Source organism: Canis lupus, chromosome 10 (assembly GCF_048164855.1).
Source record: "Canis lupus baileyi chromosome 10, mCanLup2.hap1, whole genome shotgun sequence".
In the NCBI taxonomy this organism is placed as follows: Eukaryota; Metazoa; Chordata; class Mammalia; order Carnivora; family Canidae; genus Canis; species Canis lupus.
The window spans coordinates 65,636,415-65,885,376 of NC_132847.1; the positions used below are offsets into that span (position 1 = coordinate 65,636,415).

The 248,962-nt window shown below is 43.5% G+C and overlaps 2 protein-coding genes, 2 long non-coding RNA genes and 1 pseudogene across 7 annotated transcripts; 3 read left to right on the forward strand and 2 right to left on the reverse strand.

Moving 5' to 3' along the window:
• Positions 1 to 44,126: 44,126 nt before the first annotated feature.
• On the reverse strand, positions 44,127 to 210,822 carry LOC140641059 (uncharacterized). Its single transcript, XM_072840346.1, has 2 exons — positions 210,068 to 210,822; positions 44,127 to 44,509 (listed from the first exon to the last, which is right to left on the reverse strand). The coding sequence occupies exons 1-2, from the start codon at positions 210,820 to 210,822 to the stop codon at positions 44,500 to 44,502; spliced, it is 765 nt and encodes a 254-aa protein (XP_072696447.1). The 3' UTR covers positions 44,127 to 44,499.
• Positions 92,818 to 96,025, forward strand: LOC140640996 (uncharacterized). Its single transcript, XR_012037568.1, has 2 exons — positions 92,818 to 92,991; positions 95,654 to 96,025. It is a non-coding gene; the product is annotated as an uncharacterized lncRNA (long non-coding RNA).
• On the forward strand, positions 190,221 to 193,061 carry LOC140642002 (ubiquitin-conjugating enzyme E2 N-like; annotated as a pseudogene).
• Positions 210,823 to 212,886: 2,064 nt separating the features above from the next.
• On the forward strand, positions 212,887 to 240,339 carry LOC140641836 (uncharacterized). Of its 4 annotated transcripts, none has more exons than XR_012038452.1 (4): positions 212,887 to 213,902; positions 214,366 to 214,490; positions 220,201 to 222,764; positions 238,379 to 240,339. It is a non-coding gene; the product is annotated as an uncharacterized lncRNA (long non-coding RNA). The 4 variants fall into 4 exon arrangements; XR_012038451.1 differs by lacking the exon at positions 238,379 to 240,339 and adding an exon at positions 225,019 to 234,062; XR_012038450.1 differs by lacking the exon at positions 238,379 to 240,339 and adding an exon at positions 223,702 to 224,661.
• Positions 240,340 to 246,029: 5,690 nt separating this feature from the next.
• On the reverse strand, positions 246,030 to 248,084 carry ACTL7B (actin like 7B). The gene has a single exon (XM_072842309.1). The coding sequence runs from the start codon at positions 247,430 to 247,432 to the stop codon at positions 246,068 to 246,070; it is 1,365 nt and encodes a 454-aa protein (XP_072698410.1). The 5' UTR covers positions 247,433 to 248,084; the 3' UTR covers positions 246,030 to 246,067.
• Between the last annotated feature and the right edge of the window lie 878 nt (positions 248,085 to 248,962).

The window sequence follows — 248,962 nt, forward strand, 5'->3', positions numbered from 1 at the left end:
TTATATCTAGGTACAGTTATTTTTAAAGTGGTAGCAGTCCCATCTGTACTAATATAGAATAATTTCTATGATACATTTTCAGGTAAAAAAAAAAGCAAAGTATCCAAAATATAGATAAAAATAAGAAAACATATGCATAAATACACATGCACACAAAAACAGGTAGTAGTCTGTGGAAAGGATCAGGGTGGCTAGGGAACATGGGTGGGAGGAAAATTTATTTTTCACTGAGCACCCTCATGTACCTTTTAAATTCTGTAGCATAAGTACCACCTATCAAAAATTAAAAAGTACCAACATAATTTTTAGAATACATACTGCCCACACCCCAGCTTCGCCCCCACCCCCCCCCACCTCCTTGGTACTCTTCCAAATTTGTGGAATTGTGAATGGTCTGTCCAGACACAGATTCAAAAGACCTGGAGACTGGTTAGAGGGTGGGAGGAGCCAACTCTGGAGACGGAAGGGGTCTTACATCATCTAGCCCAGCATCCACTATAACTCTTACATCTTCCCTACAGTCATATAAGTAAAAGTGTGGTCCACAGCTTAGCGGCAGCAGCAGCATCACCTGGAAGCTTGTTAGAAATGCGGAACCTCAGGCCTCACCCCAGACCTACTGAATCAAAAACTCCTTTAACAAGAACCCCAGGTGATTTTTGTGCACCTTCAAGTCTGGGAAAAACTCCCCTACGATGCTCCCCTCACATCACCAGGGAGGAAGAAGAAGGAAAGATCCCTTCCTTCTGAATTTACCTATTTGTTTTTAATAATTACCATATAGTGAGCACCAGTAATAGGCCAGAAGGTTACATGGGTAATAAGTCATCATTACTCTTTACAATTACTCTCCGACGCACACAGTCTCCCAGGGTGAGGTGCAGTACCACCAGCAGGGCGAGACACTTCTAGGTAGAACAAATTGCATACTATTTTCTTATAGAGTGAGAATATGACTCCTTTTCAAATCCTTTCAATGCTTTTAATTATTAGAGAAGTCACAGGGTGGTGCTAGGGTGTCTTTCAAGGCTCTTGGAATCTTTTACAATCCCCCCGCTCCAAACTAGTTTTCCCCTTAGAACTAGGACCCTCTCTTTCAATAACTCAGTTATTGTCATAATGAGCCTAAGCTATCTTCCTGCAGCTCCCATTCATGGATTATAAATTCACCCCTTGGGTCCACATGCAGAAAAAAACTGAGGAGAGAATTTGCCAAATGAGACATTAAAATGTTCTCCACAGAGAAAATAACTGGGTTGGTGTTGACATAGAAAAAAGAAGGCAGATTAACAGAAAGAGAAACATAGTTCAAAAACAAATTCAAGCTTACATTAGATCATGACTATCAAGTAGCCTTTTTTTTTTTTAATTTTTATTTATTTATGATAGTCACGGAGAGAGAGAGAGAGGCAGAGACACAGGCAGAGGGAGAAGCAGGCTCCATGCACCGGGAGCCCGATGTGGGATTCGATCCCGGGTCTCCAGGATCGCGCCCTGGGCCAAAGACAGGCGCTAAACCGCTGCGCCACCCAGGGATCCCTCAAGTAGCCTTTAAAATCAAAAGTGGAAACAATTTAATAAAGGGCATTAACTGGACAATAAATTGGGAAAATGTACACAATTATTGGATACATTAAAGATTTAAATGTGAATGAAACATGAATTAACATGTGTATTGTCTTAGAGAGGGGAGCATATCTTCAGACACTCAAAGCATAAACTGAAGGATAAAATTGATTTAAAATTTTTAAATTTCTCGGGCAGCCCGGTGACTCAGTGGATTAGCCCCTGCCTTCGGCCCAGGGCCTGATCCTGGAGACCTGGGATCGAGTCCCACGTCAGGCTCCCTGCATGGATCCTGTTTCTCCCTCTGCCTGGTTCTCTGCCTCTCTCTCTCTCTCTCTCTCTCTCTCTCTCTCTGTCTCTCATGAATAAATAAATAAAACCTTTAAATTTTTTTTTTAATTTTTGCACCTCCCAACCACCACAAACTTAAATGGTAATTAATGTCTAGAACAAAATTCCTGCAATATGCATAACATCATAACTATTCATACAATATAAATCTTACAAGTCATTAGGAAAATAAACCCTCTAAGTTTTAAAATGAACAGAGAAGAAGAGCAAACAAGACCAAAATATGAGATACACAAAAACGTTTATCACTATTAAATAAATACAATGCAAACACTTTGATTATCAACTATAAAATTAGAAAATATTAAAGAGGGGCGCCTGGATGGCTCAGTCAGGTCAGTGTCTGACTCTTCATTTTGGCTCAGGTCATAAGCTCAGGGTCCTGAGATCAAGCCTCAAGTTGGACTCTTCGCTGGCATGGAATCTGCTTGGGATTCCCTCTCCCTCTCCCTCCGCTCTTCCCTGCCATTCATGCATGCACTCTCTCTCTCAAATTAAAAAAAAAAAAAAAAAAATATATATATATATATATATATATATACACACACACACACACACATATATACACACATATATGTATTAAAGAGCATTAAACCTGGACATATGAGATATAGAGAAATGGGTATAATTACATACTGATGGCAGAAGGTTAAACTGGTATGATTTCTCTTAAATACAATTTGGCTATTTGTATTTTTTTTAATTGAAAATATTGTTTGACCTAGAAAATCTACTTCCAGAAATTCAACTTTTGGAAATGAAGGGAGGAAGAAAGGCAGGAAAGGGAAGGAAGAAAAAGAGGGAAAAAGAAAGGGAAGGAGGGAGGAAGAGGTCTGAGAACCAATTCTAAATGTTCACCAATAGGGAATTGGTTGAATAAATTATGGTATATCTGTGTAATGAGATAAAGTATAATCATTTAAAAGACTTTATAGAAGTATATTTATTAACAGAAAAGATGGTCATGTATTACTAAGTGGGATAAAGATTTGAAAACATTTTCAAAGCAATCTCTAAATGTGTATGTGTGTGTGCAAGATGTATGCAAATATGTGTACAGGATTTTTATTATTGAATTGTGATGATAGCAAAAACCAAAAATCCTGAAGCAACCTATATTTCAAACAAAGCAAACTGACTGAGTGACCTAATTATGATATAGCTATACTATACAAGCATTAAAAACAATGGAGTAGGGGTGCCTGGGTGGCTCAGCTGGTTAAGCATCTGCCTTCAGCTCAGGTCACGATCCTGGGGTCCTGGGATGGAGCCCCACAATCGGGGGGGGGGGGGGTCCTTGCTCAGCAGGGAGCCTGCCTCTCCCTCTGCCCTCTCCCCTGCTCATGCTCGCTCTCTTTCTCTCTCTCTCTCTCCCACACTCTCTCTCAAATAAATAAGTAAATTTTTAAAAATAGGGTATATCTATATGTGCTAAGGAAAGATTTCTGAGATATATAGCCAAAAAAACAAAGCAAAATACAGCAAGAAGAATATGATCTCATTTATGAAAATGAAAAAGACCTAGTTAACAGATGTAATATGATTCTGTATGTATATATGCATATATATATATTCCACATATATATATTCAAAGGATATCAAAAAAACTATAAATAAGGGTTAGAGAGGTGGAAGCCTAGCTCAAGGGAATGGAAAGGAAGACTCATCGTTTTATAACTTTCTATAGTGCTTGAATTTCCTCTATGTGTATTTATTACTATGTTTATATACAGGCTCAATTATTAATGGAAAATATATATATATACCTACACATGTGTGTATATGCATATATATAGGTATAAATAAGGACAGACCCAAAAAGCAAATAGTGATTATTGCTGGCTATTGAAACATTCTTTTATCTTTTTATCTTTATTTCCCTATTTTTTATGGTTAGCATGCCTTAATTTTTGAGTTAATATACTTTAATCATTTCAAAAATAACATGGTGACAAATATGGTATATATGTACATTATAGTACATTTAAATTTTATATGAATTTTTATTTGATTTTAGTATTTAAATATGCATAGAAAAATGTATCCAAGGAAATGTAAATAATGGAATAATCTGTTGATGGGTTTAATGGGTGATGTTTATTTTTTTCTTCATACTCTCCTTGTTAACTACCATTTTCCATATTCAGTATTCACTTTTATAATCATAAAAATACATGTTTTGAAATAAAATGAAAAAAAAAAAGGAACTAACCCATCCCCATGTGGGAAGAAGTAGATTTAACAGGGTAGAGGAAGCACACAAGGAGAAGACTCTTAGCATTAATAGACAAGAGAACATGTCAGCCTCCTTGGGCACAGCTGACCTTAGGTAAACGTGGGAGGGGAGGTACAGAAGCTAAAGGAATTCCCGTGATGCATACTCAGCTCTAGAATCTTGAAACAGGAAGAGATTTTCTGGGTTACTTAGTTAAATCCTTTAGTTGAACTCTGATCTTGCAGAGGCCTCTGTTGTTCCACCTACATGGGAAATGCTGACCCTATCCCTCAGTGGTTAACATCCTTAAGGACAGGAAATGAAAGGAGATAGTGTGGTGCACTAATGGGACCAGATGGCTCCTCTGAGGTGCTCCAGTTCCCTGGATATGTCTTCCAATCATTCACTTTTCTAGTAATACATGGGAAGTATTAGATATGATGAACTTAGCCACTACCTTCACCTTCTCCAAACTCTGGCTCCTCTGCTTCCCCTCCACAGTGCTTGTCTCTTTCTCAGGTGTGGGAACACAGTAGGAAATTTTTCTGAAAGCGGCTTCTCCCACAACCCAGGACCCAAGTGCAATTACAATTCAAGCGTATTCTACAGAAGACCATAATGCCCATGGGAGCATCTGATGCAGCGATCATGCCCATGACGCCCTGGCTATACGGGAAACCACTCAACTTCCTTTGAGTTCCAGCTCAGTTCAGATGGGATTGGGACACTCCCCTGTGACCAACCTCACACATTACTCACTCCTGCACAGGTAGGTGGAAAGGAGTTTGCCACCACCGTGTTTCCATGGGCTTTGGCACGCAAGGACATTCCATTAAGCCCAAAGGGCAAACCAGTGCCTTGAGAAATGAGGCAACCCAATTTTGAAGGGAACCTATCTGTGTGGACATGAAACAGTTAAATTGCAAAATCCCAAGAGGATACCAAGTAGATAATTTTCACTTCCAGCTTCTATCCACCCAGGGAGACATTTGCAAGTGGGAGAGAAGCAGCAACCATTAAAAAGAGAGAGAGAGAGAGAGAGAGAGAGAGAGAGTGCTTCTGGGTTGTGATGAGAAGATATCCCATGTCCTCCTCAAACAGAAGTTGGCTTCCCTCCAATAAAGTCGGGGATATTTATAATAGCCCTCCAAATACCAAAGTGCAAGAAATAAGGAACCAAGAATTTGCATCCTAGGAGAATGACAGGGTCAGTGCTCATCTCCTAAATATAATAAGTTCACACCAAACTGTGTGGTGGCACACACAAATAGTTCACAGTGGTTACCAGTCCTCAGTACCATCAGAATCACCTGGAATGCATCTCAAAATTATAGATAACCAAACCCCAAATATTTTAATATAACTGGCTTGAGATCAGGGCTGGGAATTGGTGTTTTTTAAATTATCCCCCCTAGTGATTCTAATGAATAGCTGGGATACAGACCGTGGTGCTAGTGTAACAGAAGCCTGATGGGTGAAATCCGTGCAATAAAAGAACAGACTGAGCAACTTTGCACAAAGAGACTAACATCCAAGTTTGGACCCTCTAATCTGCTTCTACTTAGTTGCTGGAGGGGTCTTTCAAAATAGAAAATCTCATCATCCACTTGCCAGTGTAGAACCCTCAAGAGGTCCCCATGCCCTACAGGACAAGAGCCACCTCAGCCTAACTTATAAGACCTTTCATGATCAGCCCCTTCCTTCCTCTTCCTGCTCATACTCTATGCTCACACTGGGCTGGACTATATATCTTCCCTAAAGTGTCATGATATCCTAAGTCTCTGCTTCTTCTGTCTGAAATTTCTTCTCTCTCACTGTCACACCAGACTCATATACTTATCTTTTAAGGCTCAGATTAAAATGCTCCTACTTCCCGTCCCTCCAGTAGAACAGATCTCTCTCTTCTCTAGCATCCTGTATGAAACTCTCTTTCAGCATTGATATTATAATTTTCAGTATATATTGAACATTTACTTGTAGCCCCGACAAATAAAGCCCTTTGAGGCTTAGGGTCTCATTCATCCCTAAGAACCTAAATCAATGTGCAGCCTGGAGATACCTCACTTGGTCATAAGATCAGGCCAGGCCCTAACATTTGCAGGACACAGGTCAAGAATCCAAATGGAGGCCCAAATAGCAGGTATCTCAACTGCTGAAAAGTTGTAAATCAAGCCACCTCCCTGTTAAATATGCTCTTCCTCCTACCTTGAAAAATGTACCCTCAACAATCTGAAAGGCCAGGTTCAAATTGTAGACCTCTAGGACTTCTCAGGGATTGCCACTAGAACTGGGAGACCCAGGGAAAATAGACGCTTGCCCCACCCCCCAGCCCACCTCCTTCCCTGCATTAGTTCCCACTTGCAGTGTGAGAGCCCTCTCATGAGCACAAGCGGTTGCCCATACACCATCCACACCCTCCATAAACATCCACTCTTTGACTACCTTTCAACCCTAGGAGTTCACCTCTTGATGCAGTGAGCCCAAGGGAGAAGAGACCTGAGAAAGAGGCCCATGCAGAATCTGGAAGGGGGCTCTGAATTATTTGGGCAGAAAATTCAGGGTTCAGAATATACATGGGGAGCTGGAAGAGGGCCAGAGTGAAGCCCTCCAAAGCTTGGAACCAGGGTAAGGGCTCTCCTTGTGCAATCCAAGGGAAGTTCTACTTAAGACTCATTTCAAATATCATCACCTCCTCTGGGAAGCTGACCCAGATTCTCCAAGCCAGGAGCTATCCATCTCTCTTCTCAAAGAACCTTATAGGTCTATCAAACTCTGCATTTAGCCCAATGTATTAAAATAATCCATTTCTACATCTCAATAAGGGAACATGGACTATACCTTACTCATCACAGTGGAGCCCAGGCATCCACTTCAGGGTATGGCATAGGGCAAGACCTTAGCCAATGGCCAAGGAGTTGTGAATTCATGAAACAGATGATGATGGAAGGAGAGGATACTCACTCAGCAGGCCCAGACACTAACTCCCTTTAGCTTTCCAGCCTAAGAGTTTTACAGGAGACCTTCTGAAAGCAAAGTAGCAATTAACATTCTCAGTTGAAGTCAACTCTAGTCCTACCTACACACAATTTGTGATTTATCACAAACACACTTTCCATGGGGAAGTTGAACTGCTTCATTTCATACTGGGATTTTATTTTATTTTATTTTATTTTATTTTATTTTATTTTATTTTATTTTATTTTATTTTTCATACTGGAATTTTAGTTCACAAATGATTCTTTTGCTCTCTGAATAAAGTGACCCTCCAAAAAATAAAATGACACTCCAAGGTCCTGTTGAGAAGAAGAACGTGAAGCATGAGTGCATGGAGTCATCTCTGAGCAAGCCGTATAAACACCACCTCTCATCAACAGGATTTGAACTGAGCTACTTCTGAATAAGTGAAAAGGGCTCTTTCTCCTACTTACATTCCTTATTCCAAAGGACATTCCAAGACTTTGTTGATAAAACCACCTAGGAGAAAGCTTTTCCCTCCAGTAGCGAATGCCTCTACTAAATCTCTGGTTGATGACAGAAGCAATTTGCAGATGAGATTAGAGTAACTCTCCTACAGTAGTATGTCTTTTGATTCATGTAGCAGTGGCTGAATCCTTGGTCTGCTGGATTTTTTTTTCATCCTCTGACGATTCACCCAGGGATGTTCTAAAGTTGTGCAACAGGCAGATTGTAATCGCCTGCACCCAGGGAGCGGCAGAGGAGTGAGCACAGTGAGTCACAGACCACAACAAAGCCCTTCCTGGCATGTCAGGCTCACTTGGCAACCCCAGAGGATGTAAAATTGACAGCAAGACAAGGAGCATCTTTGTTATTTGTCAACAAATTGCGGCGGCCATTGCAGAGTCTTGGCAACCTGACATGGAGAAGCCTTGAGGGAAGAAATGGGGGAGCAAGTAAATAAGATGATGGAAAACCCCATTCTCCAGATGACTGACTCTGAGACAAGTGCGTCAACAAGGATTTTTTTTTTACCCCAATGACCTACTTATTATGTTCAAGGAAATAGAAGAGTAGTCTTTAGTGGTAGCAGGACCCTCAAATAGATACAAATATCCAAATGACCTTGAAATAAAAAGACATTTAACATCTGGCTCTATTAACTACCAGCTGTGTGACTTTGAGCGAGTCATGTGACATCTGAGCACCTGGTTCCATTTGTCTATAAAATGGGAGTAATATCTATCCAGCCCAACTCATGGGTTGTTATAAATATCAAATAAGATATGGAAGTAAAACAATTTGTAGCTACAAAGTTTAGTACAAATAATATTTTTATCACCATTATGTTTGGCACTAAAGGATATTACCCAAAAATCAAATCCAAAGAGACTGGACAGAAGCTGACTTGATTATATTAGGTTCATATAAATAAATGCACTTATATACCAACGTGGAGCTATCAGAATATTCACTGGTTGCTATACTTTCTATTTCCAACATGAAAAAAATCATGGAAAAATGTCATTGATGGCCTCCCACAAAGAGCTCAGCACTAGCCCATCTGCAGAGCTTCACTCCTATGATGTAACTAAGCCTTAGGTTCAAATTTTCTTTCAATATTTACTGAGCACTGACTGCAAGCCAAGCCCTTTGCTGGTCACTGGGCATACAAATACAACCAAGACGGACATATTTCCTGCTCATTATGGAACAGAGGAGAGATACAAATAAAGTATCCAGAGTACTCCATGTTATGGGAACTTGTATGCCAAGGTATGGAGAATGGGAACAAAAGACAGGGGTAGCTAGTTCTGCTTATGCAACCAGGAAAGCTTCAGAGAAGAGCAGATTCTTGAACTGGCTGAGTGAAATAAGTCAGTCAGAGAAAAGACAAAAACCATATGATTTCATTCATATGTGGAATTTAAGAAACAAAACAAACAAGAAAAGGGAAAGAAAGAGATAGAGACAAATCAAGAAACAGACTCTTAACTCTAGAGAACAAACTGATGGTTACCAGAGGGGAGGTGGGTGGGAGGGATGGGATTAGAGAGGGCACTTGTTATGATGAGCACTGGGTGATTAACATAAAATTTTGAAAAAAATAAAAAAATAAATTAAATCAGAGAGAGAGGAAGGAGCTGGCATTTACCAGACAGCTGGCAATTGGGAGGAATACCTAGGAAAGGAAGCAGTGAGATCAAATGCCTGCATGTTCTTGGGGCCTAGGAAAATCCTGACTATGGGATGTAAGGGGGCAGTAGTAAAGAAAGGTAAAGGGACAGGCAGGAATCATATCGTGAAAACCCTCGTCTGGAAGCTGACATTTACCCTGTAGGCAGTGGGAATCCAAGAAACATTTTGAACTTGGAGATGACATGATTAGATTTTCACTTTAAAGAAATCACTGTTGTATGTTTGTAATGTGGCCTGGAAGGAGAAAAGCCTAGAAGTTGGAAACCTTTTGCTGGATTTCCAGTTTCTTGACTTTTCTCCTTCCATGCCATAAGACAATCCATTCCATTTTCAAAACATCTCTGTTAAAAAGTCGTTTCTTGCTGAGCTCAAATATTCCTTCCTGGAGTTTCCATATTAACTCTTCCTCTTAGGGCCACACAAAGCTGATTTAAAGATAAAAATGGTGTTCTCCCTCAGGCTCTTATTCATGCTCACGCTCACACACTCACTCTCCCTCTCAAATGGAAACATATCAATCACCTTCTTCAATCATTCCTTCTAGGACATGATTTTGAGTCATTCTCTCATCTCTGATAATTCTCCTTTGAACAGAATTACATGGCTTATTCTAGACCAGAGTAGAGAAGACAGGCACTTCAGCTTTCAGAGTAGGTATGTAATAACCATGTAGCACTAATCTGAAAATGCCTGTCCAGTCTCCATCTCTTCACCCAGTCCAGCCCCTCCCCCCAACCTCTAACCTCTCAGTCTGTGTGTCCATGCTTAGCTTTTCCAGAAGTGAAAAGATTCACTCAGGTTTCCTGCTGCTAATGCCTCTGCCTTTCTCTCACTCCATCCTCCACCTCCATATTGAAAAAGTAGGAAAAGAATGAACATATATGGACCACCGACTATGGGCCAGATGCTAGAAGAGGTGTATATTCATATGACTCATCTCATAAGCCTTGTGACCCCTCTGCAAGATAGTCACTTGCTCAAAGGAAATAAATGATGGAATAGATGTTCATACCCAGGTCTTTCTGAATCTAAAAATCTAGAGCTGGGATCCCTGGGTGGCATAGCAGTTTAGCGCCTGCCTTTGGCCCAGGGCGCAATCTTGGAGACCCGGGATCGAATCCCACATTGGGCTCCCGGTGCATGGAGCCTGCTTCTCCCTCTGCCTGTCTCTGCCTCTCTCTCTCTCTCTCTGTGTGACTATCATAAATAAATAAAAATTAAAAAAAAAATAAAAAGTAAAAATCTAGAGCTGTACTGTTGGATACAAGAGCCATTTGCTACATCTGGCTATTGTATATGTGAAATGAGGTTGTTTGAATTGATATGTGACATGAGGATAAAAGTATACGCCAGATTTTGAAGGCCTCATTCAAAGAAAGAATGCAAAGTATTTCATTAAAAGTTTTATGTTGATTACATGCTAAAATAACATTCTTACTATATTCAGGTAAATAAAATATATTATTAGAAATAGTTTCACCTGTTTTTTTTTAATGTGGTTACTGGAAAATTTAAAGTTACATTTGTGAATTAAATTGTATTTCTTTTGCATTTCACCAATCTAGAACACTAGAATGAAAAATCCCAACTCTTTGGAAATTACTATCCTAGAATAAGAACACATAATTCAAGGAGTAGTCAATCATTTAGGGTGGTATCAGATAGGATCAGAAGTTCTTGATCAATGATGAAATCTGAGCTTTGCCTTTCTGTATTCTACTATTTTCTATTTTTCTTTTATTTTTCAAACTTCCCAGAGGTTTTATAAATAAATAAAATAAACTCATATCTCTTGCATCCATAAGTACTTGTATCTTTTCATCTAATGTGTGCTATGTCAGAATATTCCAGTTAGCTTATTACATCTGAATAACACCATGTATGGTCACATTGGGAATCAGCCTTAGCAGGGATGACTGAAACATTTGAGGAAATAATCCTATACGTGATATTTTTTGTGTTTTGCTAAGTTATTTGGATACTTCGTAACTTCATCATTGTGCTCATTACATTGCTTTAATCCTCTGGTAAAGAGAACTTTGACTTTAAAAAACTCAAAATCCTGGTGAAGGAAAATTAAAGGATAGGAAACCACATGCTTGATGATTATCATATTTATTATTTTCAAGAGTAAACCTATTCATGGTGACTTGACAAACCATCAGGTCCTCTGTGAAATCCACATCACCATCCAAAACCTGCAAGGATGAAATGCGACAAATGCCAGTCATGCAGACCTGACTACAGCTTGGGGATCAATTCAAGCTGCCAATGCAAGCCTTTGAAATAAAAGAAACACAGAATCATCCATTATGATGTCAACCTATGATACTAATTATCATAAAAATGCCTTACATTTATAATTACTTTAGAGAGTAAAAAAAAAAAAAATGTGTTCACTTCCATAATCTCATTTAACTTCCAATTTAAGATTTAGAAGTTCCGGCAAAACCAGCCCAACAACACAGGCTGCCTGCCTCCAATTATGTCAGCTGAGACTTTTTCAATTGCAAAGCTTTAACATTAAAAATAAGTTTTTGAGGGATGCCTGAGTGGCTCAGTTGGTTAAGCATCCAATTCTTGATTTCAGCCCAGGTCATGAGCTCAGGGTTGTGAGATCAAGCACTGTGCTGGGCTCCTCTCTAGGCACGGAGCCTGCTAATGACTCTCTCTCTCTCCCTCTTCCTCTGCCCCTTTCCCCCACTCTCTCCCTCTCTCAAAAAATAAAAAAGTATTTTTTTTTTTTACTTCTCTAACAGAAAAGTGCTAGATTCAAGAAATGGTGCTAGATTCAAAGAAGCTTAAATAAGGCCGATGATATGACCAAGAACCATACTTTCGCCATCTTTCCCTTCTGCTGAGCAAAGTTAATTTTGCCCTAAGACCAACCTCCATCATGACTGCCTTGCATTTCTTCATACACATCTAGCAAGAAAGTTTTTGCCTCAACACACCTGGAAAAATGCCTAGATTCCCTCTGACTGGAACGATATCAGTTACATGCCTCCCCAAACCAATCATAGAGGCCAAGGGAAGAGATGCAGGGAGCTTCTGTGAAACTCTATGAAACCCCAGAAGAGATCAGGAGTCCTTGAGAGGGAAGGAGGGGACAAAGATGCTGGAGAGGTAAATCAACAAATGTCCACTACACCAGCCTAAGGCTTTTCCTATTCATGTGCAGTGGTAAGGAAGATAAAAAGGAGATTAAGTGGATGGTAAACGCAGATGTCCTGAAATATTTTGTAGCATTGGAGATGAATTGGAGAGTCTGTGTATATATGGGGATTTTCCTCCTATTAGGTGTGCTAAGCTGAGTAGGCTAAAAGTTACTTAAAAGATTTGCTTCCTAAAGCACTTACTTGTCCTGCATTCCTGAAGCAAAAGGAAACCAAAAGACATGTGTCAACATTAAAACTTGTCCAACAGTTGTGCAAGAGACAATGCTCTTCACCTGCTCCCTATGCATAATCAGACCTAGGTGATGGTGGTATCTTGACTATAGACCACACTAATAACCACAGACTCACTACTGCCTGGTACCAGACTCAAACGACTTACACCTTCAGTTAATGCTCACAACAAACTCTATGAAGTAGGTGCTAATAATTACCATTCCTAATTTCACAGATGAGGAAACTGAAAATCAGAGAAGTTAGGTGACTTATCCAGGCTGACCCTGGAGAGAAATTCAGTTCCATGTCAAAATCTTTTTTTTTTTTTTTTTTATTTATTTATGATAGTCACACAGAGAGAGAGAGAGGCAGAGACACAGGCAGAGGGAGAAGCAGGCTCCATGCACCGGGAGCCCGACGTGGGATTCGATTCCGGGTCTCCAGGATCATGCCCTAGGCCAAAGGCAGGCGCCAAACCGCTGCGCCACCCAGGAATCCCATGTCAAAATCTTAACATTGTGCCATTCTGTCCCAGGTAAACAATGACAAATTTTGCTTCTCTCTGGCTTTCTTGGAGACTTGTGTCATTTGTAGGCAAGTTCTTACAAATCAAAACCCTCCTTTCATCACAATGTACCCTTGTTTTCAAAAGGAGGGGCATCCAAAGAGCCTCTAGCATCCTTCTTCAGACTCTTTCACTGTTTTGATACTCTCAAGAAAGTAGTAGGGTTCTGGGATCCCACAGATCTGTGTTTGAATCCTGACTTTGCTACTTACCAGTTGTTTGACTTAACAAGTCAATTAATTCTTGTGAGCCTCGACCTCCTTTAAGATGTAGATATTACCTGCCCTCTGGATTGTGTGAGACATAAACAGGGTCATATGCTGGCAGACAGAAATTAGCTGCTTTTCTCTACTCTCCCATTAAGGGTAGGAAGCTCAGAACACATTGGCAGGGTCTTCTTTTTCAATATGTATTCCTTCCCAGAACTCTGAGGAACCATATACACCAAATAGGACAATTTTATTTAAAAGTCTTCACTTTTTCTTGAAGTCTTAAAAAATCTTTTTCCTATTGCTAGAATGGTGAAGAAAAAAATAAGAACACTTGTTTTTTCATTGAACCCCTGGGGCTTGTTTTTAAAATAGATTCACATGTTGTTTTGTGGAAATGGGAGTATAGCCCATTTAAAGGGGGTCTTTCAGAGTGAGAGGGAAGGCCAGTGGCCAATTCAGGTTTTAATGAGTTCACTTAAGTATGTAAGCTAATTAATAAATTCAAGTTTCCAGGGCAAGAACTAAGCTAAAGAGAGGTAGCCAGGTGGTTTAAAAATGCCTCTGGAAAAAGCACATCATTTGGAAATCATGCTGTTGATAGACCTTAATCACTTTCTCTTCTAGTTTCTGCCAAATTTTGGAGAATAGAAGATAATTTCATTTTGTTATATTTTGTTTGGCTATGTTTCCCCTGAGCTAATAAGATGTGAGAAGAAGTCGGGCAGCTAGTTAATCAGATCCGTGAGCATTAGTAACTAGGGAAGCCCATGGATGTCAAGGGAGAAAACGTTTCCAATAAAAGTGTGGATGCATGTGGTCACCTCTGAGCTGACACCATAGTCCACTTGGTGGCAGCTTCCCCAAATTGCAGGCAAGAGTGTCTGATAGGAAACGACCAGACCTTTCCAGAAAGTATGAACATCACAGCAAGCCCTCAGGAAGTGGATGAGAAGGGCTGAGCTCATACACCTGTGTTCTAAACTCCAAGTGGTACACATAGATGAATTTGGGTCCATATGATGGGCCTTGATGGGGTACCAATGTGAAAATACATACACAGCAAGACCAGAACTGAAGAACAGTTTAGAAACTAATGTTCTTCCAGATAATTTATTAAGTGGGAAATGTGCAATTAAGAAATCTTAATACAAGAGAATAGGCTAGTAAAAGCATGCCTGTTTTGGAATTCAGTTACTAGACTGAACCATATGAAATTGCCATTTCATACATTAAAAATGGTTCAAAATTGGCAATTTCCTGTCGCTTGATCAAGCATCACTTAAGCATTTTACAAAAAAGAAGATGATAGCACTGGTTGACACATTTGGACTACTATTGTGTGTCAGGAGTGATACTAAGTGAAAAAATACACATAAACATCTAACACATATACATATTATCTTATTAATGGTTATCACAACTCCATAAGATCAGTATTATTATATTCATTTTCAGAAGAGGAAGCTAAGGAGCAGTGGAGGAGAAATAATGTGCTTAAAGTCATACAGAGTTGGGATGCGGACAATCTCCGGGACCATGTTGCCAAAACCCAATGGCCAATTCTCCATGGTGGTGGACACAACAGATCATTGACTCCTCCTTGAAATGGTTTCTTCCTTTGGTCTGTCTTTGCTACCTCCCATCTCACTAGCCATGTACTAGCTAAAATCTCCTCATCTTCCCAACCTGGAATCATGCAGTGCGTCCAGTGCTTCAGCTTCAGACCTACTCTCATCTTAATTTATACACTCACTTCCTAGATCATTGTATTCTGTCCTTGATTTTTTTTAAATACCAGCTATTTACTAATGATTCTCAAATTTAAATCTCCAGGCCCAATCTCTCCTCTGAACTCCAGACTAGCACATCTAACCAAATACTTGCCTTCTTTGCTTAGAAATTCGATAAATGACTTGAACCTAATATGTCAAGGATTGAACCCTGATCTCCACACCCATCCCCCAAAACATCAATCCTTCATCTGTCTTCATAATCTTAAAAAGAACAGTTCTGTGCCTCCTTCCCCAAAGGCCAAAACAACCAGAGAGGAGATATTTTTTTACTCCTCTACTTCTCTCATAGCTCACATCTAATCAATCTATCAGCAGATCCTGAAGTTCCTCCCTTCTGATTATATGCTGAATTGGAACACATCTCATATTCCACTCTACTATCATCCAAGTCACCATCATCTCTCACTGAACTTTTAAAAAAGCCTCCTAACTGGTCTGTTTCCACCTTCATCACTCTAGTCTGATCTCTGATTGTAGTCAAAGCAATCTTTGTAAAACATAAATTAGGTCATGACATTCTTCATTCAAAACCCTTCAGGGGCTTCTTATTGCACTCAGAAAAACATACTCCAAAGTTTTCCCCATGGCTTGCAAGGGTCTGACCCCTCACTACTTTTCTAATCTCCTCTGTGATGGATAAAAACTGGCCCCCTCTCATTGAAAGGTGGAATATATTGTCCCTTCCCTTGAATCAGAGTCCAGTATGACCAGACATATGATGGAAGGGTCCTTAGGCCAGTCCCAGGGCCAGTCTTTAAGAGGACTAGTAGCTTTGACAGGCATGCAAGGCATCTGGGAGTCCTGAGCCATCATTTCAGATGTTCAATGCCTTTAGGCCACCGTGTTGTTAGAAACCCAGACAACATGATAGCAATAAGACCCTGGGCAGGCACTCTAGTCAACAACTACATCTGAGATCCTGCGTAACACCACCAACTGCAGCCATCTTGTTCTCGCAGCCCAGTCAAGCCTTCAGATGTCCATCCCCAAACGCTATTTGAGTATAACCACATGGGCGACTTTAAGGAAAAAGACCCAGACAAGCCCAATCAACCTACAGAATGATCACTGATACTAATGATTGTTTTAATCCACCATGTTATAGTTTGCTACACAGCCATGACTATCTGGAACATCATTCCCTACCATTTTCTTCCTTATTCTCTCCACCCCAGCCACACAGACCTACATACTCTGACATGCCAGACACATTACTACCTCTAGGTCTTCATATATGCTTTCCCTTTATGTGGCATCCACTTCCTTTGGATAACCACATGGATTTATTCAAGGCTCTGCTCAAACATCAGAGTTTCTCTGGTGAATTTTATGTAAAACAGCACCCTATCACTCTGTCTTTTATCAAGCTTTATTTTTATTCTAAGCATTTATCACCACGTAATATATTTTAGACTCACTTATTACTTGCCTCCTACTAGCAAAATGAGAAATTTGCAAGAGCAGTGATATTGCCCGGTTTCATTTCCAGCTCTTTCTCTACTACCTAGACCAGTGCCTGGTATATCCTATTCAATTAATATACATTAGTCTATATGAATAAGTGAGATTCCACAGCCCAAGTACTTCCTCTGCATTACACTAGTATATGCAGAGGAAAGAATAGGCGGAAGGAAGAAAATGTAGAGTCAGGGGAAGAGACAAAGAAGTAATTACACAAAGAAAGTCTATTTCTTCTTTGCAAATCCTGACCTAAATTTCCTTCTTTTTCTTGGGCCTTTGCTACTGGGGCAGTTATACATTTCTGTCCTTTGCCTCAGTTAATCTCAGGTGAAAATGTCACTATGTATAAATATGAGTTGCTATGTACATGTTATACATAGTCCAAATTCAAGTGCATGTTTGCTATGTATTATTCATAGAGACAAATATAGATTCTTGGCAGGTATAGGAGAGTCAGTTTATGGGAAAGGAAGAGACAGAAAGTTCAGCTTCACCGTCTGTCACCAGTGAGACCTCCACAAAGGATGATGTTTAAATACTTTCGAAGAGAGTAGCATGGTTCTAGGGTCTCCTGTGTTCAAATCCTGATTTTGCTCTTTACTAGCCATTTGCCTTTTAACCCTTGTGAGTCTCACCTTTTTTTTCAATCTGGAAAATACATCCAACATGGCCTAAAAAATAAAAGCACAGGTTTTATAATTACACTGACCAGAGTTCCAGTCCCTGCCCAAACTCTTCCTTAACCACTCAATTTCTTAGTTTTCTCTTTGGTGAATGGGAATAATGCAATTTCAGAAGGCTGATGTGAGGATTATATGAAATCACACATGTAACATAATGGCAGCTAGCATTTATAGAACATCTAGTTACCATTATGCTACATTCCTGATCTCATAAAAATCCTCTGTTCTAAGCAACACCAATCGTATTAGGTAGGAACTAATACTATCCCTTGCCCAAAAATCACAGCGCTAATAAGCACTAATGGAATGGGATTTAAACACAGGCCGTCTTAACTCCAGACCCAAACCCTCAAGCATCCTATTCTGTTGCTCTTGGGGATGCTTAGAGCTATATCTAGCACAAATTACATTCTTTAAAAAAAAAAAATAGTTACCATTTTAACTACTGCTAAGGCTATGTGTCATCATTATGACCACCATTACCATTTTCATTATCATGTTAATGTCTACTTACTATTTTCTTGTCCATAGGAGAAAGTTCCAGACTCCTGCATCTGAAAAGCCTGAAACTGACAGTATGTCCCTACCTGTTTATTTATAAACCCAGAAACTGAGCACAACACCTCAGTGACCCAGAATATGAGCAAATGGGTCAGGCACAGGGGTAAAAGCATAGTTGTTGCAGTGATATGTTGGCATCGGGTCCTATTAGCTCCATGGAGCCAATCGTACACATCTCTTCCCAACTCTGTAATTAGCTTGGTAGCTGGAAACTATCATGATGGTAGCTGGAAACTGGCATGTTGGGGATGTTCACACCACAAAAGTCAGCGAACACAAGAAATCAAGGCTTTGTGTTTCCCCCACAGAGCAATGGTTGTTAAACATCTGCCTGCACATCACCACCTGAAGTCAGGCAGGCATGAGTTTGAATCCTCATGCAATCAAGTGGAGTCCCAAGAAAGTTATTTTCCTCACTTCTGTAACAGATAGCTCTCTACTGGATTGTTGTAAAGAGTAAATAAAGTACTACTTGTAACGTTCTTAGGAGAACATATGGTACTTAGTAGGCATTCCCTAAGTAATAGTGGTTGTATTAGTTTTATTATTTGCATTGCATTAAATAAAAGTAGATGGCAAACATTATGGTATGAATAAGAATGTACAAGTATCAGCTTAGCAGACCTGTACTTCACCAAAGTTGGTTTCAGCCTTCCAGAAACTATCCTACTCAAATCCTAATTCAAAAAGATCTGAACTTAAATGCTTCCTATTCTCTACTCAAGTAATGCATTCTCGTTTGGATCCTTTTCTCACATTACAAGCCCCTGCCCGCACCATTCAGCCAGGGTCAGGGTGAACCTTACCTAATTAGTAGTGGTATAATCAAAACAAATATTGTTTCATTTCCCAATGGTATGATTGATTGCCATATGTATTCAAGGTTGGGCCTGCTCTTGATGAGTAACCAGAGAGAAAAATCACAAAATCACCAACCACTTGTGCTGGAAAATAATTGTGGGCTCCTCTTCTCTACTTTGCAGATGGAGAGATTGAGTAGGTCAGTGACTTGCCCTCTAGAAATATGTGGCTTTACATCATAATTTTTTTGTGATTTGTAAGAGGCAAATGACGCAAAGGAGACTGTCAAAGACTTAGTGATCCTTTCTACCCCATCACCAAGGCCTACCCAACCACCACTCCATTGCCACTGCTGGATTTCAATGTATCAAATTATATACCATAGACATTTAAAAATTTAATGACATCATTTATTTTCTAGTGGAACTACCGCATTATATTGAATTCAACAGTTTCAGATCTGGAAGGACCAAGTCTACTGCCAAGCTCATACTTTTAAAACTTTAAGTACTGTACACATTGAAGGACACCCAATTGCTCTGGATGCTCATAAACTCTCAAAATGTCCAAGCCGTTTCAGGCCACCACTCCCTCTTAGAGAGAATCATATGTATTAGCATATTAGAGGCTCTGAAAAGCTCTATGGTTCAGACATCTTTTAAAATTCTTTACTAGGGGGTGCCTGGGGGGATCAATTAAACATCTGCCTTCAGCTCGGGTCATGATCCCAGGGTCCTGGGATAGAGCAGACATTCCAATAGGGGAGTCCACTTCTCCCTCTGCCCCTTTCCCCACTCGTGTGCATGGGCTCTCTTTCTCAAATATATAAATAAAAATCTTTTTAAAATAAAATAAAACTCTTTATTAATCAAATGTTTATTTTCAATTAGCCCCATGTTTCCCAAATTTTTGTTTTGCTTTTACTACAGAACTCCTTTTGTGCTAGATATCTTAAATCTTAGAGAATATCCAGCATAAGGTCAATTTGATCAAAGCTAATCTAGTCTATCCTTTCAAATTTAGAGAAGAAACTGAGTTAACAGGTGAAGATCCAGCTCTTCCATCTCCCACTTCTTGCCACTGCCGCTACTTACTGACACCTGCCCCTCCCCCCTCAGTATGTAAATAGGATAGACCTGGGCTGGGTGAGTTCCCTGGGAACCTTCACTAGCCAACAAGAATGAACAAGTGTGGTGACTGGGTGATGGGCACAGAGGGGGGCACTTGACGGGATGAGCACTGGGTGTTATGCTATATGTTGGCAAATTGAACTGCAATAAAAAATATACAAAAAAAGAGGAATGAACAAGTGAGTGAATGAACGGGTAGATGATATAAAGGGATAGAGTGGATAAAAAAGTGAAAGAGTAAAAGAACAGATAAAGAATAAGGAAAATTAGTAAGTACATAAGTAAATGAGAAGGTTGGCCCTCAGTTGTGCCACAGTTCAACTAGCAATGGCTTCCCCTAGCAAATGGTACCATATCTTGTTATCACTCACAGGCAATGCATAAGAACATGGTATACCTTCCTGGTTTTCTTTCTGTAGATGAAGTATGAAGAAGTTTGAATTTTACCCTGACAAGGGAGAGACAAAGAAGATTATAAACAGGAGAGGAACATGGTCATACTTATTTTTTGAAATAGCACTCAAGGAGAAAGAGTTTGATGGAAGCTTCTTGTGTGACCTTCCCCAGGGGAATTTAGAATAAGCCATTTATTGGTCTTTGTCTCTCATTCTTCTTACCAAAAAAAGCCATTAGAAAATCTTGAAAAGTATCCAAAACTACCTCACACCCATCAGAAGGGCTAAAATTAACAACAGATGTTGGCGAGGATGCAGAGAAAGAGGAACCCTCGTGCACTGTTGGTGGAAATGCAAGCTGGTGCAGCCACTCTGGAAAACAGTATGGAGTTTCCTCAAAAAGTTGACAATAGAGCTATCCTATGATCCAGCAATTGCATTTTAAGTATTGGCCGCAAAGATACAACTGTAATGATCTGAAAGGGTACCTGCACCCCAATGTTTATAGCAGCAATGTCCACAATAGTCAAACTATAGAAAGAGCCTAGATATCCAATGACAAAGGAATGGATAAAGAAGACGTGGTGTGTGTGTGTCTGTGTGTGAGTGTGTGTGTGTAATGGAATACTACTCAGCCATCAAAAAAATGAAATCTTGCCATTTGCACTGACATGGTTGAACTAGAGGGTATTATGCTAAGTGAAATAAGTCAGTCAAAGAAAGATAATTATCATATTATTTCACTTATATGTGGAATTTAAGAAACAAAACAGGATCATAGGGGAAGGGAGGAAAAAATAAAACAAGACAAAACCAGAGAGAGGGACAAACCATAAGAGACTCTTAATCATAGGAAACAAACTGAGGGTCACTGGAGGGGAGGTGGATAGGGGTTGGGGTAACTGGGTAATGAACATTAAGGAGATCACATATGATATAATGAGCACTGTGTGGTATATAAGACTGATGAATCACTGAACTCTACCTCTGAAACTAATAATATACTATACTTCAGTTGAATTTAAATTTTTTTAAAAACTTAAATACAAAAAAAGAAAAAGAAAATCCTGAAAAGCAGTGACAGAATTAGAATTATCTTAGCAGTATGGAGTTTACTTCTGCTACCCCTTTAACTAATCCTAACCTCTTCCTGGCTTTGAAACCTAACAGAGGTGTTAATATTGGAGACATCCACATTTGACTTACTTTTATAGGACTTTCAAATGGAGATGAGGACAGTATTGGAGAACTCTTGGGAAATAAACCCTAGGAGCATGATTTACTAAAATTGACTAACTAGATCCCTGACTCATCCTTAGTGGATGCTCAATACCGAATCTGAATATTGACAAGTTTAAAAGACCATTTTATGATCTAAAAAAATCGACAGAAAATTTTTTTAAAAAGTTATGCTTACTAGTATGTGATGTGGGCCATGTTACCAACAGATTCAAGGTTGTCTGGTACCCCGGACTGTGCCTGGCACATAAGAGGTACTCAACAGTGCACCAGGGTGGTTCAATTGGTTCAGTATCCAACTCTTGATTTTGACGCAGGTCACGATCTCAGGGTCCTTAGACTGAGTTCTGTTATGGGCTCCATGCTCAGCGTGGAGTCTGCTTGTCTCTTTTCCTCCCCCTCTGCCCCTCCACTCACTATCTAAAATAAATAAAATATTTTTTAAAAAAGATATACTCAACAAATAATAATCCATGCTGAGTTTATAAAGGAAGCAGATTCGTTCATGTACTTGGTAAGTGTATACCAAATGCCAACTATGTGCTAGCACATGTTCTGAGTCCCGGGAATATAGCAGTGAACAAAGTCCCTACCTTCATGAAACTTCCATTTAAGTCAGGTGTGACAAAATCCTGGAATTTTAGAGTCAGAAATTATCCTAGAATTTTAGAGTCAGAAGTTGATTTTATAGTTCAACTTTCTCATTATTTAGATACAAAAATTCAGATCCATAGAGAAGAAATTCCCTCTAAGGTCACCAAAAAAGTTAGTAGCAAAGCTAGAATTTAAACTCCAATTTCCTGACCATAAATTTAGCAATTACCCCTCACAATAACCTGTCTAGGTTAAGGTGGTTCCAGAATGTCTGGCATCATGATCTTAAAGAGAAGTCATTGTGCTATAAATCATTGTTAATTCTGAAAGACATAAATTCTATAGTCTTGACCCCAGTTTAGCATCTAAATATACTTAAGAATCTCAGGTCTTGGGGTACCTGGGTGACTCAGTTGGTTAAGTGTCTATCTTCAGCTCAGGTCATGATCCCAGGGACCTGGGATCGAGGCCCATGTTTAGCTCCCTACTCAATGGGGAGACTGCATTTCTCTCTCTCCCTCTGCCTCTCCCCCTACTCATGCTCTCTCAAATAAATAAAATCTTAAAAAAAAAAAAATCTCAGGTCTTGGCCAAGGTTTCTGACTTACTAGGATAAATTAATTACTAGTACTTTAAGAAACCAAACTCAATTAACCAGAGCTCAGGGATTACCAAAATTAGCACAAACAAATAATTGCCATTTTGTGTTCTTTTCAAAATGTGACCAGGTGGGGCACCTGGGTGGCTCTGTTGTTGAGTGTCTGCCTTTGGCTCGGGTCATGATCCCAGGGTCCTGAGATTGAGTCCTGTATCAGGCTCCCTGCTCAGCAAAGACCTGCTTCTCCCTCTGCCTATGTCTCTGCCTCTCTCTGTGTCTCTCATGAATAAATAAATAAAATACTTTTTAAAAACTGTGACCAGGAAATAGGGAGTGGATAAGGGCATGGGTTTTGGAATCAAATTGTTCTGAATCCCAATTCTGCCTCCTATTATATAACCATAGGAAACTGACATCCAACAAGTAAACTTACACTCAATTTCCCCACTTGTAAAATGAACCCTCATATAACTTTTATAGGAGTTCTATGAAATAATATATGTAGAATATAATAAGGGCTTAAGAAGTGGTCATTCCTTTCACCTCCCCACACCTCTTCTTTTGATTGCCAATGTCCCTATTTTAAGGCCTTTCAATGAACCAGAAAATGTTCCAACACTTAATTGTGTAAAACATAAAAACAGAATAACCTTAAAAAGTCTGAATAAAATGCCCCTAAACCCATGGTGTGCACAACAGGCCTGGAATTTGGATTCTTTCATTTGGTGGAGTTTTCATATTTTCAGCCTTTGGTAAGACTTAAATTCCGGGGGGACTACCTCGTCTGATTCTTTGGCACTTTCCCTAGTCACGGTGGGAAGCCAGAAGTATAGAAATGAGTAAAATGGAAAAATAATGAAAAACAAAAGTCAATCAAATCTATTCTTTTCACTTTTTCCTTTAGTAGGATTTTTTTTTAAATTTAAAAAGCAAATCTGTTTGACTCTCAGTCAAAACTTGGGATCAAGTTTTAGTTCTGCAAACCTTTTCCCCATGTTTTCATTTAGTAGGGATTCCTTCTACCCCATGCTGGCCACATTTTTGAAACCCAAGAGAGTTCCTTTCGCAGGTAATGCCTTATCAAGACCAATGACTCATGACTAATTCTCCAGTTACATGCTCTAGAAAGATATATGCATACAGGTCTTGCTGGAGCTAAGAGAAAACAAAGCTCTTTGTTTGTCATCAGTGTCACGTGCTTCAATGTTGAGCCCAACACAATCACGTGAAAGAGCAACCATCTGAATCTACACAGCAATTAGCATCACGATTTTTTTTAACATTCCTCAAACAAACCGTGTATCTACAGTTTAATCGCCTCCCCATTTAGCAGAAGAGGCCAGCCTCTCCCACCAACCCAATATCCCTCCCCCTCCGCCATGCCTGAAGGAAATCACATTTTCTTTCTGGCAGAATCAAAGACACGGAAGAGATGTTAATGAGGGAGCTGGACACGCACAAGAATTCCACCACTTGTGTGCTCCAGCGAACGAGCTGATAAAACCTTGATAGGGATGTGTGCTTACTGTGGAAGTCATCAGGGCTTGACATTAACAAGGGAATAGTAATAAGCTTAAATCTAGGCAAGTAAAAATATACTAACAGCATCAGTTGAGGGTTGGGGAAAGAGGGGTATCCACTCTTGGCTGTGCTCTACCTCCTGTCTCCTCCCCATCTAGACCTCACTTAGTTGTCTCTGGGAAATGAAGGAGACTTGGACCAGATAGGCTCTAAGGGCCCCCCTGAGATCTGACACTCTGGGAATGGATGAAACAACACGATGTCTACTGCAGGACTCTGGGAGTTGGGCAGTGCTGACAAGTCAGATGGTGCCAAAAGACCATCCATGTGGAGATCATCAGTGATAGTGGATGGGCCAAGAAGTAACAGTATACCTCCTCAATTTGCATAATAGCAAGAAAGGAGAGCAGAAGGCATTGGAACCCCTCAGAGCACGTTGCCACTTTGGAATGCTTCATTCATTATGGAACACTTTCTCCTCCTTGTTAGGAAGAGTCGTCAGGATGTCTAATTGGAAGATTTTTCTAAGCCCCGGTCATGAATATACTTAAAATCCCAGAAGCTAAATTTTAAGGGGAAAAAAAAAACAAACAACAACAACAACAACAACAACAAAAAAAAAAAAAAAACACCTTTTTTTTAAAGTAAGCTCTATGCCTAACATGGGGCTTGAACTCACCACCCTGAGATCAAGAGTTGTGTGCTCTATTCACTGAACTGGCTACGCTCCCCCCATCCTCCAAATTTGTTTTAATTAGAAATCAACAAAGAGAGCAGGTAAAGCAGCTCTGGAAGAAAGAGACACAGCATTGAGCACCTAGTATGTGCCAAATACTAACTTATACATGTAAACCAAGAGGACTCAACACAACCCCCAGCCCCCACAGATAGGTGCGCAATCCCTAAAGTAAAGGTCAGAGACCATAAAGAATGAGGAGGAGGCCATCTATCTTTCGTGAGGGTATTAGAAGTGACAGTAGTTAGAGTGGTATCTAATGAACCTAAAAATGATCATTTTCTGGACCTCTAGTCATGATAAAAGTCAGTGTAACAAGTAGAAACAAGCAGAAAAATGAATGATTTATAAAGGATAAAATCTTTGAAATTTGAATTGAACCTTAGTTCCTTCATCTGTGTAAATTGCTCCATAGTTATAGACCTTTTCAATTTAATGAAGGTTTAGGAAGCACCTACCTGAAATACAGAGTAAGCTATCTGATGTGATACATGTGCAACACCATGATAAGATTCAAGAGGGAAGGGAGACATGATACTGGGGCCCTACTTCCATGAGCACAATGATCAACTCTAATATTAGAGAATTAATTAAAGTCATATAATTAAGTACCTGTAGTCTTTCTTCAGGTGCTCCCTGTATAAAACTTTCTCAACATAGTACCTAAGGCATCTTTGGAGTTAGAAGAGAAATAGAAAAGGTAGTATAGTTCCTCATGAATAGGTTAAATCTAGTCTAACTTAAAGGTTAGAGAGTACTCCTTCTCCATGCCAGTCGTCTCCCTCTACTTTCAGTTTTAAACATCATAATGAAGATGGAACCCCCCCCCCCGCCAGATCATCAAACTCAATGCCAAGTGCAAATACATGAATCCCAATGGAATACCTTTATTGAGTTCCAAGCTGCATGTCAGGCCCAAAGCTGACCTCAAGCAGAGCAGTGATACAGACCTCTTGCTCACCAACTTTAGAGAAGTCAGACATGTAATTAAGGAAAATTCACAATGGAATATTCTAGAACAAGTCTATCCGGGGCAGTCAGAGACAGTGTCACAGAAGAGGTGCCATTTGGGGGAGCCTGGGTGGCTCAGTTGGTTAAGCATCTGCCTTCAGCTCACGTCACGATCCCAGGGTCTGACTCCCTGCTCAGCAGGGAATCTGCTTCTCCCTCTGCCTCTGCCCCCACCGCAGGTTGTGCATGCTCTCTCACATTCGCTCTATCTCAGATAAATAAATAAAATCTTAAAAAAAAAAGAAAGACTTGAGATTTGGGGTACCAAGCAGAGAAGAGAGTAACAACATGTCAAGCAAAAGGAATATCTTGAGCAAAGGCTCAGAGAGGTAAAGGGGCACGGGAACCTGTTCAGCCTCTTGCTTGAAAAAACAGTGAGTCGTCTGGAGACAAAGACTGTGGAGGATACAACCAGAGATGTGGGCAAGAGCCAAGTCATAAAGGGCCGCCCTGTGGGCCAAGGCAAGGAGGTTGGCCTTTGTCCAACAGCCGTGGGGAGCCCTTGAGAGCTTTCAGACATTGGAGTGACATGGACTTTAACAGAGCTCTTTCTGGGGCACTGTGAAGGCAGATTGTTGGAGGCAAGGAGGCAAGTTGGGAGGAGTTTTACTGCTATTTTTGTGTGGAACTTCTATCTATTCTGAAAACAACAATAGAGGAGTAAGTCATGTGGCCTAATAACTTTCCACGTGGGCTACTGTGGGGACGGTTTAGCACCAGGTAGGTGGACACCCACTGAAGAATCAGGACACAGTACCAAGAGGGAGTGCAATAGCACAGAATGGCGAGCTCAGAGGGAGAAAGAACAACAAGAACCCCAGTTCTACAACTTATCAGTTGGGAAACACCAGCAAACTCCATGAACTTCATGGAGTCCAACTCTCCTCATGTGTAAGATAGCAATCCCAACACCACCCTGGTTGGTGGGCCATGAGCTAGATGAACACAAGGTCCCTGGCAGAGCAACGGGCACAGAGCGGCTCTTCTTTAAGTAGTAGCCACCATTATTACAGTGGAAAAGCCCTTTGCCAAGAATATCCTCAGAAAAGATCCATTCACTGAAACAGAGGCCACTGCTGCTGAGCGCCAGTAACCAAAGCAAACAGAGCAGTGGGGACGAACCCAGAGTTGTTACCTACACGAGAGGCTCAGGTGTCCCTTTGAAGGAAAGCAAAAACCAGCCTAAGTCTAACAAGCCCATACACACTGATCAGAGCTGCGGATTCTCAGCAGCCCTGGGCACATTCCCATGTAACCTGGTTTGACAAGCTGCACTGGCCCGGTGCCCAGCTTCCAGGCAGAATCTACCAGGCCCAGAATCTACCAGACCCAGAGACGTTTTGACAATCTCTGTCTCCCTAGGAGGGTAGTTATGATGCAGAGTGGAGGCCTCAGTATTTGTTTTAAGCACCTGCGCATCACTCTTCTACTTCCTATCTCACCTAAAGGCTAAACTACTTCTTCTAGATAGCAGAAGCACCAGCCTCATGGCCCAAAGCTCTGAACACAGCTTCCACAATTAACGCAGCTAATTTACCATCCAGGAACAGTTTAGGTTCTAGAATCATGGCTCATGATCACAGATATTCGGATATTCCCAGCAGGACTGAGATTCCTGCTCCAAACCTCTTGCTTGGAAAGTAAGGGCATTCATGGATGAAGATACAGCTCATTGCCAACTATTATGTCTCCTCCTATCTTCTGACTCTCATTCTCTCATTTGCAAACACTGTGGAAACTTCTCATGTCCCCGGTTCAGACATCAACTCTCTCCTTCCACCTACCACTGCATGTTGCTCAAAGTAGCCCACACCCACTGCTGCATCTCACCTGGTAGTCACCCTTCCGCCTCTGGAAATCCCTTTCTTCATTCCCCGTAAGACTGAAATGTTCTGGCCAAGTCACTAGTGACCTTTCCAAATCCAACAGGGTCTCACCCTACTTGGCCCTCCTGGAAAGCTGTCCTTCTCTTGACCTCCTGCCATTCCTCCCACTCTCCTGCCCACCTTCTCCCCACCACCCCAGTTCACAATAACTGACTTCTCTTCCTCTGCCCATCTTTGGCTGTACGCTTTCTGAGTTTTTCCCCAGGGCCTCTTCTTTTTCCATAACTCTCTTAACTAGAAGATATGGACTTTTTCCAGAACTCTCTTCCTAGAAGATTACACAGCAGCCCACCATGGTTCCAGATGCTTCCTACTTCCATAAGAATATAGAATTTGCCTTAACTCTAGCTCATCTCTATCTCTCTCTCTTTCTCATCTAAAACAGCAAAGCCAGCCCCCTCATGGAATCCCTGTAGGACCTGCTTGTCCTATGCTGGCCTCAAACACAGCTGTTCAAATCCAAACTTCCGACTTCCCCATCAAAACCTGCTCATCTTCCAATATTTGCTGCCTTGTTGGTGGCATCATCATCCCCTCCACCCAAGGTAAAAGGCTCAGACACTCTTGACTCCTTCTATTTTACCCCACTGTACTGAGCTGTATCAGTTCTTTCCTTCCTTCCTAAATGTCCCAGCTCCTGGCCAAAAACTCTTGCCTGGGCTTTTGCCTTCACTTCATAACCAGTCTTCCTGCTTGCTCCTTTTGTCTTTGCAGAATTTCCTCCTCATTGCCATCTTTATAAAGCACAAAGACTTACTTCAGAGCAAAAACCCTCACTGCACCCCCTGCCACACCGTCTCCTTAGCACGGCATCTAATACTACAATATAGTGAGAACATACATTTGGGGTCTGTCTCTCCTACTAGATCATAAACTCCTCAGTGGCTACAACTGTTCCTTAGTGGCTAGATGCCCAACAGCCTGAGCTGTACTGGGTGCTCAACAAGCACATGGAGAAATGAGGGAATCTTCAGGCTGTCAGCACTCCCAGCTATCCAGCCCTGTTTTCCAAAATCAAAATGGCCTTCTCGGATTATTTGAGGATCAAGAGCTGTTGATCAACTTCAGAGCAATTATGGAAAATCCACCAAAGTATCCCAAAATTTTTAGGAGAGATGAATGCCCCCACCTTAACTTTCTATAGCATTGAGCTGCTCCTAACTGGTTTTTTATCCTCATCAAGAAAAAAAAAAAAAAGGTCTCATTATATATGATAGCAAAAATAATTTCACCAAAGTTATTTTTTTTTTACTTTAACTTGTTTTATCATTCAAAATCCAACCAGAAGAAACAAGAAATCACTCTACTTAATACAGACATAATTCAATTAAAATAATTGATTGCTTAATGATCCGAATGGTGGAGAAATTGAGACATTTAAGCAGATGATGGTGAGGAAAGCAGGATGATGGTACCATTTCCAGGCTAGAATAACAATGGCAGACCAGGGGCCAGTCACCTAGGAGAAGTTCGAGCCTTGGCAGGGGCAGATTTATCATAAAGCTAATGAGCCTCATGCTTTGGGGCTCCTTACCCTCCTCAAAGTTCTGGATCTAACTTTTTTTTTCCTTAAAAGGATCCCCCAAAATCATATAAGCTATCATCTTCACAAAACCTGGATCCTCCAAAAACCATGGAGGGAATATTACCACTGTTAGAGATGTTGCACAATGCTTAGATGGGGAGAAATCCCCTAGATTTTCCCTTCTGTCCACTTTCCAATTTCCTACTAGTACTTTCCAGTGGTCAAACCCAGCCACAAACCAACTTGCATGCAAGCCTGGGAAACACAGACTTCAGGGGCAGCCTCTCTATAACATGGGGCAGAGCAGAGGAGGAGCCAGGAGCAGATCTGAGAGTAAACAATCTGAGAATTAGCATATCAGCCTCATTGAGTCTCCCTTTGGTATCCAGTATTAAGGCTGAATAAAGGCATATAGAGTTTAAGGGTGTTACCAGGAAAATGCTAACTGACTCTCCCTCTCCCAAGATGTCCTACATGACTATGTATACACAACATACCTGTCTCCTCCCAGGCCTACAGACTCTGAAACTCTATCTTGCATTGTCCTAAAGGCAGTCAGATTTGGGAAGGACAAATCACACTAGCTGAGCTTATAGAAGCTTAAAGCCTAAGCCTAAAAACCAATATGTCAGGATGCCGGGGTGGCTCAGTGGTTTAGTGCCTGCCTTCAGTCCAAGGCCTAATCCTGGAGACCCGGGATCGAGTCCCACATTGGGCTCCCTGCATGGAGCCTGCTTCTCCCTCTGCCTGTGTCTCTGCCTCTCTCTCTCTCTCTCATGAATAAATAAATAAAATCTTAAAAAAAAAAAAACTGTAAGTCCATTTATAAGAAGAAACATCCCTGTAATGTGGAGTAGCATGCTTGTGTTGACAAAATTAGTTCAATTCTTTTGCTCACTATAGCACACAATTATGGACTATAAACACCACGGCAGGTAAGCAATGTGGATACAAATTAATAATACCCACCCCCCTCCCCCTAGGGGCCTGGTAATGAATTTATAGTAACAACGTCAACAAATCTAGATTGAAGAGAAATTAAAATCCCTATTGAGCACAGAGCCACAGCCAGACTAGTTAACATGATTTGAACATTTAATAACATGAGGCTCTGACAGGTACAGATGTTGGTGTCTACCGTAGATACCGATCTGGCAGGAAGATTGTCAACAGTTGTTTGCTTGTCAGAGCACAGATTCCTGACTCCTCTGATGAGAGCCCAAGTTTGCCTCCCTGACTCAGTTTTCCTATGTCCCATGCTGACCACCACCTCTTGAGGTGCACACGAATGTGACACCATCCATTTGGTTACAATCAAGTTCAGCCGACCTCGGAGCCATTCGCTCGCATTAGGGCGGGCTTCTGAACCATTCTCACTCTTTGAGAATCTCATCAAAGCTTCAGACTCCCTGAAATCTATATACATGCAAATTTTGTGTGTATTTTCAGGGGTTTCTTTGACAGTGTTACCTCCAGTTCCTTTTCTCTAGAGCAGGGTTTCTCAACCTCAGCAATACTAGCACTTTGGGTTGAGTAATGCTCTGCTGGGGGTGTCCATCCTTTCTATTCTAGGATGTTTAGCAGTGTCCCTGGCCTCTATACACTATGTGCATGGACCCCACCCTCTACCAGTTATGACAACCCAAAATGTCTCCAGACCATGTTAAGTGTTCCCTGGGGGCAGGGAGGTGGGGTGGTGGGCAATACTGCCCCAGTTGAGAACCACCGACCCTAGAGAGACACCAGCTGCCTCAGCTCTGACTCAATGAGCAATGCTCAAAGGGTCCAGCCCTGAGAGTAAACAGGTCCCCTGTGCCTGCCCTGTCTAGACCTGAGGCTATCAGTCAGTTCAACAGACAAGTTAGCTTTAGAAAGAAGGTGGCCTAAAAGTTTCTGCTCTCTGGTCCTACCAATGAATAAAATAAGTGTGTGTGGATCAGGGTTGGGAGGGAACTCAAAAACACTTGGTTGGGTTACTTATCAGGTTGGAGATATTTCGAGCTTATTTTTTGTTTGTTTGTTTCCATTTGGGGGGAAAAGAGAAACCATCATGATTGGTGTGCATGTGTTTACAAAACATTATAGGATTATATCCGTTAGCCAACAAATCTACAGTCCATTTGAAGCTGCTGGGATTGTGAGCCATTTGGAGAAGCTCCACACGTTTCTGGCATAGCTGGCATTATTGTCTACCTCTCCCCAAGGATTAGAAACTCGCAGCCCACGCCAATTCTCTAGGCCACCTGTAGCCTTCATTTTTTTAAATAGTTTTTTAAAAAAAGACTTTATTTACTTATTTGAGAGAGAGAGAGAGATAAAGGAAGGGAGAGAGAGAAGGCACACAAGCAGGGGGCAGGGGCAGAGGGAGATGGAGACAGAGAAGCAGACTCCCTGCCAACCAAGAGAGCCCAATGTGGGGCTTGATCCCAGGACCCCAGGACCATAACCTGAATCGATGGCAGATGCTTAACCGGCTGAGCCACCCAGGCATTCCCATCTGTAGCCTTTAAAAGATAGCAAAGAAATCATCATTATCCTCAGCCCCTCCAAACACATGTTGAGGATTTATTGTGGGCCAGACACTATGCGTTATGGACAGCAAACGATTTAAACCTCACAACAAGCTAGAAAAGTAGGTATTATCACCCCTACCTTGAAGAGAAAAGAACTAAGCCTCAGAGTAGTTTAGTAGGTTGTTTAGAGTCACACAGCCAGTAAGTGGCAGAGCTGGAGTTAAAATCTAGTTCCTCTGACACCAAAACCTGTGCTCTTTTGCTGTCACCATCTTGTGTCTGGGCCAGCTGCAAATTTTAGCAAAGATTATTTAATGAGGCAGGAAGAAATGGCCTCTGTGGGATGTACAAAAATCAAGACAAACGACTCAACTCTTTTTTTCCGTGGGGAAATGCATCAAAAACAGATATTTGACGTCAAATTTGAACAGAATTCCTGATTGATGTAATAATATATATATTTTTGGATATTTGAACCCATTTAGAGCATTGTTTGGCTGCCACCTTCCAATTCCCAGAGTCTTCCCAAGATACAGGCAGCTACATGCGGTGCTGAGAGTAAGCCAAAAGCCCAAGAATCCTGACTTGGAGGGCTCGCCAGCCCCATCTCCTCCGCAGCAGCTCCAAGTCGCTGGCTCTGAGCAGGAAAACATTCATGAGCTTTCAGTTACCAATTCAAACCAGGGACCTCCTCGTTCTGCCCACACAACTCCAGGGGACATCTGGGACAGGAACGGAGAGACCAGATTGATGGTGCTAATCCAGAACACAAATAATGTATTTCCTCCCCAGATATGAAAACAACGCTTGGAGCCAGGTTGTAATAATAGGTTTTCCCAGTATGACTGCTTCCATAGAGAGTTACAAGTGTCCCTTGATTATACTTCTAAGAATATCGAGTCTGGGTTTCTTCCTTCCTTTCCTTTTTCTCTTGCTTTTTCTTCCTTCCTTCTTCCCTCCTCCAACGTCACACCCGGACCTCCTCCTGTGCACTAGCCTCTGCACTGGGACCTGGGGGTACTGCAACGAATGAAGGCCAGACCCCGTCTTATCTTAAAGGCTAATGGGAAAGACTGGCAAATAATCCCAAAGGAGTATGACGGGCACGGGCATGAACAGACTGATGCTACTGCCCCCTCAGGAAGATAAGAAACATTCAAAATAGCGTGGGGAAATCACCTGTTTGTTTGAAATACTGGAGGTCAGGGTCAAAAGAAGCATCTCAGTAGGTATGATATTTTTGTATAGCCCTGCAAATCTGGGCCTTAAAACTTGTTAGGAAAACATGCCTTTGATGGGATCCTTGAATTCTATGGTACGAAATCTTAATAAAAAGAGATGTCAACAAAGCTATTTTCTTTTTCCCTTAGAGAGCAGAGTGGGCAAGGATAAAGACTATGGTCAATGATTGCTGCTTCTCTTATTCATTAAATTTGTTAATATTTTGATTGTTTTAATGTTCAAATTACTTTTGAATGCATGATCTTAATTTTGCCTCTATGAGGTAGATAGTATTATTTCCATTGCACTGGTAAGAATATGTAGGCTCAGAGAGGTAAATGGTTGTCTTAAGGGATCATAGTTAGTTGAGAGAAGAATGGGCCTCTCAAATCCACCTCTGCCTACCTGCGAAGCCCGTGTCCTTTCCTCTAGACGGCAACGCCTCCATACATGCCATGAGTCCTGGGAAAGGAGTAATGTTATTCAACTGCAGTCTCCCAGGCATCACACGTGGAGTGGAAGGTGTGTTCAAGAGGCTCTGGGGTGTTGAGAAGACAGTAAAGTGAGTTTTAATGGAAAAGATTGTTCTACTTATAGCGGCTCCAAAAAAAAAAAAAAAAAGTGAATCACTCTTCAGGCCTGACATGTTTTGAGAGACAGACATGCCTGTAAATTTGGCCAGACTCGTGGGTGCCAGATGATAATTGACAAAGACCCTAGGGCTTGGCGATCAAGCCAGGACTTCCTCGTGTTCTTCGCTGGGCTCTCCAGGGGCCAAGCGCAGTGCATAATTAAGTCAGATGGTTGCAGAGGGGAAGAGATGGGTCATTTTCTCTATGGAGAGGTTTTCTTCTTGGCAAGATGCAGAGTGACACACTTCAGGCAGCAGGAAGATCATTTCCATAAAAGTCGGCAAGGAGGGAGGGAAATCGCACAGTTACTGAAAGACAAACAAAGCCCAAATACCATAAACAGAGTATGGAGTTCCCAACCAGAGGCACAATTATCTCTTACCTCAAACTTGGACAGGACTCAAGCGAGCATTATAAGAGATTTTCTCATGCACATGAGTAATTGCCCCACTCATTAAAATGTTATAGATGAGCCTCACTTGGAAAGCAACAAAGTGTGAATTCCAATGCAGGACCTGGAGGAGGCTTAAAGGGGCCCAAGGAAGTCCTAGCAGAGAGTTTCAAGGCAGCACAACGATCTTCTAGGAGGCAAAACAGTGGCCACGGTGAGAAGAAAGATGCGAAGAAGAAAAGGCATCACCCATATGAACACTAATAGATGCCTGACATTCATTAATGAAAACACAAAACCATAAAGTAACAGGAGATTATTTATGTCCATTTCAATGAAGGAAAACACATGTTTCAGTCTCACTCGGGGTTCACTTAACTCCTTGGGAATCTTTCTTCTTGGACCAAAGACAATATCAGTTTAAAACAAAGAACCGATGGGATCAATAATAATGTAATTTAAGAAAAATGTGATCCTTCTTTTTTTTTAATGTGATTCCCATGGGGTTTCATAGCACGACAGAAGCCCACACTGATATCCTTAGCCCACAAGTTTCGGGATGCCATCTTCTCATCATAGATATTTTCATGATATTTTGAGGCTGCTGAGCCACCTAAGAAGGGGACAAGCTGAATTCCAAGTCTTCAAAGGTCTTTTCCGATAGCTTGATAGATCATATTGTGAGCTGATCTTGGAATTTAAGTAATCAGATTTGAATTTTTAACTTTACGCATCATCCTGAATGCACTGTGACTTGGTTGGTAATAGTAACATTCACCATGACAGGGGAAGAGCAGCATGGACAGAAGGAAACAAAAATTAATGAGTTTAATATAAGACCTGCTGAACTTGAGACACCTACTGGCCATTTCCGGGGGGGGGGGGGGCATCCCAGTCCCACAGACAACTGATTAGTAACAGCAGCAACAGAAAGATTACAGCCAAAAATTAGAGACGATAATTACTCTTCTCTGCTTTCATATGTGAATGTGTTGCTTGATTCCTGCTTCTTTGTTGTTATATATGCATTTGTCATCAGACGTAGTAAGTCTATGCCTTTGTACCACAGCACAAAGGCTTCTGAGTTGGAGCAAGCGTCCTCCCTGGAAAATTTCAGACACGTGACACAGACTAACCTGATCTTTAAAGGGCTAAACAAAGTCAACATTATAAAAAACGTAACACAACTCCATGAGATTTGGTAGGATAAGGGACATCCATTCAGACACTTTGTATAAAAGACTGATGACCTTTATCAACAGTAACAGGTCACCTGGCCATATACCAGATATGCCTATGGCAACCCTCAAAATATGAGAGAATGTCCACAAGTGATGAACATCCTTCCAGATCACAGGTTGCTGTATTTTGTTTTTTAGAATGTTTCTTCTGATTATACAGTAATATATGTCCATTGTGTCATGTTTGGCAAATGCAAAAGGAGCAACAAGAAAACAAAAATCACCTTCAATCATACCAGAGATAACCACTTCTAATAATTGGCTGTATTTTCTGTTAATTTCTACTCATTACAAACATATGTATTGGGGGGTGTATGACACCATTCTGTACATACCATTTTTATATCTATTTTTCTCTTTAGCACAATGTATTGAGTATTGTCCCATGATATTAAATATTTTAATAACATATTTTTATTGGCTAAATAATGCCTTGTATCATAAATAATTGAGCCAATTTTTCAGCAATGGAAATTTGGTTTGTTTCCAGTTTTTTGTCAGTACAAATAACAAAACAACAAAAAAAAAATCCCACTACGTAAATCTGGCTATGCTCCTGTATTAGTTGGAGCCAGACAGGATGGCAGATGCAAAAGGAGTTTTATGAAAAGAATATTTATGAAAGCATTGGTGGGTTTCCTTTAAACCCACTCAACAAAGATGATGAGGCAAAAAGGAGTGGAGCCAAGAAGCAGTAGGGAAGCCACTACTAGTCAGGCTTAAATAAGCAAAGGGTGGGGTTCTGGAGCTACCAGAACCCAGTTAGATCTGCAGAGAAGGAAGAGCCACCTGACAGGGGATGTGGCCTTGGGTGAGGAAGGCAGCCACTCCCAAACCACGTCCCAGTTGGGAGGGAGCCAGCCTACCCTCTCTTTCCACCTGCTCTCTGACTGCCCTGGCTTGCCAACAGCAGAAGCCAGCGAGCACACAGAGGGCAAAGGAGCTAGGTTGGTGTCCATTGCATTCAACCTCCCTAGATAGAGAGCAGGGTGGAGAAGAGACAAACCGACATAATCCAAGAGACAAATAGAGAATATCCTGCTCAACAACTTGCTTATGTCTTTCTTAGTTTGAGCCACGAGTGCTATGAAGGTTTAAAAAGCAGAGTATGTGGTCAGTACCTCTGAATTCTGTTTGAGGTCCAGATGGCTGCAGAGCAGCCCAGCTCGTCTAAGTTTCTTTGTTCCAAATCTAGGACTGGGTCAGCCCCTCCTCTGAGCCTCATTCTGCTACAGCCTCCAAGGAGACTTCTACCACTTGGTCCCTGAGCCAGGGCTTAATGGGGCAGCCAGTATATTAGCACATTCAGGAAGTTCAGAAATTAAGTTGCTGCCTAGGCCAATACTATAATGCACCTACAGGATGATCTCTATCACATTTATTACACAGTTATTAAGCTTAAATGACCAAGCTTCTTGCCTGGGTCCCAATCTTTAGTGCATATTGACTGTTATAGAGCAGAGCCCTCTTAACACTATAGGTAGTAGTCAGTGGCCTTGATGCCCTGTCTAATTTTGGTGGGCACGATATCCCTGGAGACTGGTCCCTGCTTCCTTGCTAAGCAGTTAGTTGGCTGATGTCCTATCCCCAAATCAACAGAGCACCCATAGCCATGGCTGTGCCCATGAACTAGTAAAATCACTATTTGCTGTTACGCCCTGCTACCAGATTGAATACCTTTGGCTGTTAAGTCTAGCCCAGAGGGAAGCAAGCATAAATTATTTTTAGGTAATACATTTGGGGTCACTCCTATGGTCCGGTTATGATTCCAACAATAGGTCAACAACAGCCTGAATTTTTCTACCCACTGAGGTTCCATTACGTCTGGTAGTCAGTCAACTGTGCAATAACTGGTTAAACCCTAAAGTTTGCTAACAGTGAGAAAAGAGTAAAAATCCAGGTAGTTTGGCTGCTGACATTTGGCAATGACATCATCTTCTTTCTATGGCCTCTAACCCTCAGGTTCAGCAAATGGGGTTTGAAAGAGCTGCTTTAGGATCTGGCAAGTCATTTGGAAAACTGTCTTTCCCCAATGCAGAAAAATACTTCATTTTTCTTGTCTGATCTATAGCAATGAACTCTTTTCCTGGTTCCTTGGCCATGAAATATGCCTCCTGTATTATTATAGGAAGATTTGCCTCGTTGGGGTCTATATCCTTGATTGCCTTTGAAGTCAGCAACATCAGAAGTTAATTCCAAGCAGGTCTTCTGGGTCCTGTGCATGCTTTGGTGCTTTATAAATTGCATTAGAGGTTAGTTTAAGCTCTTGCAGCCCAATAGACATTGTATTGTGTGCCTCTATTTCTTTGTCTCTTTATTTCCAACAGTACACATTCAAGTCCTGTCTTTGTTTTGTCAGGTGGGTCCTATTAAAATCTTGTATTAAACTTTGCCTCTTTTGAAGTCCCAGACCTCATCCATCTGTTTTGTTTTTTTAATGATTTTGTTTAGAATTTTTTCAAAGTTAATGGAAATGTTTGAGGGACGGAAAGTCTGGTTAATTGATCTTTCAGTTAACTGAAGGTTATTGTCAACCAATATTTTTAGATTTTTGCGTTTTATTTCATCTCAATTCAAATATTCCCCCCATTTGTTTCAAATACCCATTCTTCACTGACCAAATTTCCAAATTTCTTTTTCTTAAATCCTATGTTAGTTAATCCCTTCTACTCCCAAAATTGGGATTAGATGCCCAGAAACTAGATTCTAGAGGGACTGGCTGAGGACTATAAACTATAGAAGAGATGGAAATAAGGAAGAACCCCAGAAAGAACATATGCCCAAATTTGTGAATCACACCTGATAATCATAGACCATATATAAGCATCAAATCTAAAAGTGTATGAGTAAAAAAAAAATTAAAATAAAATAAAAATAAAAAAATAAAAGTGTATGTGTGAGATAATGAACAGCAAGAGTTAAAGGCTAAAGACAATGGATCATAGAGAAAGCAAATGGAAATGAGGAAAAAATTCCAAAATATTGCTGCCAACACTCATAGGGTATTTGGCCACCCTTACCAGGATGCTTCTCAAAGGTTAATTTCTACAAACAACAAAATTCAAGCTTGCTGAATGTCCCAAAAAATATCCTTTGCTCACAAATTTTAAGCAATGCCCTTTACCACCAAATATAATTTATCTAGAAAATGCCAAATCCAGCATTGCTACTTAAAAAGAAATGTTAAACTATGCATAAAAGAAACTTTGGGTAAGTTCCTAAACAAATAAGGCAGTGAACTAGTTCCAGAACTTCAAGATCGGAGACATGGGTGGTTATACCCAATTCATGAAAATAATTTACTGAGTTCAGTGGGACCCCTGAATCAATACTAAACATGAACAAAAGTATATCCTACCCTAAATTTGTAATGAAGTAATTTGAAAAGAGTGTTCGTAAGTTCACATTGTCTAGGGGATGCTTAAAGTATTATGGAGAAACTGTCAAGGTGTCGTACAAATGGGAGAATATATATATTCAGTTCCAGCTCCACAGAGAGAGAGAGAGAGAATAGTTTAACCAAAGGAATTTTAAAACCTCAATGTGATTGAAACAGAGAGAATCCAGCCACCAAACGAAAAAAAAATTGAGGGTAGAAAGACAAAAGCATGAAGACATTCAAGGTTAACAAGATAAAAGGGAGGGGAGGATGGGTTAAATAGGTGATGGGGATTAAGGAGTGCTCTTGTTGTGATGAACACCGGGTGTTGTATGGAATTGTGGAATCACTATGTTATACACCTGAAACTAATATTACACTGTATGTTAACTAACTGGAATTTAAATAAAAACTTTTTTAAAAAAGATAAAATAACTGCAAATCCAAATGGTACAGATCAGAAAGGGTGAAACTAACCAGTCTGGGGCATGTTGGAGGGAAATGCAGATGAAACCAGAATGATCTCCTAAGCAACTTCAGGGCAAAAGAATCAAATGCATATTGAACCTCTGGGTTCTTTGAAGTATATTGATCGTACTGTGTATTTATGAACTGTCCTTATTTCAGAATGAAGGTTAAGTCACTGTCAACAAATCTTTTTGTCTTCTTCATAAAGCACCCCTCTGAATATCATTTATATACAGATACTTGAACAGAACACACCTGGCTATGATCATCAAGATTCTGGTGCTCAGGAAAGAACAAAACCAGATAAAGAACGCTCATTATATAAACACAAACACACACACACACACACATCACCAAAAAAAAAAAATACCCACTTTCTTAAGACTCTTATTTTTAAGTTAGTTAAATAAATTCCGTTTCAAGAGAGGAAATCAAGTGGGATAAACATGCCTTCTTTCAGATACTATGAGCAGTTAGAAGATCACATTCTGTTCTTTCTAGATGGTTGGGAAATATAATCTGACGATCCTGGTCTTGGCAGATACATGTATCCTGTGTGTGCTTTTCCACAAAGTGGGCACAAGTGTGGTCACATGTTTATGTCCGCAGTTCATTGTCTGAGCTCTGTCTGCACTGGTTAGTACTAGCTCCTGCATCTATCACCATAGGGACCCATATCCATCATTCCCTTTCTTTCCCAGAGATCAACCAAGGGACTAGGCAGTCTTTCCTAGGAAATACTCAAAAACACTCAGAATCATATTCTATTCCTTATTCCTAGACAGCCTTGTGAGGGAGGCTACCTCCTTCTAAATAATATTTCCCTAGTAATTCTAATACCAATCCTTCTAGAGGAACTACTCACAATGACTCACTAGAGAAAAAAAATACAAACTTAATCTCTTGAAAAACCTCCTTTAAATACAACTCTGATTATGTCACTCGACTTTAAAGGTTTCAGTGTCTCCCAACTGTCTACAGAATACAGTTCAAGATATTAGCTTGACAAACACACTCTTCTATAGTCCAGTCCCTGTCTATCTTTTCAGGGACACATTGTGCCGTTGAGACATTAAGAAATCTTCAGTTCAAACATGCTAAACTTCCTGCAGGGCCTCAAGAAAGGAGAGGCTTTCTCGTGCCTCTGTGTTTTACTACTTGGTATTCCTCCTTAATAAAAATGCCTCACCACCATCTTGGCGGTCATTACCACCATCTATCTTCTGCTTCTTCTCCAACTGGAAACTATTCACCCTTCAAGGCTGAGCTAGACAGCAGCTTAGGAAGTGTTTTCTGGTCATTGGAGGCAGAGTCTACATGATATGCAACTACTACACAATTCAGTATCATATTTAATCTACTTATTGCAAGCATCACAAGGTTTTAATATTGTATAACTGAATCCCAGTGGAATGTGTATGATCCAAAGACTATGTTCTATTAGTATTTGGGGGAAGTGAAAGGTTTCCAGAAATCATGACATATGAAAAAGAAGTGAAGAAAATAGGCCTGAAGAAAACTCAAAGAAGACCTAAAAGCTGTTAACAATACAAACAATAACCACGGGTAGGTTACTATTTGGGTGTCTGGTATGTATAAGGCACCCTACTAGCTACTTCAGAAACATCCATTTAATTCCCTACAAGTCCCCACCCCCAGATGTTTATCATCCTCATCTCCATCTCAAAGAGATGAGGAAACTACTGGAAATCACAGAGCTTCTCAGTTGCATGGCTAGTGTTCAAAGCTGGGTGCCTACTGTCACAGTCCTTTCACACTGTGGCATCCTGACCCACGTCCTGACTTTAGGATCATTGGTCTTGGCGTCTCTATTCTGCTTTGCAATTAGCTAGCTATGTGGTCAATGACAAGTCATTTCCCCCCCTATCTGGATCTCTTGACCACTCCTTTCTTAAAACCCTCTCTTACCCCAGAGAGCCGATCTATAAGTTTTACTTCTTTGTTTTATTTATTTATTCATGAAAAACAGAGAGAGAGGTAGAGACATAGGCAGGCTCCCTGTAGGCAGCCTGATGAGGGACTGGATCTCAGGATCCTAGCATCATGACCTGAGCCAAAGGCAGACACACTCAACCACTCAGCCACCCCCTAGTGTCCCCAAATTTTACTTCTTTCACCCCTGACTATATTGCAAATCTGACCATCTTCATTATCAAAACTCTAGTCCTCTCTCCCAAACTTGTGCAGTAAGTTCTTAATTCATCACTGGTGTCGATACCCATTCAGACTGGCCTCCGATCCAAGAATGGACCAGACTGAGCCTTAAAAACACAAGCTTATCACGGTGCCCCATCTGTCCTTCCAAAGAAGACCAAATCCTTCCCATGGCACACAAGACCCCTGGCCCCCACTCTAGTTTCATCCCACCTTCACCCCCACCCCCACTGTTCCCTGAGCTCCAGCCTTTCGTTTTTTCAGCCTGAATGGCTCCTCCCTTCCCTCACCAGCTCTCTACTCTTGTGACCTTCCCAGGGACTGCTTCACTGGGATGCTTTCCCTGACCCCCCAGATCAGATAGGCCCCTGTTAGACATCTCCACTGTCCACTCTTTTTCCCTCCATAGCATGTACCAATGTGTTGATAAATGACATGCTGCTGTGACAGTGTGACCAGTGTGTGTCTGTCTTCCTCACAGGCTGTAACCTCTAGGACAGCAATGTCCATCCAGGTCCACGTTTCTTCCTTTGTCCCTAGTACATGGTATGGGGCTTGCCAAAGATTAAGTGCACAATAAAAATTTGTTAAATGAATGTGGAAAAGTGTATGTCTATTTCCTTACCTGAACAATAGGAAAATTCAACCATGAGATGTCTAAGGTCCCTCCAGCCAGGACATCCAACTCCTTAGGACACTGAATCACATTCCTTGTTGCCTTGGAAGTCCTAACCAGACCAAGATGGAGGTAGAGTTTAGTTGAGGAGGAAAAAAAAGTGCTTTCTGATAAGAGGAACAGAAGAATTCCCCCAGAGAGTAATGGAGCTAATCAATTAATAGTTACTTGACCCTCTGCCAAGGATGCTATAGTAAGAATTCCTGTATGCAGTGAGAATAAGAATAAATGACCTCAATATCCCTTTTAAAAAAGTCTGCGACTTTGAACCTGGGTGAAATAACCAGACCCAACTCTAAATCCCAGATGATTAAATAGTAAGATCTTTTGCAGAAGATCCTCATATGTTAAAATGGCATTTTAACCTCATAGGGAATTGACACATTCTATTTTAACGTATAGTAAACCACCTTGGGCACTTGGTAAAAATACAAATTCTCAGACTCCCAATCTATAGATTTTGATTCAGTAAGTCTGGCTATTTTTAACGAGAGTCCAGGTGAACCAGGTGAGTTAGAAAATTCTTGCATAATGAAAATAGCTCTGAGATTGAAGCTAGAAGACTGGGGTTCCAGCCAGAATCGATGGCTAATTAGCTCTAGGACCCTAGAAAGCTATGTGATCTTTCTAAGTCCCATGACTTTAGCGTCATCTTGGAAAGAGAAGCAATATTTTTAAATGTCTTAACATGAGTTGGCATGGAAACTGATTCTTAATGATAGCATATGCTACACATTGATCCTAATCTCACTACCTCTGCAAAGGATTCTAAAGCCCTTGTCTCAAAAGCTTAGGATGAATTCATTTAATGTTTGGCTTCCTTTAGAGAATGGAGGCATATTTTACTTCCCTCAAAAATTAAGAGAATTTTGGCAAAGATAAACTCAGCCACCTCAGTGACCAACTGTCAAAACAAGGTTTCGGGATTTCAAAAGCTTTTCCCCACAAACGAGCCTCTCAGAACAGATGTGGGATTATAAATGACATCCATCTAAGGTAAAAACCTGCCTTTATTTTCCCTTCCAGTCACTATTTTGTTCAAGATTCTATCACCTTTGGGAAATGCACTTACGAAGTATTCTTAAAGTAGGAATGCAAAAGCCAATCAAAACTATCTTTTCCTGCTTCTATCCTGGAAATTTGTACATTTGATACATTTTTAGACACTGGAAAAGAATAAAAGTTGGCTTTTTTTTTTTTTTGAAAAGCCTAGGCACTGGGAGGAGCGGCTGGGTGGCTCAGTCAGTTAAGCATCCAACTCTTGGCTTTGGCTCAGGTCATGATCGCAGGGTCCTGAGATGGAGCCCTACATCAAGCTCCATGCTCAGTGTGGAGTCTGCTTGTCCCTTTCCCTCTGCCATTCCCCCTGCTCGGACATGCTCTCTTTCTCTTTCAAATAAATAAAACCTTTAAAATAAAATTTAAAAAGCCTGAGAATTCAAACCTATTTATCAGAGTCCACAATCTTAACTAAGTTTCATTCATTCTCTCAAGCCTTCATTAACCTCCAGACAAGTGGCTAGTTTCTGCAGATAGAGGAGTAATTTTGACATAGTCCCAGCCTTCAAGGAGCTTATACTCCAGCACAGCTTCAATCAATGGAACTTTGTGCAATAATGGAAATATTCAATATCTTCACTATCCAACACCGTAGCTACTAGCCAAATGTCACTACTGAACATTTGAAATGTGACTGGGGAATGGAAATTTTATTTCATTTTAATTAATTTAGATTTAAACCTAAAGAGCCACACAGTGGTCGCTACCACACAGCACAGTTAGAACAAAAAGAGATATTAGAAGAAGAAAAAGGAGAGGAGAAAGAAAGAAGAGGAGAAGGAGGAGGAAGATGACAAATAATAGAGTATGCTGAGTATGATTATGAGTATATATATAATAAGCTATTGATAACCATGTGATGACTAACTTTTCATTGAAATATTTGAGGGTCAAGGCGATGGTGTTTATGAAAAGATGCAGGGTGAAGATGTCATTTGAAGAGTGAGAGGTGTTCACCAGATAGAAATAGGGAGAAGGAGCCTTTGGAAGAGAAGTCACAACTTCATGGAAGCTTGAAAGCACACATCGGGTTTTTAGGATAATGGTTTGGTTTGGTTGTTGCACCAGATACTTGGGAAGGAAGGAGTGAGGAGGGAGGGCTTAATCATGAGAAATGAGCAGGTGGGGCCAAATCACAAAGGGCCTGATGTATGGTTCTGATGAGTCTGGGCTTTGCCCATAAGCAAACATTTCTCTTGGGTATACTCTAAAGCTTTTCAGTGGTGGTTGATATGCTTGTTGCTTGTTTGTTTTCCCAGGGATGGGGCTAGAGCTGGTGTTTTCATTGTCTTTAACTTCCTGCTTCAGCTTCATGCTTGTATTTTCTCATTGCACAATATTTTGGGTTTCTATTTTCACAATGCCCTAGAAAAACATAAATAGCAAAGTTAAGTTTAATTGAGCTGCAGTCTCTACTCATCACAACTACTTCAACCTAAACCTTTCCAGGCTACAGATGAACCTCATTTTTCCAGTAGGCATTATCATGCTCGCAGACCTGCCAGGAGCCACCGAGAAGGCTCCAGCAGCTAAAAAATAAAGAAATGTTCCAGCTCTTTGCAATGTACAGAAATGAAGGAAATTTATGCCCAGTTCAGTCAACAACAGCACAACTCCAGAATGACCTGAGAAAGTAAAGGAACAGGACAACAGTCCACTGAAGCACAGAAGTCAGAGAAGCTTGATAGTCACTGTTAGTATAAAGTCCTTTCCTTTTAGATCAGCACTGAAATACTATTATTTATTAATTACAAAAAAAAAAACACTACCCTTTATTAAGCATCAACTCTGTGTGGAAGCAGTATGCTGAGCGCTTTGCCTACAGTCTGCCACGTAGTCCTCGTAACACTCCGTTAGGTGAGTCTTATTCCTAGCTCCCACATAGATATGGTGAAGCTCAGAAACACTGTCTAGCATGTGGTTTGCCCATAGTCACACAGTTAGTGAGTGACAGTGTCAGGCTCAAAGCTGGGGTAGGCCACGTGAGACTTCTGCTACTGACAGGCACTGCTGTAGCATAACTGGTGTGGCAAGGAAAACTGAACGCATTCCCACATTCTCCACTTATCCTGCCCGGTGATCACAGCTAAATCCCTCAACACTTCAGCCTGTTTTTCACCTCTAACATGGGGATAATTTGGTCATTGCTCCAATTTTTAAAGGGATTAAAAAAAAGTTGAAAATTTACTTTTAAATGGGAGGTGTTTGGAAGTCACTCAATCATCAAACCAACACAGGCCAAACACCTACAATTTAAAAAGCCTGCAGCCAAGACCTACAGGTATTAAAAGAATATGAAGACCTCAAGAAACTTTCCATTTAGCAGTTAAAAAAATCACAATGTTTATAACATGCCACTCACCGAGACAGGAATACTACTCATTCCCAGATTTCAGTAAAATAGGAAAGGGTATTTGTCTGGGTTGTCCACTCCAGGCACTAGGATCTTTAAGGTTTTAGGAAGAGGAAGGTAACAAGTACAGGAACCTGTGTACCCATGCCCTCCATTGAACCTTCTTGCTAAGTTAATCACACTCTCTAGTCTTTCTGCAAAGCATATGGACAGACACCCAAAGCACACAGAACAGATAGCAGGTTACACCCCCCCCCAAAAAAACACTCTGTCAAGTCTGTTGCTGGCTTACCAAGAGTCATTTGGGTTTGCATCCAAGTGTGTTTATGCCAATTGTACTTACCAGTAAAATGACATAATTTAATAATTTGAGGAATTTAATAAAATATGAATGCATAAAGAGTTGCTTTTATGAGAAATAATTTGAATACTTTGAAAAGATTCAATAAGGATGAGTCACTAAGTAAATGGCTTTGGAAATAGGTGTTGGTGAGATGACAATAATTGGGGTAAAAATCATAAAAGTAAAGAAGGATTTTATGCCTATGTTGCTTCACGAATGTTCTTAAGTTCTGACTCCACGTTAAAAAAAAAAAAAAACAGAAGTGCAATTGTAGATTGTGCATCATGGCTGTGGTTTATGAAAGACAATTGACTACAGTCGGTGAACCGTCCCTGCCCCCATCCAAAAGCTTTGGCCTGACATCAAAAGACTGGCAAAGGCATGTACATGTATGTTGTCTACATTAAAATAAAATGTGTATGGTATATGTGTATCATCTTATCCCCGCTTTAACCAACTTTTCAAAAACACCAACCAACTGTTGGTCCCAATCATAGCTGATAAGAGGACTTCTACTGTATTACAAGAGCAGAATTGTTTTGTTTTGTTTCAATTATAGTTTTACGAAGATGGCAAGATATTTGTTGAGTATGGCCAAGCCTATGCTCTGAAATGAGCTACATTTGGTTGCTGTCTCATGGGACATATAGTAGGTCCTGATTTCAGTACCCAAGGCCTTTGCATAGGGCATGAGGGACCCTCACCCAGACTGGTTACAGGGGAACCAACAGTTTCTAGATTACCGTGCCCTGCAGGTCTAGATGCTCTCCCTGTCAACTGTTTGGCTGACACTGACTGTGTTCACTCACATGATTTGACTTGGGTTGGAGGAGTGTTTTTTAATCTCTAGGACTCTCATTTCCAAGTCTTATTGCTAATACTCTTGATCAAATTATTGAGTCTTTACAATTGATTTCTATGACGACCACAGTTCCCCCTAAATTGCTTTAAAAAAAAAATGCTGGAAGCATGTTTCACTCCAAAGTGGCCCCTAATGAGCAATGAATGAACTGTTTCTACTTGGCAAATATTAAACTATTCCACAGATTTTCATATCCACGTATAACTAAGGACTACTTATCAGTTACTGAGCTATGGAAGATTACTAAAATTGAATTTAAAAATGAATACATTGCTAAAATGTACTCAACTCTTCAATTCAATGCTCACCAAAGAAGTCTCGCTATTTCTACAAAACACAAAGCTCTTACTGTATGTGTACAATCTCCAATGGCTGGAATTCTAGCAATTTTCAGAAAGAATGCATTGTTCCCAGAGCTTTATCACTGGGGTCTTAGGTTAAATATGGTCTTCAGTTGCCTCTCCTCTTGTTTTAACAGATGTATAGAAATGCTATTGGGTTTTATCCTTGCTGTTTGGTTCTTGAGAAACCAACTACACTGTTGCCATTTTGACTATTTTTATGTTTTTACTGTTGATGGCAAGCAAAGTTTTTGAGAACCACTGCTCAGCTTGTTAATCAGAATGGCTGGGTGAAGCACTAGCCAGCTCTGAGTCTCTCTGACCTGAGAATTCTATATTCTTGTTCCTTATAGCAGCTGCCATATCTGCCCTCAATAGTGCTCTCCACACTATGGATGATGTGTGGGAGCTTAATCCCCTTTTTTCTCCTACTCAGAGTCTAAACTGAAAAAGATCCCCATTTACAGCTCCATAATATTTCCTGGGTCACGTCATTATACTCAACAATGCCATGCCCCATATTCCATGGTCCTTGTGTATATAAACAAAAATTGTAATACCTTGTGAAATAGTAAATTGGGATTAATTTTACTATTATCTTTTTATAGATAGATTTTTCTTATTGAGACAAAATACTCAACAATACTCTCCATGCCTTTGGTCTCCGCTGAGGGGGACCTCCACTCAACTACCAGATTTGATCATTTCACCCTCCTGCTACAAAAAAAAAGATAAATTAATTAATTTATCTTATATGTATAACTTCTATAAACAGATTAAAATGTAAGGTTTTCTTAGTTCAGTATGCATGCAACCATGATGTAAAACCAACCAAATATTCTCACCTTACTTTCCACTCACTTCCTCTTATATACTCTTTAATAAAATTGAACTGCTCCTAGCACCTAATTTTAAGATATCCTCCTTGCTTTCAGTGATCCATCTGACAGCCTTTTCCCTGTTGTGTGTGGGCTCCTATCCTACCAAAGTTAGTCCTAAGGCTGCCTCCTATAAGAAATTTATCCAAATTATTATAAGCAGGAAGCAGTCTTTCTCGCCAAATCCCAGTAATGCATCCCCTGACAAGTCCCTTAAACTCTGCACTTTCAGCCTGGCATCTCAATGCATTACATCTGCCCTTTGGAACTCGAGCTGCTGCTTCCCCTCCTCCCAAGTTTTCATTTAAATTTCAGTTAGTTAACGTACCAATATCTCTTTTCCTTTTAATTTTTTTAATTTAATTTAATTCTTAAGTAAGCTCTATACCTAATGTGGGGCTTGAACTCTCAACTCTGAGATTAAGAGTTGCATCCTCTATCGATTGAGCGAGCCATGCATGCCCTACCTCCTAACACCCCACCCCACACCCCTACCCCAACAAGCTTCTTGATGACAGGATTTGTGTGGTGTTCAGCTTCTTATCCTCCCACTCTCGTATCTGCCACTGAACCTTGCCAATAGTAAGCAGTCAAAAATAAGATGAATATGTGGATGAATGGATGGATGGATGGATGGATGGATGGATTGATGACTGAATGAATGAATCCAGCAAATGTCTAACCAGTGGTTCTCTCCTACAATAGTTTAATTTCTTGATCCTTATTCTTAGATGAACTGGCCTTGCTAAGGGTATCCCAAGCTGGGCTCAGCAGATTAGCAGGGAATCTCTCTCTCGTGCTTTTGAGGCAGAAGAGTATAATCTGGTTGCAGGGCAGAGCTAGAACATGAAAAACTGTGCCAAGGAAATCCTTCCCACCTACACCTGCAAAGGATGAAAGGCAGAATATTACCTGACCAAGGCTCTTACCCTCCTACAGGGTGACCACAGAATCTCATATTCCAAATTTCTGAGTGAAGAAAAGGTTTATTAATGATTATTCTGAAACAATAGCTATGACCCAGGACTGTCCCAAGTAAAAATGACAAAAGATTACCCTACCCTTGGATACATTTCATCATCTATCAGTTGGGTTAATAAAGCTAACCCAGTAAGAGTTCCAATAAGAGTTTTCCACAAGATGAAACATGACCATAAAAGTGAAGTGCCCAGTGTGACATCTGGCACACCAATAGTGGTCAATAAAGAACTGCTCCTTCCCCCACTGCTTAAGAAAAGCACTTTATTTTTACATTTACTGATCTATGTAATCCACTCAATGAACCTTTGTGGTAACCAAGGTAGATACCATCATCTCCTTTTACTGACAAGCATGCAAGTCAAATGAGTCTCCACTAGAAGCTCAGGTCATTCATGATGGAGCCAGGACTTAAACACAGGCACATCTGTCTCCAAACTAAAACTCTTTCTACTGCAACATCCAGATTTTATGAGCTCCACAGATAAGACAGACACCTTGTAACATGAGGCTGCAGTTGTGAGACAGTGGGCAGAGGGCTCATAAAAGGACAACTGGAAGTCCATCCTCTTCTCAGTCCTAAGGGAGACAGAGATTCCAGCCTAGAAACACTAGTTTCATCAGCCTCATCCTTTCCAGAAGGAGACAATTTCCTGGCTCTGTCATAAGCAGTTTCACGCTACATCTCAGAGGTGGCTGCATTTCAGTAGAGGGTGGGAAGAGAGTTGGAATACACCACAGTGGTCTACCCAGATTAGGAACTCAGGATTGATCAGGGAATGGTAACGATCTGGAAGGAGGCAGTTTTCTGGTAGGTTTAGCAAGCATGCAAAAACATCAGTTATGTGTACACATCCACAAGCCTCCTGGCTAAAGACCAACTACCCACTACTGTTCCCAAATGAGACCAAACTATTAGAAAAGCCAGGCATTATCCCTTCTGTTCACGCTTCACTTCCAAAAGACAAATGGTGATTGGTCTAACTCATATATAATTCCTTATCTTTATGTTCTTATGTGAATGTGTTGTCTGATCTTGATTCATCTATGAGTGATGCAAAACTTACTAAAGTCCAACCCAATTTATCAATGAATAGTTCCTACTTCATAGAGAATATGAAAGGTTTTCAACACTGGTACCATATGCCCCTCCTCCTCTAAATTTAAATATAAGAGCATTCATGCTTTCTCATTTCCCTTGCTCACATATCCTTCTCCTTACCTCCAAAACTAGTCCATTCCCCTGTGGACCAGATTTCTTCACCCTCAACTTCCAAGACTGTGCTCCATCAGCCATCCATCCCCTCTAATACTCGTTCTCAATTTCCTCCACTCTGGCTTCTTCCCCTCAGCCTACAAATATGCGTAAGTCTTAGAGATCCTTAAAAACCAACCAACAAACAAACTTTTCATTTCCCCTTCCAGTTCCCACTTTACTTCTTGGTTTTTCCCTTCATCAACTATATTGACAGTGTAACAAACACTAATTGTCTCTACTGGCTCAATTCCCATTCGTCTTCAAAGCATTACAATATGGCTATCCTAAAGACTCCACTGAAACATCACCATTGAAACATAGCTTGACAATAAAAACTAATACCTCAGTAGCTGCATGAGTTAACCTGTCAAATACAATAGTCTCACTTACTTCTTTTTCTTCTTCCTTGATCATTACAGCCAGAAGCATGGGGGCTATCTCCAGGGTGTTCTCATCACCCCCCACAGCCAATCAATCACAAATCTTACATGAAAAGAAGCCTACAAGGAGATGAAAGAGTCTGAGTCCCAGCCTAGAACTTGCTACCAATTTGTTTTGTGATTTTATATTAGCCACTACCATATCCAAGCCTCAGCATCCTCAGCTGTACAATTGAGGATTAAGAGTGAACGAGCTCAACCCTTCCTTTGGGTATAATCCACCTAAGCCATTGCTTTCTAGGCCTGTTTGCCTATTGAGTGCCTAAGGATTGGTTATTTTAGAGTCTCATTCCCTTTCAAACATCATCCATCTCACCTCTCTCTACAGTTCTTTCAATTACTGATAGCACAGCTGAATCTATCCATTGTGCTCCCCACAGCCCTGGTTCTGAATGTTCCCAATTGGCAAAGAACTGGGATTTCCATTTCATCAAAGCCTGTTTTCTTTAACAATTCAATTATCATTGCATTACTGGGTCCTTGTTCTGCTATGGACGAGTGAAATCATAACATTAAGCAGTTTCCCCGATGAAGAGCCAAAAAAAATGCAAAGGAAGTAACATCTGATGACATCCAGTGATTGAGAAGAAACTAAATAACTTTAGAAACTACATTCAGTCGAGACCTGGCATCAACGGCAGCTAAACCATAGTCCAGGTTTCTAGCCACTCATCCTCTTACCTAGCTAGAAGGGGAGGGGATGGCCAACACGGGACCAGCTCCATTTAGATCAGCTTGCATTCATCACAGCACACATTGGGCTTGGAGTCAGGCACTGTTCTTGGGGAATATAAAATGGAAAAACATAATCCTGCTTACCAGAGCCCTTATTGCCAAAGAATGAACAATCCATCTTTTCTTCTGGAAGATGGTAACAAGAATTAGTGTGTTGGAACAACAAGGATTTTGGTCTCAAGCAGACTTGTTTCTAAATTCTGATAACTGCATTACTTAGTCATGGGTGTTGAGGCAAGTTAATTAATCCCTCTAAGCCTCATTTTTTCCATCTGTAAAATGGGTTTTGTACTTTACAGGCTTGCTAAGAGGGTTAGAGTTAACATTAAAAAAAAATGCTGCTTGGCACATGGCAAGTGCTATGAAAATGATCATAATCAATAGTCCTAGTAGGAAAATAGTCATTTGCTAGACATGTGAGATTAAACAAATTACTTTGCTTTTTGACCCTCAACATGTTTACCTCCTTTAAAAAGGAGCTAATAGAACCCATCTCACAGAATTCTGTGCAGGCCAAATTTCATAATGCACATAAAATTATTTGATAAGCCATAAAATACCCAGGTGCTATAAAATGCTGTTACTGATGACAAATAGGGTAAGGAATAAGGACATCCCAATCTCATAGACCCATGGGTCACTTTCTCTTCTAGCAAAAGTTTACTTTCATTTTTAAAAAGATTTTATTTATTTATGAGAGACAAGAAAGAGAGAGGCAGAGACATAGGCAGAGGGAGAGGCAGGCTCCTTGAGAGCAGCCCGATGTGTGGGACTCACTCCCAGGATCACAACCTAAGCAGAAGCCAGATGCTCAATCACTGAGTCACCCAGGTGTCCCAGTTTTCATTTTTAAACAATCATATGCCACTTAACATGTGCCAGTTACTGGCCTAGTGGTTCATAATAGTAATCTCTGGTCTTCATAACCAAGCTTTGAGGGTAGGTACTTTTACCATACCCATTTTAAGATGGGAAACAGGCTCAAAAAAGCTAAATAATTCACCCAAGTTTTTATGGATGGTGGGCACTCTTATATACTATGCCCTATTAACCACTGAATTATCTCTAAAACTTACATTGTACCTGCAGTACCATGTTCAAATTTGGGGCTTCAAGCAAATTTCCCCCCAAATAATCCAAAAACTAGCTACATGGTCCTGTTTTATGCCACCAATCTCCTTCTCTATAAAATCACAGAGAAATGCTAGATGGTTCTGCCCACAGTACACTGGTTTTTGAAGATTAAATTACATAAACCAACATTTCCATCTAGCTTCACTATTATTTTTTATTTTTTGTTATTTATTTATTCCTAAGAGACACAGAGAGAAGCAGAGACATAGAGGGAGAAGCAGAATCTTCACAGGGAAGCCCAATATGGGACTTGATCCCTGGACTGGGATCATGCCCTGAGTCAAAGGCAGATACCCAACCGCTAAGCCACCCAGGTGTCCCTAGCTACATTATTTTAATGAAGAAGTTTCCTACACATTTCCCTGTTACTTGTTATTAATTCTTATAAACCACTTGGTCAGAATAGAGAGCATTTTTAACAAGTGCAATGATAATCAACAACAAAAAGCACAGACACGGGCAAAGGGCATACGTTCCATGAGTGTCAATAAAGAACACAATAAAAATAGGGAGATGAAGGCAGCTGTGTGATGCAGGAGGCTCCACTTCATCATCCCCACTGGAAAGAAGAGTTTCCCCAGCTTTCAAGTCTCCATAAAGCTGTTGGTAATAGTACCTGGCTGAGATGCCCTTCAAGAAATTCCCACTGGCATTCCTATATGTGGCTTGAGATCACTATGGCCTCATCTACCATTCTGGGGACTCTGGCTCTTTGTCTGCCTCTCACCTGTGCAGGGGATTGACAAAAGCAACCCACCTTCTCTGTACCTACCCCAAGTCTGGGGGAGAGGAAGGTCAATTTCCAGGTGCATCAATCTTCCCTGAAGTCTCTTCCCGAGGTAGGTAAGGAGTGAGTCCTATTTTGTAGCTGAGGAAACCAAACATCCTCAGAATGGAGTGACTGAGAAAGATGGACCAGCAAGGTATGGTGGAAAAATATAGTCTGGTCTCCCAACAGATTGGGACCAAATTCTCCCTATACTTTGGCTGAGCGTAGAAACTTGGAAAGGTGACTTGTGAAGGTCACCTCCATGAACCTGGGTCCTTACTTGCAACATGTAAAGAATATCCGTCTCCTCCCAGGGTTGCTGTGAAAGCTGAAATAAGATAACGTATATGAAAGCCCTAGCCTTGTATCCAGCACATACATAATCAGCCCCCACAAAAAATGTCACTCTCCTCCTTACTCCCTTTCCCCAATCATGTCATCTGGGGAACAACTGAAGAAGCATAAGGGCTTTTCAGTGTTGAAAAATGAAGCCTCAGAAAGATAGTGAGCAGAAGAGAGGAGAGAAGAATAACTTTAAGTAGTCCTCAAAAAACAACTCAAATTGGCTGGATAAAAGTTCCGGGTTGGGGAATGAGGGTAAGGATGGGGGTGGTACAAGTTGACGCCATCATAGCAGTGAACTTCCTGGCATTCAGCTGCTCTGAACGTTTTCAGAGAAAAATCATTCTTCATCTACAAGTTATGACCTTATGAATAATTTTTTGTTCATTAGCATGAACAGAAAAATCTGATCGTTTCAAAAGGACCACTTGAAACTCTTCTGCACGCATAACGGGCACTAAGAATCAACGCAGAGGCACAGTATAGGCCTGCAGATAGTCTCTTTCCCAAATGCTTCACAAAGCCTTGTTCTAATTAAAGGGTATGCTTTTGCCTTTCAAGAGAGACCAGGACCTCCAGCAATCTTAGTGTAGAGTCTAGAGTCTTCCCTTTATCCCCAGGACTGGCATACACAGGGGCCAATTAAATGATGAGTGAACGAAGGACGTGGATAACTAAGTGAATGGTCACTCGTTTCTGCCGCTGGTAGCATGTTCTGTGCATGCTGCTTCTGTCCATTTTCAAAATCAGTTTCAAGCTTCCTTGGCAAAGATGCCAGTCACTTCCCAAAAATCTCTTCTCCCCCCATCTCCCTGGTAACAAAAAGCTGAATTCCTGAACTTATTCAGAGAGACCACATACCCAGTTAAAGGCATCTATTTTCCAGGCCTCCCTTAAAGGTAGGTATGGCCTTGTGACCAAGACTGACCAATAGTGGTCCTTCCAGCAAGTTTCCTTAAAAGGAAGAGGAAAGGCCCTTCTTCTTTCCTCCCTCCTTCCCACTTTTGGATTGTCAAGTTGGAGCCCCAGCCACCATCTTGGACTGCCAATACAAGACTTGGGATGCAAATGCTATAAGCCGGAAGAGTATAAGCAGGCTCCTGATGACTTTTCGGGGCTGTCATAGCAGCTCTGGGCAACCTACTCCCAGATTTAATTTATACAAGAAAATAAACCCTTGGATGTTTGAGATATTTTATAGGGTCTCTGCTAAGCCTAAGGGATCCTGCTCCCAAAGCCCAATCTGGTTTTTCTGGTTGTAACAACCAAATATCCCCAGTGACTCACAGCACTGCCTCTAACTCGTAAGTCTGGACAAACAGACAACCTTCCCATGAATAATTAGTAGCTTGATACCTTAATCACAAAGCTGATGCTTTCTGTGAGGCCATCTTTTGACTTTTATGGCTTTTTAAATATTTTTCTCTAACAAAACCTATACATTAACCCTCTTCTGATCCCTATTCAAGGACTGCTTTTCACTTCCAGAACACAGCTCAGCAAGATGTCTGCCATCCCACTCGAGCCATCTCTGATTCAAATCCCGTCCTCTATCTACCCACTTCAGCCACTGTTTCTATTTGGGAAAATTCACAAATAACCAGTTCACACTTGTTTCTGATTCTGGGGCCCCTCAAAAAAAATGCCACAGTACTTGGATGGAGAGTCATCATGATGGTGACTCAGTCCAAACTCAAAAGCAAACCTCTACCACCACAGGACCAAACTTGATGGGAATTTGGGGTGTTGGCCTGACATACCAACCCCAGGAACGTGACTTTTTACTCAGGCCTAATCACTACCATCACACACAGGACACCAAAATAATTTTATGATGTTCCCAGCTATTTATGGTGAGGTGTAACCAGTGACATTTCAGAAAATGTCTGTCCCACATCTTGGTGCTTGATTTTGTTTTTAAATTGAAGCTGCAGAAGACATTTCACGTGCCGGGCAGCTCACATGCCTGCAGATCCACATGTGATTTGTGGGTATGACTTTTCCCTTGCGTATAGTTCCATATAAGGTCCCCTTTGCCTTCTAAATGTCAGAAAACTGTCTCATTCATGGAATCTTGAAGGACTAATTCTGGCTCTAGTTACCACACGCCGTCTGGTATGTGTGTACCTGTCTGTTGGCTTCCCTCAACTCTGTCCCCACCCACGACTCTGCCACCGCAACCCTAACCCCACGCTCCCAGACCATAAGAGCCCTCAGGGGACGAACTCACCTTTTTCCATCTCTATGATGTGTGCATAGTAGGAATTCAACTCACATTATTTATTTATTTAAATGATTCAAGTTCTTTACTTTGGAAAGAATATAAAGATTAAAAGGTTAATCTAATTATAGGATTATAGACACCATAGTATTATTACAAATATAAATATAAAATTAATCTAAGGTGCTAAGAAACCTCTGATGTAAAATCTTCCAGAAAATCCCGCCTCATTTTAGGAAAGAATACACACACACACACACGCACACTCATCCATAAATTTCATTTTATCTTTTTTTAAAAAAACATTTTCCCTTTCATAAACTCACTGTTGCTTCTTTAATTCTTACCACTAGAAATGTGAAGGTCAAGCTACAGTCAGCTTAAACAAGAATGAGTCCTCCTTAGGCCCCCTTCCTGGAAAGGGCAGGAGGGCACCAGGGATACAGGACAACAAGTGATTTTGCATCGTGCTCAGTTCAGGTCCTGTCCTTAGAAGTTGATGAAGGAGGCTTTTATTCAGGACTTTTGAAAACAAGTGGGAACTCAAGAGAAAGGAACTTCATCCTCATCCTATAAAATAAATTGTGTACAGTTCATTGGGTCCTTAAGCATAAATACCAGAAAACATGCTGCAAATAATTTTCCAGTGAAGCCATACCGTGGTTCTAGCATTAGCTATCAATCCTTCCTTATTAGAAAATATATGAAGCCCTGAGCTAGCCCTGGCTTTGCTCCTCTACTTCTGTTGAGTCCTGTGTCTTTTCATCTGCTGCCCCCCTCCTTTGCTCCATGCTGGGATACCTCCAGAGAGTCTGCCCCCTGACAGTACAGCTGATGGACGTCTTGTAGAGAAATCTGTCTCCTGTCTGCAATTGTATGCAGCTTAGTCTCTCTCTCTTTCCTTTTCTCTCTCCTTCTCCCCCCCCCCTAATAACTAAATAATTCTTCCATAGCATTTCCTGGGCCCTTCCATATCAACTGTTCCCTGAACCATGGCCTGGAAATGTCTCCAAGCAGTAATCTGGGGGGTTTCACCTCACTTCATTTGTTTCTCATCTCTTAGGGATCAAAGGTACTTCATTGTCTAATGTTGGGGGGTCTTGACACTGTTGCTTCATATATTTTGTATGGTTTGGGAGGGTTACTTTAGGGAGGATGTATCTGGTCTTTTGACTCCACTGTGGCAAGAAGCAGAAGTCCTATGTTCACTTTTAAAATGAAATCCCAAACATTATATGGTCTCATTCATTTGGGGAATATAAATAATAGTGAAAGGGAATAAAGGGGAAAGGAGGAAAAATAAGTGGGAAATATCAGAAAGGGAGACAGAACATGGAAGACTCCTAACTCTGGGAAACGAACTAGGGGTGGTGGAAGGGGAGGAGGGCGGGGGGTGGGGGTGACTGGGTGGGGGGCACTGAGGTGGGCACTTGACGGGATGAGCACTGGGTGTTATTCTGTATGTTGGCAAATTGAACACCAATAAAAAATAAATTTATTATTAAAAAATAATAAAATAAAATAAAATGAAATGAAAATCCCAAACAAGATAAAACTAAACAAATAAACTACACGTTTGTTTGACTGACTGACAGACAAGCAGACTGATGGAACTGAGACCAGATAAACTTGCCAAGATATCTTTAAAACAGATTTTGATGTTAATTTGGACAAATAGTTACTAGGTCACTTTTTGCTTGAAACCAACTTGCTCCTTGAATACAACAAAGCATCAATTGTTTAACGAAGTAAATCATCCTTAAGTCTGTTGTCTTCCAGTTGCCCGCAAACACTCAACTATCTTTTCCAACCTAAGAAAGTCACGAACGTCTTCACCAAGTCCAAAATGTAATAGCTTCCATTCTGTGTGGTTGTCTCAGCAAATCCTCTTCCTCCTCTCCCTCCTCCTCCTCATTCAGGTGCTTTTTGTCCTCCTGGGTGTTCCCTTTCCTTGGCAGAGAATAACCACTTCTAAGGCTAATTGTAAGGGTGAGTTTGGTTTTGGTTTTCCTTTCAGGTTTTTACTTGAAAATATTTTTTATTCTCCTACCTTTCCTTGTGTTCTGGCTCTGTTTGGACAATAATGATGTGTTCTTAATTGTAATCATATAAAGACTCTCTTATGTGGAGGAGTGGAAGTAGCACCCATTCTATTGATCCTATCATCTCGGCTCTCCTCTCCCATGTCCCACTCCCCACTCCTTAGGAGGTTTTATACTACTTCCTTCTCCAGCAAATTGTCCTCATCCACCTCTGGTGGATTTCTGAATTCCTTGGCTCTAGGATGACTCAGGAAATCCCTAAATCCCCAAGTAGGTAAATAGGCTCAAAAGGAGTCAAGAAGGGGGAACAGGGAAGTAGAGCTGTACCAGAAGGCTGGGCCCTTGCTGCTCTACTCTGAGTCACCCCAAGTACACCATTTAAAGTAGGCTGTAGTCCTAATTACTTCTTTTTCCTGTCCACTGCTGCACTGACCCTGGCAAATACTAAAGGCACAGCAAATATGTTTTACCTTCTAGACCACAGACAGCTCTTCAAAAAGCCTTCAAGGTAAGAGGGTTATATTACTCCCCAGCTTTTGAAGGAAAAAAAAAAGGTTTTTTTCCTTCAAAAATGGAGAGATGGCCAAAAATAAAGAATGGCCACTTGTCTTGGTTTACTTGGGACTGAAGGAGGTTGCCCAGGATGGAAAAGGTATCTGCTTTGCTGTGGGACTTTTAGTTTTAAAACTAGACAGGCCCATGTCTACGAGGATGTTTATCTGGCACTTCCTGGTTGCATGCCATGCCACTTCTGGTTCACCCTAACAACTATCCCCAGTGATGAGATGATTTAAAAAGATGATCAAGGCAAAAGTCAATCACGATTATGTTCAAAAGTAAATATCCCCAATCACTTATTCTCCAAGTATTGTCAATTCAATGTACAATATGACAGTTTGGCAAACATTTTTGGTGTCTTTAAACATATTTATCTGTTTTTTTAAATGTTCCACAGTTTCAAAAATAGTTCCCTGCTCTATTTATTTCTATTTCATTTTTTAAAGATTTTTATTTATTTACTTTAGAGAAACAGAACATGAGTGGGAGGAGTGGGGGGAGAGAGAGTCCTAAGCAGACTACTCACTGAGCTCGGACACTGATGTGAGGCTCAATCTCACGACCCTGAGATCATGACCTGAGCTGAAATCAAGAGTCTGACACTGACCCAACACAGCCACCAGGTTCCCCTATTTCTTTTTCATTTTTTAGTATTATATCTTTCCTTCCATGATTTTAAGAGAGAAATTCTGGAGTCACTTTAATGGCCATTGATGGGGAAACAGAGGACTAGCTGAGGACAAAGCACATTGACAAGCCCTTGAAATAGGGAGAGTGACATTCCTCTACAGAGTCAACTGCCTCGATGTTCATACTTTGCTAAGGGCAGAAGGCAATCTTAGCTCCACCCCCAGGATCCTATGAGTCTAACATATAAAAATTCCTTTAGAAATTTCCCTTTATCTCTAAACCCCCAAGACACGTTTTGGCAATCATCCCCCAAGCACGTGGCCCACTGATATACATCTGAAGAGTCTCATGACTCAGGTTTCATTAGATGGTAGTAAGTGCCCTTTTCTAAACAATAGCCAGCCCCCTCAAGGTCCTGGAAACCTTGCTTCCAAAATCCCTTAGAGAGCAGCTATCCCCAAACCCTTCCCAACTCCCAGGTATATAATCAGCCTCCCCTCACAGGCCTGGGGCAGCAGCTCTCCCTGCCCAGGGGTCCTGTCCCCAGGCTTTTAATAAAACCACCATTTTGCACCAAAGATGTCTCAGGAATTCTTTCTCTGTTGTCAACACCGGACCTCACCTATATTCCAAAACTTCATCAGCCAGTATAATGGAACACTTTAAAAAAAAAAAAAAAAAAAAAAACATGGTCTGAATTACAAACATTTTTTGCTTTATACCAAAAATAGCATAAATCCCTGTGAAGAAAAATACCAACATGTATATGTTACTTGGAAAAATGTTTATATGCTTCTATGTACATATGTGTAGGTATTAGCAGTTTTCTAAATAATACACATGTGCTTGTTGGCCCTCTTCTCCAGAAAAGATTTACGTTTGGCTATGACTTTATTTTTGTGCACAGTGTAAAGGACATTTAACTTATTTCAGCTAATCTATTTTTGCCACTTAGGTTCTTTCAACCAATCCTCTATTACTGGTTACTTAATTTTTCCACTGAATCCCCTATTACCAGACATACAAGTTTTTTCAGTTCTTCTTTGTCACAAAAAGGAAGCACGGGAAGTACAAAATCATCCTCATTATGTACCAACGTTAGACGTATTTGGAAAAAAAGTAGTGATTGTACAATTTTTATTTCTTATTAAATCATCATTTCAGCCACCTCACTGTAGTGGCCAAACCTTCTTCACCAAACTGCTTTGGCCAAAATGTTTTCAGCCATCTCACCTAGAATCCTGAAGTATGAGTTACATGCTTATTTTGAGGAGAAAACCAGAGACCAGGGTGAAAGGCTTGGAGAGGGAAAGAATAGAGAGGTGTTGACATGATTGTTACTTTAAAGCCATCGGAACTTACTGTAGGCGTTCTTAAGGGTGTGAGGAACCACGGCCATTACAGAGAAGACCCTACAATCCTGTTCCCTCCATCTATGCCTCCCCCTTTCCAGACAGCATCCCAGATAAAACAGATACCATTACGTCCCCCAACATCCTACAGACTTAGAACACTTACTTCTCATTTTTATTTTAAAAGTTTATACATCTCAAACATTCTCCTTTATACTGTAAGAGCCCATTTGACCAGTTATGAAGCTCTTAGCTGCCTGTTACCCTGACTCAAACTGGCACAAGCAATATGGAAATTGGCTACTTCACATAACAAAGTCCAGAAGTCATGCAGACCTTCCTTCCATCTCTTCACTCTGCAGCCTCAGCATGGCAGCTTTGTGCAGTGATTGCCTGTTTGTGTGTCGACAAATGGCCGTCATGACAATCACACACATTAACATGTTCGCGCCCCCAAGGAAAGAGAAAAAGAGGCTTGCCCTCCCAGCCATGAAATATAAGACTTCCATTTAGTCTGATGTGGCCAATTTAGGACATACATCAGTAGGACATACACAATAACAGTTGCCAGGCAAATGCTGTGTGCTGACAGACCTAGATGTGGAGTAATTAAGTTTTACCCCCTGAGCTGGGAAAGTGGTAGCTGAATAAAATCAGGGTTCTCTCAGAAAAAAGCAAGAGGAGGGAACCAATTGGATTCAATATGCCCATGCTTCACTTTCCTTATATGATCCCTTCATTCCTCGTTGATTAAATTACCCAGTCAGCTGCTGCCTCTCCACCTCTCTGGGTTTTGTAGTTGAAGTGTGGTGGTGAAGGACTCTAGAATCCCAAGGTCATGGCTCACTCTCTGGTTCTGCCACTTGCTTCCTTTGTGAAGAAGCTTTACAAACTTTTAGAACATCATTTGAGCTCTCTGCGCTTACTCCCACTACTGTAAAATGGGATAGTCACGATTGCTATTTCGTGGACCCGTTATACAGATTCCATAAGAAAGCCCATGCAGTGCCTTACGTAAAGTGATGGCATAGCAAATGTTAGCTTTTCTTATTAATGTTAGTGAGCTAATTAGGTGTAAACTGTTAATCCTTCAAGTGGTTCCCAAAGCATAGTCCAAACCAGCGGCACTGGTATCACTTGGGAACTTACTAGAAATACAAATGTTCAGGAGTCAACAGCAGACCAACTGAATCAGAAACTCTGGGTGTGGGGTCCAGCAGCTGGGTTTTAATAAGCTCTCCTGGCGATTCTGAAGCACACTCAAGCTTGAAAATCATGGCTCTACATCATCGCTCTCTCCGGCCAAACTAGACCAGTCGCAGAAAGCACTTCCCAACCATTAGTCAATAAATCTTCCCTCTTGATTTTCCCTCTCTCTCTCCTATGCTCCCTCTACTATATCTTCAAGGCCCAGCCCAAATAGTACCTTACTCTGGTGTTACCTCTGCCTGAAACACTCTTCCTTTAAACCTTGCAGGGCTGAGTCCTTCCCATTTCTGAGGCCTCGGATCAAATGGCACCTCTTTAGAAGAGACTTTCCCAGACCACTGAGTCTAAAGTAGCCTGAGCTTCTCTCCACCACATCCCACTCTTCTATTGTTTCCATAGCACTTGCAGCAATCTGAATTTGTTATTTATTTGTTTATTTGTTAATTAAGTTGTCTCCACTCACAGACATAAGAGCAGTAAAGGCAGGGGCCTTGTCTACTCACCTCATAGATCCTCATAGATCCTCAGCACCTAACACAGTGCCTGGGAAGTAGTAGGCACTCAGGAAATATCTGTTGCATGAACGAATAAATGAAATGACAGTGAGCTTTTTGTAACACCAACACAAGGGCTGGGCTATGTCAGGCTTTTCACATGATTTGAGCCACCATATTACAGTGCTAACCAGTGGATGCAGAAGTCTCCGTTCTAAGGTCAGAGAATTACAGCTCCCACGTGGTTCAAAGAGCAGGAGGTCCTCCGTTCCCTCTCTTCTCCACGTAAGCAGAAAACTGACCAGACAGTTGTATTCACTCCTATCTGTAAAGCCATTCAAGCCTTTCCTCATGGTCTTGGGGGTTTATTTAACTACCCTGACAACTCAGAAAGTTCTTTCCGCCTCCCCATTAAGCCCTATTTCCTGACATCCTGATGTTTCTGGAGATGGAGAACAATTTGTCCATCTCTACTTCATAATAACCCCATGTGGCAGTAAAGCAAGTAATGAAATCAATCCTCGGTTTTCTCTTTTCCAAAATGAGTGACTCCAACTCCCTTCAGTGCTCCTCCAAGGGCCCATTTAAAAATGTCTGATGCTTGTCTGTGGAGCCTCTCCAGATTTTTCCCATTATTTATAAAATGAGGACATTCAAACTGAGAGCAATGATGAGAAAGATTCTGAACATTTCTTTTTCATCAAGTTAGAGGTACGTGTGAACTCTGTCCTACAGTGACAAAAGCTGGAAATTCGACAGTATGGGTTCAAGTCCCCACTTAGCCACTTGTATGCCTTGCACTTTGGACTCATTATTTAACCTTTTCGATCTGTACTTTGACCCCCCTAAAATGAGAGTTCCTGTTCCTCAAGACTTTTGTGACACTCACATGAGAAAACATATATATGAAGTATGTAAAATGTGAAGTGCTTTATAAGCATAAATAATTGTTCAAGGAGAGAGTGCTTTACATTTCTCTCTTTAAAAAATCAATGCATACAGAGGTCACTACCCATAAATTCAGTTTTGTATCAAGAAAGAAAAAGTAGGGCAGCCTTGGTGGCACAGTGGTTTAGCACCACCTGCAGCCCAGGGCGTGATCCTGGAGACCCTGGATCAGTCCCACGTCAGGCTCTCTGTATGGTACCTGCTTCTCCCTCTGCCTGTGTCTCTGCCTCTCTCTCTCTCTCTCTCTCTCTCTCTCTCTGTCTCTATGAATAAATCAATAAAATCTTAAAAATAAAAATAAATATTAAAAAAAGAAAGAAAAGGTACCAGATCTAAAAAAGAACACTAGCCCCACCCCCATTAGTTCTTCTGAGGATCCACAGGATAAAATCAGTACCCAAGCTCACAAGTTCCTCTAGCTCATGATCAGAGCACCACATGCTATTTTTGACCTTCACTGGAAAAACTGGCTTCATCAGACTTCCTAGAAAGAGTTTAAGCACATTAAGAGGAATCAGAATAAAGTTTTAGTTGTAAGCAGTTTATTCTCCTGTGTAGAAAATAGAGTCTCCATCGTGGTAAATGTAAAATGTACCAGCTACAAGGAGCAGAACTGACTGATGGCCTCAGGTGCCACAGTGAAACCCATCACTTCTTTGAGGCCACACCTCCCAAAAGCTCTTCCCAGCTAATTGCTGGACTCTGCAAGGATAGCTTGGCTATCCCATTGCTGAAAGATGCAACATGCAGGATTCCTCCGTTGACTGACTTTGGTTCAAGGTTGTCTCCCTTTGCCAAACCTTCCTTGACTGGCACAGCTTCCACCCAATGACTCAGCCTCCTTCCTTTCTTCAGGTCAGACAACCATTGGGGTCTGACAGCTGTCAAGCTTCTCTAGCTCCCACCTCATTTTCGCTCACAAGTACTTCCCCTAATAAAATCCTTGGCATCTCTCTCTTAGAGGATCCAGACTAACATTGTAAACAAAAGAAAAAAAAGTTTTCAAAGAAACTTTTGTATCTATAATCATATCTATTCGTTATAAATATCCAATAAATTGCACAAAAGGGAAATTGCAGTCCCCACTGTTTGGATGAGGAAATGGGTTAAGTGACTTGGTTGGGATCAGTTACCTCATTTTTTTCACAGATTCCCTGTATCCCAGTCTTCCATGCTCCGTGTTCAGAAAAGGACTTTGAATTTGCTTTCCCTTTTGATTATTTTCCTACTATGACCTATAGCACTTACAATTTATTAAACAGACACTGTGTAAGCACACATATTACATTTTTCATTTAATCCTCACAACAACTCAGGAAGGCAGGTACTTTCTCCTTTACACATGTGAGGAAACAGCTCCAAGAACTAATTATCCAAGCTCATTCCCCTACTAAGTAGAGGACCCAGGACCAGCCCGTGAATCTAAATCTAGTGCTATTAGGAGTACTGGTGGCTCAGTCAGTTAAGCATCTACCTTTTGCTCAGGTCATGATCCTGGAGTCCCCAAATCAAGCCCTACATGGAGCCCCACATCGGGCTCCCTGCTCAGCAAGGAGTCAGCTTCTCCCTCTCCCTCTGCCCCTCTCCCTGCTCATGCTCTCTCTCCCTCTCTCATTCTCTTGCTCACCCTCTCAAATAAATAAATAAAATCTTTTAAAAAATAAATCTAGTGCTATTAGCACTAATAATAATAATGGCTCTATCTGTAGACCATTTTACTAAGCATGCCTCCGTGCATTAGGAAGTGGGATGAGTACCCAGTGGTAACTCTCCCTGCAGAGATCTAAAGAAGATAAGAGATAGCAAAAGGAGCAGTGGGCAGATGGGAGCTAACAAGGTACAAGCAAGTGTGAGGATGATTATCCTTCTCTCAACTGCTTTATCTCAGATTTCAAGAGTCATTCGTGGCCATCTCTACTCTCAGGGCCCTATTTCAAAGAAAGTATGGAGCAGGGAGTAAGTTTTTATTTAAGAGCTTGCCAGCAAATATTGTCCCAAATAATTGTCCTAAAATCATTAGGAGTTGAAACCCAGCTCCCTCCTACCCACCAGGCATGTAATGGGGAAGAAAGCATTAGGCATTCAAGGTTCTCCATGATCCAATTCTTAGCCTTTGCTCCAGCTTCACTTCCCCTCATCTCTCTTTCACTTAATGCTTCAATACAACAGCATCCATACAGTGCAATTCCACATTCTGTACATCCGTCTATGCAGTTTGCTGTCTAGTTCACCCTTCCTTCCCTTTCACTAACTAACTCTTATTCATTCTTCAACAACTCCGCTCAGCCATCATATAGGATGGGCACCTTCCACTCCACCTCTAGAATTATCATCATTCTCTCCCACTGTTCCCTACTCCTTTTCTTCATTGCAATCTCAGAATTTCATAAGTAAGGGGATTTCTTTATCCATCTATTTGTTTGTTTCTTATTTAAATCTTGAATTTGGTGAATTCACATCCTCAACTTCTCATGCTACTTGAGAGCAAGGATCCACGCTTATTAAATTGTATCCTTTTAGGGTGTTTGGTGCACTAGTATGTCCTCAAATTTGTTGAATACAGGAACAAGCAAAGTTCAGAAAGCACATAGAAGGACAGAGAATTACAAAATAGCAGAGTTTTGGGGCATTTGTCTGGTTCAGTCAGTGGAACATGTGACTCCTGATCTCAGGATTGTGGGTTTGAGCCTCACACTGGGTATAGATATTACTTAAAAAAATAAAACCTTTAAAAAAAGTAGCAGAGATTTATAAAACAATTAAATATTACTGTTAGTTTCCATAATTACTTATGTTGAGGGAACTCTAAGTGCTTTTTTTTTTAATTTATTTTTTATTGGTGTTCAATTTTACTAACATACAGAATAACCCCCAGTGCCCGTCACCCATTCACTCCCACCCCCCGCCCTTCTAAGTGTTTTATAAACATTAGTTTATACTTTATGCACAAGAAGAACCCATTATCTCTACCTTACAAGCAAAGAAAGTAAAGCCAAATAAAGTGACTTTACCAAAAGCAATATAATGAGTTAAATAGGGAGGCTGGTCTTGACTCTGACTAGCTTTATTTTATACCCTGTCTTATTCCCAAAGGATTTGAGGTGGCTTTGAAAGACACAGACAGTTACACAATTTAGAGCGTCCACAAAAACAAAACAAGCCAGTTGCTCAGGAGAAGCACAACTATTTCTGGTACAAGGACTGAAAGAAACTTCTCCCTTGAGTCCTCACAAAGGGTAGCAAACCACATCCTCAAACACATCCTCCTGGACATACAGCAGTGGGGCTCACAGGGTTGTTTGCTAGCATTCCTCAGTGTGGGCTGATGGCACAAGGCCAAGGCTCTGATCCATGGAACAATTCTCCAAGAAACCAAATCAAGACAGGCCAGGTGTGCAATTCTCCGATGGTCTGTCTTAATCCAAAAAGGACATCTGGAGATTCTGGAGGAATCATTTAACTGCACACCCTTCATACGCTGGGCTCTGTGAATTTTACTTCCCATGGGAAAACTTCTAATAAACATTAAGTAATAGGGAATTGAAAGTGGCAAGCATCCGGAACATGGTCAACACTGTGGAACTATGAAGAGTTCCATATGATTTATCAGTCAGGTGACCTGTGGGAGTATATATAAGTTACAGTGTAGGTTCAGAAGCTGTAACAAAGAGGCCCCAGTATATAGTGACTTAGATAAAAGTAAAGTTTATTTCTTTGTGAGTAACAGTCTAGGTATAGGAGGATCATTCAGGGTGGGTGGGCAGCTCCACTCCACAGGGTCATGTAGGGACCCCGTCTGGGAGCCTGCCCCTACCATCTTCAACATGCAGCTCCCTCTGAGCCCAAGGCAGTTGCTCTGGCTGTCACCATTTTAAAGCCCAAGGAAAGAAGAGAGCAAAAGGCAAACAACTTCCTTATAAAAATGTGATCTGAAAGCTACACATATCAATTCTGTTTGCATCTCACTGCCCAAAATTTAGTGACGTGGAAAAACATAGGCGCAAGGAAGACTGGGAATGGAATTTTCTTGGGCAGCCACACATCTACCTAAAACTCAAGGAGAATAATATTACCTCCAGGAAGAACGGAAGAGTGGATGAGGGAAACCATGTAAATCTGCAAAAGGGAATTCACATCTGCTTAATCCGTGGATTAAAGGCCAATGCACTATTTGCCAAAGGAAAATACAGGTGGACACATATTACAGGTTCAAGTTTTTTGCATTCACGTGTTCTTTCCAGTGCACGGACAATAAAGGATCATAACCCCAACGTTCTACAACATATACATGATTATGCTCATTTTATCCAGAAGAAATTTTTAAGTTGTTGTTTCTAAATGCCAGCTGTGACCATAAAAGAATCAGTTGGGCTTCTGTATAATATCAGGTACTAAGAAAGGTCATTTCCTTGTTCATCACTCCCCAAGATAAACTAGTTGCAAACTGTAAGTAGGTAAACAATACAATAACAATTGTCTAGAATTCTTAACTCTAAGCCGGTTAAGTGTCAGAGGTTTTGGGACTAGTTGATATTCAGTGATCTTCTCCTAGCAGGCCATTAGATGACAGCATCAATTTATCCTGTTGAAGCATCCTCACTTTGAAACAATAAAAACCCTGATGAAATCAGGATATTGTTATTCTGTCAAGGGAGGTAGAAAGCATATGTCCTGTCACCCAGGTACGATGTCACATTATCGCCATACAAGTTTATAAAAATGGAGCAGCAGGATATATCACTTCCCCCATAAGAGAGCATCTGCTCCTTCAGGAGCCTCCTATCCCTACTGACTTCTATGATAGTATTAAAGTTTAGATTCTATATGAGCATTGGTCTACTGGGGACATAGATCTTCTCTTATAAGCAATTCTTTCTCCATGGAGTGAAAGCTTAAGAAACATTCCATGAAAGTTAAAGTTTTGTTCTAGTTTTTTTGTTCTAGTTTTCTCCACAAGGTGGTAAAGAATATAATGTTGCCAACAGTGTTTAAAGCTGACTGACTCCTCATGTGACGGATTTAGTCCAAGATATGACATGTGTGTTTTGTCAGAAGCAAACAGGTACCTAGTGTAGACATCAGGTTGGTAAACATACACGTCTATAGCTTGGAAGGAGTAGTGGTTGGTCTATTAAATAGAAGGGGACTACATGCTATCCGTAGGCATGCCTCCAAGTATACCCTCATTGCTAGAACAAACAGCCAATGTCAACCTTGAGTAATATGCCATCAATCAATGAATGTCCTTCCAGCTCTAGTTTTCCCAAATGTGCTATGTCCATATGTACATACATATATGTACGTCTGTGTAAAGAACCATAAACCCAACAGTGCTAGGTTCTATTCAGACACCATTTGCTAAGAGGACAAGGAAAAAGGTTAACATCTGTTGAGTACCTCTTTTTGCCAAGGATACTACTATATCCTTTTCTTTGTTTTTATATTTATTTCTCACAAAACTGCTGTGAGGAGGGATTGTTACCACCATTCTAGAGATGGAGAATCTGAATCACAGACATGTGAAATGATCTGCTCGTAGTCACACAACTCATGTGGAGAAGCTGAAATTCAACCCAGTCTGACTGTACAGTGCATGTTCTTCCAAATAAACCACACTGCTGATCTGAGATTGAGATCCCATGTACTCCCCACTTACTCTGGGCACCACAATATTTAAACAGAAATGGGGCTTGGGTCTACCCAGTTCATGTAGTAGTACCTATAAGGGGCTTTTAATTCCACCAGATCTTTGCTAATAGGCTCCATGAGAACAAAGACCTTGTCTCTATTCTTTACTGCTAAATACATCACCTAAAATGAGGCCTGTAACCTCCCCTTAAAAGAGATTCTTTGGGGTAAATTTTAGTTTATCTGATATAAGGATGGCTACCCTTGCTTTCTTTTGAGGACCATTTGAATGGTAAATGGTTCTCCAACCTTTTATTTTCAGGCTGTAGGTGTCCTTCTGTCTAAAATGAGTCTCTTGTAGACAGCAAATAGATGGGTCCTGCTTTTTTATCCAGCCTGACACCCTGCGCCTTTTGATGGGGTCATTAAGCCCATTCACGTTCAGAGTTACTACTGAAAGATATGAGTTTAGTGTCATCATGATATCTGTTCATAGAGAATCCAGAAGTGGACCCTCAACTTTATGGTCAACTAATATTTGATAAAGGAGGAAAGACTATCTACTGGAAGAAAAACAGTTTCTTCAATAAATGGTGCTGGGAAAATTAGACATCCACATGCAGAAGAATGAAACTAGACCACTCTCTTGCACCAGACACAAAGATAACTCAAAATGGATGAAAGATCTAAATGTGAGACAAGATTCCATCAAAATCCTAGAGGAGAACACAGGCAACACCCTTTTTGAACTTGGCCACAGTAACTTCTTGCAAGATACATCCACGAAGGCAAAAGAAACAAAAGCAAAAATGAACTATTGGGACTTCATCAAGATAAGAAGCTTTTGCACAGCAAAGGATACAGTCAACAAAACTAAAAGACAACCTACAAAATGGGAGAAGATATTTGCAAATGACGTATCAGATAAAGGGCTAGTTTCCAAGATCTATAAAGAACTTATTAAACTCAACAGCAAAGAAACAAACAATCCAATCATGAAATGGGCAAAAGACATGAACAGAAATCTCACAGAGGAAGACATAGACATGGCCAACACGCACATGAGAAAATGCTCTGCCTCACTTGCCATCAGGGAAATACAAATCAAAACCACAATGAGATGCCACCTCACACCAGTGAGAATGGGGAAACTTAACAAGGCAGGAAACCACAAATGTTGGAGAGGATGTGGAGAAAGGGGAACCCTCTTACACTGTTGGTGGGAATGTGAACTGGTGCAGCCACTCTGGAAAACTGTGTGGAGGTTCCTCAAAGAGTTAAAAATAGATCTGCCCTATGACCCAGCAATTGCACTGCTGGGGATTTACCCCAAAGATGCAGATGCAGTGAAATGCCGGGACACCTGCATGTTTCTAGCAGCAATGTTTCTAGCAGCAATGTCCACAATAGCCAAACTGTGGAAGGAGCCTCGATGTCCATCGAAAGATGCATGGATAAAGAATATGTGGTTTATGTATACAATAGAATATTACTCAGCCATTAGAAACAACAAATACCTACCATTTGCTTCGACTTGGATGGAACTGGAGGGTATTATGCTGAGTGAAGTAAGTCAATCGGAGGACAAACATTATATGGTCTCATTCATTTGGGGAATATAAATAGTGAAAGGGAATAGAAGGGAAGGGAGAAGAAATGGGTAGGAAATATCAGAAAGGGAGACAAAACATGAAGACTCCTAACTCTGGGAAACAAACTAGGGGTGGTGGAAGGGGAGGAGGGTGGGGGGTGGGGGTGATTGGGTGACGGGCACTGAGGGGGGCACTTGACCACTTGACGGGATGAGCACTGGGTGTTATTCTGTATGTTGGCAAATTGAACACCAATATAAAATAAATTTATTATTAAAAAATTTAAATTAAATTAAATTAAAAAGAGATTCTTTATTTTATTATTTTTAAAGATTTTATTTATTTATTTAGAGAGGCAGCGAGAAATAACATCAGCAGGAGGGACAGAAAGAAAGAGAGATTCTCAAGCACACTCCATGCTGAGTGTGGAACCTGATGCAGGGCTCAATCTCACAAGGCTGAGAGCATAACCTAAGTCAAAATCAAGAGTTGGACACTTAACCAACTCAGCCACCCAGGTGCCCCAAGACATTTTTTAAATGAATGAACGTGACTACTCACTTCCCTGTAACAAGAACAGCAAACTATATCCAGAAAAGTCTCAGTGTCTCTACCTATAATTGTTTCTCAGTTTGGATCTCTTTGATATGCGAAGCCTATCTGCAAATGAATTTCATAAAATGCAATAACTCTTTCTATCATCATCATCATCATCATCATCAAACTCATTTATTGAGCATTTGCTATGCTCCTGTTATTGTCCTAGGTGGTTACATGCATTATATCATTTAATCTCATGATAACTCTACAAAGGATATGCCTTTTTCATTCATGAGAAACTTTAGGTCTAAAATGATTCAGCAACTCAACAGAACTTGACCCCAAACTGCCCAGTTCCAAAGACTATTGGGGGACCTAGAAATTATAACACCTAAAACAGATAGTGTTTTAAAATTTCTAGACAACAAAATCATTTTCAGTAATTATCATAAAAGAATCACGATTTTGTTCTTTAGTTTTAAAGCAATTCATTCAAAAGAAGAATACATTTTTACTTTAAACATTATTATTCAAGATCTACATAGTATTTCACATGTGATTAGAACTTGCTTTTTATTTTTATTTTATTTTTTGTGATTAGAACTTGTACCTAGCAAACAAAATATTGTACCTTGCAGTTCATACATGGTCTCACTGTTTTTGGAAAACCTCTAAGTGGTCACATAGACTAACAGAATAATGAAACATTCTAGCTCTTCATCTTCATAATTAGTGTGCTATCGCTGTTCATTTCGAATCTTCAGTTTAAATACAGGAATAGGCGTGCCACGTGTATTGGGGATGCAAAGCACATATGAAAGGAGCAGCACAAATTCCAAACCATTATGAACTGATCCTCGAGACCAACACATGTAGCTGAGTCCACGTGCACTGTACACCAGCTCTACGACATAGAGCTTCCTGAAATAACTTCCATGTACAAGACAATGTTCATTAAAGGATACGATATACAAAATGGACTACTGCGAAGGTTCCATGTGTATTATTAACAGTTACCCTAGTAACTGCTCTACAACTTAAAAGATTTTTCTCAAGGTGTATCTTATCACTGGCAACATTTGGGAATCATGACAACATGTAATAATTAAAAGGAAACCCATTTGTAGTTCTTTGTATCATTTTTTTTTTAATTCTCTATAGGTAATACACCTTAAGTCACCTGCATCTGAAGCTGACTCCTCCCCCAGCGCCACCCACCCTGGTGAGCCACTCCCGAAGGTGGCTCTCAATCTCCCAGTCACCTCTGTACTCACTGTGTATTCCTCGAGCTCAATGATGCTCTTTCCTAGTCATCCTTTAAGTCCATGCAAATCTCTGCAGGGTAGGAAGACCAGTTCTCCTTCAGCACAGAGCCCCATGAAGACCTCCCTGCTTTTAGAAGAAAATAAGAGGTCCTAGTCCCAGTTGTCTTCAAGATGCACCTGTTATTCAGTAAAGCTCCCTGTTGCATTGCTTCTTGTGCACATAGAAAAAACTGCCCCCTTGGGGCACCTGGATGGCACAGTTGGTTGAACATCCAATTCTAGGTTTTGGCTCAGGTCATGACCTCCGGATCATGAGATCGAACCCCACGGTGATTTCTATGCTCAGCATGGGGTCTGCTTGAGATTTTCTCTCTCCCTCTTCCTTTGCCCCTCCCACTCGTGTTCTCTCTAAAATAAATAAATAAATCTTAAAGGAAAAAATAAAAGGAAACCTGCCTCCTTGCAGCCACTAGTCAATCTACCTTCCTTTTGTCTTTGTAAGTATTTTGCTGTTTCATGCCCTCTTTCTTATAAGTTATGTGCATAAACTAGCACAATCTGGAAAAGTGGTAAAATTCATTAGTCACTGTTTATTTAGTAAAACAAGATCATCATCCTTAGTGTTTCTTTCCAATTGCTGAACATATCAAAGAATCCCTCTGCAAACAGAACCTAAAATAAAACACTAAATGGACTGTAAGTTGGAGATAAGGGCCAGAGGATAAAAATAAGAGATTTAGAATAATTCTGATTAAGGCAGAAAGATTTGGGGTGAAAAAAACAATTTTCCGTAATTACTTTTTGTGCATTGTACACTGTTATATACATATGCCACATCTGTGAGAGAAAATTCCTTGTGTTTAGATCATCTAAATAGATATTTCATGAATGAATGAGTTTGTAAAAATAATTATTTATACTGAGTCAGAATATTTTGTCATCTGCAGCTATTCCTCCTAAAATGATTCACCTAAATTGCAGCCAAATTATTTGTCCTTAGGGAAATTTAATCTCTTGACAATTCTTCTTTACTAATCTTCATTAATCCCTACAGTAAACTGAGATAGTTAATAATAGGTCATTAACTTCCCTATTTTGGTCATGGCAATATTGAGACGTGGTGACAGGGAATAACTCCCTTGAGTGCCCCAGGGTGGGTGACAAGAAAGGAGGTGAGGGTGGGTCCCTGAGACTTGCTGTCACCAACTAGGAATAACGCTCCAGGAAGAGTCACAGTGGAGGAAACTCAGGGGTGGCAGTCACCTCAAAAACCATCTTCGACCTTATTTACTTCAGCCTTAGCCAATGCCATGTCCCTACTAGAGCCTCTAGCCTCTCCAAGGTGGGAATACCTCCCAGAACGGTGAGCTCACCACCTCCCCCAGTTGAACCCTCCTGCTTTGGGACATCTGTGACTGTCAAAAAAAAAATTTCTTCCTCATATTGGGTTGAACTCTGTCACTTGATATCTTCTACTCATTGTTCTGGAGCCGAACAGAACAAGTCTACTCTCTCTTGCACTTGACCTATCTTCAAAAATATGAGGGCAGAAAGCCTTTCACAGTCGACTGACCCAGTTCTTTCAATCAGTTCTGGTGGGACACAGTCTCCAGCCTTGTCACAACCCTAGTCACTGGCCTTGTGCTAACCTGCCCAGGCAGGAGGAAGCCTTTGTGGCCACTGGCATAACTTCTGCAAAACTGGACTTTGCTAACTCCCCTTGATCTTCTTTGTTTATTTCCTTAGTCAGAAGCGAAGAAAACACATAACATCAGAGAGTTTCTGCTCTCCATCTTTCCCACTCTGCCAACTTTCAAATCATTTTCTACGCAAGTGATCTTATGGCCAAGGTTCCACCAATTTAGACAATGTCCTGCAGAGCATTAAACATAATGCGGCTCTTCAGGTATTGAAGGGTGAAACTTCAGTCAGAGGTCACTGCCTTACTGAAAAGAAGAGAAGAATTTTCTTTCTTTTTTTTAAATAAAAACATTTTATGTGACTACTTATTTTATAAATAATCCAGGAGTGATGGTAAGAGAAATGAAAATGAAAAAAAATACACCCAAAATTTCACCAGTCACCAAAATCTCCTCTTCTTTTTTCTATTTTGCCCACCAATTCCTGCCCAGATGCATAAACATATTTACAGTTTTATAATCCTAATGTAAATTCAAATTGGGATTCAGCATGTTAAATCCAACATTGTCTTCATTGCTATTGCAATGGTACATCTTGTATCCCTCAGAATAGACAGACAGTAATTTACTCACTCTCTGTTGTAAGGCATTCTAAATGATTTTCAAAATATTCTTATTACCAAAAAAAAAATTCTTATTACAAATAATAGTACCACAAATTTCTTAGCGCTTATAGCTTTTTCATTCTTCAGACAAAGCATCATTGTCCCTGTTTTACATGTTACTAGATCAAAGGACATAAGCATTTTATGGCTCAAAAAAAAAAAAATTAGCCTGACACTAAAATTATTTTTTAGTGGGCTGGTTAGCCCTATGAGGTAAGAGTATCTAACCTTTACTGGGGGTCTGGTGTGCACAGATCCCTCTGAAGGATTTAAGAAGAGACTTCAACTTAACTCTCAGCAAAACTAAAGGCAAAGGCTTTGCTTTATGCTGGTGGTAGAAATGAGGAAACTGGGGTTTCTAGAAATTACGCAGTTTGTCTGACATCCTTTAGCTAGAAACAGTGAGAGAGAGAATCATCAACTTAGAGATTGAGGGTTTGAACTCAAATCTTTCTGGCTTTAAAACCCACGCTCTTTGCACCTCAGTTTATTTATCTGTAGAACAGGGGATTGAATTAAATATTCTCTCAAAGCTGCCCCAGTTGAAGTAGGTTTCTGACAGCTTCAGATCACCATGACCCTCGCTGAGCGCTAACACTCTGTGAACAGAAATTTCCCTCGTGGATTATGTGGGAGCTGTCTTAGCACTTCTTTGTAGAAGGTGCCGATCGCAGGTATTTTCAACTCATTAGCAGTGGCAGCTCCAGGTGTTACATTCATATCAAGAACTTTTTATAATTATTGCTTATATTATGTGAATTCCTTCCTTCCTTTGATTATTGCACGGTAATTTTACAATTTTGCTCAGTCACCATTAAGTCTCTTGACAAAGTACTTCACATTTTGAAACATACCTACATCATCTTCCTACTTCTTCCAGTAACCTATTTTTGACTCGGTTTTGTTTCTAAATGCTCTCTTGTCATCAAATGAATTTAGCTCAAGCATATGTGTATACTACATAGCATTTACTTTTTAATCATTTGGGGCAATAATCTATAAGATATGAGATTTTTTCTTCTTTCTTTTTTCTTCCTTTTTTTTTTTTTTTTCTCAGTGCGATCTATAATCTCAGATTATATGGTTTGGAGAAACAGATTTCCTATCTTTGTAACTTCTGCTGTAGTTGACCTTTCATCTGATGTCACACAGCCCAGGTATTTAAAACCTGCTCTTAACCACCATCCCAAACTCTCTTCCTGGGTGAACTGTCACTCAGCAGAAGTATCCAGAAATGATAAGAATGACTGTCAGTCCAGTGAACTAGAGAGAGAATAGCAGGACAAGTATTTCATAGATCACGGGGTTCACTAAACACTGGTTAAACTGAAAAAAAGTGTGAGTTCCAACTCTTTGGATCCTTTGGTCCTTTTCAACCTGGAGTTTCTCTAGGCCCTACTATATGCATTTTCAATCTGTAATTGATAGTATTGGGTTGGTTTGGGGTTTTTTTGTTTTGTTTTGTTTTCTGTTTTTTGGTTTTGGAGTGCGGTTTTTTGTTTGATTGGTTGGTTTTGGTTTTTTGTTTTGTTTTGTTTTGTTTTGTTTTTTATGATTCTACATGTCACAAGCAAAGTGTTAAATCTGGTGTTTTGTAACAGATGCAGAGAGGATATGCAAAAGCCAGGGGAGAGGCAAGAGATGGGAGACGTAGCACATTCTCATCCTACCTTTAAGCTCACTTCTACCTGTTTCCTTTTCCCACAGAAACCACTGGCTGACACAGAGGATGTTCAGATTGTGAGGGAAAGAGGCCAGGGAATGGAGTGGGGGGAGGAGGAAATGCCTGTGTATTTGCTTAAACTGAACATAAACCAGCTGTGCAATATCTTTGCATAATCCTGTTGCTAGTAATCACATAAGCAATCGGATTGCATCTGGGATGCTGCAAGACGGCACAACAGAAACAGTTCCTGCCTTCAAGGGGCTCCTGGTCTGAATTCTACAGAAGCAATGCAAACTTGGACTAGAGAGCATAGCTTACAATAGCCAAGATATGGAAACAACCTGTCCTTCAATAGACGAATGAAGAAGAGATGGTAAATGTCTATGTATGTGTACACACACACACACACACACACACACACACACACACAGAGGAATATTATGCAGTCACAAAAAAGGATGAGATCTTGCCATTTGTGACAGCATGGATGGATCTAGAAGAAATTATGCTAAGTGAAGTAAGTTAGACTGAAAAAGACAAATACCATGATTTCATTCATATGAGGACTCTTGAAAACAAAACAAATAAATAAAAAGCAGAAGCGGACCTATAAATAATAGAGGAAAAACTGATGGTTGCCAGAGGGAAGTGGGTGGTGGGGAATGGGAAAAATGGGTGAAGGGGAGTGAGAGATACAGGCTTCCAGTTATGGGCTAAAGAAGTCAGGAACAAAAGGTAAATCATAAAGTACACAGTCAAGGGTATCGTAATAGCATTGCAGGTGACATATGGTAGTTATACTTGTGGTGAGCAGAGCATAATGTATAGAGATGTTGAATCACTATGTTGCAACACCCCACACTGATGTAACACTATGTGTCAACTATAATGAAATTTAAAAATTTAAAATTAATTAATTAAAAGCAGGCTGGAGAGGCAAGTCTGGCCAGGTAGGCGAAAGGAGGTGCCCATGACCAGAGGAGAGGTCACTCAGGAAGCTCAGGTCTGCTCTTGAAAGGAAAGTTTGGGGTTTTTTTGTTTGTTTGCTTTTTAATTATTTTTTTACTGGAGTTCAATTTGCCAACATATAGCATATCACCCAGTGCTCATCCCATTAAGTGCCCCCCTCAGTGCCCATCACCCAGTCACCCCACCTCCCACCCACCTCCCTTTCCACCACCCCTTGTTTGTCTCCCAGGGTTAGGAGTCTCTCATGTTCTGTCTCCCTCTCTGATTTTTCCCACTCATTTTCTCTCCTTTCCCCTATAATCCCTTTCACTATTTTTTATATTCCCCAAATGAATGAGAACATATAATGTTTGTCCTTCTCTGATTAACTTACTTCACTCAGCATAATACCCTCCAGTTCCATCCAAGTCGAAGCAAATGGTAGGTATTTGTCATTTCTAATGGCTGAGGAATATTCCATTGTATACATAGACCACAGCTCCTTTTTTTAATAATAAATTTATTTTTTATTGGTGTTCAATTTGCCAACATACAGAATAACACCCAATGCTCATCCCGTCAAGTGCCCCCCTAAGTGCCCGCCACCCAGTCACCCCCACCCCCCCACCCTCCTCCCCTTCCACCACCCCTAGTTCGTTTCCCAGAGTTAGGAGTCGTCATATTCTGTCTCCCTTTCTGATATTTCCTACCCATTTCTTCTCCCTTCCCCTCTATTCCCTTTCACTATTATTTATATTCCCCAAATGAATGAGACCATATAATGTTTGTCCTTCTCCAATAGACCACAGCTTCTTGATCCATTCATCTTTCGATGGACACCGAGCTCCTCAAGCTTAAATCTGTCCCTCTACCTGACTCTCATGTATAAAACAGAACTAACTTCAGCCACTAGGCAAGATGGTGGTGACCGAGAAATAGGTGAAATCAATATGCAGAAGGAGCCTTTTAAATTATGAAGAAGCCTTCAAATATAAACTAGACTACAACCTGAAGCTTGAAAACAGAATCCTCATGAAAATGTCATGTTTGGTCTATGGATTGATAATCCTCACATTTTCCTTTGCCTCTCCTGTTAACTGTATTTTAATATTCATCACACATCTACTTACATGCCACCCACATGTACATGAATTAACTTTGATCCTCCCCAAAACCTGCCAGGTAACTACCATTGTTCTCAACTTACAGAGAACGAAACATGATTTGATGAAGATGATAATAGACCTCGAATTTGTTCTGCTACCTAATCATGTTTCCACAATTTTCTTATTCTGTTTTTAGCATTTCTTTCGATATGTTTCTACCAGAAAATTCAGTTTGGGTATCAAGATCCTAGTCCTATCCAATAATTTGCTTTATTTCGTTGGCTCATTCATGTAGATAACATTTATGGAGTCCCTACCAGATACCCGGGATTGCCCCCAGATATTGTGGTTACTGTGTTAAACAGAAAAGAGAAGGGCTCTGCTTTTTTCAAAGATCGTATTCTAGACGGAGGAGACAGATTATAAATCGGCGAACAAATACATCAACACAATATTCTCACATTCTGACAGGTGCTATGAAAAACATTTCAGCAGACATTTGAACAATGACTAAAGTGAACAAACAAAACTGTCCCTTACCATATTTAAAAATTTATATTATCCTCAACAAAACATCAAATGGAGTCTGTACAATGCCATCCATCTTGTTCTTCCGCCAAAGACAAATGATCCAAGGCCCAAGATAAAAGCTTCCTGTTATCAATATACAGGTATCGACACAGAGGGGCTAGGTACTCTGGAAGACTGCAATTTCACCCAACAATCCTCTTTAAAATATCCTGAGCTATTTACACCTCCTTTCAGGTTGTCCACCAGCCTAAGGCTGTGGAACAAAATGGGAATGGCCCTGAAGACACTCCTGTCTGCAAATTCCATAGCTCCACTGCGGTAATAGTCCATTCTTGTCAGGCCTCCTGGAATCCAGAATCTGCATGTTTCCTGCAAGGAACACAGAGGAGGCAGGTACTGCTAACGTCAGAAATAAAACTAGAGGCTCTTTAAACCAATATGAGAGGGAGAGAAAGACCATTTAAGAACACCTTGAGGAGGTATCCTGTAAAACCCATATGAATTCTTGGTCAAGGCTCCTTAGTTTATTACCACCAAAATTTAGTCCTGGATTGGTTAATTTCATTGTAAATTAAAATATGTGCTACAATCCTGTGGTTTTCTAATAATCAGAATAAATTCCAAACATCAAGCGTAGCTCCTGGGCTATGACATATGCAAATCTCGTTGCTATATTGCCAGTGGAGCGCCTAAGATAACGTGATTAGTGCCTTCAACAAGAATAATTCAACTTCCTCATTTTAAAAAGCACTCTCAATAAGTAACCCTCACTGACAGTTAACTACTCCCTGGGTGGAGAAGTAAAACAGCAAGAGCATAATATTTGGAATTAGTACAGTTTGAGACATATGTCTGCTATTTCCTGGGTGAGTCATCCTCTATAAGCTACTTATCCTTTCTGAGATTCTGTTTCCTCATCTGTAAAATGAGAATAGTAATACCTATCAATCAACATTTTTGTGAGGATTAAAAGAATGTGCAACCACACACATCCTAAAGGGCAAAACATCATATACCTGGTTATGGGTATTCCTACGGAGCCCTGCTACAACCTGGATGAGATAAGACACATGTCAATCTGGGGGCCTCAGCAACTGTTTGTCAATTTTTTTCATCATGAAAAAGCAGGTTATTTAGGCTTTCTAATATTAAAATGTATAGCAGAAATGACAGTGCCTTATCTGAGCTCTGCTATGTCACTATTACTCAGGGCACCTCAACTCTAAGTTCGGTGCTATAAGAATCATCATAAGCACTGAGCAAATATTTATCTCCTCATTCATTCATTTCCCATCCATCGTTAAACATCAGACATTCATTTGACAAGTCTATTGTGAGCTCAGTGCTGTGCAGGGGGCTGTTCAGTGGCTGGGTTCCCAGGCAGGAGGCAGGTAAGTCCCTCAGTGATCCCACAGTACTATGAGAGGGCAGTAACCACTATGACAACAATTAACAGTTAATTCTGATCAAGCTTCTGATTGTAAGCACTAAACACCAACTCTGGCTTATTTAAGCAAAAAGAGGGTTTATTGGGGTGGAGGGAGTGGGGAATTGCTCATAGAATTTCTGGGAAGCTTGGAGAACCAGATGTTGGAAATGAGCAGGAACTAAGAGAGGCCACACAACGGGACCACAGCCAAAATCCCACCATAGGGAAGATCCAGTGAGGACACAGTGGCTGGTCCTGTTTCCACAGGTATTCTGGAAAACAGGCTATGCTTGCTGCTGCCAAGTACAACACTAACTCTGAAGCTGGGGTGGCCGATGAACCCAGCCCAGGCCCTGTGTCTCAATGGAGAGAGGAAGCAGCAGCTGGTCTTTTGCCTTTAAAGGTAGATGCAGATGGATACGGTCTTCCCAGGACTTGCTCTAAGAGAATCCTGGTGATGTAAGGATGGGTTTCAGGTGCCAGGCAGCCGAATGTTCACAGAGAACTTCCAACATGCGAGACACTACGCTGAGCAACTTATACACAATCATGCAGTATCTCATTTAATCCTCACAGCGGTCCTATAAGACAGGTACTTTACTAACAAAATTACTGATAACCCACAACGTAACAAAAGGAAGAAAACCGCCAAGGTTGGATTGGTTTTTGACAACCACATTATATGACAAAGAGAGAAAGAAGTACAAAGGTTCTCAGAATCCTAGGCAAGCAGCCCCTGAACTGGACTGGGAACTGAGGGAAGGCACCCCAGAGGAAGAGAGGCTGCAATGAGATTTTACAAAGAAGTTGATTAAATATCGCAGGGAGGTATATCAGAACCTAGGGAAGGGGCAGCGTGAATTAAGAGACCACAGTGACAGGGAACTGCATATGAAAGGAAAAAATGGCATGAAAGAAATTCAGATTTCTTGGAACTAAAGGTCTTTTTTTTATGCAGTATAGTTAAAGAAAAAAGTACAAAGGGTGGGGAGGTGGAAATGGGAAATGTGGTGCCCCAACCTCAGGCATGTTTGTCCCTAGAATAGAATGCCAGAAGAGATTCCGGGTCATTCCATTATTAAAGAGTGGCCATATCTAAATTCAGGCATTAGAGAATGACACTGGAATTGTTGTATTTTTCTGAAGATTTTATTTATTGATTCATGAGAGACACACAGGCAGAGGGAGAAGCAGGCTGCCTCTGGGGAGCCCAATTCAGAACTCGATCCTAAGACCCCGGTATCATGCCCTAAGCCGAAGGCAGATGTTCAACCACTGTGCCACCCACGTGCCCCAACATCTGAATTGTTTAATTCCTTTGTCTTCACTGAAGTAGAGGGAAGGAAGCGAGCAGCACATCCTGACAACTCTCAGCACCATTTTCCTAAAGTGATCCCACCATCCCAGCTCTCCTATCCACAGACCAAGGAATTTTACAGGAATTCCAAAGAGAGTGCTTAAGTTGGAGTGATCCTGAGTACTGGATCGTGATCCAAGTTTTTGCTGAATGATGAGTGACCAACTCCTGGCAAGTGTGGCCAAGGTCAGGATTTCCCGAGACCTTCCCACAGGTAAGGTCAGCAAGGTGCAATGCTTAATGCCTTACTCATTCAGCCCAGGCCATTGCCCCAGAGACTCCTCTCACAATTGGCATTAGTGCCAACTCAGTGGGTAGGCGTGACTGGCTCAAGGGTGCTTTGTCAGATTAAATTTTCAAGCGCTTCACTTTTTCTAAACAGAGAAAGTTATGCTTTTAATTTTATATAGAAGTATATATCAGCAATTGTTAAATGTCCCTGAATGACCCCATGATGCTGCCCAGCCATCCTGGGCCATCCATCTACAATAGAGCTGTGACATGAAGGAGAAATAAGCTTCTATTTTATTTAATAGGATATTAATAATATATATGTTATATAAAATGTTAACATACATAATAAAGTATATTCATACACAGTATACTAATAGTATAATACATTAATTTTTATGGAATTAATATAGTATAGTAACAGTATAAATAAATAATACATTTTTATTTAATCCACTGTGTATTCAGGTTACTGTGTTACAGCTTAGTCTTTCCTTAACTATTTAGGTTTCATCTGAAAGTAAAAACAGGAAACATGGGGTTTCTTAAAGGCCTACAAGATCTAGGTTCTAATTCTAGTTTTACCAACAATTAATCTCTATAGTCAGTTCATTATCCTTGGTCCCATTTGTCTCACATGGAAAAAAGGCAAATAATATCAAATGCTCAGACTGTAAAAGGATTAGAAATAAAGGACCTTGTATGATTCCGGTACACAAGGAGTGCTAAAATTGCTGTTATTTTTATCATCTTACTTCAAGACACTGACTAGGCTTGTTGCAAATCCCACAAGTGCCCTGAGGCATCCAACTCGGAACCTCCTAAATATGTTAGAATTCTCAGGCTCCAATATCCTATGAACAGTCAGGTTCATCTGATGGAACGTGATATGAATTCTATTACCTGGCCCGTGGCTTCATCCCACTTCTGAACATCTACAGCCTTTCAACTTGGTGCTTTGCCTGTCAGCCCAACAACTAGAACGTGAGGGGCAGCCTCCACAACTAAGCAGTAGAGAGTGGGTAGGTCTACATCTACTGAAGCCCTGCAGGTGGCCAGGTACTCTCTGCCTGAAGTTGGTGTTTTAGTTAGAAGCTGTTCCTTTCATTTCTATGGTATGACTGATTCCATCTCACCAGATATGGCTTTCTGAGACCAGCTGAACTGATCAACTTGAGTCATAAAAGGAGACCTATGGAAGAACTTTATCACTGGCTCTACTGCCCTCTTGCATTTTCTCAAAGGAGCTTCCAGATGTACAGCATGGAAGCAACAATTATACCTTGCAGTACTAGCAGCAGCAGCACGCCCTGGCCAAGCCGTTAATTCCATTTATGAAATTAAAGCTCTGAACCATGTCAGTGCTGAGGAGAAGTGATAATTGCCAATTCCTCAGAGTTCTCCAAGTATCCTCATATGGTGTGAAGCACAAGCAGTGAAAAGTCCTCTTATGGACTCCCTCACACATCCACTCCCAGAAAAACAACAGACTCTTCCATCTGGAGCTCTATGTCTGCCAGGTTGTTGTTATTTTTTTTTTGAACCACTCTGCTGAGGTATGATTGACATACAAAAAGTCGTACATATTTAATATATACAACCTGATGAGTTTAGAGATAAGCATAAATGCATGATGTCAGCCTTAAGAAGGAACAAATTCTCCTCAGCTCATAAATCCCAGGTAACATCCAAACTGAAATTATTTTTTTCTTTAGACTTCAGAGAAGCCAGTTGTGTCTGCTCTGATGCCAGGACAGACATAATAGCTCATTGTTTGCCATTGGTTCTCCAGAGTCGATTTATGCTGTCTAGTGTTGGCCAACATTTTAAGTAAAACTTCCTTGAACTCATGGCTAGAAAATAATGCACGGGGTATCGAGACCCAGGCAAGGTTGTGGGCAGGCTTTCAACAAAAGTTCAACAGCCCTTAGTGCTGAAAACACTATTCTGGTGAAACTCCACTCAATATTGCTGAAGCCTGAAAGAATGTGAGTTTACAGAGAAACGAAACCTCAAATGCTAAACCCCTGCAGCCTCTGGCACGCAGAGCAGCCCCTTTCTGCTGTGCCACTACCTTCCTGTTTCTATTTCTCTTTTATACACAAAAAGATCCCTGGGTGCCATTTGACCCTGGGGTTATTCCCTGGAGCTTCCCTAAAGCGGGAATGAGGTCATCACCTTGACAGTGAAAGAAGTCAGGTCCAGAACTTGCCCAAGGCCACCTTGCAGGTCAGTGGTAAAGCCATGATCTTAAAAAAAAAAAAAAAAAAAAAAAAAGCCACGATCTCATTGCCTACCAACAAAAGTGGCCAGTGCACCGGGTGTTTTCACTGCTCCAGCTGACAAGTCATTTGTCACCTTCATCCCTGGCTCATTCCCTTTCAAGGGCCAGAACGATACAGTGTGTTCCCATCAAGACCTCATTGATGGTGGCAAGCACCCCCAAGGCCTTCTGTGCAACGGGCGAGAAATGTGGGCTCCCACAGAAAGAGGAAACACCGCACAAGACCCAGCTCCCTCCAGAGCTGTGTGTGCCATGGGGTCAGAGGCCAGGAGTCTTCTCGGGAAGGCGCGCTCTCTGCGTGGAATGTCTGAACTTGCCAGCTCTCAGGGAAGTTGGACTTCTACCAAGGAAAGTTCTGCCCTGACTCTTGGTAACTGTCAGCACGTCTCACAAAGACAGGAACTCCTGAGACCAAGATGCCAAGCAGCCGGGAACCATTAGGAAGAAAACTCAAGCTGCTGAAGGAAACTGGAAACCGCTTGATCCCTCTTCCCAGGGCTGCAACCTGCAAACTTTAAGAACGAAGTGTCATTTGTCATGGGCCTGCTCTGGGCCTGGCTCTTAGCCCACCTGACTTCACTAAGGCAGGATGGTATAGTGCATGGTTTCTCCATCAAGACACTATGAACAGATAATCCTGTGTGCTGGGAGGCCGTCTCATGCATCGTGGGATGCTTACCAACATCCCTGCCCTCTATGTGCCAGGTACCAGCAGCATTTCCTCTCACCCCTTGTGACAATCCAGATCATCTCCAGACATTGCCAAATGTCCCTAGAGGAAGGATCAACCCAAGTTAAGAACCACTACTACAGTATGTAATTCTGGAGGCTGTGGCATCAGGCAGCCAGAATCCAAATCCTGATTCTTGCCCCACTTCTTGCCCTACTTATCAGGTAACCTGAGAAAACTCCATAGCTTCTCTGTTCTTCAGTGTTTTGTTTTGTTTTGTTTTTAAGATTTTATATTTATTCATGAGACACACATAGTGAGGCAGAGACACAGGCAGAGGGAGAAGCAGGCTCCATGTGAGAAGCCCAATGCAGGACTCAATCCTAGGACCCCAGGATCATGCCCTGAGCTGAAGGCAGATGCACAACTATTGCACCACCCAGGCATCCCATGTTCCTCAGTGTTCTTTTTTTTTAATTTTTATTTATTTATGATAGGCACACACAGAGAGAGAGAGAGAGGCAGAGACACAGGCAGAGGGAGAAGCAGGGCTCCACGCACCGGAAGCCCGACGTGGGATTCGATCCCGGGTCTCCAGGATCACGCCCTGGGCCAAAGGCAGGCGCTAAACCACTGCGCCACCCAGGGATCCCCATTCCTCAGTGTTCTTAACCAAGAATAGAGTTAATGTTAATACCCACACATAGCAGTTATGAAGACTCAATGAGACATCATGCATGAAGCATGTACAATCAGGCCTGGTACAGGAAAGCCAACACTCAGACAACACATTATCATCCTCATTTTTCAGAAAAGGAGAGTGAGGCTCAGGGAAATGATTGAGAGATCACATAGCCAGCAAGCAGCCCCACTAGGATGCCAACATAGGACTATGTGACTCCCCACCAGTTCAATGGCAACCAAGGGGCTGTTATCACACTGTAGGTCCTGTTCTGGACTCTACAGCTGAAGTAGAAACAAGAGATGATCCCCATGTTCAAGAAACTCCAAATGTAGCAAAGGAGGCAGATGTGTGGCCTGCAGTTTCCATAATGCCTCTTGTAGGCCATGAAGAGAAGGCCAGGGGTTGTTCAAGTGCAGAGAGGTGAGGAACCTGACTCCGTCCAGGTCATAGGGGAAGCAACACCCAAAGGGATCCTGAAAGCCTCTAAAACTCTTCCCACATCACCACACTGCTTATTTCATCAGATGACAGACAGCTTTCCAGAGGGACTACAAATGTACTCCTGACAGGTGAAGTCTGCAGTACGTCTAGGCAGGCATGCCAGCCAGCCCCCAAAGATGTGCGGAGAGGGAAAAGAGCACAGAGTCTCACGGAGACCGAGTTGGGCCTCTTCACTCAGAACTGTCGCATGAGGCAGTCAAAAGCCACCCCTTGCCTGGAGTCAGTGCCTGCTTGAGCAGTTCAGCGAGAGACACTAGCACACCCCAGTCACCTGCACTGGGCTCTTTGCTCAATTTCGAAGACAATTAAAACTTAGTCAGCATGAATAGGCAGTGATGATGAATAAGTAAAAACCCAAATTGCACGAGAGCAGGTCCTTTTCCTTGAAGAAGCTGATTGCATAAGAAGGGACTATGATCCGTGTGATAGACAAAAGGGTTTCACAAGCAGAGATATTTTAATAGCCCTATATTTCACTTAATGAGGTGACTGCTCAAGGCACACATTCATATTCCCACTCGTTGGCTTAAACACCTGCATCACGGCTGTTATTGTACACCTGTACAGAACCCTATTCACTTGGACCTGTCCCATGTGACAGTACTGAGGTGAGGAGGTGGGGAGGGCCAAACCCCATGGTGGTCCTATGAGACTAGGATCCAACACCATTTCTTATCATCAATCTCCAACAGGGAGGAAGACCCCCTTCCCCCACCAGGCCAGTGCTCCCCAAAGTATGGCCCTGACAGCAGCAGCAGCAGCAACAGCAGACACCCCTGGGAGCCCATGAGAGATGCCCATTCCCAGCTCCGCCCTAGACCTACTGAACAGTCTTTGGGGATGGGAATCTGTATCTCAACAGGCTCTTCTTGTTAAAGCTTGCGTGCCCATTCCATAGACCATCTTCTCTTCATCTGCCTTTTTATTATTCATTCAACAAATATTTATTGAGTATCTATTCTTTAATAACCTTGCAACTAGATGCTGTGTGTATAGTACTGAATAAGATCGACGTGGTTTTTAGATTTGCAGAATTTAAGTTCTCCCCTGGGGAACAATTGGGAGTTGGTGGCCTACTTTTGTTGAGAATCCCATGAGGAAGTTAAAAACACTTATTCCTGACAGATACGCAAGTCATAAACCTGAGCAGGCTAACCCAGAATGCAAATTCAGTAGGCATCAGAGTTGGGTGGAAAAAATGACCAAAAATGCTGGATGAAAAAAAATGACAAAAACAATAAATGAGACTAGGTGATCCCTACCCTGCCTTTTTATAGTCCCCTTGCCTACACTGCCCTAAGACTCTGCACTCAGCTGCTTATTTACATTTCTATTTCTCCTGAGTCTGAGCCCCCTTGAGAATGGGCCAATGTGCCCTTCACTCTGGTTTCCTCTGGGCTCAGCATGGTACCTGGAACTCACTCACTACTTGCTGAGTGAAGGAGGAAAGAAATAAACGCCTATTAGCCTGGGAGGTTGTTCAGTGCCCTCTGTGTTCTAGAAACCTGCAAGATAGCCTGCAGCCTGCCCTGCAAACTAGGAAAGGGCCCCCCTGCTCACCAATACCTTGCATGTCTACCAAAATTCTGCAAGCAGGACCCTAACTCTATTTACCAGCCAGGTCCCCACCTGGGAAGAGTGGGGGTTGTGAAGCAGAGCTTCCTTCAAGGAAGTCAAATCTCTCTCTGGAAGCACCTCCCTCTGTGCTGGAAGACTGCAAGACAGGGTTGCAGGGATGCCCAGCATCCCTGGGAGCTGCCCCGAGGGCAAAATTAGAAATCAGCCGGGGTGGGGGGAAAGGACACAGGGAATCTCTGTCCCCCATCCAGCCTTCCTGGAAAACAGGAACATCAACCAGTTAACACCAACAATAAGCAGCTCAGATCTCAGAGATTTCACTCAACTGGAAATCCTTAGGCAAGCTCATTGTGGCAGATTTTTGCCTCATTTGGATACTTGATGGACTGAAGCCAGACTGTGTATTTACTTAGGAAAGAGAAGAATAAAACATTTAAACAGACTCTTCACGCTAAAGTTGCATTATCCAAAAGCAAGGTTAAAAAAAAATAGAGATTTCGTATCAGTTTTCAGCTCTCAAGGAATAAAATCCCCTCTGAATATGTAGATATATGTTTAGGTTTGGCTCATGCATTTTCTTAGAAGAATAACATAATAAATGAAAGTGGGAGCTTTCATACCTAATGGAAGTAGACACGCAGCAGCTAACAGGAGGGCCCCGACGGGAGAGTAAGAGGTGGGAAGAGAGGAGAGCCTCTGGGGCTGAGGCCACCAGTGAGCAGCAGTTAAAGGAAGGGGGCTTTCTGCTTTCATAGGCCAGAAGTTGATATAAGCCTTGCTCACGGCTCAGGTGTGATGAGAGAGGGCCCAAGCAAGGCTTACTCTTCCCCTTGCTATACAGAACCTTCTAAGGCAAAGAATGAGTGAAAGGTTTCCGGTCTTCCTCACCATATGCGGAAGGAAAAGAATGGCCAATGAGGAAGGGAAGAGGAGGAAGGGTCTCCAGCCAACTCCCCACTACTGCCTGCTGCAGGAGTCCTGTGTCTGAGTTCACAACAGGGATGCCCAGGAGGGCTCTGAGGAAAAGAATCACAGGGCCAGGCTGGTGATGACAACCAAGACCCAGGCAGCTCCTGCAGGCCTGGAGGATGTGGGTCTCCTGGGGCAGCCTAGAGGCCTCATGGGCCCAGAGCAGGTGCTTGAGACCCTTCTGCCCTCCTGGCACCATCCTCCCATACAGTGGCTCAGGAAAGGAGAGGCAGAGGTCTATGAGCTCCTAGAACCAGGACTCGGAGGGAGAGGAGAAGACAAAAAGGCTGAGATTGAGAAAAGGAGAGTAAATGAGACCCAAAGAGGGAGAGAGGAGACAGGCCACAAAAGAAAAGTAAAAACAAGAATCACTGAGGTTGACCGAACACTGTCTTAAGAGTTTCATGTGTATTAACTCATTTAATTAACTCCTTACAACATCCTCTAGTGCACAGTTATGCCCTATTTTATCTATGAAGAAATCGAGGCTTAGAGCTAGCAAATGAAATGAAGATTCAAACCTAAATAGTCTGGTTCCAGAATATGAAAAGGAAAGAGAAGGGATGAGAATGGAAGGGAGAAAAGGGAAAGAAAATCTTACTAGGGAAGATGTTTCATGCAGTGGTTGGATGGATGGATGGATGGATGGTTGGACAGACAGATGGTAGGAGACAGAGAGATAAGTGGAGCAAGTCCAATATCTCACTATCACATCTGACCAGTGTGTCTCCAGCAGTCACTGCACAGAGGCTGATCCCAGGCTGGTCTAGCTTTCTTTCTGTTCTGTCCAGGGTCTACTGTTGCACAAATTTCATTCCCCAAATCACATATTTCCAGAAAGGAAGAACTAGAAGAGCACATGTAGCCTACAAAGGAGTACTTCATACTGTCTTCCAAGGCTAGAGTCTGAAAACGTGTTCCCTATATTATTGCGCTCAGAGAAAGCTAAATGACTCAGTGTTTTTAAAATTCTGCTCAAGAAGACATAGACATGGCCAACAAGCACATGGGAAAATGCTCTGCATCACTTGCCATCAGGGAAATACAAATCAAAACCACAATGAGATGCCACCTCACACCAGTGAGAATGGGGAAACTTAACAAGGCAGGAAACAACACATATTGGAGAGGATGTGGAGAAAGGGGAACCCTCCTGCAATGTTGGTGGGAATGTGAACTGGTGCAGCCACTCTGGAAAACTGTGTGGAGGTTCCTCAAAGTTAAAAATAGATCTGCCCAACAACCCAGCAATTGCACTGCTGGGGATTTACCCCAAAGACACAGATGCAGTGAAACGCCGGGACACCTGCACCCTGATGTTTCTGGCAGCAATGGCCACAATAGCCAAACTGTGAGAGGAGCCTCGGTGTCCATCGAAAGATGAATGGATCAAGAAGATGTGGTTTATGTATACGATGGAATATTTCTCAGCCATTAGAGACGACAATTACCCACTATTTGCTTCAACGTGGATGGAACTGGAGGGTATTATGCTGAGTGAAATAAGTCAATCGGAGAAGGACAAACATTATATGGTCTCATTCATTTGGGGAATATAAAAAATAGTGAAAGAGAATAAAGGGAAAGGAGTGAAAATATCAGTGAGGGTGACAAAACATGAGAGACTCCTAACTCTGGGAAACGAACAAAGGGTAATGGAAGGGGAGGTGGGCGGGGGGTTGGGGTGACTGGGTGATGGGCACTGAGGGGGGCACTTGGCGGGATGAGCCCTGGGTGTTATGCTATATGTTGGCAAATTGAACTCCATTAAAAAATTTTTTTAATAAAATAAAATAAAATTCTGCTCAATAGATGGTTGTTGCATGTTCATCCTAGGTCAGCCCCTCTATCAGGCAAGAGAGAAGAATGAAGAAGACTCTGGACTCTTCAGGGGTCAACAACTGCTCTGCAGCTCCCAGGGGATGCCATGAGTCCTACATGCATCGTGGGAGTAAAGCCCACACCAGCAAAGAGCAGGAGGAGCAAACGACGTTGCCTGAGAGGGATGAGGACAGCTTGGCATAAGTGGCATCTGAGCGAGACCTTCAAAGATGAGCTGGAGTTCCCCCGGTGAGGAAGAAGACAGCAGGCAGCACCAGCAGAGGAAACCACATAAGTGCCGGCCAGGTGTGAGAGTGCGGGGAACCTTCCAGGAAATTGTCAAAAGTTCACAACGACAGAACTGCACAGGGAGGAAGTGGTGGGGAATAACCCCAGTGACAAACGTGGAGGTCTGACAACGATGAGTCTTAACCGCCTCTCGAAGGCATGTGTATGTTAGACTTTGAAGTCCGGGACCCTTTGAGCATCTGGCCGAGCTCTGAATCCTCTCCCCAAAAAATACACTCACACCCAAATACAAAATGTTACGCTCAGCGTCGCAGTGTTCTCATATCTCTGCTTAGATAGCCCTCGCTGTACACAATACGGAGCCACGGATTGTTTTTAGCAAGAGAGGATATGATCAATCCCTGTACTAGGAAACGGCGGGAGAACAGAAAATAAAAGTCCCCATTTTAAGGTCAAACACACCTGGACGTGAGACCCTGCTCTGCCCCTGCCCAATTGCACAACCTCAAGAGTTGATTTAATACGTAGCAACTCAGTTTCTCATTATAAAATGGTCATAGTTATAGTTCCCACTTCATGAGGCTGAGGGAAAGATCGAGAAAAAGCACTTCAGTGCTTACCACAGGTCCCAGAGTGCAAGACTAGCACTGGCCCCACAGGAGCTTTTTAAACAATAAACATGGTTCTGGTGAGGGAAGTGGGAGGCCCCAGGGAATGATCCAGGGCAATGGGCTCACCTACCACCCCCTGGATGTGCCCAGTCCCAGCTCCCTGCTGGGTGGATACCTGGCTACGTTACGCACATTTAGAATCAGTTCTGGACAAGGTAGGCCCACAGGTGGATGCTACTGCTTTCTGGATGAATACAGGGTGCCCGAGCATCCTGAAGCCAGAAACATGGGATCGGAGAATGACTGAGCAAAGGAACTCACTCCTCGTGTTTCCAAACAGATTTCATAACCAGATGATGCCTAAGATTTAAACTTGGCAGCCACAAGTCTATTCTTCAGATTGTGAAACCAATATTCACAAAGCTGATGGTGCAGATTCCCAATCGAATGACACAGGTTCCACTGAAGATGCCGACCACAGATATATCAGAGGCGCTTTGCTCTGTCTCATCTGGCAGGAAGGGCACAAACCATTGGAAAGAACTCTGCTTATGGAGCACAACTTGTGCCCGGCACATAGTAGGCACTCAATAAATATACGTTAAATGAATGAATGAAAACAAAGTTACCACTGGACTTTCCAAAGTGAAAGAGAACATATTAGAAATGGGGCCTCGGAGTTTATGGAGTCAGTCTGGTCTCCCATTCTGCAGGCATGGAAAGGGACGCTCAGAGAGGCGAAGTCATGTTCCCAGTGACATGGTACTTGCTATGAGCCGAATTGTGTCCCCCCAAAACATCACATACTGAAGCTCTACCCCCTGGTTCCTCGGTATGACCCCATTTGGGTCTTTATGGAGGTAATCAAGTTAAAATGAAGTCATTAGAGTGGGCCCTAATCCAATATGACTAGCGCCCTACTAAAAAAAGAAAATTTGGACACAAATGCGAGAAGAACATAATGTTAAAATAAAGTCAGAGATTGGCTCCTGTGGGCCAAAGAACTCCAAAGGTTGCCAGCGAACCACCAGAAGCTGGGAGAAGAGCATGGAACAGATTCTCTCTCATAGTCCTTGGAGAAAAATCAACCTCGCCGACACCTTGATCTCAGACTCCTGGTCTCCAGAACTGTGAGACAATACGTTTCTGTTGCTTAAGCCACTCAGTTTGTGATACTGTTACAATAGCCCTTTGCAAAGTAATACAGTACTCTCTCTGCTGCAGATCAATAGTTCTGGAGAAAATGGGAGGCCGTTTCTGCTGACTTCTAACGGGCAAGCCTAATATCATGCCTCTTTATAAGACAGTCAGAAAGTCAATGAATTATAGGCTAGGGATGTGATTATTCACTCCTGTGACTAGTACTTCCTGAGCACAAAGTGCCACCATAAGCACAGCTCCGTCCCTGCAGTTGGTGAGCACACACGCATGAGCCACAGAACTGGGCTTACCACCAGGCAGGTGAAACACAGCAGAGGCTGGCTAGGAGGACTCAAAGCAGCCAACTAAAACTCCCCTCTCACTCTGTCTGGGAGGGTCAAGGAAGACTTCAATGAAAATGTGACATTTGAAAAGGTCTTAAGTGAGGATCAGGAGTTTCCCAAGCAGAAGAGGTGGACGGGGTATTCTGAAAAACCAAAACCACATAAGCAAAGATCTGGAGTCCCCATAGCAGGGGGTATAGAGAAGGTGTGGCAAGAAGGGGCTCCTGCATGAAGAGGAAGCAGGGGAGGTTGCACATCACATCACAAAGGGCTGGGTGTGGGTGGTTATCTTGTGTATAGAGAACAGGATGTAATCACATTATTTTTCAGGATGTTCACTCTACGGAGAGAGTCTGGGGGCCAGAAGAGCAAATAGCAAGATGCTCTTGTGACTGTCCTGGACACAGAAAAAACGCAGAGGGGACCAATGGATCCCCAGGCCATTCCTGAGGCCAGATTAGCAGACTGTGTTGACCCAGACTCCAAAGGATCCAAGGCTGCCAATAGGAGGTGAGACTGGCCTAAGAGGGATGATGCTCAATGTCTTCTTCTTATCTTCAGGAAAGAGAAAGTCGCCCAGAGGTTCTCAGATCTCTTACCTTTCTTAATGACTCAAGGAAGAAACTCATAAGGAAACATCCAGAATAGAGGTGCCCGCTGAGGGCAAAAGTAATGTGGGTGCTGTGTCCCTTGAAAGCTCGTGCACACCCAGCTAACTCTGCCTCAGCTATGGCAGGTGGTCATCTACCAGGGCTCCGTGCCATACCAAAGGTGCTCCAGATCAACCTACCCTGTTAGTCCCTGGCCTCACAAAAGGGGGCAACCTCGTGCCTGCAGAAAGGAGTGGAGATGTCAGAACTCCAAGCAGGGGAGCCAGGCCCCTCAGGGAATCACGGGGGTATCAGGTGAAACTGGAGTCCCTCTGGTCAATATCCCACTCTGTCCTGTAGCTCAGAATACTAGGATTCAAGGGGACTTGTCAGCCTTCTAGCCTCCCATCAGCTGCTTGCCTAACTCACACTTAAAATCCTCCAGCAAAGCAAAAGCCTGGCTCTCACAGTCCAGCCAGTCTTTAGAGAGCTGTGACTATTTTCCTTATATTGAACCCAAGAGACCCCTCTGATATACCCAAGGGCCCCATCTGCTTAACTCTCTTTGAGCATCTGAAGATACCCCTGATGCCCCCACCCCCTCTTCTCCTGGTTAAAGCCAGACAGTGGTTCCAGCCTCTCCCCACAGAGTGACTTTACATCTACCCTCCTTCTGTTCACGCTCCTCTGAACTCATGCCAAGGCCAGATCACTTCCAGTTTGTTCCTTGGGGTTTTGACGTCGGAAGGAATCTTATTTCAAAGATTCCTCCTTACTTCTCTGGCACCCAAAATCACAATTACCTCTTCAGCATGTCATCACACTTCTGTGCATTCCAAAGACATCTCTGGTCCTTTGAGATAAAATGCACAAAGGATGCAGAGTAGAAGACAGATGAAGCCATGGGGAAAGGGAAAGTTGGGATATTTGTGTGGAGAAAGCAAAATAAGGGCGGTGAATGGGAATGGGACTGGTGGGTAGAGATGACCCCCCCCCCCTTCTCTGCTTTAATTCTTCTGAGTACATACCTAAGCATGTCGCTGTCACTCTCTGGGAAGTCTGAAAAACAGTTAATTTAAGCATGGTGCTAGAGTGATCATAACTGGGAGTTTAGTTCTTTCATACAGAGATTGGCTTTGTTTAGCAGAAGGCCACTGGGTAGTCTGAATTCTGGGAGTAAACATCCCCAGGTAGTCTGCAAGACAATCCAGTAAGGTGAGGGTGGATATATTAAAATTTTCATATCTGATTATCTCATACTTTAAAATTTCTGATTTTTACACGTGCTAAATTGTATGTTATATAATTTATAAGTAAAGAAATGTACACATTTAGAGATGCTTGCTCAATATATTTTTACTGAGACACTTGCATAAGCATTTAGAGAATGCTGCTCAGGATGGCAGTCAATTAGCCCACAAATGCCTTCTTCTATTGGCTTCAGGGTGGGCACATGAGAGAGATGAGAGAGTATGTCTACTTATAGCAAGGCATCTGCGCTGTTGTAAAAGCAAATTATTTTGCACAGGACCTACTGACTCTTGATAGATATATTAGTAAGAGGGCATTTTTTAAAGCAGCATTAATAGTGGCAGCATATCTAGAATGAGGTAGGGGATACTCACATTCAACCTTACTTGTCCAGACTACACCTGGGGGATTGTGTTCCATGCTTGAAGTTTTATTTTATTTTTATTATTTGGGAGCAAGGAGGAGAAGGAGGAAAAGAATCTTAAGCAGGCTCCATGTCAAGTGTGGAGCCCAACTTGGGGCTCAATCTCCCCACCCTCAGATCATGACCTGAGCTGATCAAGAGTTGGACACTCAACCCACTGAGCCAGGTGACCCTGGAAGTGATATTTTAAAAAATAACTCCAAAATTAGAGTCTTGTCAGAGAAGAGTGACAAAATATGTCAAGAGCACTTGAAACCGGGGCATCTGGGTGGCTCAGTGGTTAAGTGTCTGCCTTTGACTCAGGTCATGATCCTGGGGTCCTGGGATGGAGTCCCACATCAGCTCCCTGCAGGGAGCCTGCTTCTCCCTCTGCCTATGTCTCTGCCTCTCTCGCTCTCTGTGTCTCTCATGAATGAATAAATCTTTAAAAAAAAAAAAAAGAATACTTAAAACCATGTCATCTGGATGGGAATCATGTCATTGAACAGAACTATGGATGTCCAGCCTGGCTGAAGTGTGGGGTAACTGAAAGTTGGCTTCATATTTCTAAAGAGCTATGCAGGGAAGTGAAAATAGATATAGTCTACATGACACAAGAGTTAAAGCCAGTGGGTGGAATCACAGGTAAGAAATTTTGGGTACAATCCACAGAAGAACTGTCATTGCTGCCCTAAGACAGTGAGCTCCATGTTACTAGAGATATGCAAACAGATGCAAGGTAACTACCTGTTGAAGATGTTGCAGAACAGACTCTGTCTTCAGATGGGCTGTGGAGTTGGGGTGGGGGGAGCATCATCTGAAACACAAGTTTCTAACAAAGTCAGAAACTGGTGGTCTGTAGGGTCATTTCAGGTGGTACGTGAACAGGTATTTTTCTTATTTTAATAGTTAGAATTTGATCTCACAGATATCTTTGGTTCGGATGAGGCTGGATTTACTCAAGTCAGCCAATCAATACAAAGAAATCCATCAAATGAAATATAGTAGAGGGGTCACGAAGACATGGCAACATTCTTGAACGACTGAAGACAAGAAAGCAATGTGGATGACGAGAAGACCAACAAAGCTCATCCCTGCCTCAAGACTCTCTGATGGCCCACATTCATCTTCCAACCAGGGGTCACTTTTGATTTCTGCCCTTCTCCTTCTAGCAAAGTGCAGGCCCCAAGGCTGGAGTCTTCAGAGCCCTTGTGTTCACCTGGCCTCCCAGAACATCCAGGCTTGGCACCCATCCCTTCCTCTTCTCCAGCCAAATAAACCTGTCCTGGATCCTGAACAACTTGCTTTCCTTTATAAGACTAGATGAAACCGACAAATGGGCCCCCCATTTGTACCTGGGTTACCCCTCCCCACCCCCAACACAGGGAATACAGGCTTATTTGAGCAATGGGTTCCTATAGGGTGTATGTGAATCCTGAGAAGAAACTCCAGAGTCAAGGAGGATGATCCTTAAGGGAGTTTCGAGAGCAATAATTTTTTGGTCAGAAAGGGCCTTGGACCCCACACCCTCTCCCAATTATGTACTTACAATCACATTAGAATCATGCATTCAGCTCTTCACAGTTTACAAAGCATTTCCCAGATCCATTTTTCATTTGAACCTTACAACAGCCTGGTGAGGTATGGATTACGGTGATCATCCCCATTTTGGGACAAGGAAATTAACACTCAGAGAGGTTGCTTAATTTGCTCAAGGCCACACAGCTTTCAAACTCACACCCAAATGCTCCTACTCTAAATCCCAAGCTCAAACCACTATACCACACTGCCCTCCAGTGTCTCAGAAGAGGGATTCTAGGCCATCTATGAAGGCAACAAGAGCTGCCACTAACCTTAGATTCTCAACAAACAAAGGCTCTTTTTAGTTTTTATGGACTGTCTGGATTGTGATGTGGGTGATTAGCGCCGGAATGATTCTGGCATAGCTCGAAGAGCCAGAATGTGACTGATACCTACCTGTCTCCTAGGATGGTTCTAAATGGAATAATGTAAGTGAAAGGGTCTGGTATACAGTAGGGGCTCAATAATTGCACACTGGGTCTGTTGGCACTCCTTTTCTGCCTGATATCCTGGTTAGAAAAAGCACTTTGAAACTAGCTAAACCTATAAACTGAACTGGAACCAAAACCCCAGATTTCCAGATCACACATTTCCGTTGAAGCTAAATGCTTGCCTCTTCTTGTTTGGCCTGCAGGAATTTTATAAAATGAATCATTTCAGCAAAGTGCATCTTCATATTAGGGAAGGCAGAAACCCAGGAATTTGGAGGGAAAGACAATAAAATGAATACTATTAAATTCCACTGACTTGGTGCACAGGGCGTCTTAAGCACGTTTTTACCATGTGTCCCAGATTTTCTAAGATGGTCCTCATTTCAGATGCTCTGTGCCTGGCTTAGGCCACGTGGTGCACACTGTGCCAGGCCACATGACTCAATTTGGGGTTAGGAAAAGATGGTCAGTGTCAGGGTATGCCAAGCCGCAGCCCTTTGAGCGCTCACCGTCTAGAAGAGACAGTGACGGAGAAAGACGGGACCAGTGTGTGAAATGACACAATGGAGGAGGGAACTGAGGGATGCCAGCAATTCAGAGCACACCGGAGAAGCCAGAGAAGGTTTCACAAGGAAGGAGCATTCAGCTTGGATCCTGAAAGTTGCCTAGGAATTCACCCATGGAGAAGAGGTAAAAAGTACCCAGCTGTGTCTTCACTCTGCCTGCGATCCCTCACCCACCTGCTGCAAACCTCCTCATCTGGCTCCTCATCTGGCTCCGGTGGCTCACATTCCCCCACTAACATCGCCTACCTTCCTTTCTCCCCCCTGATTCCCATCCAACCTATGTCTCCTTCCTCCTCTGCATCTTCCTTTCACTGTGAATCCTGAGGCCCCCTCCGACCTTCGTTCCCCATGAAAGACTCAAAGTGGCTTATTTATCTGAGTCCCTCCTTCCACCCCAAGCCCTCTGTCCTCATACGACAGCAAAGTAAGGAAAACACCAGGCCCAACAGAGAACAGAGTGTGGAGGTGCTACTGGCTCGTGACTCATGATTCAAAAGAGATGAGTGAGAGGCTGTGGTGGGTGTGGGAGCAGCAGAAGCACAAAGCGAAGGAGAAGGATTAATTGAACCAAGCCAAGCTCAACCTTAAAGATTCTGGTTTGGTTTGTTCCCAAAATAGGGTTGAGCTGACGGCTGGTTCTTACTTGTTAGTAACCAGTTCACCCATCCCTTCTCTTAAGTCCTTATTCATTAATCCTCTTAAAGAAAGCACCTTGACTCTATTGGGTTTACTGGCTGTGTGTCAAAAACCTGTTCTTCCACTAAGAGCTTTCTGAGGTGAAGTGCGTGTATAGAAATCTTCAGAACACGTCCACAGAGTAGGAAAATCACTCTCCTGGCCCAGCACTGTGAGCTACATACTGGTGAAAATCCATATGCTTAAGTACCAAGAAGCTGTACTTACTTACTCATTCACCACTCGTTCATTTATTAATTGACTTAAAAATATGTATTGACTGTTACCCAGACATGAACGAGGTATCGTGAACATGAGCAACAATGAACAAATCAGGTGTGGTCTCCGTCCTCTTAGAATGAGGAGGAAGTCAGACTTACAAATAACTGCAACATATTGTAATTGGTGGTGTAACAGAGACCCTAAGAGCATGCTTTGGGAATTACCAAAGGGATTAAAGATATTTTCACAGAGAAAGTAACCCTTGCGGTCTCTTTGAGGTCAAGGACCGTGTCCTACTCATCACTGTGCCCCCTAGCCATAGCACGGCATTTGGCTCATCAGAGGTGCTCAGAGATGGGTGCCAAGTCAATCATCAAGATCTCAAAGAATGAGTAGGAGTCGCTAGACAAAAAAGAGAAAGGAGGTGCATCAAGGAGAGAGGGCGCCATGAAAAAAGGTTCCCTGTGCCGGCCTTTGCGGGAAGGACAAGGATTTCACTATGGGTGTGGTGCTGCTAACAGCGAAAAGATGAGGCTAGAAAATAGAAAAGGAAGCTGGGCTCAGATTGGGAAATGCTCAGTATACCATGCAAAGAAGCTGGAACTCCATCCTGAGAACAAAGGGTACATTTATTAGTGTGGGCTTCCCATGGGTAGATCCATGTGGAAATCCTTTCTCAATTAAAAACACTGTGCCTTGGACTTCAGTAAATTGGAGGCTTCTTTTTCCTTTTTTTTTTTTTTTTTTTTTTCCTTTAACAGCAAAGGCGTTCATTTGGTAGCTGTAGCCTAGCCCAGGGAGTGAATGTTTAAGGATTTCAATCCAAGTCTAGCCAGGTATCTGCCCAGCATCCTGATCTCTCTTATCCGGAGGCCCCCTCCACTTGGAGGGTCCAAATCCTCCACCTTATCCCTCAAATGGGTCCGAAGTGTCCCTGCTGGTTGGCTGCTGGTCCTCTGAAAGAGATCACGCTGCAGAGGTAGAGAGCAAGAACCAAAGGGACATGTGGACTCCCAAGCACCAGAAAGAACCTCGTTTCCTAGGGACCAGGAACCGGTAAGCCAATAGCCAGGACTCTGATAGGCGTCAGGTCCACACTCTTTAGCTGGCTTCACAGGGCCACTGCATCCTGTCCTTTTTGCCAGCATCAGCTCCCACCTCACCCAGCCCCACACTTACACACCAAGGGCCCGTGGACAGAGCATGCACATGTGTGTGCCCCGCTGTTCCTCGCACTGTGCTTTCACCCGGCAATGCCCTTCCCACCTCACCTGCTGGACTGAGTCCTCATCGTTGGAGTCTCAGCTCAGGGCCGCCTCGTCTAGGAAGCCCTCTGTGAGCTCCCCTACAGAACGAGCGCCCCTTCCCCATGCTCCTTTCACACCTTGCACTCGCTATCCTCTCACACACCCCACCACCCTGAAAACCTCCAGTTACGGGTCTGTCTCCCCTCCGTAAGCAGGAGCGTGACTTAGGCTGCATTTTATCCAGTGCCTTTCACAGAAATGGGGACAAAGTGAGCAGAGAGCAGCGAGTCGTTGAAAGGAGCTGACAATAAGCATAAAGAGAGTCTTGGAACACTGTTTTCCCTCAGTATCCTGTCAACAAACATCTGGTTTCCTAAGGTGACTCCCCCACTCATGAACCATATCTCCCAATATTCATGACCTCATATATTCCTTTCCCTCTTGAACCCGGGCTGGCCTTGGAGCTTGCTTGGGACCAGCAGAAAGCAGTGCCTCTGCCTAACTTCCAGGGCCAGGTCATAAGGAGCCTGGCAACTTCCACCTGGGCATCTTACAATACTCAGTCTCGGGCAATGGTTCTCAGCGCAAGGCAATTTTGCTTCCCAGATGACATCTGGCAATGTCTGGAGACAGTTTTTGGTTGTCACAAATTGGCAGGGGGAAGAGGGGCTGCTACTAATGGACTGGGGCCAGGAATGTTGCTAAACATCCTACAGTGCACACACAACCCCCAAAACAGAATGGCCCACAATGTTACTAGCGCCAAGGTTGAGAAACCCTGCTCTAAGGGAAGCCAGATGCCCTGTAACGAGTCCTACTCCCCTCAGACCGCCACGCTAGACGCAAGTCCCAGCCAGTCATGTGGAGACACAGTGAGACCGGACAGCCTCCAACTATTCCAACCATGCAGCTGGAGGCTTTAGACATATGCAAATTCCCCGAGAGATGCTCCGATCCTACCAGTCGGGGCAGTAGGAATCCTGTAGCACTTTGTAAATGAGGGGCTGAGGCCATTTTCATTTTCCTGGGCACAGCCTCCCTGGGAAAGGAGAGACAGGAGGAGTCAGGCTGCTGCTGTACTTTGCCCACATGACATATCTCAGGGACCGCACTGACCAAGGTGAGAAGGTCCTAACAGAGAGACGGGAGTGAGCTCCGGCTGAGAATTAGGGTCAGCACAAGGGGAATCCGTGCATAGTAGGAGAGGACACGCTGCGGGATCCTTGGCTTCTAAACTAGACTAACTTGCCACCCAATTCAATCCAATCAGCCAGCATTTGTTGAACACCTGCTGGGTGCAGAAACTGAGTTTACTCCCATTGGAAGATTCAGAGATTAAAATGATCTAGTTCCTGTACAGAGGGGTTAATGTTTAAGTCAGAGGGACTAACATATCAACAGGAAGCTATAAAACAAAGTGACAAAATGAAATCAATGCTCCAGCAAGATGCAAGCAGCTGAAGGGACTGTGGGTTGACACCACCAGGCTGTGAAGGGACACCCATTCACCCTACCACTTGCCAAGCACCCACTACATTCTAGGCACAATACTGCAACCAGAAGCCAACAGTTTATGACCCGTTGAGGTTTATGAGGTTTATGACCCCAAACTTAGAATTCACACTTTCAGGACAGTATGTCATCCTGGTCATTTAGTAGATAAATAACTGTGAAATGAGTGATAGGCTCCAAAAATTCACAAGTGACAGGCTGATTTTAGTCTTATCTATTGAGTCTCTAAGCCTGAGAATGACTCACAAATCTCATACTATCTGTTGTATTTTAAAGATGAAGAATGATAATCTTTCTGAGGCGCGTGGGTGGCTCAGTCAGTTAAGCATCTGCCTTCGGCTCAGGTCATGATCCCAGGGTCGTGGGATCGAGCCCTGCATCAGGTTCTCTGCTCAGTGGGGAGCCTGATTCTCCCTCTGCCATCTCCCCTGCTCATGCTCTCTCTCTCTCTCACTCACTCTCTCTCTCATAAATAAATAAAATCCTTAAAAAGAAGAAGAAGAAGAAGAAGAAGAAGAAGAAGAAGAAGAAGAAGAAGAAGAAGAAGAAGAAGGAGGAGGAGGAGGAGGAGGAGGAGGAGGAGGAGGAGGAGGAGGAGGAGGAGGAGGAGGGAGAAGAAGAAGAAGAAGAAAGAAGGAGGAGGAGGAGGAGGAGGAGAATCCTCTTTCTGGGAAAGTGAGGGGGTGGCGGTGCAGGGAATCAGCATTTGAAATTTTTCATTTCTCATCTGTGTTCCACATCTTCCAAAATGTGTGACTCTAAGGAAGATGTTGAAGGCCACTCTTTCAAAATGGAAGATGGGCTCCCCTTCAGAAACTTGATGGGCACCGAAGGGGAGGAAGGGAATGTTCGTCCGGATGGGCTATGTCATATAAGGATGACCAACAGCCATCACTCCCACTGGCTATTAACAACAGCATTTACTTCTTTTTTTACCCAGCCCGCCCAGCCCAGTCCAGTAGAAGAACTTGGCTCATCAGTCACACGGTGACCCAGCTAGCTGATGGAAGCTTCCTCGTAGCCCTCGTTCCTGCCTCTCCACAGCAGAGTAACATGGCAAACCGCACACTGGCCAGAGCTGGAATGCTTCCCATTGTCAGGCTGGTCACATGGTCTGACTTCAGGCAGACAGGGACACGCAGTCCTACAACATGCCTTGGAGGAGGCAGGACCACAAATACTTGATGAACAGCACTCCTGCTATCATAAGGAGTCATAAAATCAGAGGAGCACCTGCCCAGAACATGAGTCCTACTTAAAGACTGACAATTCAAAACACTGAATCTTGGAACAAACATAGATACAGAATGGGCTGAAGTGCAAGACATGCATAGATTTTCAAGTTAAAATACAAAATTTAGAAGGCAATTCAGGCTTCTGGATTCCAAAGACAAAAATCTCCAGATTCCCCTTGGTCACTATACATGACTATTTTTAGTGATTCTATGAAAAAAATTAAGAAACCCTAGTTTAAGATAAATATTCCATTTGAAGGAAATGGAAGAAATAGACGCTTTGGAGCCCTCAAGAGAGGCAGTGGGCAACATTCTAGATTTCCTGACAGTTTAGGCAGAAAGAAAAGATGAGTAATGTTACTCATTTTTTGTCAACACAAAGCAAACATATCCACAGACAGAGGTGGGTGCCTTTCTGGGAATACACCATATGGGTAATGAAGCCATCTCCAGCTGTCATTTATAAAAAAAAAAATAGAAATGCTGTCCTTGCATCAACTGCTAACAACTAAAGGAGTCACATCAAAAATAAAATAATAAAATAAAATAAAATAAAATATAAAATAAAATAAAATAAAATAAAATAAAATAAAATAAAGGAGTCACATCACTGATGGGTCATTGGAAGTCGGTTGCTCTCTGTAGATCAGAGCTAATTCAGAAGTAGGCTTGAGGGGGATCTCGAAAGATGGATAATAGCTACACACATGGAGTGCTTCAAGGTACACTGTCCTAAGCCACCATGTGGAATAGCTAATCAAATCCTCAAAAAAACACCCTATGCGGTAGGTGCTATCATCATCCCCCATTTTACAAGTAAGGAAACTGAGGCACAGAGACATTAATGTACCCAAAGTCACAGGACTTAGAAGTAGTAGAACCAGATTCTAACCCAGGTAGTCTGATTCCAAACCCTCATGCTTTCTTACACATCAGGCGATTCCACCTCAACTTGACTGATTTTGGCCCACTGGGCACCTTCTGTATTCAGTGAGCTCTGGGCACATGTTGGAACTCACTTAGCTCCTTATTACGTCACCTAAGTGGGAATGGGGCAGACAGGTTGTACACTCAGCTACAGCACAGTAGTGGGCCATCCTTCTTAATGGTCCCAGGGAAGCCCTGCCTCCCCCAAGGACAATTCTAGACCGGATTCCACTCCTGCCCATACCCAAAGCAGTCCAAGCCAGGCTTAGCATGGACATCCAAGGGCAATGTGAGTTTCCTGGAGGGAGATTGACATTTTCTCCAGCTCACTTCCCTGTGATTGATGGAGACCCCAGAGCTCCCACAGTACCTTAAATGGAAGAGATGACCTCAGCATGGAAACATTTTGGAGGATATAATACCAGCTACCCACCCTTTCCGTTAGAGAACTGCTGAAAGTGAACTGAATAGAGTCCTAGGAATGCTCCTTACTCTGAAAAGAAGGGAAAAAACCTCTTTTTCTTTTTAATTGGAACTCTAGCTTCAAAATATTTTTCTTTTATTTGAGATACACTGACCAAACATCTAGTATGTGCCAAGTCTGTGCCATACAAAGTCCCCACTACCATCACCACCATCATCATGGGCCCTGCCCCCAGAAAAACCCAGAAACTATACCAGAATCTGTGCTTGCTTCAAGTAATTTTGGTCTACTCAATCGAAAGCTGACAGCCCATGGGGTTGAACAAACTAACAGGGAGAGTGGTGACCATCAGCGCTGGGTCAGAAAAGACCCAGAGAGATCTGAGCATTGGCCCTGCCCGAGGTTGGTGGTAGTTTAGCTGTAAGTGCACTGGAAAGAGCACCACATGTGGAAACAGTGAATCCGAGCCAGGATGACACACTTAGCAGCTCATGGGTTAGACCTTGAGAGTAGAGGGACTAAGGGAACTGGGAAGCACATGCCCTGTGTAAAGGCATTCCCAATCCATGCTTTCCTTCTTGACAAACAACAGGCACCCAAACAAAACGTGTTGAGGCGGAACTGATCTGTGAGTTGCCCATGGGTGACTTCTGTGGCTGAGTTCCACTAGAAGCACTGGCAGTTAGGGCTATAGGGTATCTGGCCATGGAGCTTCTCTGAAGTTAGACTTCCTCATCACTCAATGAAGAAAAATAATTTGTTCCAAAGGGGCTATCTGGATAATTCAATAATGGTAATAAAGTTCCTCATGGTCACTGAATTTTGAGCTCCTTGAAGGAAGTGGCTTTTCCACCACTAGCTTATGACAGGACTTCTGGCACATTGTAGGGTTACTGAACAAATTTTGAACAAATGAAATGCATGCCTGTTGTGTATCAAACATTGCCCTAGATGCTCGACAACAATCTCATTAAAAAGAAAGAAGTTCAAACTCAATCCTGCTGGTCCTACCCATGTCTTCCAAGGTCATTCCTTGTCTCTCTTTCACCGTGTGTGCAGCCAGTTCTTCGGGAAGTGGCTGAGAAGGCCATGGGGCTGGGATTGTGGCTCATTTTAATTAGCTTTTCTGTCCTGGTACCAATCTCATGGCTAGCCTTGCTCGCTTATTCATTTCTTTGCCTCAAATTCTCTGAGCCCCTATTTTGTGCTGTGTCCCATGCTGAGCCAGGGGATGAAGAGGCAGGGCCTTCCATCCTGCCCTCCAGGAGCCCATGCTTTAGATGCTGCATTTGTAGTGCTCCAGACAAGAACACTGCAGCCTACACCAAGCTCCAAACTACAGCAATGTTCTAAGGAGCAGCTGTGGTTTTATTTTTTATTTCCTCAGCACACCCGTCTCTCCACATTTAGTTGATATGCTCTAAAGAACGGGCTCTGACACCTGGGGGTATGTTTTTGAGAAATGTGTGGACCATATGCATACCTAACATGCAGCAGGGCCATGGAGAAATTGGTACAATGCGGCTTGGCACCGGCCAGTTTTGTGTGTGTGTTTTTTTTTAATTCCTTAACATCTTGCCTACAAATTGCATCCTCAAGCACTTCAGAGAGTTGAATAACCCCCAAATGCTTATAGCTTATTTCATTATGCTTTATTTGGGGCTTTAAAGGAGGGGGGACCAGAGAATGTCAGGAACAGTTTAGCAGCATCAGGGCTGATTAGGTTGAAGAGCATTCAAAGAAATTTATTTCTGTATTCCTTTTGTTACCAAGATCATGTGTTTCGCTGAAAGCGATCTTGTGATTGCCTCACAAGTATGCTTCTTAACCTCTCATGAGCCCATTAGCCATTGCTTGGCTGCCTTTTATTAATTTTTTAAAAAGAAAAAGGGACAGGGGGGAAGGGGGCAGGACCAGAGAGCAGTCTTAGGGCGCAGCCAGAGTGAAGCAGGACATGTTCTGGGAATGGGGAAATCCAGCTTCTAGGGTCCTCGATGGCTTCTAATGTTGTGTGGGCTCAAGCTATTCATTGCACTCCTCTGGGCTTTAGTTACTTCCCCTTTGAATGCAAGAGAAGCGATGATGTCCAACTCTGTGGGACTGTGCTGCTCACCTCTATGCACTGTCTCAGATGCATCAAGCCAGGCCTGACATGGAATCCCTACTCAAACCTGTGAGCTGTGTGGCCTTAGACAAGCTAACTAGCCCCTCTGAACTTCAGTTTCCTTGCAAAATAGGGAAAGAAATGGAAGGGTCGGTGTGAGGCTCAAATTAAACAGAGGAGCTAAGATTTCTATTTAAAAAGTTTTATAGGGATCCCTGGGTGGCGCAGCGGTTTGGCTCCTGCCTTTGGCCCAGGGCACGATCCTGGAGACCCAGGATCGAATCCCACATCGGGCTCCCAGTGCATGGAGCCTGCTTCTCCCTCTGCCTGTGTCTCTGCCTCTCTCTCTCTCTCTCTCTCTCTCTCTGTGACTATCATAAATAAATAAAAATTAAAAAAAAAAACTTTAAAAAAAATAAATAAAAAATAAAAAAAATAAAAAGTTTTATAGACATTTAGACTCAACTCTCCCTTGGCCCCATCTCTCTATTACCTTCGCCAACATTTCCCCTAGCCTGCCCCAAATGAAAAAAATGCATGATATGTGTGAACACAGAGTTATGCTATTGAAGGGCAGCTTCCAGGCAGGTCTCTTAGCATCTGCTCCCAGTCCAATTGCTCTCTCCAATTCCTTCTGTATAGGGCAGCCCTGGTGGCTCAGTGGTTTAGCACCACCTTCAGCCCAGGGTGGTCCTGGAGACCCAGGATCAAGTCCCACATCAGGCTCCCTGCAAGGAACCTGCTTCTCCCTCTGCTTGTATCTCTGCCTCTCTGTGTGTGTGTCTCTCTCTCTCATGAATAAATAAAATTTTTTTAAAAAATTTTTATAAATTCCTTCTGTATAGAAATTGCCACTTTGAGTCATGCAAATGTTGCCATAATCATCATCCTCCTCTTCCTTGTCATCCACTATATGATGCCCCCAGTTATTCTGGATTCTCATGACTATGTGATTTAAAGACACTTTTCAATAATAACCATAAGTAGGTTCTAACCCAGGTGGGCTATGATAGTACATAGTATTCTAATAAATAGCTGACATTGACACAGTAATTTATAAGAACGTTCATATACATTCATTATTCCACTCATAACAGCCCTGTGTTATGTTTTATCTTGTTAAACCCATTCTACAGATAATGAAACAAGTTCAGAGAGATAAAGTGACTTGCTCCAAGTCTCACAGATAGTATAAGTAACAGATTGTAGATGGGAGCCTAGATTTTTTTAGATTCTGTGTCTGGTGACTTTCCACTTCCCCACTCTTCCCCTGGTCATACTGCAAAGGGCCTGCCCTAGCTCTGATTCCAACAGCCACCCTCACTTGAGGTGGGAGATTCCACACAATTAGCACTTCGCTTCCCTTCCCAGAAAAAGTAAGAGGTAGAAGGAAGTGGGATGGTTCTAACTAGAAGTTTTTGCTTACCCTTCCTCCTCAATTTTTTTTTTTCTTGTGACCACTTAAAACAGCTTTTTGGCCTACACTGACATGGCTCTAACATTTATACATATGAAAGCTTTTTGTTTCCTGCTTATTTTTTTAAGAGTGATCTGTTTCTCCCTAAGCCAACTTCTAAAGCTAGGCCCAAGGCCATTTACTCTTTGCTGTTAGACACAGGATTCATTTGCACCTCTCACTTTCTGAAGCTCAATGGCCACAACCTGAGCAAATGCGCAGAGACCCTCATCCAATTTTATATATTGCTATTAGGAACTGAAATTGCTATCAGGATCACTGGAAAGGCCGTTTTAAGTGATATTGTACACAAGGAAAGGAAGGACCCAATTTACTGAGCCCATCTCATGGGCCAACCCTTATAAGAGGTCGTCAGTCCTCACAACATAGGAGAAAGAGACCTTTACCCATTTTACAGATGAGGAGAAGCACTGAGAGAAGCTTGCCCAGAGTCCCACAGGAGGAGGAGCACAGGATTTAAAGGCAGACTTGTTTGAGTCCCAAAACCAAGCTTTTCGCTGCAACACATGCATGCACACCAGTTATGCGCTTCCCCTAAAGGCATTTCCACTTTTAGCTGGTTATACCTAAAGGTGGAAGGAAGCATTCTGTTTCCTGGTAGAGGCAGTTTAGGGAAGTTAAGAACTGCAAAGGGGAAAGGGTGAGGGAGGTCAAGGAAACTACCGAAATCTCACTAGATGAAGCCACAAATCCCATCTGGAAGGTACAGTAGAGGTTAAACTGAAGAAGGGAGTGAAGGCCCCAGCAATGAGAAACACAGTCATCACTCCTCTTGCAACTCCTGCTGCTGGGCAGAAGAGACAGTGGCCAGCGAGCTCCATCCCTCTAGACTTGCCAAGGCTTGGCCCTCCTTCCCACTGCCTTGAATGTAAAACCCACGGTCTTTCCCCCTTCTCTGCCCAGGCTTCCAAGGGCATGTGTCACTAAAAGATGCTGATTTAGTTGGTCTTTTGAGATTGTTTTCAGCCTCCCATGCTCCCTATGTCCCTTGATGCATCTTGTGATAATGCCTCCTCTCGATTTGTAAAAAGTGTCACGATTTTACTATGTCTTGCAAAATCTCAACACACTACGTTCTAAGCACCAACTGTGTTCCAGGCATGATGATTTTAGGCACAATTTCATCTTAACCCTGTCATAACTGTTTTTTTTTTTTTTTTTGTAGTGTTATTCCCCTTCTACAGATGAGATTAACGAGCCTGAGAGAGACTGCAGCGTGGCCTGAGGTCACGCAGGTAATACAAAGGTTCTACCTTGGGTCTCCCAGATTCAGTGTTCTTTCCAGTCACCCCGAGCCATTCCTGGAGTCGGCAGAGAGAAAGGGACTGTATTCAAAGATACAGCACTGAATCATGCTGCAGACTTATGTAAATGATAATGATTGTATTGGTCTGGGCCATCTTCCCAGATGGGATTAAATGTACCAGAAATGTATTATGAGAAACAGCTGTGGGAAAAAAGATGGCAAGGGAGTCAGAGGAGGCCAGGAGTGCCGGCTGACCCTGTAAGAGGTCTGACCCTGAGTGGAGGAGAGAGGGAAGGAAGGAAAGAAGAAGAGCTGTGTAAAAGTGTCTCAAAATGCCACTCAGGCCTAAGGGAAGCCTGCCACACCATTGCGGGTACACCTCAGACCAAGTGGCCCATCAGGGAGTACCTCACTGCACAGAAACATGCCTCTTTCAGTATCTCTACCAGGCTCCTCCCTTGCCAAGAGTAACTGTGGGAAGTGTGGCTTTGGCCTAAATGCAGTGATAAACTTCAGAACAGCTGGGGGCTTGATCAGTCACATGCCCTCAAGTCAGAGAGGTACATTCTCATAGCTGCCATGGTAATTTTGTACAGACTCAGGTAAAAAACATTTAGAATTCTTTTGAGACACTTTTTTTTTTTAAGATTTTATTTATTAGAGAGACAGAGAGAGAGAACACAAGCAGAGGAAAGAGGCAGAGGGAGGAGGAGAAGCAGGCTCCCCACTAAGCAGGGAGCTGGATTTGGGACTCGATCCCAGGACCCTGGGATCATGACCTGAGCCAAAGGTAGACCCTTAACCGACTAAGCCACCCATGCGTTCCAAAACATCTGTTTTGTTTGCAATCCCAGCTGAATATTTTGCAACGTTTTTCTAAATGTGAAAATGGTCAATATAATTTTTAAAAAGCCTTTTTAAAGAGACATGGATTCAGCATGGAGGAAAGTTCAGACATCCTGTTTATGATGAAATTTAATTCTTGCAAGAATAAAATATGGATGATAACAGAGTTCTGTGATAGACTGGTGCCTCCTTTCCCATCCTAACAAGCTCAAATGGAGTATTCACATTCCTGGTGCACTCAAAAGGCCAGTTCAACAAGCAACATTACAAAGGGTCGTTAAAGCAGACAGACCCTAATGTGATCCCCAACTCCTAGTGTTCACACTCATGCATAACCCCCTCCCTGAGTGTGAGCAGGATCTGTGACTTGCTTCTCACCAAGAGAATACAACAAAGGTGATGAGATGTCACTCCCACAATTACACTGCATTATATAAACTCTGTCTCCCCAGAGTCACTCTTGTCCTCCTACTGGCCCTGAAGAAGAAAGCTGCTATATCATAAACTTCCTACGGTGAGGGCTACATGGTGGGGAACTGTAGGTAATCTATAGAACTGAAGCCCTCGGCTCCTACAGGCTGCAAGAAAATTAATTCTGTCAACAACTTGATGATCTCCAAAGCAAATTTTTCTGCATTTGGGCCTACAGATGAGAATTTAGCCCATCAAAACCTTGACTGCAGGTTTATGAAACTCTGAACCAGCTAAGCTAGGGCCAGATAGGTGACCCACATAAATTGTAAGATGATAAATGTATGTTTTTTAAAACACTAAGTTTGTGGTAATCTGTTACACAGTAACACCTGTAATTAATACAGTCATAAACATGCTTTATTTTTTTTAAGATTTTATTTATTCATCAGAGACACAGAAAGAGAGAGAGAGAGAGAGACATGGGACTCGATCCCAGGTCTCCAGGATCACACCCTGGGCCGAAGGCAGGTGCTAAACCGCTGAGCCACCCAGGCTGCCCCATAAACATGCTTTAAATTGGCCAATGGTCTAGGCACAATTGTCCTATTAACTCGATTAAGCCATAGGCCAAGTCCTAGCTGGGGACAGTGGGAGGTGAACTAGTTAAATGAACATGATGGTTATACCTAAAGTACAATATAATTTACAAAATGTGATAATAGACATGTAAACAGATTTCCAAGTGTGCGCAGCTACAGAAGCAATTATTCCTGCCCTAGGAAGCTGGAGAAAGCCTTATAAATACAACATCTGAACTTGGAAGTAGGTTCTAATGCAGTGAAATCATTTCACATTCGCAGAAAGTTCTCCACTTTGGGTTAAAATGATAACATCTTTGACATGATGGATGTTCTTTTTTTAATGTCCATTTAAATCTAACCAAGAAAAAGCATTTCTCCATCATTGAAAAATTCCATAATTAGGAAGATTTTTACATTGGACTCTCTCCTGTATACTTCCCTAGTTTAGCAAAGTCACACCTGTGCTTCCCTCCCATATAGAGCACAAAAAATTGCTTGCGCTCAAGACCCACAGGAATAAAACAGCTGTTGACCACGTCACTGAGGAGGATTTCCCTCACCCAACTGTCAGTCTCCATGGCAACTGCCAGCCACAGCCTACAAACAGTTACCTCGATTGCATTACACATCCCTATAGAACTCCCGCGGAGGGAATCCTTGTTGATCCCTTGGTCACCATGGTTTCAGTTCTCACCATGATGTTAGGTGTTCTCTAAGCATGTGTGCGCATGCATGTATATATATTAATGTGTGTAATGAAGCTTAGTGCATGCTGTCCTTTGCTCTTGGTGGAAGCCAAAACATGCTTGAGGAATGACTAGTGTAATCTTTGTGATGAAAATGACATACTAATCCTTGCCCCACTAAAAGGTCTGTGGTTGCTCATAGGATCAGCTGAAAAATTCCTTCAGACTGACTGATGGGAATGCACTATGATTGAGTCTCCCTAGAGGAAAGCACATCTGCAGACACTAAAACTACTTTTTAATTTTGGACTTATTAGAAAATAACTCACAATTGATGGGTCATTTTAACTCAGGTTCCAAAGATAGTCAACTTTGGACTGGAAATTAGTGTGCATACTCATGATATTTGTTCTAAAGGACTGACATTTATAGTCTCAGTGGTGCTGCCACCTCATCCAGAATATCAGAAGGATGAACAAAAGAGAATCACCACTGGAATTATTTCTAAATGCTACATTTGTATTTCTAGTCTGATGCTGAGGAATCTGCACTATTGTGATTTGGTATTCATCAGTGCTTCTCAAACTTTAAGGTGAGTCTAAATCATCCTGAAAGGCTTGTGAAAATGCATTCCAGTTCAATGGGAGAGGCTGGAGACTTGCTAGTCCTACCATGCCCCCCAGGTAATGCTGGTGACGTTGCTCCATGGACCACTGCTGCAAGGCTGTCAGGAGTCCTCACTGTCACTGGAGCATCTGAGGATTATAGTGAGGATTCTCAGTAATGACATCATTTATGTGAAATGCCACACAGCACCTTACATGGAACAGATATTACATGTTGTTTCTCTTCTCTGCAAAATGTTTCCATTCTCATTAGCTCACTGGACTGTCACAACCACCTTGCAAGCTAGTTGGGGCAGAAACTGGGTATAATCCCCATTTTAAGGGCAAGGAAGCTGAAGTTTAGGGAGTTAAAATAAGTTGCCTAAATTTACAGAGTCAATGAGACAGAGACAGGAATTAAACCTTGGTCTTTTAAGTCCCAGTCTTGTGTTCTTTCCATCACACCATCCTGAGAGCCTACATGTCCATGTTAGGAATGTCACTTAATTGATTCAAGATGAAGACCATCCCATTATATTTTTGAAAGCTAGAAAAACCCTGAAATCAAACCCTGGCACAGACACTCCTCTCAAAAACTCTATACACCAATCTCAAAAACATAGAAGCAAAACTCCTAAATAAAATATTATCAAATCAAATCCAGCCGTGCATTTGAAGAATAATACAGAATGACTAAGTAGAGTTTATTCCAGGAATGCAGGATAGTTTAATATGAAAAAACCTATTAACATAATTCATCACATCTATAGGTCAAAGGAGAAAAACCATATGATCATTGTAAAAGATGCCAAAAGACATTTGATAAAATTCAACAGTCGTTCGGGGTTTGAAAAACAACAACAATTGAGAATTGAAACTTACTTTTATAACATGAGAAAGGATATCTGAAAGCACCAGCCAGTAACCTACTTAACTGGGAAACATTCAGGATAAGATAGGACTGCCAAATCTTACTCCTATTTTTAACCTTGTTTTAGAAGTTTTAATCAATGCAATAAGACAGGAAAAATAAATAAAAGGTAGAAATAGTTGGAAGGAGAAAATCAGGTTATAATTATTTTCAGATGCTAAGATTCTCCTCCCAGAAAAATCCAGGAGAATTTATTTAAGAACCACTAAAAAGAGTTCAGAGGGATCAGCAATAATCAGTTAAAAAAAAAAAGAATTTTTAAAAAGTCTCCATCAAAATAAGGAAACAAAAACTTAAAATAAAATACCAAGTTGTACTTGTTAATAATTAGTACTCATTAAACTTTAGAATTTTATAATGAGGCATAGACAAAGATTCAAATAAGTGGAGAGAAATTCCATGCTCCTGAATGGGAAGTCAGACTTTGTTAAAGGTGGTAAGCCTTCACATTAATTTATAAACTTACTAATTTTTTCAATCAAAATTACAATGGTATTCTTGGAACTTGAGAAAGTAATTTCTAATTCAGCTACAAAAATAAATGCATGAAGATCATCAAGAAAATATTGAAAAAAGAAGAATAATGTGGCTAAATTTGCTCTACCGGATTTTAAAATATACTATAAACCTACAATAAATAAAATATTGCTGTACAGGTGCCAGAAGAGAAAGATCAAAGAAGCAGAACAGAAAGTTCCGAAATGATTCCAAGTATAACTATACAAAAATTTATTAAATGACAAAGACAGCATTTATGTTTCATGGGATATTTGGTTGAACTAATGGATTAACTATGTAAAAGTAAATTAAGCTACACTTTTACTCATATCATAGTCCAAAATAAACTACAGTTGGACTTCAGAGTTAACGTTTTTAACTAAATCATAAAAGAAATAGAAAAATATGTGTGTGTGTATATATATATATATGTACATATATTCCTCTTAAATATAACAGCAAAGTCATAAAACTTAAAGAGAAATACAGATATACTGAACCATCTGAAAATAAAGAATTTTCATACTATAGAGGAAAAAAATGATACACCATGAAACTTAAAAACATCTATGATAGGTAAGGAATTAATATCTTTAATACATTAAAGAGATTGTATAACTCAGTGATACAAAGATTAGCCCTACATTATAAACATGGGGAAACTATATGGAGTCGATTTCCAGAAGAAGAAATACAATTGATAAATATATAAACAAATGTTCAACTTTACTATTATTAATCAAAACCATTCAAATTAAAAGTTCAAGTTGGGTTATGCTTCCCATTAAGTTAGCAAAGACTATAACTCACTGAAGGTATTTGGATAGTGACACTCTTCCATACTGCTCAGAACACAAATGGGTACACATTTTTAGAAAGGCAAACAGCAATATATCTCAGAAATCTTAAAATATGTGTACCCTTCAACCAAGCAATTATACCTATACAGAATACTTCCTTCTAAAAAAAAAAAAAAAAGTATAAAATGGGCACATGCACATGATTATGCACAGGAATATATTTTATAATGTTATTTATAATAGAAAATACTGCTTTACAAAAGGCAATTAAGTCAATTACAGTAAATCTACTCAATGGACTGTAATGAAGCCATAGATTCATTTTTTTAATAATAAATTTATTTTTTATTGGTGAAGCCATAGATTCATTAAATCAGTCTATTTAATGTCCTGAAAAATGTTTAGAATATATTGCTAATGAAAAAAGCTAGATATAAAACAGTATACATTGTTTGACAGCATTTTTATAAAATACAGAAGCACAGAAAAAATGGAAATGCTTACAGCAATTATCTTAGAGTGATTGGATAATAGGTAATCTGGTTTTGGGTTGCTGTTTTTATTTTTTCCCATTTGCTTTTCTGTATTTTGCTATTAGGGCACATCAAGCATGAGTTGCTTTTGTAATAAGTACAAAAATTACATGCGCACGCATGTGCGTATTTTAAAGAGGCAACTGGGAACCAGTGTTTAATTTTGAGGATTGAAATGACGCAAGCTAAGTGAGGCTTAGGGAAATTTGTTTTCACTGCTGAGAGTGAGTTAGGTCAAAGGATTGAGAAGTTGAAAAGAAAGGTGATGTGCCGCTGAATTTGGCTGTCAAAACTGCAGTATAAGATCTTTCAGTCACAGCCTGGAGATAGTTACCAGGTTGGAACAGGTGAGATTCAGTAAGAATCTCAGGTGAATCACCAGGAAAAAGTGATGGAGAAATAAAGACGTGGTCACCCATGGGAAGAGAGGGTGGGGCGGGCCCTAAGGACAAAAGGCTGGTGATACAAATGCAGCCACAGCAAAGCCACTGGCACAGATGTAGAGGCAGGCCATCTGAATGAGGACAGCCGTACAAGGTGGATCCTGAAGGCGAGCAAGCTCAGGGCAGAAGCTTTGCTGGGATAGAGGTCCAGGGATCCCTACAACACTTCCTCCCATTTGAGTAATTCTTTGCCTTTCACAAAAGCTACCCTGTCATCTGGTGAAACAGGAATGACAGTCATCCATCACTCCAACTGTACAGATGAGAGAACTGACTAGTTGCAGCAGTTTGCCCAGACCTCTGAGAAGTGATAGAATCAAGACAGGAACTCAGGCCTATCCATCCTCAAATCCATTATTCTTTCACATCATGCTGTTTTGCTATAAATATAGGGAATAGTTGGAATCACAGGAGCAGATGAATCTGCTTTAAAAAAAAAAAAGTGAGAGGTGGACAAAATAAGGCCCTACAAGTTAGCAGGCCAAAGATAGTATAATTACACAAGTGAATAAGAACCAAAAAGACTTACTGAGGATTTACAATGTCGTAGGGTTTATTGGGATTTACAATGGTGAGAATAGAAACTGGGAATGGATTTATCCATTTAGTAAACCATTCCTATTTTGTAGGATAGTCTAGATTATAATATGATAACAAACACCCAGGATCTCAGTGTCTTAATAGATTTTTCTCTCTGGCTGATGTATAACTTGATCACAGGATGTCAGAAAATCTCTCTGCTCAACAAAATCACTCAGGGAACCAGTTCAGCAAGAAGCCAGCATCTTCTAGAACACTGGCAGTCAATGCTTCAGAAGGAAGTAAAAGTATCAACAATCAAATGCTTCAAGAAGTGACACACATCACTCCCCACCCCAACCCATTGGCCAGAAGTGGCCATGTGCCCCACCTGACCACAGGGTCAGGAATTTGGAGAACCACAAAGATGTGGTGAGCAGCACTCATGAACACCAGGTCTATGAAACACCTGTGTTCAACGATAGGAACTTGTTGAGCTCAAGGGTATCCTAAGGAGGAACTTGACAGGGAATGTAGGCAGAAATATGAAAGTCTACCCAAGAAGGAGGAAACCACTTATTGATTTCTAATAACAGTACAAATTAGAAAAATCATTTGTGGTTTTTTTTATTATTATTCATGAGAGACACACAGAGAGAGAGAGAGAGGCAGACACACAGGCAGAGGGAGAAGCAGGCTCCATGCAGGGAGAAGGCAGTGCTAAACTGCTGAGCTACCCGGGCTGCCCATAGACAAGTCATTTGAAAGAAGGTTGCTTCTCAGCTAAATGGCAAAATTTTTAAAATAATAATAAATAATAATAATAAAATCCTGGTTCTCCATCTTCCAGCACAGAAGCGAGAAAGGGTATCAGAAGAGAATTGAGGGTCACAACACAAATCAGTAACTGAGTGGTAAATAGCCAGCTGGTCAACATTCACTTTAAAAGCATCCACTGCATATAGAGCAACTATCCTAAAACCCCACTCACATCGTCAGCTTAGAGCCCTACGTCAGTCCACTCATACATGACAAACAGTTTCACTCATGGATGGATGTTGAGGAACCACAATCCCACCTCTTCCCCAGGTGAAACTCTTTGGTGCTCCTTTCATATACTTGGCTTGGAGTGGCAGCAAGATGAACTCAGAAAATGATTAAATTCAAATCTTCACTTTGTGCAAGTTATTTAACTATGTAAACTGATGATACTAATGGCCTCTGCTCACAAGGCTGCTGTAATGAGGTGAGGTGTGAAAAAGCCTAACACTTAGTAGGTATTCAATAAATGCTCTTTTCCTTACTTTTAATATAGCATCTCCAATTTTAGAATATCCGCCACAGGCAAGGTTCCAGATGTGCAAAGCATGTTTATGACCTCAGATTTCATTTTACAAGACTTCTATCTGGACCTTTATAGTAACTTCGATAGAGAAGGTGCTAGATTTTTTTTCTCACATAATTTCTTTTGCATATTGTACCTCCTTCAAAGGCCAAATTGCTAGTTATAAAGCAACCCCTTCTAGATGTTTGCCTCATATCATATGACAATTAGCTCAAGAATCAAGTTCAAACATCATTCAGCTAGTGATGAGTTTGAGGATTTGTCAGTTGACCAAACATGAACACCAGGAAAACTGACAGCCTGTTACTGATGCACAGGCCTCGCCTCTGAGCCAGGTTAGGAACAAAAGTATTTGCCATAAGGACCTAATTTATCATTGGAAAAGATAGCAAATATGTTATTAATGAACGAATAAATCACTCTCAGGGAAGCAATGACTTCATCTTCTCTCGGGGGTGCTCAGCATAATATTTTTCCTACAAACAGTACCCTTAGGCCAGCCCACAAGAGTCTTAGAGGAAAAGCTAGATTGCATTTCTCTGCAGGCCACGAGCACTACGCTGTGAGCAGAGCAGCAGACCCCCAGCATCCTGCAGTACAAAGTCCTGTCTGTTGGCAGAGGAGTCAATCTCCATAGACCGAATGTCTGTGTGCCCCCAAAATTCATATGTTAAATCCCAGCACCCAGTGTGTTGGTACTTGGAGATGAGGACTTTGGGAGGTGATTAGATCATGAGGGTGGAGCCCCCAGGAACGGGATTAGTGCCCTACAGAGAACATCCTTGCCCCTTTTGCCACAGGAGGACACTACAAGAAGATGGCCACCTAACAATCAGGAAGCAGGCTCTCACCAGACACTGAATCTGTTGGTGCCTTGATGTTGACTTCCAGCCCCCAGAACCATGAGAAATAAAATTTCTATTGGTTATAAGCTACCCAGTCTCTGGTGGTTCTGTGATAGCATAACAGAATAAGACACTATCCCTCCTAGTGGGGCATGGCTTGGAGGTCAATCTCTTCTCCTGGACCTCTGACTGCTTCTGATTATGAGAAAAAACAAGCCAAAATACAGATGACCACATATTGGGTTGTGAGTGGACTTCCCAGGAAATACGTACCCAGTGATCAAGCCACAAATTACACAGAGGGCAGAAGCAAGAGAAGGAGGGGGAGGTAGGAGGATAAGGAGAAAGAGAGGAAGGCGGCGGGGACAGGGGGAAGGGGCACCACAGGAAGAGGCTCTAACAGAAAGAACCATGAGACTGACAAATGAGTCATAGTGAAACCGCTACTAGGGATCTGATAGCAAGGGCCACAGCGTGAGACACCCGAGGGCAAGGGAACCAACACGAGATATGGCAGCAGGAGGCCATCCCCTAATTCTAACGTGGCTGTGGCACTTTGGAAATATCACGTAGCTTCTCTGAGACTCTGCTTCCTCATATGTAAAAGGGGGATATCGTTTGTCCATCTCAGAGAGTTGGAATGAAGACTAAATTAGGTGGTATACGTGACACCACAATGCCTGGATAAATACTAAGCTTTTGTTATGGTTATGCATTATGATAATTATGACAGTTTCACTTGTTTCATTACGCATTCACTGGATGCCTCCTATAGGCTAAGACCTACGCTTGGTGCTGCTGACACGGAGACGAGTATGTCAAAAATAACAAGATCAAAACGTTAGCAACTAGGAGCTCCAAATCTAGAGGGGCATACAGAAGACACTGTGAAAATATTATAATGCTAGGATCAGCAAGTCTTTTTTCTGTGAAGAACAAAATGTAAATATTTTAGGCTCTATAGCAACTACTTGCAGAGTAGTTGCTATAGAGCAGGGAGTTGCATATAGACAATATGCAAATGAATACATGTGGGCCATGTTCCCAAAAATGATAGTAGGAGGCAAGATCAGAAATGTAAGCAGGACTGGATTTTGCAGGGCCTTGGAAGAGGCCATGCTAAGGACTTGGATTTTATCCTAAGACGGATAGGACAAAATAGCCCTCCCCCGTGGTGCACAGTGGCATTGTTTAAAGTCCTTTCTTAAGGAACTTGAGATATTGAGGGGGCTCATCAGACAGCCTCCCATGCCCTCTGAAACTCCATCCTGGATATTCTCAATATACATGTTAAAGGCTCTCAGAGTTCTCACATTTAAAAAAAAAAATCCATTTAATTTTGTTAAACTTTTCACACTTGCCTGACCAGAGAAGCCTTCCCCCCCCCCCTCCAAGGAACAGCTAACACAATACTCTGGACACAATGTTCTGTGATAGATACCCTTTGGGAAGCAGTAATCAATAGGTCAAAAGCAGACTCCTTAGCAGCACATTCACAGCCCTCCTCTGGCCTGTCAGCTGTACCCAAACACTCTAGACTCTACTAACTCCAAACCACTCGTTGTTCCCTACGGATACCATGCTATTTCACGCCTCCTTACATCTACATGTTCTGTTACACATGCCTGGAATGTTCTTATCTCCCTTGTCTACCTGCTGAACTAAGTAATCTTAAAATTCAACTCAAGAGGACACCTGGGTGGCTCATTGGTTGAGCATCTGCCTTCGGCTCAGGGTGTGACCCCGGAGTCCCGGTATTGAGTCCCACTTTAGGATCCCTGCTTCTCCCTCTATGTCTCTACCTCTCTCTCTCTCTCTCTCTCTCTCTCTCTCTGTCTCTCATGAATAAATAAATAAAATCTTAAAAAAAATTTCAACTCAAGAACGTTACTTTGTGAAGTGTGGAAACCCATCCTGCCTTACACAAGACATAGGCACATACACACATGTACACATGCGTGCACAGGCATGTGTGCACACACACACATACACATGCATGTACATGCACACCTGTACAGACACACACAACCACAGGGCACTATTTCTTTCTCCATATAACTTCATATCCTGTGCTTAATACTGTTACTGTCTATATTATAAGTCTATATCTACCTGTTTGTGTCTTCTATTAATAAAGATGGCTGCAGTCCCTGCTCAGTACTAGACTCTATGTAGATGATGTTTAAATGGATAAATTCATTCATTCATTCATTCATTCATTTCATCTGTGAGAAAAGCATACTATGAGTTCCATCCTAACTCCTTCATTCTCTTCTGGGAAGGTAAAGGTTATTTAATGGGGGGGGGGGGAACCAAGGTAACATAAGAAGTCATTTCTAGTCTTTGAACCTATGTTGAAAAACACAGGCTTCATTAACTTCATTTGAGGTACTGCATATGCAGTTGCAACATTTTGGTGGACTGACCTCCACTCTATTCTTGCTCAGTTCACTGCATTAGAGATTACCATTGAAAAAGGAGTCAGGGGACACTTGGCTCAGGGAGTTGAGTGTCTGCCTCTTGGTTTTGGCTCAGGTCATGATGTCGTGGTTGTGAGATCAAGCCCTGCATCAGCTTCAAGCTTAGCAGGGAGACTGCGTGAGATCCTCATTCTCTCTCCCTCTGTCCTTTCCCCTGATCACTCTCTCTTTGTCTCTAAAAAAATTAATATAAAATAAATATATCCTTTTTAAAAATGTTTAAATTTTAAAAAAAGACAGAAAAGGGAGTCAGGTGTGTCCCTGCCTTTCCACCATTCAATACCATCAGGCTGAGAGAAGAGCAGCAGGATGTAGGTCTCATAATTACCAAGACCAGTGCTCCTCGAGCTTGAGTGAGCATCAAAATCACCTGGGGGGCTTGTTAAAAATATGGGTTCTCAAACCCCACCCTAAAGTGACTAATTCAGTGGGTCTTGGGTGGACCTGATAATGTGCATTTCTAACAGTTCCCAGGGGATGATGGTGCTGCTGGTCCAGGGACCACACTTGGAGAACTACAGATCCATGTTTCACTGACTGCTTCCCAATGCCATAACTATACTAGCAATATAAATGTGCACACTGCCTGGCTGCTCTTCTCAGGGAGATGGTAAAGGGGACCTGCACCACATTTGGATTCTGAAAACCAACCTCATGACAACTGGCAAATCACAGAACCTCAGGACAACTAGGCTTCTTCCCTCAAAAAAATGGCAACTCTGAACTCATGGCTACCTACCCTCACTGATTTGCTGTGGGAATACCGTGGAAAAATGATCTACAAGTGTCTATGCCCTAAAAAGCCCTAAAGAATCAAAAACTTGATCAGAAAAAAATAAAACAAACATGTGAATGGTACAAAACAATTTTTTTAGGTGTGTGGGCAGGGGAGGGTAATTCAGAGGAAAAGTTCAAAGATGGATATCTCCACATTAATCAAAAAAGTTTTCATATATGAGCATACAGCCATAACTTTAACCATTGAAGTGTTCATTTGTTCCTTTTTATTGTTTAGTATTCCAAAGTACAGATGATAGATGTGCCATGAATTTGTTTAATCATTCACTCATTGAATGAGGCAGCATTTTTCTTAAAGACAAGCCTTTAGGTCTCACATTTAGGTCCTTATTCCATTTTGAGTTTATTTTTGTGTATGGTGTAAGAAAGTGGTGCGTTCTCATTCTTTTGCACGTAGCCGTCCAGTTTTCACTCACATGTGGAATTTGAGAAACAAAACAAAGAAAAAAGAGACAAAAAAAACAACAGACTCTTAAATACTGAGAACAAATTGGTGTTTGCCGGGGTGGGGGGGGAATGAGGAAACAGATAAAGAGCATTAACAGTACACTCAACGTGACAAGCACTGGAGAATGTATAGAATTGTTGAATCAGACTGTATACTTGAAACTAATATAACACTGTATGTTAATTATACTTCAATTGAAAAGTTTTAAAAAGTTTTAAATAGACATGGAAGGTGAGAAAGTTCAGGTGATATTCAGGAAACAATGAACATCTTTTAACATACCCTATCTTGTTCCAAAAATTATTTGAGACAGGGACAAAAAGTAGAACCATTTGGTTAGAGGGGTTGGCAAACTTATCTCATAAAAAGCCACACAGTAAATATTTTCAATTTTGTGGGCTGTAGTCTTTATCCTAACTATGCAGCTCTGCTGCACCAAAGCTGCCAGGGATAACATGTAAATGAATGGGAATGCCTCTGTTCCAATAAAACTTTATTTGCAAAAACAGTCCCAGGACTTAGCTTGGTGATCCCTATTGAGAGGAATAATGAAAGAGTTGAAAAGGCAGGTTGGGATTGTAAAGAACTCAGAATGCCAGTGAGTTTATACTTTGGTGAACACTCAGAAGTCCCCAGAGATTTTTTGAACAGTTAGTGGAGAGAGGAATATTCTAATCATACGCAGAGTGAAAGGGACATCTGGGTGGCTCAGAGGTTGAGCGTCTGCCTTCACACCCAGTGCGTGATCCTGGAGTCCTGGGATCGAGACCCACATCCGGCTCCCTGCGTGGAGCCTGCTTCTCTCTCTGCCTGTGTCTCTGCCTCTCTCTCTCTCTGTCTCTCATGAACAAATAAAATCTTTTAAAAACAAAACTGTTAAAAAAAATAAGCAGAGTGAAATGCTTGGAAGATTAATCTGGAAATGGCAGATACAAATGAATTTATGATGTGAGCAAGGGAAAATGGAAGAAGGAGAGAAGTTCAATGACTACCGCAATTGTCCAAGCCAAAAATAAAAAGGTCCTGAATGGGGCAGGCATCATTGGACATAAGAGGAAAAGATGGAAATGATAAACTTTACAGAGAAGAATTGACAGAATTTGGAAACTGGCTGGATACCATGGCAAGACAGAGAACACAAAAAATAGCCCAGTTTGAAGTACCTACTTTGGAATGAAGCGGAGACCTGAGCTTGACTTGTTTGTTCTAACACTTACTTGAGCAAGTTATGACATTTCAGTTTCAGTTTCCCCATCTGTGAAAGGAGTAAGAGCATGGTCTTCCTCAGAGTGCAGTCGGGCAGATGGAATGAAATAATACAAATAGGTCCCTAAGCACCATAACTGGTATTTTTTTTTAAGATTTTTTTTTTATTTATTTATTCACAAGAGACACAGAGAGAGAGGCAGAGGCACAGGCAGAGGGAGAAGCAGGCTCCATGCAGGGAGCCCGACACGGGACTAGATCCTGGGTCTCCAGGACCAGGCCCTGGGCCGAAGGCGGCGCTAAACTACTGAGCCACCAGGGCTGCCCCCGTAACTGATATTTAGCAACCATTCATGAAACAGCAGTCATCATGACATTAATTCTGACAAAAGATCCCTCTCCCCAATCCCCACTCCTGTTCTAGTAACAACTTTGCTACCTATTTTTTTCACTTCAAGGATCATGAGCATTGCAATGATATCCCATTGTGGGAAGGTTCCATAGTTTAACCAATCCCCCATTGTTGGACATCTTGTTTTCAATATTTTGCTTTTTTAAAAAAATCACTTTAGGTGTTTTCAACTCCAAGTGAAAAGAAACTCCAAATCAAACCTTTTTTTTTTTTTTTTTTTTTTTTTTAAAGAAGGAAAATTTGTTGGGAAAGAAAGAAGGCTTCAGTGGAGAGAGGAACAAATCTTATCAATTGTCTCCTAATTCTCTCACCTCCCTGCCTCGACTATTTCATCCTTGGAGTACAACATTCAGCTTTTTTAACTGCGAAAACTCCAAATGATGGGACAGTATCGAAGGCCACAGGCAGAAAGAACTTCTCCTGGCAAAGCTATATTTTCTTCCTTTTGTGCATTCAGAGGGGTTACCTTCAGCTAAGCCTGTTCCTTTCTAGTAGAACCCAGCTGAACACAGAATTAGTCCACCCAGTTTAACATCCTGAGTTGTTCCTACCGTTCCCCAGCACCCTCCCAGTTCTATGTCTCTGCAGACCTACAGTTAAGATCGATCCTAAGGTATCATAGTAAGAGGTTAAGAAAAAGGTTCACGGTGATAGAACAAGAGTCACCACCTTCTCAACCTGAAATCAGTAGCCCATCTTAGCCCAGGACACTTCCTCCACTTTTTAGCCACTTCCACATTTTAGGTCAGTTACCTGTAGTAACAGTCTACTCCTAGCACCGAATTATGGATCAGGAAAGACTCCAAATAACTTTGGGTTGCAAATAACAAAGAAACAAACAAACAAACAAAAAAAACCCTCCACTCAAAATAACTTAAATGTGCATTAATTGAACACCAATAAAAAATAAATTTATTTAAAAAATAAATAAATAAATGTGCATTATTTCACACAACAAGAATAACTGAAGGGAGGCAACTCTTTTACTGGCTAACTTGACATTTCTGTACAGGCTCATCCTCTATATTTCTCAGTTCATTGCTTACCTATGTATGGCCTGTGCCCATTTCAATTGTGATATTTAAAAGTCCTTTTGATTTGCAAAAGTCCTTTATATATTAAGAATTTTGACTATTTTTTCTATCACGCATATTGAAAACATTTCCCCCTCTTTGATAGCTCCTTTTCAACTCTATGACATTTTTGATATACAGAAGTTTATACTTTTGTTCATATATTACAAAATGTATCAATCGTTTCCTTCAGAGTTGCATATTTAGTTTATTTGCTTAGAAAGCCCTTTTTTCCCTAAGGTTGAATAACATATTTTCTTCTAAAATATTATGGTTTAATAGCATAATATTTAAATTAATTCATTTGAAATTTATTTTGGCATTAAGTGTGAGACAGGAATTTAATTTTTTTCCTAAATGGTAGCTAGTTACCTCAAAATACTTTTTAGAGCACATCCCTTCTCTCCTCTGGAATTCAATGTCACCTGTGGTATACACTAAGTTATTAGTTGGAAAGTTGATTTCATTCATACATTAGCCTTTCATGGGCCACTTCACTATTTTAATTATTGCAGCAGGATAGTTTGTTATTAGGCATGGAAATTCCCCACAAGTATCTCTTCCTTTTAAGAAAACTCTTGGCTGATCTGATTTTTTTTCTCTCAGATGATCTTTATACTTGTTTTTGTCAGGTTCCCCCAAAAATTCTATTAAAATTTGGCTGGAATGGACAAAAATGTTGACATTAATTAGGGAGAGAACTGTAATTTTTTATAATTTTTATCCTCTGCAGCTGGTATTTCCAATATTATATCTGGGTTTTTCCCTCATTTTATTATGTTGGTCAGAATTGAATTACCAGGAAAATTTAACAAGAATGCTTCAAATATTAGAATGAACCATATGAAATTGCCATTTCCCAGGCCCTTCCCACCCCCACCCCCCCACCCACACACACAAAATCAGTGCCAGCAATTTCCTACCTTTCAATCTATTATTTGGCCATTTTGTAAGAATTTATTTCATATAAGAATCCATACTGATTAAATAAATATTTTTGAATGCCTACAGTGTGACAAACAGGGAGTCCGGCTGTGGATAGAAAACTCTAAGGAAGACAAACACAGTTTCTGCCTTCTTGGAGTTAATATTACTATGGCAAAAAGCAGACATAGTTCAGCTAACCAAAACAAACAAATTAAAATAGTGAAAAAAGCCCCAAGGAATTATTATGCGCTAGAAGCTGGAGCAAGGGTACAGTTCAGACTGGACACTCAGGATCAGTCCTTTTAAGGCGGGACACGGAATGCTGAGACACAGCCGCCCACATGACCTGCTCTGAGGATCACTCTGGGCAGAGATGGTGAGGGGACAGGATCTGAAATGAAATGTGGCTGGTGAGTTCTAGAAACTTTCAGGAAGCCATGTGGCCAGAAGGCCACAAAGTGGGTCCCCAAGCACAGGCCAAGCCTGAGTTGGTGACTGTGTAAAGGAAGACAGCTTTGAATTGAATGTGGATTGAGATTTAGGTTTGGACTGGGCTTTCAATACTGCAAGTGATCAGCGACCGACAGGACCTTTTCCAAGTTGGCATGCGGTGTGGGAGAAGGGTGACGGAGCACCCTCAAAGGGGCAGGTGAGAGGGCAATAAAGCCTGATAGTACCCAAATGCATGCAGTCGTCCTGCAAACTGCTTCCACAGGCTGCAGGGGCAAGTCGAGGACAGACCTGGGGAGGCATTGAACCTTATTCTGAAAACCAGGAGAAAGCGGTAATGCTTTCTGAGCAAAGGCTGGATTCTCCAAAATCAGAGAAAGGATCAAAGGACCCTAAGACAGAAGAGAAAGCAGGGATTTGCCTTTCTCTGGCTCTCAGCCGTGGCTGGGTCTGCATTATCTGTACATTCTTTAAAATCCAGCAGAAAGAGCCCATGAAACAAAATAAATTTTCACAGCTACCTCTAGGCCAGAAAGTGCCTGCACAGCTAGCTGTCCCTCTGGCTTGCTGTCATATTTCAGAAAAGACGAACAAGTTGTACGTAAAGCTGGCTAAAAGACCAGTGACAGAGAAAAGCCAGAGCTGAGTTCCAGCCAAACATATAAAGACCAGGGAAAATTCTGGAGGAGAAAGCCCATATGATAGTGGGCTAGGTAGTTAAGGCATACGCATAGGATCCAAAGGAGTAATGCTTGGCAAATGGTGGCACTCCCAGATGGTCGTACATATGGTATACCAGTAAGGGGTGGAGTACAACAAGGGGCAGGGGGCACTGACAAGCCCTTATGGTAGAAGTGGCAATGGGAGGTCATCACGTCCCTGTCACCAGGAGGCAGCCGGGTCCCAGGCCAGACCAAGGCCCTAGACCTTGCAAGAGGCTTATAGGACCAGACAGCTCATTGGAACCAGAGTCTAAGACACAAAGAGAGATCTCCAAGGGGCTGGAGCTGTTGACTCAGGTCCAAAGGAATCTTAAGGCCTGGATGGAGGCCAGCTGAAAGAAGGAAAGTCAATGAGTCTGGCCTGGGACAAGGTAACGACGCAGAGGCAGGGCAGGGACAGGGTCTACCGGGCCTCACAGGGTTTCTTCAGCCTGATGACAGCAGCCATCCAACCTCACCCCTTTCCCTTTCCATGAGCAGGCTCTCCTCTCCCTGCCAGCCTCTCCTGGCTTATGCCTGGGCACGTTAAAACTCTGACGTGAGTTACTGGAAACGTAACTTGCTACTTGAATGTAACGATGTAACAGAAGAACAAGGAAACACTGTGAGCGTCACACCAGAGACTCAGGACCAATGGGCCACTCGTCGTCATAGTAACCACAATCAAAACAAGGATTCAGGCTTTCCTGAAGCCCTTGTTTAATAGTGATTGTGTTACACAGAGAGTAATCCCACAGTGCATTATAAACAGAGTTGCTAGTATCCAACATCATCAATGACGGGAAAATTAACTTCTAACTGGACAAAGTACATTTCTCAGGGCAAACGCACAGCTCACACCAAAAAAAAAAAAAAAAAAATCAAAAAAAATCATAAATAAATAAATAAACCAGCAGAGGGAATCTCAGCTCAGCTTGAAGTCATTGTTTTATCCCGATGTCCTTTTTTTCCTTTTCACCCCAGTTTTCAGAGAGGGATACCTTCTTGAAGTCCTAACAAGATGCATTTGCTTATAAACCCAAATATGCATGTCCTTACCCCTATGGGTAAATAGGGCAGAAATGTAATGATGTCTATGAAATATTTGCATTTGGAGTGGATTTAATAAGTTTCTTTTATGTGATCAGGGCAATATATAATCCAGGCTTATCTCTTTGAAGCAGATTTTTCCTTTCTAAACGCCTGATGCAAATGTGAAACACAACCTTCCCTCCCCTTTCTGAGAGTCCCTCTCCCCTGGCAGGGAAGTAGGTACTGGACTCTAGGCCCATTGCTGCCACCCACTGGTTGGGAAGCCAAGGCACAGCTTCCCTGACCTCGGGGTTTCCTAGTTTTCTCCAAGACGGGCCAGCAAAATCATAGCGACCCAGGGATAGAGTACAAATTCACCAATCTCTCTTCTCTGTTTCAAGGCCTGTTCTCCCCTTTCTCCCATCCAGCTCTCATAACAAGAGAACAATCTGGATAAGAAAAAATAAGCACACAGGGAAGCCAACTTCAGTTTTCTTTTCCACTCTGACTCATCATTTGGGCCAAAGGCCCAATACCAACTTACTCTAGTTCCCACGTCTCATTTCATATTTACATGGAGAGTCTGATCAGTTGCTGATTAGGCAATGAATTGACGACCCCATGTTCAGGTGTCTATGCCTGGACCAGTCAACTCGGGCCAGGGGTGAAGGTTATCTTGTACCAATATTACTATCTTAGTCTGTCTCCAGAGTTCATTTCCAAGGAATGGAGGCGAAGTAGGGTTCTCAAAAAACCATTCTTGGGGCACCTCCGTGGTATAGCCCATTAAGCACCTGACTCTTGGTTTTGGTTCAGACTGTGATCTCAGGGTCATGAGATTGAGGCCCAAGTTGGGCTCTGTGCTCAGCATGGGGTCTGCTTCAGATTCTCGCTCTCCTTCTACCCCTCCTGCTCATGTCCCTCCCCTCCAATAAATCTTTTAAGAAAAGAAAAGAAAATCACATTCTTCAATGGGCTCGGACACAGTTTAACCTTCAGCTGTCACTTTCTTTCACTATGTGTGCAATTCCCTTGACTTTAAAATAGAAATGGTATCATACGTAGAGCTGAAATCAGGTGCCTCTCTTTGGTGGCTGCACTATGTTCTGGCTGCACAACCAGAAGCAATGATCCAGCCTTTCCAAGCTTCTTTTCTTTACACCTATAAAATGAATCTGCCTTGTGGGATTTTCATAGCAATTAATAAGTAAATAAATAAATAAATAAATAAGCATGCATGTAAACTACTTAGCATGGGGCCTGGTACAAAGTCAATGGAAAATTTTTTTAAAAAGTCAATGCAAAATTAACATCAGTTGCTATTTTCACCATCATTACCACTACCAATACCATCATCATTGAGTCAGGAAAGCCATTTTCAGAGCTTCAGGTTGAGTATCAAATTTACTCCCAGCCAACTTCAGCCTCCCCTATCCTATTTATTACATCAAAAATAATCAGCTGGTCATGAATTGCAATACTTGCTCTTACTACCCAGGATCTGAGTCCTCCCAGCCAGCATAGTGAATGGAAGAGATAAAGTCTGTTCTGACCAAATTTTACCAGAACCTGGATAGGCCAGAGATGCAGAAAGACATCATGTGAGATGAGGGGAAAGAAGCACCTTCCCCAGCTTTCTAATTCCTAAATGCTGGAATAGGATTCCTCAGAATGATGTGAAAGCTAAATAAATCAGCAAAGGTGGAATTTTCAAGGTAATCTGATTCCATGCCAAGAAATCTATTTGGAAGGAAAGATTTCTGAAGAGCAAGAGGGCCTCTTCAATAAACTTTAAAAAAAAAAAAAAAGGAAGAAAAAGGAAGGTCCTTATTGTGATTCTGTGTGGGTCTGGAAAATATTGCAAAGCAAGATGGGCTACTCACATCCTCATGACCTACCTTTCTAAAGACAAAACACTTGGGAAAGGAATATACAGTCAAGGTTACTTAGACCTTCTTTTTATTTGCACCTTGTGGAAAGAACTTTGCCTGCAGATGCAATTGAATAACATTTCAATGGAGCTTACAATCTAAATCAGAGCAGAACAGTGTGGGGTGGGAATGGGAAGACACATAGGCAGGGCCACTACCCTGGGTCTTGGAGAACTGACTCTGCAATACACCAGTTCAGAAACCCTGGGAAAGTAACCCAAACTCTATGTAACTGGGGAGAATTGAATGAGATCAATGATTTTCAATCACTTTCAAGCGCTGCAGTCCCTTTATACATTCAGAGGCCACTGCAGGTTTGAGGGAAAAGATAGTAAGGAGTCCAAATAAGGGTGAGCCTCTGAATCCCCCCACTATCACCATCACTCCATCAGCTACACAATCTCTTCCCTTTTGATGATCCAAATAAGATTTTGTTACGAAAAACCCTTCGTGTTTTTTAAGCAAGAAAAAGAACTAGATGATCTCCAAACCCATTCCAGTTCTAACAGTCTATGGTTCCAGATGGAGGGAATGGGATTGCTTCAAGAAGAGGGTGGAAGGGAGGGTTAACAGGAGATCATGAAGAGCCTTGCACACCATGCTGGGGCATTTGCACTTTAGCCAGTGGGGAACCATGAAAGGGGAACAAATGACCAGGTCACTATGTTACCAAGTGCCCTGATGGCTTGGATGAGTGGAGGACACATCCAAGCTGGTGAAAGCTGGGTGGTAGTGTTATTCCAGCACTGTCCAAACAGGAAGCAGTGTATCAGTGTTTCATCAGTGAAAAATAGGAAAGAAAAATGGATGGAAGAGGGGGCGACAACCTTCACTCACCAGCATCCTCCATCCTGTTTTGGGTTTTCTTGTTTGTTTTCTAACTCCATTCCCATCCTCAAAAAGCTAAGTAAAAGTGACTCTTTTCACTTGCAGACCATGTCATTCCTGGGTCCCCTCACACCAGATGAGCATAATGACACCATGGTAACGGGGTTGCCACCTTCAGCTAATTGCTAGAAGGCCAGGATACTGCTCCCCACCTAGATCATGTCAATGCTTGGCCACCAGTCCAACTTCTCCATGATCCAGACGCTCCCAAGATCCCAATTATGCAGCTACATCTCTCTGATCAGCTTCTAAGAGGGCCTTCCAGAATATCTCTATCCCAGCAGCTTCCTGGCTCACCATACCTGCTCCTGCCATCAGCTCCATTAGGGCAGCGGATTCCCCCAGATGGCCCAGGGGATTAGTTGAAGATGGAAAAGCCACATCTAGACCTCTGATTTACGATGCGGCACAAACTCAACACTTGTCTCATGTTCTTGAGTCCCACACAAATGAGCAAAAGCAGATATGTAAAACTGGCACTAAGAGAATATGTACCACCTTTAAAAACACCCCAGCTGTCCGGCAACCGGTGTGGAGAGCTCATTGAGAAGCAGGACACCATTTCCTTGACTGTGGCTGTGAACCTGGTTCTGGAAAGAGCTGTCAGCCCACACCCCTGGCACCAGGCTTCTATCACGCCCTCCAGGTTGCCTAGCCCTTGCCAGGGTGCGTGCTCTTCCTCTGCCCAGAACACCCTTCCCCCAGATTCTTTTTAGGTGCTCATACGTTCCAATCGTTTTTGAGCTAATCCAACCGAGTAATGAGCAGGCAACAATCGCTTCTTGCAATCCGGCTTCTGAAAATCAACTTTGTTTCATACGTTAGCAACGAAATTTTGGAACCAGAAAACTGAAATGCAGAATTTTCAATAGCCATCAGGTCTAATCCATGCATTTTAAATTTGAAGAAACAGACCCAGAGAGGGGAGATGCCTTTTCCAAAGTCATGCAAGAATAACCAATGCTAACAAGTATTGATGCTAGGGGTCACAGGTCTGTGCTGTTTCATACATATTAGCACATTTACTCTCACAATGACCCTATGAGGTAGATGCTATGACTAACCTCATCTTACAGATGAGAAAACTGAAAGGGAAAATGACTAATCCAAGTTATAGAAGCTCGATGATGTCAAATAAAATTCTAGATGGGTGACCCCTGGTGGGTGGGCAGGGAGACAGAGAGAAAAGGTACTGTGGAGAATTGTCTCCATGAATAAACCAATCACTTCTCCTCTCTGAGCCTCAGGTAAATCTATGAATTGAAAACAATTTCCTTAGCCATGAAGTACTAGACAAATTAAAGAGAAGGGGTGTTTTTATAAAAATGAAAAGATTGTTATTTTCTAATTCAAAAAAATATATTCTTAAGGTAGAAGACTAAAATAGAAAAAAAAAACATGAAAAACTAAACATTACCCATTCCATTATCCCAGAGATTATTAGCATCTTAATGCTAATAAGAAATCTGTTTGTGTTTACATGTGTGTGCATATAATTATTAATAAATGGGATCACACCCTTCATGCTGTTTTGTGATCTACTCTTCTCATTCAAATTATACTTGGTGAAAAATCAAGAACACTTTGTTTTCAGGAGGCCATTCTTCTGTGCTTGGATCAGCCCTGTGAAAAGAACCAGGTGGCTTATTTATCATCTTCTTAATGGCTTCTCCAACTGGGCCTCAGAGGTAGCATCATCACCTGTGGTGCCCTGTGCCCTCACAAAGGCCAGCCCCCTCCAGTCTCCACATGAGCTCCCTGGCACAGCTACAACATCCAGGGAAGGAGGCCCTTGTGCTATTGGCATGGAGGCGCTGTGTGTGCTGGTCTTTGAGGAAGGCTGACTCTAGCCCTGGAGACCCTGGATCCAGAGGGCCTGCTTCTGACAACCCTGGAACCAGTGAGGGTTGTCACTGGTGCCATCCACCTGCCGTGTCTGGGCCAGATCTATGCCCCATGCCCCAGAGCACAGGGTCAAACCGAGGCATGCCAAGAGCAGGCTCCGAGAATGGGTGCTCTCAGTTCTGCTCTTAAGCATAGAGTGTTCGTGGTGGTTTTATTCTTTTCCACTGAACAAACTTTAGTAAAATACCCAAATGATAGGAAATTGAGCAAAGCTTCAGCCCAAAGGCTTGCTTAAGGTGCCACCTGGGAGAACTAGAAGCCCCAAGTCCAGTTTCCTTTTACGCTGTCTCTGGTGGTCTCTGTATTACCCAAAGTCCGTTGAATGTCTCTAAAGCAGTTGCAGAGTGAATTCGTTTCCTATTGCTACATGACAAATCACCCCAAAATTTAGTGGCTAAAAACAACAAGCATCTCATATCTCAAATTTCCTATGGGTCAGGAATCTTGAGTACAGCTTAGCAAGACATCACTAGTTCAAGGTTGCTGGTGAGGTTGCCGCTAAGCGGTCAGCGAGGGCTACGGTTGTCTCAAGGTCTAACTGGAGCTGGAGAATCTGCTTTCAAACTCACCCATGGCTAGTGGCAAGCTTCAGTTCCTTGCCCACCGGGCCTCTCCACTGGGCTGCCTTATAACACTGCAGCTCACGTCCCCCAACACTGGGGAAGCTGGGGAGGGGTGAGGGAGAGAAAGAGGGTTAAAAACAGAAAGGGGATGGGCACCTGGGTGGCTCAGGGGTTGAGCGTCTGCCTTTGGCTCAGGTCATGATTCCAGGGTCCTAGGATCGAGTCCCATATCCAGGGGAATGCTTCTCCCTCTGCCTATGTCTCTGCCTGTCTCTCTCTCTGTGTCTCTCATGAATAAATAAAATCTTTTCTTTAAAAAATGGAAAGGGAAGAGGAGAAGAAGGGAGAGAAAAGTGGATATAGTCTTTTTGTAACCTAATCTCAGGAATGACACCACATCACTTTTGCTATATATATTTATTCATTAGAAGTGAGTCAGTAGGTCCAAACCACACTTGAGAGAAGCGGGTTCCAGAAATGTGCCAGCCCCCCTCCTCTTGCCTGGAACGTGGATAAAACAGCTAGACTCCTGCCAGCTATCTTGGCTAGTGGGAATGAGGGTCACACCCTAGAGATGATGGGTCAGAAAAGAGGAAGAAGAAGGACTCCCTGGTGATTTCGTCACATCATCATTGCCTCTCACTCAAAAGGATAAAACCTTAAGTGTTAAGGTTGTTCTCGACTTGAGTTTCTCTCACATGCTGAGTCCTAATCTTCCCTGAGACAGGTTGTTAGCACTAACCTCAATTAAGGGCTCACGTTCAACCAGCAGCATCTCTATCTTTTACAGATGGAACATCTAAACTCAGGTAGTTCTTCACCCAACATCACTCAGCTAGAGACTGGCAGGAGCGAGACCCAAACTCCGAGTTTCACATTTACAAGCTCGTTTTGAGTGTCCCCAAAATTTGTTGAACACTCAAAGCTCTGTTTGGGATGTTCCTGGCAGCTGGAAAAGTTCTGATTCCCTCAGGCTATGTATTTGTACCAGAACATTCCCTGCTCTGTTTCTCTGCTTACCAAATAAACAACTGAAATAGGAGAGGAAAAATATTTTGGATGAATTGATGATTTGCAGTTCAAAAACTTTTGTCTCATGCACACTTAGGCCAGTAGCCATGGAAACCCTCATTTCATTTCCTCAGCCTCTCTGAGCACCATTCCTTCTTTTGGAGCCCAGAAGTTAGCAGCAGCTATGGATTAAATATGCTCTGTAGAGCACCGAGGTGGCATAATTTTTCAAAGGACTTTGGGACACGTGTCCATCACCTGGAAATGATCATGTTTTCATCAGAGTTGTCTCAGATGACCTGTCTCTTTAGAAAAAGCCTTCCACGCCACCTGCCAAAAAAACTGTCAGCAGAGCCATTCAAGACAGAGCCATTGGAGGTGTAATGTTAAATATTTTATGTTGTAGAAGACATGCTTAATGTCCTTGCCCAGCCACATCCCTTGCTCCAGGAATGGCTCCGCACCTACAGAAAGACTGGGTCTAAGTCACCATATAGGAACTGTGTGACTCCTGCTTCCATGGTCTCAATGTTGAAACTCAACTTGTCACCTGACCCAGAGGAACCCAATATATCACTTAAGAATCTTTCTGTTAGGATCTTGAAATAAAAGATACAGAGACCGCCATTCATCGATCGGGGCAATTAAATTAAAAGGTCCTATAGGGAGATGCCTGGGTGGCTCAGTCAGTTGAGTGTCTGCCTTCGGCTCAGCTCATGATCCCTGGATGCTCGGATTGAGCCCCCATCGGCACCCTGCTCAGTGAGGAGCCTGCTTCTCCCTCTCCCTCTGCCACTACCCCCTGCTTGTGTTCTTTCACTCCTGTTCTGTCAAAAAATAAATAAAATCTCAAAAAAACAGTCATATTGCTTTAGGGCTGGAGCTACCCATCTTGGCCTTATACATAAGAAGGAAACGGGCTCAGATAGACAGAAAAAAAAGAAAGGAATTCATGTGGTCCCAGAGAGGTCCCCTGCAACTAATATAGTGCCTGTCAGTTTTAAGTCAATTAAAAAAAAGTAAAGTGGCTACTATCTTTACCCCCCTGACTTTTCTCCTCGTCACTCCATCTCCTCCGCCACCGCCAGCAGCAACAACCATCAGTTTGTTCTCTGTAACTATGAGTCTGTTTCTGTTTCATTTTGTTTGTTCATTTGTTCTGTTCTCTAGATTCCCATATAAGTGACATCACATGGTGTTGGTCTTTCTCTGACTTATTTCTTAGCATGATAACTTCTAGGTCCATCCACATGGTCACTGATGACAAGATTTCATCCTTTTTATGGCTGAGTAATATTCCATTGTGTGTGTATGTGTTGCATATCTCTTTTTTTATCCATTCTACTGATGGACACTTAGATTGCTTCCATGTCTTGGTTCTTGCAGATAATGCTGCCATAACATAGGGGTACATATACCTTTTCAAATTAATGTTTTTGTTTTCTTTGGATAAATACCCAAAAGTGGAACTGCTGGATAATACGGTAGTTCTGTTTTTAGGTTGTTTTTTTGTTTTGTTTTGTTTTTTGTTTTGTTTTGTTTTTGAGGAGCTTCCATAGTGTTTTCCATAGTGACAGCACCAATCTACACTCCTACCAACAAGGCACAAGCCACCTTAATTTTTAACAGTTCCCAATTCCCAGCTCCAAATCTCACAGGCCAGGCTGTGCTCCATTCCTGGGTCATGGCTCGAGGTTCATTCGAGGCTTAGTGTCTGAATTTCTGCTTTCTGCTCCCTTCTGCAATAATGCACCTTCACTTTGCAAATCTTTTCCACCTACAATATCTTGTTGGCCCTTCTTCAAGGACCAGTGGTAAGCCTCACTCTTCTTTTACAGATAAGGAAACTGAAGCCCAAAGAGAGGAGGAAACTTTTCCAAGATGACTTACCCAGCTAGCTATAAAGGGTAGAATCTGAACTCAGGTCTTCTAGCCCAAGGTGTGGTGTTTTTCTGGCTCCTATCATGCGATCAGGAAAAACAGAAATTCAGAGTACATTTGACTGGAATTCTCATAATTCCCTCAGGTGCTCAAGATTTTGAGAGGAGACAAAGAGATGTGGATCCTCAATGGTGGGGGCGGAAATAAGTCGAATCATGAAGCCTGTTTTATTTTTATTATTTCATTTTACTTCTTGGACTGCAAAGTCAACTGCCTAGAGGGGTCAGGCCAGTCTAGAGGAAAGAGGAGGAAAACAAGCCAGTGCACTATAGTTGGGAATGGTGGAGACTGGAGCATATTGTAATACTCATGACCGACCAGCATAGGTCAGCAGCTCTTCAGCCCCGGGCCTGTGGGAGGGCAGATCCTGTATGACTTGATCTTCTCCAGGTTTATGAAGACCTAGAAATCTGACTTCTTATATGAAATTTCCCAATTGTGAAAACAGGTGCCAGCCAAACAAATTACACACATGCTGCCTAGACACTGCCCCTGTACTGCCAATTCTGCCCCCCTGCTCTATCCGGATTAGAAGCCCTTGAGGACAAGACCAGGCATCATTATTCATCTTATATCTCTAATACCGAGCAGAGAGGAGGCACTCAGGTAAGCTGATTAATTAAATGGCTTAAATGAAAAGCATGTCATTCTGGTCTCTATTCAGATGGTGCCTCCTCAGAGATATCTTCTCTTGCAATCTATGGTCACCCCCCCATGTCCATTCTATTTCTTCTATGAAAAAGACCCCGGATTTTTAGCCAAGCGTAGAACAAAGTCTGGAATAAAGAAAACAGCTCCTCAGCCTTTCTTGCAGTCATGTGACTAACATCTGACCAAGAGAATGAGACTGACTTCCAGGATATACCTTCAAAAGAGGGCCATGCCCTGCTCTTTCCCTTTCCTCCTTCCTACTGGAATGCAGATGTGATGGCTGGAGCTGAAGCAGCCACGTACAACCATGACGTGCAAGCCACATATTGAGGATGATGGAACAAGAAGATTATTTGATTTTGCGTGAGAAAAAAATTTATACTTCACCTTGTTCAATTTATTGTTTCGAGGGTTTTCTAAAAGGACAAATCCTCCCTTTCTCTCCTCTCTTCCTGCTTTATTTTTAACTAAACATATATTTATTCATTTTATTTATTATTTTTGTTCTGTACTAGATTATAAGCTCCATGAGGGCAGGGGCTTAGTTTTGCTAACCATTGTTTCTCAGTGTTTAGAAGAGAAGCCTGACATATAGTTGGTGCTTAAAAAATAACTGCTGAATGTATAAACCAGGTGGATTAGATTAGGTTAAAAGTGGGATGCCTGGGTAGCTCAGTGGTTGAGCGGTTGCCTTCAGCTCAGGGCGTGATCCTGGAGTTCCAGGGTCGAGTCCCACATGGGGCTTCCTGCATGGAGCCTGCTTCTCCCTTTGCCTGTGTCTCTGCCTCTCTCTCTCTCTCTCTCATGAATAAATAAATAAAATCTTTTAAAAAAAATATTAGGTTAAAAGTAAAACTGAATTAAATGACAACCTAAACCCGGTTTCATACCAGCCATCATCAAGTCAAATTTGTTTAAGACTTCCAAAAAATTACCCCAAAGGTTTTGGTCAAATGCAACAAAGGGGAAAAACTTCAACAATCCAAAGGACTTGTCCCAAACGTACAAAGATTATGAAAAAGGAAAAAAAAAATCCCCAAACACATTTCCACTTCCAAAGGGAGCACTTTCACAACAGCTGCCCCATTTTTACTCTGTGACAGCCAGACCCCAGGTCCAGGCAGGGCTCCAGGGCAGCTGCAGCGTGAGAAAGCGCAGCCCGGCACTGCTGGAGGGAGCCACTCCGTATATTGGGTTTAAGGCTGGCCTCCTGGATTCTGAATCACATATATTTTTAATTGTTCCAGCCATATTCCAAAAGGGGAGTTGCTGCCTCCCTCATAGAGAAGATAAGCCTCTACTCAAAAAACAAACAAACAAACAAAAAAACAACGAAGCCACTGAGCAAGGCCTGGCCCAGCCAAGCGAAAACCCAGAAGACTTGACCCAGACCACCAAGGAAGGTGGCAAGGCCCAAGGCACTGTGTGGCTCCTTCTCAAAGCAGTAGCAGTGACTTGCCTAATTAACAGAGCAAGTCTCCAGGGAACTGAGGAACTCCCCCTACCCCCCTTCCAGAAGAGGTAGGAAGCCCAGTTGTAAAGACTACAAACTCACATCACTGGCTCACCAAGGCCCAGGCCTAGAGCTGGGGGCAGAGCCTGGACCTTCCCCGGGAGGACACTCGCGGTGGACGAGGAGGTGGTGGGGAGGGCAGGTGGGGGAGAACGACCGGGTGTGCTGAAATGCCACATTATACACTCAAAATCAACACCTGGCGGAACACCTCCACATCTGGAGCACGTCACAAGACTCAATTACATTTGGCCAGGCCAAGTGCCCCACAGCTGTTACGGAGTAAAGGCGGATAATTAAAAACAGCAGGTTGCCATGGCGCAAAATTGGTCGCTGCTGAACAATTTGTGTGTTTGTCTTTGGAGCTGAAGTACTAGAAGTGAGTTATGTCTTTGGGGGGACAGGAAGGTGATTTCTCAAGACACCCGAATGAGAGGAAATAAAGGATAAAAGGTACTAGCTGATTAAGCACCTCCCTCCCCTGTGCCAGGCGCCACGTGTGCGTTTTCTTCTTTTACTCCCCACCACCACCCCATAAATAGGAGCTGTTGACCCCTTTCTCCCAAAAGAATGATGGAGGCTCAGTGACATGCCCAGAGGCCCACAGCAGAGCCAAGTGGCCAGGCCAACGTTCAATCCAGGTCTGACTCCAAAGCCTTCCTCTTTTCCTTCTATCACCAGATCACTGGTCTAGACCCAAAAAGGCAAATATTGCCAGATGATGCCTGGGCATAGGCACAAAGAATGCCAGTGAGCCCATAGACACGGGGAAGGTGCTGGTCCCCCCAAATCATTTGCTGCAAAAGGGCAATCTTTCAACACACACACGTATATATTATATGTTCATCATCTGGTAAAAGTAAGGATCTCAAGGCTTTGTGAAAATCAGCAAATCGGTTCTTTGACCAAAAAGCGAAGGCTTTAGAGGGTGGTATATGGTTGCACATTTGTGTGAGAGGGGCAGGACCAAGAAGGGGCTCTGGTGCTCAGGACCAAAGCTGATGTCTGGTTGAAGAGGGGTTAGATAATTCATGAGGCCATATGGGTTAAAGAGGGTTAAAGAAGGATTCTCAAGGACTCTTTTCTCTTACAGCGCAGTAGGCCTCTGACCCTCTTCAGTGCGTTGGACTGGGTCTCCAAAAAGATACATCCACATCAAACCCCCAGAACCTGTAAATGTTGCCTTATTTGAGAAAAGGATCTTTGCAGATACAATTACATTAAGAATCTGGAGATGAGATCATCCTGAATTATCTGGGTGGGCCTGAAATCCAATGACAAGTATCCTTATAAGAGAGAGGCAGGGACGCCTGGGTGGCTCAGTGGTTGGGCGTCTGCCTTCGGCTCAGGATCTGGGATCAAGTCCCACATCGGGCTCCTTGCAGGGAGCCTGCTTTTCCCTCTGCCTCTCCCTCTGCCTCTCTCTCTCTGTCTCTCTCTCTCTCTCTGTATCTCATGAATTAATAAATAAAATCTTTACACAAAAGAGTGAGAGGGAGAGAGAAAGGCAACGGGGGATTTGAAACGCAAGAGGAGAACCTGGAGGCAGAGGCCGAGATTGTAGTAAGGCAGCCACAAGGAATGACAACAGCCACCAGAAGCTGGAAAAGGCAAAGAAGAAATTGTCCCCTAGAGCCTTTGGAGGAAGTGCGGCCCTGCCAACACCTTGATTTCAGACTGCTGGCCTACGGAACTGTAAGAGAATAAATTTCTATTGCTTTACGCCACCCAGTTGTTTGGTAATTTGTTACATCAGCCCTAGGAAATTAATAGAACCCTTTTCAAAGTTTTTCCGCTCTGCCCCAGCAGGGCAGGGTGACCACACACGGGCACACAAGCGAGTTCTGTGCAACACCACGGGGTGTCCACCGGTTTCTTTTTCTCTTGCTGCGGCACCCTTTATCCTACTTGGGCCTCTGTTGACTGGCAAGTCATGTCACTGTGCCTCCTACCACCATGCTGCCAGCACCCATCAGCAAGGGCCTGGTGAATCACGGCGGAGGCTTTGTCCCTCGATGCTTCCAAAGCTGCCAGCCCTGCTTCCAGTTGCTGCAAATACTTCTGCAACCGTGAGTCCCCATTAAAGCCCCTGACACTGCCACCTAATGGAGCTGCTGGTGCCATCTGCTGTGGGAGGGCCCTGGGGACAACCCACAATGGTACCTAAGTCCCTGGCTGAATCAGCCTCAACAGGATTCTTCCTGCCTGGGGGTATGGGGTAAACTAATAAATCCAAGGTAAGCCCCCTTCTTCTACGATATCTGCATGTCTACATCGAGGGAAAAGTGGGTGCCATCCACTAAACCCACACATAGACATGCTCTGGTGTCAGAAGTGTGTTGTTTACTCTTCTGAAATGTTGGCCTCCATAAGTAGATTAAAGAGAAACTTGTCCCTATATCCCAAATGAAGCGAAACAGTCTAATTGAATTTCACCTTGAGTCGACAATTTCCACACCAAAGCAAATAATAAACAGGATCAGAGGAGGTCCCCTCTCTTTGCTGGAGGCCAAGAGAGACTCGGCCGTGAGGACAACCCCTCTCTTTCGGTCCAAACTCATCAGCTCTGGGGCCCAGGACCCTTCAGGCAATTGAAGACGCCCCCACTGTCAGGCAGGATGTTGCTTGACCATTGGATTTGATAGTGAATTTAGCCTGGCTGAGACTCTGCCAATCTCTGCCTTCTGGGGTCCAAAATTTCCATCCCATTCACATTAAGCAAAACACAGGAGTCAGGCCCAGAGAAAAGAGGTATCCTCAAGTTAGGGAGACCCTGGAAAGACACCACAGCGCTCCAGCTTAAGACTCTACCTCTACCCACAGACGTCAGCCACTCAGCCAAGACCCTTACTAAGATAACAAGAGCCCCGTGCCGCCCTCCCCCCCCCCGCCAAATGGGACAACGCTTCTCTGCTACCGTCATGCCGCATTCTATTGCATTGATTCTCAAGTTACATGGCCTTGGACTTAGCATCACAGAATTAATTTACTTTAACTGACTTACTGAAATATAATCGATATGCCCCCCCCCAAAAAAAACCCTGCATGTTTAACGTATACAATTTGATAAGTTTAGACATGTGCATGCACCTGTGATGCTATCACCATACCAAGGTAATAAACATATTCATCACCTCCGAAAGCTACCTTGTGTCCCTATCTGTGTGTGTGGTAAGACTGCTTAACAGGAGACCTACCCTCTTAACAAATGTTCAAGTGGTGCAGTACTGTTAAGTATAGGCACTGTGCTGTCCAGCAGATTTCTAGAACTTACTCATCTTACATACTTGAAACTTTATACTCACTGAGCAACAGCTTATCACTTCCTTCTCCCCTCTGCCCCTGGCACCGCTCCACTCTGCTTCCATGACTTTAACTAAGGTAGATGCCTCATATAAGTGGAACCACATGGTATTTGTCCTGAAACTGGCTTATTCTATCTAGCATAATATCCTCCAGGTTTACCCATGTTGTCACAGATAGTAGGGTTTCCTTCTTTTTTAAGGCACTCAACTTTACGTATGTATTCACCACGTCTTTTTTTTCTTAAATTCTGCTCAAAGCCAACTTTAATTATTTTTTTTTATCCTCACACTTAAAAGGTTATCTGATGGCTACTAGTTTCCCAGCCCTAGCTCCCAGCCCTAGTTACTAGCTTACCAATCTTGAGGTAAGTTCTTCTCATTTACCTAATGTTCTAGTATAAATACCACTACTGACTGCTTTGTATGAAACTCACTATTCTACAGATCCCATGGAGTCATGAGACAGAACCAGGGGCCTCTAGTTTTATGTGAACTTCAATAGTACTATGGAGACCAAGGCCATTTTGCCTAGGTTAAGCAGGATTTATTTTCATTTGTAAGAGAACCCTCTTGCAGTGGGTTCATTCAATTCTCCCAAAGACGGTGGCGTTCTTCCAAATTATTCTATCTGAAGCAACAGTTAACATAAATGGAATACTAGAGTCAACCTAAAACTGTATGCCACATCTTCTTCATCCCTCTGCCAATGGATATGTGGGCTGTTTCCATACCTCGGCTATTACAAATAATGCTGTAGTGAACATGGGAGGGCAGATATTTCTTTGAGATCCTGCTTTAAACACAAAATGATTTTATACCAAAGAAAGAAGAACTATTTTTACACACAGCACTCTCCCTTCTCGGGAGCAAGACAGGAATCCACAAGGGCTGATGCTGAAGACAAGCCTAAGTAAGAGCAGGATAAGAGTCGCCCCTGCCCTCAAGGCCTGGACCCAGCTATACACCTGACTCTTTCTCCCCTTGGATGAGCTTTTTATAGGAGGCTCCATGGTAGGTGATGAAAGTAGATTACCATGGGGCACACACCCCCCAACTCTCTATCCAGCTTTGAATCTCATGGGTTCCTTGTTCCACACATTCTCAACAATCCCATACAGTCTCTACATGAAAAGAGGAATTCTGTTTTTCTCAATTCTGAGAGCCCTTTCCTTCTAACTAAAGGTATGAAGAGGTGGTATTTATTAAGCACCTATCACATGCCATCCATGCCAGAGACGTTACCTCATTTCATTATTACCAGCTGTGTATGATAGGTTGCATTACTCCTGTTTTACCTACTTCTACTGTGACCCATCCTCTTATTGGGGACAAGATTGCAGGCAGCCCAAAACAGAACATGAAAAATATTATGACTGATAAACATTAGCTGCTGTAACAAGTCCTGGGCAGGGTGTGTCACAGGTTAGAAGTTTTCATTCTTTCTCAAAACATGAAGTCCACAAATTAGAGGGCACCCCGTCCGGACCATCACGTCAGCATCCGCTTCCCTGGACTCTTTTCTTTAATAAGCAAGCTATTTTTCCTGGGGAGAGAGCTCTTTGAATCCAACACAAAAGCTGAGTCTGGCACGTTCTATGAGCATTTAAGACTCAGCATCCGAGTGACTGATGGGGTGGGGAGGGGTCATGGAAGATGATAAGTGAGAACTCACGGGTTGTTGAAAGTTTAGCAAGGCTTTGCAGCCAGAACTCAACCAAAATAATAATACTCATGTTTCTGGGTGTTTGTTTAAACGTGTGATACAGTTCCAGTTAGAATGCAGAGAGTCAGAAGACGCTATCAGACCCACCGTAAAAACAAGACCAAACCGGGTATGCTACAAAATCATGGTTTTATAGAAACCCATCCGAGAGGTGATGATATAACAAAACCCAAATGAACTACATTCCAGAAAGTGGCAGAATTTTTCTGGAGGAGGAGGAGAGAGATCCACCATAGACAGGGAAAAGAGAAACCAGCTGAACGTTAACGAACTGTTAACTGCAGAGTGCAGTGGTGAATCAGAATTCCAGGGGTGCGGTCACAGAGTAAGTCTGACCCCACCAACCAAGTCCTTGCCACGGGCCTGCACCAAGTCAATGGGGATGATTTCTAAAGGCTTGAGGTATGGCAGGGATCTCTGAGAAAGATCTGAGAAGCAGAGACTTGCCTAGTACAGGCAGGTGCCTACAGACAGCTGAGGGCAGGACCAGAAGAACTGAGGGAAATTCCTCTGAGCCACTGTAGGACTTTACAAAGTGCTCAGCAGTGGCCTTCAAAAAAAAAAAAAAATAGGGGCAGGCAAAATATCTCAGAGTAAATCTAATGAAAAATGCACAATACCTCCATGCTTAAAAGCTACAAGCACTGCTAAGAACAACAGAAGCCTTAAATATAGGACTATCAGGTTCATGGATTCCAAAAGGCAAAGTGTTAGGTATCCATCCCTCCAAGTTGATATTAAATAAAAAGATACCCTCTTCAAGATCCTAGCTGACAAGTTGATTCTAAAATGTACATGGAAGGCAAAGTCCTAGAACGGCCAAAGCAATCTTAAAAAAACGAAAGCAAAGTTGGAAGGTTTACACTATGTGATTTCAAGGCTCACTAGAAAGCTATTGCAATCAAAATAGTGTGGTACTGGCGTAAGATAGACAAGAAGATCACTGGAACAAAAGAGAGAATTCAGAAATAAACCCCCATGTATAGTATCAATTGATTTTTTTTTTTATCAATTCGATGAGAAAAGGTTTTTTTTTTTTTTTTTTTTTTTTTTGACAAATGGTTCTGATACACTGGATATCCATGCAGGAAAAAAATGACAATATAAAGAGCCCATACAAAGTAACAATTAAAAAACAAAACAACCCAATTAAAATGAGCAAAAGACTTGAAATAAATATTTCACTAAGCAAACACACAAATGGTCAATAAGCACCAAAAAAAGCTTAACATCATTAGTCATCAGAGAAATACAAATTAGAACCACAAGGAAACCTTGCACCCTTCACAAAAACCAGCTCAAAATGGATCATAGACCCAAATATAAAATGAAAAACTATAAAACTCCTAGGAGGTAACATAGGAGAAAACCTAGATGACCTTGGGCATGGCGACGTCATAGAAAGGGACGAAGACCAAATACATATTTTTTATTGTAAATCACAATAGCACAGGGAATATCGGGGGTTCTATGAACCCCCTGAAATTATATGCACAATCTTGTTTATGTAGGGGATGTCCCTAGCTTTCATCAGATTTCCAAAGAGGTTTGCAACCTTTCTGAAAGTTTTAGGATAAATGCTCTAGCCTCTACAAATGTGATAGCCTCCCCGTTGGCAATTTTCCATGACTTCAACTCTTCCTTCTGTCCCGTGACTCTCACACTATGTAATTTTGGACAAGTTACTTCACCCTTCTAAGGTCTTCACCCTTAAAATGAGAGTTAATAGGGGCCCCCGGCTGGCTCAGTCCGTAGAACATGGGACTCTTGATCTCAGGGCCAGGAGCCCAAGCCCCACAATGGGCATAGAGCTTACTTTAAAAAGAGAGAGAGAGAGAGAGAGAGATAATAGGCCAATAAAATCTATCACACAGGATTGTCGTGAGGAAGGAATGACATAATGATCTAAGCAACTAAATGCACACCTGCTGTGTAATAGGCCAGGGGTCAGCTAACTTTTTCTGTACAGAACCAGGTAGCCCATATTATTCCCTTGAGAAACATTCTTTCATACCTTTACCTCCTACCTCTTACTACCTCTGACTCCAAAAATCCTTCTTCAGGTCTCACTTCCAGCATCTCTAACTGCCCGAAGGGAAACTTCACTCGAATGTTCTCAGCAACACATCAAGAATGGAAATAACCATTTCTCTTATCAGCTGAATAGTTCTCGCTAAACCTAACACCCAACCTGTTTGCATGCCCCAGACATGTCAGCACTCCCATGCTTTTCTGCTTCTCGGGCAACTCCCTCTGCTTCCCTTTCACCATCTACCTGTCAACCAGCTGTTGAACTCTTACTTATCCTTCAAGACCCAGTCAAATGTCACCACTTCTCAACAGCATTTCCCAACATCCATCCCACTCCCAGCAACACCAACCGTGGGAGATAGATGGTGTCTTTATGGAATGTGTTATGGTTGTTTGTGCACGTATCTGCCTCTCCAACTACGATGGGAGCTCCTTGAAGGCAGTATTCTTTAGGTCAAAACTGCTGCAGAAATCAGGGCAAATTAATGAAAACTTAATATGCGAGTCCAGTATTACAGAGAGGTAGTTGAAGTAAGTCATCCAAGTTCAGGGTCAGATCCTATCTTTCTTTAAAATTTTGTTCATTTTGGGTTTTTTTTTTGCATTAGTGTTGATTTTTTTAAATATTGCATAAAATTATGATTTATCTTGATTACTGAGTTTACTGGTGCCCTTCTACATTCTAACCTAAGGTGAGTGCCTCATTCTCATCCTCGTCCTGGCCCTAAATTAGTAACCAGCAGCTCTGAGATTCAAATCCAGGTTTTTCTGATTCCAAAGCCATACTTCCAAAAGTCAAAAGGACCAGACAATATTCAGCCTTTCAAGGAGCATCACAGACAGTGGCAAGTAGATGGGAGAAGTGACATGGGCCACCGGGGCTATGACTACAAGGGGCTGGCTGCACACAGAAGAGTGAGTGGCTACTCTTGCCTGAACCCATCAGGGAAGACTCCACCAAGGAGGAAAGGCTTAGGATCTTAAGGGGTTTCCCTGAGAGGGATTACTACTCTGCTTCCCTGAGAAAGCAGCAGCCTCTACAGTAAAGTTTGGGTAATTTTCCATCGCTGAACAAACTACATTATCACAGTCTTTTATCTTCTGTGTTTTCCACTGAATCTGAGTGACATATGGCAGATGCTGAGTAGGAGTGGGAGCAATGTATGAGTGGACGAACCAAGGAATGAATGGCAGTGGCTGAACGCTGCAGCCTCCCCATGTCAGGGCACACCAAGGGAAGGTGCACCAGGGTTCCAAGCACCAGGGCACTGCAGCACAGGGACACCTGCGGACAGGCAACAGGGACAATCCTGCCAACCTCTTTCCTGAGAGGCATACCTACAGACTGATCCCAGGGGCCTCACCTGGAGACTGAGATGCCTGGGCAAGTGCGCACACGTAGGCCCACACAACGCTGCCTTTCAGCACAGTGTGGAATGTGCCTCTGGACAGTATCTGCTATGAAGAGCCTCCAGTGTCCACCGGCCCGAGAACAGCCCAGCTCTGCACCCACAGCCGTAAAAATCCCCTCCCCAGCCACACTGGGCAGGGCTGGAGACACAGCAAACAGAGGAGGCTGCACGTGATGAGGGCTGGGTAAGACACCACTGTCAGATCTGACCGTGGCAGAGGGCAATGCAGAAGCCAGCACCTCTTCCCAGAAGAAGGCAGCCCAGGCCTGGGGAGAAAGGGATGCTCCACATAGTAAATACATGAGTTGAACAACTAACTCACTTTCCTCGTCTATTAAATGCGGGGGTGGGGGGGTATATCATCTTCTCCTGCTTATAGGAATTAAAAGAGTCAGGGCACCTGGGTGACTCAGCAGTTGAGCATCTGCCTTAGGCTCAGGTTGTGATCCCAGGGTCCTGGGATCAAGTCCCACATCAGGCTCCCCGTAAGGAGTCTGCTGCTCTCTCTGTGTCTCTCATTAATAAATAAATAAAATCTTTAAAAAAGAATTAAAAGAGTCTAGGGACAAAACAGCTTCCCACGGTGCTTGGCCCACAGCAAGTATCTAATAAATATCAGTCCTACTCTCAATTGACCTTCCCCATCCATCTAATCATCGCCAGAGTTTCCCCAGAGCTAAAAGTAACGGTGACCTGGAAAGAGAGCAAAGCCCACTAGTGCTGCTTAATGGACTTCCAAGATAAGGCCCAGCCCTGCCATTTATGGCCGGCTACCTTCTACAATTGACCAGATCCCTCCACGCTGTTTCTTCATCCACGTAGTGCAGTTAGTAACAGTGGGGGGGACTGAGGGCTCTTTGAAAAGCAAAAGATTCATTGACGTTTGCTCACTCATTTAATGGTTAAGTCCACTTTTTTGAGCGTCCTGTGGGCCAGGTGCTATGCGTCTATAGCTCATGTGCTGCTGCAACAATTCTCTGAGGTGGAAACTGAGCTCAGAGAGGTAAAAAGAGATGTTCAAAGTGCCAAAGTAAGAAGGGGTGGAGCTGGATTCGAACCCCGGATGTGTCTGGCTCCGAAGCCTCAGTTTGTTCCATGACTAGCAAGTAACTCATATGTTGAACAAGGCAGCTAGTTCTGTGTTTGTAACTGTAAAAAGCAATAATTTTTAGCGCCCTGCCCTGTGAGTCACAGAGGAGATGATATTTGAGCTTAGTCTTTAGAGAAGATGCTGGTGGAGCCTCTGGCCCAGCAACCCTTGGCCTGATCAGCATGCCCATCCCCCAGCTGCTGTGTCAGCTGCTACAGAGCCCGACACTGAGCTCTTCCCCCACCCCACAAAAAGCAGCAATAATCCTCAAACCCTGAATGCTTCAGGGTAAAGAAGACTTCAAGGGTGCTCTTCATGCTCCAGAGCTGCATGTGGGATCAGGTGGAGGCAAGAGTTCAGCTATAAAACTCCTCTTTGATTGGCTCCATCCCTGCCTTACCCTGTTACCCCCACGTCCTTACAGTGTCTCCCCCCTGAAGGCACTCCCTCAACTAACCAACACCAAACTAGCCCCATCTCAGGCTCTGCCTCAAGGAACCTGACCCAAGACAGTCTCAGGAATGAGTGGCAAGGTATTTTAATTAAGAAAAAAAAGAAAGGACATTTCAGTAAGAGGGAATGTCTTCAATTAAAAAAAAATTGTAACGCCCCTGCTTTGCATCAGGCACAGCAGTATGGCCTGAGACAGATGATGATACACAGTCAAAACTGCTCCCAGCTTCAAGAGGGAAGAAGGGCTCCCAGAGTTCAGTTCTCCCAATAGAGGGGTTTTGTGAGGAGGGATGTACTCAGGATTGCACTTGAGAAAGACTCCCCTTGTCCTAGCGGGTCCACGGGAGATTAATGAGATTGGAAGAGGGAGACCCTAGAGGCAGGAAGATTGGATGTGAGAATGTGTTATCATCCAAATGACTTAATTAGAGTGAGGACACATACTGGAAAGGAAAAAAAACATAACATTGGGGGAAAAAACGAGCAACTAAAAATGTGAAACACTTATTAATAATATTTTTCAAACTTCAGTGTAATCTGTTCCTGATGACTTTCCCTCTCCCCAGTAAGTGCTTATTCTAGGGCACTGGGTAATAATGATCCTAAATCCAATTCAACTGGAAACCCCCCCCTGGGTGCAGGGCTCTGTGCTGTCTGCTGATGCCAGTCCTCGAAGCACCCACAGTCTGGGGGACATGAGACCCTGGGACAACTGCCTGGAGGACCCAAAACCAAGCCAATGATAACCTTTTCCTTTTAATGTCAGCCGTCCTCTAAGCCCATTTGTAATAGTTCTCACTCAGTGGACTCGAGTCCAATGTGTTATTGATAAGCAATGGAATTTGCCCAAGAGCAGGGAGTCCTGACAATCCAGTGTTTTTATAAAGGCTGATGCAGTTTCAAAAGGGGCTCCAACACCAGAAAGATCTGGAATCAAATCCTACTTCTGCTTCTTGCTGGAGGCAAATACTGTAACTAACCTCTTTGGGCTTCATTTTCTCATCTGAAAATTGAGGTCAATAAAATATATCTTTAAAAGTCTTTGAGAGAAAAAAAAATAGTCTTTTGAGAGAACTCCATAGGACAAGAGAAATAAAGTGCTTAGGACAATGCCTGGCTCAAAGTGGATGCTCAATAAGTGGCTGCAATTTTATTACCATTATTTCAATCTTACTTTAGTCATTCCCAAATGTGGACCAAGGAGGGATACTGATCTCCAGCCGGCTTCTTCATTTAACCTTTCATCTCCTGATTTGCCAGTCACCATGTCACTTAAAGAGCTACTGCTAAAAACAGATGCCACCATGCTCTATGAGAGCTGGTATGTGGTTTCATGACAATTATTGGCTCAGGCAGGTCAAGTGGCATCTGAAAAATGCATAGGAAATATGTATCCTGGCGCAATACTCTGAGAAGCAAACCTTTGTTCTCTCCGTCACTTTACTTTCAAAGCAAAGAGGTGACATCTGTCCATGCTCCACATGCCTGGGATGCCACAGAGCCACAGCCAATGGGTATACCCCGCAATGGGAAGGCCCAGTGTCTCAGCTGTACCCAGAGGCCGAGAACTGAGGGGAAATGGGGCAATCGCCTACCCAATCACCCTGCAAGACCTCCTCCAGGCTTGCTGCAAGGAAAGACAGAAACCAAGGAAGCCTTTACTGCAGCCCCCTATTCCCAGCAGGATTCTAAGAACTGAAGCCTCAATAGCTCTGCTAATTTAGCTCAAGGGAGTGGGCATCTGAAATCTCAGGGCTACGGGCCATTCTCCTAAATTCCAGAAGGTCCTCAGAATTGCATTCATCGCCACCCTATAAAGTAGCGAGTTCCCCATTAAAGGGGGAATGCAAATACTTCCTGGAATATTGCTAAAAACATATGCAATCCCTATCAAAATTCTAATGGCATTTTTCATGGAAAGAGAACAAATAATCCTGAAATTTGCATGAAATCACAAAAGACCCTGAATAGCCAAAGCAATGTTGAAAAGGAAAAACAAAGCTGGAGGCATCATGTTCCCTGATTTCAAACTATATTATAAAGCTATAGTAATTAAAATATGATTCTGACACAAAAATAGACACATAGATGAACAGAAGAGAATAGAGAGCCCAGAAACAAATCCATGCATGTATGCTCAATTAATTTATGATAAAGGAGCCAAGAACATACAATGCGGAAAGGACAGTCTCATTTAATAAATGGTTTTGGAAAAACTGCACAACTACATTTTGTAAAGATTTATTTACTTATTTTAAAGAGAGAGAGTGGGGGAGAGGGATAAAGGGCAATAATCCTCAAGACTTCCTGCTGAGTGCGGAGCCTCAGTGCTAGGTTAGTGAGGCTTGCTAATAGTCATCATGCTGCTATTAAGGGGAGGAGAGTTTGAAGGCCTCATGCAAGAATTATAGTTTGTGAATTCGTTCATAGTTTGAGTTAGCTAGGCAAAACAGCATAGATTATGTAAGACCATGGGCGATTATTAAGGCTGTTGCAGGGCTCGATCCCAGGACCCTGAGATTATGACCTGAGCTGAAATCAAAAGTTGGTCACCCAACCAAATAAGCCACCCAGATGCCCCTGCACAGGTACATTTAAAAGAATGAAACTCAGGACACCTGGGTGGCTTAGTCAGTTAAGTGTCCCACTCTTGATTTTAGCTCAAGTCATGATCTCAGGGTCATGAGACCGAGCTCCATAATAAGGCTCCATACTCAACAAGGAGTCTGCTTGAGGATTCTCTCTCTCTCCCCCACTGCCCTTCCCCCCCCTCTCAGATAAATATATCTTTAAAAATAAATCAATCAATAAAAGAATGAAACTCGATCATTAACTTACACCATACGTACAAAAAATGCACACCATACTCAAAATGTATTAAAGACCCAAAACCAGGAAAATTCTAGAAGAAAACATAGGTGGTAAGCTCCTTGACATCTGCTTTGGCGATGATTTTTTAAGCCTGAAACCAAAAGCAAAAATCAACAAGTGAGACTATAACAAACTAAAAAGCTGCTGCACCACAAAAGAAATCATCAAAAAAAATGAAAGGACAACTTTCTGAGTGGGAGAAAATATTTGTAAATCATATACATGAAAAGGGGCTACTATCTAAAATATAAAAAGAACTCATACAACTTAATGGAAAAATAACAAACCACCCAAGTTAAAAATGGGCAGAAGATCTGAACAGACATTTTTCCAAAGGAGACATACACATGGCCAACAAGTACATAAGAAGATGCTCAACGCCATTAATTATCAGGAAAACAGAAATCAAAAGCAAAATGAAGACACCTCACACCTGTTAGAAAGACTATTATCAAAAAGACAAGAAATAACTAATACAGGTGAGGATGTGGAAAAAGGGAAACCTCATGTACTTTGGTGGATATGTAAATCGGTGCAGCCACTACGGAAAGAATATGGAGGTTCCTTGAAAAATTAAAAATAGGGATCCCTGGGTGGCGCAGCGGTTTAGCACCTGCCTTTGGCCCAGGGCGTGATCCTGGAGACCCGGGATCGAATCCCACGTCGGGCTCCCGGTGCATGGAGCCTGCTTCTCCCTCTGCCTGTGTCTCTGCCTCTCTCTCTCTCTCTCTCTCTCTGTCTCTCTCTCTCTCTCTCTCTCTCTGTGATTATCATAAATAAATAAATAAAAATTTAAAAAAAGAAAGAAAAATTAAAAATAGAACTACCATATGATCTAGCAATTCCACTTCTGGGTAATTATCCAAAGAAAATGAAAACACTAACTACCATGTTCATGGCATTACTTATAAGATACAAGATATGGAAACATCCTAAGTATCCATCTATAAATAAATTGGTAAACATATATATATGGATATATATTAGACTATATAGTCTAATTAGACTATATATATGTGTGTGTGTGTATATATATATATTAGACTATTACTCAGCCATAAAAAAGAATGAGAGCTTGCCACTTGTAACAACATGGATGGACCTAAATGGTATGATGCTAAGTGATATCAGTCAAACAGAGGAAGACAAATACTATGTCATTTCACTCATCTGTGGAATCTAAAAAACAAAACAAATGAATAAACAAAAGAGCAGAAACAGACCTATAAATACAGAAAACAATTTAATGGTTGCCAGAAGGGAAGGGGTGGGGAGACAGGTAAAAAATGGGTAAAGGGGAGTAGGAGGTACAAGGTTCTAGTTATGGAATGAATAAATCACAGGGATGAGAGGTACAGCATAGGGAACAGAGTCAACGGTATTGTAATAGTGTCGTATGGTGACAGCTACATTTGCGGTAAGCAAACATTAACGTATAGAATTGTCAAATCACCAAGTTGTACACCTGAAACTAATGTAACACTGTATTAGCTGGAAAGAGAGGGGGAGGGGAGGGGGGGAGTGAGGGAAGGAGGAAGGAAGGATGGATGGAAGGGAGGGAGGGCCATATTATGAAGTAATGAATTACCCATTGAGGGGGAAATACTAATACCTCCCGAGATATTGAGAAAAAGGCCACTCTATGAGCAAGAATCTCTTTTTGTTTCTCAAAGAGCTGATGTTTTCTAGCTTCCTATGGAAAGTCACAGAAGGAATTATGGAACCACGCTAGGGTGAGGGAATACAACCCTGTATTCTACTCACTAAGTTCTGCACGTTTTCCTTCAGTACCACAGGGCAGGCTAACTTGAGGCAAACATTTTGATGCAGGGTGGATTGGTGGGGAAAAAAAATTCACGTTTAGAGAACAAGCTCCCATTCCCAAATGTTTGCTTGTACCTGGGCAGGAGCACCAAAATGGGTGCAAGGTGGTGTCACATGGCAGAAAGAGCATGAGCTGAGAGTCAGGGGCTTTTCCCTATTCTCAGCTCTCACACCAGGGCTGGGTGAAATTTCCCCTTTCCATCCCTTTTGGGACACCACTTTCCTCCACCATAAAATAAGGCTATATTATTTTTTCCCAAACTTTTGTCATGTGAGTCCATCTTCACGGTTTTCCACATCAACAATATGCCATGTTGTCATTTTTGTCATATCTACATCATCTGCGCTGTTTATGTATTTGGTTAAATTTGCCTCACTTCCTCACTTTTTTCTTCCTTGAAATTGATTTTAAAAGGAAACTTCATAGAATTACCATGAATGGAAACCACTATCACTTGCCAGAACAGAAGGCAGCCATAAAAGTAAATACGACAAAAGGAGAACAATGCTTTTAATTATCTCTGGGAAGTGCCGTCTCTTGAGGACTGGCTGCCTGAGATCTGCTGTTCCTGAAGCAGGGAGAATCATAAATGGTAAAGAGGTGTTAAGGACATCCCAACACCCACTTGAGACTTTCCCGTGACTCATCAAAAAAGACTGAAAGAAAACTTAAAAGGGAGTAACTTCTCACTACGGAACTTGATGTTAACGTCCTGTCCTTATCACCTAAGTGATCTCAATATTCCTATGGTTTAGGAAACAACTGATCATTTCTAAGATCTTCTCCCACACTGATATTTCATTTGGCCCCAGTGAAGAGGAAGGGTGATCATAATTAGTGGAAAATTTGAGTTACAGACTATTCTAAGAGAAATGACTTTCAACATCTAAACGTTGTCAGAACATTTTCCAATTAGAAGGACCTTGAACATACATTAATAAGCAGATAGAAATCATTCGTAATCACTTATTTTCAAATAAACACTTCTAAATGATTTGGCAATACCTAAAAAGTCATCCAGCCCCTTAAGTAATTTGAACACTACTCCCCCAAAATCTTGTTTACATTATCAGTGTGCTTAATGAAGCGTTTTGTCAGGCGCTATGCAAAGATAAATTTAACCAGAGTCGATGTCATCAAATTAACACAAGTTCCAAATTAGTAAAGTTCACATGAATCATGACATCAGGGAGATTATTACAAAAACAACATGCCAACGGATATTTTGGCTGTATGTTCATTAGGATGAATTTGTTAGACTCATACAGCAAAAGCTTCATTATAGGACTCTCCAAGGCATTCATCTCCTTGAAACCATTTAAATGCGATAATACTAGTCTTATCTGGACAGATATAAAGTAGGGGAGGGCAAAAGCGCCTCAAACGTCTCTGGATGATCTTAGAGCAATTGATATGTCTAGCCTCTGGACCGTAGTTTTTTTTTTCTTTCCTAAGTATTTTGCCTTTTCATTTTTGCTAATTTTGTATGTGATCTTGGGCAAGTTCTTTTTTTTTTTTCTTTTTTTTTTCAAGTTCTTTTCTTTTTCTGGAATTAATTTCCAATACTTAAGAAAAAAGGGAGGGGGGTATTGGACTAGAGCATAAGTCAGCAAACTTTTCCTGTAAATGGCCAGATAGTAAATATTTTCAGCTTTCTACACCATATGGTCTCTATTGCAACTACTCACTCAGCCTTTGTAGCAGGAAAGCAGCCACAGGCAATATGTAAACAAATGAGCATGGCTGTGTCCCAATATAATTTTATTTACAAAAACAGGTGGTGGACCAGATTAGGTTCACAAGCCTATAGTTTGCATTTCCTGGACTAGAGGACCTCTAACTTCTAGCCCTGATATGGCCTTTCACCTAAAAGGAAGGAAGTTGCCCAAGGTCTTTCATTTGACAGAACCAGGATTTTTTTGTTTTTTTGTTTTTGTTTTTGTTTTATTGGAGTTCAATTTGCCAACATATAGCGTAACACCCCAGTGCTCATCCCATCAAGTGCCCCCCTCAGTGCCCATCACCCAGTCACCCCTACCCCCATCCACCTCCCTTTCCACCACCCCTTGTTCGTTTCCCAGAGTTAAGAGTCTCTCATGACAGAACCAGGATTGAAAACTGAGTCTCTGAATCTTAAATTCAAGGATCATTCCTCCATAGGAGACCATCTACCCAACCAAGAAACCTCCAGCTCTGAGACGGTGTATCACAGGCCTTCATAGAGAATGGGAGAATTTACCATGTGGGGCATAATTTGCTTAAAATTACTTTAGTAGGAAGTCGTTAGGCTAAGGTGGCATTAACTTTTCCTGAGTTGCCCAAAGTTCATTGGATTGAAAGAGCAAAATTCAAGAAGGCTGTTGGGGGAACAGATATGGATATTCATCAGAGTCCCACAGCGAAAAGGAAACAATTTCCTCCTCACCCCACATGTGCACAGTACTATATGATTTATGACAAAGCATTTTCATATATCTGTTAGTTGAGTTCATGTCCACAGTATCTCTATGGGACGAGACTCATCGCTCTCTATTTGTGACAAAAGAAACTGAATCCCCGCACTACATTCACTTAGTAAGCGACGGCAGACAAAGGGAACAATGGTCTATGCCACAGTCACCAACCATTCATTCATTTAGACAACAAATATTTCCCAGGCGATTGATAAGGCAGGGGACTGGCAGTTAAAATAAGCCATATTGTCCCAGCCCTCCTGGAACTCACAGTCCAGTAGGGATGAGAGACAATGACCAGAAAAAGAAACAACTAAGTCACTGCGTATGGTGACAGGTGCTAAGAAGAAAACAAACACGTATGGTCAGGACCAGGAGTGGAACTCAGGTTGGGTGATTACACAGCTGTACTGGCCTCTCACTATCACTCCAGTGAAATACCAGAGACTCAGCTCTGCCCTCCGGGGAAGGCCTCCCACACCGCCCCGGTCCCTCGGGAGCTGAGATCCTTTGAGCTCTGCCCAAAGTGAAGACAGAAGCCGTCTAGGCTAGCCAAGGAGGGTTCTCAGCCCCAGAAGCTCCAGGCTCCATCTACCCATCACAGTCCACAGTCTCCGTCAGGAACTCCCAGCCAGTTAGGGCAGCTAAGCACCTTCCCACCCAGTGTTCCGCGTGTTCTCTTCCCATTCTACAAACAAGGACCCTAAGGCTCAGAAAAGTGAAATGACCCGCTTGGAGGTCACACAAATCAGCAGAGTCCTAATTCAAACACCAATCAGCCTGATTCAAAATCCATCTGCTTCTCCTTTAGAAAACATTTGGTGGGGGACGTGGCATTCTAGAGGCTTCAAATCTTAAGGAGTAAGATAGGATAGGGTAGGGGTACAGTAGATGGAACGAATCAGAATAGAGAGTGTTTTCCCTCAGAAAACACAAAAAAAAATAGGTAATTGAGAAGCTGCAGTTTAATGCACTGTTTTTCCCCTTCCCACTTTCCTTTTTAACCTTTTTAGCTCCACCCATCTACCCCTTAGAGATGCTCTTGTGAACCTCCCTAGAGATACTTAAAGGCTTAGCTCAATAGTATTTTAGTCATCTGTAGAATCCCAAAAGAAATCCTAGTAAGAACCACTATTCACTGAGTTCCTACGATAAGCGAGGCACTGTGCAGGGTACGCTCCTAACATTGTCTCATTTAGTCTTTGCAGAAACGCTACTAGGTGGTCAACATCAGCCCTACTGTAGACAAGGGACTGAGCCCAGAGAGTTAGGCTCCCACGGTCACAGAGAAAAGGCCAGAGCAGGCTCTGGACCCTGGACCTAACTCTAAAGTTGTCGGGCTACCTCTCAAAAAATCAAAGTGGATTACTTCACAGGGAGTGACTGTCACCTGGTTCCTACCCAGGTGCCTCACCAGACCCGCATCTGGTGACCACCTGGGAAAGCTGGACACCAGCTCTACTCAAAGTGTGGTCCCCCCAGAACATGAGAGACTCCTAACTCTGGGAAACGAACAAGGGGTAGTGGAAGGGAGGTGGGTGGGGGGTTGGGGTGGCTGGGTGACGGGCACCGAGGGGGGCACTTGATGGGAGGAGCACTGGGTGTTATGCTATATGTTGGCAAATCGAACTCCAATTAAAAAAAAAAAAAAGTGGGTGGCCCAGGTGGCTAGCGGTTTGGTGCTGCCTTCGGCCCAGGGCCTGATCCTGGAGACCAGGGATCGAGTCCCACGTTGGGCTCCCTGCATGGAGCCTGCCTCTCCCTCTGCCTGTGTCTCTGCCTCTCTCTCTCTCTGTGTGTGTGTGTGTGTTTCTCATGAATAAATAAATAAAATCTTAAAAAAAAAAAAAAAGTGTGGTCCCCCAACCAGCAGCAGCAGCATCACCTGAGGGCTGGACAGGATTCACGTCCTCAGGCCCCACCCAGACCTACAGAGTCAGAATGGCTGGGGGCAGGGCCCACGACTTGGTGTTGGCAAGCTCTCCCAGGTGACGCAGGTGCGCATCCAACACGGAGGACTTTGGCCCTACGTGGCATCTCTGCGCCGGGGTAGCAACTATCACTACCAGGCAGCCACACACTGAAAACATTAGACATGGAAAAGGAACGCATCTCCCTCCGAGGCCCCACATCCCTTGTGGGACAGGGCACTGGACCCAGAAGTCCTCGCTGGAAGCTCCGTTCCCACAGTTAGGAGCTCATCCATCCTCTGCAGCGACAAAGGAGAGACGCTGACCCTGAAACGGGCAAATTAGAACATTGGGTGAAGCCAGTCCTGCCTCAGGAAGCGCCGGGCCCTATTTTGCCTGCCCTCCCTGCACCCTCAACTCAGTAGGGGAATTCTATCTCTGGCCAATGAGGGAATCTAAACCCTCCCAACAAACCAGGGCTGGCTTTTCTCTTTGCGGTTCTGCATTGTCCGTCTGCGTGCTTTCTCACAGTAGATCCCGAAAACAAAAGTGCTCTTCTTGGTTTCCAACTTGGCAGTCCTTTTGCTGTTGAGCGTGTGGACTGCCTTGAGACCGATGCTACAAAGTGTGGGTTACAGATGCTTGAAGAAGATCTATGAACTCCGAGGGAGGGGAAAAAAAAAAAAAAAGTTGTGAAATAAAGTAGTTATTTAAATCCATTTCTACTACTAATAACGTCTTGCCTTGTTTTTCTTAAATCAGCCTTAAATGTGTGGTCCAAAAGTATCTGACTTCACTTTATTTTGGAAACATCTTAACGTTGGAAAGCGGTGGCCCATAATCTCAGCACACTAACATAATTGTTTTCATTTCTGCCCATTCCATTTCAGGCCTTGTTTTCATATTCATATACAATTTTGCATGGTGGTAATTACACAGTAGAAGTGATATTTAAGTCTTGTTTTTCTCCTGGTTAAAGTTTCAGCATATGTGAGTTTATGGATTATCTTCATGATGATCGTTTTAAATTTCTGGACAATGGACTCACGGGTTGGCTTGCCGCTTACGCATTTCACAGTGAGTCGGGAAGTACTTACTGGACTCCTACTGTGTGCCAGATGTGACTCCAGGTCCCCGGAAACCTAACACTGAACAAGATAAGGTCCCTGCTCTCCAGACTGCAGCAGCACACGACTCCAGGGGATGTCAGTTATGCCCGTGTGTGTGTGTGTGTGAATGCCCCCAGAGTGCAGTGCATGGCCTGTATGGGCCACAGTGGGGAGTTGCTTGGTTGGGGCAGATTCCTTTAATTCCTCTAGGGGGTAGGTGAATGGAACAAAGGGCCAGGAGTAGGCCTAGAGACACACAGCGTCACTGCTCGGTGCTATGTATTACCAGATTGTTCTCCTAAGGCCATTTTCACTGCTACCGGTAGACAGCAAATGTGCTGTTTTCAACAAAAACTCATCAGCAATGAGTGTCAACTTTTTTTTTTCCCCCAAAAAAAACCTGCCAGTTGAGTTAGTTCACAATAGTCCCTGGAGAGAAGCTATGGATTTAAAAACATGTACACTCAGGGGATCCCTGGGTGGCGCAGCGGCTTGGTGCCTGCCTTTGGCCCAGGGCGCGATCCTGGAGACCCAGGATCGAATCCCACGTCGGGCTCCCGGTGCATGGAGCCTGCTTCTCCCTCTGCCTGTGTCTCTGCCTCTCTCACTCTCTCTGTGTGTGACTATCATAAATAAAAAATAAAAACATGCACGCTCCCTGGTGCTCATATTCTTCCTTCAGAGGCTTTCTTTAGCATCTAAGATGATGTTCCCAGATGATGAAGGTCAGAGGTAAAACGGGACATTGATATGTCTGAATGATCTTCCTAGAGCTAAAGGCAGAAAAAAGTTTTTTCACTGGGTTTCAGTTTTCTTTATGGGCCTAACCTGGGCCCTTGTGTTGGACATGAGAAGGAAGGAGAAAGGGTGAAGAGGCTCCTCCAACAATCCTGACCATCACCTTGCTCCTCCTCAACTCTGAGAGGCGGTACAGTCCTCCTCAGGAGCTGGCTCTCTCCTCTCCCATCGCGGGCTCCTCCGCAACCTTGTCCATGCCCGCAGGAGCCTCCACCCCCAGACACTTCCTCCTGGGTCAGGTCTTCCCAGACCCTTGCCTGGAGGACAGGGCTGGGTGCTCCTCACACGCCCCTCCCTGCTGGGGAAGGCTTGAGCTGAAGGTACAGTGAACTTGCCTTCTCACCTGGGTCTTCCCTATCAGGCCACGGAGACCAGGACCTGCCCTTGGCTGCCAAGTGTCCCCAGCAGTGGCACATGCCTGGCTCACGATGGAATCTTAGCAAATGCCTGCATGGCCCAGTGAAGCGGAGGGTCAGGAAGAGGATAAACGTTCTGACAAGTTGATAATAGAAGATAAGAAGCCACGGTCACCAGTGCGATACCATCCTTGGCGATCTGGCCCTCAGGAATCCCAGTGAATTCAAGATTCTGACTTCCCTTTTCTCAGAAGCTCAAGGACATGAGCAATTAGCAGGGCTTTTTTTTGTTGTTCTTTGTTTTTTTACTTTTTCGACATCATCTCAATCACTCTTTCCTTTTTATGTTCAGTTCTCCTTAATTCAGACCCTGTTGCTGCTCACAGACATTCTTCAAAGTTCTCCCATTATTCTGCTTCATTTTTTTTCATGAGGCCTAAGCCCTCATTTTTAGGACAGAAAAGCATGTTTCATTGCCCTTGGGCTTCAAAATAAAGGAAATAAAACTAGTTTCATTTTTCACGAACACCTTACAGTAACACTCTCTCCTCAACCCTCAGGCCAACCCCGGGCACCAGGTGGGATTATTATCCCTTTTCACAGGAAGGGAAGTGGGCCTCAGAGAGGTTCGGCCGCCTGCCTCAAGTCACACAGCCCATGAACGGCAGGCAGGATCTAAACCCACACAGCTGTGGGTTCGATCCTCTGTGTTCTTGCTGCACTTGACCCCGAATGCCTCACGTGTGTCCGAAAACCGAGCCCTTTTCCTAGGTTGGCCACTCACTTCCAGGAGAATACTCAGAAGCCTTGCCTTCACGTGGCGTGTCGCCTACTTAGCAAATGGAAGCAAACGTCGATGCCATCCCAACGTCACAAGACTATAAAAAGGAGAATCATGGGCCCCACTGCCAAGCAGGAGAGCTGGAGGCTTTGATGTAGTCTTGTGTTGCTCATCAGAACAGCTTGTTCCAAGGCATAATGTCTACTCTGAGAAAGCTAGGTTGCTACAACACCCATAAATCACAGGGACATTCAGATTTACGACATCTCTGTCTGCTCTCCAGAACCAGAATTCACACAGCTCAGGTGAGTTGGAGAACCGGGCTTGTGAGCGTGTCCTCTAGATTCGAAGTGGAAAAATGTCAGCACTGGAAGGGTGTCAGAAAATAACTCAGGCCGATCCTCTTGTTTTACCCAGGAAGAAACTAAAGCCCAACGTGCTAGCCCCTCTCCGGCCCTCCGCCTCCCCATCGGAGGGTGGCCTGGACTCACTCCCCTACGAAGGCCCTTCCTGACTTGATGATCTCTGAGGCTCCAACCCAGCTCTTCTGACTGGAGGTGCACTGCGACAGCTCAAGGAGCACAGCCAGAGACAATAAACAAAAATGGAGCTGAGAATGCATCTTCTAAAGGCAGGAAAGGGGAGTCACAGCACATTCGGGCCGCAGATGGGTATCCTTGGTTGCATAAAAGATAATGGATCAAGACAAGACCAGTTTCACATCCATCGTCCAAACTGTCGGACCAAGACACAAGGTATTAGACACAAGGGTATAAAGTGCAGGCAGAACAAAACGCAGGCTAAGCGGTGGGTAGCCAACTAACAAGGCTGGTTCCCCTAAACGGAGATTAGCAAAAAAACAAACAAAAAGGATTCAACATTTTTATGAGCCAGCACCGCTGTCTGAATTTAATGACAATAATTTGAATAGGAAAGGAATACAGGAGCAGGCCATTCATCAACTCTTGAATAATAAACGTAAAGTTGCAGAAGTTGAATTGCACATACTACTAACTGGCTTTGAATAGGAAGAGCCAAAAAAAAAAAAAAAAAAAATCATGGAGCTCGCACGCCTCCTAGTGGCAGTACTGGGGATTACTGCCGGGGAGGATTCCTCTTCACCCGCTGGGAGCCCTTAGCCCTGTCCAGCCAGGATTCACTGTGACCTGGTCCCACATACCATGCTCTGGGATTTGTGCCTTCATATACCTGGTCTCACTGCTGCTCATATTAGGTGACTATCATTAGACCCATTTTATAGACGATGAAGAAGCTCAAAAAAGCTTAGATTGTTTGTCCAGAGTAAACACCCTAGTAAGGATTCCATCTAAGATCCAGGGGAGTTCCCGGTCCAGGGCTCCTTCCTCAACATCACACTGAGTACAAAGTGTTGAGGACACAGAGATGAATAAGATCCAGCCCCTGTTGGGCTGTTTGATCTCACTGTGTTCCCATATTTTAACTAGGCAGGCCGACTCATTAAAGAATCAGACGCAGAGTCCCAAGTGCTGTTTGCACGGAGGCAGGAACTGAGTGAGCACAGGCAGTGTGCTCAGGGACCCCGGCCCGCCCTCCCTCCGCCCCCCCCCCCCCTGGGGTCCCCGATGAGACACCAGTTGGAGCTGGGAGCTGGTGCATGAACCTCTTTGCTTGTTAATGCTCCCGGCTTGAAGCACGGCCTCCCGTCAGCCTGACACCTGGGTAAGAAACAAGGCCCTGGATTGAGTAACTGCAAAAACAGACATCATTAGCCAGCCGCAACCTTCAAACACTCCAAGTCAAGGCAGAGTCGAAAGAGAGTTAACAAGGCTTCCAATTTGTCTTTTACAGGGTTTGACATGTCAGGTCAAGGAAGATAGGAACCCTGTGGGAAGTCGGCGCAGAGAAAGTCGGGCTATTATTTTGGCTTGTTGATAGGAGTGACAGGTTAAGAAATGACTGTGGCCAAAAAAGACCTGAGCATCTATTTTTGCAAGGTGCCAGAGTGCCATTTTCCACCTGGAACCGGTAGCAAACCATCCCACAGGAGAGAAAAACAGTCACAGATTTCTTCAGGTCCTAGCTAGCTTTTCCTTCCACATATATAACTTATACAGGGGGGTGGGGGATGCATTCCTCATTTGTTGATGCTTATAAATACACTTTATAGAAATAACATCATACTTTGGACACTATTTTGCAAATTGTTTTTTATTAAACCTATACTGCAAATAATTTCTCAAATTACTTGAATATGCCTCTCCCTCGTTTTCTGATATTTGCCTAGTGTTCCAATCTGTAGATATAACTAATCTTAAAATATGTATTTTAAAATAGAAAAATGAAATGCAGGTCACTTCAAATTTTCATCATAAAAATATTTTGTAAAAACTCCCTAAAGCTAAGTGTTTGCTACATTTTCATTTTCTACCTTTAAATCTCTGTGTGACTCTTTTTTTCAAATATTTAGCCAGTATCTTTTAATCATGTAATACAGAGGTTAAGGGTATGAACTTTGCTGTCAGATCTGGGTTTACGACTCTGCAACGTACCAACCAGGGGACTTCAGGCCAGGCGGTGACTGCACCTGATGCAGTCACTTGTCTGCAATAAATGGGCAATGATCGTGCATGCCTTCTGCAGCAAGAAGTAAACAGCACAAATAATAGATAATGCTTAATAAATGTTATCTGTACTTTTCCCTATTAATTCAAAATACTACCTTTATCCCACTCCAGATGTGTATACATACTTGTGTCTTTTCCTGAGATTTCTATTCTGTTCCATTGCTCTGATTACTCTTGCACCTTTTAATTATTTTATAAATGGTTTGAGTAAAAGTGGGGAATGCCTCACCTTATTGCTCTTCTTTTTTACATTTTTGAGCTTTTCTAACATTTATTCTCCCAAAATGTTTGAGAACCATTTTTGTCAAGTTCAAAAAAAACTCATTTTTTAATCAAAATTTTATTAAAGTCATAGTGACTTTAAAGTCACCTTCCACATCTTTTTTAATATACTTTATGTGAAGGAGAGTGCAAGAGAGAGAGCACAAGCAGGGTGAGAGAGCAGAAGAGGGAGAAGCAGACTCCCTGCTGAGCACGGAGCCCGATGTGGAATCCCAGGATCCAGGGATCATGACCTGAGCCGAAGGCAGCCGCTTAACTGACTGAGCAGCCACCCTAGTGCTCCCCATAGCCTTCTTTTTAATTAAAAAAAAAAAAAATCCTCAAATAACATAATCAGAGATCTCATTTACTCCAGTCTTTCATACCTCTCTATAATATGTTATAGTTTTCTCACATAGGCTCTGCATATTTCTCAAATTTATCCCTTTTTAAAAATCTTTTTTCTATTGCTATTGTGTTTGAGACCCAGACCTTTCATGCCATTGTATTTTCTAGCTCTTTTTGCTGGTATTCATTCATTCATTCATATGTGCACTCAAAAATACCTATGGAGCCTCACTATGTGTCAGGCACTGGATCAAGGGCTTAGAACCCTCTCTCTCTCTCTCTCTCTCTCTCACACACACACACACACACACACACACACACACAATTTGCCTTGTGGAGCTTATATTCTGGTGGGAGACAGAAAATAAAGAAAACAAACATGATCAACATAGGCAATATAATATTTCAGAAGATGTTAAGTGCTTTTGAGGGTGGAAAAAAAGCAGAATCAGAAGAATCAAGAGTCTGGGGGAGAGCACAGTTTTAAATTGGGTGGTGAGAGTAGGCCTCACTGATGTGTCTTTGAGAAAGGATGCAAAGCAAGTGATGTAGAGCTGCCCAAGAAAGTGCTCTAACAAAAGTTGCAGCCAGTGCAAAGGCCCTGAAGTGGTGAGCACAGCCAGCATGGAAGGGCAAGGAAGTCACTTAATAAGGAAAGCCAGTGATTTTTGTACAGTGCTTTAAGGATATGACTCGGTACTCATACCATTAGTGAAATCTTGGAAAAGGTAGCACCCACAAAAACATCTTTGAACCTCAACAGTCTTAGCTCTTTAGGAGGCACCACCTTCCACACCTCAATTGACGTTAGGACTCTGAACCAAGGACCCCTCTCTTGGCCCTCAAATCCAACATTTCTTTGTGTGGATGCCACTGGTATTTGGGGCAGGGCAATCCTCCACTGTATGGGACTATCTCACGTAGTGTAGGGAAATTAGAATCCCTGCCCCCTGCCTGTTAATTATGGGCAGCACCCTTTGTCATTGTGACAATCATAGCAACCCCAAACATTTTCCAAATATCTTCCAGCTGAGAACCCCATGTGGGACTCTCAGGAACTATTCTCTTAGGCAAATCTTGCTGTCTGAATTTTGGTGGCTTATTCATGACAAGGCATACTATGTTGGTGACTCAGTGGGGAGCCCTGGGCTTCACATACCCACCACCAGATTGGCAGGAAAATTGACCTTATGCTTTGAAAAGTAGAGTTCAGAGAAGTGAAGAAACTTGCTTGTTCAAGGTAACACAGCTGGTAAGTGAAGGAATCAAGACATAAACCCAGATCTTCTGGCTCCTTTTACATATCTATGATAATTGAACTATCAGCAATTCTAAGTTCATTGAGCTCATTTCAATCTCAATAAAACCTTTGCACATAAAGAGGGAGACAAAGGGGAAAAAATAGACCTAATTCTATGTAATTCAACGTGAACAATAATACAGCGTTAATAATAGCTAGTGGCTATTAAGTGTATAGTACCAGGTACTGTGCTAACCAGCTTAATATGCATTTCCTAAAAAAAAAAAAAAAATGCATTTCCTACCTACACTTCTACAACGCAGGTATAGTTATGGCCACTCTTTTAAAACTTAGGGAACTTGGGATGCCTGGGTAGCTCAGCGGTTGAGTGTCTGCCTTTGGCTTGGCATGATCCCAGAGTCCTGGAATCGAGTCCCATATCGGGCTCCCTGCAGGAAGCCTCTCCCTCTGCCTGTGTCTCTGCCTCTCTGTGTCTCTCATGAAAAAATAAAATCTTTAAAAAATAATAAAAATAAAAAATAAATAAAACTTAGGGAACTAAGTAAGCATAGGAAAGTCACTTGCCAGAATCAGAGAGGCAGAGGTAGAGTTTAATATCCATAACTAATCTCTTAACCATGAAACCATGAGACTGCAGCACAAATACTCATGCTTCCTTATGCTTCTTAGAGCAGCAATTAATAAATCGTATGGGAATTCTATTTATTTTCTAATGGGTTTTCATAAGAAATTTCAATCCAAAGCCTCTTTTTAAAAAGCTTTCTGGAGGTGCCTGAGTGGCTCAGTCAGTTTAACATCCAACTCTTGGTTTCAGTTCAGGTGATGATCTCAGGGTCCCAGGATCGAGCCCCACTTTGAGCTCTGTGCTCAGTGTGGAGTCTCCTTATCCCTCTTCTGCTCTGCTTCTCCCCTTGCTCGCTCTCTCTCAAATAAATAAAATGTTTAAAAATAAAAAAGTTGGGACTCCTGGATGGCTCAGTGGTTGAGCATCTGCCTTTAGCTCAGGGTGTGATCCCGGAGTTCTGGGATTGATTCCTACATCGAGCTCCCCACAGGGAGCTCGCTTCTCCCTCTGCCTCTACCTCTGTCTCTCTCTGTATATCTCTCATGAATAAGTAAATAAAATTTTTACGAAATAAATAATTAATTAAAAGTTAAAAAAGTTTTCTGTACAAAAAAAATCAGCCAATCTAAACAACAGAATCCTAGAATAGCGTCTAAAAGCTAAATTATCCCCTAACAACCATTAAAAAAGTGCTTGGTTGAATTTAAGAGCACTTGAGAGTTAATGGTTGCCTTTTGGTAACTTTTAGCATCTAAGTTCTTTTTAAAAGCAAATCAAACTGAAAGCTTTTTATATGGCAAGTCATAGAGGTTTCATAGGTGTCAAGTGGGTTTTGATGAGCACTGTGGATGAGCTATACTATGAATCAGTGCCATATGCTTTACTCTTCCCTAAAAACACTGTACATCTGGATCTTAGCAACAAGGGACAAAGGCTTGCCAATATCCATCACTTTTTGCCAAATTCACAATATTTGAAAAAATTTAAGCCACACTGAAAGAGGTCTGAATTTACCTTCTTCTACTCAGCCATTTAAGGCATTGAGTAGCTGGAATATAAATCATAAAATGTAGAATGTTCAAGTGGAAGAGTCACAGGAGAAACAGTTTGAGAATTATTGAGAGCCAAAGGAACTTAAAATATTACTTGGTTCGATCTAATCTCAGGCTTACCGGTCTTATCTACATAAGGGAAATTATTTAAATAATCATGTGATGATTGCTTATTTAAACGATTATACAACTTGTTAGCAGCAAAAATGAGATTGCTTAATATGTTTATCTGTTTGTTCATGTATTTGTAATTTTATCCCCAAAACACTTCCCCAAAGATTAGGATTAAAATAGAAAGATATCATCTGGTAAAGAGAAAGAGGGAAATAAATGTATCAAAATCCATAGCTAACAGGGCTAATAGAATTATCATAATAAAACATTACATTTAACTTTAGCTATTTCTACCATCCAGAGGCAAAAAAAAAAAAAAGAAAGGTTGTTGACTCTTATGGCCTTATAAGGGAAAACTGATTGATTACCTTTCTTCAGGCGAGATAAGCATTTTTCCTGATACTAATTTCTGGGAGGAATTTATCATTTGCCACTTCATATGGGGAACACTGAAAATCACTCCCAATAGTATCCTCCACATTGATTCTACTGAAGATATACAGATTTCTTCCAATGGTCATTTCTCACACTGACCATGAATAAATGTCAAGGGTATCACATTAAACTGTTACTTGGTGATGCTTTTTTCCTTGCAGGTGGCTGAGTTATTGCAGCCCAGGAATGCATGTGGATGCTGATTGGTTTTCATTGCCATGAGGATAGAGCTTGGAGTACAGGGATGGATGGAAGAAATGTCATTCAAATGTACTTCCTCAAACTGCAACAACCCTGGCCCAGCTCTGAACAAGGACTGGATCAGTTCTCACTGAGATATACTCCCTAGCAAGACCCAAAACATAGTGACTCCTTTACTCGTTGACAAGATTCAAACCCTTTGATGGCTATGTTTAACAAAATAGTATGGAACAAGAAAGTGACAAAAGGTTTAGAGAACTTCTTATGCTGTGGCAGTCATGTTGAATAATGGTTCCTGAGGTCACTCAGGGGTCCCCTTCAGTGGTCCCCTCCCATACTGCCTCCAGACTTGGCCTTGTAACTTGCTTTGACTGATAAGATTTACCCTCAGATTACCATATGCAGAAGCTCAAGTTGGCTTCCCGGGGAATGAGAGACCACATGGAGTAGAGAAGAGCTATCCCAGCTGAACAACCAGTCTGCCCGTCACCAGGCATGTGAGTGAGGTCATCCTACACCATCCGGCTCCAGCCAACTGGTCAGAACAGCTGACTGCGGTCACCCACCAATTCATGGACAGTAATAAAATGGTGTTGCTTTAAGCCATTAGGTCTTGGAGTGTATTTATACACCAACGTAACTGAAACAGATACCCATTACAAGTAAATTCTAAAGTGAGGAAGAGATTTGAAGATATATTGATCATCTTAATTTCTAGATTGAGTGGTCCTATGCCCCCAGTTTATAAGTGAATGATGTCCCCACAATGTGTGGAAGTGCTGTGCAGAACTCAAATGCATTTTCCCATAAGAACTCTGACCTGGATGATGACAATGGAGTTTCTAGGCTGATCTGTAAACGTATATTTAACCACTATGAGATATTGTTTAAGAAATGCATGAAGGTATAAAAATGTTTAAGCAATTACTATAATTAAAGTAGAAAGGGCAATTAAATAAGCAAATTTAAATTCTGAATGATGGTGCTTGACAAAAACAAGTTCAGGGGATCCCTGGGTGGCGCAGCGGTTTAGTGCCTGTCTTTGGCCCAGGGCGTGATCCTGGAGACCCAGGATCAAATCCCACGTCGGGCTCCCAGTGCATGGAGCCTGCTTCTCCCTCTGCCTATGTCTCTGCCTCTCTCTCTCTCTCTCTCTCTCTCTCTCTGTGACTATCATAAATAAAAAAAAAAAATTAAAAAAAAAAAACAAGTTCATTTGTAGATTTTTTTCTTAATCACCTAAGTTTACCACCTTAATCTGTGGTAAGCAGGATCTTATCTCTTAGTAATCACCCTTCCTAGTTTTCATGCCATTGTGTAATGCACTCCCTCTTTAGTACTGGCTGGACCTAGTGACTTGCTTCTAATGAACAGACTATGGCAAAGTGATGGAACGTCACTTCCATGATTAGGTTGCAAAAGACAGACTTCCATCTTGCTGGTCTCTCTCTATTGCCTTTTCAACGAACACACTTTGATGAAGCAAGCTGTCATATTGGAAAGGTTTGCATGGCCAGGAAATGAGGGTGGCCTTTGGCTAAGAGCTGTGAAGAACTGAAACTCTCAATCCAACAGCCTAGGAAAGACTGAATTCTGCCAAAAACCATGCAAGAGATCTTAAAAGCAGAGCCTTTCCCAAAAGACTGGTGAAATGAAATCACAGCCCCAGAAAATACCTTGAGAGCAAGCAGCTTTTTGAGAGATTCTAAAGCAGAGGGTCTAGGTACGTCACACCTGGATTTCTGGCCCCCCAAAAAAGTATTACACATTAGATGTGTGTTACATTAAGCTGCTAAGTTTTGAGATAATTTGTTAACACAGCACAAGATTACATATTTTGGTCTCCAAACCTGTATGAATATCAAAATCACACGGGGAATTTTTATGTTTTTTTAGCCATAATTTAATTTCAAAGTGTTTTTTAAATTTTACAAGAAAAAAATTCTAATTATTTAAAATTTTTCCCAAAAACCCACCTTCCTCTCCAAAAACCCTCTACCCATTTGAAGCACATCCTTCCACATATTATGTAATTTACTTATTATATAATAGTATCAGACCATATATATTGTTCATCAACTTGTGCTTTTCACATAACCCAGTAGTAGAAACCTTTCCATGTTGGCAAACATATATCTGTTACATTTATTTTTAACTGCTTCAGAGTACTCCATAACATGAATGAACCATAATTAATTTAATCATTTCCCTACCAAGAAACATCTGTGGGTTTTTTTTTACTATAAATGTTTTAGGGGTGTCTGGGTGGCTCAGTTGGCTAAGTTTCCAACTCTTGATCCCAGCTCAGGTCCCCATCTCAGCCCTGCATTGGGCTCCACGCTGGGTGTGGAGCCTACTTAAAATAATAATAATAATAATAATAATAATAATAATAATACTTTAGTAAATATTCCTGGACATGCCTGTGTATATATCCAAATAAAGGATACATTTTTTTATTTTAACAGCCAAAATGTTCTCCAAAAGGGATATATCAACAATCACTTACTGATATAAAATAATAGCGCATAATATTATACATTATATATTACCAAAAACATAATAGTAAATAATAATCTAAATTTCTCCTCACCTTTATCAACAATAGACAATACATCTTTGTTATTCTTGCCAATCTGATGGGTGAAAAATGTTATTTCATTTTTAATCATGTTTTATTACAATCTAATAACACTAAAAAAAAAGAATGTGGATTTCATCTTCCGGCCCACAAGTATTTTTAAACATGTGTTCCAGGACTTAGAGACTTTTTAAATTTATGGATAAAGAGAGATTTTTCTGGGGTAACTGACATGTGTTAGAAGATATAGAAGAAGGAAAAGGATTATATATTTTTTTTAATTTTTATTTATTTATGATAGTCACACAGAGAGAGAGAGAGAGAGGCAGAGACATAGGCAGAGGGAGAAGCAGGCTCCATGCACCGGGAGCCCGACGTGGGATTCGATCCCAGGTCTCCAGGATCACGCCCTAGGCCAAAGGCAGGCGCTAAACCGCTGCGCCACCCAGGGATCCCGGAAAAGGATTATATTTAAAAATAAGTGCAGAAGTAAAGTAAACCATGGACGGTAGGAGAAGGAGGTATTTAGCTAGGGGTGCAGTGAGGTGAAAGGGCAATGAGAAGCTACCAGGTAATAAGGGGTGAAGTGGTCAGATTGGGAGGAGGGTGCTGTTGGCCTGGGGAAGATATTTATTCAGGTGTTTAAAATTGTGGACTTTGAAAATGCCTATATTTGCTTCTGTGGACTGTATTTGTCTGTATCAGTGATCCTTGAATTGATTCCTCTGAAGAAATCTTGTGTTCAAATAAAGCCCAGCAAAAGTAAACTTTTTCATTTGATCATGTGAAGGGAAGATGAAGTATAGTATAGTATAGTATTTCTAACATCACAGCCATTCTTCAAGGTATGTGCTATTCTCCTCACTTTACTGATGGGGAAACTGAAGTCTGAAGAGATTAAGTAACTTTGCTCAACTTTATAGTCTGTAACTGGCAGAGCGAAGAAGGCTTGACCCCAGGCATGTCAGGTACCAGCACTCTCATTCTTTCCACCAGGCTCTGTTGTCTCCAGTTAGGAAAACCTGGCCCTGATGCTGGTTTGTCATCACTCATGTTCTGATCTTGGGAATACCACTGGATTTCCCTCTCTTTGAAAGAAAGACGTAGAATCAGATCATCTATGGGGTTTCTTCCAAATATAATATTATTTGACTCATTGACTATCTCCTGGATTACAACATTGAGTTAGGGCCATACAGAGAGAGAAGGCTTTCATCTGGAGACTAATTTTGCACAGTGTGTGTGCCTTTCAGAGACACGGTTCCAGAAAGAGATTTCTTGCTCCTGAGAGAGAGAGATATTATAAGTTTGGGAATGGGAATCAGAGCAGAACAGAGGCCACTCCAGGAGACTGTTCCAGAAAGCGTGAGGCTTTGAGAAGACTTTGACACTCAGTGGGATGCAACATGTTTCAGCCACGCTTCTGGAGGAAGAAAATGAGAGAGAAGAGGAAAAGCAGAGAAATGAAAGGGAGTTTTTGAAAGGCTGATGAAAGCTCACTTAATCTACACTCATTTCGATGTAGTTGGTTCTTCGATTACTGTTATCTATTTTAACTGCTTCCTGGAATGAATATGAAACCTACCCTTGTGCAAAGCTGGAAACTGGAATTTAAGGACGAGAAGATGACACCACGTTTACTGTGACAAAAAAAGAAAGGCAGAGAGCATCTCTTTTAGTGTAACCATTTTTTTCTCACTATCGGAATAGCATATATGCGTTACAGAAAATTGGAAATGGACAAAAATTAAAGATATAATTCTACCACTTCACCCTACACATGCAATCCCTTTTAGTTCTTTCCTATGCATGTTTTTAACAGAGCTGGGATCCTATCATACATGCAACATTTCACTTAGATTTTTTTAACTCAGTATTATGAAAAGAGCATTTTCTCAAGTCATTAGAAATTCTTCAAAAACAGCCTTTTTAATGGCCACATGACATTCTGCATTTTGAGTGTGCCATGATTTACTCAACCACTCTCCTGCTGGGAGACAGAAAAGAACATACTACACATCTAACAAATGACAGGCCAAAGAACGCTGGCATCCTGTGTTCTAGGCACCTATAGCAAACTAACCCAAAACTTAGTGACTTAAAACAACACAACATTTATTTCTTTCATGAATCTGCAATTTGGGCAGGGCTTGGGGGTGGAAGGTGACATCAGCTGGGCTGGGTCAACCACTGCAGTGGGGCGGGGGGGCTCATCTCATTCTATTTGAAGGCTCTCTCAATTAATTAATGTCTGGCAATAGAAGCTTCCTGTTAGCTGTGACTTTAGCTGATCCCGTCAGCACCAATACCCACACATAGCTTCTCCTTGTGGCCTGGGCCTCCCTACAACATGGTGGCTTGGGTGCCGAGAAGTTGTATAGCTCTTTCAAACCTAGCCTCAGAAGTCATGCTGCATCTCCCCTGGCATGCCCCATTAATTAGAAGTGAGTCTAGAAGACAGCCCATATTCAAAAGGAGTTCCGGCTCTACCTTTGGAAGGGTGGTGTCAAATAAACTGCAAACTTGTTCTAAAACCATCATTATTGGGTACTACCAGAAAAGCCTCACATTGAAGTCCTTTCTTGAAGCCACACTTCCTAGCCCAAGGAGTGTGCATTCCTCTCCTTCTGAGCCCAGGCCAGACTTTAAGCTTCCTGGAGGAGAGAGCTGAGGACTTCACAGATGGGGCAGTGTTGGTGTTAACCATGGTTCTTGAATCCAGAGCCAGAAAGCAGGAAAGGTCTAGCCTCAGAGATGTAAGCTTCTCCCTCTATTGCCCCATACTAACCCTGCCATCCCATGAAGCTCTAGGGTTTTAGTTCCTACTCCTCCAGAAGCTTCTTCTAGTCCTCTCAAGTTTAGGTTCATGGGCCCAACTTCTGGGGCAGCCATGAGAGAACAGAAACCATAAATTCACAAGGGTATTATGCTAAGTGACATAAGTCAGACCGAGAGAGACAAATACCATGTGATTTCACTCACATGTAGAATCTAAAAAATAAAATAAATAAACACAACAACAACAAAAGAGCAGAATCAGACCTATGAATACAGAGAACAAACTGATGGTTGCCGGAGGGAAGGGGGTGGAGGGATGGGCAAAGTGGGTGAAGGGGAGTGAGAGATACGGGCTTCCAGATATGGAATGAATAAGTCTAGGGATAAAAGGCACAGCCTAGGGAATATAATCAATATTATAATAGCATTGTATGGTGATAGATGCTAACTACACTTGTGCTGAGCATAGCATAACATATGGAGATGTGGAATTGCTATTGAATATACCCAAAACTAATGCAACATACTTCAAAAGTTTTAAATCAGTAAATTAAAATGGAAAAAAAAAAAACATATAACCTCATGCCTCCTACCTTTCTAAGACCCTTCTTTCCCTAGGTAAGCTTCCTAGGGTCCCCGGCCTCACCACACCCATGGTCTAAGTCAACTCAGGCCAGCAGAACTGTCTCCTGCAAGCCCTCCTTCTCCACTAGAGGACTAGTAAAGAGCTCGCTAAGCGAAGCCCAATCCCTAGTCTGCAACTGCGGGTCTTCCTTCTAGAGCTTTCGGACTCCTATCCTCGCCAGCAATCCCTCCCAGGGACTGGTGTGGGAACCATCTCTCTTCTCATTCCTGCCCATAGACAGGCGGGTAGACTATGACACCCGCCCCCCCACTCAGGGTAGTATCCGGTGGGGAAATACCCCTCATCTGGGACCAGCCACCGCTCCCCACCCCACAGTCTTTTCCCGAAGATTTCAGGCTTTACGTGGAGGTCCTGAAGACAGCAGATCGGGGCGGGGGCTGTGAGAGGCAGGTCTAGTGAGAAGACCACAAATTTGAGGCAGCAGGTAGGAGTCAGGAGGGAAACAGGGAACAGAAGTGGGCAGACACAGGCTGAGGGGAAGGGGAAGAGGAACACTGCACAGAGCAGCTGAAATCTGAGGTGCGTCCTGAAGGAGGAGTAGGGATATCACCTCAGAATAACTACCCTTCTTAATCCCAGCTTGTCTATGAACTGCTGATCTGCTCTGAGCTATGATAGTAGTCTTCAGTCTCACTCATCTTGAGGCCTCTCCACCTTGGGACAGGATAGTTGTGAGCCACACCTCTAAAATGTGAGCGATGTCACTGGGATTCAAACTTACCAATCCATTCTCCATAGATGACCTTCCCTAGTCAAAAAAAAAAAAAAAAAAAAAAAAAAAAAAAAAAAAAAAAAGAACATTCTCTCTGAGCAGGTAACCTCACAAAACAACTCTTGACTGAATGCTCTGGAAAGGAGACCCATCCCCCCCACACCACCTTTTTGTATCTCTCAATTACAAAGAAAGTTTTACCAAGAGGTCTCTGAGTCTACTAAAGGAAACCTTCAGCATATTATTTTTGGATGATTATATTTTAGATCAACTCCTTTACCCAGGAGCCTGGTGAAGCTTTTCCTTTGAACCTGGAAATGATTCCCACCCCCCCAACCCACCCCACCCTTTTTTATTTTCAGTTTCAAGAGTTTAAGGCCTCATGGTTTGGATTTCATTCCAAGTTCAGACTGCTCAGAAGCCCGGTGGGATCACAACTTGGCAAAACACATCTCTGTTCCTGAAATTAAGCAACTGTTACAAACATCTGAGCTTCCACACTGGTGCTGTTGAAAGGGCATTTTCATATCACAAGTGGAGACTTCCTGCTGGGCCGTGGGTGGAGAGGAGAGACCGGGGGAGGCAGGCCCAGCTGAAACCTTTTCATCCCCAGAACCTTTTTATCCACCCCCACCACCCCTCACCTCCTCAGATTTGCTGGGCCTGTCATTTGAGGCGAAGTCATATAGACAGATTCAAAGTTCACCCAGGGACGTGGGCAAGAGAAGAGAATAAAACACACATCCTTCTTGCCGAGATCTTTTCCCAGACTCTGGGATGTTGCCTGGCACGCAGTAGGCACTCAGCAAGTATACGGAAGGAGGGAAGGGGGTGGGGAAGGGAGGAAAAGAAGAAGGGGGGAGGAAACAGAGATGCTGAAGTGATTTTAAATAAACGCTTATATATTCACTTACACTGTGTCTTCTAATAAATTATAAATAAAGTTGGGGACTCGTGCAGCAGGCACTGTGCTAACCTTCATTAGTGTGTACACTAACACCATGAGGCAAAAACCATTAATGAACCCCATTTTACAGATGAGAAAGCTAAGGCTAGTGAGACTAAGTAACTGGGCCAAAACCCTACAACTATTGAGTGTGGGTCCAGAATTTGGACTTAGAGCTGAGAAGAGTCTGACTGATTGATTCCTACCTACCTTTCTTCTTTCCTTTTCTTTCCTCTTTTGTGCCTCCTCGAGGCCCCAGAACACTTTGTTTCTCTTCTTTCTACTCTTTCAAAGGATGGTGGCGGCCTCAGCTCATGGGTGCACACACGTGAGCCCTACTAGTGGTCAGCCACCACATGGCGCGTAGCATTCCTGCACCAGCACCCAAGCTCGGCCATCCCAAGGCCTAGGTGGGCTGACAGAGAGCCAGGCTGGCTCGTGCATGTCAAAACTGAAGGGGCCGCACCCTAGACTGAAGAAGTAGTGCTGTGAACTTCTAAAAATTGGAAGAAATGCTCCAGGAACTGACTGAGAAGACCCCGTGTGGCTCTAGAGACTTGGACAGTGAGACCAGAGGCAGCCAGGGCCACCATTCATAAGGATTCCTCCCAGAATGCAACATGAGCCTACTGAAGAATTTTAAGCAGACGAGCACTAGGGCACCATTTATGGTTTTAAAAGAACACACTGGCTACTGCGTGGCAATGGACTGGAGCCCAGTAGGAGGCAATTTATGCCAGAAGTCCAGAGAAAACCCCTTGGCCAATCACTCAACGAGCCTTCTGACCCCAGCTTGGTGCCAAGGACACTGAAACGAATGAGGCCTGATCCTTGTCCTCCAAGAGCTCTCAGTCTAGAGAGGTAGAGAGACACATGACCAGAGTACTCGGTGATGTAATAGGGGCGGTGGTTGCCGAAAGACCAGAAGTGGGATTAGTGGACACTCCACTGGGTCTTAAAGAATGCATACAAACTCTGCAGGGCAATAAGATTTAAAAAAAAAAAAAAAAAAAAAAGGCATTCTAGGCAGAGGGCACAGCATGGAGAAAAGCATGGAAGCATAAAATAGCATAGTCCGTTTAGGAACCTTGATAAAGTTCTGTATAAAGAGAGCACAGGGTGAGGGCAAGAGTCAGAGGAACAGCAGTGGGGAGGAGGGCCCGGGGCTGGGGTCCAACAGAGGCCCAGAAAGACCTTGTATGTCATCTCACAGGGATTGATTGTACTTTTCCTGATGGAATGAGGAGCCCTGGAAAACTACTGAGCAGGGGAGTCTCCTTTTAAAACGATCGCCTCTCACATGATGAGATGAGCACTGGGCACTACACTATATGTTGGCAAATTTAATTAAAAATAAATAAAATAAAATAAAATAATAAAATAAAATAAAATAAAATAAAATAAAATAAAATAAAAAGAAACAATCGCCCCTGATGAGAAGGGAGAAACATTGAGGGTCCATTAGAAGGAAAAAACATAGACTATCCATCTCTAACTCCATCCCTGGAGTTGCTCATTTTCTGCCCTCTCCATGCTTTTTACTAAGCTCAGTGTGGTGTGGGGAAAAGGAACACAATTTTTCCCAAGACACTGATGACCTAGATTCCAATGTCCCAGTCCCAAACTTGTTAACTACTCTCCGTCCCTGGCCCTCAGTTTCCCTGTTTATATTCCTGCCTCTCTCATAGAAAATAGATGAGAATGAGCTTTATAGACTATCAAGGACCAAGAAAGTAGAAAAGATCTTCCTCCCCTATTAGAAAGTTTTTGTATGGGATTTTAAATCAATTGCCCGATGCAGAGATTTCTTCCTCCCACAGGATGGGTGCTCAGTAAGGACCACTGCTGTAGAAACCATGGACTTTTCCAGGACAGTTCTGAGGCATGGGGCTCACCATAGTTGTTCTGATGCTTCTCCTTCATTTTGTGGTCAAGACCACATCAAACCTCGTGAGAAAAAGAAATAGACCCAAGTCACTTTCACCAGATCCCTTGACACTTTAGGTGGCTGCCCCTTCTTCCAACAGCGTTAGAGAGAGAAATCCGCCTTCCTAGGTCACAGATGGACCAAAGGCTACTGTGCAAAGGGAGGTCGGCTCCCTTGCAAGAAGGAAACCAGGGCCTGAGGACAAGCAGGCATTGTCTGCCCCTGGGGTCGGGCAGGGCTGAGCCTGCGTGGGCAGAGCAGTGGCCTGGAGGCTCTGGCAGCATGGGGGGGGCGGGGGGTGGGCAGCCTCTGCGCTGGGGAGGGAAGCAGGGAGCTGTGTGTGACGGCTGGGCTTACAATGTGGGCACTGTTCCCTCCCTCTGCGCTTCATCTGCTCCCCTAAGGGTGGAGGGCAGGGAAGAGCTGCGTTGGGGAGCATCTGCCAGGACCCCGGGAGAGAACTGTGCACTGCCCATCTCGAGGAAGGGAAATGCTGAACGGGGCCCACCCACAAGCCGACCTGACAAATGTTAGAGATGCAGCAGAAAAGTATGGACTTCCTCTGCCACAGCCCCCTCTGCATCCCAACCTCTTTGATCCTTCCTCTTATTTCAGTCATTTCGGATCATGCTGTGCTTTGCCTGCTGTTGTGATTTTTTTTTCTACTTTTTTAGTATTTAAGCATTTCTTTTGCATACCTCAGGATATCCCGAAGTATCTGTTAACATCATATTGCTTGTTATATTGACCTTTAACATCACAAAATTTAATTCTGGTAAGTTGGCCCTCAAACCCGCCTATACTTATATCGCTGACGATTCTATCTTCTGAAAAAAGGAATTTGGTGATGTGGATCAAGAATAAAAATGTCTATCCTCTTCCAACTAACTCATTTGAGTATGCTGTGTGCTAATACTTGTGATAGCTCATCAATGCTCATCAAAATCCTAGGAGGTATAGGGGCACCTGAGTGGCTTGAGCGTCTTGGTCTCTCTGCCTGTGTCTCCGCCTCTCTCTGTGTGTCTCTTATGCATAAATACAATCTTTAAAAAAATTCTATGAGGTATTAAATAGCATAAATCAAGTTTACAGGTGAGAAAACTGTAGGTCATGAAGTAATTTGCCCAAGATCACACTGATCAAAGATCCGTCCTAGGTCTCTGACTCTAAATTCTGTGTTCCTTCTGGAGCCAGCCTTCCCCGGTCACCCAGTAATTCCACTCCAGGGGATTTTTGCTGAGGAATTTTGCATTTTGATTTTAAAATCAAATATTAAAAATGTTCACTGGGGCACCTGAGTGGCTCAGTCGGTTGAGCATCCAACTCTTCATTTCATTTCAGGTCATGATCTTAGGGTCCTGGGATGGAGCCCCATGTCGGGCTCTGTGCTCAGTATGAAGTCTGCTTGAGATTCCCCCTCTCTCTCTGCTCCTCCCCCTGCTTGCTCACTCTCTCTAAAATAAATATTTTTAAAATTTTTTCATTGAATTATTGAAAATGACACCAAAAACTGGAAGCAATCTAAATATTTAATTATGTAAGAATAATTAAGCAAACTGTTGCACATCCACTAGACAGACACATGATCACTCAACCATTAGAAATGAAAACTTCATAGATTATAGAAAAATGGAAACTTTCCATAACTGCAAAATGTGTATGTATATCATTTTGCACACAACTGTGCAAAAGTTTATCTATGTAAATAAGGACAGACAGAAAGTCAGACAAAATTAGTATATTATTTACAGAATAGTTTTTTTCTTCACAAGTGTTTTTCAGTGCCATTTGCTATCTTAACAATAAATGGGTTTATAATATCCCTGGGGTTTTCTTTTTTTTTTGGTGGGGGGGGAGAGAGAAAGTCCACACATGCCTGTGAGTGGAGGGGGGATGTGACTAAGGGGGTTGCAGAGGGAGACAGGGAGAGAGAACCTCAAGCAGGCTCTGCACTGAGTGTAGAGCCCAATGCAGGGCTCAATCTCATGACCCTGAGATCACAACCTGAGCCAAAATCAAGAGTTGGACGCTTAACTGACTGAGCCACCCAGGCGCCCCAAATGTCTGATTTTCTAATGCTAGATGTATGTACTTTCCCAAATTATGTTTGATCTGCCTATTCAAATAAATTGAATTTTCCTTTACAGCAGTAAAACATAAAATGAAAACTTTCTTCAAACTAAGTTTTTTTTACTTCTATATTTATAGAAGATATTTTATAATTTATCACTTTCTCTTTGGAACCTTAGAATATATCAAAGTCAGGCCAATATCTATATTGCCTCTGCCTTTGACTGTATTAATTGTGCTGTGACAACCATTCGGCATTCAGCCACTCTGGTAAAAGAGGAAGAGAAGACAGCAGAAAGCAACCAGAACCTTGCCATAGCTTCTGGACAGCCAGGGGACTCCCCAATGGAAAAGTGCCTACTCATTCACAGCGTCGCCTGCTCTCAAGGCCTCAGCTACTCCCAGTCCATAAGGATCTGAGACTTCCAGTGTTTTAGTGGTCACAAGAAGCAGGAATCCACTTAGACTAGCTCAAAGTATGTGAGAGTTGAGTATAAGATTACTAGGGATTACCCCCCAAAGCACAGGAGGTTAGCCCTAGCCTTGTGGGACAATGGAACCCATGGAACCCAGAGCTTGTCTCTGTTGCTTGCTTCTTTACTCTCTCTCCTCTCTCCTGCCTGGATACTACTCCTCACTCAACCACTCACAGGAGATGCAGCCCCAGCCACCCACCCAGCATTTTCCTCTTTCTCAGGCCAAACTTCTCTGCTCCCTCTGACCCATGCCTCAACCTCTCAGAAAACATCAGGTTCTTTCATAATAAACGGGCCTCAGGATGCTGAGAACAAAGACTCAGCAGAAGAGTGCCCAGTGCAAACCCCAAAGGGAAGATGATGATCAAGGAAGCTAGTACAAGAACACCCATCCTGGTGGAAGAAACCAAAACTTGGTAAAGGAGTTGAGCAAACACCCAGGGTGGAGGCAACAATCTAGAGGAGAGAAAAAGGAACATCCTCAAAGTAAGCAGGAAAACAAGTCAGTCGGTAAATCTGAACAGGGTCCCAGTTAAGTCAGCGGAACAGCTCTTCCACCTGCTGGCTCAGGCTGTGCAGAGCTGGGGCGCACCATCTGGGGCCAAGTGCTTGCTCAGACTTCAGAGGAAATCAGGGAGTTAAGAGGTAAAAGCAATACAAAAAAAGGACCATAGGTATTTGTCAGCATCAAACGACCAAATAGAATAGAACTAGGGGGCAGAAAACTTGGCTCTGCCACTAACTTGCCAAGTGATCTGGAGAAAGTCATTTTCTTTGGGCCTCAGTTTCCGCACATATAATGTGAAGAGACTGGGCTAAAGAATCCTTGGGTCCCTGAAGCAATGACCCTTGAGGCAGTGGTGTGCTCAAGTCAGCTCTCGCTGGATCATGAGAACCAACTATTACATTTGGAGGAACTTTGTGGCTTGTTGTTAAACACAGCTGTCATAAAAAAATTAAATAATATACATTAATAATAAATTTTACCAAAATCCAACAGCAAAAATACCCAAAAGTCACCACTTCCTAGTTACTTTACTACATTTTATGGTTACCTATGCCAGGGGTCAACAAACTTTTTCTGTAAGGGGACAAATACTAAGTATTTTAGGCTTTGAGGATCACAGTCTGTCACATATTGTTTGTTTCACCATGCTTTAAAAAAAGATAAAAACTAATCTTAGCTCATGGACTGCACAATAACAGGCCATGCAAGGGTCAGATGTGGTCTACAGGCCGTAATTTGCCAATCACTGATCTACGATCTTGAGGTTATTTACACTTATTTCACTCACATGGTGGAGATGCCATACAATAGTGTGCTCTTGCACATCTCTGCCCAACTCCATTTCCAGTGAGATCACATTAGTAGCTTAAAATCAGCTATGGTGAAAGTATTTACACTACAGAAATGGACAAACGCTGCAAATCAAAGCTTCTCTTCCTGGAAGCTGGCTGTTATAAGTTTACCAGCACACCACTGCCTTGAGGTCACTGCGGGAGAGAATCACAGAAAACTAAAGTGCTTTATCAACTCACCCAGGAAATCCAGAGAAGCAAAATGCAAAGGGAAAATGCCATCTCTGGAGCCAGGTGAAAAGAAAGACAGGAATACCCAGCCAGGCACTTCTGGTCATGGCTTAATTAACAGGTGGTCTTCCATGACCACCCTCAGGATTCGGGCCTCCTTTTCTGTGACTGAGATGTATCCTATTATTCTCGTCTCTCACTGTGAAAAGACTATTTCTGGCTTTGTTGTTGCCCTGGGCAGTAACAAAGCAGCTGAGGTCTGCCCAGAAGTAGCCAGGGACGGACAATGTACAAAGGGTTCATGGCTGTGAGGGAGACAAGTAAATGCCAAAGGGAAAGGCAGTTTTATGTAGAGAAGCCACCTCTGCTGTTCTGGTGTGGATTTGGGGCTTCTCTTAAAATAGAACGATAAACGTGCAGGTCTAGACTAAGCAGCAATTTTGGTTTTGGGGAAAGCTGATACCCAGCAGGATGAGGGCAACCCCGAGAAAGTTTGTTTTCAGCAATTTGGGCTCAATTAACCAGGAAAAGTGCCTGGCAAAGAACAAAACACAACCAAAACCAGGAGTATGCCTTCAGGGCATTTATGAGATGACCCTCCTACAAATTCCCAGACTATAAACTCTGCCTTTGGAGAAATGAGCTGAAACCTTAAGATCTCTGGAAGAAATCATCTCTTGTGCTCTACTCCTCTCTTCAAGTCCCAGGAAGAACTCACCCTGGACATTTATACTACCTCTCACCCACTTGCTCTGCTTCTCCTAGCTGATCATAAGGAAAACTGATAGACACTATGGTTGGTGATCTCCTAGGACTGGGCCTTGTAATATCTTTGCCCAACTCCCAGTTGCCTAATTCAAGGAGTATAAAATGCTGGGGAAATGGAAGGGAGGAGAGAGCAAGGCTTGGTGGGGACAGTGGATGAGGACACAGGTGGTGAGAGACAGCTGCATGGACAAAGGGACCCTTGAACTGACCCTTAAAGGAATAGAGAACAAAAGGAAAAGGCATCTCAGACAAAGGCAGTGGAGCAGATAAATGAAAGATATGGTTGTTACATTAAAAGGTGCTCAAGGCCCCACATCTAGAAGCACCTTCTCAGCGCCTTCAAGTTTCTGTCTGGTTCAGCCTACTCCAACCTCCACTGAGTCCATCCAGGTGACCCAGAAGTCCTACAAGGTGCCCACCACTGGTCCCTGGGCCTTCAGCAGCCACTCATACATAAGTGTGTCTGGCACCCACATCAGTTCCTCGGCCTTCTTCCAGGTGGGCAGGAGCAGCAGCTTCTGGGGTGACCTGGGGACCAGTATGAGTATGCTCAGGGCCTACACTGGGCCCAGGGTGTGGGGAACATCACAGCTGTCTCAGTGAAACAGAGCCTGCTCAGCCCCTTAAGCTGGTAATGGACTCCAGTGCCCAAGCCATGTGCATCCAGGACAAGGAACAGACCAAGACCCTCAAGAACAAGTCTTTATCAACAAGGTGTAGAACCTAGAGCAGCAGAACCAGATGGTGGAGCCCAGTGGAGCCTCTTAGAGCAACAGAAAATGGCTCAGAGCAACATGGACAACGTGTTTAAGAGCTAGGTCAACAACCAGGCAGCAGCTGGACACAGTGGCCCAGGAGAAGCTGAAGCTGGACACAGAGCTTGGCAAATGCAAGAGCTGGTGATGGACTTCAAGAAGAAGCACAAGGGAGCGATCAAAGAATGTGCAGCGATGGAGAATGAAACTGTCCTTGCCAGAACAGCTGTGGATGAAGATTATCTGAATAAAGCAGAGCTACCTGGAGGGGCTGATGGATAAGATCATCTCCCTAAGGCCCCCATATGAAGAAGAGAACTGAGAGCTGTGGTCGTAGATCTCCAACACCTTCATGGACCTCTTCGTGTACAACAGCACTCTCTGGACCAGACAGCCTCATTGCCAAGGTCAAGGCCCAGTCCAAGGAGATCCCCAACCATAGCCAGGCCAAGGCTGAGCTTGTGTACCAGATCAAGTACAAGGAACTGCAGATACTGGCTGGGAAGCACAGGGATAACCTCTGTCACACACAGATAGAGAGTTCTGAGATGAACTAGAACATCAGACAAATCCAGACTGCAGTTTCTCAGGGCCTCAAAGGCTTCCCTGGAGGCTGTCATCACTGATGCTAAGCAGTGTAGGCAGCTGGCCATTAAGGACTCCAATGCCAAGGTGGCTGAGCTAGAGGGTGCCCTGTGGCAAGCCAAGCAGGACATGGCATGGCAGCTGCCTGACTACCAGGACCCCAAGCAGCTACTCTGGTGGACTGAACTCAATCTATCAGGGTCTCATGAGCCCTGACTTCAGCTACAGCCTGAGTTTCTTCCAGTCCAGCTTCAGCTCTGTCAGGGGCTCTGGCTCCAGCTGTTCAGCTTCTCCAAGGCCATGGTTGCAAAGAAGATTGAGACCCACAATGAGAAACTCGTGTCTGTATCATCTGATGTCCCACCCAAGTAAACAGCCACTGCCTCCCAGTCTCTCCTCTCCTATGGCTGCCATAGAGCCTTTGGGGGAATGTGCAGGGGAGCTATTGGGAACAGAAGACCCACCTGAGGCTTAGCCCCAGTCCTTATTCTACTCTCAGGGGTAGTCTACTGCCCTGGGTATCCTCTCTTGTCTTTACCCCAAACTAAAAGACAACTCAAGCATTTTTTCCCAAATAAAAGCTTTAGCTGGCTCTGCAAAAAAAAAAAAAAAAGTACAAACTCATTAATTATGAAAGAAATTCAAATTAAAAACCACAGTGAGAAGTATAAAGCCACAAGAGAATACACCTCCTACCACAACGAGAGAAAACTAGACAATCTATAAAATCGTAACTTCCCTTGAGCCCATCAGAGTATAAAGGTTACACGGCAAATCAGAAGATCTGAATTCCTGTGACTGAGAAGCCCTACCACAGATAATACACAAGAACTCTTCTACCTTTGTCAGAGCCTCTTTGGAGGAAGAGGGTAAGAAGAAAAGAGGTAGCCTTACAACAAATTCTTAAAAGTGAAGTGTGAGTTGGCATGAAGTTGAGAATCCATGGGAACCCCAGACCGAAGAGTTCATATACTTAAGCTCTTTTCCACAATCTCTGCCAGGTACTCAGAAGAACGACTGAGGCAGGCAGGACAGCTAAGAGAGCCTTCTTGGGCCTGCGGGCATGAAACCCCACCCATTTTCCAGAGCCTTTTCTCATAAGAAGTCAAAACCTTAAGCCACTAGGGGAGGGGTAGGCAACTCTCCCATTCAGGAGGCCCAGGCTAAGATTCTCTGTTTGCAGAAGGGATAAAAACATAGCTATCTGCCTCTGGGAAAAGAAGTGGGAAACCCCTCTATCCCCATGGTAACCCTCACACTGAATAACAAGTAATAGTACTCTCCTCCTGGTGGGGAAAAGAAAAAAACCCTCTTGCAACCAGTCCTCAATACTGAGCTACCACTACACACCCCATCAGAATGACCGCAATTAATTAAACTGATGATGCCAAAAATTGGCCAGGACGTAGAAAAACAAGAACTCCCCTATGGTCCTGGGAAAGGGTCTACTAAATTGGTGCAACCACTTTGGAAAAGTATTTGGCAGTACCAACTAAAGCTACACACATGTATATCCTATGACCCAGCAATTCCACTTCTAGGTCTTTGTTTTTTTTTCTAGGTCTTAATCTAAGTGAAATGAGCACAGACGTGAGCCAAAAGGTGTATTAAAGAGCATTCATGACAGACCTACTTGAAATAACCCAACCTGTAAACAAGCCAATAATCACCAACAGTACCATGTAGAAATCATATAATTGTGGTTTTTGTCACTCATTGGAATAAATACTATACAGCAGAGATAATGAACCACTACTACCTGCAACATGAATAAATCTAACCAACATGGTGAACAAAAGAAGCTAATTAAAATGAATCCATGAATTCATTTATACGAAGTTTAAAAACAAGAAACCAATATATGGGATGGAAACCAGAGAGCAATTATATTTTTGAGCATAGTAAACAGACAGGAGGAGTAGGGGGCTTCTGGAGTCCTGGAGATGTTTTACTTCTTGTTCTAGTGTTGGTTATACGGGTGAGTTCATGTGAAAATTCATTAAGCTGTACCTTTGTGATTTAACCCCTTTTCCATCTGAACATTATATTTCAACTAAAAGAAAAGTTTACTTTAAGGAAAAGTGATTGATATGATGGGAAACGTTGCCAAGTCAGCCTTGAGTTCAAGACCAAAGGGTTTATCCTTTGTTCCATTAGCAAATAAGTGCCACCCATTGTGTTTTGCTTTGGTTTGTTGTTTTTTTTTTTAAGATAATTGTAAATTCATATGCAGTTGTAAGAAATAATACGGATAAATCCAATATATTCTTCATCCAGTTTCCCCAATGTTGACATTTTCTAAACTTATAGCTCAGAATCAAAATTAAGAAATTAGCATTGAGGGCAGCCCGGTTGGCTCAGCAGTTTAGTGCCAACTTCAGCCCATGGCGTGATCCTGGAGACTCAGGATCGAGTCCCACATTGGGCTCCCTGCATGGAGCCTGCTTCTCCCTCTCCCTGTGTCTCTGTGCCTTTCTCTCTCTGTGTCTCTCATGAATAAATAAATTTAAAAAAAAAAGAAATTAGCATTGAGGGACACCTGGGTGGCTCAGCAGTTAAAGCATCTGCCTTCAGCTCAGGGCGTGATCCTGGAGTCCTGGGATTAAGTCCCACATCGGGCTCCCTGCAGGGAGCCTGCTTCTCCCTCTGCCTGTGTCTCTGCCTCTCTCTGTGTGTCTCTCATGAATGAATAAATAAAATCTTTTTTTTTAATTAGCATTGATACAGTCCACCCACCTTACTCAACTTTCAGCACTTGTGCATGCACTCGTGTGTGCATGTGGTTCATTCTATGCGATTTTATCACATGTGTCTATTCATGTGGCTACCACCATGGTCAGGACACAGAGTAGCTCCATCACGAGAATTCCCGGCACTATCCTTTCACAGAATGGTTGCACAAGTGATGATACATGAATACCATGGGATACTACTCAGCAATAAAAGGGAATGAACTATTGATACACAGAGGAATTATGCTCAGTGAAAAAGCCTACCTCAAAACAGTTGCAGACGGTATGGCTCTCTTTATATAATGCTCTTGAAATGACAAAACAATAGAGATGGAAACAGATGACTGGTTGCCAGGGAAGGAGGCTGACAGAGAAGTGGCTATAAGAGGATAGCATGACAGGTTTTTGAGCAGAGGAATGATATGAATCGCAAGGGCCAGAGAATCGGGCTCATTCCAAGTGCCTCAGCTACGACTTTCTAAGACTTTAATCCTCCCACCCCTCACCCATACGCCACCCCTCTACCCCTATCCCACTGCCACCCTCAGTATCTGCCTCTTGTTGCTTTTATACCTAACCAATTAGCAGTGGCTTGGGCTTTGATTAAAGGGTCTGTTGACAACACGTCTTCCCCACTGGCAGGCCCATAGAGTTTCACCTGTCCAGGCAGCACAGGCACTCACCCCTCCACGCGGTGACTCCTTGTTGGTTCTGCGGACCTCCTAGAGAAGCTGAGCATCCTTAGGCATACGTAGTGAATTAGCTGTCTTGAGAGTTTGGGAGGATGTTTTGGGCTCTTTTCCCCCCTCTTGCTTCTCTTTCTTCCCTGAATATTATTCTACTAAACTGTTTCAAAAACAAATACGTGGCAGTGGGGGGTTGGGAGGGATGGTTAGTATGACATTTCTCTGTTATTTTGAAATGAGACCCATAGGAAGCCTCCAGGCACATGGCAAAGTCTGACATAATCCAGTTACAAAGGAGGATTAAAGAGGCTGGTGAGCTTGCACGAAGAGGCAACTCCCTTACACAGTAATGGATGGGGCTCTGGGTCCCAGAAGCCAAATAAGGAGAGAAAGCGCATTTCACAAAGACAACCAGGGAGAAAACCCATGCCTTACAGAGAGGCATACAGGCCTTCAGAACAACCAACCACTAAATAGAACTTCAACTCTGCTTCAACACTTGAACCAGGCCCTTCATGTCCTGCCAGGGACACCTTCCCTATAGTAAGGAGACAATTTAAGATACCAGGAGGGAAAAGATTCTTAGAGGAGGCCTTTACAGCTGGGCCTCAAGGATGAATAGCTTGCCAGGTGGGAGTGAGAGAGGTATGCCAAACCAAGGGAACAGCAAGGAAAGGTATGGAGTAGACTGATGTGACTAGGAGGTATGACATGCAGAGGGAAGTAGGGAAAAGTAGAGGTAGGAGAAGTAAGGTGGTCGCTGGATCAAGAAGGACCAGGACGGGCATCAGCCTTTACGGGATGGGTAAGCAGTACGAGTTTTGAAAGCAGCGGTATGACTCACTACTTTAGAAAGATTACTCAAATGGCCCCATGGAAGCAGATAACTCACAGGGGTGACAGTTTGGTCTGAGAGATCACTTAAAAGCCCACTGCCTTCCCTCATCCTCCCCACTAAGATTAAGCCAAAGAAATGATCCAACTTCCCAGGAGATTCACATGCGGAGGAGGTTTGACTATAAGCACTGCCTTCTCTTGTTGGGACATGACTTGTTAAAACAAGGATCAAGCTTTCGCTGATTAAAAAAAGAAAAAAAAAAGGCACTGCACATTGTTTAAAAGGAGTGGGGGCTCCCAGTGCTAGGCTGTAGGATTCAGACCTTCCTGAGCCTGTACAGTGAACCATCAGTACGCTGCAGAGCCACCCTGAGAAAGATCTCGTGCTGTGTTGAGGCCAGAGAGTCAGGATGCCTGCACACACCTGGCAGATGGGAAGTAGTTGACAGGTATCTGTATGAAGGTAAGCTAAGGAGCCCCCTGGGAAGGAATATACCCAAAGGGGAAGAAACTCCTAAGGATGGGGAAATTCTGAGCTCAGCCTGGTATCTGTCCTTCTAATTTGTCTCTTGACTCAGCCCCCAGTGGGATCATGTCAGACTTCTCTGTTGAGCAAAAGGTTGTAAATAAACATGGAAACACCTTGGAGCTCATGCAGCTCTGCTTGGGGACCCTCTAACAGAGGATAGCAAAAGTAGAGGAGACAGTCCGCCTCCATACACTTCTGGCATCTGAGGACCAGGGGCAGCAGCCAGTGAAGAACTGTGAGAAAAGTCACAGCCATCTACAGGCTGGCACAGAGCAGTGCCCCTGGCCGTGCCTCCCTTATAGCAGCCGTGTCCACCGCAGGAATGGTCATACCCTGCAGAGTTCTCCATGGTGGCACAAGCATGGACATTGACAGCAGCAGATATGCTCTGAGCTCATGGGAAACATACCCTAAAGAGTTTCTGGAGCCCAGATGGAGCCTCTGCATAGGCAGTCAGGGCCCAAATTAGGTTAATTTGTTTCCCAGTGTGAAGGCATGACTGCCTCACCAAAGGGCTCAGCTGTCAGGTTCTGAATGAGTGTTGTTCATTCAAGAAAATATCAGTGCTTCCAGGACAGTCTAATGTTAAAACGGAATTAAAACTTAACTAGGGGGCACCTGGGTGGCTCGTTGGTTAAGCATCTGCCTTTGGCTCTGGTCACGATCTCGGGGTCGTGATCAGGGGGGAGCCTGCTTCTCCCTCTCCCTTCACCTGTTACTCCCCCAACTTGTGCTCTCTGTCAAATAAAAGAATGAAATCTTTTTTTAAGATTTTATTTATTTATTCATGAGAGACACACAGAGAGAGGCAGAGACATAGACAGAGGGAGAAGCAGCTCCCTGCAGGGAGCCTGATGTGGGACTCAATCCTAGGACCCCGGGATCACAACCTGAGCCAATGGTAGATGCTCAACCACTGAGCCATCCAGGCATCTCTAAATGAATAAAATCTTAAAAAAAAAATTTAGGAAAAAAAAAATTTAGGGTGCAAGCACCTGGGTGGCACAGTCGGTTGGGCATCCCGCATCAGGCTCCACTCATCGTGGAGTCAGCTTGAGATTCTCTCTTCCTCTCCCTCTGCCCCTACTGCTCCTGTGTGCGCTCTCTCTCTCTCTCTCTCTCTCTCTCTCTCTCTCGTAAGTAAATAAAATCTTTAAAACTAGGGTGGTAAGAAAACAATTTGACATATCTCCTCCTCTGAGCATAACAGCTCTAAGGTACAGAAGTTTGTGTAACAACTCCATCATTCCTGCTGTTTCCAGTTATGTGCCTCTCGCTACCTGTATCACTTCCCCACCTCCCCTTCTCAGGAATCAACCAGACCTATATTCAAGTGTTTAGATAACTTGGGATTTTCAAGCACAATGTAATGATGAAATTCTGGAATATCAAATGTCAAAACCAGGGCCCTGGACAAGATAACAGGAGGAACTCTTCCTAAATGGGTTACCATGGTAAAGGGAGGTTGATGGAATTGGAAAAACAACAACAACAACAACAACAACAATCTAGGGGAATTATTGTAATGTGAGAGATTATAAAATCTTTGTGTGAATCTATATGTCTGAGTTGGGCATGGACTAGGAGAACTGCCCTCCTTGCATGTGGTGGACACTGTGTGATCAATAAAATATCCAAAGATTTTCCTGCTCCAAGTTACTTTAGGATCCCAAGAGCCCAACTTACTAAGAGATGAGGCCTGAATAACTGTTGGAATCAAGGGCTTGCTTCTTTTCCAGTTCCAAGCTGAGAGTCATATTACAAACACATAGCTCAAGCATTGTTGTGCTAAATCAACAAACTGGTACAAACTGGCCTTCTTTCTGTCCCTCAAACACGCCAAGTTCTTTCTGCCTTCTCAATTGTTCTCCTCCTTTTTGGGAACACTCTGAGCCTAGAGCTTTGCACAGCCGCCCATTCAGCATGCAGGTCCAGCTCAAATGTCACCTCTTCGGGGAGTGGGGCTGCTCCTAGGGTGTTGGCAATGTTCTAGTTCTTGTCCTGAGTGATCGTTAACTGCACATGTTCACTCTGCAGAAATCTATTAAGCCTGTACACTTATGACGTGCACGCATTTTTGCACATGTGTTATACTTCAGTGAAAGTTTATTTTGCAAAATAAGTCACCTCCTCAGGGAAGCCTTCTCCGACCATCCCATGCTCCCCACCCTCTGACCCTCGTGTTAGCCTTATTTATGGTCTTCATGACACTATAATTATTTCAAATCAACTTGTCTATGTTTGTGTCTACTTATTGATTTTCTGTCTCCTTCTCTAGAATATAAGTACCAAGAGAGAACAAGGACAGTATCTGTCTTGTTCCATGCTGTGTCCCTATTGTTTGTGACAGTGCCTGGCAAAGAGTAATCAAGAAAGAATGAATAATACATGAATAAATGGATAGCAGCTTTCCCCCCAGCCCTGTTGTGAATTATCTGCATACTTGGAATGTCTCTGAATGAAGGATGAAGATGTCTCCTTTTGTGAGTCATAGAAACCAAGAATTCTCAAGACCTTTGAGATCACAATACACTCTGGTCATACATTTCTCCTGGTGAAGAAGCAAAGATCCTGCCCTGAAATCCCTTAGTCCTATGACCCCTTGCAGGCTGTGTGATCGCCCTACCTCAGTGGCAGTTGTGAAAATGAAGTGAGGAAATAAATGTAAATGTGCTTCATTTTTTAAAATTTTGTTTCTAAGTAATCTCTCCACCCAATGCGGGACTTGAACTTACAACCTCAAGATCAAGAGTTGCATGCTCTGTTGACTGAACCAGCCAGGTACCTCTAAACCTGCTCTTAAAGGTAATATAAATGGAAATAGGAGCTCCCGGGTGGCTCAGTCGATTAAACATCTGCCTTCAGCTCAGGTCATGACCCAAAGTCCTAGGATCAAACCCCACATTGGGCTCCTTGCTCAGTGGGGAGTCTGCTTTTCCCTCTGCCTCCCCTGCTTGTGCGTGTACTCTCAATCTAATAAATAAATAAATAAAATCTTTTTAAAAATAGAAATATAAAACTTTGAAAGAGACTATCATCAATATTTTTTAAAGATTTATTTATTTGAGAGAGAAAGTGTGTGTGAGTGGGGGAGGGGCAGAGGGTGAGAATCTTCAAGCAGACTCCCTGCTGAGTACAGAGCCTGATGTGGGACCTGATCTCACAACCCATGAAATCATGACCTCAGCTGAGACCAAGAGTTGGATATTCAACTAACCCAGGTGCCTTGGTCAATATAATTACTTTTAGAATCATTCAAGGAATGGCAATGGCTTTTGGTAGAATTCATTTACTTCTTTTTAATATAATTTCATGCAACATTTACTGAGCTCCCCCTACTACAGACAAGGCATTATGAAGATAAGTGGGTGTCCCAATAAGTGGATGTGTTCACTAACTTAGAAGTTCTCCAAACCCCATACTTTTGAGATTTTTTTATGGAGGCTTCATCGCGGAGGCATAATGGATCATTAACTTCATTTCCAATCCCTCTCCCCCCTCCCACCTCTGGAAAAAAGGTGGTGGAGCTTAAAATTCCAAGCATCTAATGATGGCGTGGTCTCCCTGGTGACCAGAGCCCATCCAGGAGCCCACCAAGAGTCATTTCATTAAAACAAAAGGCATTGCTATTACCCAGGAAATTACAAGGGGTTTAGGAGCACTGTGTCAGGTATCAGGATCAAAGACCAAATATTAGTGTCTTTATCACTTAGGAAATTAAATAGGTTTAATTAATATAGTTTTTTCTATTATTTCACAGCTACTAATATAAAATACATGAGACAGGCTTCCATAAGATGTCCCAAATTGCTGATACTTTTAATTGGATAGTCAAAAGATTCCCCATTGGCTCTAAGACTGACCTATGGAAATGACCATATTTTGCCAATTAACAAATGCAAATTTCTATTTATACTATCACTGTGGAGAACTGCTTACATCCTTACTTAGGTAGTAAGTTCCTGATTACAATTCTCTGTGTCAAAATAATTTGTTAACCTCAGGTCCTGCTATAATATACATAATACAGACACTTAAACAGAGTGCAGAGAAGTCAAATATTTTCACTTATTTATGGACATTGATTCTCTCATCCAGAGCAAAACCATCTGCATAAAGTTCATAATCAATTAGAAGTAAATAAATAATTTGTGAGGCTAGTTAATTAACTTATAAATTGAATCCCCACCCCCTGCCCCCTGGAATGGCCAGAAGTTTATAAGGTTCTCATCAAAGTTTCAAGACATGAATCAATTACATCCATTAATGAAACTCTTTCTACTGTGGGTATCCATTTGATTCTACAGATATATCCCAGGCTCCTGGTTGTACTTATCTCTGCACCAGTTATTAAAATAACTAAGATGAGTTCAATCCCATAAACCCACCCTACAGAGCCATCTTACCAAGCAACCCTGCCTGCCAAAAGAGAGTTGAACTTCAAATAATTAAGAGTAGGCATGATTAGTATTAATTGGGTTTTAGTAAAACACGAAATGACTCATTTCCTGATTTTTAAAAAGTTTATTTATACATTTCTCCCTATTTCCACATTCTGTTTTCTTGAAATACTTCCAAATGAACTAAAATTAAATATGTCCTTTTACATTTCCTGTGGAAAACAACTGGAAAAGTCTTTGGAAATTACCTAAAATCTCACAAAGTCCCTCAAAGCCTTCCCAAGAATCAAAGAAATTGCTGGAAATTTTTAAATAAATAAATGCTTTTTTTTTCCTAAGTGGGAAATACTTTTTTTCTTATCACTTCCTCAAAGTCCATGGATCTCTCCTCTGAAATGGGCTCCAGGGACATGCAATAGCCATGACAGCCACCTCTTCCCCCACCTTTCTCAATGGACCTTTTCCTGCAAATGAAGTTTTGAAACTCACACTGAACTATGTTTTGAACATATGAGAAGAACTTGATAAGACAGGAGAAATGCTTTAGAAAGCAAGGACAAGGCAAACACAGATTTGAGGGGATCACTTACCAGAAATTAGAGTTTCATTTCCAGATCTTGGGCAGAGAGTAGGAGGCCCTTCCAGGTACAAAATGAGTGAAACCCACTCCTGACCTCAGAGAGGAATTGTCAGGAAGAGAAAGGAGGGTGTTCCTCCACAGAGGGAAAAATTAAAATATTGATACTATCAGTAAGAACTCTGGGATTTACAAACTTCATGTATTTGAGAAAAATGAGGGCACTTACCAGGGGATGTTAAAGTGTCAAATCTGTAGCCACAGTGGTACATTTAGATAGTTCGTCCTGTTTTCTTTCCACTGTGAAAACAATCCCACAAAATCAAAAAGCATATATGAATGTTAGAAATATAGTATCAGGGATCCCTGGGTGGCGCAGCGGTTTGGTGCCTGCCTTTGGCCCGGGGCGCGATCCTGGAGATCCGGGATCGAGTCCCACGTTGGGCTCCCGGTGCATGGAGCCTGCTTCTCCCTCTGCCTGTGTCTCTGCCTCTCTCTCTCTCTGTGACTATCATAAATAAATAAAAATAAAATAAAGATTTAAAAAAAAAAAAAAAAGAAATATAGTATCAAAGACACTGTGGCTAAAGACAAGGTATAGGAAGCCCGAGTCAAGACCAGAGACCAAACTCAGGATGTGACAAGATGGCCCGGCTGCCCTGCAGGACTTGTCATGGAAACCCAGCATTCGCTTGCAGAACCAGTTCCTGGCTTAGAGCAGAGCCAGATGAGAGCAACGCCCATATTCTCATGTGGTCATCTCGGGCCCCCAGGATTCCCTCCTTTGAGGGAAGGACTTTTAAACTTGAACGGTTCCTTCCAGAAGACCAACCACATGGCAGCCCCTCAGCTACATTTCATGACTGAACTCTACCATCCTAATGTAAACAAGCTGGGGAAAATATGTTTAGATATATTGAAAGATAAGTGGTCCCCAGCACTGCAGGTCTGCACAGTTCTGCTACTGACCCCCGCTTGGTGAAGCCCTTCCAGTCCAGATGATCCATTAGCAGATGATATAGCGGAGCAGTGGAAGATCAACAAAGCCCAAGCTGGAGAAATAGCTGGAGCGTGGACTAGGCTATATGCCATGAATAATATTTAAAATCAATCTGATCATCAAGTGTGCATCACTTCCCCTAATCTGCCAAGACTTCTTCCTTTTTTGTTTGCATTTCATGGACACAGTCTTAGAAACATTACAGAACAAAAGCCCAGACATCTCTAGTCCTTTGGTGATTAAATGCATAATAGCAAATCTATGTCTTGTCCTGATTCACTGTTGCAGAGCATGATCAGAGGCTACAAGTACCGTCTGGATTGCTGCGAAACATTTAAAAGCAGTGGCCCCTCTCTGCTTTTATTCATTTCCCCTACTATGGTTTAAGTACAAAGAATTGCGAACGAAGGTAGCTGTCAGGGTTAGCTGCAGGGATGTGGCTGTTTTTCTTTATCTTTTTTTTTTTTTCCCTGGGGGAGAAACAGTTTTATTTTAGTTTTATGGGCTCTTCCGCCCCCCCCCCTTTTAATGGTGATCTAATTGCATTTGGTTAAAAGTACTAACCAGTTCTTTAAAATATGCTCTGTGGCCAAGTCTAACTTTATTTAGATGCTGTAAATGGACAAGCTTGATTGTTGAACCAAAATGGGAACATTAAGCAAACATCACAGCCTTCACTAGTAACACATTGTGACTTTCTTGTCAAGTGTAGAGTCCTTCCTTCAAGAAAAAGCCTGTGACCATTTCCTATGGCTTGCCTGGAAACTTCTATAAATCTTAGGTTTTAGTAAAATATTTTTTGTTATTCAAAAAAAGACAAAGTATAATATACAGTGGGGAAAGGACAAACTCTTCAATTGGAAAAGCTGAACAGCCACATGCAAACGAATGAAACTGGACCTTTACCTCACACCATACACAAAAATTAACTCAAAATGGAATAAAGACTTAAACATAAGATCTGAAATCACAAAGTTTGAAGAAAAGAGGGGCAGGAAGCTCCTCGATATTAGTCTTGGCAACAATTTTCTTAATCTGACCGCAAAAGCAAAAGCAACAAAAGCAAAAAGCAAGCAGGACTATGTCAAACTAAAAAGGTTCTGCCCAATAAAGAAACGTCAATAAAATGAAAAGGCAACTACTGAATAGGAGAAAATATTATCAAATCATATATATAATAGGTTAATATCCAAAATACATACAGAATTCATACAACTCAGTGGCGAAAAAAAATCAATAAAAAAAAGGCATAGGATCCAAATAGACATTTTCCCAAAGAAGACGTATACTTGGCCAACAGGTACACAATAAGATGCTCAACATCACTCGTCATCAGGGGAATGCAAATCAGAACATAATGACATATCACCTCACATCTGTTAGAATGGCTACTATCAAAAAAAAAAGAAAAGAAAAAAGAAAAAGAAATAACAAGCATTAGTGGAGATAAGAGAAAAGGTAACCCTGCGCAGTGTTGGTGGGAATGTAAATCGGTGTAGCCACTGTGGAAAACAGGATGGAGCTTCCTCAACAAACTAAAAATAGAACTGCTATATGACACAGCAATTCCACTTCTGGCTATTTATCACAAGAAAACAAGAACACTAACTCAAAAAAAAAAAAAAAAAGAACACTAACTCAAAAAGATATGTGCATCCCCCTGTTCACTGCAGCATGATTTGTAATAGCCAAGATATGCAAACAACCCAAGTATCTATCAATGGATGAATAAAGAAAATGTGACATGTGGCTGGCTGGCTGGCTGGATAGAATGGAATATTCAGCCATAAAAAAAGAATGAAATCTTGTCATTTGTGACAACATGAATGGACCTTAAGGGCATTATGCTAAGTGACATAAGTCAGATAGAGAAAGACAAATGCTTTATAATCTCACCTATATATGAAATATATTATTTAAAAAAAAAACAGATACAGAGATTGGTGGTTGCCAGAGGCAGAGGGTACAGGATGGGCAAAATAGGTGAAGGTCAAAAGGTACAAACTTCCAGTTATAAAATAAATAAGTCACGGGGATGTCATGTACAGTAAGGCAACTCTAGTCAATAATGGTACACTACATATTTGAAAGTTGTTAAAACAGTAAATCTTGTAAGTTCTCATGTATGGTTATGGATGTCAACTAGACCTACTGTGGTGATCATTTGCAATATATACCAATATTGAACCAAACTAAAATAAAAGACAAGGAATTACTTAAGACTTACATTTCAGCTCTTAGGTTTACAGTCTCACCTTACATAGCTCTGTTTTGAGTGTGTTGAACTTTCACATATGCTTTCAGAAATGTGGATATGTACAAAGGGATTACATGCAACCTAGTGGTTTCCACAACTATGTCCAATCACATCGTGCACAATGGAACACTCCAAGCAAATAGCCAAGCCCCCACAGACCCAAGTGGAGGCTTGACAGGAAGCACCAAAACCAAGCATGGGGGGCCAGGTCAAAGTGGATCCTAGGCCCCCAAACTCAGGAAGGCTTGAGGGTAGAAGAGAGTTAGAAGGCCATGTCTGCTGGCTGCTGGGACTAAGCACCAAGGGGAAGTAGGAAAGCTCCTCACAGAAGGTCTGCACAAACCTCAATGTGCATGAGACACTCTACTTATTTGGAAGGAATAGTAAATAGTCAGTGCCAAATATATACAAAATAGGTTGCTCCAGAGACTCCTTATTTGAGAGAAAATGTGTAATTTGAACTATGATTTGCACTGTCTGGTCTGGAAATACCTAGTCAAGAAAACACAAATGTTCTTTCAGAGCTAATTCTAGAGCAGTGCTATCCAAGAAATATTAGGTGAGCCACACACACAGTTTTAAATTTTCTAGTAGCCATATTTAAAAGCAAATAGAAACGGATGAAATTAATTTTAATAATACATGTTAACCCAATATATCCAGTATTACAAAATGTAATCAATATAAATATTATTAAGATGTTTTACACTACATTTGTCACACTAAGTCTTCAAAAATCTGGCATGTTTTTTATACTTCTAGCACATCTCAATATGACTGCTAAATTTTCATTGGAAATGCTTAACTGTATTAGATCACAAAACTTACAGCTGAAAAAATCTTCACGTATCCAAGTTGTTTCACGGTTGTTTCACAAGTTTTCCAGTAACTGAGTTTCCGTTTCTAAACTTAAGTTTATTAAACAAAATTTAAAACTTCCATTCCCCCCAAAATTTTAAAAATTAAAAAAAATTAAAAATAAAACTTCCATTCCCCAGTAATAGCAGCCACACTTCAAGTACTCAGTAGCCACACGGCTAGTGGCTTCCATAATGAATAGCGCAATTCTAGACAATCAAGCTGCATGCCTGGCTGTTGTCACAATAAAACCACCACTGAATGTCTACTCAGGAATAGATAGCAACATAACAGAAATAATAATGCTTTTATTTTGAAGAATGCTTTGAGATTTAGAAAATGCTGTGTAAACCCAAAAGTTTGGAATATGATAGGTGGTGTATGGGCTTAGACAGAAAAAAATATTTGAGTTCAGACTCCAGGACTGACACCTCCTACTTGACCTTTCACATGAGCTTTACCCAGCCTCAGGCTCCACATTTGTAGAAGGGGATTGATATTATATGCCCCATCAAGCTCATGGAGTTGATCTGAAGATCAAATAAGATGATATGTGAGGCACCTGGGTGGTTCCGTAAGCTAAGCGTCTGCCTTGGGCTCAGGTCATGATCCCAGGGTCCTGAGATTGAGCCCTGCATCAGGCTCCCTGCTCAGTGGGGGAGTCTGCTTCTCTCTCTGTACCTCTCTCTCTCTCTCTCTCTCTCTCTCCCCCTCCCCCCCTTCCTCCCTGCTCATTCTCTCTCAAATAAATAAATAAGATCTTAAAAAAAAAAATAAGATGATATGTGGAAAAATGGATGTAAGTTATAGAGATGTTAGTTATTATTATAGTAATTATATCAAATAAGTATCATCCTGTTTTATAAAAAGGAAATGTAATCTCAGGAATTCAATTAAATAACCCAAAGTCACACAGTCAGGACCTTGCTGAGGAAGGCCCCAAAAGTATATTTTCTAGCTCCAAATCAAATGCTTTTTCCACCACTGGTACCACAGATGCCTTATATACAATCTAAACACTCAACTTCAATCTGAGGCTACTTAGAGGTTAAGAAATTTGAATCAAGAAATTAGGATTCAATCAATACAGCAAAAGATGATGAAAAAAGCCCAACATGCTCTGAAAAAATAGATAGGCCATGACTGGAATGACCGGTTTCATCACATAAGGTTTTAAAGGCTGGTTTACCAAATTATTTCTCAAAACTTGTCAGAAAAATCCAGACTTCTCAAGTGTTTTCTAATATAGGTGGCAATTTGTCCCTTAAAGAAACATTAACAGCTCCTGAGGAGACGGGGTCATTTCTTAAAAAGGTACAGAACTTTTGGGGATAGATCAGAATCAAAAAACTATTTCTAAACCTAGCAACACTTTCAAAGATAACTACTGTTTGAAACCTGAGGTTTAAATAGTAAAAGGATTGCTTCTTCTAACAATGTGAATGAGAATCTCCTTGCTTTAGTTTACTGCATTGATTTTTAAAGTCAAAGCTGATGGTTTCTGTGTAAATCTTTCTGTGAAAGTAGAGAATTGTTCAGTTAACAACAAAGTGGCTATCTTCTAGAGGCCAGGCATCATGTAGGGTCCTGGCAGGGGAGGAAGCAACACATGATAAATAATAAATCCCAGTCCCTCCTCCCACGATCCCCAATCTCAGTTGATGTCTTTGTATCTTAGTTCATGAGAAAAGTGAAACACCAGGAGCCAACCACTCAACGATCCCACCACCAAATCGACACGCTGCCTTCTTTCCAATGCAGTGGGTGAAGCCAGAAATAGCAAAGAGAAGACCTTCACCTTAATTTTTCCTTCCAAATCTCACATGAGTGTGTCTGATAGGTGGAAGTTGAATTACATCCAGAACTCTAACAACAAGAAAGCCAGGGATCATTTTTTCTCATGTCCTGTATACAATTTAGCAGCAAATTTCTGATGATTCCACTTTCAAAATATATTCTGAATCCAACTATCATTTGTCTCTTCTACAAATAGATATCATTCTAGTCTAAACCACCATCATCTTCACCCAGATAGCAAGAGCCTCCTAACCAAATTCAAATTTGGAATTTGGTTCCAATTCTGATTCTAATTATACTCCCTTATAATCTGTCCTCCAAACAGCAGCCAGTATGATTTTAAAAACTAAATCAGATCATTCCATGCCTCTGCCCTCAACTCTCCAAAGGCTTTCCATAGCCTCTGATCCTGCAGGAGAGATAAATAAATAAATGGCCATACTTTCTTAGAGAAACACAAGAGCAGCAAAAGCATGACATCTACCCCACTCTTGCCTTCCAAATCTTAGATAAGTGCAAGCAATTGGTGGAAACTAAATTACATATAGAACTCAAACTGCAAAGAAAGCTAGGAAAAATGTAGCCTCTTACTATAGGAAGGCCCTGGAAAAAGAGGTTGGAATATATATTAAGACCAACTTACCATGTTCCCACACTATTCATTGCAGCAGCATTTACAAGAGCAATTGATAAGTAGAAAGCAGACTAAATGCCCAAAAGCAAAAGGCTGGTAATAGAATGTGTATATCCAGGTAATAATATGCTCATTTTTGATGAACATTTTATCAATGAAGTGAAAAATCTTACAACATATAATATACTAAGATAAAATCTTGTCAGAAAGTTGTACATTTTATCTGATCTCACTTTTGGGGCAACTGGGTATATTTAAATATAGCCTATATATTATTTTTAAAGGTATAATTATGATATTTTGATCATGTAGGAAAATCTCTTGTTCTTAAGAGATGAATTCCCAAATCCCATGAACTTTTTAACTAGTTTCAAATAACTTAGAATAAAAGCATAGAGAATTTTAACAACTGATGGATCTAGGAAAATGACATATGGCACTCATTGTGCTACTCCCTCTCCTGTTGGTTCAAAATTTCTCAAAATTAAAATTCAGGGAGAAAACTGCTGTTGAGCAGTGGCTGGTTTGTAAGGATGCCCTGAGTTCAGGCTATCTTCTCTGCTCAAGCAACATCTTAAAAACTTTGTGCTCTTAGACGGCATGTGTACAATGTTGTCATCTCCAGTAACCCAGGATGGGTTTAGGTTGCCCTTTCTTCTTGTTCGCATTCTTGTAATATATTCTGAGAAACTGCAACTGTTCCAGAGCACACACACAGAAAATAATTAAATGGGTGATGCCAGATACACGGCATATACACCACCAGAACCCCTACCACGCCGATGGCAGACATAACTAATCAATCAGGGTACTCTATCCTGCTGAACTTCATTATGCCTCAGAATCCTTCTCAACACAGTTCTCCAGGTACCCATGATCAAGGCACTGGAGCTGGTGAGATAAAACCTTTGCCATCCATTTATTAAACAGACTACCTTCAACAAAACCTTAAAATACTATGATTTTCATGAGGGCCTCTGAGGTAGCTATGCAAAAAAAGCTCAAAACCTGAAACCGAAGGGGGGGGGGTAAAGGTATTAAACAGGTGATGGGGATTAAGGAAGGCACTTGTCCTGATGAGCACCAGGTGATGTATGGAAGTGTTGAAACACTATATTGTACACCTAAAACTAGTATTACACTGTAGGCCAACTAACTGGAATTTAAAAAAAAAAAAAAAAAAACATTTTTTTACTACATTAAGTATATTTACAAAAAATTAACCTCAATCCACCCATTGCCTCTTACTTCTTGAACCTTGGGAAAGTCTCTGAAAGTTCTCTGCCCTTCAGCTCCCGTGTCTGTAATGAACTTTCCTCACAAAGTTATCAGTGGTTAAAATGAGACAATGGATACTGTGTAAATTTGTACATCAAGAGTGGCATCATGAAGACTGGAAAAGTCACTTTTGGAAAAGCCAGTTATTAGAATATTGATTATAATTCAGAATAGGAGTTCTACAAGCCTGAAGGAAGGATTATTTGTTTATTTTTTTTAAGCTAGTCCAGAAAAAGGACAAATTCTTAATGTCCTTCTCAATGTCCTTTTGCTGGTTCTTCATTTCTCTGATTTCTGAAAGTCTCAAGGCTCAATCCTTGGACCTTTGTGCTATTCATACCATAGGTAATTTCCCCTAATCTCATGGCTTTAAGTACAACTCATACGCCTTTGATTCCCACACTTTGAAAATATAACAGGATGTTATAAAAGGAGTTGGAGGCAAGGCTTCAATACCACAGACATAAACACTGATTAACTAAGGGGCCCACGCATATCAAGATTTTCACAGTGGTATCTGAGAACAGTTTACCTTGGGCCCCTCACTGTAATTAAGATTATAAAATCTTCTAGATTTTGGAGTTGACTTCTAGAAATTGGAGAGAGGGGATTTGTGAAATTTCTTTTAAGACAGCTATGCTGAGGGATCCCTGGGTGGCGCAGCGGTTTGGCGCCTGCCTTTGGCCCAGTGCGCGATCCTGGAGATCCGGGATCGAATCCCACGTCAGGCTCCCGGTGCATGGAGCCTGCTTCTCCCTCTGCCTGTGTCTCTGCCTCTCTCTCTCTCACTGTGTGCCTATCATGAATAAATAAAAATTAAAAAAAAAAAGAAAAAAAGAAAAAGACAGCTATGCTGAGTATCTCCTCTCACTGGAGAATAAAAAGGGTGGGGAAGTCAACCTTCAGTTCAGATCTAGGGACAAACTATGACTTAGAGAACTGATATGTGTTCCTTGAAATTTGGAGAAAGGGGAATGATGGGAGCTGCTTAATTCCCTGGAGACTGCCTGCCCCCAAGGGAATCTAAAGGTGAGAGGTTGCTAAAGTAGCAGAGAAGAGATATTCCCTTGGGGATCCGCTGAGGCACAGGGTATGTGCTTCCTGTGGACAGGAGGTGGGCCACGCAGGAAAGGCACCCAGGAGCCACTTGGTGGGGTGATGGGACTATAAGCGAGAGTCTGTGTGGTGTGAGCTGCAGGAAAACTAGTGGCAGCTGGAGGACAGGATATATGACCCATTCCAATGGTACTGCAGAAAGAGGAGCCACAGCAAGGGAGCAGCCACAGAAACCCCAAAAGAACCAAGAAAGACACCACTAGAAGTATTAGCTAGACTCCAAGAAAGTGAGATCTGATTAGGGCGGTCTCCATCAAGTGGGGACTTTCTGATCCCTTCCCCCTGTACTTCCCAAGGCGTCCAACTCTGGAGTGGTTGAAAGCATAGCTAATGAGGAGAACATAAGCAGGAAAGAGAAAAAAAAAGGCAACCATAGTTTCTTTCCCACTGGGAGAAGTTGTTCCTATCTGCTGCAGGCCCTAGCTTGACATATTTGAAGGTAGAGGAAGAGGTTTAAAAGTAGAAAAAAAAAATGGAAGCAGAAGGAATATGGCCTTTTAATAAGTATTAATAAACTAAACTGGACATTCTTATTTCTGAACCAAGGCTCTGGTTTCCTGCCTAAAGAAAATCGTAGAAGACTTACTGTTACCAAAGAGCAACCCGAAAAAATCATGGTATTCGCCAGAGATTTCACCCAACAACAGAGAAAACTACTCCTCCACCAAAGAAATGTTAAAGGAACATCGGGAGATAAAAACAAAACTGCAGTCTCATGGATTCCCAGAGCCGTGCTTCCTCACAGTGCCCATTAGATTACACAATATATTATCACAACACCTGTTCACCATGGTATAATAGCCATCTCATAATCACCAAACCCAAAGATGAATTCTTAGTTTCCAATCCGAGATCTTCTTGGATCCCAGTCTTCCCCATCTCATTCAATAGACACCCAGCATTTCGCTCGGTCAGCCCCACATCCTTAAAGTCATCCTTAAAGTCATCCCTTAAAAAGAATCCTTTTTACATCCTGGTTCTAAACTACCCGCAAATCCTACAAGCTCTGCTCTCAAAAATTATTCTGAATCTAACCACTTTTTGCCACCATCTGATCCAAGTCACAACTGTCTTCCCTGGATTATTGCAATAGCCTATAGCAGGTCTTTCTATTTCTGCTCTTGTTGCTCTACAGCCTATTATTCTCAACACAGCAGCCCAAGTGACTGTAAATCATGTGTCTACTTATAAGTCATGTAGATCTTCAATGCCCTTTTTTCTTTTTTGGATGAAAGATGTGATAGCCATACACAATAGACTGTTTTTCAGTCATGAGAGAGGAGGATATCGTGCCTTCACTTTTAACTGAGAATAAAAGCCAATGGTGGGCAGCCCGAGCAGCCCAGGGCCTGATCCTGGAGACCCGGGATCGAGTCCCACGTCGGGCTCCCTGCATGGAGCCTGCTTCTCCCTCTGCCTGTGTCTCTGCCTCTCTCTCTCTCTCTCTCATAAATAAAAATCTTAAAAAAAAAAAAAAAGCCAATGGTTTTAGAATGCCTAAATGATCTATCCTCTCATCTTTTTCATTTTTTAAGATTTTATTTATTTATTTATTTATTTATTTATTTATTTATTTATTCATGAGACACACACAGAGAGAGGCAGAGACATAGGCAGAGGGAGAAGTAGGCTCCCTGCAGGGAGCCCAATGAGGGACTCGATCCCAGGACCCCAGGATCAGGACCTGAACTGAAGGCAGACACTCCACCACCGAGCACCCCTGGGTGCCCCTCCTTATCTTTTTCAAAGCTTATTTTCCTACCCTTCCTACCTGCTTGCCCCAATCAGGCTACCTTGGGTGCCTTGCTTTTCCTCAAACATGCTAAACACTCCCCCAACTCAGGGACTTTATACTTGCTGTTCCTTCTGCCAGGGATTCCCTTCTGCATTTAGGCTTCTGCTCAAATATCCCTTATTAGAAGAGCTTCCCCTAATTGCCTAATATAAATAACAACTCCACCCTCCCTCTCCCCCATCCCTTCTATTTCCTGAACTGCCTCTCTTCCCCCCTTCACTATAGTTATATCCATGTCACTTAGAGCCACACATTTCTTTGCCTGTTCGTTGTCTGTCTGCCTCTATGGCATGCCAGCAATCCAAGCCTAGGATTATGCTTTGTCCACCATGGTAGGCACTATTTTTTAAGTGAATAATTTCCACTATAATACTTATAAGAGTTCCTAAACTACAGTCATTTTATTTATTTTTTTAAGATCTCCCATGGTCCTTGTAATATTTGGAAACAAATCCTGAAATGGGGACTAGCTGGGTCCCTGTGGTCGCCTCCTGATTCCTTTCAGGCCTATTATCTTCCCCCACTTCTCATCTCTCAACAGGAACACAGCCCCTTCCCACCCTGGGAGCCCTTCCAGGAAGACAGATGGGGGCGGAGAGAGACGGGTCTCTCCTGAACAACCGTGGCTGCGCATCGGGACTTGACTGACACATGTGGGCACCACAGCCAGATCCAGGGCTCTCCGGGCCTCCATTCTGACCGCCAGACAAGAATGTCTGTCTTTGCTAATTCGACTTAAGCTCTGTTTAATTACTAACTTGGTAGTCTCTGCTCTCTGCTTAGCTGCTTGTCAAGTATGTGGCACTTTTGATAATTTAAGGGTTGGAATTTAGTCTATTTTTGCAATTGAAAATCAGCCTGGAGCCAGAGTTTCCCTTTTATTCAGAAAGACGAAACAGACGGCACATCAAAAGCGGGCATTCTGTAATTGTGTCTCTTCTGATGCATTAAAAGCAGACCTTTGCACACTGGCTGCTTGGTGTCCTTTGGAAACCTCTACTGGGCCTGTAAACATAAAGTCTATGCTCTCATATCATTCATGTGTGTCTTTCTGTGTCCAGCTTAGTCCTCCAAATCACTCGGTGATGTCAGGAAGCCACACTGAGAGGCAGCCTCAGGGGGGTGCCCAGAGAAACACGAGGACTGGGAGCTGGAGCCCGGGTTCCAGGGCTGGCCCCACAGCCTCTGAGCTCAATGACTCGAATGCCTACCTAAAATAACTTAAGTTGTATTGATGAATTCTACAGCACTTATTTGGTACTTCATAGCTACCAGGCACACACAATTGAGAAGATGTTGTCCCTGTCCCCAGGGAGCACTCGGTCTGATGAGAAGACAGGGAGAGCGACCGTCCCAGTCTGTAGTAGTGTTGTAACCAAGGCCTGCAGGAAAAGGGGGCATCAGTCGGCTTGGAGGGTGGGTAAGTACTTACCAGGATTTAGGAAGCAGGCTCAGGACAAACAGGACAGCACCTGCGAAGGCCTGAGACAGCCTGCACCACGCAGGAAAAGGCAAGTTCAGGGTATGCTGTGCGGGAAAGGGAAGCAAGGCCGAGGAGGGTACTGAGGCAGAGAGCTGGGAGTAAAAGATACGGGGAAGAAAATAAAGGCAGGCTTGGCCTGTTAGGTTAAGGACAAGTGGTTAGGTCATGGAAACACTTGAGGTCACTTGAAACACTAGCTAACCTGGTCTTAAGCATATTGTAACTACTTCCCACTTGAATCTATGGGGTTCAGGGACAGTAAGTTAGTTGCCCAAGATAACTTAGCTGGGGAAGGCGGAGAAGGGAATTTAAAGGCAGTGTGCAGACTCCAGAGCCCGGTCCTTAGCCATCACACTGCCCTGCAAATATTAAATGAGGACTTTGCAAATATTAAAGGAGCGAAGAGATACGAAAGGAGTCTACAACTAAAGTGCTGCCCAAATGTAGCCACTGGTGTTTATTAGTTCTGTCACAAGGATCCCCAAACAGGAGGTCTTTCTTCTTCCTTAGTATTTGACAGTGCAACCCCGAGCATTTTCTCCCGGCTCAGCAGAGCAAGCAAGAGAGGCTGTGAGAAACCAAAATCACTCTAGATGAAAGGAAAGGAAGTCTGGGCTCTCATGAGTCACACTGAGGGATAGAAGAATGATGCGATCAAATGAAGCAGCCCTTCTGAAAGCTTAGCCTGTGCTGGCACCTGCTGGTGCCCACAGTAAATGTGCCAGCATCAACAGGGATTTATCCTCTGGAGGGCAAATGCCCCAGGGCAATTGTATGTATGAACAGGGAGGTAGGGGGAGTAGGGGAAGAGTTGCAGCTAGTCTAAAAGGCACTGGGAGACTCTTTTCCTTACCTGCAAGGTTGCTGTGCATCTGTGAAAAAAACTTCAGCCTAGAAGTCACTCATCATAACCACTACCAAGGACCTCCTATGGGTATGCACAGCTCCGAGCATCTCACACACCTTCCCCAAACAGCAGCACTGCCAACCCTACCAGTTCTGCGAGATGTCATTCTCCCTGTTTAAGAAATGCAGATAGCTCCAGGAGGTTCCTTTACTTGATTTGACCAGGATCATATAACTAGTAAGTGGTGATCCTAATTTAGCATCAAAGTTTAATTTAATTCATACTCTTTATAACACCAGGTTGCTTCCCAAAAACTTAAGTCCAAAGCCTAATTCTCCCAGTTGCTACGTCTGAAACCCTGGCCCTAATCAATTGACCACTGAGAGTTTTGTTTTGATGGATTCATGGGTTTGTCCTTGCATTATTCCAGAAGTTTATCATCTTAAATCCTTTTCTGCGATACGGGCAGAAATTCCTGCCATTGTATTTGTAGAGATCCTGAAAAGTGGATTAGGTCAGAAACATAAATAATGCCAGAACTGTCTTTAAAACCTGAGGACCTGGGGTGCCTGGGGGGCTCAGTCATTTAAGCCCCCAGCTCTGGATTGTGGCTGTCATTATCTCAGTGTCCTGGAATCGAGCCCTGCCTCAGGCTCTACAGTCAGCAAAGGGTCTGCTTCTTTCTCTGTTCTTCTCTCTGCCCTGATCACACATACTCTCTCTCTCAAATCAATCAATCTTAAAAAAAAAAAAAAAACCTGAGGACCTGCCATCTCATAAAATATATGTTTGAACTTCAAAGCTCCAAATAGAAATGAGAACTCTAAGGTGCCCCTGAAATGGTTTCCAAACGTAACAAATATGGAAACTCTGCCCTAGCTCATTTGCCAGTTAATATTCACACTCTGGAAAATTCTCTTCACCTTGAGAGTCTCCAATCAAAAAATCTAGAAACCTCATTTTCTAGCGCTCAGTTGAAACTTCAAGAAAACAAAGATACCAGGTTGAACCATATGCTTCCCATATTTGACAGTTTTTTGACTTACGAAAAAATTAAAATAGTACATTGATTGGGTTCGGTGAAATTGATGCAGGTTTTCAAAAAGACAGTTCCTCTATCACTGCAAAATGATTGAACAAGCCCATCCTGGGCCAAACATCAGCAGGCAGGCACAAGAACCACCTGGATGATTTTTAATATGAGGATTCCTGGTCCCACCCCCATAATCGGTACTGGAGTTGGGGTGGGGTAGTTCAGGAACTTGCCTTTTTAAAAGGCATCCCAGGCATCCCAAGGCAGAGAGATGGCTCTAAGGAGAACTCCCCTGCAAGATTTCTGAACTGGAAAAATATGTTCTACTGCTCTACTACTCGGAGGACAGCACCCCAAAATGCCATCCTTCTCAAAGGGCGTCTTTAATCTGTTTGTAGGCAGTTGAGGGACCTCTGCTGTAAAAGTAGACAAGAACCTGGTGCCAGTTTCCAACCCTTCTTCTACAACTTCCCAGCTGTGAGGAGTCTTCTGAGGGCTCAGCTTTTTTTGTTTTAATGACCTATGCTTTTTTTTTTTTTTTTAATTTGGTTTATTTTGTTTTTGCTGCCTAAGATTAATGATTATTGCAAAGGGATCTCAACCACTCTTTAAACAGCAGTCTCCGGGTAATGTGCCCAGCCCCCAGCCCTCTACCCTCCAGGAGAGAATTACTGCGGCTCCACTTGTTGGTTTAGAGACTATTTATGCCCCTCTTCCACATCGCAGATTCAAACCAAAGCCTCGTTATTTCCACTATGTTTGTTTTGCTGCAGAATGGTAACATTTACATGGAAATGGGTCTTTTTCTCTATCCTATCATTTGGATTGTTTAGTTTTCCTTTTTGGACTTCTTTGATGCTGTTGAAGCAAGAAATCCGCAGGAATCTGGAGAAAGGAAGAGAGTGGGCTCTAGGGGGTGGAGTGGGCGGCAATGTTGTTTGCTTCTCTGTCTCCTAGGTCCCCTACCACCACTTCCTAGCTGGACTAAGCTATCTCCTTCCTGTTTCTGCTTTTCTGCCTCCTACAGCCAGGTCAAAATATGTTAGCATTTAGGGCTGCAGCTCCAGCTTTAACACTGACTTGATATGGGAAGTCTCTTTCCTCTCAAGGCCTGTCTTCCCATGTGAATAGTGAAGGTGTCTAACCAGATGACCTCTAAATTCAATTACTTTCATAAGCCCACTGGGCTGTCACTCGCTTTGCTGTGAGGTAACCAGAAAATAAGCCCTTTCCTAGCCATATGGCTTTGGGCAAGTTATTTAATGGCTCTGATAGACCATCAAAATGAATCGCACCATTCTTTTCTACTTCCAATGAAGGCAAAAAGTGGATTCTTTATGCCCAAAGCATGAAAATAGCAACCAATCCATGCTCCTTTGTATGTCCTGGAGTTCCAAAGATTATCCCATTACTTCATAAGATTTTTCCAAAGACTTCCAAGGCTTTAAATCTTCTATCATATCCCAAATACACCCACCATTCCCAATACCACACCTACTAGCCCCAGTGCAACCCTAAAACCTTTTCATTTTAATTTCGGCTGCCCTCTCCCCTTTATTTCTTGCTAGAGGGTTCTATGAAAAATGTAATTCCCCTTCTAGACAGGTAGTCTAGGGAGGTACCTGCGTATGTCCACAGTAAGGCATACAGAACGATGCTCACTGGAAGCTTGTTTATCATAATGAATAATAGAAAACAAATGTCCATCACCTTAAATAACATGGTGGGCAATTCATTTAATAGAGTACCACGCAGCAATTCAAAAGAATGAGGCAGATCTATGGGTGCTAATATGGGTAGACAAGATACACTGTTGCATAAAAGAAAATGGTATAAATCAACTATACATATTCTAAGTATATACATATGCACAGGCATGCGCGTGCACACACACACACACACACACACAGAGTTTAGGGACAGAAAAGGTTTAGAACAACATATAAGAAATTGATAACATTGTTTACCTCCAAGGAAAGGATGGTCAAGGGGACTTCAGACTACGTAAAATGTTTTAAAATTTTTACACCAAAAAAATATATTTTTTAAGAAATTTAAAATTAATTTGAAATAATACAACCCCTCAGTATATAATAATAGCACAAAGGATGGGGAAAGGAAAAACATCTTGTCAAGTTCTTGCACTATACATGAGTGGTATAATATTATTTGAAAATGACTTTTTGAAGATAACTTTTTTTAATGTGTAAACTAAAGATGAATATTTTAAATCCTGTGACATGCACAAGAAAAGAAAATGTTAAAAGAGGTTTAACAAGAGTGAAGAGAAAATAGAATCCAAAAGCAAGTTCCAAAGATGGTAAAAAGAACAAAGAACAGATGGAACAAATAATAACAGTTGGCAGGATGGTGGATTTAAATATAACCATATCAATAATAGCAATGTAAATGGTCTATACACCCCGATTAAAAGGCAGAGATTGTCAGATCGGATAAAAAAGTAAGACAGCATCATATGCTGTGTACAAGAAACTCACCTTCGAGATTAAGACGTAACTAAGTCAAAAGTTTAAAAGATGTAAAAAGATATATAATGAAAACACTAATCCAAAGAAAGCTGGGGTGCCTTCATAAATACCAAAGTGGACTTCAGGACAGGAGTATTACCACAGATAAAGAAAGGCAATAGATAATAATAAAAGGGACAATTCACCAACAAGACATAAGAATCCTAAATGCATATACATCTAACAGTGGAGCTTGAAGAATGCATGAAGCAAAAACTGGCAGGGCTCAGAGGAGACACAGACAATAAATACCATGACCACAGTTGGACACTTCAACAATCCTCCGTCGGGATTAAAAGAAGCAGAAAGAAAATTAGGAAAGACATGGAAGACATGAAAAACGCTATAAACTAATGACCTAATATTTATAGAGAATTCTATCCAAACAGCAGAATACCTACTCTTTCCACGTGTACACGTGAAATAGTCACCAAGATACGCTGTTCATAAGACAGACCTCAATGAAGTTTAAAATACTGAAATTGTACAAAGTATGCTCTCTCATAATAATGGCACTAAATTAAAAATCAAAATAGGAAGATATTTGGAAAATTCCCCAATATTTGAAAATTGTAAACATACTTCTAAATAACTCAAAGAAAAAGTCAAGCAAGAAATTTAAAAGATAGGGATGCCTGGGTGGCTCAGCGGTTGAACATCTGCCTTTGGCTCAGCACGCGATCCTGGGATCCGGGATCAAGTCCCACAACGGGCTGCTAGCAGGAAGCCTGCTTCTCCCACTGCCTGTGTCTCTGGCAAATAAATAAAATCTCTGGGATCCCTGGGTGGCGCAGCAGTTTAGCGCCTGCCTTTGGCCCAGGGCGCGATCCTGGAGACCCGGGATCGAATCCCACGTCAGGCTCCCGGTGCATGGAGCCTGCTTCTCCCTCTGCCTGTGTCTCTGCCTCTCTCTCTCTGTGACTATCAAAAATAAATAAAAATCAAAGAAAGAAAGAAAGAAAGAAAGAAAGAAAGAAAGAAAGAAAGAAAGAAAGAAAGAAAGAAAGAAAGAAAAAAGAAAGAATCTCTCTAAAATAAATAAATAAATAAAATCTCTCTCTCTCAAATAAATAAAATCTTCTAAAAAAATTTAAAAGATATGATTTCATGATTTTTTGGAATAAGCCAGCTCAGAAGCAACTACAATTATGCACAAATATGTTAAGCAACATCTTATAATATTGAAACCTCAGAACAAACTTGAATACAAAGAAAAAACAATGGTAAGTCACTATGGAACATACTAAAAATTACATTTAGGAAGAGTATACGATAACGTAGAGATTGCTTCTGATAAAATGTTAAAATGTTTTCCGACCTTTCAAAAATATATATACTAAGCACTAAAAATACGGATAGCAAAGTCTGGCAAGAAAGAATACATCAAAGTGTTAGTATTAAACGTTTGGGGTGGAGCCTATGAGCACTACCGTGGGGTAATCTCTATCTTGAAAATTTGCTAGATAATACTCTTGCCGAGAAAACTCTTCCGAAAAAAAGGAAAAGAAACGCAGTTCCATCCCTGATGACGACCGTCACAGCCCGAGGCCCTGACCCTCAGGGCTCCTCCACCCGAGCAAGGCGGCAACAGAACGTACCTGAGTCCTGAGGGCAGCTGCACCTGCTGCGCTGGAGGCCGCGGGGCCTGCACCTGCTTCTGCCTCTGCCCCTGGGGGGACCTCGTGCCTCCACCTGAGGGCTCTCGGCAACCAGCCGCTGGGCCTTTCCGCAGCTCCCAGCGCCGTCGGAGCACAGGCCGCGGTGTGGAGGGGGGCGTGCGGGGAGCGCGAGGTGCTGGCCTCCCCGGGCCCCCACGGCCGCTGCTCAGCCCCGAGCGCTGACCGAGGCGCGAGGCCGCTTCCCCCCCTTCCACTGCCGTGGGCCCTCGCCGGGCAGGTGTGCATAGAGCTCCAAGGCCGGGGACGGCCCGCAGCTGGGCGGCGGGGCGAGGTGCTACGGTCAGTGCTACGGGATGATGATGAAGGGGACCTGCGCGGAGCTCCCGCAGGGCTGTGGTCAGGGACAGCTGGTAAAACCCCGCAGGCAGGGTGAGGGAAGGTCCCATCCCAGCCTCGCCTGTGCGGGTGCAGCCCCAGCTCTTCCGTCCCGACCCAACATCCTGAGATGCGGCACCAGGGTAGGCTCCGACCCCTGGCCGCGGCCCCGCCCACGTGTAGGCCCCGCCCCCGAGAAGCCCCGCCCCTGGCCGCGCCCCCGCCCCGACAAAGCCCCGCCCTTGACCCAGCCCCGCCCATGTGGGTCCCCGCCCCTGACTGCGCCCCCTGGCCGCGGCCCCGCCCACACGTGTGGCCCCGCCCCCAACAAAGCCCCGCCCTGACCCAGCCCCGCCCATGTGGGCCCCCGCCCCTGACTGCGCCCCCTGGCCGCGGCCCCGCCCACACGTGTGGCCCCGCCCCCAACAAAGCCCCGCCCCGACCCAGCCCCGCCCATGTGGGCCCCCGCCCCTGACTGCACCCCTGCCCTGTGGCCCGGCCCCTGACCCGGCCCCGCCCCTGTGGCCCGGCCTCGCTCCCTGGCCGCGGCCCCGCCCACATGTGTGGCCCCGCCTCCGACAAAACCCCGCCCACGTGTGGCCCCGCCCCTGACTGCGCCCCCTGGCCGCGGCCCCGCCCACACGTGTGGCCCCGCCCCCAACAAAGCCCCGCCCCGACCCAGCCCCGCCCATGTGGGCCCCCGCCCCTGACTGCGCCCCCTGGCCGCGGCCCCGCCCACACGTGTGGCCCCGCCCCCAACAAAGCCCCGCCCTGACCCAGCCCCGCCCATGTGGGCCCCCGCCCCTGACTGCGCCCCCTGGCCGCGGCCCCGCCCACACGTGTGGCCCCGCCCCCAACAAAGCCCCGCCCCGACCCAGCCCCGCCCATGTGGGCCCCCGCCCCTGACTGCACCCCTGCCCTGTGGCCCGGCCCCTGACCCGGCCCCGCCCCTGTGGCCCGGCCTCGCTCCCTGGCCGCGGCCCCGCCCACATGTGTGGCCCCGCCTCCGACAAAACCCCGCCCACGTGTGGCCCCGCCCCTGACTGCGCCCCCTGGCCGCGGCCCCGCCCACACGTGTGGCCCCGCCCCCAACAAAGCCCCGCCCCGACCCAGCCCCGCCCATGTGGGCCCCCGCCCCTGACTGCGCCCCCTGGCCGCGGCCCCGCCCACACGTGTGGCCCCGCCCCCAACAAAGCCCCGCCCTGACCCAGCCCCGCCCATGTGGGCCCCCGCCCCTGACTGCGCCCCCTGGCCGCGGCCCCGCCCACACGTGTGGCCCCGCCCCCAACAAAGCCCCGCCCCGACCCAGCCCCGCCCATGTGGGCCCCCGCCCCTGACTGCACCCCTGCCCTGTGGCCCGGCCCCTGACCCGGCCCCGCCCCTGTGGCCCGGCCTCGCTCCCTGGCCGCGGCCCCGCCCACATGTGTGGCCCCGCCTCCGACAAAACCCCGCCCACGTGTGGCCCCGCCCCTGACTGCGCCCCCTGGCCGCGGCCCCGCCCACACGTGTGGCCCCGCCCCCAACAAAGCCCCGCCCCGACCCAGCCCCGCCCATGTGGGCCCCCGCCCCTGACTGCGCCCCCTGGCCGCGGCCCCGCCCACACGTGTGGCCCCGCCCCCAACAAAGCCCCGCCCCGACCCAGCCCCGCCCATGTGGGCCCCCGCCCCTGACTGCACCCCTGCCCTGTGGCCCGGCCCCTGACCCGGCCCCGCCCCTGTGGCCCGGCCTCGCTCCCTGGCCGCGGCCCCGCCCACATGTGTGGCCCCGCCTCCGACAAAGCCCCGCCCACGTGTGGCCCCGCCCCTGACTGCGCCCCCTGGCCGCGGCCCCGCCCACACGTGTGGCCCCGCCCCCAACAAAGCCCCGCCCCGACCCAGCCCCGCCCATGTGGGCCCCCGCCCCTGACTGCGCCCCCTGGCCGCGGCCCCGCCCACACGTGTGGCCCCGCCCCCAACAAAGCCCCGCCCCGACCCAGCCCCGCCCATGTGGGCCCCCGCCCCTGACTGCACCCCTGCCCTGTGGCCCGGCCCCTGACCCGGCCCCGCCCCTGTGGCCCGGCCTCGCTCCCTGGCCGCGGCCCCGCCCACATGTGTGGCCCCGCCTCCGACAAAACCCCGCCCACGTGTGGCCCCGCCCCTGACTGCGCCCCCTGGCCGCGGCCCCGCCCACACGTGTGGCCCCGCCCCCAACAAAGCCCCGCCCCGACCCAGCCCCGCCCATGTGGGCCCCCGCCCCTGACTGCGCCCCCTGGCCGCGGCCCCGCCCACACGTGTGGCCCCGCCCCCGACAAAGCCCCGCCCTGACCCAGCCCCGCCCACGTGTGGCCCCGCCCCTGACTGCGCCCCCGCCCTGTGGCCCCGCCCCTGACCCGGCCCCGCCCCCGACGAAGCCCCGCCCCCAGAGGGGCTCTTGCTGGTGAAGTCTCGCTCCGTTATCGCTGACCGTTACCTGGGTGGGTGCCACACCCCAGGCCTGCGGTGAGGGAGAGAGGGGGCCCCTCAGGGAAGCTCGAAGGTGCTGGACAGTCGCCCCAAGTCACAACGCAGTGTGACCAGAGTTGTGATGGCGGCGGTGAGAGCCCCGGCGCCTCTCCGGGAGGGTCGAGGAGGGACCCCCGAAGGACCCCGCTTGGCGCAGCAGTTCGGAGGAGGAAAGGAGGCTGGGGCGCGACGGCTTTGAAGATGCGATGACGAAAAGCCCCCATCTGAAGGCGGCTTGCGGGCCACGCGGCAAAGCTGTCGGGGAGGGGCAGGGTGAAAGAGCTCGGGGAAAATGAAGGAGGCTTGACAGTTTTGAGTAGCTGGAGAGGAAGCCGACTCAGGGACCAAGACGTAAACCCCAGGGCAGGCCGTTTTGGTTTTCTCACTAATTGTGTCCCAAATGCTTGGAAAGATGACGATGACACTTAACCCAGACTCCTCTGGTTTCAACTGGATGTGGACGATGCACGGGTGATGGAGTTTTTTGCAAGCGACCCTCTTGCCCTTAACCTGTGTCCTGGGACAAAGCCACTGAATTAAGCATCTCGTCCTTTGCTCCCAAGTGAACTTTTTGGAGAAGTGTATTCCAGCTGGGGCAAAAACCATGGGTCTTGCTCATTAGGGTGTCACCTAAGTCCCTGGGCTGGGAGGGTGACTGTTTGGCTTGGTATGTCCCTAATCCCACCTCCCTTGATTGATGCATTTATGCCTTGGATCTCATGAGGTCCTCTCATCCTTTGGGGCTACATTCTTCTGGCTCTTCCTTGGAGCCTGAAACTTATGGACACACAGGGCTTCTACTAACCTGGTCTACTCCGGAACTAGGGATGCTTTGGCCTTGACTATATCTCCCTCAACTGTTTAATCCGTGAAAGAATTCCAATTCATTCCCAAACTCATCTCCATCATCATATTCCTAAAGTGGAAACTCGACTTTGAGACGATACCAACCTCCTTTGGTAAGTTCTTTCTCTCTCGGACATTCCCCCAACACCTGGGGCTAGGGCTTAGGGTAAGGAAAAGGTCTGGGGATTGGTTACCTGCATTTGGATTGCAGAAGGAGGGCATTAGAGATCATATAAGTTTGAAAGGGAGACTGGCAGGTCTTAAAGTTTTTAAAGAACAGGAGAGTGGCCAGCAGGAACTTGCTGTGCAGAGCGGGGACCCCAGAAGAGCTAGCTTACATTTCTGCTGCAGAGTCTAAAGGTTTGGGGATTTGTAAGCTCCTACAGACTATCCAATTTCCGTGCTTCGCCTTCATATCTCCGGAAGAGTCAGAGGGCTGTGGAGTAGTGCACAACCATAAGGGATGCTTATCAGCAACAGAATTGGTAATCTGCCCTCTTTTGTTCTAGAAATGATCCCCTCTTCTTTCTCCTTCCAAATCCGGAAATCAACATTCTTTGTGACTTGTATCTCCAGGAGCTTCCGGACAGTAGAGTTGAGGAAAGCATGTCTACCTGCATCCACCTATCTGGTTACAGGATCTCCCCAGAGAAGGAACCTGATAGGAAAAAAACTCCTGCTGGAAGCCACAGTATGAGAAGGTAGGGGAAACCAAGTCCTCAGCAGACACCTGCCACCAGAAGGTTGATAGGGGCAAGTTTTTTTGAGCAGTCTGTGCTTGAGGCTGTTGCAACAGAAGAAGCCAGACAAAAGGGCCTCTGGAACAATGTTCGGTAAGATTGAAACAGAGCCAAACTGAGTCTGGCAATGGTGGGGCAGAGACAGTCGGTGGAGGGGGTGACAGGCAAATGAATCAGTAGGATTCACAGAGTGGATGGGGTTTCGGTGAGAGATGAAAGTCTGGAGTCCTTACAGATAGGGTAGCATCAAAAAAAAAAAAAGAGAGAGAGAGAGAGAGAGGGTAGCATCATGTGAAGGGGAGGATCTGGTTGGGGAAGAGTATCTCGTATCTGAGTGTGTCGTTCCAGGAGAGAGAAGAAAGGGAGTCGAAGATAGTCTGTTATGATTGTAGCTCCAAAGGCAAAAAGGGATCTGGCGCCCAGTGATGAGACTGAATAAGGGGACCTGGGGGATGAGTGGAGGCAGAGAGCTCTTGCGGGGGAAAAATGAGGATGCTGGTAGTGGAGGTGGAGGAAGGACAGTGAAGGATTAGGCGAGACCAAGGCAAGGAGGACTCCCAGGCCCAGGAGACAAAGCCATCAATGGGAGTGGAGAAAGAGATGAGTGAGAATGTGGGAGAACCTCTCGTGGCAATAATAGGGTGAAAGGAGGGATAAGGGAGTGGGTCCCACTGGGAAGAGCAGGGCACAATGAGAAGAAAACAGGCTCTGTGGGAGCAGAGGCAGACACAAGCTAGGAACGTTGCAAGAGTCGACAGGACTCGCCCGGGTCCTAGAAAGAAAGGCTGAGAAATAGGTCAGAACTAAACAGGCTCAGCCAGGGCTGGTAATGGGTTTTCGAGAAGGTCTGGTAAAAGAGTGGAGGCCAGAGTTACAGAGGCTCAAGTAGAGGAGCTGCAGACACTAACAGGGCAGCACCTTTCACAGGCCCGCTGAACACAGGAGGTCCCCCTCCACCCTGATGCTCTCCCAACCCTCCCTGCGCCCTTAACTAAAACCAGGAACAGAATAGGGAACACAAGGGCAGCCCCGGTGGTGCAGCAGTTTAGTGCTGCCTGCAGCCCAGGGCTTGATCCTGGAGACCCAGGATCGAGTCCCACATCGGACTCCCTGCATGGAGCCTGCTTCTCCCTCTGCCTGTGTCTCTGCCTCTGTGTGTGTGTGTGTGTGTGTGTGTCTCTCATGAATAAATAAATAAAAAATCTTAAAAAAAAAAAAAAAAAGAATAGGAACAAGAGAGGCTGGAGAGGGTGAGGACACCTGAGGCATGCTGCCCTGCCCGTCCCCCCACATCCGAGACTCACAACACCGGTACGCCTCTGCCCTGGCTTATCCAAAGTTCATGTAACACCACTTTGCTTTTACAAAGACCTCCTTTAGGTCCTGTTCTTGCTGGCTGAAAGAAATCCGAAGAGGATTTTCACCTTCACAACAAAAGATGAAAAGCACAAAGTGTGTTGCCGTGAGCCCTTTTTTCGAATACCAACCCATATTGCCCTCCTACCCCATGCACACACCCTGGTAAGCGCTTTGCAGGTGTTCACTCGCTTCATCTGCCCCCTAACACTCAGGTAGTTCCAGATGCCACCCCACCCCCGCCTTTTGAAAGTTTGTGTTATACAGCCTCGCTTGTATGACAGACCTACGCTATCACCTGTTTTTGCTCCCCGCAAGAAATCCAAAGAGAATTTTTGCTTTTACCAAAAAAAAAAAAAAAAAAAAATAGAACAGTGAATATAGCGTTCAGCATTTGTGTTCAGGGTGCCCCCCAAGCAGCAGTGGTGGCAGCCAGAGGCGCCCCACCAAGCTTCCCCAGAACTACACTCAGCATCTCAGCATCAAGCCGCCAGAGCTCTGAGCTGAGTCTGTGAGCCTCTGTGCTTGATCTTGATTTGTTTTGTGCCTCCGTTAGCAAGATGTGCCCTACAGTATCAGAAAAGCCTAAGGAAAAAAAAAAAAGAAAAAAGAAAAGCCTAAGGCGTTTTTTGGGTGGTCTGGAAGCACTCGAATCATTTTCTATATAAATTAATGGTAATGCTTCTTTGCTTTATGACTTTTTTTTTTTTTTTTTGGCTTATGAAGTTTTCATAGGAACACACTACTTTGGATAGTGGGGGAAACCTGTACACCTTTAATTCACCAGCCCAAGGTTTGCTTTCTCATTCTGTTCCCTATGAGTTTCTCATCCTTCAGGAACAACCCCAAGCTGCGCTGGGACCCCAAAATCACACACCCCATCCTAGGAAGCTGGGAAACAGAAAAGAAGGGAAGAGATTAATCACTTGCAGAAAAGGTCCCATGCCACCACGACTTCTTTCTGGCAAGTTCCACAAGCTGGTAAAACAAGAGACTGAGTTACATGTTGAGAAAGTGAAAATTAGTTTGGCCTGAGAAACTGAAAATCTACCATGCCATTCATCAAGCTGGGAAAACAGACACAGGACACAGATAAAGCCAGCTGCAAAGTTAGCAGAAAATTCTCTTTCTCCCCAGGAAACACTGCAGCTGTAAACTGTCCTACAGACATTCAGTAGCATGACTATTACTTTGTTACTGAGAAATCTTGCTTTCCATCGTTATAGTTTATCAGAAACTTGACTTTTGAAATAATTTCAATAAGAACAAAACATCCTGCTCTTGTCTACAGGATCTAATTCACTTTGACACAGAGCAGCAACCTAGATATCCAACCCAGGTACAGATTCAGAGTAGAGGTTTGGGTGTACAACATTCCATGTTTATCTTAATTTGTAATTTCAAAGAAAAGGAGACCTGTGTCCCATTTCACCACCCAGACCTCACATTGCCCCTTTTACACAGAGTCCTCCTTTGCTTTAACTTATCAAAATACTGTTTTGTATAAATCTCACCTAAATGCCACCCGTTCTTCAAAACTGTTTCATACCTTTTCCCTTCCTTGGTAACACACCCCATGGTTCCTCTGGTGTGTGACCTCCATCATTGCAATGAGCCAATAAACCTGACTTTGTCGACTACAACTTTGCTCCTGGTGCCCTGATTAAGACATTTGGAGGTTCTCTTGATATTTGGTCAGAACTCTCCCTACTGAGCATTGGCCCCTGCGACTCACTAATAATGTGCATATCTGAGACTCCTTAAATCTCAAGACACTGGCGGTCTCCCTGTCTTGAATTGCGTGGTTTTATACTGAATTTCGATTCTGATATTGGAGAACCAAAGATATAACCAGTTTAATATTTGTCTGCTGGAATTTTTGGTTTCTCGATCAGACCTGAGTATCCCCTGGTGAAGTTTGGCTTTTAACACCATCGACTGCCTTCTATTTGTCTGCCATCTTCTGCTTGCCCAAGAGAACTTTCTCCAGTCTTCTCTGGGTGTGAGAAATTGGCTTTGGGAAAGATCTCTCCACGCATTCTGTGAGCCAGGTGGCTGCCGATTTCCCAGGCCAGCACGTAGAAGCAGCCTAACCTTAGGGCTGAGGACTTAAAACGCAAGTGATATTTTACCTCTGATCAACAGTCCAAAAATCTCTCTTGGGCTTGTCTGCTAATAAGCTTGTGCTAGCACCTGGCATAACTTCACTGAGGATAAACTAGAACTATAGTGGCCACTTGGGGAACTTTGACAGGAACAAGAATGTTCATTTGAGAAATGCCTCAGGTAAAAAGGGAACAGAAACTCTCAAGAGGAGATTGTATAACTGGTCTAAAAGAGAGCAGAGCGATCACTGTGATTAATGTAGAGTTCCCCTCTGTTTCCACTCTGTAGGGATTAATAAACACTGGCTTTTAATTGTATGACTTGATAAAATTGTCAAGGGCTTGACTTACTGTTTAAACCTGTAATGCCTTTGTCTTCGGTGTCTAGTATATATGAAAAAGGTTTTCCTGCATCTAAAGTTTCTCCCTTCTCCTTACAGACAGAGATAACCTTTACACTGATAATTTCATATTTGTCTAAAGCTATTCAACTTTGTTGTTATCCTATCCTCTTCGGTTTTTCCCTCACTTAGGAAATTCTAAAAGATCAATTGCTCAGAAAAAAAAAAATCATTGTCGTTATTTTGCATACTAAGTAGTCAAAAATATGTAAGAAAAAATAAAAATGACAGTAAACTATTGTGCATTATAAAATGTAGACAAATGTATTTAAATAATAGCCTTCATTACTGTAGCAATGAGAGATCTTAGCTTCAGTCTAAGAGCTTTTAAATAAGACTTTAAGATTATTTGAATTTTGTTTCGTTAATACAAAGTTTATAAAGTATATTTTTTTTGAGTATCGTGTAATTTTCTCATAAATTAATTTTGGGCAAATTGGAATGAGTTAATCATATTGATTAAAGACAACTCTGTGTTTATAGTGCTTTGGTTTATTACATAAAGTTACTGCTCTGGTTTTATTATATATTAATGCTAAGGCAATATTCTAGTTTATATGAAACTAAGAATAAAACTTCAGGATTTAAACTTTCTAAATTTTGTATATTGGTTTTATGGGACAAGAAAAGAATCATTGTTGAAGCAAACTTTTTAAGATTATAAAATACGAAATTGTGTTTAAGTGAAATCATAGGACAGATGTCTTTTAAAGGGTTGTGATCTTGTAAAATTCTTACAGTACTATGAATCATAAAGATTTAATGTTTTGGCTAAAATTGTAATTTCTAAATACTTAGGCAAAACGGTAAGACTTTAGAAAATGTTGCATTACTTGATATATAACATTTGGATACCTGAGCAGTTTCTAAGCTTTTAAATATATATAAAATATATATAACAGTTTTAATTTATCCTTGTTCATATACATTACATAAGGACTGCAGATTAATAGACAATGTAAGTGCCTTTGGACAGTGTTTTTATTCTTCCTCCTGAAAGTGTAAAAGATAATCTGAAATGCGTACTCATAAAAATCTGGTCAATTCTTGCTTTCTTACCTTTTAGTTGTCCTTGTGTCTGGAGAAAACAAAAGTTGGTCACCTTGATTAAATGTAGTTGGAAATAAAAATGATTAAGACTATATATTTAGTATGAAAATTATAGAAAATATGAATGTGTATATAAGATCATGAATATGGTTTATCTGTTAAGGAATTTTTTTCAGATTTTATTTATGAGAGAGAGAGAGAGAGAGAGAGAAAACAGGCACAAGCATGGGGAGGGGCCGAGGGAGAGGGAGAAGCATGCTCCCCACTGAGCCAGAAGCCCTCCTGGGGGCTCAAGCCCAAAGGCAGATGCTTAACCAACTGAGATACCCAGGTGCCCAAGGAATTTTTATTTTATTAAACGGTAATTCGCTGTAACATATACATTTGTTTTTATATTCTAAGCTAAATCATGTCTTAAGGTTAAAATTAACTTTATTATATATACATATTCTGTATGCCTACATAAACATATAAAGATACACTCATAAACTTTAATTCTATAAATGACAAAAAGACAATTTCAAGGATATATTCCACATTGATGGGTGTATTCACAGCAACAGGCTTCTAAATACCTTACTACAAATTGTAACACGGACAGTACACAAAAAGAATAAAATTAGGGTTCCCTTTCCATAAAATGCCCCAGGGTGTTTTGGGCCTAGGTCACAGGGTTCTCTTTGGAATCACCAAAATATTCCATTAAGTCTCTGTCTTATCATTCACTTGACTAGTGACCCAAATTTTCTTTTCTTTAAGTTACAAGATGAGACAGCAAAGAAAAACTGCACCTGAACCTCAGTGAGAAGGCCCTTACCAAGTACTGTTAACAACTAACACAACAGTAAACTTGTGCCTCCCAAGTCAGAAGACATAAACCACACCGAGTCCCTGGGAGGCTGTCCTGAGACCTCTAACAGCGACATCTGAGGATTCATTCCAAAACAGACAAGGGCAGGAAGTTGCCCCTTCCACGCAAGACCATTGGGACCACAGTGGTGACTGCCTCAAGTGTCACCATCCTTCAAGATCCACCAGATGAGACCATCAGAACCACCCACCACGGTGCCTTCATCTCTATATATTTTTGCTCCTTTGTTCTTCCCTCTCTGCAGAGTTAAGGTTTAAATTGTTGACCCTTCTTACCTATTAACCATAGTAACTCCAGGGTCTTTATCTTTCATACTTTTTTTTGTTTGTTTTTATTTTACCTTAGTCACTCCTCCGTATGAGTCCAAGGCCAGGCTGCACTTTGTTTATGATGTGGCTACAACACGCAATTACACTGTCTGCTGGGTTTGTACTTACTTTTCTTTGGGTGCCATCCAACTTCCTTTGCTATCAATAGCATGGAATTAATCAAATTATTTCCTAGGAGATAAGACTCCACCAAGAAGTGAGCTGGGGGTGAAAAAATAGGATAACAGGTCAAAGAGAATTCTAAAACCCCTGTCACCTCATGCATGGAAGGGAAAGTTTGGGGTTCTAAACAAAACAATGCTCAGAAGCCTTTTGTTGAAAATTAGCTTTTCCACCCAGGTTTTCACAAAAAGAAAGCCAGCAGTGATAGTAAAATGAGTGACAAGGAGGTGTTTTGAGAAAATGGGACACAGTGAAAACAGATGGTCAGAGGCCACTGAGGGAAGATGGGCCCCAAAGAGTACTTAGGCAAAGAAGTAGCAGAGATCAACATGCTTCTGGAGAGTCCACAGAGAATATGGAAGCCAGTGTTATGGAGTCTGCAGAGGGTCTGGAACTTGGGTGTCTGCAGAATCCAGACTGCAGAGAAGGTGGAAACCAGAGGTAAAGGGGCTGAGGAGTCAGTTATAGGTCTTCCGAGGGTCAGTGAGAGGTTGAAGGCAGAGATTGAGCTAACTCCCTCAGAGGAATGGTGGCAGTTGTGTGGCTCTAAGGCGGCAGCAGCATCTTCCACAGGCTCCCCAAACAGCAGAATGTCAGCTTCCATGGCCACCACATCGCACAACTCACAGTGGGGGATCTTGATAAAATGGTTGGCACAAACTGCCTATAATGGGGAGCTTGTCCAAATGGCTGTAGAAGACGAGAGAATTAACCTAAAGTCAGTGAGCTGGGATGAGGGCCTGGTAGAGGGCCCTGGTAGAGGGCCTGGAAACACACTATGTCCCCCCCACACACACACACACACATACCAGACTTCACAATGTTTTCCTCATTCCTCACACCAAGGCTTGCTTTCCCATTCCCTTCCCTAGAGGCTTCCGAGCCAACATCAACCCCAGGTTGCACTGGGCCCTGCCACTGCATAATCATCCTAGGAAGAGGGACACAGGAAAGAGGGAAGAGAGAGTCCTCTCCTGTTCCTTGGAAAAACTTGTCCTGTGCTTCATCAGATTCTTCCAGTCATCCCCTCCAATCTGAGCAAGAGCTTGGATTACTTACGGTGAAGAGAAGAGCAAAGTGATATTTTAGGAGTCTGAGCGGAATGATCCTTTGTGGCACACTCTTGGCAGACTAAGACTCTGGGAGCCCCCAGATGAGTGCACAAGGTAAAGTAGTCCGTGACAGGAATAGGAAGGCCTTTCCCAGACATTATCTTGTGCGATCCTCACAACAACCCTGTGAGGTACGGAGACCAGGTGACACCTCAGAGTAGGAAACTGAAGCTTGGGGAAGTCAGATAGCTTGTCCCCAACCAAGACCTGGGATTTCTGCCTCCAGAACAAACAGTGGTTCTAGTGGACCTCACACGGCTCCCCCGTGGGCCAGATCCCCAGCAGAACAGGGAATGCTTGCTGTGAACCTCCCCTCTCAGCGCTCTGTTTTCTAACAGGGACTTGCTCTAGGAACTGCCCTCCTCAGAGATTGTGGACCTGGGTCACCTGGTTAGGTGAGATTAAGGCTAAACCTTGGGCATCCCACGGTTGACGAGACCAAACCTTGCCTTTTAGTGCTACACCTTTGTTCCTCTTTTTGACTCTGCACTGATCTTAAGAGACTAGAGTGAGTGGCTGGGGCCAAATTTTCCTTCTCTTCTCTTGAGGTTAGCTGCACACATTCATTATTCATTATTCATGGATGATCTGGTTTTCTATATTAATAGAGCCCTTGGATCCATCCCTGTACTTCACGGTAAGGCGGACAAAATATTGTCCACTTTTCCTTCTGCAAAAATTTCAAGAAGAGTTTTCTGTAGTCATGCTCAATTGATTGTTCAGTCTCTATCCTCTTCAGATAAAGGACACAAATGTCCCTGAACAGCAAGCTCAGGTGTACTCCTTCACATAAGGCTTGACCCTGATGATCGAACTTGGGCTCCGGCGTCTGATTCAAGGCTTTCAAAGGTTAGGAGCATTGTTCTTCCTATCAGCCCTAATGCAAAGGGGACCCTTGGCCCAGAGATAGACCTGAATTGGGTTCTTGACTGATGAATAGAGTCGAGGGACTTTCCTGAACTCTCTTAATAATCCAATCTGTGGCCGGTGACTCACTGTTGTCAGGGTTCTATCATGGAGCCCTCTACCACACCCAGATAGGGGGTCTGTGAGCTTCCAGTATAAACCCCAGTTCCCAGTCCTACCCCTACCCTGTACCCTCATCAATATTCTACTCTTTCCTGAGAGTTTCCCTCTCAGGTGGCTCTTGTATCAACATAACTAATCTAGGCAAGTAGAAGACAAGGTTCGTCTCTGCTGGGGGCCGGCCTTAAGATTCTTTTGCTAAATTGACATGTCTTTTTTCCCTAAATGTTAGTAAATTCTGATTCCTCTTTAAATAGTGGAGAAACAGAACAAGGAACCCCACACTCACAGAAAATATAAAATGGAACTAGTGCCCCAAGGCTCACTGAGAAGCATCTGAAAGCAGAGTTTATCTGAAGTGCACAGAAGCCTCAAAGAGCTGACACTGAGAATATACCCTCTAGACTAGACTTCCAGGTCACCCACGTGGAGTTATGGAAGTGACGGTGTTTTTGAGGTGGAAGGGGGTCCTTAAAGAGGAAGGTGAACCCACAATCCCTCCCTACAGCATCCAGACTAGTAGATCTATTCACCTCTCCCTGGGCCTTCTAAATCCTTTCATCTCTCTCTGGGCCTCAGTATTTTACCAATTCCATCCTTTCTTCATATCATAAATACACTTATGCCTCCTCCAACCCAGATATTAGCTGGGTTGTCCCCCTTGGTCATCTCAGCTTTGATCCTACCCATTATATAGCCTTTCAAAATCTGAAGTTCTTTCAGGAGTTTTTGCTAATTCCCGGGGATTTTCAATTCTCAGGATTTCCTGTTCTCAACTCCAAATTCCTACCCAGCATTAATCCGGACATAGGATACAGCTCCGCCTTCATGTTTACCCAAAAGAGTCCACTTTCACATAAAAGCATTAGTGAGCAATGTAGCCTTCACAAAAAGATGATGAAGAGGACTGGAGAAGACCTCATTCCTGGCAAAGAACTTTAAAATCCCCAGCTGCTGAACTAAGCTCTGGCTTATTTCCTTGCCTGAAAACAGACTTAGCCTGGGGCAGCCAGTCCTCTCCCACCCAAATGATGAGGCTTTGCCAAAACTGGCAGCTAAAAACAAGCATGAAGGATAGATGCTTAGTTAACATGGCTACTGGGATATTGTTGCTTTTCAGTCCGTTCAGTGAACAGAGAAAGTAAAAATATACAAACCTTGAGCTGATATTAATATATCAAATTTAATACAGGACTTTTACTTTAATTTTTATGTGTATCCGCTTTCCCTCACAATGAGAAGTTTGGATCTTAACATTCTTAGTTGTTCTTTCCTAATATATAAAATTATATGTTTCAAGATTATAATACAGGGATCCCTGGGTGGCACAGCGGTTTGGCGCCTGCCTTTGGCCCAGGGCGCGATCCTGGAGACCCGGGATCGAATCCCACATCGGGCTCCCGGTGCATGGAGCCTGCTTCTCCCTCTGCCTGTGTCTCTGCCTCTCTCTCTCTCACTGTGTGCCTATCATAAATAAATTAAAAAAAAAATTTAAAAAAAAAGATTATAATACAAATATTACTTCTAAAAATAAAACTATTAAGTGAAGTTTGCAATTACTCGCTGGTCTTTTTTCCTTAGAATATACCTTACCAAGAAAGTATACCAGAAGAACATATAGCAAAGTCACTAGAAAGAATTCTTTTCGCTGTGTGGTTATGTAACCAATTTGATAAAGAGTTAAGGTTATTTAAAGATTTTATTTATTTATTCATGATGGACACACAGAGAGAGAGAGAGGCAGAGACACAGGCAGAGGGAGAAGCAGGCTTCATGCAGGGAGCTCGATGCGGGACTCGATCCCGGGACCCCAGGATCATGCCCTGAGCCAAAGGCAGGCGCTGAACCGCTGAGCCACCCAGGGATCCCCAAGAGTTAAAGTTATTAATTTCAATTTATTTTCAATTTTAGGGGTAGCTTTCTTTTCACTACTGATTTTAGTCTTCAGAAAAAAACAAAACACATAGTTCAAAAGTCAAAAGTAAATAATACTTAAGAGAAGTCACGTTTCCAACCTTTTCCTTTGATTCATCACTAGAAACAGAGACGATAGCCTGGCTTTTATTTCTTCCCTCAGGATGAAAGAATGTGAATAACAGGAAAGAGCAGAAACTAGAAAGACTATGGTTCAAATCCACGACTGTTTGAAGCTGAGCATCTATTAGATATTTTAAGACTTGATTTCCTCACATGAAAATGGGAATAATGATACCCATGTCCTAGAAATAATCTACAGATTAAATGAGATAACATGTGAAATGCCTGGTCCATAGTGAGTGCTCAGAATATGAGAGCTATTCACTAGAAAAAGATTAGTAGGACTTCGAAATTTTAGACCAACAGGTCACCCCATTTTGGTGTCCTTTATGTATAATATAGAAATAATAATGTATGCTAATAGTCTGGGACAGAGCTCAGAAGATCAAAACAAAAACGTATATTTGAAGAGATATAAAAGTAAATATTTTAACTACTTGAACAACAACAAAAAAGAAACAGAAACAAAAAGTAACTGAACTTGTCTCGATGGCAGTGTTGAGGTAGACGACCAAGAAAGGCCATAAGAAGAAAATTCAAACTACGTTAAGGACCGAATGTTTGTGTCACCCTCAAAATTTATGTCAAAACTCCCAAATTAGGAAGCAGAGCTTTTAGGAGGTGCATAGGATTAGATGAGGTCATAAGGGTAGAGCCCTCATCCTAACCCTAACCCTTATAAGAGTCAAGAGAGCTTATTCTGATCTCTCTTTTCCCCCATGTGAGGACACAGGTAGAAAACAGCTGTCTATGAACCAGGAAGCAGGCTCTAGCCAGGCACCCAATCTGCTAGTGCCTTGATCTTGGACTTCCCAGCCTCTAACACTGTGAGAAATAAATGTTTTTAAGTCACCCAGGCTATGGTATTTGTGTTATAGTGGCCCAAACAGGCTAAGAGTTTTTTAAATAAGAATGCAGAAGCAGAACAAACATCTGTGATACAGCCCTACATGAAAGGAATAAAATCCTTAAAAAAATGAAAAACTCGGATTGAGTCCAAAAATGAAACCACAATCTATGCTGTCTATGAACTCCATGCCTAAAGCGGAGACCCAGAAAATTAGAAAAGCCAAGAGAGCCGATAAAACAATAAAATAACAAAAGTAGCTAAGTAAAAAAATAAATTCACAAAATCACGAGTTTCCTAAATTCTACTTAGGGACTTAAAGAAGAGAAAATTTGTTTGAGGAGAGGAAGGTATACATTATTGTAGGATGGAAAGATACAGTATTATAAAGATGCCAGTTTCCCCTAAATTTATAAAGGATTACAATTATAATGAAAACACCAACATGATTTCATGGTGATTTGAGTCAAATATTATTAAAATTAATATAAAAAGAAGAAAACATAGGAACATGGTCAGAGATATCCTGAAAAATAATAGTCATGAGGGGGGCAAGTGTCCCAAAGGTATTAAAATATTTTAATAAAGTTACAGTAAATAAAACTATATGGTATTGACACAGAAATATATAGGAATGTGGGTGTGAATAGTCCATAAATTGTCCCAACCGTGTATGGAAATTTAGCATCTTGTAACAATAGCATGGCAAATCGGGGAGTAAAGATGGGATGTTCAACAGAGTTGGGGCAATTGTGTAGGTGTTTGGGAGGAAAAACTGGCTATAATTGGCTCCTTAAATAAGTATTTTTTAAAAGATTCTATTACTATTTATTTAGAGAGCATAAATGGGGGTGGGGCAGAGGGAGAGGGAGAGAGAATCTCAAGTAGAGTCCCCACTGAGGGTGGAGCCCAACAGGGCGCTGGATCTCATGACCCTGAAAACACAACAACCTGAACTGAAATCTAGAGTCAGATGCTTAACCAACTGAGCCACCCAGGAGCTTTTTATGCTTTTTTTAAACATATAAAACATAAAAAGCTCTAGAAGCTTAGGAGTGTGAAAAAGCATTTCTATGTTTTAAAAATATTTTAAAAGTGTAATAGCAGAGCATGCTTTTTATAATAAGTTCAAACAACACATAAATGTATAAATCCCAAAGTGGAAGCATTCTCATCCCTATACACCCCCACTCTGTGGAAGTTGGCGCAGTTAACAATCTGGTATGTATGGAAAGACATTTTAAAGCATAACCTGAACCCACAAAAGAACTGATTCGTGGGACAAAGTAAATAGGTTTAATATTTTTATATTAAAATAAGAGGCAAAAACAAAGTCAAAAACAAATGACCAACTGGGAAAAATCAGAACTCCAATAACAAAGAACACCCTTATTTTATGCGATGTTCTTACAAACCAATGAGAAAAAGAGGATTAATTCACAGCCGTTCACACAGAACCGTATATGGAAACTTTTCAGCTCACCCATGAAACACAAATGAACCATGAGAGCATCTCTTCCTCCCCTAAGAATAGCAAAGTAATGAAAATTGAAACTAACGCATTGTCTGTACCTGTATTAAAATAATACTGGGACCTGCATATTTTTCTTTCTTTTTTTTTTTTTTTGGACCTGCATATTTTTCTATCATTATGCTAAACAATAAAACTAATGTAACTGTTCATTCCAGGAAATGCATTACTCCTAGAAGATGGAGTGCTAAATGACTAAAATGATTTACTCATCAGGACTAAATATTATCATTGGTCAAGGTTTGCTGCAAGATCTTCGCGTTGTTGTGCCCATTGATCCAAAGCCATTATGCCATAAATTAAACAATCCCGATCAATTCCACCCCTTGCAAGACCTAGCCAAGTTTGTTCCTCCCTTGGGTACCCTCTCTCTGCCCTGCTGGCTGCTCCCTACATTTGCTATTTCTATAAGCTTTAAAGCTCTCTTTTACTCTTATTTACTAATCACCTTTTACTAGTTAACAATTCTTTCAAAATTTGCTCAAATTACTAGTGTGGCTTAAGCTCCTAACTAGACACAAACTGGTGTGCCTACCGACTCTGCAGATGAGGGCCAGTACTTGTTTTGTTATGCTCCCCTAACAAATTATCACCAATGTAGGAACTTAAAACCACACAAATGTATTATTACCTTATAGGTCTGCAGGCCACCAATCCAGTACAGATTTCACTAGACTAATCCAGGTATTATCCGGCTGCATTTCTTTCTGGAGATGTTAGACAAGACCCTGTTTCCTGTTCGTTGGGTAATGTTGGCAGAAATCAGCTAGCTTCTCGTGGTTGTAGTACTGAGATCCCCATTTCTTTGCTGGCTTTCAACTGAGACTCATTCCCAGCTTCCAGAGGCTACCACATTCCTTGGCTTCCTCCCCTTCCTCCCTCTTCAAACCAACAATGGAGGGTTTAACTCTTCTTTCTTCTCTTCCACCTTTTCTCTCCAACCCAGCCAGGAAAGGTTCTCCATTACTGATGACTCTCCGATTAGATTGGGCCCATCCAGCTAATCCAGGATGATCTTCCCATCATTTAATCACATCTATAAAACCCTTTTGTCATGTAAAGTGACACTCACAGATTCTTGGAATTAGGGTGTAGACATTTTTGGGGGGACCGTGATGCTGCCTACCACAAGGTCTGTTCCCCCAAAACCTTCAAAAGCAGTTATTAATCTTTCCATTCTTGACTCATCTCCCTAAAAGAACACTAGAGAAACCTGTTGATCAAATGAAGTTTCTAGACATAGTGCAGGAAAGGTCCAACAAGTCATATGCATTGCTATCACATTCAAAATTGAACTCATTCCCCCATCTCAAAACCAACTTTTCTTCTAATGTTCCCTACCTTCGCACCAAATATTCTCCCCCTGCCCAAGTCAGAATTCTGTATTTATCTCCATAACCTGCACTCTTCTCTCCTTCCCTTTTCCTACTATCTGTGTGCTACTACCCTCATTCCTCTCACATAGCAGTTACATCAACAACTTCCTGCTTCCGCCAGGCTCCAGACTTGTTCTCTTAGAATTCGTTCACACTGCTACCAGAGGGCTCGAATTAGTTAGCTCATGCTACTATAAAAAAATATCCTAGACTGAATGGCTTAAACAACAGAAATGTAGTTCTCAGAGGTCTAGAGGCTAGAAGTCACAGGTGCTGGCATGGTCCATTTCTGGTGAGGACCCTCTCCCTGGCTTGTAGAAGGCCGCCATCTCGCTGGTCCGCATACGATGGGAGAGACAATGAGAGCAAGCTCTCTGGCATCTCTTCTTGTAAGGATTCTAGTCCCATCATAAGGGCCTCACCCACATGACCTCACCTAAAACCTAATTACCTCCCAAAGACCTCATCTCCAAATTGGGGGTTAAGTCTTCAAAATATGAATTTGGGGGAGGGAAACAATTCCCTTGACATTGGCAGAGCTTTTTCCCCAAAAGCAAATATCTTGCCTAAAATCTTTCTATGGTCCCCCTGGGCTTTTGAGTTAAAGTCCAATTAGCTTGGCTTTCAAGATCCTGCATCATCTGTCTGAACCTACCTCATCTTACACATTGCCTTACATATTCTGGGTAACTGACCATCTCTGCCTCCTAGAACGTGTTGCATTCTTTCCTGCCTCTGGGCCTCTGCTTTTGATGCTCCCCTCAGCCTCTGTTGGCTAGATCCAATTCTTCTGCTTCTCCAGGGAGGCTTCTCCACTAGCCTGGGCAGCTCCTGGTCTAGGTCTGGTGCTACCCCTCCGAGGTACTCCCATTGTACCCTGTGTTTCCACTTACCCCACTGCCTGTTATTCTTTGTCTTTCCTAATAAGCTAGAAGTTCTGAGGAAGAGCTATTATCTGTTTTGTTCAACATTGCACTCCTATTGTCTAGCTCATTACTTCATATATGGTAGCATGTAATACATGTTTGTGTACATTTGGATAGATGGACGGATGGATAGACGGATGGATAAATGTGCTGCATTTGAGGTAACTGTCAGGCATCCAGGTAAAGCCATCCACTACACAGATTCGTGGACATGGAGTTCAGGAGAAAGGTCTGGATTAGAGAGAAGCCAAATTCAGCCAAGAACACATCATCAGCTTTCTCTTAGAAAGGTCCACTTTGGAAAGCTCTTGAGTTGTCAAGACTACTGTGCCAGACCCTAGTTCAAGTGTATTTATCTTCATCCTCTGGGATAATCTTTCCCACCAGGGCTTAATACCTAGCCCCCTGGTATTCATGGTGCTGAATTTATTGCTAACTATGAGTTGTTTCCCAGCTACTTTATTATAACATTACTCTCTGGAGTAGTTATCCTCATTTTACAGGTGTGGAAATAGAGGCCATGAGAGTTACCCTCCACAGTGATTCTCAAGGACTATAATCAGTGTTACGGATACTGATCTTCCTTCTGGAGCTGCACTGATCAATACCCTAGATATTAGCCACACATGACTCTCCAAAATTAAATTTAAATGACTAAAATTATGTAAACTTCTAAATTTACTTCCCCAATTGCCTAGCCACATTTCAAGTATTCAATGGCCACATCTGGCAACTGTGCTAGTGCACAGAAAGTTCTACTGGGCTCTGTAGATCCAGAGCGCCTTCCTATATGGGAAGCCAGAAGCTAAAACTACACTTTCCACATTTCCTTTGCAGGTTCTAGATGCAGATTTTATTTACCAATTAGATACCCTTCTAGGAGTTTGGTGAGGCAAAAATAAGATAAACATGGGGCACCTGGCTGGCTCAGTCGGTAGAGCATGTGACTCTTGATCTTGGGGTTATGAATTCAAGCCCCACACTGGGCATAGAGCTTACTTTAAAAAAAAAAAAAAAGATAAACACAATCATGAGGATGTCAAGCTTTTCTGCAGCAGGACACTAGTGTCTGTTCAGCTTTTTACATGCCAAAGGCAGCCGTGGCACCAGCACTGGCCTTGTCAACAATGTCAGCAGTTTTGTGATTCCCACTGCCTTATCCCAACTCAAACCTGCAGTGGTAGGTTCTTGAACTCAATAGTTCTGGAGGCTTAACAGGTCGTAGCTTTCCAGGTGCGTCATTACTGTAGTGTTCTATACACCTACAGGCCCAGAATCAGTTCCCCCAACACGCATCACTATATTGTAAGCAAAATTTGGTAAGATTTAATGTGTTAAAATCTCTTCCTGCTTAAAATATCCAGAATGGATACAAAATTTTGATGGATGTGAAACAAAGCAGATTTACAACATAGCTCTTGTGTTTCCAGATCATCCCTTTGCTTTCCAAACTCTATAAATGCCATCCAGTCTTCTGACAATTGACAATTAAGTAGCTATGTACTTGATGGCCTCTTGAGATTGTTTCCCCACTTTACTCTCCAAGGCATTGCTTATGCCTTTCCATCTGAAACTTAACCCACCTGAAAGAATGAATTGTGGTCAACAATATAACCTAATTCCTTGACCTGATCCAAGCATGCTTATAGATTACAACTGCACTGTAATAAAATACACTGCATAGAAAGCAAATGTTTGTAAGTCCACCATGCTGAGTGGCATAGATTGTCTCAGAAAACAAGCATGTTAGTGTAAATTAGTTCAAGCAGCTTGCTTTCTTATTTATTCCTTTGTGAAATGAGCTAGACTGAGCAGTTGGGGGATTTGGTTGAAATGTAGGGGAGGTGGCAATTTGTAAGGAAGGCATAAAAGCATAGAGCAGGGAGGGCACAAGGCATCATCACTATCATGACTTTCCTTGCTCACTAGACCCAGAACTCAGACTGTGAGTTATAAAAGGTGTCTAGGATCTAGCCTGGGTATGTGTCACCATGAATCACATTGGTTCTTTGGAAAAAAACATGATCTCAGTTCCAAACAACAGGAATGCAAATGAATTGTAGGGTCATTTTTATAAATTAGGTACAGCCTGTACAGCTTCATGCCAGCCCCTACCTGCATGAAACAGCCAAGCCCATTCTATTTATAAACTTACTTTAAAACCACCAAAGCATAGTGAGCACTTATTTTCAGAAACAATCCTAGCTTACTGGGAGGGGCAGCATGCCACAGAGTAAAGCTCCTGGACCCTGGAGTCACAGTGACCCAAGATCAAATCATATTCCCGTCATAGGTAAACTGTATGATCTTGGGCAAGTTACCTGATCTCAGTTTTCTCAGCTATAAGATGGGGGGGACCCCTATTCACAGGATTTTTACAGGATTTTTGTGAAGGTTATGTGAGACAGCTGATTTCTACTTAGGAAACTGTCAGGAAAGGAAAAGTGATAGACCAAAGCTCTACAGAGAAATTCATGCCCAGTCCAGTAATTATCCAAAAGGGTGGGACATCTTCCTGCTCTGGCCTGGAGTCCTTCTAGTTTTGCTCAAAACATCACCCACTTCCTATTGCGCTTCCCCCAATAAAGTCAGAGCAAAGGATAAACTTCTACATCTAAAAGACCCCCCCGCCAAATACAGTAGATTAAAAGAGAGGGAGATTTGTCGCTACGGTCCCAACATACAGGTTAGCAAGTGTCTTTTCACCATGTGGCCATCCAGGAAGCCAGGTTCCCTCCATCCTCTTGCTCCATCACCCACCAAGGACATCATCCCTGTCTGCATGGACACGGCTAAGTCACAGGCACGTTCATCTTCCAGCTAAAGGGAAGAGGGAGGGGAAGCTGCTGCAGGATGTCAGTTTGTTCATTGAAGATGACCCAGAAATGCCATATAATACTTCCACCCATACCTCATGGGCCTGAACTTAGTCACCCGGCCACACGTAGCTGCAAGAGAGGCTGGCACGCAGTCTCCGTGCCGCAGAGCCACGTGCCCAGCTCCAAATCCTATCAGAGCGGAGGACTCTTTTGCTAGACAGCTACCATCCTCTGCCACAACCTTCCTCTTGTTTTACTCTTCTTCAACAACACTTGGCTTGTCCTTGGTCTAGCCATGAGCCTTTGCCACCTATTAAATTGGGCCTCACTTAGTGGAAGCTTCCTTGATGTCGTCAGTGAGATATAATTGACCATTCTGGTTCTCTAACTCTGATGAAAAGCTGGGCCCCCAAAAAAGGGAGCAGGCCAGGGCTCTGCCCGAAGCACCCCCAGCTGTTTTCTGAAAATGGTATTTTGATGTGAGGGGCCTTCTCCCCCAGGAGGGTGAGAGATCCTGGCTCGGCTGTTCCTGGAAGTGACTCATTCCTGCTCTTGGTAGAGAGAGCACAGTCACATTGTTTCTGCAAAAAGTATGCTCCTGTGGCACCACAGACAGGTCCATTCCTCTTTAAGTGACTCTCAAAGGATCAAGGAGGTACACAGTGTGAAGTTCTGGATGTGCCGAGCTGCACGTTCCTCAACAAGAATCTCCGGTGGTGTGGAGAGAGCACAGGACCAGAGGCCGGGGATCTCACGATGATCTCAGCTCCTGCACTCGCCAGCTATGTGATCTTGGGCAAGTTGCTTCCCAACCCTGGGCCTCTGTTTTCTCATTTAAAATATTTGACCAGGTCATCTCTAGACTCTTTGTTCCAACCCCCCAGTTGTCCATGACCTTTTCTTGTCCGTTCCTTATTCGGAACACCTCAGCAGTAACTATAGGGGAGATACCTCTTTCCTTCAGCAGTAACTATAGGGGAGATACCTCTTTCCTTCTCATTCATTTATCCTATGTCCATTACCTGAGGTGGGAAAATCCAGGATCTCCAAAGGGACTGGCCCTATGCACTTCCTGGGGACCAGGACCTAGGGCTGGCCCTTTGTTGGGGCCAATCCCAGACACATGTCAAAGGAATGCTAACATAGTGTTGACTATTGTCCCACAATCCAAGTCCTCAAGAGACAGGGAGACAGTAGGTGTGAAGACAAATGAAAAATGGATGCAGTGGTTGGAGAGATATTATCTCCTTAAGCTGAGACTCTGTGGACACACCCAAGACATGAGGTGTCCCGACGCATAAATACTTGTTTTGCAGGGTAAAATGACCAAAGCCATAGGTCTCCACAAAACCCTGCTCTGCGATGACTAAATAAAAGAGCAAAATGTAACTGGGAGCACCTTTCTCAAGCTCTCACCTGGCTACCAAAATTTCTAGCTTTTCTCTTTTTCTTAAAAATAAATCTCATTTGGGATAAATAAAATAAAATAAAATAAAATAAGATAAGATAAGATAAGATAAAATAAAATAAAATAAAATAAAATAAAATAAAATAAAATAAAATAAAATAAAATAAAATAAAAAAACCTCATTTGGGCAGCCCAGGTGGCTCAGCGGTTTAGCGCCGCCTTCAGGCCAGGGCCTGATCCTAGAGACCGGGGATCGAGTCCCATGTCGGGCTCCCTGCATGGAGCCTGCTTCTCCCTCTGCCTGTGTCTCTGCCTCTCTCTCTCTCTCTCTCTCTCTTTGTGTATCTCATGAATAAGTAAATAAATTAAATAAATAAATACATCACATTTGAACAGATAGCACGTTTTGTTGGAGGAAAAATTGCAAGGCACAAAGGGGTGTCAAGTAAAAAGTGAGCTTTCCTCCCACCGTTTCCAGGGGCCTCAGTTCTCACCAAAGCCATCCTTTCCCAGACGGCACAGGTCCACACCCACGACTCTGCAACTCGGAGTGAGGTGGGGAGGGGGTCTTCACGGTTGCCTTAGTTTTTATGGAATCGCCTTAGTGAGAATAAATTACACTTAATATTTAAAACATCTGTGTGGGGGCACCTGGGTGGCTGGGCTGGGCTGGTTAAGTGTCTGCCTTAGGCTCCAGTCATGATCCTGGGGTCCTGGGATCCAGCCCCACGTGGGGCTCCCTGCTCAGCGGAGAGTCTGCTTGAGATCCTGTCTCTCCTTCTTGTGCTCACTTGATCTCTCTCCACCAGCTTGTGCTCACCTGATCTCTCTCTCTCTCTAGTAAATAAAATCTTAAAAAAAAAATCTGCATGTTGCAAGTAGCACGTGGGCGAGATGGGACTGTAGCTCTCTTTTTCACTTGTCGTTCAGCCCTGGGGTGATTTCATCCATGCCGTTGGTTTCCTCACCTCCAATCTGTCATCCCCCAGGCCTCTGCTGCTGGCCCCCCTCCCTGGCTGGCGCCTGTGCTCAGATTCCAGCCACGTCTCTCCACCTGGAGTGGGTCCCCCAAACACAGGTGCACAAGGAATTGGTCACTTTCCCCCAAACCTACTCTTGGTGGCCTCTTCCCAGGCTCCAGCCTTTCCCTCTCACCCCCGCTGGGGATGGATGCTCTGCTCCTCGGGTCAGTTGACTACAGTCACTGGAACCTCTGGAAAGTCCCTTCCTTTCCTGCCCTCGTTGGTGTCAACGTCCCTCTCACTGCAGCAGATACACATCCGACACCCTCTGTGTGCCAGGCACCGTCCTAAATGCCTCATGAGTATAAACTCATTCTGTTCCCACAATAACCCTATAAGGGACATATATATCCCCCCATTTATAAAAGACAAAACTAGGATCAAAATGATAAATAGTCCCATTCCCTAAGCTCGCCAGACTCTACGGGCCTCCTTTTACTAGATTTTCCACGGCTTCTTCTGCCTTCAAGACCCAAGTCAGCTGTTAACTTCTTCCAAGAAACCTTCCCAGAGTCCCCACTATTGGTTGCAATAGTCTGGGACTTTTAGTCTCTACCTTCCCCCGTGTAAAATACTGCCAGATACAGTTACAGGAGACGTATTTATACTGATGAGTCCCTGTTCGCTGGAATTCCGACTTAACTGGGCATCTTTCTCATTACTTGCTAAATCGGACAACCCTACCCCCGTGAAACCATAAGCAGCTTCACATCAGGGCTTATTCATCCTCATGGCCCACTGACCCACCCCCCCCCAGGGGCTGGTGCAGAGCCTAGACCAGGTCACCATATTGACCTGAAGTTAGATGCTTCATGAGTGGTGACTTTGCCATGATGGTTTTTGCCATCCATCCCATGGAGAATGATATATCCCTTAGACACCCCCCAAAGCACCAGACACAGGGCTATGTGCACAATAACTGAATCCCACAGGTCTCTGAGCCTCACTTTTGTCATCCTTAAAATGAGAATAATGTTCAACACCGACCCACGCACCCACCCACCCCTCTTTATTCTAGGCTGCTTGTGAGGAGAGAATGTCCCAGGGAAGTTGCTTTGTGATGGAAAATCAAAGCTGCACAGTGGTTAAAGATGACTGATACTAACATTAGCTCTTCTAACTTAGTGATAGAGAAACATACAACCTTTATCTCACTTGATTTTAATAGTTTTTTAAAGATGATATGTATTTATTTTTACTTTTATTTATTTATTCACAAGAGACAGAGAGGCAGAGACACAGGCAGAGGGAGAAGCAGGCTCCATGCAGGGAGCCCGATGTGGGACTCGATCCCGGGACCCCAGGATCATGACCTGAGCCAAAGGCAGAGGCTCAACCACTGAGCCACCCAGGTGCCTCTCGATCGTTTTAAATATTGAAGGCTACCACTTGCTCCCTAAGGAACAGCATGGTATTTGGCAACCTAAACACCAGGGGGAGGTGAAAGTTCAGACAAAGATGGAGAAGGTGAGAAAAGCCAGGTATTCCCCGATAGCCAGGAAGATCAGAGGCAAGTATCCACTGGAGACAGGAGCAGATGCAGCCTAGATACTGCACTGAGGAATGCCCCCGCAGAAACCCCAATCTCCCAGGCCAAGGCCAGGAAGCTCACTCGAGACTGCCAGATGGGTTTCCATACTTCTTTTTTTTTTTTTTTTTTTTAAGATTTTATTTATTTATTTGAAGGAGAGAAAGTGAAAGAGCACAAGCAGAGGGAGACGGAGAAGCAGACGCCCCACTGAGCAGGGAGCCCGACTCAGGCCTCGATCCCAGTTCTTCAACATCATGACCTGAGCTGAAGGCAGACACTAAACCAACTGAGCCATTCAGGTGCCCCTACTTTTTTTTTTTTTTTAAGCATTTCATCAGTTTAAGAAAATAAGACCCCAGCCAATGCCCAAGTGCAATGCCATGCCCGACTTCTTCACAGCTTCCACATCTTCAAGCTAGTACTGAATCCGGCCATTTCCCCAAGACCTGGGTCACTAGGAGGGTTCCTCCTTGGTTTCAAAAGGAACAGGCTGCAAAAATATTCTCCTGTCTTTATGTTCCCCTTCCCCAATCTCCAAAGATTCATCTGGTAAGTTACTTTCAATTTATTGAGCCAGAGCTTTAAAAATTCACTGGGGAACCAGCACATATCACTAGAGAGTAAAGTGGGTGGACAAATGTCCTTAGAGGTGGAAAGATGATGGCTGGTTCACGTAAAACTTGAAATTCTTGGAGGAACATTAGAAAAACTGCCGGCCAACACTGAGACTGATCCCTTGTTCCAAATCCCTTTGAGGTAGAAGACTGGGGACACCTGGGTGGCTCAGTGGTTGAGCGTCTGCCTTTGGCTCAGGTCATGATCCTGGGGTCCTGGGATCAAGCCCCCCATCAGGCTCCCTGCTCAGCGGAGAGTCTGCTTCTCCCTCTTCCCCTCACCCCACTCTTGCTCTCTCTCTCTCTAGGCTCTCTCTCAAATAAATATCTTTAAAAAAAAAAAAAAAGGAGGTAAAAGACCTTGAATTATTTGGTCTCTATATGCACATAGCTGGTCAATCAAGTAATTGTCTTAATCCAAAAAGCACGCCAGCAATCAAGACCTTTCCAGTTGCATATGTGGACTTTTTTTCCACATAAAACTGCCTCAGTTCTCTGATCTATTTGAACCGATCTCTCTTAGACTTAGTTTTACAAATGTTCCAGTGGTTTAATTCATTTAATTTATAACAAGCACATAACAAGATGCTGGCTTCCTTCCCCTTTACACTGACATTCTTTTCATTTTGTGGAAGTCTGACGCCAGAGTCAGCTTTTCTGTACTTCAGTGCTTTCTTAACTACCTTTGTAATCACACACAGGCATTAAGAGGGATTTAATATTCACTAACGGGACGCCACATGTCCCAGTTTGTTCGTGACCCCAGAGGCCTCTGACTTCCTGCTAGGCGAAATCATTGGGGAACCAGGTGCTTTCTCCTTCTCCACTTCTGTTTCTCCCTCTCACACTTAAGCTTCATCTATAGTGGCAAGATGAAGTTAAAAAATTCAAACTGTTCAAATCAGATCATTCAACCCAAATTGTCCTTGCAGGAATTTGTTTATGTCTCTTGGAAGTGAGAGTAGGAGCTTACTTTTTTCACCTAAACTACACTGATAACCACTTCTGTTGGCAAACCCACGACCAGGGGAGTTTTGCTTCAGCAGAGTCTGTGTGTGCTCCTAACCCCAAGAGTGTTAGTATCTCTATGAGCCTCAGGCTCCTTCTCTCTGTAAAACTCAGAATCACAGTTCCTACCTTGTCAGGTTGTTGATGAGATTAAACGAGACGATAAATATAAGGACTGCTGCGTGCAGCAGGTGCTCTGTACATATTTAAAAACACATTTGCGCGTACGTACAACACACATTGTATGCTGGTCGGAACATTTATGTTGCTCTTTACAATTCATGAAATCCTTACCTGCATCTTCTCTTCAATCTTCAGAAAAGCGCTGGGAAGAAAGAACAGGGAGCTCAAGAGCCGGAGGTTAAAGGAGGTTCAATGGCTTTCCCAAGGCCGCACAGCGGGACAGAGGCGATCTGTGTAACCCCTAACCTCTCCCCGGCCTCTGCACCGACGCCCCATGCCCCACACAGCTGCAAAGGTACTGGCTCTCAGACTTGGTTGCACACTGGAATCACCTGGAAAATTTAAAAATGAATGCCAATACCTCATCCCACCCACAGAGATCTTTTTTTTTTTTTCTTTCAGATTTTATTTATTTATTCATGAGAGAGAGAAAGAGAGGAGAGGCAGGCAGAGGGAGAAGCAGGCTCCATGCAGGGAGCCCTACGTGGGACTCAATCCTGGGTCTCCAGGATCACACCCTGGGCTGAAGGCAGCACTAAACCGCTGAGCCACCCAGGCTGCCCCCACCTATAGAGATCTTGACTGAATTAGGCTAAACGTGTAGTCTGGATGTGAGGATGTATTTCTTTCTCATTCCAGCTCTTCATTTTCAACTAATTTTTTTTTTCTTGTAAATGTAGATCCACGGGCAGTTGTGAGAAATAATATAGATGGGTTCCGTGTACCTTTTAGCCAGTTCTCCCCGCCCCCCCACCCCCCACCCCAATAGCAACACCTTGCAAAACTACAGTATAACACCCTAACCACAAGACAGGCGTGCGTGTGGTCGAGATAGGGAACAGTCTCACCACCACGAGGACCTCTTGCACTTTCCTTTTGTAGCCACGGCTGACTCCCTCTACACACTCATCCCTAACTAATCTGTTCTCCATTTCTGTCATTTTGTCCTTTCAAGAATGTTGTATAAATGGAATCACGCAGTCTGTGACAATTTAGGATTGGCTTTTTTTTTTTCACTCAGCAAAACTCCCTGGAGATTCATCCAAGTTGTTTCATGTTTTAATAGTTCATTAAAAAAAAAATTTGTTGAGTAGTACTCAAGGGTATGGATGTGCCAGTTTACTCAACCATTGAGAGACATCTGGGTTGTCTCCAGTTTCTGACTCTTAGGAAGAGAGCTGCCATGAACACTCGGGTATGAGTTTTTGTATGATGAGGAGTTTTGATATCTCTGAGATCAATGCCAAAGTATAATTGCTGGGTGGTATGAAATTTGCATGTTCAATTTTATAAGAATCCAACCTACTTTTTAGAGCGGCTGTACCGTTTTATGTTCCATCAGCAATGCACAAATGATCAAGTTTTTGACACAAATTTTTCTTAAAAGCCAGTCTGGTAGATGTGTGATAGTTGTTTTGGGGGTTTTAATTTGCATTTATTTCCCTAATGGCTAGTGATTCACCCTAGTGAGTGTCTTTTCATGTGCTTATCTACCAACTGCATATCATTCTTAGTGAAAGGTCTGTTCCTGTCTTATGTCCATTGTTTAAATTGGATTGTTTGTTTCTAACTGTTCAGGTTTGTCTTTTGTTTTTTGTTTTTTAATTTTTTTAACTCTTCAGTTTTGAGAATTCTTTATATATTCTAGATGCTTGTCCTTTGCTGGAAATACGGTTTGCAAATATTTTCTCCTGGCCTATAGATTGTTTTTTTATCTTTTTAATTACCATTACTTTTGTAATTAATTTTTAATAGGTTTAGATTTACAGAAAAACGAGCAGATAGCACAGAAAGTTTCCATATACCACCCCCCCATCCACCCATCCATTTGCCCTATTATTTCATTTTGCGTTAGTGTGGCCCATTTCTCATAATTAATGAGCCAATACTGACACATTATTATTAACTAAAGTCCATAGTGTTTTATCACTGAATTATCAGTGAATTATCACTGAATAATGTTCCACTGTATAGATGTATTTATCCATTCATCTGTCTAAATAACATCTCAGTTCCTTCCAGTTTGGGGCAATTATGAACAAAGTTGCTGGAAATATTTGTGTGTAGGTTTTTATGTGGATGTAATTTTTTTTAAAGATTTTATTTATTTATTCATGAGAGACACAGAGAGAGAGAGAGAGAGAGAGGCAGAGGCATAGGCAGAGGGAGAAGCAGACTCCATGCAGGGAGCCCGATGTGGGACTCAATCCCCAGACCTGGGATCACGCCCTAAGCCAAAGGCAGACGCTCAACTGCTGAGCCACCCAGGCTGCCCTGGATGTAAATTTTCAATTCAATTGGGTAAATATCTAGGAGTGTGATTATTAGATCATATAAGAATATGTTTATCTTGGTTACAAAGAAAAACCACCCTGCCAAATGGTTTTTCAAAGTGGCTGCACCATTTTGTGTCTTTTATATACGGTTGAGTATCTTGTCATATGCTTATCTACCATCTGTATCTCTTCTCTGGTGCAGTGTTCATTCAGACCTTTTGCCCATTTTTAATTGGGTTGTTTTCTTATTGCTGTGTTTTAAGAGTTCTTTGGATACAAATCCTTTCTCAGACATGCATTTTGCAAATACTTTCTTCCATTCTGAGTCTTGCCTTTTAATTCTCTTAGCAGGTTCTTTCCCATAGTGGAAGTTTTTCATTTTAATACAGTCTAGGTTATCGATTCAATAGTTCCTCTCATGGATTGTGTTGGTGTGCTAGCTGAAATCCCATCACCACACCAAAGGTCACCTAGCTTTTCTCCCATATTGTCTTCTAGAAGTTCCGGAGTTTGTGTTTACATTTGGGTCTATGATCCATTTTGAGTTAAGCCTTGTGGAAGGTAAAGTCTGTGTCTAGATCATTTTGGTTTTTTGCAAAAAGATTTCCAATTGTTCTAGCTCCATGTTATTAAAAAGGTTATCCTGGGCAGCCCGGGTGGCTCGTGGTTTAGCACCGCCTGCAGCCCAGGGCCTGATCCTGGAGACCCAGGATCAAGTCCCACATCGGGGTCCCTGCATGGGGCCTGCTTCTCCCTCTGCCTGTGTCTTGCCTCTCTCTCTCTCTCTCTCTCTCTGTCTCTCATGAATAAGTAAGTAAAATCTTATAAAAAACTGTTTTAAATAAAAAGGTTATTCTTTCTCTATTGAATTGCTTTTATTCTTCTGCCAACAATTGACTATATATTTGCATGGATCTATTTTGGAGCTCTCCGTATTGTTTCCATCGATCTACTTGTCTATTCTTTCACCAACATCACACTGTCTTGATTACTGTAGCTTTAAGTCAGATAGTGTCAGTCTTCAAACTGTATTCTTCCTGTGGTGGTGGCTATTTGGGGTCTTTTGTTTTTCCATATAAACCTTAGACTCAGTGTGGCGATACCCACCAATCACTTGCCTCCAAGTGGAGGTGAAAGATTAGCTCCTCCCTGGGCCCCATTAATACCGGAGGAAGAGGAGGAGGAGAAGAGGGGGGAGGAGGAGGAGGAGGAGGAGGGAGGTAAGTACCAGATAGCCCCACGTCTCATCACCTTGTCCCACCTCATTGCTCTGAATGGGGATAAAGATACATCTTCACACTGGATCTGCAGACCCTACCCCACTGGGGGCCTCCGAGTATGGTACTCATGGAGCAGAGGATGTTGGGAGACCAATTCCTTATTCAACCCCACTGAAACCCAGTCTAAGTGTGTTTTCTGTGTTTGCCTATTTGGCATCCGTTCACCACAGGGCCAACTACCTATATTTTCTTCAGAGATCCTGCAGAGTTCTGGACAGGAAGAGCAACAACAAATCAAGAAATACAAATTAAGGAGCCTAGGAGCAATAAATGCAGCATACTTTTCCCTGGGCACCTGCTCCACGCCAAACCCAAGGCTCCACCAGGTCTCAAAGATGGAAGAGACACAGTCTGTCCTTTCCACCAAGTTGTGCAGACATAAAAAGGGCCAAGGCAGGCCTGCAAAGCCACAGCAGTGCAGCGGCCCCGCAGGGAGGAGGCGTCCAGCTGGAGAGCATGCCAGGGAATGCATCCAGAGGGGCGGGCGCGGGGCTGTGCCTTGGAGGAAGACTTAGGCTTAAATAGGTCCTGAGCAACGTTATGACCCGAAGGAGCAGCATCCTGGGCGCCCAGCCGCTTTGGCTTGTCCCACACTATGCCACAGCTTCTGATTTACGTCGGAACATCTACATTGTGCTCCGCATGTGCCCTGTAGTGTTTTTTTACCAGCTAAGTGGCTGAACTGGGATTCAAACCCAGATGGCCCCATTCTTTTTTTTTTTTTTTTTTTTTTTAAGATTTATGTACGAGAGACACACAGAAAGAGAGAGGCAGAGACAGAAGCAGGCTCCATGCAGGGAGCCCGACACAGGACTCAATCCCGGGACCCCCGGGATCGCACCCTGGGCCAAAGGCAGGCGCCAAACCGCTGAGCCACCCAGGGATTCACCAGCCCTGTAGTGTTTTGAGCAGCTTCTCTACTAGGTGTCTCCGTTAGAATCACCTGGGGCGGAACTTCTCACTTGCAGATTCCCAGGTGCTTCCCCAGGTCTACTGATTCAATCTAGGACAAGTCCACACTGGTTTTGTTATTTGGTTTTTTGTTGTTGTTGTTGCTGCTGTTTTTTGGGGGGAACCAGTTCCTGAGACAATTCCGCTGCCCACCATTTCTCTCTCCCTTTCCAGCTCCCCCCCTTTAAACAAACTCTCTGGGGTTGGGGGAACCTGGTTAGTAACACCTGCTGATTTCTAAGGCACCCAATACGCCCACCAGGCTCAGTTCAAGCCACCAACACAAATTAAAAATTGGGTTTGGCTTGCAAAATCCCCATATAGTTAGGACTCTCACAGGCCGTGATAAGAGCCAGTGCCAGGATAACCAATGGCCCACACTCCTGCTCCCCACTGATCAAGAAACACTACGCTCCAGGAAAACGTAGGATCACATACAAAACCCACCTGAGTCAAGTAGAACACGATTAATAGATGTTATAACAGGGTTAATTGCTTAAACCCATCTCATGCAGGAAACTCCCAGAGCAGAGTTGGTAAGACCCACTAGAGGAAGAGCGGTGAGGCTGCCCAGAGGGACAGTGAGGATGACAGCCGCTCACAGGCTCTTAACAGTAGACTTTCACCACCTGAGGTCACTCTAGTGCTTGATCATTTATGTCTCTGGCAATCAAGCAAGAGAAGTCTCTCCTTTGCTAAAAGGTCAGCATTCTTTTTTTTTTTTTTTAAGATTTTATTTGCTTATTCATGGGAGACAGAGAGAGAGAGAGAGAGAGAGAGAGAGAGAGAGAGGCAGAGACCCAGGCAGGGGGAGAAGCAGGCTCCATGCAGGGAGCCGGATGTGGGGACTCAATCCAGGGTCTCCAGGATCACGCCCTGGGCTGCAGGTGGCGCTAAATTACCGCTAAGCCACCTAGGGATCCCCCAAAGGTCAGCATTCTTAACTCTGGTATCTCAAGCTGATCATGAAATTACATCGTATTTGCTGTTCATTACTTGAGAGCCGCTTTTAGGTCAATGTTTTTTTCTTGGTTAAAATAAATCGGTTATTTGCCTGCGGGGAGGAGACAAAGGCAAGGGGGTATTTGGGAATCACCAAACCTTGATTTGGCACAGGACTGGCTTACCAGGCAGCTGCACCCAATGGACAAGCTTTCTGGACCTCTCCAGGCCGTAGCATCCTCACCTGTGAAATGGGGACAATAACTTGGGACTTGTACCTCCCAGGTTGGGAGTGAGTCATCCCTGAGGCCAAGCCCCGCGCCGGGCTTGCAAGAAACCACGATCAGGACGCTCCTGCCCCTAAGGAGCTCCAACTCCAGACCCCAGGGACAAATATCTGAACCAGAGAATATAGGACGGCGGCCAGTAGATGTTCTTAGGTTTCTGCACTTGAGCATTAGTGTGTGATGCTGCATCTTTTTTTTTTTTTTTTAAGATTTTATTTATTTACTCATGAGAGAGAGGCAGAGACAGAGGCAGGGGGAGAGGCAGGCTCCATGCGGGGGGCCCGAGGCGGGACTCGATCCCGGGACCCGGGGGTCACGCCCTGAGCCACCCAGGTGTTCCTGCGACTCTACATCTCGATAAAAATTCGTGTGTAGTGGCCGATTTGTTGGGGAATAAGTTGATGTGTTGCTCTTAACATTCCGCTGTCCAGGCCTCCCCTCCCGCGGCAGGAAGGAGGCCCGGGGTCCCCCCCTCCCCCGGGTGAGGCTGAGCTCGCGGGCGCGGCGCGGCGGCAGGGGGCGCTCCAGGCCCGGGCGCAGCGGAGGCCCCTTCCCGCGGCACCGGCACCGGCTCCGCCGCCTCCTTCCCGCTCGCAAACGCCGTCGCAGCAGCGCCCGGGCCCGCGCCCCCCCCCCCCGGGGCCCATCCCCGTAGCCGGCAGGTGGCGGCGGGGAGCCAGGCGCCCGGGCCCCGCGAGGGGGCGGCGGGGGCGGCCCGAGGGCGCCGTCGGCCTTGCGCACACTCGTGTGCCCCGGGCCAGCGCCGCCGTCGCGGACAGGGCTCCTCGGGGCTGCGCGTGCCCGCGGGCGCGGGAGGGGCCCCAGACCCCGCCAGCCGGGTGGGGGCCCTCGGCCACCCGGCACTGCAGGCCTCAGGCCGCCCCCGCCCCGCCTCCGGGGACCAGGCAGGCTCCCCGCGTCCCGCCGCGCCCCTCGCATCCTCGCCGGCCGCCGCCCTGTCGCCCGAGGGACCGAGGGACCGAGGGACCCGGACGAGCGCGCTCGGCTGCGCGGCTCCCGCAGGCGGGGTCCCCGAGCGCTAGGCGGCCGCCCAGGCGGGACCCCGTGTCCTTGGGCCTGGCTCCGGGGACTTCGAGGAGGCGGCGGCCTGACAGCCTCTGCCACCCGGGGAGACGCGCGGCACGGGGGGCACGGGGGGCACGGGGGGCACGGGGGGGCACGGGGGGCAGCGCCGCGGGGCCTGCGGACGGAGCGGCTGAGGCTGAGGACGTGGGAGCGAGCGGCGGCCCCGCTTCCCCGCCTGGGCCCCGGGATCCTGGGATCTCAGGATCTCTCCGCGGCTCCTGGGGCGCGAGCGGGAGCAGCGAGCACGGGCTGGCCACGCGGGGGCGCTGCGGCAGCAGGAGCGCGAGGGGGGCCGCGGGCCGCGGGGGCTGGCGCTCGGGAAAACGCGGATCCGCGTGCGGCCGGCAGGACGACCCCCGCCCCCCCCGAGCTCGGCAAGCTGCGCGTCCGCAACCCGGGGGTCGCTTCCACCGGATCCAGCCGCGCCTGCAGCCCGCTCTTGGACTCCAGCCTCCAGAGATGAACTGCCGTTGTCGGAGGCCACCTGGGCCGCGGTCTTTTTCTTGTTTTGAGCTCTTCTGTAGTCCTGAGACCCAGCGAGAGAGGCAGACCCCCAGGCAGAGGGAGCAGCAGGGCCCCGCGGGGAGCCCGACGGGGGACTCGATCCCGGGCCCCAGGATCCCGCCCGGGCCGGAGGCGGCGCTCAGCCGCTGAGCCCCCGGGCCGCCCCGCGGTCTCGTCACCGCAGCCCACGCGCAGGCGGCCGCGCTGGCCCCCGTGGAAGCCCCCGGGCCGGAAGGCGGGGAGAGGAGCAGGGCTCCCGGGCTCCGGGCCTCCCCTGGCTCCGTGGCCCCAACAGCTGCGGGGGCGCTGGGTCGGTGTCGGTCGGGGAGGCGCTGCCGGGCGGCGGGCGGGGGCCCCGGGGAGCCCGCGGGCAGGGCGCCCGGTCCTCCCCCCCGCCCCCCCGGTCCCCGGCGGCAGACGAGAGCAAGGAAGCCAGAGCAGACGAGAGCGAGGGCGCGGACGGGTTTATGAGCGGCGGCCCCGCCCCGCCCGCCGCGCTCAGCACTTGCTGTGGATGGCGGCGCCGCCGCGCTCCGCGAACTCCTCCCTGCTGACCCACAGCTGCTGGAAGGCCTGCAGGGAGGCCAGGATGGAGCCGCCCGTCCACACCGACGTCTTCCGCTCGGGGGCGGCGGCCACGGCGAGCCCGCCCCCGGGCCAGAGCAGGCCCAGCTCGCTCTGGAAGCGCGCGGGGAAGCCGCCCAGCATGGTGCAGCCGCCGCACAGCAGCACGTTGGCGGCCATCTCCGCCCCGAGGCCCGCGTCCCGGCAGCGCTGCAGGCAGGCGGCGGCGAGCGCGGGCAGCCCGGGCTGGCTGCTGCCCGCCACGCTGGGCCGGAAGAGCATCTCCGCGCACTGGAAGCGCTCGGGGCCCACGGCCAGGCGCCGGCCGTCGGGCAGCTCGTAGTCCACGCGCAGGCCGAGCTCGCGGCCGGGCGCCGGCGCCGCGGAGCAGCACTGCTTCTTGATGTGCTCCACGATGTGCAGGTGGTCGTCGGTGAACGCGTGGCCCGACTCGTTGAGCAGCCGCAGCAGGTAGCGGGTGAGGTCGCCGCCCGCGTAGTCGGCCCGGCCCGGCAGGCCCGGCAGCACGTTGCCCTCGGAGATGGGCACCGCGTGCGAGACGCCGTGGCCGCTCTCCAGCACCAGGCCCGACGTCCTGCCGTACGAGTAGATGGACAGCAGCGGCTGGGGCGCCACGTGCAGGGCGGGGACGCCCAAGGCCTCGAACAGGAGCTCGGCGTACTTCTCCCGCTGGCCGGCGGGGCCGAGCGGGGGGTCGGAGAGCAGCACGGCGTGCTCCTCGGGGCGGATCTTCATGGCCGTGCGGAACACGTACTCCCAGATGCTCTGCACGCAGTCCCAGTCCACCACCACGCCGTGCTGCAGCGGGTTCGTCAGCTTCAGGGGCGCCCCGGTGCGGAGCAGCTCGTGGCCCACGTAGGTCTCCTTGCGGGTGTCGCCGGCCTGGGCGGCCGCCGCGCAGGGCCTGCCCACGGTGGAGGACACGAAGTAGGTGGGCCTGGGCTCGCCCGCGTAGCCGCACTTGCAGTACTGGGAGCCCAGGTCGATGACCAGGGCCTTGATCCTGCGCACCTTCCGCGCCTTCGCCTTCAGCGGCGCGGCCGCCCGCGCGCCCCGGAGGCCGGCGTCGGGGCCCGGCAGCGCCCCCGCCTCCCCCGGGTCACCCCGAGCCGCGCCCAGGGGCGCGGGGCTCGGGCTGCTCCTCACCGCCATCTGCCTCCGCGGCTCGCCTTTCTCACATGCACATCCCAGAGCTCCGTGGGCAGAAATAAGCCGCTGGGCCTCCAGCGCTGCCTGGCACCCCCCACCCCATTGTGAGGTCACCGAGGGCCGGTCCATTCCGGCAGCCCGGGGAGGGCGGGCCTGGGCCGGCCGGATCCCCCCCCCCCCCCCCCACGGCCATCCCCTAACTCGACTCTGCCCCAAGACGGAGCTGGGGCCAGCACACTGGGGCCTCGCGTTGCTGCCCCCTCCCCTTACCGCCCTGCTCCTGATGCCCTGTCCACCGACCTTGTCTTCCTCGGCCTCTTGGCTGACGGGGTGATAAATATCTGAGCCCCCCTCCCCCCCCAGTAAGCCAGGCACTGTACCAGGTGCCTCCCTGTTACCTCCCGGGATCCTGAGACGGAGGCAGAGCTGAGGAAAAGGCGGCTCAGAATCCTAAAGATTCGCCCAAGAGCAAACAGCTCTTGAGATGTTTGTATTTTCACTCAAGTTCATTCAACTCCCAACACACCAGAGCGTGAGGGCCCCAACGGCGCTTTAAGCAGGGGCAGGGAGGGGATCCCAGGGTGGCTCAGGGGTTTAGCACCTGCCTTTGGCCCAGGGCGCGATCCTGGAGTCCCAGGATCGAGTCCCGCATCAGGCTCCCTGCGTGGAGCCTGCTTCTCTCTCGGCCTGTGTCTCTGCCTCTCTCTCTCTCTGTCTAAAATAAATAAATCTTTAAAAAAAAGCAGGGGCAGAGCAGTCAGATCTGCCTGCTAGAAAATTTGAAAAAGATTAGTGTCTAGCTGTGATGTTGAGGGGCAAGGCCACTGAAGACCGTCCTGTAAGACCTGAGGGGGACCGAAGCCAGGCTGTGATAGTGTGTGCAAGAGCAGGGACGGGTTCTCCAGAAGTTTAGAAGGTGGGGTCCCATCCACTTGGGTGGTTCCCCATCCGTCCTCCATTCAACCCAAGATCTTCCTCTTAGCATCTGAGGCCTTCTCTTGTTGACCCTGTGACATCTCTCGCTTCAAACTGTATTCACGTCAGATGATTAGATGGGCCGTGGGGAGTGAGGGAAGGAGGATGCATCCCTCACCTCCTCCAAAGCAAGGAAGATGGCTTGTGGTACAGAACGGACAAATTCACTAGGTTCCCATAGGGCCCGCCACCCAAACCGTCCTCCCAACAAAAACAAACAAAATGCCTCCAGGTGATTCATAAGAAACCCTGTACTTTGGCATTTGCCCTACTAGATTCTCTCTCTTCCTTCTTCTAGCTGCTAAAATTACAGGGGCCCAGTTCACCTTCCTTTTGAGAATCCAGGGTGGGCTGTGTCCCAAAGGCCGGAGCAAGGATACCAGCTCAAAGAGAAATGGGTTTCTTGGTCTAACCTTCACAGGTTTCTTTCTCCCCTATAGGAGGGCCTGGGAGTTGTTTTCAAGAAGAGTCACCTGATGGTTTTCTAGGCTCGGGCCAGAGGAGCAAACGTGGCCTGAGATACTGAGTAATAGTAGGTGCCTCTAACCTCGAAGGACTGCACCGGAGACCCCAGGGAGCCCACGAGCGCCTGGGATGGCTAGTGCCAAGCATGGGGGCTCGTGCATGCCAGGAGCGAAACATCCTGGGGGCAGTGTGCCAAGCGTCTCCATATTCTCCCATCAT

Coding starts and splice junctions, on each gene's coding strand:
- LOC140641059 (XM_072840346.1), bottom strand. CDS start 210,822: ATGGGCGGGGCTGGGTCAGGGCGGGGCTTTGTTGGGGGCGGGGCCACA.
- ACTL7B (XM_072842309.1), bottom strand. CDS start 247,432: ATGGACCGGCCCTCGGTGACCTCACAATGGGGTGGGGGGTGCCAGGCA.